Source organism: Electrona antarctica (genome assembly GCF_951216825.1).
Source record: "Electrona antarctica genome assembly, contig: scaffold_181, whole genome shotgun sequence".
Lineage (NCBI taxonomy): Eukaryota > Metazoa > Chordata > Actinopteri > Myctophiformes > Myctophidae > Electrona > Electrona antarctica.
Genome location: NW_027637187.1, coordinates 1 through 273977, shown reverse-complemented (window position 1 = coordinate 273977; position 273977 = coordinate 1). Strand labels below are relative to the sequence as shown.

The 273977-nt window shown below is 47.7% G+C and overlaps 1 protein-coding gene across 1 annotated transcript; it reads right to left on the bottom strand.

Annotated features, from left to right (window-relative positions):
* Window positions 1-74800: 74800 nt before the first annotated feature.
* On the bottom strand, window positions 74801-247864 carry LOC306919083 (uncharacterized protein; the record flags this gene model as incomplete). The annotated part of the gene is made up of 16 exons (XM_079531918.1): window positions 74801-75211; window positions 75426-75536; window positions 75690-75737; window positions 75852-76151; window positions 76271-76556; window positions 76641-76889; window positions 77371-77534; window positions 77683-77754; window positions 77886-78112; window positions 78185-78356; window positions 78503-78721; window positions 78879-78911; window positions 78996-79079; window positions 79166-79234; window positions 79315-79437; window positions 247666-247864. The coding sequence occupies 16 exons, from the start codon at window positions 247862-247864 to the stop codon at window positions 74985-74987; spliced, it is 2583 nt and encodes an 860-aa protein (XP_079388044.1). The 3' UTR covers window positions 74801-74984.
* Between the last annotated feature and the right edge of the window lie 26113 nt (window positions 247865-273977).

Sequence of the window (273977 nt, the reverse complement as noted above, 5' to 3'; positions counted from 1 at the left end):
CCCTAACCCTAACCCTAACCCTAACCCTAACCCTAACCCTAACCCTAACCCTAACCCTAACCCTAACCCTAACCCTAACCCCTAACCCTAACCCTAACCCTAACCCTAACCCTAACCCTAACCCTAACCCTAACCCTAACCCTAACCCTAACCCTAACCCTAACCCTAACCCCTAACCCCCTAACCCTAACCCTAACCCTAACCCTAACCCTAACCCTAACCCTAACCCTAACCCTAACCCTAACCCTAACCCTAACCCTAACCCTAACCCTAACCCTAACCCTAACCCCTAACCCTAACCCTACCACCCTAACCCTAACCCTAACCCTAACCCTAACCCTAACCCTAACCCTAACCCTAACCCTAACCCTAACCCTAACCCTAACCCTAACCCTAACCCTAACCCTAACCCTAACCCTAACCCTAACCTACCCTAACCCTAACCCTAACCCTAACCCTAACCCTAACCCTAACCCTAACCCTAACCCTAACCCTAACCCTAACCCTAACCCTAACCCTAACCCTAACCCTAACCCTAACCCTAACCCTAACCCTAACCCTAACCCTAACCCTAACCCTAACCCTAACCCTAACCCTAACCCTAACCCTAACCCTAACCCTAACCCTAACCCTAACCCTAACCCTAACCCTAACCCTAACCCTAACCCTAACCCCTAACCCTAACCCTAACCCTAACCCTAACCCTAACCCTAACCCTAACCCTAACCCTAACCCTAACCCTAACCCTAACCCTAACCCTAACCCTAACCCTAACCCTAACCCTAACCCTAACCCTAACCCTAACCCTAACCCCTAACCCTAACCCTAACCCTAACCCTAACCCTAACCCTAACCCTAACCCTAACCTAACCCTAACCCTAACCCTAACCCTAACCCTAACCCTAACCCTAACCCCTAACCCTAACCCTAACCCTAACCCTAACCCTAACCCTAACCCTAACCCTAACCCTAACCCTAACCCTAACCCCTAACCCTAACCCTAACCCTAACCCTAACCCTAACCCTAACCCTAACCCTAACCCTAACCCTAACCCTAACCCTAACCCTAACCCTAACCCTAACCCTAACCCTAACCCTAACCCTAACCCTAACCCTAACCCTAACCCTAACCCTAACCCTAACCCTAACCCTAACCCCTAACCCTAACCCTAACCCTAACCCTAACCCTAACCCTAACCCAACCCTAACCCTAACCCTAACCCTAACCCTAACCCTAACCCTAACCCTAACCCTAACCCTAACCCTAACCCTAACCCTAACCCTAACCCTAACCCTAACCCTAACCCTAACCCCTAACCCTAACCCTAACCCTAACCCTAACCCTAACCCTAACCCTAACCCTAACCCTAACCCTAACCCCTAACCCTAACCCTAACCCTAACCCTAACCCTAACCCTAACCCTAACCCTAACCCTAACCCTAACCCTAACCCTAACCCTAACCCTAACCCTAACCCTAACCCTAACCCTAACCCTAACCCTAACCCTAACCCTAACCCTAACCCTAACCCTAACCCTAACCCTAACCCTAACCCTAACCCTAACCCTAACCCTAACCCTAACCCTAACCCTAACCCTAACCCTAACCCTAACCCTAACCCTAACCCTAACCCTAACCCTAACCCTAACCCTAACCCTAACCCTAACCCTAACCCTAACCCTAACCCTAACCCTAACCCTAACCCTAACCCTAACCCTAACCCTAACCCTAACCCTAACCCTAACCCTAACCCTAACCCTAACCCTAACCCTAACCCTAACCCTAACCCTAACCCTAACCCTAACCCTAACCCTAACCCTAACCCTAACCCTAACCCTAACCCTAACCCTAACCCTAACCCTAACCCTAACCCTAACCCTAACCCTAACCCTAACCCTAACCCTAACCCTAACCCTAACCCTAACCCTAACCCTAACCCTAACCCTAACCCTAACCCTAACCCTAACCCTAACCCTAACCCTAACCCTAACCCTAACCCTAACCCTAACCCTAACCCTAACCCTAACCCTAACCCTAACCCTAACCCTAACCCTAACCCTAACCCTAACCCTAACCCCTAACCCTAACCCTAACCCTAACCCTAACCCTAACCCTAACCCTAACCCTAACCCTAACCCTAACCCTAACCCTAACCCTAACCCTAACCCTAACCCTAACCCTAACCCTAACCCTAACCCTAACCCTAACCCTAACCCTAACCCTAACCCTAACCCTAACCCTAACCCTAACCCTAACCCTAACCCTAACCCTAACCCTAACCCTAACCCTAACCCTAACCCTAACCCTAACCCTAACCCTAACCCTAACCCTAACCCTAACCCTAACCCTAACCCTAACCCTAACCCTAACCCTAACCCTAACCCTAACCCTAACCCTAACCCTAACCCTAACCCTAACCCTAACCCTAACCCTAACCCTAACCCTAACCCTAACCCTAACCCTAACCCTAACCCTAACCCTAACCCTAACCCTAACCCTAACCCTAACCCTAACCCTAACCCTAACCCTAACCCTAACCCTAACCCTAACCCTAACCCTAACCCTAACCCTAACCCTAACCCTAACCCTAACCCTAACCCTAACCCTAACCCTAACCCTAACCCTAACCCTAACCCTAACCCTAACCCTAACCCTAACCCTAACCCTAACCCTAACCCTAACCCTAACCCTAACCCTAACCCTAACCCTAACCCTAACCCTAACCCTAACCCTAACCCTAACCCTAACCCTAACCCTAACCCTAACCCTAACCCTAACCCTAACCCTAACCCTAACCCTAACCCTAACCCTAACCCTAACCCTAACCCTAACCCTAACCCTAACCCTAACCCTAACCCTAACCCTAACCCTAACCCTAACCCTAACCCTAACCCTAACCCTAACCCTAACCCTAACCCTAACCCTAACCCTAACCCTAACCCTAACCCTAACCCTAACCCTAACCCTAACCCTAACCCTAACCCTAACCCTAACCCTAACCCTAACCCTAACCCTAACCCTAACCCTAACCCTAACCCTAACCCTAACCCTAACCCTAACCCTAACCCTAACCCTAACCCTAACCCTAACCCTAACCCTAACCCTAACCCTAACCCTAACCCTAACCCTAACCCTAACCCTAACCCTAACCCTAACCCTAACCCTAACCCTAACCCTAACCCTAACCCTAACCCTAACCCTAACCCTAACCCTAACCCTAACCCTAACCCTAACCCTAACCCTAACCCTAACCCTAACCCTAACCCTAACCCTAACCCTAACCCTAACCCTAACCCTAACCCTAACCCTAACCCTAACCCTAACCCTAACCCTAACCCTAACCCTAACCCTAACCCTAACCCTAACCCTAACCCTAACCCTAACCCTAACCCTAACCCTAACCCTAACCCTAACCCTAACCCTAACCCTAACCCTAACCCTAACCCTAACCCTAACCCTAACCCTAACCCTAACCCTAACCCTAACCCTAACCCTAACCCTAACCCTAACCCTAACCCTAACCCTAACCCTAACCCTAACCCTAACCCTAACCCTAACCCTAACCCTAACCCTAACCCTAACCCTAACCCTAACCCTAACCCTAACCCTAACCCTAACCCTAACCCTAACCCTAACCCTAACCCTAACCCTAACCCTAACCCTAACCCTAACCCTAACCCTAACCCTAACCCTAACCCTAACCCTAACCCTAACCCTAACCCTAACCCTAACCCTAACCCTAACCCTAACCCTAACCCTAACCCTAACCCTAACCCTAACCCTAACCCTAACCCTAACCCTAACCCTAACCCTAACCCTAACCCTAACCCTAACCCTAACCCTAACCCTAACCCTAACCCTAACCCTAACCCTAACCCTAACCCTAACCCTAACCCTAACCCTAACCCTAACCCTAACCCTAACCCTAACCCTAACCCTAACCCTAACCCTAACCCTAACCCTAACCCTAACCCTAACCCTAACCCTAACCCTAACCCTAACCCTAACCCTAACCCTAACCCTAACCCTAACCCTAACCCTAACCCTAACCCTAACCCTAACCCTAACCCTAACCCTAACCCTAACCCTAACCCTAACCCTAACCCTAACCCTAACCCTAACCCTAACCCTAACCCTAACCCTAACCCTAACCCTAACCCTAACCCTAACCCTAACCCTAACCCTAACCCTAACCCTAACCCTAACCCTAACCCTAACCCTAACCCTAACCCTAACCCTAACCCTAACCCTAACCCTAACCCTAACCCTAACCCTAACCCTAACCCTAACCCTAACCCTAACCCTAACCCTAACCCTAACCCTAACCCTAACCCTAACCCTAACCCTAACCCTAACCCTAACCCTAACCCTAACCCTAACCCTAACCCTAACCCTAACCCTAACCCTAACCCTAACCCTAACCCTAACCCTAACCCTAACCCTAACCCTAACCCTAACCCTAACCCTAACCCTAACCCTAACCCTAACCCTAACCCTAACCCTAACCCTAACCCTAACCCTAACCCTAACCCTAACCCTAACCCTAACCCTAACCCTAACCCTAACCCTAACCCTAACCCTAACCCTAACCCTAACCCTAACCCTAACCCTAACCCTAACCCTAACCCTAACCCTAACCCTAACCCTAACCCTAACCCTAACCCTAACCCTAACCCTAACCCTAACCCTAACCCTAACCCTAACCCTAACCCTAACCCTAACCCTAACCCTAACCCTAACCCTAACCCTAACCCTAACCCTAACCCTAACCCTAACCCTAACCCTAACCCTAACCCTAACCCTAACCCTAACCCTAACCCTAACCCTAACCCTAACCCTAACCCTAACCCTAACCCTAACCCTAACCCTAACCCTAACCCTAACCCTAACCCTAACCCTAACCCTAACCCTAACCCTAACCCTAACCCTAACCCTAACCCTAACCCTAACCCTAACCCTAACCCTAACCCTAACCCTAACCCTAACCCTAACCCTAACCCTAACCCTAACCCTAACCCTAACCCTAACCCTAACCCTAACCCTAACCCTAACCCTAACCCTAACCCTAACCCTAACCCTAACCCTAACCCTAACCCTAACCCTAACCCTAACCCTAACCCTAACCCTAACCCTAACCCTAACCCTAACCCTAACCCTAACCCTAACCCTAACCCTAACCCTAACCCTAACCCTAACCCTAACCCTAACCCTAACCCTAACCCTAACCCTAACCCTAACCCTAACCCTAACCCTAACCCTAACCCTAACCCTAACCCTAACCCTAACCCTAACCCTAACCCTAACCCTAACCCTAACCCTAACCCTAACCCTAACCCTAACCCTAACCCTAACCCTAACCCTAACCCTAACCCTAACCCTAACCCTAACCCTAACCCTAACCCTAACCCTAACCCTAACCCTAACCCTAACCCTAACCCTAACCCTAACCCTAACCCTAACCCTAACCCTAACCCTAACCCTAACCCTAACCCTAACCCTAACCCTAACCCTAACCCTAACCCTAACCCTAACCCTAACCCTAACCCTAACCCTAACCCTAACCCTAACCCTAACCCTAACCCTAACCCTAACCCTAACCCTAACCCTAACCCTAACCCTAACCCTAACCCTAACCCTAACCCTAACCCTAACCCTAACCCTAACCCTAACCCTAACCCTAACCCTAACCCTAACCCTAACCCTAACCCTAACCCTAACCCTAACCCTAACCCTAACCCTAACCCTAACCCTAACCCTAACCCTAACCCTAACCCTAACCCTAACCCTAACCCTAACCCTAACCCTAACCCTAACCCTAACCCTAACCCTAACCCTAACCCTAACCCTAACCCTAACCCTAACCCTAACCCTAACCCTAACCCTAACCCTAACCCTAACCCTAACCCTAACCCTAACCCTAACCCTAACCCTAACCCTAACCCTAACCCTAACCCTAACCCTAACCCTAACCCTAACCCTAACCCTAACCCTAACCCTAACCCTAACCCTAACCCTAACCCTAACCCTAACCCTAACCCTAACCCTAACCCTAACCCTAACCCTAACCCTAACCCTAACCCTAACCCTAACCCTAACCCTAACCCTAACCCTAACCCTAACCCTAACCCTAACCCTAACCCTAACCCTAACCCTAACCCTAACCCTAACCCTAACCCTAACCCTAACCCTAACCCTAACCCTAACCCTAACCCTAACCCTAACCCTAACCCTAACCCTAACCCTAACCCTAACCCTAACCCTAACCCTAACCCTAACCCTAACCCTAACCCTAACCCTAACCCTAACCCTAACCCTAACCCTAACCCTAACCCTAACCCTAACCCTAACCCTAACCCTAACCCTAACCCTAACCCTAACCCTAACCCTAACCCTAACCCTAACCCTAACCCTAACCCTAACCCTAACCCTAACCCTAACCCTAACCCTAACCCTAACCCTAACCCTAACCCTAACCCTAACCCTAACCCTAACCCTAACCCTAACCCTAACCCTAACCCTAACCCTAACCCTAACCCTAACCCTAACCCTAACCCTAACCCTAACCCTAACCCTAACCCTAACCCTAACCCTAACCCTAACCCTAACCCTAACCCTAACCCTAACCCTAACCCTAACCCTAACCCTAACCCTAACCCTAACCCTAACCCTAACCCTAACCCTAACCCTAACCCTAACCCTAACCCTAACCCTAACCCTAACCCTAACCCTAACCCTAACCCTAACCCTAACCCTAACCCTAACCCTAACCCTAACCCTAACCCTAACCCTAACCCTAACCCTAACCCTAACCCTAACCCTAACCCTAACCCTAACCCTAACCCTAACCCTAACCCTAACCCTAACCCTAACCCTAACCCTAACCCTAACCCTAACCCTAACCCTAACCCTAACCCTAACCCTAACCCTAACCCTAACCCTAACCCTAACCCTAACCCTAACCCTAACCCTAACCCTAACCCTAACCCTAACCCTAACCCTAACCCTAACCCTAACCCTAACCCTAACCCTAACCCTAACCCTAACCCTAACCCTAACCCTAACCCTAACCCTAACCCTAACCCTAACCCTAACCCTAACCCTAACCCTAACCCTAACCCTAACCCTAACCCTAACCCTAACCCTAACCCTAACCCTAACCCTAACCCTAACCCTAACCCTAACCCTAACCCTAACCCTAACCCTAACCCTAACCCTAACCCTAACCCTAACCCTAACCCTAACCCTAACCCTAACCCTAACCCTAACCCTAACCCTAACCCTAACCCTAACCCTAACCCTAACCCTAACCCTAACCCTAACCCTAACCCTAACCCTAACCCTAACCCTAACCCTAACCCTAACCCTAACCCTAACCCTAACCCTAACCCTAACCCTAACCCTAACCCTAACCCTAACCCTAACCCTAACCCTAACCCTAACCCTAACCCTAACCCTAACCCTAACCCTAACCCTAACCCTAACCCTAACCCTAACCCTAACCCTAACCCTAACCCTAACCCTAACCCTAACCCTAACCCTAACCCTAACCCTAACCCTAACCCTAACCCTAACCCTAACCCTAACCCTAACCCTAACCCTAACCCTAACCCTAACCCTAACCCTAACCCTAACCCTAACCCTAACCCTAACCCTAACCCTAACCCTAACCCTAACCCTAACCCTAACCCTAACCCTAACCCTAACCCTAACCCTAACCCTAACCCTAACCCTAACCCTAACCCTAACCCTAACCCTAACCCTAACCCTAACCCTAACCCTAACCCTAACCCTAACCCTAACCCTAACCCTAACCCTAACCCTAACCCTAACCCTAACCCTAACCCTAACCCTAACCCTAACCCTAACCCTAACCCTAACCCTAACCCTAACCCTAACCCTAACCCTAACCCTAACCCTAACCCTAACCCTAACCCTAACCCTAACCCTAACCCTAACCCTAACCCTAACCCTAACCCTAACCCTAACCCTAACCCTAACCCTAACCCTAACCCTAACCCTAACCCTAACCCTAACCCTAACCCTAACCCTAACCCTAACCCTAACCCTAACCCTAACCCTAACCCTAACCCTAACCCTAACCCTAACCCTAACCCTAACCCTAACCCTAACCCTAACCCTAACCCTAACCCTAACCCTAACCCTAACCCTAACCCTAACCCTAACCCTAACCCTAACCCTAACCCTAACCCTAACCCTAACCCTAACCCTAACCCTAACCCTAACCCTAACCCTAACCCTAACCCTAACCCTAACCCTAACCCTAACCCTAACCCTAACCCTAACCCTAACCCTAACCCTAACCCTAACCCTAACCCTAACCCTAACCCTAACCCTAACCCTAACCCTAACCCTAACCCTAACCCTAACCCTAACCCTAACCCTAACCCTAACCCTAACCCTAACCCTAACCCTAACCCTAACCCTAACCCTAACCCTAACCCTAACCCTAACCCTAACCCTAACCCTAACCCTAACCCTAACCCTAACCCTAACCCTAACCCTAACCCTAACCCTAACCCTAACCCTAACCCTAACCCTAACCCTAACCCTAACCCTAACCCTAACCCTAACCCTAACCCTAACCCTAACCCTAACCCTAACCCTAACCCTAACCCTAACCCTAACCCTAACCCTAACCCTAACCCTAACCCTAACCCTAACCCTAACCCTAACCCTAACCCTAACCCTAACCCTAACCCTAACCCTAACCCTAACCCTAACCCTAACCCTAACCCTAACCCTAACCCTAACCCTAACCCTAACCCTAACCCTAACCCTAACCCTAACCCTAACCCTAACCCTAACCCTAACCCTAACCCTAACCCTAACCCTAACCCTAACCCTAACCCTAACCCTAACCCTAACCCTAACCCTAACCCTAACCCTAACCCTAACCCTAACCCTAACCCTAACCCTAACCCTAACCCTAACCCTAACCCTAACCCTAACCCTAACCCTAACCCTAACCCTAACCCTAACCCTAACCCTAACCCTAACCCTAACCCTAACCCTAACCCTAACCCTAACCCTAACCCTAACCCTAACCCTAACCCTAACCCTAACCCTAACCCTAACCCTAACCCTAACCCTAACCCTAACCCTAACCCTAACCCTAACCCTAACCCTAACCCTAACCCTAACCCTAACCCTAACCCTAACCCTAACCCTAACCCTAACCCTAACCCTAACCCTAACCCTAACCCTAACCCTAACCCTAACCCTAACCCTAACCCTAACCCTAACCCTAACCCTAACCCTAACCCTAACCCTAACCCTAACCCTAACCCTAACCCTAACCCTAACCCTAACCCTAACCCTAACCCTAACCCTAACCCTAACCCTAACCCTAACCCTAACCCTAACCCTAACCCTAACCCTAACCCTAACCCTAACCCTAACCCTAACCCTAACCCTAACCCTAACCCTAACCCTAACCCTAACCCTAACCCTAACCCTAACCCTAACCCTAACCCTAACCCTAACCCTAACCCTAACCCTAACCCTAACCCTAACCCTAACCCTAACCCTAACCCTAACCCTAACCCTAACCCTAACCCTAACCCTAACCCTAACCCTAACCCTAACCCTAACCCTAACCCTAACCCTAACCCTAACCCTAACCCTAACCCTAACCCTAACCCTAACCCTAACCCTAACCCTAACCCTAACCCTAACCCTAACCCTAACCCTAACCCTAACCCTAACCCTAACCCTAACCCTAACCCTAACCCTAACCCTAACCCTAACCCTAACCCTAACCCTAACCCTAACCCTAACCCTAACCCTAACCCTAACCCTAACCCTAACCCTAACCCTAACCCTAACCCTAACCCTAACCCTAACCCTAACCCTAACCCTAACCCTAACCCTAACCCTAACCCTAACCCTAACCCTAACCCTAACCCTAACCCTAACCCTAACCCTAACCCTAACCCTAACCCTAACCCTAACCCTAACCCTAACCCTAACCCTAACCCTAACCCTAACCCTAACCCTAACCCTAACCCTAACCCTAACCCTAACCCTAACCCTAACCCTAACCCTAACCCTAACCCTAACCCTAACCCTAACCCTAACCCTAACCCTAACCCTAACCCTAACCCTAACCCTAACCCTAACCCTAACCCTAACCCTAACCCTAACCCTAACCCTAACCCTAACCCTAACCCTAACCCTAACCCTAACCCTAACCCTAACCCTAACCCTAACCCTAACCCTAACCCTAACCCTAACCCTAACCCTAACCCTAACCCTAACCCTAACCCTAACCCTAACCCTAACCCTAACCCTAACCCTAACCCTAACCCTAACCCTAACCCTAACCCTAACCCTAACCCTAACCCTAACCCTAACCCTAACCCTAACCCTAACCCTAACCCTAACCCTAACCCTAACCCTAACCCTAACCCTAACCCTAACCCTAACCCTAACCCTAACCCTAACCCTAACCCTAACCCTAACCCTAACCCTAACCCTAACCCTAACCCTAACCCTAACCCTAACCCTAACCCTAACCCTAACCCTAACCCTAACCCTAACCCTAACCCTAACCCTAACCCTAACCCTAACCCTAACCCTAACCCTAACCCTAACCCTAACCCTAACCCTAACCCTAACCCTAACCCTAACCCTAACCCTAACCCTAACCCTAACCCTAACCCTAACCCTAACCCTAACCCTAACCCTAACCCTAACCCTAACCCTAACCCTAACCCTAACCCTAACCCTAACCCTAACCCTAACCCTAACCCTAACCCTAACCCTAACCCTAACCCTAACCCTAACCCTAACCCTAACCCTAACCCTAACCCTAACCCTAACCCTAACCCTAACCCTAACCCTAACCCTAACCCTAACCCTAACCCTAACCCTAACCCTAACCCTAACCCTAACCCTAACCCTAACCCTAACCCTAACCCTAACCCTAACCCTAACCCTAACCCTAACCCTAACCCTAACCCTAACCCTAACCCTAACCCTAACCCTAACCCTAACCCTAACCCTAACCCTAACCCTAACCCTAACCCTAACCCTAACCCTAACCCTAACCCTAACCCTAACCCTAACCCTAACCCTAACCCTAACCCTAACCCTAACCCTAACCCTAACCCTAACCCTAACCCTAACCCTAACCCTAACCCTAACCCTAACCCTAACCCTAACCCTAACCCTAACCCTAACCCTAACCCTAACCCTAACCCTAACCCTAACCCTAACCCTAACCCTAACCCTAACCCTAACCCTAACCCTAACCCTAACCCTAACCCTAACCCTAACCCTAACCCTAACCCTAACCCTAACCCTAACCCTAACCCTAACCCTAACCCTAACCCTAACCCTAACCCTAACCCTAACCCTAACCCTAACCCTAACCCTAACCCTAACCCTAACCCTAACCCTAACCCTAACCCTAACCCTAACCCTAACCCTAACCCTAACCCTAACCCTAACCCTAACCCTAACCCTAACCCTAACCCTAACCCTAACCCTAACCCTAACCCTAACCCTAACCCTAACCCTAACCCTAACCCTAACCCTAACCCTAACCCTAACCCTAACCCTAACCCTAACCCTAACCCTAACCCTAACCCTAACCCTAACCCTAACCCTAACCCTAACCCTAACCCTAACCCTAACCCTAACCCTAACCCTAACCCTAACCCTAACCCTAACCCTAACCCTAACCCTAACCCTAACCCTAACCCTAACCCTAACCCTAACCCTAACCCTAACCCTAACCCTAACCCTAACCCTAACCCTAACCCTAACCCTAACCCTAACCCTAACCCTAACCCTAACCCTAACCCTAACCCTAACCCTAACCCTAACCCTAACCCTAACCCTAACCCTAACCCTAACCCTAACCCTAACCCTAACCCTAACCCTAACCCTAACCCTAACCCTAACCCTAACCCTAACCCTAACCCTAACCCTAACCCTAACCCTAACCCTAACCCTAACCCTAACCCTAACCCTAACCCTAACCCTAACCCTAACCCTAACCCTAACCCTAACCCTAACCCTAACCCTAACCCTAACCCTAACCCTAACCCTAACCCTAACCCTAACCCTAACCCTAACCCTAACCCTAACCCTAACCCTAACCCTAACCCCTAACCCCTAACCCTAACCCTAACCCTAACCCTAACCCTAACCCTAACCCTAACCCTAACCCTAACCCTAACCCTAACCCTAACCCAACACACCCAACACAGGGACCAGGGGCTACACCCTAACCCTAACCCTAACCCTAACCTACAACTAGAACCTATCTCAAACCCTCAACCTAAACCTAACCTCCCACGGGGCAGCACACCTAAACCTAACCTTAACCCATGTCTAACTAACAACTACAACCTATCTCAAACCCTCAACCTAAACCTAACCTCCCACGGGGCAGCACACCTAAACCTAACCTTAACCCATGTCTAACTAACAATTACAACCTATCTCAAACCCTCAACCTAAACCTAACCTCCCACGGGGCAGCACACCTAAACCTAACCTTAACCCATGTCTAACTAACAACTACAACCTATCTCAAACCCTCAACCTAAACCTAACCTCCCACGGGGCAGCACACCTAAACCTAACCTTAACCCATGTCTAACATACATTTTTGGGGACTTTGGCGAACATTTACACCACTTTCCAAGGGTCGGGGAGTGACGAAACCACCAGATTTGGAATCAGCGTCAAAAAGTAAGTCAGAATACATACCCCTTGACTTTAAAAAAAAAAATCATGATTACACTTTTTTTAAAACACTAAGTGCCAGCCCTAACTAAGCTTAGGGACCCAAAAATATGTCGCCACATATTACCACCATTCAACTCCAAATCGCCCGAAACGTGCTCCTAACTAGTTTCCCCGCAAGAAAAAAAAAGAAGAAAAAAACCCCCAAAAACTACTAAGTGTCAAAACACTTCCGGGTTCCATCATAAGTACCACTTCCCGAGGTCGTACAGACATGGGGGTCATACCAAAAGATGCGCAATACTTCACTTAGGGGGGGTAGGCGTGGTCAATTAACACATGCCACGCCCCCTTAGGCTCCGTAACCAGAAAACAAGGTTTTATTTCGCTGTTGCGCCCCCTTCTGGTCATTTTAGAGAAAAACCAAGGTCTGTTATGGCTTCGCAGTGGCCTACTTAGGGGGGGTAGACAAAGTTTCGGAGCGATCTATTTTTTTCGTTAACATGGGGTTTATAGGGCCGACAAAGGGGGTCGCTGTTGCCGCGGGGGATGTCCGATATCAACGGGACCAACAGATTACGACTCAGTGCGCAATTACGCAATTTTTGATGCATCATACTTGTTTGTCGGACTTTCAGAGGCTAACCGGCCTAACCGGCCAGTGTCCGGTTATCTTACGAACCCCTATTACCTAACCCTAACCCTAACCCTAACCCTAACCCTAACCCTAACCCTAACCCTAACCCTAACCCTAACCCTAACCCTAACCCCTAACCCTAACCCTAACCCTAACCCTAACCCTAACCCTAACCCTAACCCTAACCCTAACCCTAACCCTAACCCTAACCCTAACCCTAACCCTAACCCTAACCCTAACCCTAACCCTAACCCAACACACCCAACACAGGGACCAGGGGCTACACCCTAACCCTAACCCTAACCCTAACCTACAACTAGAACCTATCTCAAACCCTCAACCTAAACCTAACCTCCCACGGGGCAGCACACCTAAACCTAACCTTAACCCATGTCTAACTAACAACTACAACCTATCTCAAACCCTCAACCTAAACCTAACCTCCCACGGGGCAGCACACCTAAACCTAACCTTAACCCATGTCTAACTAACAATTACAACCTATCTCAAACCCTCAACCTAAACCTAACCTCCCACGGGGCAGCACACCTAAACCTAACCTTAACCCATGTCTAACTAACAACTACAACCTATCTCAAACCCTCAACCTAAACCTAACCTCCCACGGGGCAGCACACCTAAACCTAACCTTAACCCATGTCTAACATACATTTTTGGGGACTTTGGCGAACATTTACACCACTTTCCAAGGGTCGGGGAGTGACGAAACCACCAGATTTGGAATCAGCGTCAAAAAGTAAGTCAGAATACATACCCCTTGACTTTAAAAAAAAAAATCATGATTACACTTTTTTTAAAACACTAAGTGCCAGCCCTAACTAAGCTTAGGGACCCAAAAATATGTCGCCACATATTACCACCATTCAACTCCAAATCGCCCGAAACGTGCTCCTAACTAGTTTCCCCGCAAGAAAAAAAAAGAAGAAAAAAACCCCCAAAAACTACTAAGTGTCAAAACACTTCCGGGTTCCATCATAAGTACCACTTCCCGAGGTCGTACAGACATGGGGGTCATACCAAAAGATGCGCAATACTTCACTTAGGGGGGGTAGGCGTGGTCAATTAACACATGCCACGCCCCCTTAGGCTCCGTAACCAGAAAACAAGGTTTTATTTCGCTGTTGCGCCCCCTTCTGGTCATTTTAGAGAAAAACCAAGGTCTGTTATGGCTTCGCAGTGGCCTACTTAGGGGGGGTAGACAAAGTTTCGGAGCGATCTATTTTTTTCGTTAACATGGGGTTTATAGGGCCGACAAAGGGGGTCGCTGTTGCCGCGGGGGATGTCCGATATCAACGGGACCAACAGATTACGACTCAGTGCGCAATTACGCAATTTTTGATGCATCATACTTGTTTGTCGGACTTTCAGAGGCTAACCGGCCTAACCGGCCAGTGTCCGGTTATCTTACGAACCCCTATTACCTAACCCTAACCCTAACCCTAACCCTAACCCTAACCCTAACCCTAACCCTAACCCTAACCCTAACCCCTAACCCTAACCCTAACCCTAACCCTAACCCTAACCCTAACCCTAACCCTAACCCCTAACCCTAACCCTAACCCTAACCCTAACCCTAACCCTAACCCTAACCCTAACCCTAACCCTAAAGTCTCACTTCCGGTTTCTCCCCCCCAGTGTCCCCAAGTGTCCCCCCAGTGCCTCCCCAGACAGTGCCCCCTCAGTGCCCCCCCCCCCAGTGCCTCCCCATGTGCCCCCCCAAGTGTCCCCCAAGTGCCTCCCCAGACAGTGCTCCCCCCAAGTGCCCCCCCACTGTCCCCCAGTGTCCCCCCAGTGCCTCCCCAGACAGTGCCCCCCAGTGCCTCCCCATACAGTGCCCCCCCAAGTGCCCCCCAAGTGCCTCCCCAGACAGTGCTCCCCCCAAGTGCCCCCCCAGTGTCCCCCCAGTGCCCCCCATGTGCCCCCCCAGTGTCCCCCAAGTGCCCCCCAGTGTCCCCCAGTGTCCCCCCAGTGCCTCCCCAGACAGTGCCCCCTCAGTGTCTCCAAGTGCCCCCCACCCCCAGTCCCCCCCCAGTGCCTCCCCAGACAGTGCCCCCCAAAGTGCCCCCCCAATCCCCCCCATTTTAATAAAAATAATATCCCTAAGCCCCGCCCACCTGCAGTTTCAGATATTGGGTGAAAAATGAATGGAATTGATATGGAATTGGGCACCCCAATATCCTATCAAGTCCATTCATTTTTCACCCAAAAAGTATCACCTCCGGGTTTCAGATATTGGGCGAAAAATGAATGGAATTGATACGGAATTGGGCACCCCAATATCTTATCAAGTCCATTCATTTTTCACCCAAAAAGTCTCACTTCCGGTTTCAGATATTGTGCCAGTGCCTCTGTAGACAGTGCTCCCCCCCAAGTGCCCCCCCAGTGTCCCCCCAGTGCCTCCCCGGACAGTGCCCCCCCAAGTGCCCCCCCAGTGCCTCCCCAGACAGTGCCCCCCAAGTGCCCCCCCACTGTCCCCCAGTGTCCCCCCAGTGCCTCCCCATACAGTGCCCCCCAGTGTCCCCCCAGTGCCCCCCCCAAGTGCCCCCCCAATGCCTCCCCAGACAGTCCCCCCCCCCCAAGTGTGCCCCCCCCCAAGTGCCCCCCCCAATGCCTCCCCAGACAGTCCCCCCCCCCCAAGTGCCTAGATATTGGGTTAGGGTTAGGGTTAGCCCTAAGCCCCGCCCACCTGCATTTCAGAATGGAATTGATATGGAATTGGTAACCCTAATTGAATGGAATTGATATGGAATTGGGTACCCCAATATCAAGTGCCCGCCCAGTCCATCCCCAGACAGTGCCCCCCAGTGCCCCCCCCCAAGTGCCCCCCCCCCCAAGTGCCCCCCCAATTCCTCCCCAGACAGTCCCCCCCCCCAAGTGCCTAGATATTGGGTTAGGGTTAGGGTTAGCCCTAAGCCCCGCCCACCTGCATTTCAGAATGGAATTGATATGGAATTGGTAACCCTAATTGAATGGAATTGATATGGAATTGGGTACCCCAATATCAAGTGCCCCCCCAGTCCATCCCCAGACAGTGCCCCCCAGTGCCCCCCCCCCCCCCCCAAGTGCCCCCCCAATGCCTCCCCAGACAGTCCCCCCCCCCAAGTGCCTAGATATTGGGTTAGGGTTAGGGTTAGCCCTAAGCCCCGCCCACCTGCATTTCAGAATGGAATTGATATGGAATTGGTAACCCTAATTGAATGGAATTGATATGGAATTGGGTACCCCAATATCAAGTGCCCCCCCCCAGTCCATCCCCAGACAGTGCCCCCCAGTGCCCCCCCCCCCAAGTGCCCCCCCCCCAAGTGCCCCCCCAATGCCTCCCCAGACAGTCCCCCCCCCAAGTGCCTAGATATTGGGTTAGGGTTAGCCCTAAGCCCCGCCCACCTGCATTTCAGAATGGAATTGATATGGAATTGGTAACCCTAATTGAATGGAATTGATATGGAATTGGGTATACCAATATAAAAGTCTCACTTCCGGTTTCTCCCCCCCAGTGTCCCCCAGTGTCCCCCCAGTGCCTCCCCAGACAGTGCCCCTCAGTGCCCCCCCCAGTGCCTCCCCATGTGCCCCCCCAAGTGTCCCCCAAGTGCCTCCCCAGACAGTGCCCCCCCAAGTGTCCCCCAAGTGCCTCCCCAGACAGTTCCCCCAAGTGCCCCCCCAGTCCATCCCCAGACAGTGCCCCCAAGTGCCCCCCCCAAGTGCCCCCCCCAATGCCTCCCCAGACAGTGCTCCCCCCAAGTGCCCCCCCAGTGTCCCCCAGTGTCCCCCCAGTGCCCCCCAAGTGCCCCCCCAGTGTCCCCCAAGTGCCCCCCCAGTGTCCCCCAAGTGCCCCCCCAGTGTCCCCCAGTGTCCCCCCAGTGCCTCCCCAGACAGTGCCCCCTCAGTGTCTCCAAGTGCCCCCCACCCCCAGTGTCCCCCCCAGTGCCTCCCCAGACAGTGCCCCCCAAAGTGCCCCCCCAATCCCCCCCATTTTGGCCAAAATAATATCCCTAAGCCCCGCCCACCTGCAGTTTCAGATATTGGGTGAAAAATGAATGGAATTGATATGGATTTGGGCACCCCAATATCATATCAAGTCCATTCATTTTTCACCCAAAAAGTATCACCTCCGGGTTTCAGATATTGGGTGAAAAATTAATGGAATTGATACGGAATTGGGCACCCCAATATCTTAGCCAGTGCCTCCGTAGACAGTGCTCCCCCCAAGTGCCCCCCCCAGTGTCCCCCCAGTGCCTCCCAAGTGCCCCCCCCCCCCCCGTGTCCCCCACTGGCCCCCAGTGCCTCCCCAGACAGTGCCCCCCAAGTGCCCTCCCAGGGTCCACCCAGTGCCTCCCCAGACAGTGCCCCCCAGTGTCCCGCTAGTGACACCCCAGACAGTGCCCCCCCAAGTGCCCCCTAGTGCCTCCCCAGACATTATCCCCCCCATGTGCCCCTCCCAGTGTCCCCCCATTGCCTCTCCAGAGTGCCCCCCCCAGTGTCCCCCAAGTGCCTCCCCAGACAGTTCCCCCAAATCCCAGTCCATCCCCAGACAGTGCCCCCCAGTGTCCCCCCAGTGCCCCCCCCCCCAATTGCCCCCCAATGCCTCCCAAGACAGTGTCCCCCAAGTGCCTCCCCAGACAGTGCTCCCCCCAAGTGCCCCCCCACTGTCCCCCAGTGTCCCCCCAGTGCCTCCCCAGACAGTGCCCCCCAGTGCCTCCCCATACAGTGCCCCCCCAAGTGCCCCCCAAGTGCCTCCCCAGACAGTGCTCCCCCCAAGTGCCCCCCCAGTGTCCCCCCAGTGCCCCCCATGTGCCCCCCCAGTGTCCCCCAAGTTCCCCCCCAGTGTCCCCCAGTGCCTCCCCAGACAGTGCCCCCTCAGTGTCTCCAAGTGCCCCCCACCCCCAGTGTCCCCCCAGTGCCTCCCCAGACAGTGCCCCCCAAAGTGCCCCCCCAATCCCCCCCATTTTAATAAAAATAATATCCCTAAGCCCCGCCCACCTGCAGTTTCAGATATTGGGTGAAAAATGAATGGAATTGATATGGAATTGGGCACCCCAATATCCTATCAAGTCCATTCATTTTTCACCCAAAAAGTATCACCTCCGGGTTTCAGATATTGGGCGAAAAATGAATGGAATTGATACGGAATTGGGCACCCCAATATCTTATCAAGTCCATTCATTTCTCACCCAAAAAGTATCACTTCCGGTTTCTCCCCCCCAGTGTCCCCAAGTGTCCCCCCAGTGCCTCCCCAGACAGTGCCCCCTCAGTGCCCCCCCCCCCAGTACCTCCCCATGTGCCCCCCCAAGTGTCCCCCAAGTGCCTCCCCAGACAGTGCTCCCCCCAAGTGCCCCCCCACTGTCCCCCAGTGTCCCCCCAGTGCCTCCCCAGACAGTGCCCCCCAGTGCCTCCCCATACAGTGCCCCCCCAAGTGCCCCCCAAGTGCCTCCCCAGACAGTGCTCCCCCCAAGTGCCCCCCCAGTGTCCCCCCAGTGCCCCCCATGTGCCCCCCCAGTGTCCCCCAAGTGCCCCCCAGTGTCCCCCAGTGTCCCCCCAGTGCCTCCCCAGACAGTGCCCCCTCAGTGTCTCCAAGTGCCCCCCACCCCCAGTCCCCCCCCAGTGCCTCCCCAGACAGTGCCCCCCAAAGTGCCCCCCCAATCCCCCCCATTTTAATAAAAATAATATCCCTAAGCCCCGCCCACCTGCAGTTTCAGATATTGGGTGAAAAATGAATGGAATTGATATGGAATTGGGCACCCCAATATCCTATCAAGTCCATTCATTTTTCACCCAAAAAGTATCACCTCCGGGTTTCAGATATTGGGCGAAAAATGAATGGAATTGATACGGAATTGGGCACCCCAATATCTTATCAAGTCCATTCATTTTTCACCCAAAAAGTCTCACTTCCGGTTTCAGATATTGTGCCAGTGCCTCTGTAGACAGTGCTCCCCCCCAAGTGCCCCCCCAGTGTCCCCCCAGTGCCTCCCCGGACAGTGCCCCCCCAAGTGCCCCCCCAGTGCCTCCCCAGACAGTGCCCCCCAAGTGCCCCCCCACTGTCCCCCAGTGTCCCCCCAGTGCCTCCCCATACAGTGCCCCCCAGTGTCCCCCCAGTGCCCCCCCCAAGTGCCCCCCCAATGCCTCCCCAGACAGTCCCCCCCCCCCAAGTGTGCCCCCCCCCAAGTGCCCCCCCCAATGCCTCCCCAGACAGTCCCCCCCCCCCCAAGTGCCTAGATATTGGGTTAGGGTTAGGGTTAGCCCTAAGCCCCGCCCACCTGCATTTCAGAATGGAATTGATATGGAATTGGTAACCCTAATTGAATGGAATTGATATGGAATTGGGTACCCCAATATCAAGTGCCCGCCCAGTCCATCCCCAGACAGTGCCCCCCAGTGCCCCCCCCCCAAGTGCCCCCCCCCCCAAGTGCCCCCCCAATTCCTCCCCAGACAGTCCCCCCCCCCAAGTGCCTAGATATTGGGTTAGGGTTAGGGTTAGCCCTAAGCCCCGCCCACCTGCATTTCAGAATGGAATTGATATGGAATTGGTAACCCTAATTGAATGGAATTGATATGGAATTGGGTACCCCAATATCAAGTGCCCCCCCAGTCCATCCCCAGACAGTGCCCCCCAGTGCCCCCCCCCCCCCCAAGTGCCCCCCCAATGCCTCCCCAGACAGTCCCCCCCCCCAAGTGCCTAGATATTGGGTTAGGGTTAGCCCTAAGCCCCGCCCACCTGCATTTCAGAATGGAATTGATATGGAATTGGTAACCCTAATTGAATGGAATTGATATGGAATTGGGTACCCCAATATCAAGTGCCCCCCCCCAGTCCATCCCCAGACAGTGCCCCCCAGTGCCCCCCCCCCCAAGTGCCCCCCCCCCCAAGTGCCCCCCCAATGCCTCCCCAGACAGTCCCCCCCCCAAGTGCCTAGATATTGGGTTAGGGTTAGCCCTAAGCCCCGCCCACCTGCATTTCAGAATGGAATTGATATGGAATTGGTAACCCTAATTGAATGGAATTGATATGGAATTGGGTATACCAATATAAAAGTCTCACTTCCGGTTTCTCCCCCCCAGTGTCCCCCAGTGTCCCCCCAGTGCCTCCCCAGACAGTGCCCCTCAGTGCCCCCCCCAGTGCCTCCCCATGTGCCCCCCCAAGTGTCCCCCAAGTGCCTCCCCAGACAGTGCCCCCCCAAGTGTCCCCCAAGTGCCTCCCCAGACAGTTCCCCCAAGTGCCCCCCCAGTCCATCCCCAGACAGTGCCCCCAAGTGCCCCCCCCAAGTGCCCCCCCCAATGCCTCCCCAGACAGTGCTCCCCCCAAGTGCCCCCCCAGTGTCCCCCAGTGTCCCCCCAGTGCCCCCCAAGTGCCCCCCCAGTGTCCCCCAAGTGCCCCCCCAGTGTCCCCCAAGTGCCCCCCCAGTGTCCCCCAGTGTCCCCCCAGTGCCTCCCCAGACAGTGCCCCCTCAGTGTCTCCAAGTGCCCCCCACCCCCAGTGTCCCCCCCAGTGCCTCCCCAGACAGTGCCCCCCAAAGTGCCCCCCCAATCCCCCCCATTTTGGCCAAAATAATATCCCTAAGCCCCGCCCACCTGCAGTTTCAGATATTGGGTGAAAAATGAATGGAATTGATATGGATTTGGGCACCCCAATATCATATCAAGTCCATTCATTTTTCACCCAAAAAGTATCACCTCCGGGTTTCAGATATTGGGTGAAAAATTAATGGAATTGATACGGAATTGGGCACCCCAATATCTTAGCCAGTGCCTCCGTAGACAGTGCTCCCCCCAAGTGCCCCCCCCAGTGTCCCCCCAGTGCCTCCCAAGTGCCCCCCCCCCCCCGTGTCCCCCACTGGCCCCCAGTGCCTCCCCAGACAGTGCCCCCCAAGTGCCCTCCCAGGGTCCACCCAGTGCCTCCCCAGACAGTGCCCCCCAGTGTCCCGCTAGTGACACCCCAGACAGTGCCCCCCCAAGTGCCCCCTAGTGCCTCCCCAGACATTATCCCCCCCATGTGCCCCTCCCAGTGTCCCCCCATTGCCTCTCCAGAGTGCCCCCCCCAGTGTCCCCCAAGTGCCTCCCCAGACAGTTCCCCCAAATCCCAGTCCATCCCCAGACAGTGCCCCCCAGTGTCCCCCCAGTGCCCCCCCCCCCAATTGCCCCCCAATGCCTCCCAAGACAGTGTCCCCCAAGTGCCTCCCCAGACAGTGCTCCCCCCAAGTGCCCCCCCACTGTCCCCCAGTGTCCCCCCAGTGCCTCCCCAGACAGTGCCCCCCAGTGCCTCCCCATACAGTGCCCCCCCAAGTGCCCCCCAAGTGCCTCCCCAGACAGTGCTCCCCCCAAGTGCCCCCCCAGTGTCCCCCCAGTGCCCCCCATGTGCCCCCCCAGTGTCCCCCAAGTTCCCCCCCAGTGTCCCCCAGTGCCTCCCCAGACAGTGCCCCCTCAGTGTCTCCAAGTGCCCCCCACCCCCAGTGTCCCCCCAGTGCCTCCCCAGACAGTGCCCCCCAAAGTGCCCCCCCAATCCCCCCCATTTTAATAAAAATAATATCCCTAAGCCCCGCCCACCTGCAGTTTCAGATATTGGGTGAAAAATGAATGGAATTGATATGGAATTGGGCACCCCAATATCCTATCAAGTCCATTCATTTTTCACCCAAAAAGTATCACCTCCGGGTTTCAGATATTGGGCGAAAAATGAATGGAATTGATACGGAATTGGGCACCCCAATATCTTATCAAGTCCATTCATTTCTCACCCAAAAAGTCTCACTTCCGGTTTCTCCCCCCCAGTGTCCCCAAGTGTCCCCCCAGTGCCTCCCCAGACAGTGCCCCCTCAGTGCCCCCCCCCCCAGTGCCTCCCCATGTGCCCCCCCAAGTGTCCCCCAAGTGCCTCCCCAGACAGTGCTCCCCCCAAGTGCCCCCCCACTGTCCCCCAGTGTCCCCCCAGTGCCTCCCCAGACAGTGCCCCCCAGTGCCTCCCCATACAGTGCCCCCCCAAGTGCCCCCCAAGTGCCTCCCCAGACAGTGCTCCCCCCAAGTGCCCCCCCAGTGTCCCCCCAGTGCCCCCCATGTGCCCCCCCAGTGTCCCCCAAGTGCCCCCCAGTGTCCCCCAGTGTCCCCCCAGTGCCTCCCCAGACAGTGCCCCCTCAGTGTCTCCAAGTGCCCCCCACCCCCAGTCCCCCCCCAGTGCCTCCCCAGACAGTGCCCCCCAAAGTGCCCCCCCAATCCCCCCCATTTTAATAAAAATAATATCCCTAAGCCCCGCCCACCTGCAGTTTCAGATATTGGGTGAAAAATGAATGGAATTGATATGGAATTGGGCACCCCAATATCCTATCAAGTCCATTCATTTTTCACCCAAAAAGTATCACCTCCGGGTTTCAGATATTGGGCGAAAAATGAATGGAATTGATACGGAATTGGGCACCCCAATATCTTATCAAGTCCATTCATTTTTCACCCAAAAAGTCTCACTTCCGGTTTCAGATATTGTGCCAGTGCCTCTGTAGACAGTGCTCCCCCCCAAGTGCCCCCCCAGTGTCCCCCCAGTGCCTCCCCGGACAGTGCCCCCCCAAGTGCCCCCCCAGTGCCTCCCCAGACAGTGCCCCCCAAGTGCCCCCCCACTGTCCCCCAGTGTCCCCCCAGTGCCTCCCCATACAGTGCCCCCCAGTGTCCCCCCAGTGCCCCCCCCAAGTGCCCCCCCAATGCCTCCCCAGACAGTCCCCCCCCCCAAGTGTGCCCCCCCCCAAGTGCCCCCCCCAATGCCTCCCCAGACAGTCCCCCCCCCCCAAGTGCCTAGATATTGGGTTAGGGTTAGGGTTAGCCCTAAGCCCCGCCCACCTGCATTTCAGAATGGAATTGATATGGAATTGGTAACCCTAATTGAATGGAATTGATATGGAATTGGGTACCCCAATATCAAGTGCCCGCCCAGTCCATCCCCAGACAGTGCCCCCCAGTGCCCCCCCCCCAAGTGCCCCCCCCCCCAAGTGCCCCCCCAATTCCTCCCCAGACAGTCCCCCCCCCCAAGTGCCTAGATATTGGGTTAGGGTTAGGGTTAGCCCTAAGCCCCGCCCACCTGCATTTCAGAATGGAATTGATATGGAATTGGTAACCCTAATTGAATGGAATTGATATGGAATTGGGTACCCCAATATCAAGTGCCCCCCCAGTCCATCCCCAGACAGTGCCCCCCAGTGCCCCCCCCCCCCCAAGTGCCCCCCCAATGCCTCCCCAGACAGTCCCCCCCCCCAAGTGCCTAGATATTGGGTTAGGGTTAGGGTTAGCCCTAAGCCCCGCCCACCTGCATTTCAGAATGGAATTGATATGGAATTGGTAACCCTAATTGAATGGAATTGATATGGAATTGGGTACCCCAATATCAAGTGCCCCCCCCCAGTCCATCCCCAGACAGTGCCCCCCAGTGCCCCCCCCCCCAAGTGCCCCCCCCCCCAAGTGCCCCCCCAATGCCTCCCCAGACAGTCCCCCCCCCAAGTGCCTAGATATTGGGTTAGGGTTAGCCCTAAGCCCCGCCCACCTGCATTTCAGAATGGAATTGATATGGAATTGGTAACCCTAATTGAATGGAATTGATATGGAATTGGGTATACCAATATAAAAGTCTCACTTCCGGTTTCTCCCCCCCAGTGTCCCCCAGTGTCCCCCCAGTGCCTCCCCAGACAGTGCCCCTCAGTGCCCCCCCCAGTGCCTCCCCATGTGCCCCCCCAAGTGTCCCCCAAGTGCCTCCCCAGACAGTGCCCCCCCAAGTGTCCCCCAAGTGCCTCCCCAGACAGTTCCCCCAAGTGCCCCCCCAGTCCATCCCCAGACAGTGCCCCCAAGTGCCCCCCCCAAGTGCCCCCCCCAATGCCTCCCCAGACAGTGCTCCCCCCAAGTGCCCCCCCAGTGTCCCCCAGTGTCCCCCCAGTGCCCCCCAAGTGCCCCCCCAGTGTCCCCCAAGTGCCCCCCCAGTGTCCCCCAAGTGCCCCCCCAGTGTCCCCCAGTGTCCCCCCAGTGCCTCCCTAGACAGTGCCCCCTCAGTGTCTCCAAGTGCCCCCCACCCCCAGTGTCCCCCCCAGTGCCTCCCCAGACAGTGCCCCCCAAAGTGCCCCCCCAATCCCCCCCATTTTGGCCAAAATAATATCCCTAAGCCCCGCCCACCTGCAGTTTCAGATATTGGGTGAAAAATGAATGGAATTGATATGGATTTGGGCACCCCAATATCATATCAAGTCCATTCATTTTTCACCCAAAAAGTATCACCTCCGGGTTTCAGATATTGGGTGAAAAATTAATGGAATTGATACGGAATTGGGCACCCCAATATCTTAGCCAGTGCCTCCGTAGACAGTGCTCCCCCCAAGTGCCCCCCCCAGTGTCCCCCCAGTGCCTCCCAAGTGCCCCCCCCCCCCCCCGTGTCCCCCACTGGCCCCCAGTGCCTCCCCAGACAGTGCCCCCCAAGTGCCCTCCCAGGGTCCACCCAGTGCCTCCCCAGACAGTGCCCCCCAGTGTCCCGCTAGTGACACCCCAGACAGTGCCCCCCCAAGTGCCCCCTAGTGCCTCCCCAGACATTATCCCCCCCATGTGCCCCTCCCAGTGTCCCCCCATTGCCTCTCCAGAGTGCCCCCCCCAGTGTCCCCCAAGTGCCTCCCCAGACAGTTCCCCCAAATCCCAGTCCATCCCCAGACAGTGCCCCCCAGTGTCCCCCCAGTGCCCCCCCCCCCAATTGCCCCCCAATGCCTCCCAAGACAGTGTCCCCCAAGTGCCTCCCCAGACAGTGCTCCCCCCAAGTGCCCCCCCACTGTCCCCCAGTGTCCCCCCAGTGCCTCCCCAGACAGTGCCCCCCAGTGCCTCCCCATACAGTGCCCCCCCAAGTGCCCCCCAAGTGCCTCCCCAGACAGTGCTCCCCCCAAGTGCCCCCCCAGTGTCCCCCCAGTGCCCCCCATGTGCCCCCCCAGTGTCCCCCAAGTTCCCCCCCAGTGTCCCCCAGTGCCTCCCCAGACAGTGCCCCCTCAGTGTCTCCAAGTGCCCCCCACCCCCAGTGTCCCCCCAGTGCCTCCCCAGACAGTGCCCCCCAAAGTGCCCCCCCAATCCCCCCCATTTTAATAAAAATAATATCCCTAAGCCCCGCCCACCTGCAGTTTCAGATATTGGGTGAAAAATGAATGGAATTGATATGGAATTGGGCACCCCAATATCCTATCAAGTCCATTCATTTTTCACCCAAAAAGTATCACCTCCGGGTTTCAGATATTGGGCGAAAAATGAATGGAATTGATACGGAATTGGGCACCCCAATATCTTATCAAGTCCATTCATTTCTCACCCAAAAAGTCTCACTTCCGGTTTCTCCCCCCCAGTGTCCCCAAGTGTCCCCCCAGTGCCTCCCCAGACAGTGCCCCCTCAGTGCCCCCCCCCCAGTGCCTCCCCATGTGCCCCCCCAAGTGTCCCCCAAGTGCCTCCCCAGACAGTGCTCCCCCCAAGTGCCCCCCCACTGTCCCCCAGTGTCCCCCCAGTGCCTCCCCAGACAGTGCCCCCCAGTGCCTCCCCATACAGTGCCCCCCCAAGTGCCCCCCAAGTGCCTCCCCAGACAGTGCTCCCCCCAAGTGCCCCCCCAGTGTCCCCCCAGTGCCCCCCATGTGCCCCCCCAGTGTCCCCCAAGTGCCCCCCAGTGTCCCCCAGTGTCCCCCCAGTGCCTCCCCAGACAGTGCCCCCTCAGTGTCTCCAAGTGCCCCCACCCCCAGTCCCCCCCCAGTGCCTCCCCAGACAGTGCCCCCCAAAGTGCCCCCCCAATCCCCCCCATTTTAATAAAAATAATATCCCTAAGCCCCGCCCACCTGCAGTTTCAGATATTGGGTGAAAAATGAATGGAATTGATATGGAATTGGGCACCCCAATATCCTATCAAGTCCATTCATTTTTCACCCAAAAAGTATCACCTCCGGGTTTCAGATATTGGGCGAAAAATGAATGGAATTGATACGGAATTGGGCACCCCAATATCTTATCAAGTCCATTCATTTTTCACCCAAAAAGTCTCACTTCCGGTTTCAGATATTGTGCCAGTGCCTCTGTAGACAGTGCTCCCCCCCAAGTGCCCCCCCAGTGTCCCCCCAGTGCCTCCCCGGACAGTGCCCCCCCAAGTGCCCCCCCAGTGCCTCCCCAGACAGTGCCCCCCAAGTGCCCCCCCACTGTCCCCCAGTGTCCCCCCAGTGCCTCCCCATACAGTGCCCCCCAGTGTCCCCCCAGTGCCCCCCCCAAGTGCCCCCCCAATGCCTCCCCAGACAGTCCCCCCCCCCCAAGTGTGCCCCCCCCCAAGTGCCCCCCCCAATGCCTCCCCAGACAGTCCCCCCCCCCCCAAGTGCCTAGATATTGGGTTAGGGTTAGGGTTAGCCCTAAGCCCCGCCCACCTGCATTTCAGAATGGAATTGATATGGAATTGGTAACCCTAATTGAATGGAATTGATATGGAATTGGGTACCCCAATATCAAGTGCCCGCCCAGTCCATCCCCAGACAGTGCCCCCCAGTGCCCCCCCCCCAAGTGCCCCCCCCCCCAAGTGCCCCCCCAATTCCTCCCCAGACAGTCCCCCCCCCCAAGTGCCTAGATATTGGGTTAGGGTTAGGGTTAGCCCTAAGCCCCGCCCACCTGCATTTCAGAATGGAATTGATATGGAATTGGTAACCCTAATTGAATGGAATTGATATGGAATTGGGTACCCCAATATCAAGTGCCCCCCCAGTCCATCCCCAGACAGTGCCCCCCAGTGCCCCCCCCCCCCAAGTGCCCCCCCAATGCCTCCCCAGACAGTCCCCCCCCCCCAAGTGCCTAGATATTGGGTTAGGGTTAGGGTTAGCCCTAAGCCCCGCCCACCTGCATTTCAGAATGGAATTGATATGGAATTGGTAACCCTAATTGAATGGAATTGATATGGAATTGGGTACCCCAATATCAAGTGCCCCCCCCCAGTCCATCCCCAGACAGTGCCCCCCAGTGCCCCCCCCCCCAAGTGCCCCCCCCCAAGTGCCCCCCCAATGCCTCCCCAGACAGTCCCCCCCCCAAGTGCCTAGATATTGGGTTAGGGTTAGCCCTAAGCCCCGCCCACCTGCATTTCAGAATGGAATTGATATGGAATTGGTAACCCTAATTGAATGGAATTGATATGGAATTGGGTATACCAATATAAAAGTCTCACTTCCGGTTTCTCCCCCCCAGTGTCCCCCAGTGTCCCCCCAGTGCCTCCCCAGACAGTGCCCCTCAGTGCCCCCCCCAGTGCCTCCCCATGTGCCCCCCCAAGTGTCCCCCAAGTGCCTCCCCAGACAGTGCCCCCCCAAGTGTCCCCCAAGTGCCTCCCCAGACAGTTCCCCCAAGTGCCCCCCCAGTCCATCCCCAGACAGTGCCCCCAAGTGCCCCCCCCAAGTGCCCCCCCCAATGCCTCCCCAGACAGTGCTCCCCCCAAGTGCCCCCCCAGTGTCCCCCAGTGTCCCCCCAGTGCCCCCCAAGTGCCCCCCCAGTGTCCCCCAAGTGCCCCCCCAGTGTCCCCCAAGTGCCCCCCCAGTGTCCCCCAGTGTCCCCCCAGTGCCTCCCCAGACAGTGCCCCCTCAGTGTCTCCAAGTGCCCCCCACCCCCAGTGTCCCCCCCAGTGCCTCCCCAGACAGTGCCCCCCAAAGTGCCCCCCCAATCCCCCCCATTTTGGCCAAAATAATATCCCTAAGCCCCGCCCACCTGCAGTTTCAGATATTGGGTGAAAAATGAATGGAATTGATATGGATTTGGGCACCCCAATATCATATCAAGTCCATTCATTTTTCACCCAAAAAGTATCACCTCCGGGTTTCAGATATTGGGTGAAAAATTAATGGAATTGATACGGAATTGGGCACCCCAATATCTTAGCCAGTGCCTCCGTAGACAGTGCTCCCCCCAAGTGCCCCCCCCAGTGTCCCCCCAGTGCCTCCCAAGTGCCCCCCCCCCCCCCCCGTGTCCCCCACTGGCCCCCAGTGCCTCCCCAGACAGTGCCCCCCAAGTGCCCTCCCAGGGTCCACCCAGTGCCTCCCCAGACAGTGCCCCCCAGTGTCCCGCTAGTGACACCCCAGACAGTGCCCCCCCAAGTGCCCCCTAGTGCCTCCCCAGACATTATCCCCCCCATGTGCCCCTCCCAGTGTCCCCCCATTGCCTCTCCAGAGTGCCCCCCCCAGTGTCCCCCAAGTGCCTCCCCAGACAGTTCCCCCAAATCCCAGTCCATCCCCAGACAGTGCCCCCCAGTGTCCCCCCAGTGCCCCCCCCCCCAATTGCCCCCCAATGCCTCCCAAGACAGTGTCCCCCAAGTGCCTCCCCAGACAGTGCTCCCCCCAAGTGCCCCCCCACTGTCCCCCAGTGTCCCCCCAGTGCCTCCCCAGACAGTGCCCCCCAGTGCCTCCCCATACAGTGCCCCCCCAAGTGCCCCCCAAGTGCCTCCCCAGACAGTGCTCCCCCCAAGTGCCCCCCCAGTGTCCCCCCAGTGCCCCCCATGTGCCCCCCCAGTGTCCCCCAAGTTCCCCCCCAGTGTCCCCCAGTGCCTCCCCAGACAGTGCCCCCTCAGTGTCTCCAAGTGCCCCCCACCCCCAGTGTCCCCCCAGTGCCTCCCCAGACAGTGCCCCCCAAAGTGCCCCCCCAATCCCCCCCATTTTAATAAAAATAATATCCCTAAGCCCCGCCCACCTGCAGTTTCAGATATTGGGTGAAAAATGAATGGAATTGATATGGAATTGGGCACCCCAATATCCTATCAAGTCCATTCATTTTTCACCCAAAAAGTATCACCTCCGGGTTTCAGATATTGGGCGAAAAATAAATGGAATTGATACGGAATTGGGCACCCCAATATCTTATCAAGTCCATTCATTTCTCACCCAAAAAGTCTCACTTCCGGTTTCTCCCCCCCAGTGTCCCCAAGTGTCCCCCCAGTGCCTCCCCAGACAGTGCCCCCTCAGTGCCCCCCCCCCCCAGTGCCTCCCCATGTGCCCCCCCAAGTGTCCCCCAAGTGCCTCCCCAGACAGTGCTCCCCCCAAGTGCCCCCCCACTGTCCCCCAGTGTCCCCCCAGTGCCTCCCCAGACAGTGCCCCCCAGTGCCTCCCCATACAGTGCCCCCCCAAGTGCCCCCCAAGTGCCTCCCCAGACAGTGCTCCCCCCAAGTGCCCCCCCAGTGTCCCCCCAGTGCCCCCCATGTGCCCCCCCAGTGTCCCCCAAGTGCCCCCCAGTGTCCCCCAGTGTCCCCCCAGTGCCTCCCCAGACAGTGCCCCCTCAGTGTCTCCAAGTGCCCCCCACCCCCAGTCCCCCCCCAGTGCCTCCCCAGACAGTGCCCCCCAAAGTGCCCCCCCAATCCCCCCCATTTTAATAAAAATAATATCCCTAAGCCCCGCCCACCTGCAGTTTCAGATATTGGGTGAAAAATGAATGGAATTGATATGGAATTGGGCACCCCAATATCCTATCAAGTCCATTCATTTTTCACCCAAAAAGTATCACCTCCGGGTTTCAGATATTGGGCGAAAAATGAATGGAATTGATACGGAATTGGGCACCCCAATATCTTATCAAGTCCATTCATTTTTCACCCAAAAAGTCTCACTTCCGGTTTCAGATATTGTGCCAGTGCCTCTGTAGACAGTGCTCCCCCCCAAGTGCCCCCCCAGTGTCCCCCCAGTGCCTCCCCGGACAGTGCCCCCCCAAGTGCCCCCCCAGTGCCTCCCCAGACAGTGCCCCCCAAGTGCCCCCCCACTGTCCCCCAGTGTCCCCCCAGTGCCTCCCCATACAGTGCCCCCCAGTGTCCCCCCAGTGCCCCCCCCAAGTGCCCCCCCAATGCCTCCCCAGACAGTCCCCCCCCCCAAGTGTGCCCCCCCCCAAGTGCCCCCCCCAATGCCTCCCCAGACAGTCCCCCCCCCCCAAGTGCCTAGATATTGGGTTAGGGTTAGGGTTAGCCCTAAGCCCCGCCCACCTGCATTTCAGAATGGAATTGATATGGAATTGGTAACCCTAATTGAATGGAATTGATATGGAATTGGGTACCCCAATATCAAGTGCCCGCCCAGTCCATCCCCAGACAGTGCCCCCCAGTGCCCCCCCCCCAAGTGCCCCCCCCCCAAGTGCCCCCCCAATTCCTCCCCAGACAGTCCCCCCCCCCAAGTGCCTAGATATTGGGTTAGGGTTAGGGTTAGCCCTAAGCCCCGCCCACCTGCATTTCAGAATGGAATTGATATGGAATTGGTAACCCTAATTGAATGGAATTGATATGGAATTGGGTACCCCAATATCAAGTGCCCCCCCAGTCCATCCCCAGACAGTGCCCCCCAGTGCCCCCCCCCCCCCAAGTGCCCCCCCAATGCCTCCCCAGACAGTCCCCCCCCCCAAGTGCCTAGATATTGGGTTAGGGTTAGGGTTAGCCCTAAGCCCCGCCCACCTGCATTTCAGAATGGAATTGATATGGAATTGGTAACCCTAATTGAATGGAATTGATATGGAATTGGGTACCCCAATATCAAGTGCCCCCCCCCAGTCCATCCCCAGACAGTGCCCCCCAGTGCCCCCCCCCCCACGTGCCCCCCCCCCCAAGTGCCCCCCCAATGCCTCCCCAGACAGTCCCCCCCCCAAGTGCCTAGATATTGGGTTAGGGTTAGCCCTAAGCCCCGCCCACCTGCATTTCAGAATGGAATTGATATGGAATTGGTAACCCTAATTGAATGGAATTGATATGGAATTGGGTATACCAATATAAAAGTCTCACTTCCGGTTTCTCCCCCCCAGTGTCCCCCAGTGTCCCCCCAGTGCCTCCCCAGACAGTGCCCCTCAGTGCCCCCCCCAGTGCCTCCCCATGTGCCCCCCCAAGTGTCCCCCAAGTGCCTCCCCAGACAGTGCCCCCCCAAGTGTCCCCCAAGTGCCTCCCCAGACAGTTCCCCCAAGTGCCCCCCCAGTCCATCCCCAGACAGTGCCCCCAAGTGCCCCCCCCAAGTGCCCCCCCCAATGCCTCCCCAGACAGTGCTCCCCCCAAGTGCCCCCCCAGTGTCCCCCAGTGTCCCCCCAGTGCCCCCCAAGTGCCCCCCCAGTGTCCCCCAAGTGCCCCCCCAGTGTCCCCCAAGTGCCCCCCCAGTGTCCCCCAGTGTCCCCCCAGTGCCTCCCCAGACAGTGCCCCCTCAGTGTCTCCAAGTGCCCCCCACCCCCAGTGTCCCCCCCAGTGCCTCCCCAGACAGTGCCCCCCAAAGTGCCCCCCCAATCCCCCCCATTTTGGCCAAAATAATATCCCTAAGCCCCGCCCACCTGCAGTTTCAGATATTGGGTGAAAAATGAATGGAATTGATATGGATTTGGGCACCCCAATATCATATCAAGTCCATTCATTTTTCACCCAAAAAGTATCACCTCCGGGTTTCAGATATTGGGTGAAAAATTAATGGAATTGATACGGAATTGGGCACCCCAATATCTTAGCCAGTGCCTCCGTAGACAGTGCTCCCCCCAAGTGCCCCCCCCAGTGTCCCCCCAGTGCCTCCCAAGTGCCCCCCCCCCCCCGTGTCCCCCACTGGCCCCCAGTGCCTCCCCAGACAGTGCCCCCCAAGTGCCCTCCCAGGGTCCACCCAGTGCCTCCCCAGACAGTGCCCCCCAGTGTCCCGCTAGTGACACCCCAGACAGTGCCCCCCCAAGTGCCCCCTAGTGCCTCCCCAGACATTATCCCCCCCATGTGCCCCTCCCAGTGTCCCCCCATTGCCTCTCCAGAGTGCCCCTCCCAGTGTCCCCCCAGTGCCTCCCCAGACAGTGCCCACCCCCCAAGTGCCCCACCAGTGCCTCCCCAGTCAGTGCTCCCCCCAAGTGCCCCCCCAGTTTCCCCCAATGTCCCCCAGTGCCTCCCCAGACAGTGCCCCCCAAGTGTCCTCCCCAGTGTCCCTCAGTGCCCCCCCAGTGCCTCCCCAGACAGTGCCCCTCAGTGTCCCCCCAGTGCCTCCCCAGACAGTGCCCCCCTATTGTCCCCCAGTGCCCACCCAGTGCCTCCCCAGATAGTGCCCCCTAGTGTCCCCCCAGTGCCTCCCCAGACAGTTCCCCCCCAAGTGCCCCCACAGTGTCCTGACAGAAACATCAAGTATGATTTCCGGCACACCTCGTCGATGCGAATCCAATGGTCTTGCGTAAAGTAATATCTTATCTTTATAGAGTTAGGTATGTAGGTTAGGGTTAGGCCATGCATGTCAATGCAAACAATAAACTATCAAACATAATTCATAAAATGCCCGATTAGCGGAATGAGCCCTTAATGCTACCATTCCCCTCCCCCGATGAAAAATCGCGTTATTGCAAAACAAAATTTCCTCCCGAAATTGGATGAACGGGATTTTAAAGTGGTTCATGATAACATACATTGGAAAACAGAGACAGGCAAAGCAATGCTTGAAAATTGGCTCCTTAGTTTAAACTAATTGACCCCATAAACCAAGAAAGGAGGGGGGGGAAGTCAAACATAATTAATCTGTCCCATTACTTCCAGCCGGATCAACATCAGACCGAACTGCTGGAAAAGGGACTTTCATTTGTCCCGACCCTAGACATCTACAAACAACAAACCAACAGATTAAAGAAGGACCTCTCCCAGTATCACCGCAGACTGAAACTAGCTACACACTTTAGAATGGACCAGGGGAGGGAAATACCACCCTTCCAGCCAGGATCAAACTGGGAACCTGCAGACGCTGTGCTCCCACAGAGCCTGAAACAACTGATCCAGGACGACACAAACACGGTAAGACACATACCAGGACACCTTAAGGAGAAAGATAACCTCACAACAGAACAAGCTAAAGCACTGAGGGAACTAGCCAACAACCAACAGATTGTAATCAAGCCAGCAGATAAAGGCTCCTGTATAGTAATAATGGACAGACACCAATACCTGTTTGAAGGGGAGAGACAGCTCAGCAATCAGGATCATTATAGGCAATTAGACAGACCAATTTACAAACAAACTGCTGTAAAGGCCAAAGCCATCATAAAAAGACTGAGGGAAAAGAAGCACATAAACGCCAAACAACAACAATATTTGCTCGGACAGGACACTCCACGAGCGAGGATATTTTATCTTTTGCCAAAAATCCACAAGAGCCCGGATTCATGGACAATACCATACGAAATACCGCCGGGGAGACCAATTGTGTCTGACTGTGGCAGTGAGACCTATCAGACAGCAGAGTATATTGAACACTTCCTGAACCCACTGTCAATAAGACACCCCAGTTTTATAAAAGACACTTACGATTTTGTAGGCAAAATCAAAGCAATAGTAGTACCAAAAGAAGCCTTTCTGTTTTCGATAGATATAGACAGCCTCTACACAAACATTGAGACGACAGCAGGGCTACAAGCAGTCAAGGAAGTTTTCAGTAAATACCCAGACACAAATCGACCAGAGGAGGAATTACTCCAATTGTTAGACTTAAATCTAACCAGGAATGATTTTTCCTTCAATAACAAGTTATATCTACAAACCAAAGGGACGGCCATGGGAAAGAGGTTTGCACCATCTTATGCAAACATTTACATGAGCATATGGGAACAGACAGCCCTAGAAAAATGCAGACTAAAACCAACACATTACTATAGATTTCTGGATGATATCTTTGGAATATGGGAACATAGCAAAGAAGAATTCCAGGCATTTATTGATGTGTTAAATAGCCATCATAGATCCATAACGATAAAATATGTGACACACACGGAAAGTATTGACTTTCTTGATGTCACAATCTTCAAGGGCCCAAACTTCAACACAAACGGGAAATTAGACTTAAAAGTATTCTTTAAGGAAACAGACACTCACGCCTTACTACACAAAACGTCATTCCACCCACCACACTCGTACACAGGTATAGTCAAATCACAACTGCTGCGATTCCATAGGATTTGCACGCAAGGAAGTGATTTCAAAATAGCCTGTAAAACGCTATTTAATGCTCTCAGACTACGAGGTTACACCAGGACATTCCTACGGAAAGCTCACAATACCTTCTTAGAGGTAAGAGTACGGGATCAAGGCCCCAAAATAGCCCTAGTAACCAGTTATTCAACACAGAGCAGACTAGCCAACAACAGATTAAAAAGGAATTTTGAGAACCGAACAGATGATCTTCTAAAGGAATATAAAATAATATCAGCCTACAGAAAAAACAAAAATCTTAAAGACTATCTGGTACAGAGCAAGCTAAAAGGAATCAACACACCAGCACGCCAGAGACCAGAATACTTCAAACCCAAACAAATAGTTAAAAATAGAACTACAAAACATGTGCTGGAGATTAAACAACAGATAACAGCCAGCACCAGCAACTGTATTTATTTAATCACATGTGAAAAATGTGGCTTACAATATGTCGGAGAAACGAGTAAAACAATAGCTGCAAGGCTGAGACAACACAGGTACAATATTAACAATGCAAAAAAGACAACTACAAGGATTGTCCAACATTTCATGGCACATGGCATTGCAGATCTAAAAGTGTCTGGACTCCAACACAATCCCAACTGGACAGTAGGACAAAGACGTTTTAATGAAAGACAGTGGATCAAGAACCTCAACACGGATTTTCCTGGAGGTTTAAACATGCCAAAAAATTAGACAAGTTGTTTTGATTTTGTACCAAAACTCCACAGACACATAGACAAAGCCAACACTCAATGGAAATCAGACTTTGAATAGGGGACACATTAGCACATTCAAAATCAACCTGGGACAAGAAACAAAGAGGTGTCACTGACACCAAATGGGCCATTAGACACCCAGGGAACACAAGAGAAACACATGTAAATTTTTCTTTTTTGAAATGGAGCCGTGGGGTGAATTAACCCCAATAAGGCTAAATAAACCAAAAATCCTACAACAATAGGGTAAATTTAAACTCAGGGATAAACTGGATAAAATCTAAGAGTGATTGGATTAGACTTCCTTCAAGTACATGGCGAATGCACTCATTCCTTGCAATGTACTTACATACACTTACATATGTTGCGACCTTCGGTCGCAACATATGTAAGTACATTGCACTGAAGTCCCCAGGTCCCCCCAGTGCCTCCCCAGACAGTGCCCCCCTATTGTCCCCCAGTGCCCACCCAGTGCCTCCCCAGATAGTGCCCCCTAGTGTCCCCCCAGTGCCTCCCCAGACAGTTCCCCCCCAAGTGCCCCCACAGTGTCCTGACAGAAACATCAAGTATGATTTCCGGCACACCTCGTCGCTGCGAATCCAATGGTCTTGCGTAAAGTAATATCTTATCTTTATAGAGTTAGGTATGTAGGTTAGGGTTAGGCCATGCATGTCAATGCAAACAATAAACTATCAAACATAATTCATAAAATGCCCGATTAGCGGAATGAGCCCTTAATGCTACCATTCCCCTCCCCCGATGAAAAATCCTTGAGGGGGATCTGACACAGATATTCACTGGATGCCTGGGAGCAAGGTGGGGAGCGATTCTGGGAAGTTGATGGGTTATTGGGGTTAGGGTTAGGGCTATTACATATTAATTGTCCCTAAACCCTTTGCTAGTTCAAACTCCTCTTCATCATCGTCCTCCTCATCCTCCTCCACCTCTGGGGGATTAGGTGCAACCTCAGGAGGGGGGTTAGGCTGGAGATGTTGGGGTAACCCCTCCTCCTCATCCTCTTCCTCCTGGTCATCAGGTTAGGGTGGTAACTTGTAATTGGGTGAACAGTAAAGGGAGGTTGATAGTTAGCTGGGTGGGGGCCTCAAATGAAGCCTTAGTAAATTTCCGGGATCGTAAGTACTTTGATTGACCTCTCGTGAACCGTAAATGCTAGTATCATAATGCAGATGTCTACGCGTGCAGCAGAGAATTCCGAAAAGAATGGATGGTGATTGAACACCTGCGGGACCCCATGACATGACTTATGGCAGGTCAAAGGTGAGGGTTAGGGTTTTGACACTAAAATGGGTGGTGTCTTCATGAAAATTGGGGGGCTCTAAAGACCACCTGGATTGTGTCTGAGGTCTGTTTTTCGGACCAAACGTACCCAGGGCTGTGGTCTCTGCTGTGTTCTTAGCCCTACGCCCTGAGACCCGCACAACCGGCCTGAACCCTCAAAAAATAGGAGCTGGGTTAGCGGCATACGTTCATGGGTGATTGGGTCAATCTCTTTTTTATAACCATTAAAGATATAATCAATCTCTGCTCAACAACCTTTATACACTTGTTTGCTGAACCCCAGGGGACGTGCCCTTCGAAGGACGGCTTGGACCCTCACACCCTGAGTTCTGACCTTTCGGACAGCAGAAGGCCGTAAAATAGAGGCCTTGGTTAGGGGTATAGCTTGCTCTTTCGCAACCACGCGGCAGCCGTGCACAGCACCGGCTCGAGGCCGGTACTGACGGATTGGGCTCGGCTTCACGATTCAGAAAACGTCCAGTCTGCGCAAAAAGGACCCCCCATTTATGATATATCTGTGTTCCGATTAGTAATCAATCTCCATGTTAATAACGCCCAAAATACCCCTGCCCACACTAACCCGTGTATACAATTGTGCACACTAATTAACCACCTTCCCGACGAGGTACAGCCACGGGACCAACACCATTCGATTCGGCGTGCAAAAGTAAGTCAGACTAAGTTGTCCTTTTTTGGAATAAGAAGAAAGTCTATAGCGCACCTAATTAAGAGTGTTTAACTCCGCCCACAAAGGCCGCACAGGGGCATGGCGCACATTCACGCGTAGTGCTTGACGAGACGAACACGTTGCTGTGTGTTTCTCCACACACGGTCATGTGGTTCAGAAAATGAGGATTACACTTTGACGCACGATAACTCTGCCCACAAAGGTCGAAAAGGGGCGTGCCGCATATCCACGCATAGCTCGCGATTAGACGAACACGCTCATATGTGTTTCCCTGCATACGGACTTATGGTTCTCAAAATTAGGTTTAGCATTTCACCCTTCAATACACTGTCAGGGTTACCAAGTCTATAAGGCTTGTTGATGACGGGTCAGAGTTGGCGAACTCTTGCTACGGGTGTCGCACGAGTGTGGCGGACCTATTGGAGCGTAGATCTTGGAAAGCTGAACGCGCCCATGTAAATGACATCGCAAACAGACTTTTCGTTGGCGATCTATTGTGCGTCGAAGAGTAACCCTAGCCCTAGCCAATTAAGAGAACCGTAAGTCTGTGTGCGCAGTAACCCATATTGGTGCGTTCGGCTCGTCGCGCTGAGTCGGAAAATGGTCTTGGTTTTGCCGAGACGTGTCCGGGGGCAGGGTTTAACCTTTAGGGTTAGGGTCATAAAAAGGTTAGGGCGGTAACTAGAAATTGGGTGAACAGTAAAGGGAAGTTGATAGTTAGCTGGGCAGGGGCCTCATATGATTAGATTAGGGGATCTTAAGAATTTTGATTGACCTCTCGTATACCGTACATGCTAGGATCATAATGCAGATGTCTACGCGTTAGGCAGAGAATTCTGAAAAGAATGGATGGTGATTGAACACCTACGGGACCCCATGACATGACTTATGGGAGGTCAAAGGTGAGGGTTAGGGTTTTGAGACTAAAATGGGTGGTGTCTTCATGAAACTTGGGGGGCTCTAAAGACCACCTGGATGGCGTCTGAGGTCTGTTTTTCGGACCAAACGTACCAAGGGCTGTGATCTCTGCTGTGTTCTGAGCACTAGGCCCTGAGCCCAGCGAAACCGGTCTCAGCACTCCAAACATAGGAGCTGGGTTAGCGTTATATGTTAACGGGTGATTGGGTCAATCTCTTTTTTATAACCATTCGAGATAGAATGAATCTCTGCTCAACAACCTTTATACACATGTTTGCTGAACCCCAGGGGACGTGCCCTTCGAAGGACGGGCCACTTGGACCGTCGCCCCCTGAGTTCTGAGCTTTTAGACAGCAGAAGGCCGTAATAGAGGCCTTGGTTAGGGGTAGAGCTTGCTCTTTCGAAACCACCACACACATGACCATGGAGGTCAGCAGTGAGGTGCCACACATGTCAGAGCTTGATTCCTGACTCATGTAGAAAAAGGTTAGGGTGGTAACTTGTAATTGGGTGAACATTAAAGGGAGGTTGATAGTTAGCTGGGCAGAGGCCTCGGATGAAGCCTTACTAAAGTTTGGGGAGCTTGCTCTTTCGAAACCACGCGACAGCCGTGCACAGCACCGGCTCGAGGCCTGTAACGACGGATTGGGCTCGGCTTCACGATTCAGAAAACGTCCTGTCTGTGCGAAAAGGACGCCCCATTTATGATATATCTTTGTTCCAATTAGTAATCAATCTCCATGATAATCACGCCCAAAAGACCCCTGAAACACTAACCCGTCTATAAAATTGTGCACACTAATTAACCACTTTCCCGACGTGGTACAGCCACGGGACCAACACCATTCGATTCAGCGTGCAAAAGTAAGTCAGACTAAGTTGTCCTTTTTTGGAATAAGAAAAATTTCTATAGTGCACCTAATTACGAGTGTTTAACTCCGCCCACAAAGGCCGCACGGAGGCGTGGCGCACATCCATGCGTAGGGCTCGACGAGACTTATGGTTCTCAAAATTAGGTTTAACATTTTCACATTCACTATGGTGTTAGAGGGTATACTTCTATGTACCATTCGAAAGACAGGCCAAAGTTGGAAAACTCCTTATACAAGGGTCGCACGGAAATGGCGAACATATCAGATCGTAGATCTGGGCAAGCTGAACGCGGCCCTATACATTACTTCGCGAACGGACTTTTCGTTGGCGAGCTATCGTGCATCGAAAAGTAACCTTAACCCTAGCCAATTAAGAGAACCGTAAGTCTGTGTGCGCAGAAACCCATATGGGCGCAGAAAAATGGTCTTGGTTTTGGCGAGACGTGTCCGGGGGCAGGGTTTAACCTCTAGGGTTAGGGTCATACAAAGGTTAGGGCGGTAACTAGAAATTGGGTGAACAGTAAAGGGAAGTTGATAGTTAGCTGTACGGGGCCTCATATGATATAAGCCTTGTTAGATTAGGGGATCGCTCTTTGGAGACCACGCGGCAACCGTGCACAGCACGGGCTCGAGGCCGGTACCGACGCATTTGGCTCGGCATCACGATTCAGAAAACGTCCTGTCTGTGCGAAAAGGACCCCCCATTTATGATATATCTGTGTTCCAATTAGTGATCAATCTCTGTTATAATAACGCCCAAAACAACCCCTAACACTAACCCATCTATAAAATTGTGCACACTAATTAACCACTTTCCCGTAAGTCTGTGTGCATGGATACGCATATGGGCGCGTTCGGCTCGTCACGCTGAGTCCGAAAATGGTCAGGGTTAGGGTTAGGAAGGAAGGAAGGAAGGAAGGAAGGAAGGAAGGAAGGAAGGAAGGAAGGAAGGAAGGAAGTTAGGGGTTAGGGATAATTAGTGTGGAATTGATATGTCATTGGTTAGGCTCTTGATGGGTTCTGGGGTGGGGGTCAGGGGTGGGGGTCATAGGTTAGGGGGTTAGGGATAATTAGTGTGGAATTGATATGTCATTGGTTAGGCTCTTGATGGTTTTTGGGGTGGGGGTCATAGGGTCATAGGATGGTTAGGGGGTTAGGGAAACGTTGACTGTAATTGATAGTACATTGGGTTATTGGGCAGATATTGGGTGAAGGAAGGAAGGAAGGAAGGAAGGAAGGAAGGAAGGAAGTTAGGGGTTAGGGATAATTAGTGTGGAATTGATATGTCATTGGTTAGGCTCTTGATGGGTTCTGGGGTGGGGGTCAGGGGTGGGGGTCATAGGTTAGGGGGTTAGGGATAATTTATGTGGAATTGATATATCATTGGTTAGGGTCTTTATGGTTTTTGGGGTGGGGTCATAGGGTTAGGGGGTTAGGGAAAAGTTGACTGTTATTGATACTATATTGGTTATTGGGTGGATATTGGGTGAATTATAGCGCCCCCTACTGGACCGGGGTGAAACGGGGTGGAAAAACAGCACCCCCCGGTGGCCGTTTCGGGAAATTGGGTGCGTACCCAATGACCTATCAACCAACACATTCAAAGACATATCAATCCCATTGATCCGTTTTCCTATCAAGTTGATGGGATCCGGGATAAAGTTATAGGGAAATCGTCTTGAAACCAACCCCTCATCAACTCCTATGTTAAATCGCCCAATAACCCCCCAAATGTCCCTATCCCTAACCCTAACCCTAACCCTAACCCTAACCCTAACCCTAACCCTAACCCTAACCCTAACCCTAACCCTAACCCTAACCCTAAACCCTAACCCTAACCCTAACCCTAACCCTAACCCTAACCCTAACCCTAACCCTAACCCTAACCCTACCCCTAACCCCTAACCCCTAACCCTAACCCTAACCCTAACCCTAACCCTAACCCTAACCCTAACCCTAACCCTAACCCTAACCCTAACCCTAACCCTAACCCTAACCCTAACCCTAACCCTAACCCTAACCCTAACCCCTAACCCTAACCCATCTTCGGATATGTTGTAGAGCTAACCCAGGCGAACACGTGGATATGTGTCTCATTCCTGTACGACACTTCTTTCCTGAGGTTGCCAGTTTGAGCGACATACATAGGGGGTATACTGCTAACAGGACCTTGAAAGAGAACTTTTTGGAAGAAGCTTCTCCTAGGACAATTTTCGTGGGAGCACACTTATATGGAAGTATTAGGCTCCTCAAGATGATCGTGTGGAGGGGTGTCACGTTTCTGTGCGACCTTCCTACGCGATGTCACAGGGTCTAGAAGTCTGGACTTTTTCCTAAAATCACTATAAAGTATTAATGGTCGGTGTTTCGTGGTCAGGCCCTAATTTATGAGTTATATTTGGGAAAAAATACTTTGGAGAAAAATAACATCAATAACACACAAAAAACACCAAAAAACACCACCGGAAGTAGATGTTAAGGCACTTCCCGTTGTCCGATTTAGGACATACTTGCATATTCAAACTCAGCGCCTATGACTTAGGGGGGGTAGCCAAAATCCTGGCGTTCCTAGTGTAATCCTCCGTGGACTTGTAGATCTGTTATTTCCTAGCTTCTTAGGGCTTTATTTCCATGGGGAAATTGTATTAGGGGCCCATCTTTGGGAGTGTTATATAACTTTCCGAGACGAACATTTTAATATAAGTTTCAGCCCTCTGCGATATTCCTACAAGAAGATACAGTTTTAGCCAATTAGCAGCCAATTAAGGTACTTCCTGTTGTTGACTCGCAATATAACCTACATATTCGGATTCAGCGCTATTGATTTAGTGGGGGTAGAACAAGTCTTGGGAAAAGATTACGTAAATTCACAACATTATGAATTTTTTAAACTTTCAAACAGTAATTTAACCCATTTCTAAGTCAGCTACACATTTAAAACCAGCACCATTAGTTTTCCCTTACTTGAAATAGGGGGGAGAGTGTATTTATAGGAATCTTTAAAAAATTGGATTGTTGCTGCCCTGCAACGCGTTAAAATCCATTAAAATTCCAAAATTGGTCCGTTTGTTTTGAGCAGGACAAATTCTTATTCGTCTCATCCAGCCAAATCCAATGAACTTGGTCCTGAGTTTCTATGACACTGGGAACTGTCCAAAGGTCACCGTAACAGTAACCGTGACCTTTGGAGGCCGAAGAAACCCTTTAACGCTATTCTCGGAAGGGAATAACCTATTTTAAGAAAACAAAGGGTGTTTATCCATGTCTGACGCATGGGGAATCCAATGGAACTGGTTTCAAGTCTCTACGACACTTGTAAATATTTTACATATTTTTTTAGACACGTTTTTCTTACCCCACAAACACAAATAATTTTCTTTTTTTTCAAAGACTACCTACCCTGACTCACTTTTTCATGCTGGATTTATTGAAATTGGTCCTGTAGAAAAAACTTTTTTTCTTCTTCCTCTAACCTCTATAAGGCCTCTAAGTCAAAAACCCTTGGTCATTAGGGGCCCATCTTTTAGTATGTTGTATAGCTTGTCAGGACGAACAATTTGACATGTCTCTCATTTCCGTACGACACTCCTACACAAAGTTGATGTTTAGCCTTCTAGGGGCTATAAAACCAAGGGGAAGTGACGTCAGAGGCCCATCTTCGGATATGTTGTAGAGCTCCGAGAGACGAACACGTGGATATGTGTCTCATTCCTGTACGACACTTCTTTCCTGAGGTTGCCAGTTTGAGCGACATACATAGGGGGTATACTGCTAACAGGACCTTGGAAGAGAACTTTTTGGAAGAAGCTTCTCCTAGGACAATTTTCGTGGGACCACACTTATATGGCCGTATTAAGCTCCTCAAGATGATCGTGTGGAGGGGTGTCACGTTTCTGTGCGACCTTCCTACGCGATGTCACAGGGTCTAGAAGTCTGGACTTTTTCCTAAAATCACTATAAAGTATTAAGGGTCAGTGTTTCGTGGTCAGGCCGTAATTTATGAGTTCTTTATGGGAAAAAATACTTTGGAGCAAAATAACATCCATAACACACAAAAAAACACAAAACACACCACCGGAAGTAGATGTTAAGGCACTTCCCGTTGTCCGATTTAAAAACTTCTTGCATATTCAAACTCAGCGCATATGATTTAGGTGGGGTAGCCAACATCCTGGCGTTCCTAGTGTAATTCTCTGTGGACTTGTAGATCTGTTATTTCCTAGCTTCTTAGGGGCTTATTTCCATGGGGAAATTGTATTAGGAGCCCATCTTTGGGGGTGTTATAGAACTTTCCGAGACGAACATTTTAATATAAGTTTCAGCCCTCTGCGACATTCCTACCAGAAGATACCGTTTTAGCCAATTAGCAGCCAATTAAGGTACTTCCTGTTGTTGACTCGCAATATAACCTACATATTCGGATTCAGCGCTATTGATTTAGTGGGGGTAGAACAAGTCTTGGGAAAAGATTACGTAAATTCATGACATTATGAATTTTTGAAACATTCAAACAGTAATTTCACCCATTTCTAAGTGAGCTACACATTTAAAACCAGCACCATTAGATTTCCCTTACTTAAAATAGGAGGGGGGGGTGTATTTATAGGAATCTTTAAAGAATTGGATTGTTGATGACCTTCAACGCGTTAAAATCCATTAAAAATCCAAAATTTGTCCGTTTGTTTTGAGCAGGAAAAATTCTTATTCGTCTCATCCAGCCGAATCCAATGAACTTGGTCCTGAGTTTCTATGACACTGGGAACTGTCCAAAGGTCACCGTAACAGTAACCGTGACCTTTGGAGGCCGAAGAGACCCTTTAACGCTATTCTCGGAAGGGAATAACCTATTTTAAAAAAACAAAGGGTGTTTATCCATGTCTGACGCATGGGGAATCCAATGGAACTGGTTTCAAGTCTCTACGACACTTGTAAATATTTTACATATTTTTTTAGACACGTTTTTCTTACCCCACAAACACAAATAATTTTTTTTGTTTTTCAAAACTACTTACTCTGACTCACGTTTTCACGCTGGATTTAATGGAATTGGTCCGGTTGAAAGAAATTGTTTAGTTCTCTTTCTACGCATTTTTTGCACAATTTTGGACGTTTAAAGGGCCATTTCACCCACTTCTAAGTGTCGTAGACACTCGGGACTTACACCAATCGACTCAGCATCACCGAATTAGTTAAGGGGAATTGTCAAAAAAAAAGAAAAAAAAAGAAAAAAAAGGGAAAAAAGAAAAAAAAAAAAAAAAAAAAAAGGAAAAAAAAGAAAAAAAACCAAACCCAAAAAAAAAAAAAAAAAAAAAACCCTTGTCATTAATCATTAGACCTACAACTAGAACCTATCTCAAACCCTCAACCTAAACCTAACCTCCCACGGGGCAGCACACCTAAACCTAACCTTAACCCATGTCTAACTAACAACTACAACCTATCTCAAACCCTCAACCTAAACCTAACCTCCCACGGGGCAGCACACCTAAACCTAACCTTAACCCATGTCTAACTAACAACTACAACCTATCTCAAACCCTCAACCTAAACCTAACCTCCCACGGGGCAGCACACCTAAACCTAACCTTAACCCATGTCTAACATACATTTTTGGGGACTTTGGCGAACATTTACACCACTTTCCAAGGGTCGGGGAGTGACGAAACCACCAGATTTGGAATCAGCGTCAAAAAGTAAGTCAGAATACATACCCCTTGACTTTAAAAAAAAAAATCATGATTACACTTTTTTTAAAACACTAAGTGCCAGCCCTAACTAAGCTTAGGGACCCAAAAATATGTCGCCACATATTACCACCATTCAACTCCAAATCGCCCGAAACGTGCTCCTAACTAGTTTCCCCGCAAGAAAAAAAAAAGAAAAAACCCCCCAAAAACTACTAAGTGTCAAAACACTTCCGGGTTCCATCATAAGTACCACTTCCCGAGGTCGTACAGACATGGGGGTCATACCAAAAGATGCGCAATACTTCACTTAGGGGGGGTAGGCGTGGTCAATTAACACATGCCACGCCCCCTTAGGCTCCGTAACCAGAAAACAAGGTTTTATTTCGCTGTTGCGCCCCCTTCTGGTCATTTTAGAGAAAAACCAAGGTCTGTTATGGCTTCGCAGTGGCCTACTTAGGGGGGGTAGACAAAGTTTCGGAGCGATCTATTTTTTTCGTTAACATGGGGTTTATAGGGCCGACAAAGGGGGGCGCTGTTGCCGCGGGGGATGTCCGATATCAACGGGACCAACAGATTACGACTCAGTGCGCAATTACGCAATTTTTGATGCATCATACTTGTTTGTCGGACTTTCAGAGGCTAACCGGCCTAACCGGCCAGTGTCCGGTTATCTTACGAACCCCTATTACCTAACCCTAACCCTAACCCTAACCCTAACCCTAACCCTAACCCTAACCCTAACCCTAACCCTAACCCTAACCCTAACCTCCCACGGGGCAGCACACCTAAACCTAACCTTAACCCATGTCTAACTAACAACTACAACCTATCTCAAACCCTCAACCTAAACCTAACCTCCCACGGGGCAGCACACCTAAACCTAACCTTAACCCATGTCTAACTAACAATTACAACCTATCTCAAACCCTCAACCTAAACCTAACCTCCCACGGGGCAGCACACCTAAACCTAACCCTAACCCTAAATTCCTGCATATTCAAACTCAGTGCATATGATTTAGGGGGGGTAGCCAAAATCCTGGCGTTCCTAGTGTAATCCTTTGTGGTCTTGTAGATCTGTTATTCCCTAGCTACTTATGGGGCTTTATTTCCATGGGGAAATTGTATTAGGGGCCCATCTTTGGGAGTCTTATATAACTTTCCGAGACGAACATTTTAATATAATTTTCAGTCCTCTGCGACATTCCTACCAGAAGATACCGTTTTAGCCAATTAGCAGCCAATTAATGTACTTCCTGTTGGTGACTCGCAATATAACCTACATTTTCGGATTCAGCGCTATTGATTTAGTGGGGGTACAACAAGTCTTGGAAAAACATGACGTAAATTCACAACATTATGAATTTTTTAAACTTTCAAACAGTAATTTAACCCATTTCTAAGTCAGCTACACATTTAAAACCAGCACCATTAGTTTTCCCTTACTTGAAATAGGGGGGGAGAGTGTATTTATAGGAATCTTTAAAAAATTGGATTGTTGCTGCCCTGCAACGCGTTAAAATCCATTAAAATTCCAAAATTGGTCCGTTTGTTTTGAGCAGGACAAATTCTTATTCGTCTCATCCAGCCAAATCCAATGAACTTGGTCCTGAGTTTCTATGACACTGGGAACTGTCCAAAGGTCACCGTAACAGTAACCGTGACCTTTGGAGGCCGAAGAAACCCTTTAACGCTATTCTCGGAAGGGAATAACCTATTTTAAGAAAACAAAGGGTGTTTATCCATGTCTGACGCATGGGGAATCCAATGGAACTGGTTTCAAGTCTCTACGACACTTGTAAATATTTTACATATTTTTTTAGACACGTTTTTCTTACCCCACAAACACAAATAATTTTCTTTTTTTTCAAAGACTACCTACCCTGACTCACTTTTTCATGCTGGATTTATTGAAATTGGTCCTGTAGAAAAAACTTTTTTTCTTCTTCCTCTAACCTCTATAAGGCCTCTAAGTCAAAAACCCTTGGTCATTAGGGGCCCATCTTTTAGTATGTTGTATAGCTTGTCAGGACGAACAATTTGACATGTCTCTCATTTCCGTACGACACTCCTACACAAAGTTGATGTTTAGCCTTCTAGGGGCTATAAAACCAAGGGGAAGTGACGTCAGAGGCCCATCTTCGGATATGTTGTAGAGCTCCGAGAGACGAACACGTGGATATGTGTCTCATTCCTGTACGACACTTCTTTCCTGAGGTTGCCAGTTTGAGCGACATACATAGGGGGTATACTGCTAACAGGACCTTGGAAGAGAACTTTTTGGAAGAAGCTTCTCCTAGGACAATTTTCGTGGGACCACACTTATATGGCCGTATTAAGCTCCTCAAGATGATCGTGTGGAGGGGTGTCACGTTTCTGTGCGACCTTCCTACGCGATGTCACAGGGTCTAGAAGTCTGGACTTTTTCCTAAAATCACTATAAAGTATTAAGGGTCAGTGTTTCGTGGTCAGGCCGTAATTTATGAGTTCTTTATGGGAAAAAATACTTTGGAGCAAAATAACATCCATAACACACAAAAAAACACAAAACACACCACCGGAAGTAGATGTTAAGGCACTTCCCGTTGTCCGATTTAAAAACTTCTTGCATATTCAAACTCAGCGCATATGATTTAGGTGGGGTAGCCAAAATCCTGGCGTTCCTAGTGTAATTCTCTGTGGACTTGTAGATCTGTTATTTCCTAGCTTCTTAGGGGCTTATTTCCATGGGGAAATTGTATTAGGAGCCCATCTTTGGGGGTGTTATAGAACTTTCAGAGACGAACATTTTAATATAAGTTTCAGCCCTCTGCGACATTCCTACCAGAAGATACCGTTTTAGCCAATTAGCAGCCAATTAAGGTACTTCCTGTTGTTGACTCGCAATATAACCTACATATTCGGATTCAGCGCTATTGATTTAGTGGGGGTAGAACAAGTCTTGGGAAAAGATTACGTAAATTCATGACATTATGAATTTTTGAAACATTCAAACAGTAATTTCACCCATTTCTAAGTGAGCTACACATTTAAAACCAGCACCATTAGATTTCCCTTACTTAAAATAGGAGGGGGGGGTGTATTTATAGGAATCTTTAAAGAATTGGATTGTTGATGACCTTCAACGCGTTAAAATCCATTAAAAATCCAAAATTTGTCCGTTTGTTTTGAGCAGGAAAAATTCTTATTCGTCTCATCCAGCCGAATCCAATGAACTTGGTCCTGAGTTTCTATGACACTGGGAACTGTCCAAAGGTCACCGTAACAGTAACCGTGACCTTTGGAGGCCGAAGAGACCCTTTAACGCTATTCTCGGAAGGGAATAACCTATTTTAAAAAAACAAAGGGTGTTTATCCATGTCTGACGCATGGGGAATCCAATGGAACTGGTTTCAAGTCTCTACGACACTTGTAAATATTTTACATATTTTTTTAGACACGTTTTTCTTACCCCACAAACACAAATAATTTTTTTTGTTTTTCAAAACTACTTACTCTGACTCACGTTTTCACGCTGGATTTAATGGAATTGGTCCGGTTGAAAGAAATTGTTTAGTTCTCTTTCTACGCATTTTTTGCACAATTTTGGACGTTTAAAGGGCCATTTCACCCACTTCTAAGTGTCGTAGACACTCGGGACTTACACCAATCGACTCAGCATCACCGAATTAGTTAAGGGGAATTGTCAAAAAAAAAGAAAAAAAAAGAAAAAAAAGGGAAAAAAGAAAAAAAAAAAAAAAAAAAAAAGGAAAAAAAAGAAAAAAAACCAAACCCAAAAAAAAAAAAAAAAAAAAAACCCTTGTCATTAATCATTAGACCTACAACTAGAACCTATCTCAAACCCTCAACCTAAACCTAACCTCCCACGGGGCAGCACACCTAAACCTAACCTTAACCCATGTCTAACTAACAACTACAACCTATCTCAAACCCTCAACCTAAACCTAACCTCCCACGGGGCAGCACACCTAAACCTAACCTTAACCCATGTCTAACTAACAACTACAACCTATCTCAAACCCTCAACCTAAACCTAACCTCCCACGGGGCAGCACACCTAAACCTAACCTTAACCCATGTCTAACATACATTTTTGGGGACTTTGGCGAACATTTACACCACTTTCCAAGGGTCGGGGAGTGACGAAACCACCAGATTTGGAATCAGCGTCAAAAAGTAAGTCAGAATACATACCCCTTGACTTTAAAAAAAAAAATCATGATTACACTTTTTTTAAAACACTAAGTGCCAGCCCTAACTAAGCTTAGGGACCCAAAAATATGTCGCCACATATTACCACCATTCAACTCCAAATCGCCCGAAACGTGCTCCTAACTAGTTTCCCCGCAAGAACCCTAAACCCTAACCCTAAAAAAAGAAAAAACCCCCCAAAAACTACTAAGTGTCAAAACACTTCCGGGTTCCATCATAAGTACCACTTCCCGAGGTCGTACAGACATGGGGGTCATACCAAAAGATGCGCAATACTTCACTTAGGGGGGGTAGGCGTGGTCAATTAACACATGCCACGCCCCCTTAGGCTCCGTAACCAGAAAACAAGGTTTTATTTCGCTGTTGCGCCCCCTTCTGGTCATTTTAGAGAAAAACCAAGGTCTGTTATGGCTTCGCAGTGGCCTACTTAGGGGGGGTAGACAAAGTTTCGGAGCGATCTATTTTTTTCGTTAACATGGGGTTTATAGGGCCGACAAAGGGGGGCGCTGTTGCCGCGGGGGATGTCCGATATCAACGGGACCAACAGATTACGACTCAGTGCGCAATTACGCAATTTTTGATGCATCATACTTGTTTGTCGGACTTTCAGAGGCTAACCGGCCTAACCGGCCAGTGTCCGGTTATCTTACGAACCCCTATTACCTAACCCTAACCCTAACCCTAACCCTAACCCTAACCCTAACCCTAACCCTAACCCTAACCCTAACCCTAACCCTAACCCTAACCCTAACCCTAACCCTAACCCTAGCCCCCCCAATGCCTCCCCAGACAGTCCCCCCCCCCCAAGTGCCTAGATATTGAGTAAGCATACATTGGAATTGATATGGAATTGGGTATACCAATATCTTATCAAATCAATAGTTTTTTCTCACTTCCGGTTTCTCCCCCCCAGTGTCCCCCAGTGTCCCCCCCAGTGCCTCCCCAGACAGTGCCCCTCAGTGCCCCCCCCCCCAGTGCCTCCCCATGTGCCCCTTCAAGTGTCCCCCAAGTGCCTCCCCAGACAGTGCCCCCCCAAGTGTCCCCCCAGTCCCTCCCCAGACAGTGCCCCACCAAGTGCCCCCCAGTGCCTCCCCAGACAGTGCCCCCCAAGTGCCCCCCTTGTGTCCCCCCAGTGCCTCCCCAGAGAGTGCCCCCCAGTGCCTCCCCAGACAGATCCCCCCAAGTGCCCCCCAAATGCCTCCCCAGACAGTCCCCCCCAGTGTCTCGCCAGTGCCCCCCCAGACAGTAATCCCCCCAAGTGCCCACCCAGTGTCCCCCCATTGCCTCCCCAGACAGTGCCCCCCAGTTTCCCCCCAGTGCCTCCCCAGACAGTTCCCCCCAAGTGCCCCCCCAGTGTCCCCAGTGCCCACCCAGTGCCTCCACAGACAGTGCCCCCCAGTGCCTCCCCAGACAATTCCCCCCAAGTGCCCCCCCAGTGTCCCCCAGTGCCTCCCCAGATAGTTCTCCCCCCAAGTGCCCCCAAGTGTCCCCCAGTGCCTCCCCAGACAGTGCCCCACAAGTGTCGCCCCAGTGCCTCCCCAGACAGTGCCCACCCCCCAAGTGCCCCCACAGTGTCCTGACAGAAACATCAAGTATGATTTCCGGCACACCTCGTCGCTGCGAATCCAATGGTCTTGCGTAATGTAATATCTTATCTTTATCTTATCTTTATAGAGTTAGGTATGTAGGTTAGGGTTAGGCCATGCATGTCAATGCAAACAATAAACTATCAAACATAATTAATAAAATGCCCAATTAGCGGAATGAGCCCTTAATCCTACCATTCCCCTCCCCCGATGAAAAATCCTTGAGGGGGATCTGACACAGATATTCACTGGATGCCTGGGAGCAAGGTGGGGAGCGATTCTGGGAAGTTGCTGGGTTATTGGGGTTAGGGTTAGGGCTATTACATATTAATTGTCCCTAAACCCTTTGCTAGTTCAAACTCCTCTTCATCATCGTCCTCCTCATCCTCCTCCACCTCTGGGGGATTAGGTGCAACCTCAGGAGGGGGGTTAGGCTGGATATGTTGGGGTAACCCCTCCTCCTCATCCTCTTCCTCCTGGTCATCAGGTTAGGGTGGTAACTTGTAATTGGGTGAACAGTAAAGGGAGGTTGATAGTTAGCTGGGTGGGGGCCTCAAATGAAGCCTTAGTACATTTCCGGGATCGTAAGTACTTTGATTGACCTCTCGTGAACCGTAAATGCTATCATAATGCAGATGTCTACGCGTGCAGCAGATAATTCCGAAAAGAATGGATGGTGATTGAATACCTGCGGGACCCCATGACCTGACATATGGCAGGCCAAAGGTCAGGGTTAGGGTTTCGACACTAAAATGGGTGGCATCTGCATGATAATTGGGGGCCTCTAAATACCAACTGGATGGCGTCTGGGGTCTGTTTTTCGGACCAAACGTACCCAGGGCTGTGATCTCTGCTGTATTCTGAGCACTAGGCCCTGAGCCATGCACAACCGACCTGAACCCTCAAAACATAGGAGCTGGGTTAGCGTTATATGTTAATGGGTGATTGGGTCAATCTCTTTTTTATAACCATTCGAGATAGAATCAATCTCTGCTCAACAACCTTTATACACTTGTTTGCTGAAGCCCAGGGGATGTGCCCTTCGAAGGACGGGCCACTTGGACCCTCGCCCCCTGAGTTCTGAGCTCTTAGACAGCAGCCTTTGTTAGGAGAGGAGCTTGCTCTTTCGAAACCACGCGACAGCCGTGCACAGCACCGGCTCGAGGCCTGTAACGACGGATTGGGCTCGGCTTCACGATTCAGAAAACGTCCTGTCTGTGCGAAAAGGACGCCCCAAATATGATATATCTTTGTTCCAATTAGTGATCAATCTCCATGATAATCACGCCCAAAAGACCCCTGCAACACTAACCCGTCTATAAAATTGTGCACACTAATTAACCACTTTCCCGACGTGGTACAGCCACGGGACCAACACCATTCGATTCAGCGTGAAAAAGTAAGTCAGACTAAGTTGTCCTTTTTTGGAATAAGAAAAATGTCTATAGTGCACCTAATTACGAGTGTTTAACTCCGCCCACAAAGGCCGCACGGAGGCGTGGCGCACATCCATGCGTAGGGCTCAACGAGACGAACACGTTGTTATGTGTTTCTCCACACACAGTCATGTGGTTCATAAAATCAGGGTTACACTTTGACGCACGATAACTCCGCCCACAAAGGTCGAAAAGGGGCGTGCCGCACATCCACGCATAGCTCTCGATTTTACGAACGCGCCCATATTTGTTTCCCCGCACACGGATTTATGGTTCTCAAAATTAGGGTTAACATTTTCACATTCACTATGGTGTTAGAGGGTATACTTCTATGTACCATTCGAAAGACAGGCCATAGTTGGAAAACTCCTCCTACAAGGGTCGCATGGAAAAGGCGAACATATCAGAGCGTAGATCTGGGCAAGCTGAACGCGCCCCTCTAAATTACTTCGCGAACGGACTTTTCGTTGGCGATCTATCGTGCGTCGAAAAGTAACCCTAACCCTAGCCAATTAAGATAACCGTAAGTCTGTGTGCGCAGAAACACATATGGGCGTGTTCGGCTCTTCGCGCTGAGTCCAAAAATGGTCTTGGTTTTGTCGAGATGTGTCCGGGGGGCAGGGTTAGGGTCTTGAATCTTTTTGGTTAGGATAATAAAAAGGTTAGGGTGGTAACTGGAAATTGGGTGAACAGTAAAGGGAAGTTGATAGTTAGCTGGAAGGGGGCCTCATATGAAGCCTTACTAAAGGTTGGGGATCGTAAGCATTTTGATTGACCTCTTGTGTACCGTACATGCTAGGATCATAATGCAGATGTCTACGCATTAGGCAGAGAATTCTGAAAAGAATGGATGGTGATTGAACACCTGCGGGACCCCATGACATGACTTATGGCAGGTCAAAGGTGAGGGTTAGGGTTTCGACACTAAAATGGGTGGCGTCTTCATGATACTTGGGGGCCTCTAAAGACCACAATGATGGCGTCTGGGGTCTGTTTTTCGGACCAGACGTACCCAGGGCTGTGATCTCTGCTGTATTCTGAGCACTAGGCCCTGAGCCCTGCGAAACCGACCTCAGCCCTCCAAACATATGAGCTGGGTTAGCGTTATATGTTAACGGGTGATTGGGTCAATCTCTTTTTTTATAACCATTCGAGATAGAATGAATCTCTGCTCAACAACCTTTATACACATGTTTGCTGAACCCCAGGGGACGTGCCCTTCGAAGGACGGGCCACTTGGACCGTCGCCCCCTGAGTTCTGAGCTTTTAGACAGCAGAAGGCCGTAATAGAGGCCTTGGTTAGGGGTAGAGCTTGCTCTTTCGAAACCACCACACACATGACCATGGAGGTCAGCAGTGAGGTGCCACACATGTCAGAGCTTGATTCCTGACTCATGTAGAAAAAGGTTAGGGTGGTAACTTGTAATTGGGTGAACATTAAAGGGAGGTTGATAGTTAGCTGGGCAGAGGCCTCGGATGAAGCCATACTAAAGTTTGGGGAGCTTGCTCTTTCGAAACCACGCGACAGCCGTGCACAGCACCGGCTCGAGGCCTGTAACGACGGATTGGGCTCGGCTTCACGATTCAGAAAACGTCCTGTCTGTGCGAAAAGGACGCCCCATTTATGATATATCTTTGTTCCAATTAGTGATCAATCTCCATGATAATCACGCCCAAAAGACCCCTGCAACACTAACCCGTCTATAAAATTGTGCACACTAATTAACCACTTTCCCGACGTGGTACAGCCACGGGACCAACACCATTCGATTCAGCGTGAAAAAGTAAGTCAGACTAAGTTGTCCTTTTTTGGAATAAGAAAAATGTCTATAGTGCACCTAATTACGAGTGTTTAACTCTGCCCACAAAGGCCACACGGAGGCGTGGCGCACATCCATGCGTAGGGCTCGACGAGACGAACACGTTGTTATGTGTTTCTCCACACACAGTCATGTGTTTCATAAAATCAGGGTTACACTTTGACGCACGATAACTCCGCCCACAAAGGTCGAAAAGGGGCGTGCCGCACATCCACGCATAGCTCTCGATTTTACGAACGCGCCCATATTTGTTTCCCCGCACACGGATTTATGGTTCTCAAAATTAGGGTTAACATTTTCACATTCACTATGGTGTTAGAGGGTATACTTCTATGTACCATTCGAAAGACAGGCCATAGTTGGAAAACTCCTCCTACAAGGGTCGCATGGAAAAGGCGAACATATCAGAGCGTAGATCTGGGCAAGCTGAACGCGCCCCTTTAAATTACTTCGCGAACAGACTTTTCATTGGCGATCTATCGTGCGTCGAAAAGTAACCCTAACCCTAGCCAATTAAGATAACCGTAAGTCTGTGTGCGCAGAAACCCATATGGGCACGTTCGGCTCGTCGCGCTGAGTCGGAAAATGGTCTTGGTTTTGCCGAGACGTGTCCGGGGGCAGGGTTTAACCTCTAGGGTTAGGGTCATACAAAGGTTAGGGCGGTAACTAGAAATTGGGTGAACAGTAAAGGGAAGTTGATAGTTAGCCGTATGGGTGCCTCATATGAAGCCTTGCTAGATGAGGGGATCTTATGAATTTTATTGACCTCTCGTGAACCCTACATGCTAGGGTCATAATGCAGATGTCCACGCGTTCGGCAGACAATTCTGAAAAGAATGGATGGACATTGAACACCTGCGGGACCCCATGATATGACTTATGGCAGGTCAAAGGTGAGGGTTAGGGTTTTGAAACTAAAATGGGTGGTGTCTTCGTGAAACTTGGGGGGCTCTAAAGACCACCTGGATGGCGTCTGAGGTCTGTTTTTCGGACCAAACGTACCAAGGGCTGTGATCTCTGCTGTGTTCTGAGCACTAGGCCCTGAGCCCAGCGAAACCGGTCTCAGCACTCCAAACATAGGAGCTGGGTTAGCGTTATATGTTAATGGCTGATTGGGTCAATCTCTTTTTTATAACCATTCCAAATAGAATCAATCTCTGCGGAACAACCTTTATACACTTGTTTGCTGGAGCCCAGGGGATGTGCCCTTCGAACGACGGGCCACTCGGACCCTCGCCCCCTGAGTTCTGAGCTCTTAGATAGCAGAAGGCCGTAATCAAAGCCTTTGTAGGGAGAGAAGCTTGCTCTTTGGAAACCACGCCACAGCCGCGCACAGCACCGGCTCGAGGCCGGTACTGACGGATTGGGCTCGGCTTCACGATTCAGAAAACGTCCTGTCTGTGCGAAAAGGACCCCCCCCCATAGCATTTTGGTTAGGATCATAAAAAGGTTAGGGCGGTAACTAGGCATTGGGTGAACAGTAAAGGGAGGTTGATAGTTAGCTGGGCGGAGGCCTCGAATGAAGCCTCACTGGTGTTTGGGGGTCTTACGTATTTTGATTGACCTCTCGTGAACCGTACATGCTAGGGTCATAATGCAGATATCTACGCGTTCGGCAGACAGTTCTGAAAAGAAGGGATGGACATTGAACACCTGCGGGACCCCATGACATGACTTATGGCAGGTCAAAGGTGAGGGCTAGGGTTTTGACACTAAAATGGGTGGTGTCTTTGTGAAACTTGGGGGGCTCTAAAGACCACCTGGATGGCGTGTGAGGCCTGTTTTTCGGACCAAACGTACCCAGGGCTGTGAACTCTGCTGTGTTCTGAGCACCAGGCCCTGGGCCCCTGCGAAACCGGCCTGAGCACTCCAAACATAGGAGCTGGGTTAGCGTTATATGTTAATGGGTGAATGGGTCAATGTCTTTTTTTATAACCATTGGAGATAGATTCAATCTCTGCTCAACAACCTTTGTACACTTGTTTGCTGGAGCCCAGGGGATGTGCCCTTCGAACGACGGGCAACTCGGACCCTCGCCCCCTGAGTTCTGAGCTCTTAGACAGCAGAAGGCCATAATCAAAGCCTTTGTTAGGAGAGGAGCTCGCTCTTTCGCAACCACGCGGCAGCCGTGCACAGCACCGGCTCGAGGCCGGTACCGACGGATTGGGCTCGGCTTCACGATTCAGAAAACGTCCAGTCTGCGCAAAAAGGACCCCCCATTTATGATATATCTGTGTTCCGATTAGTAATCAATCTCCATGTTAATAACGCCCAAAATACCCCTGCCCACACTAACCCGTGTATAAAATTGTGCACACTAATTAACCACCTTCCCGACGAGGTACAGCCACGGGACCAACACCATTCGATTCAGCGTGCAAAAGTAAGTCAGACTAAGTTGTCCTTTTTTGAAATAAGAAGAAAGTCTATAGCGCACCTAATTAAGAGTGTTTAACTCCGCCCACAAAGGCCGCACAGGGGCATGGCACACATCCAGGCGTAGGGCTTGACGAGACGAACACGTTGCTGTGTGTTTCTCCACACACGGTCATGTGGTTCAGAAAATGAGGATTACACTTTGACGCACGATAACTCCGCCCACAAAGGTCGAAAAGGGGCGTGCCAAATATCCACGCATAGCTCGCGATTAGACGAACGCGCTCATATTTGTTTCCCTGCATACGGACTTATGGTTCTCAAATTTAGGTTTAGCATTTCACCATTCAATACAGTGTAAGGGTTACCATGTCTATGAGGCTTGTTGATGACGGGTCAGAGTTGGCGAACTCTTGCTACGGGTGTCGCACGAGTATGGTGGACCTATTGGAGCATAGATCAAGGAAAGCTGAACGCGCCCATGTAAATGACATCGCAAACGGACTTTTCGTTGGCGAGCTATCGTGCGTCGAAGAGTAACCCTAGCCCTAGCCAATTAAGAGAACCGTAAGTCCGTGTGCGCAGAAACCCATATGGGCGCGCTCGGCTCGTCGCGCTGAGTCGGAAAATGGTCTTGGTTTTGCCGAGACGTGTCCGGGGGCAGGGTTTAACCTTTAGGGTTAGGGTCATAAAAAGGTTAGGGCGGTAACTAGAAATTGGGTGAACAGTAAAGGGAAGTTGATAGTTAGCTGGACGGGTCCTCATATGCTATCTAGCCTTGCTAGATTAGGGGATCGCTCTTTGGAGACCACGCGACAACCATGCACAGCACGGGCTCGAGGCCGGTACCGACGCATTGGGCTCGGCTTCACGATTCAGAAAACGTCCTGTCTGTGCGAAAAGGACTCCCCCATTTATGATATATCTGTGTTCCAATTAGTGATCAATCTCTGTTATAATAACGCCCAAAACAACCCCTAACACTAACCCATCTATAAAATTGTGCACACTAATTAACCACTTTCCCGTAAGTCTGTGTGCATGGATACGCATATGGGCGCGTTCGGCTCGTCACGCTGAGTCCGAAAATGGTCTTGGTTTTTGCCGAGACGTGTCCGGGGGGGGGGGGGGGGGGGGGGGGGGGGTGCATACTTAGTTTAGACTAGTCATTGGTCAGACATGGGTTAAGGTTAGGTTTAGGTGTGCTGCCCCGTGGGAGGTTAGGTTTAGGGTGAGGGTTTGAGATAGGTTGTAGTTGTAGGACTAATGACTGGTCTAACCAATGACTAGTCTAACCCTAAAAACTGTCTGAATTAAGTACTGCACCCGTCCGGGTGCAGGAAGGAAGGAAGGAAGGAAGGAAGGAAGGAAGGAAGGAAGGAAGGAAGGAAGGAAGGAAGGAAGGAAGGAAGGAAGTTAGGGGTTAGGGATAATTAGTGTGGAATTGATATGTCATTGGTTAGGCTCTTGATGGGTTCTGGGGTGGGGGTCAGGGGTGGGGGTCATAGGTTAGGGGGTTAGGGATAATTAGTGTGGAATTGATATGTCATTGGTTAGGCTCTTGATGGTTTTTGGGGTGGGGGTCATAGGGTCATAGGATGGTTAGGGGGTTAGGGAAACGTTGACTGTAATTGATAGTACATTGGGTTATTGGGCAGATATTGGGTGAAGGAAGGAAGGAAGGAAGGAAGGAAGGAAGGAAGGAAGGAAGGAAGGAAGGAAGGAAGTTAGGGGTTAGGGATAATTAGTGTGGAATTGATATGTCATTGGTTAGGCTCTTGATGGGTTCTGGGGTGGGGGTCAGGGGTGGGGGTCATAGGTTAGGGGGTTAGGGATAATTTATGTGGAATTGATATATCATTGGTTAGGGTCTTTATGGTTTTTGGGGTGGGGTCATAGGGTTAGGGGGTTAGGGAAAAGTTGACTGTTATTGATACTATATTGGTTATTGGGTGGATATTGGGTGAATTATAGCGCCCCCTACTGGACCGGTGTGAAACGGGGTGGAAAAACAGCACCCCCCGGTGGCCGTTTCGGGAAATTGGGTGCGTACCCAATGACCTATCAACCAACACATTCAAAGACATATCAATCCCATTGATCCGTTTTCTTATCAAGTTGATGGGATCCGGGATAAAGTTATAGGGAAATCGTCTTGAAACCAACCCCTCATCAACTCCTATGTTAAATCGCCCAATAACCCCCCAAATGTCCCTATCCCTAACCCTAACCCTAACCCTAACCCTAACCCTAACCCTAACCCCTAACCCCTAACCCTAACCCTAACCCTAACCCTAACCCTAACCCTAACCCTAACCCTAACCCTAACCCTAACCCTAACCCCTAACCCTAACCCTAACCCTAACCCTAACCCTAACCCTAACCCTAAGTTTCAGCCCTCTGCGACATTCCTACCAGAAGATACCGTTTTAGCCAATTAGCAGCCAATTAAGGTACTTCCTGTTGTTGACTCGCAATATAACCTACATATTCGGATTCAGCGCTATTGATTTAGTGGGGGTAGAACAAGTCTTGGGAAAAGATTACGTAAATTCATGACATTATGAATTTTTGAAACATTCAAACAGTAATTTCACCCATTTCTAAGTGAGCTACACATTTAAAACCAGCACCATTAGATTTCCCTTACTTAAAATAGGAGGGGGGGGTGTATTTATAGGAATCTTTAAAGAATTGGATTGTTGATGACCTTCAACGCGTTAAAATCCATTAAAAATCCAAAATTTGTCCGTTTGTTTTGAGCAGGACAAATTCTTATTCGTCTCATCCAGCCGAATCCAATGAACTTGGTCCTGAGTTTCTATGACACTGGGAACTGTCCAAAGGTCACCGTAACAGTAACCGTGACCTTTGGAGGCCGAAGAGACCCTTTAACGCTATTCTCGGAAGGGAATAACCTATTTTAAAAAAACAAAGGGTGTTTATCCATGTCTGACGCATGGGGAATCCAATGGAACTGGTTTCAAGTCTCTACGACACTTGTAAATATTTTACATATTTTTTTAGACACGTTTTTCTTACCCCACAAACACAAATAATTTTTTTTGTTTTTCAAAACTACTTACTCTGACTCACGTTTTCACGCTGGATTTAATGGAATTGGTCCGGTTGAAAGAAATTGTTTAGTTCTCTTTCTACGCATTTTTTGCACAATTTTGTACGTTTAAAGGGCCATTTCACCCACTTCTAAGTGTCGTAGACACTCGGGACTTACACCAATCGACTCAGCATCACCGAATTAGTTAAGGGGAATTGTCAAAAAAAAAGAAAAAAAAAGAAAAAAAAGGGAAAAAAGAAAAAAAAAAAAAAAAAAAAAAAAGGAAAAAAAAGACAAAAAAACCAAACCCAAAAAAAAAAAAAAAAAAAAAAAACCCTTGTCATTAATCATTAGACCTACAACTAGAACCTATCTCAAACCCTCAACCTAAACCTAACCTCCCACGGGGCAGCACACCTAAACCTAACCTTAACCCATGTCTAACTAACAACTACAACCTATCTCAAACCCTCAACCTAAACCTAACCTCCCACGGGGCAGCACACCTAAACCTAACCTTAACCCATGTCTAACTAACAATTACAACCTATCTCAAACCCTCAACCTAAACCTAACCTCCCACGGGGCAGCACACCTAAACCTAACCTTAACCCATGTCTAACTAACAACTACAACCTATCTCAAACCCTCAACCTAAACCTAACCTCCCACGGGGCAGCACACCTAAACCTAACCTTAACCCATGTCTAACATACATTTTTGGGGACTTTGGCGAACATTTACACCACTTTCCAAGGGTCGGGAAGTGACGAAACCACCAGATTTGGAATCAGCGTCAAAAAGTAAGTCAGAATACATACCCCTTGACTTTAAAAAAAAAAATCATGATTACACTTTTTTTAAAACACTAAGTGCCAGCCCTAACTAAGCTTAGGGACCCAAAAATATGTCGCCACATATTACCACCATTCAACTCCAAATCGCCCGAAACGTGCTCCTAACTAGTTTCCCCGCAAGAAAAAAAAAAAAGAAAAACCCCCCCAAAAACTACTAAGTGTCAAAACACTTCCGGGTTCCATCATAAGTACCACTTCCCGAGGTCGTACAGACATGGGGGTCATACCAAAAGATGCGCAATACTTCACTTAGGGGGGGTAGGCGTGGTCAATTAACACATGCCACGCCCCCTTAGGCTCCGTAACCAGGAAACAAGGTTTTATTTCGATGTTGCGCCCCCTTCTGGGCATTTTAGAGAAAAACCAAGGTCTGTTATGGCTTCGCAGTGGCCTACTTAGGGGGGGTAGACAAAGTTTCGGAGCGATCTATTTTTTTCGTTAACATGGGGTTTATAGGGCCGACAAAGGGGGGCGCTGTTGCCGCGGGGGATGTCCGATATCAACGGGACCAACAGATTACGACTCAGTGCGCAATTACGCAATTTTTGATGCATCATACTTGTTTGTCGGACTTTCAGAGGCTAACCGGCCTAACCGGCCAGTGTCCGGTTATCTTACGAACCCCTATTACCTAACCCTAACCCTAACCCTAACCCTAACCCTAACCCTAACCCTAACCCTAACCCTAACCCTAACCCTAACCCTAACCCTAACCCCTAACCCTAACCCTAATTAGGGATATTATTGCTATTTATCGGGTATTGAGGGCTAATTGGGCGTTGTGTTGATGGGTTATTGGGTCTAGGGGTTGATGGGTTATTGGGTTATTTTGATACGAAGTTGGGTATCGCCCTATTAATCTTTTTTCACATGTTTAATCATGTTATAAAAAATTATTGACAGGTGATAAATTAAGTTCCCACCCCTGTCTTTCCCTTAAAAATACCGAGGGGTCTTTATCTCATTTCTAGACAGAGATATGATTTTTTGAAAAAAAATTGGTTAGGGTTTTTTAGGGGTGCACTACACAACTTACAACACACGATTGAGGGGGGCGTAAGGGCTGGATTTGAGCCCCCAATTAACCATAATTGACCCCTCCCAATGCTTATTAATTGTCCCTAAACCCTAAGCTAGACCCCCACCCCAAAACCCATCAAGGAACACCCCCCAATGCATATTAATTGTCCCTAAACCCTAAACTGGCCGCCCACCCCAAAACCCATCAAGGACCACCCCCCAATGCATATTAATTGTCCCTAAACCCTAAACTGGCTGCCCACCCCAAAACCCATCAAGGACCACCCCCCAATGCATATTAATTGTCCCTAAACCCTAAACTGGCCCCCCACCCCAAAACCCATCAAGGACCACCCCCCAATGCATATTAATTGTCCCTAAACCCTAACCTAGCCCCCCACCCCAAAACCCATCAAGGACCACCCCCCAATGCATATTAATTGTCCCTAAACCCTAACCTAGCCCCCCACCCCAAATCCATCAAGGACCACTCCCCAATGCATATTAATTGTCCCTGAACCCTAAGCTGCTCCTTAATTGTCCCCGAATCAAAGCTAGACCCTATAAAAACATAATCATAAATACACTTTTTTGCAAGCTTAGGGACCCACAAATGTGTCACTACAAACCCTTACCAATTGACTCCAAATCGTCTGAAACATGCTCCTAGCTCATTTCCCCACGACCATTTTGACAGTGCCCCCCCAGTGTCCCCCAGTACCCCCCCAGTGCCTCCCCAGACAGTGCCCCCTCAGTGTCCCCCCCAGTGAATCCCCAAGTGCCCCCCAAGTGCCCCCCCAGTGTCCCCCAAGTGCCCCCCCAGTGTCCCCCAGTGTCCCCCCAGTGCCTCCCTAGACAGTGCCCCCTCAGTGTCTCCAAGTGCCCCCCACCCCCAGTGTCCCCCCAGTTCCTCTCCAGACAGTGCCCTCCCAAGTTTCCCACCAGTGTCCCCCCAGTCCCTCCCCAGACAGTGCCCCACCAAGTGCCCCCCAGTGCCTCCCCAGACAGTGTCCCCCAAGTTCCCCCCACCCCCAGTGTCCCCACAGTGCCTCCCCAGACAGTGCCCCCCAAAGTGCCCCCCCAATCCCCCCCATTTTGGCCAAAATAATATCCCTAAGCCCCGCCCACCTGCAGTTTCAGATATTGGGTGAAAAATGAATGGAATTGATATGGAATTGGGCACCCCAATATCCTATCAAGTCCATTCATTTTTCACCCAAAAAGTCTCACTTCCGGTTTCTCCCCCCAGTGTCCCCCCAGTGCCTCCCCAGACAGTGCCCCCCCAAGTGCCCCCCAAGTGCCTCCCCAGACAGTGCCCCCCAGTGTCCCCCCAGTGCCTCCCCAGACAGTGCCCCTCCAAGTGCCCCGCAAGTGCCTCCCCAGACAGTGCTCCCCCCAAGTACCGCCCCCAGTGTCCCCCCAGTGGCCCCCAAGTGCCCCCACAGTGTCCCCCCAGTGCCCCCCCATGTCCCCCAGTGTCCCCCCAGTGCCTCCCCAGACAGTGCCCCCCCAAGTGCCTCCCCAGACAGTGCTCCCCCCAAGTAGCCCCCCCCCCCCAGTGTCCCCCAGTGTCCCCCCAGTGCCCCCAAGTGCCCCCCCAGTGTCCCCCAAGTGCCCCCCGTGTCCCCCAGTGTCCCCCCAGTGCATCCCTAGACAGTGCCCCCCCCCAAGTGCCCCACCAGTGTCCCCCCAGTCCCTCCCCAGACAGTGCCCCACCAAGTGCCCCCCCAGTGTCCCCCCAGTGCCTCCCCAGACAGTGCCCCCCCAGTGTCCCCCAATGTCCCCCCAGTGCCTCCCCAGACAGTGCTCCCCCCAAGTGCCCCCCCAGTGTCCCCCCAGTGCCCCCCAAGTGCCCCCCAAGTTCCCCCCACCCCCAGTGTCCCCAAGTGCCCCCCCAGTGTCCCCCCAGTGCCTCCCCAGACAGTGCCCCCTCAGTGTCCCCCCAGTGCCTCCCCAAGTTCCCCCCACCCCCAGTGTCCCCACAGTGCCTCCCCAGACAGTCCCCCCCAAAGTGCCCCCCCAATCCCCCCCATTTTGGCCAAAATAATATCCCTAAGCCCCGCCCACCTGCAGTTTCAGATATTGGGTGAAAAATGAATGGAATTGATATGGAATTGGGCACCCCAATATCTTATCAAGTCCATTCATTTGTCACCCAAAAAGTATCACCTCCGGTTTTCAGATATTGGGTGAAAAATGAATGGAATTGATACAGAATTGGGCACCCCAATATCTTATCAAGTCCATTCATTTTTCACCCAAAAAGTCTCACTTCCGGTTTCTCCCCCCCAGTGTCCCCCCAGTGCCTCCCCAGACAGTGCCCCGCAAGTGCCCCCCAAGTGCCTCCCCAGACAGTGCCCCCCAAGTGCCCCCGAAGTGCCTCCCCAGACAGTGCCCCCCAGTGCCTCCCCAGACAGTACCCCCCAGTGTCCCCCAGTGCCTCCCCAGACAGTGCTCCCCCCAAGTGCCCCCCCAGTGCCCCCCAAGTGCCCCCCCAGTGTCCCCAAGTGCCCCCCCAGTGTCCCCCCAGTGCCTCCCCAGACAGTGCCCCCTCAGTGTCCCCCCAGTGCCTCCCCAAGTTCCCCCCACCCCCAGTGTCCCCACAGTGCCTCCCCAGACAGTCCCCCCCAAAGTGCCCCCCCAATCCCCCCCATTTTGGCCAAAATAATATCCCTAAGCCCCGCCCACCTGCAGTTTCAGATATTGGGTGAAAAATGAATGGAATTGATATGGAATTGGGCACCCCAATATCTTATCAAGTCCATTCATTTGTCACCCAAAAAGTATCACCTCCGGTTTTCAGATATTGGGTGAAAAATGAATGGAATTGATAAAGAATTGGGCACCCCAATATCTTATCAAGTCCATTCATTTTTCACCCAAAAAGTCTCACTTCCGGTTTCTCCCCCCCAGTGTCCCCCCAGTGCCTCCCCAGACAGTGCCCCGCAAGTGCCCCCCAAGTGCCTCCCCAGACAGTGCCCCCCAAGTGCCCCCGAAGTGCCTCCCCAGACAGTGCCCCCCAGTGCCTCCCCAGACAGTACCCCCCAGTGTCCCCCAGTGCCTCCCCAGACAGTGCTCCCCCCAAGTGCCCCCCCAGTGCCCCCCAAGTGCCCCCCCAGTGTCCCCAAGTGCCCCCCCAGTGTCCCCCCAGTGCCTCCCCAGACAGTGCCCCCTCAGTGTCCCCCCAGTGCCTCCCCAAGTTCCCCCCACCCCCAGTGTCCCCACAGTGCCTCCCCAGACAGTGCCCCCCAAAGTGCCCCCCCAATCCCCCCCATTTTGGCCAAAATAATATCCCTAAGCCCCGCCCACCTGCAGTTTCAGATATTGGGTGAAAAATGAATGGAATTGATATGGAATTGGGCACACCAATATCCTATCAAGTCCATTCATTTTTCACCCAAAAAGTATCACCTCCGGGTTTCAGATATTGTGCCAGTGCCTCCGTAGACAGTGCTCCCCCCAAGTGCCCCCCCAGTGTCCCCCCAGTTCCTCTCCAGACAGTGCCCTCCCAAGTTTCCCACCAGTGTCCCCCCAGTCCCTCCCCAGACAGTGCCCCACCAAGTGCCCCCCAGTGCCTCCCCAGACAGTGTCCCCCAAGTTCCCCCCACCCCCAGTGTCCCCACAGTGCCTCCCCAGACAGTGCCCCCCAAAGTGCCCCCCCAATCCCCCCCATTTTGGCCAAAATAATATCCCTAAGCCCCGCCCACCTGCAGTTTCAGATATTGGGTGAAAAATGAATGGAATTGATATGGAATTGGGCACCCCAATATCCTATCAAGTCCATTCATTTTTCACCCAAAAAGTCTCACTTCCGGTTTCTCCCCCCAGTGTCCCCCCAGTGCCTCCCCAGACAGTGCCCCCCCAAGTGCCCCCCAAGTGCCTCCCCAGACAGTGCCCCCCAGTGTCCCCCCAGTGCCTCCCCAGACAGTGCCCCTCCAAGTGCCCCGCAAGTGCCTCCCCAGACAGTGCTCCCCCCAAGTACCGCCCCCAGTGTCCCCCAGTGTCCCCCCAGTGGCCCCCAAGTGCCCCCACAGTGTCCCCCCAGTGCCCCCCCATGTCCCCCAGTGTCCCCCCAGTGCCTCCCCAGACAGTGCCCCCCCAAGTGCCTCCCCAGACAGTGCTCCCCCCAAGTAGCCCCCCCCCCCAGTGTCCCCCAGTGTCCCCCCAGTGCCCCCAAGTGCCCCCCCAGTGTCCCCCAAGTGCCCCCCGTGTCCCCCAGTGTCCCCCCAGTGCATCCCTAGACAGTGCCCCCCCCCAAGTGCCCCACCAGTGTCCCCCCAGTCCCTCCCCAGACAGTGCCCCACCAAGTGCCCCCCCAGTGTCCCCCCAGTGCCTCCCCAGACAGTGCCCCCCCAGTGTCCCCCAATGTCCCCCCAGTGCCTCCCCAGACAGTGCTCCCCCCAAGTGCCCCCCCAGTGTCCCCCCAGTGCCCCCCAAGTGCCCCCCAAGTTCCCCCCACCCCCAGTGTCCCCAAGTGCCCCCCCAGTGTCCCCCCAGTGCCTCCCCAGACAGTGCCCCCTCAGTGTCCCCCCAGTGCCTCCCCAAGTTCCCCCCACCCCCAGTGTCCCCACAGTGCCTCCCCAGACAGTCCCCCCCAAAGTGCCCCCCCAATCCCCCCATTTTGGCCAAAATAATATCCCTAAGCCCCGCCCACCTGCAGTTTCAGATATTGGGTGAAAAATGAATGGAATTGATATGGAATTGGGCACCCCAATATCTTATCAAGTCCATTCATTTGTCACCCAAAAAGTATCACCTCCGGTTTTCAGATATTGGGTGAAAAATGAATGGAATTGATACAGAATTGGGCACCCCAATATCTTATCAAGTCCATTCATTTTTCACCCAAAAAGTCTCACTTCCGGTTTCTCCCCCCCAGTGTCCCCCCAGTGCCTCCCCAGACAGTGCCCCGCAAGTGCCCCCCAAGTGCCTCCCCAGACAGTGCCCCCCAAGTGCCCCCGAAGTGCCTCCCCAGACAGTGCCCCCCAGTGCCTCCCCAGACAGTACCCCCCAGTGTCCCCCAGTGCCTCCCCAGACAGTGCTCCCCCCAAGTGCCCCCCCAGTGCCCCCCAAGTGCCCCCCCAGTGTCCCCAAGTGCCCCCCCAGTGTCCCCCCAGTGCCTCCCCAGACAGTGCCCCCTCAGTGTCCCCCCAGTGCCTCCCCAAGTTCCCCCCACCCCCAGTGTCCCCACAGTGCCTCCCCAGACAGTGCCCCCCAAAGTGCCCCCCCAATCCCCCCCATTTTGGCCAAAATAATATCCCTAAGCCCCGCCCACCTGCAGTTTCAGATATTGGGTGAAAAATGAATGGAATTGATATGGAATTGGGCACACCAATATCCTATCAAGTCCATTCATTTTTCACCCAAAAAGTATCACCTCCGGGTTTCAGATATTGTGCCAGTGCCTCCGTAGACAGTGCTCCCCCCAAGTGCCCCCCCAGTGTCCCCCCAGTTCCTCTCCAGACAGTGCCCTCCCAAGTTTCCCACCAGTGTCCCCCCAGTCCCTCCCCAGACAGTGCCCCACCAAGTGCCCCCCAGTGCCTCCCCAGACAGTGTCCCCCAAGTTCCCCCCACCCCCAGTGTCCCCACAGTGCCTCCCCAGACAGTGCCCCCCAAAGTGCCCCCCCAATCCCCCCCATTTTGGCCAAAATAATATCCCTAAGCCCCGCCCACCTGCAGTTTCAGATATTGGGTGAAAAATGAATGGAATTGATATGGAATTGGGCACCCCAATATCCTATCAAGTCCATTCATTTTTCACCCAAAAAGTCTCACTTCCGGTTTCTCCCCCCAGTGTCCCCCCAGTGCCTCCCCAGACAGTGCCCCCCCAAGTGCCCCCCAAGTGCCTCCCCAGACAGTGCCCCCCAGTGTCCCCCCAGTGCCTCCCCAGACAGTGCCCCTCCAAGTGCCCCGCAAGTGCCTCCCCAGACAGTGCTCCCCCCAAGTACCGCCCCCAGTGTCCCCCAGTGTCCCCCCAGTGGCCCCCAAGTGCCCCCACAGTGTCCCCCCAGTGCCCCCCCATGTCCCCCAGTGTCCCCCCAGTGCCTCCCCAGACAGTGCCCCCCCAAGTGCCTCCCCAGACAGTGCTCCCCCCAAGTAGCCCCCCCCCCCAGTGTCCCCCAGTGTCCCCCCAGTGCCCCCAAGTGCCCCCCCAGTGTCCCCCAAGTGCCCCCCGTGTCCCCCAGTGTCCCCCCAGTGCATCCCTAGACAGTGCCCCCCCCCAAGTGCCCCACCAGTGTCCCCCCAGTCCCTCCCCAGACAGTGCCCCACCAAGTGCCCCCCCAGTGTCCCCCCAGTGCCTCCCCAGACAGTGCCCCCCCAGTGTCCCCCAATGTCCCCCCAGTGCCTCCCCAGACAGTGCTCCCCCCAAGTGCCCCCCCAGTGTCCCCCCAGTGCCCCCCAAGTGCCCCCCAAGTTCCCCCCACCCCCAGTGTCCCCAAGTGCCCCCCCAGTGTCCCCCCAGTGCCTCCCCAGACAGTGCCCCCTCAGTGTCCCCCCAGTGCCTCCCCAAGTTCCCCCCACCCCCAATGTCCCCACAGTGCCTCCCCAGACAGTCCCCCCCAAAGTGCCCCCCCAATCCCCCCCATTTTGGCCAAAATAATATCCCTAAGCCCCGCCCACCTGCAGTTTCAGATATTGGGTGAAAAATGAATGGAATTGATATGGAATTGGGCACCCCAATATCTTATCAAGTCCATTCATTTGTCACCCAAAAAGTATCACCTCCGGTTTTCAGATATTGGGTGAAAAATGAATGGAATTGATACAGAATTGGGCACCCCAATATCTTATCAAGTCCATTCATTTTTCACCCAAAAAGTCTCACTTCCGGTTTCTCCCCCCCAGTGTCCCCCCAGTGCCTCCCCAGACAGTGCCCCGCAAGTGCCCCCCAAGTGCCTCCCCAGACAGTGCCCCCCAAGTGCCCCCGAAGTGCCTCCCCAGACAGTGCCCCCCAGTGCCTCCCCAGACAGTACCCCCCAGTGTCCCCCAGTGCCTCCCCAGACAGTGCTCCCCCCAAGTGCCCCCCCAGTGCCCCCCAAGTGCCCCCCCAGTGTCCCCAAGTGCCCCCCCAGTGTCCCCCCAGTGCCTCCCCAGACAGTGCCCCCTCAGTGTCCCCCCAGTGCCTCCCCAAGTTCCCCCCACCCCCAGTGTCCCCACAGTGCCTCCCCAGACAGTCCCCCCCAAAGTGCCCCCCCAATCCCCCCCATTTTGGCCAAAATAATATCCCTAAGCCCCGCCCACCTGCAGTTTCAGATATTGGGTGAAAAATGAATGGAATTGATATGGAATTGGGCACCCCAATATCTTATCAAGTCCATTCATTTGTCACCCAAAAAGTATCACCTCCGGTTTTCAGATATTGGGTGAAAAATGAATGGAATTGATAAAGAATTGGGCACCCCAATATCTTATCAAGTCCATTCATTTTTCACCCAAAAAGTCTCACTTCCGGTTTCTCCCCCCCAGTGTCCCCCCAGTGCCTCCCCAGACAGTGCCCCGCAAGTGCCCCCCAAGTGCCTCCCCAGACAGTGCCCCCCAAGTGCCCCCGAAGTGCCTCCCCAGACAGTGCCCCCCAGTGCCTCCCAAGACAGTACCCCCCAGTGTCCCCCAGTGCCTCCCCAGACAGTGCTCCCCCCAAGTGCCCCCCCAGTGCCCCCCAAGTGCCCCCCCAGTGTCCCCAAGTGCCCCCCCAGTGTCCCCCCAGTGCCTCCCCAGACAGTGCCCCCTCAGTGTCCCCCCAGTGCCTCCCCAAGTTCCCCCCACCCCCAGTGTCCCCACAGTGCCTCCCCAGACAGTGCCCCCCAAAGTGCCCCCCCAATCCCCCCCATTTTGGCCAAAATAATATCCCTAAGCCCCGCCCACCTGCAGTTTCAGATATTGGGTGAAAAATGAATGGAATTGATATGGAATTGGGCACACCAATATCCTATCAAGTCCATTCATTTTTCACCCAAAAAGTATCACCTCCGGGTTTCAGATATTGTGCCAGTGCCTCCGTAGACAGTGCTCCCCCCAAGTGCCCCCCCAGTGTCCCCCCAGTTCCTCTCCAGACAGTGCCCTCCCAAGTTTCCCACCAGTGTCCCCCCAGTCCCTCCCCAGACAGTGCCCCACCAAGTGCCCCCCAGTGCCTCCCCAGACAGTGTCCCCCAAGTTCCCCCCACCCCCAGTGTCCCCACAGTGCCTCCCCAGACAGTGCCCCCCAAAGTGCCCCCCCAATCCCCCCCATTTTGGCCAAAATAATATCCCTAAGCCCCGCCCACCTGCAGTTTCAGATATTGGGTGAAAAATGAATGGAATTGATATGGAATTGGGCACCCCAATATCCTATCAAGTCCATTCATTTTTCACCCAAAAAGTCTCACTTCCGGTTTCTCCCCCCAGTGTCCCCCCAGTGCCTCCCCAGACAGTGCCCCCCCAAGTGCCCCCCAAGTGCCTCCCCAGACAGTGCCCCCCAGTGTCCCCCCAGTGCCTCCCCAGACAGTGCCCCTCCAAGTGCCCCGCAAGTGCCTCCCCAGACAGTGCTCCCCCCAAGTACCGCCCCCAGTGTCCCCCAGTGTCCCCCCAGTGGCCCCCAAGTGCCCCCACAGTGTCCCCCCAGTGCCCCCCCATGTCCCCCAGTGTCCCCCCAGTGCCTCCCCAGACAGTGCCCCCCCAAGTGCCTCCCCAGACAGTGCTCCCCCCAAGTAGCCCCCCCCCCCCAGTGTCCCCCAGTGTCCCCCCAGTGCCCCCAAGTGCCCCCCCAGTGTCCCCCAAGTGCCCCCCGTGTCCCCCAGTGTCCCCCCAGTGCATCCCTAGACAGTGCCCCCCCCCAAGTGCCCCACCAGTGTCCCCCCAGTCCCTCCCCAGACAGTGCCCCACCAAGTGCCCCCCCAGTGTCCCCCCAGTGCCTCCCCAGACAGTGCCCCCCCAGTGTCCCCCAATGTCCCCCCAGTGCCTCCCCAGACAGTGCTCCCCCCAAGTGCCCCCCCAGTGTCCCCCCAGTGCCCCCCAAGTGCCCCCCAAGTTCCCCCCACCCCCAGTGTCCCCAAGTGCCCCCCCAGTGTCCCCCCAGTGCCTCCCCAGACAGTGCCCCCTCAGTGTCCCCCCAGTGCCTCCCCAAGTTCCCCCCACCCCCAGTGTCCCCACAGTGCCTCCCCAGACAGTCCCCCCCAAAGTGCCCCCCCAATCCCCCCCATTTTGGCCAAAATAATATCCCTAAGCCCCGCCCACCTGCAGTTTCAGATATTGGGTGAAAAATGAATGGAATTGATATGGAATTGGGCACCCCAATATCTTATCAAGTCCATTCATTTGTCACCCAAAAAGTATCACCTCCGGTTTTCAGATATTGGGTGAAAAATGAATGGAATTGATACAGAATTGGGCACCCCAATATCTTATCAAGTCCATTCATTTTTCACCCAAAAAGTCTCACTTCCGGTTTCTCCCCCCCAGTGTCCCCCCAGTGCCTCCCCAGACAGTGCCCCGCAAGTGCCCCCCAAGTGCCTCCCCAGACAGTGCCCCCCAAGTGCCCCCGAAGTGCCTCCCCAGACAGTGCCCCCCAGTGCCTCCCCAGACAGTACCCCCCAGTGTCCCCCAGTGCCTCCCCAGACAGTGCTCCCCCCAAGTGCCCCCCCAGTGCCCCCCAAGTGCCCCCCCAGTGTCCCCAAGTGCCCCCCCAGTGTCCCCCCAGTGCCTCCCCAGACAGTGCCCTCCCAAGTTTCCCACCAGTGTCCCCCCAGTCCCTCCCCAGACAGTGCCCCACCAAGTGCCCCCCAGTGCCTCCCCAGACAGTGTCCCCCAAGTTCCCCCCACCCCCAGTGTCCCCACAGTGCCTCCCCAGACAGTGCCCCCCAAAGTGCCCCCCCAATCCCCCCCATTTTGGCCAAAATAATATCCCTAAGCCCCGCCCACCTGCAGTTTCAGATATTGGGTGAAAAATGAATGGAATTGATATGGAATTGGGCACCCCAATATCCTATCAAGTCCATTCATTTTTCACCCAAAAAGTCTCACTTCCGGTTTCTCCCCCCAGTGTCCCCCCAGTGCCTCCCCAGACAGTGCCCCCCCAAGTGCCCCCCAAGTGCCTCCCCAGACAGTGCCCCCCAGTGTCCCCCAAGTGCCTCCCCAGACAGTTCCCCCAAGTCCCTGTCCATCCCCAGACAGTGTCCCCCAGTGCCCCCCCCAAGTGCCCCCCCAATGCCTCCCAAGACAGTGCCCCCCAGTGTCCCCCAAGTGCCTCCCCAGACAGTGCCCCCCCAAGTGTCCCCAAAGTGCCTCCCCAGACATTGCCCCCCCAAGTGTCCCCCAAGTGCCTACCCAGACAGTTCCCCCAAGTGCCCCCCCAGTCCATCCCCAGACAGTGCCCCCCAGTGTCCCACCAGTGCCCCCCCAAGAGCCCCCCAATGCCTCCCCAGACAGTGCCCCCCCAAGTGCCTAAGCCCCTGGGTTAGGGTTAGGGTTAGCCCTAAGCCCCGCCCACCTGCATTTCAGAATGGAATTGATATGGAATTGGGTAACCCTAATTGAATGGAATTGATATGGAATTGGGTAAACAAAATCGAAAAAATGACTAAGTGTAACCCTAAGTGCCCCCCCAGTGTCCCCCAAGTGCCTCCCCAGACAGTGCCCCCAAGTGCCACCCCAGTGCCTCCCCAGACAGTGCCCCCTCAGTGCCCCCACCCAGTGCCTCCTCAAGTGCCCCCCAAGTGTCCCCCAAGTGCCTCCCCAGACAGTTCCCCCAAGTGCCCCCCCAGTCCATCCCCAGACAGTGGCCCCCAGTGTCACCCCACTGCCCCCCCCCCCAAGTGCCCCCCCAATACCTCCCCAGACAGTGCCCCACCCCCCAAGTGCCTAAGCCCCTGGGTTAGGGTTAGGGTTAGCCCTAAGCCCCGCCCACCTGCATTTCAGAATGGAATTGATATGGAATTGGGTAACCCTAATGGAATGGAATTGATATGGAATTGGGCACCCCAATATCTTATCAAATCAATTAATTTCTTCACCCAAGAAGGTATCACTTCCAGTTTCAGATATTGGGTGAGAAATGAATGGAATTGATACGGAATCGGGCACACCAATATCTTAACAAATCAATTCATTTCTTCACCCAAACAGGTATCACTTTCGGTTTTCAGATATTGGGTGAAAAATGAATGGAATTTATATGGAATTGGGCACCCCAATATCTTATCAAATCAATTCATTTTTTTCACCCAAAAAGTCTCACTTCCGGTTTCTCCCCCCCAGTGTCCCCCAGTGTCCCCCTAGTGCCTCCCCAGACAGTGCCCCCTCAGTGCCCCCCCCAGTGCTTCCCCAAGTGCCCCCCCAGTGTCCCCCAAGTGCCTCCCCAGACAGTGCCCCCCCAAGTGCCCCCCAAAGTGTCCCCAAAGTGCCTCCCCAGACATTGCCCCCCCAAGTGTCCCCCAAGTGCCTCCCCAGACAGTTCCCCCAAGTGCCCCCCCAGTCCATCCCCAGACAGTGCCCCCCAGTGTCCCACCAGTGCCCCCCCCAAGAGCCCCCCAATGCCTCCCCAGACAGTGCCCCCCCAAGTGCCTAAGCCCCTGGGTTAGGGTTAGGGTTAGCCCTAAGCCCCGCCCACCTGCATTTCAGAATGGAATTGATATGGAATTGGGTAACCCTAATTGAATGGAATTGATATGGAATTGGGTAAACAAAATCGAAAAAATGACTAAGTGTAACCCTAAGTGCCCCCCCAGTGTCCCCCAAGTGCCTCCCCAGACAGTGCCCCCAAGTGCCACCCCAGTGCCTCCCCAGACAGTGCCCCCTCAGTGCCCCCACCCAGTGCCTCCTCAAGTGCCCCCCAAGTGTTCCCCAAGTGCCTCCACAGACATTGCCCCCCCCAAGTGTCCCCCAAGTGCCCCCCCAGTCCATCCCCAGACAGTGGCCCCCAGTGTCACCCCACTGCCCCCCCCCCCCCCAAGTGCCCCCCCAATACCTCCCCAGACAGTGCCCCACCCCCCAAGTGCCTAAGCCCCTGGGTTAGGGTTAGGGTTAGCCCTAAGCCCCGCCCACCTGCATTTCAGAATGGAATTGATATGGAATTGGGTAACCCTAATGGAATGGAATTGATATGGAATTGGGCACCCCAATATCTTATCAAATCAATTCATTTCTTCACCCAAGAAGGTATCACTTCCAGTTTCAGATATTGGGTGAGAAATTAATGGAATTGATACGGAATCGGGCACCCCAATATCTTATCAAATCAATTCATTTCTTCACCCAAACAGGTATCACTTTCGGTTTTCAGATATTGGGTGAAAAATGAATGGAATTTATATGGAATTGGGCACCCCAATATCTTATCAAATCAATTCATTTTTTTCACCCAAAAAGTCTCACTTCCAGTTTCTCCCCCCCAGTGTCCCCCAGTGTCCCCCTAGTGCCTCCCCAGACAGTGCCCCCTCAGTGCCCCCCCCCAGTGCTTCCCCAAGTGCCCCCCCAGTGCCTCCCCAAGTGCCCCCCACCCCCAGTGCCTGAATTTTTTTTCAGTGCCCCCCCAAGTGTCCCCCAAGTGCCTCCCCAGACAGTGCCCCCCCAGTGTCCCCCAAGTGCCTCCCCAGACAGTTCCCCCAAATCCCAGTCCATCCCCAGACAGTGCCCCCCAGTGTCCCCCCAGTGCCCCCCCCCCAAGTGCCCCCCAATGCCTCCCAAGACAGTGTCCCCCAAGTGCCTCCCCAGACAGTGCCCCCCAGTGTCCCCCAAGTGCCTCCCCAGACAGTTCCCCCAAGTCCCTGTCCATCCCCAGACAGTGTCCCCCCAGTGCCCCCCCCAAGTGCCCCCCCAATGCCTCCCAAGACAGTTCCCCCCAGTGTCCCCCAAGTGCCTCCCCAGACAGTGCCCCCCCAAGTGCCCCTCCCAGTGTCCACCAAGTGCCCCCCGCCCCAAGTGCCCCCCAATGCCTCCCAAGACAGTGCCCCCCCCCAAGTGCCCCCCCAATGCCTCCCCAGACAGTGCCCCCCCCAAGTGCCCCCCCCAGGGTCCCCCAGTGCCTTCCCAGACAGTGTCCCCCCCCCCCCCCCCCAAGTGCCTAAGCCCCAGGTTATGGTTAGAGTTAGCCCTAAGCCCCGCCCACCTGCATTTCAGAATGGAATTGGGTAACCCTAATTGAATGGAATGGATATGGAATTGGGTAAACAATATCTTATCAAATCAATTCCTTTTTCCACCCAAAAAAGGACTCACTTCCGGTTTCAGATATTGGGTAAGCATACATTGGAATTGATATGGAATTGGGTATACCAAATATATCAAATCAATATTTTTTTCAACCAAAAAGTCCCCACTGTCCCCCCAGTGCCTCCCCAGACAGTGCCCCCTCAGTGCCCCCCCCCCCAGTGCCTCCCCAAGTGCCCCCCCAGACAGTGCCCCCCCAGTGTCCCCCAAGTGCCTCCCCAGACAGTTCCCCCAAGTGCCCCCCCAGTCCATCCCCAGACAGTGCCCCCAGTGTCCCCCCAGTGCCCCCCCCCAATGCCTCCCAAGACAGTGCCCCCCCAAGTGTCCCCCAAGTGCCTCCCCAGACAGTGCCCCACAGTGTCCCCCCAAAGTGCCCCCCCAATCCCTAAGCCAGTTTCAGATATTGGGTGAGGAATGAATGGAATTGATACGGAATTGGGCACCCCAATATCTTATCAAGTCCATTCATTTTTCACCCAAAATTGTCCCTAAACCCTATGTTAGCCCCAGAACCCATCAACCCAGCCCAATAGCATATCAATTACATGAATTATCTCTAAATCTTAACCAAAGCCTCACACGTATCCCTGGCCAACCAAAGTCTTGAAAGAAACAACCATAGCTCAAAGTTCAAACATTTATTATTTTTTCACGCACACACACACACACACACACACACACACACACACACACACACACACACACACACACACACACACACACACACACACACACACACACACACACACACACACACACACACACACACACACACACACACACACACACACACACACACACACGAGGCAACTGTGCCTGAAACACAATAGCCTTATCAAAGGCACACAACACAAATAAAACAATGGGGTTGGGGATAAAAACAAAATAAAACGACCTGCCTCAGGTGACTTAAATGAGAAAAAAATTAAAACAAACAAAAAGAAACAGCCGTGCTGTTCGGCTCACATCTAGCCAGGGCTAGAAGGCTTCCTCGTTCTCAGAGTCTTCAAATTGGATGGGGTGGGGTAGTGGGGTAGCCTCAGTCTTGGAAGCGGATGGGGGGGGTAGTGGGAGGAGGGGGGAGGCTTCCTCAGCCTCAGAGTCTCGGAAGAGGATGAGGGAGGTAGTGGGAGGAGGGGGGGAGGCAGGGAAAGGAGGTTGTGGAAGTCCTCCAGTGGATCCTTCCACTACTCGGGGAGCTTTATCTGTTGAAATAAAGATGATTTATTTAGTTTTACTGACACACACACACACACACACACACACACACACACACACACACACACACACACACACACACACACACACACACACACACACACACACACACACACACACACACACACACACACACACACACACACACACACACACACACACACACACACACACCAATTCCTCTTGAGTAATTGTTCTCACCTTGTGGCTCTGCTGGGCTGGAGGGACGGAGTCCCAGGGAAAACATTGGCGGAAGGATACGCCGGTGAGGAACTCGTCCACGACGGGGGCCACCTGTTGACCTCTCCTCTCCTGTTGAAACAAACATTATGGATGTTAGACACCATTATTATTCGATGTCCTTTGTTTTGCATGTGTGAAGGTTGTCAGGACCAATGTCATATCAAGTCCTATGTTAAATATCCCAATAAGGGCCAAGGACCCTCTACATGTATTTTTTCTCACTTTTGTGCTCTGCAGCTGCGTTAGCATCCTTTCTTTGCATTAGTCCTTCTGGAGGTGTTGGAACAAATAGAACATATAGGTGGTCAGGACCAATTCCAGTCCTATTGATCCAGTCACACACAAGTATTCTTACAATTTGAAGAGTAATTGTAAATGTCTTACCTAAGCCTTTGAACAGTCGAATCCTAGGATTCAAGTCTTGCGGCTTAATCCTTCTGAGTGCCTTCTCTGTTCTTGGGGTGAACTTTATTTTATCAACAAGAACCACTACAGGGGAGGAGGATGGAGAGCGTTGCCGCTTTCGTGCTAGCCTTCTTTCCTCCTTCTTTCCTCCTCTTTCCTCCTGTTCCTCCTCAGATGAAGTCGAGGAGGATGGAGAGCGTTGCCGCTTTCGTGCTAGCCTTCTTTCCTCCTTCTTTCCTCCTCTTTCCTCCTGTTCCTCCTCAGATGAAGTCGAGGACTCTGTAATAATATCGAACAAAACATAATTAGTCTGATAGTGTGTTGTCAACTGGTCAACGTAATTGCTGAATATCTTGGTTCAAGAGAATCTTGCATACGTGTACAGCATTGGCACTCACCGGAGCGATCATCATACAGGACATCACAGTCACTGTTGCTTGTGTCCGAGACGTTGATTGCCTCCTCCCTTTTGTCCTCGTCTGCCTCCTCCCGTTCCTTCTCCCGTGCCTCTCTGCTGTCCTTCGCCGCCTTGCACTGCTTGTACCCCTCCATGAGGAGGACGCGGGCCGTCATGACCTCCTCCTCATCGGCGATGCTCATATAGAAGCGGCTGGCTGTCTCCTCCGAATGCTTCATCGCCTTGCTGACCTTTGCCCGGCTGGTCACATCAAGGCTTTTCCGTGCCTTTGAATGGAAGAGAAAGGATCTAAATCATACTACTTAACTTTAATAGTTGTCTGTTAAACGTGCTTGGTCTGAAAGATTTACCTTGCTGGATGCTGAGGACCTGATGAGGTTGAAGGTTGGCTTCCCTTCAAGCCCAAGTATTCCCCACACCTTCTCAATTCTTTTTCCGAGGTTTCGCACCTCCTTCCCCCCGCTGGTGCAAAACACAAGTTCAGTGCTGGTCCCCTGACACTTGGTGGTGTTTATGAGTTCGAGCAGCCACTGCAGCTCTTCCCTCTTCAAGGCCAGGGGGGCAGGACCGTGGCTGTTGAATGATTTGTGATTTCGAACCTACCACAGGTGGATATCATTGTTTGATGTTAGGGTTGAAAAATAAGTTGGGAAAACCATTTCCTATCAAATCAATTAAGTTTTCCACCCAAAAAAGTGTCGCCATACTAACCCTGATCACAGAAACCTCTTATGGAGCACGTTCACTGAAAAGTGGTGTTTATAGGGACCCCAATAATTCTACCAACATAACGGTACCACACAAAGACATTTAGACATGATAAGACCACTGGAAGTTGGTGAAAATAGAATGTATTACTTTTTGGTTGTAAATATAAATGTATATGATAAGAAGTTGGGCAAACAATTTCCATCAAGTCCATTCAGGTTTCCACCCAAAAAAGTGTCACCATACTAACCCTGATCACATAAACCTCTTTAGTTTAATGAAATGTGGAACAGGGACCCCAATAATTCTACCAATATAATGGTACCACAAAAATACACATTGATAATGGAATCGTTAGAAGTCTTGACTCACATAAATCACAAATCCGCTCTTGGAGGGTTTGGCATCGTTCACTTCAGACACTGTCAGGTTCTTGAACACACCGGCCCGATGGCCGTGCGTGATCGCAAGGAATCCGGCCAGGAACCCATGTATCTCCTGCACAGCATTGAGTGTGAAGCAGGCCTGGAGTTGTTCTAAAAAGAAAAGATAGTTTAAACTTGGCATTTGTTTAACAACCGGTACACATATCAACTTGTGTTGAATATTCCTTTTGTTGCAGGTCCACTGGTAAGTATCATTATTTCTTTCTTCAAAGGAATATTTCTTTACAAGTTTACTTACCGAGCAGCCCCGGCAGCCGATCCTCGGCGACCTTCAGGAACCTCATCTCCATATTTATGTCCAGCTCCTCGTCTGTATAGAAATGCATACAATTAGTTTAAGATAAAGGTCTTACTGTGTGCTGTGGCATTGTGTTTGATAGAGAATACAGTGTCTTGGACAAACCAAAAAACTATGACATTACGGTCTGTAAATACACTCACTCGATTTCTTAACGAGGACTGCATATTTCTGGGCGAGCAAGGGGACGGTGAGGCTCTTCTGCATCGCCGACATGCTGTACTGGACACTATCAAGCTCTACCTGGGTGAGGGTGGACTGCTTCCTGAACCTGGGTACACCTTTGACGTGTCTCAGGAAGCCCAAAAAGTCGAGAACATAGGTCTTTAACGTGCCGGGTTTGGCCGTTTTGGACAGTGCTCTAAAGAAGCTGTGAAAGACAATATATGAGTTAAAAACTAAGGAGTTAGTCTTTGGTGGAAACTCTGTGGACTCTACCTACTCTCTGGTCTTGTCCAGGTCCAGGAGGGGACGGAGGTGGGCTTTCCCCACACAGCCCAGGCTCTTGCAGACCTTAGCTGCACGTCTGCCTCTTTGCTGCTGGTTGTCCAGGTATTTTGGGTCGTCTTGTCTCAAAGAGACAAGATGTTCCACCCAATCATCAATGATGATGGCTGTTGACAGAAACACATTTGTGAGTGAATACAGGATTTAAATGTTTTTTTCCCATTTCAAAAGGACACACGTCAACATGTCGTAAATCCTCAAAGTCACTAACAAATTCCATTTAAGAAAATGTAAAAATGAAAAGAATACTTACAAAAGAGGCCCTGCTCCCCCTCCGAGAGCTTTGTCTTCTCGGTGGCCTTTCTGCCGGTGCCCTTGACCGGGGTGGCCTTTCTGCCGGTGCCCTTGACCGGGGTGAGGTGGACCTTTTTAAATGTTTCGAGCTCCATCAGCCTCCTCCTCAGCTCCAGGTTCTCACCCAAAATCCTCTCAAACTCTGCCCGCAGGTCCACGCAGGCCGACTGCGAGCAGACTGGGGTTGAATTTGAAGAAACATAATTAATATAGATAAGCTGTCAAACATCCTTATTATTCAATATTGATTTGGTCAGGCACAACTTCATATCAATCCCTATGTTAAATGACCCCATAAATGCAAAAGACCCTAACTTGAAGAGTATTTTTCTCACCTTTTTGACCTGAAGGGCGGTTGGTAGGCAGATCTGTTAAAACAAACATCATTAATATGGATATCCTTGCTGTCAAACACAAGTATCCTTACAATTTGGAACAATTATTGCCCTCACATTTAACGCCTGACGTTGACGGAGGTGACATCCCATAGGTGACAGGTGTCACCGGACCTGGTGAGGACATGTCGTCACCTGGAGCTGTTGAAACAAACATCATGAATCTAGATGTAAGGACACAAAACACAATTGTATATTCTCACAATTGGATGAGTAATTGCACTTACGCTCAATAGAGTCGGAGGTAGGCCCAAGCAGGTCAAGGGCCCTGCACACCTCATCCACTTCGTCAGTCGCTGTTGAAATAAACATTATTAATGTAGTTGCCCTTAAACAACACAAGTATTCTTACAATTGGAAATGTGATCGTTCTTACTCAGCTGGGTGGGGTTGGCCTGATTATCTGGAGGGCTGGGCACTGGGCGCTGGGCCCTGGGCACTGGTCCTGGGCGCTGGGCCTGGGTGCTGGGCACTGGGCACTGGGCACTGGGCACTGTAGCTGTTAAAAAAAACATTAATGTAGTTGACCTTAAAACAACACAAGTATACTTACAATTGCAATGGTAATTGGACCTGCCTCTTTCGAACAGGTCAAGCCGGCTGACCATTCCGACACCCGTGGCCCGTAGGGCAGCCAATTTGCTGATGGTCAAGAAGCGCTTCGCTGCTGTTACAAGTCTCTTTTTTTCATCCCCCTGTTGAAAAGCAACAGGTTAAAATAATGTACAACCGGGTCAATCACAGGATGTTGGGGTAGTGAGGTTCCTATTCATTGGCATTCTACTTTGACCCAATGCGTGTTCCCTGACAGGATTTGACTTCTAGGGGTCACCATGTCACGGGGGCCCTCAGAAGCCAACTGGGGGAAAGTCTTTCCAAAGGGTTAGGCCATGTTGCCCCCTAATTGGGATTTTTTTTAGAGAATAAGACATGCAAGCTGACACATATCTGTTTTAACCCAATATCAGGTCTCAACAATCTGGGACACAATTTACTATAATTATTTGTTTGGGTGGTTCTAGTTGTTAACCACTTGAACCGGTTAGGGTGATGACTGGTAATTGGGTGAAAAAGTAAGAGAGGTTAATACTTAGCTGGGTTGCAGAGTTTTAGGGTATTGGCCCAATAACAGTGCAAAATACCCTAACATAGCAGGCTTTTTTCAGCTTTCTTCGCAATACCAATGCTAAGGTTTAAGTGGTTAAGTAGCAAGCACACATAATTAACTTACTTCTATCAGGTGGACGTCAGCAAGATGCTTATCAATGCGTGCATTGTTCTTCTTGCCACAAATGTCACAGGTGGGATAGTCCATTTTTTTGACTCTACAGTTACAAAACAAATGTATACAAGGTAAGCCAAACCAGTGTAGAAAGCGCACCATTACACAATAATCATGTTCTCATTAAAAAATAACACTGCAGGAGTCAACTTTACCTTCCATATGCATAGTCCTGGATGAGAAGCCTCTCCACATTATTTGTGACCTTGTGGCCTTTTTTCAGGTGGGAGGTAAGGAAGACCACCTTTGAGCATATTGGACAATGGACTTTGTCCACGGTAGCCTAAAAAAAAAGTTAAAAATTGGGATTAGTACAGTTAATGGAAAGGTTTTCCATTGTTGATTTCTCCATCCAGAAATCCATCCCTTTTTAAAACCATTTTGATAGAATTATTCTCTGCTCCCCAAAATGTACACACATGTTGAAAATGAAAATCAATTATACTTCACCAAAACCTAACCCAAAATCTAGCAAAATCTAACCACCAAATCATAGGCCCCAAAAATATAGAATATTTACTCACAGGCATGTTGATGCGTTGTTGGAATGCAGGATTCAGTTGATTGTAATGTGAGTTATCTAGCAGCTTGCAGCACTCTCTCCCTCTCTCAATACAGACAATGAATGAAGCACATGGCACTTCCCCTCCCTTATAAACCCTTCCAGCAGGTGAAACAAATTCTGTCAATTAGTCATTAATTTGACATGGGTAGGGTTGTTGTCAGTAATTGGGCTATATAAAACATGGAATTGATAGGATGTTGGGCAAAGGCAAGTGTTTGGATGAGTGTGGTCGACATGGAAAGAATGCATGGATTTGATAAGGAATTGGGTACCCAAACTCCTATCAAATTTAATATTTTTTTCAACCAATTTGGGATGAAATTATCTAACCAATCAAATCCATTCATAATGGATATGATGTGAAATTGGGCAACCCTAGCCTAACCATAAAATCTAAATGAATGGAATAGAAAAACCATTCAAGACAGAGTTATCCTCTGTGCCCCAACATTTACACAATAAAGACCACATACCCCAGACCCATTAAGAACCCTCCCTCTACATATTAATTGCCCCTAAACCCTTTGCTAGCCCCCCACCCCAAAACCACTCAAACCCTGCCCACTGGAATATCAATTACATTTTAATTATCTCCAACCCCTGTCACTAATTATCACTAATCACCAACTACATGATATCACTACATGATATTACCATTTTTTGGAGAGACTATTCATAAATGGATGACTCAGATTTACGTGTAAGAGGAACAACATTTATTTAGGAAAAATCAAAAGCAAGAAAAAACAAAAGGAATAACAAAACAAACAATAACAAATCATTTTTAGGATGCCCCAGATCCTCCGGAGGCCCCAGATCCTCGGGCTGGAGGTCGAAGGCGTCTCCTCAGAATGCGCTGTCTGGCCTCCAGAAATTGGGCGTAAATGAGGAGTATCTCGTACCTCCTCCTGCCTCTGACCTCGATAACAAATTCCTCTTCCTCCGAATCCTCCCCTGAATTTGTTGGAACCAAATATTGTGGCTCCTCCAGGACCTGGTCATCATGTGTCTGTAGACAAACATAATTGGATTAATGTATATCCCTGTGTTGAAAGGTACAATGAATTTGAATGATTAGGTCGCTCTAAAAAGGTTTGCAGCCACACATCTTTTTAGGATGTACTTACATCTTCAGGAGAAGGGTTGGTGGTGGTGTCAGGCGGTGTCGGGGGGTCTCCCTCCTGGCTTGGTTGTTCCATTCTGTATAATATTATAAAGATTTCAGATTGCAAACCATGCAATGTTGATAGTCTTTTCGAAAGAAGATAGTTGATGTAGAATTTGTAGAACAATATTTAACAAAAATACCAACCTCTTGGTTGCTTGTTAGTCCTTTGTCAGTCCTTCTTCCATGCAAGTCTGATGCTGTCTGACAGTCACTCTGACTCAAAACATATATAGTGTGCCATTAGCTTCAATAACCAACACCTGGTCCGACTTGATTAACTCCAGCTGGATCAATTATATGCATGTCAACGCATGGAATACCTTAGGCGTAGGGTGGTAATATTTAATTGGGTGAAAAGAAAAGGGAGTTTGATAGTTAGCTGGATGGTCTCATCCAGCTACCCCAGCCTTTAGGGAGAGAAGCTTGCTCTTTGGAAACCACGCGACAGCCGCGCACAGCACCGGCTCGAGGCCGGTACCGGCGCATTGGGCTCGGCCTCACGATTCAGAAAACGTCCTGTCTGTGCAAAAAGGACCCCCCCATAGGATTTTGGTTAGGATCATAAAAAGGTTAGGGCGGTAACTAGTCATTGGGTGAACAGTAAAGGGAGGTTGATGGTTAGCTGGGCGGAGGCCTCGAATGAAGCCTCACTCGAGTTTGGGGGTCATACGTATTTTGATTGACCTCTCGTGAACCGTACATGCTAGGGTCATAATGAAGATGTCTATGCGTTCGGCAGACAATTCTGAAAAGAATGGATGGACATTGAACTCCTGCGGGACCCCATGACATGACTTATGGGAGGTCATGGCCTCCGAGTCAAAAGCCTCTGTTAGGAGAGGAGCTCGCTCTTTCGCAACCACGCGGCAGCCGTGCACAGCACCGGCTCGAGGCCGGTACCCCAGATAGTTCTCCCCCCAAGTGCCCCCAAGTGTCCCCCAGTGCCTCCCCAGACAGTGCCCCACAAGTGTCGCCACAGTGCCTCCCCAGACAGTGCCCACCCCCCAAGTGCCCCCCCAGTGCCTCCCCAAGTGCCCCTCCAAGTGCCCCCCCCCGTGTCCCCCACTGGCCCCCAGTGCCTCCCCAGGCAGTGCCACATAAGTGCCCTCCCAGTGTCCACCCAGTGCCTCCCCAGACAGTGCCCCCCAGTGTCCCCCTAGTGACTCCCCAGACAGTGCCCCCCCAAGTGCCCCCCAGTGCCTCCCAAGACATTGCCCCACCAAGTGCCCCCCCATTGCCTCCCCAGACATTGCCCCCCCATGTGCCCCTCCCAGTGTCCCCCCAGTGCCTCTCCAGAGTGCCCCTCCCAGTGTCCCCCCAGTGCCTCCCCAGACAGTGCCCACCCCCCAAGTGCCCCACCAGTGCCTCCCCAGACAGTGCCCCCTCAGTGCCCCCACCCAGTGCCTCCTCAAGTGCCCCCCAAGTGTTCCCCAAGTGCCTCCACAGACATTGCCCCCCCCAAGTGTCCCCCAAGTGCCCCCCCAGTCCATCCCCAGACAGTGGCCCCCAGTGTCACCCCACTGCCCCCCCCCCCCCAAGTGCCCCCCCAATACCTCCCCAGACAGTGCCCCACCCCCCAAGTGCCTAAGCCCCTGGGTTAGGGTTAGGGTTAGCCCTAAGCCCCGCCCACCTGCATTTCAGAATGGAATTGATATGGAATTGGGTAACCCTAATGGAATGGAATTGATATGGAATTGGGCACCCCAATATCTTATCAAATCAATTCATTTCTTCACCCAAGAAGGTATCACTTCCAGTTTCAGATATTGGGTGAGAAATTAATGGAATTGATACGGAATCGGGCACCCCAATATCTTATCAAATCAATTCATTTCTTCACCCAAACAGGTATCACTTTCGGTTTTCAGATATTGGGTGAAAAATGAATGGAATTTATATGGAATTGGGCACCCCAATATCTTATCAAATCAATAGTTTTTTCACCCAAAAAGTCTCACTTCCGGGTTCTCCCCCCCAGTGTCCCCCAGTGTCCCCCCAGTGCCTCCCCAGACAGTGCCCCCTCAGTGCCCCCCCCCCCCCCCAGTGCCTCCCCATGTGCCCCCCCAAGTGTCCCCCAAGTGCCTCCCCAGACAGTGCCCCCCCAAGTGTCCCCCAAGTGCCTCCCCAGACAGTTCCCCCAAGTGCCCCCCAAATCCATCCCCAGACAGTGCCCCCCAGTGTCCCCCCAGTGCCCCCCCCCAAGTGCCCCCCCCAATGCCTCCCCAGACAGTCCCCCCCCCCCAAGTGCCTAGATATTGGGTAAGCATACATTGGAATTGATATGGAATTGGGTATACCAATATCTTCCCCCCAGTGTCCCCCCAGTGCCTCCCCAGACAGTGCCCCCTCAGTGCCCCCCCCCAGTGCCTCCCCATGTGCCCCCCCAAGTGTCCCCCAAGTGCCTCCCCAGACAGTGCTCCCCCCAAGTGCCCCCCCACTGTCCCCCAGTGTCCCCCCAGTGCCTCCCCAGACAGTGCCCCCCAGTGTCCCCCCAGTGCCTCCCCATACAGTGCCCCCCAAGTGCCTCCCCAGACAGTGCTCCCCCCAAGTGCCCCCCCAGTGTCCCCCAGTGTCCCCCCAGTGCCCCCCATGTGCCCCCCCAGTGTCCCCCAAGTGCCTCCCCAGACAGTTCCCCCAAGTGCCCCCCAAATCCATCCCCAGACAGTGCCCCCCAGTGCCCCCCCCCCAAGTGCCCCCCCAATGCCTCCCCAGACAGTCCCCCCCCCCAAGTGCCTAGATATTGAGTAAGCATACATTGGAATTGATATGGAATTGGGTATACCAATATCTTATCAAATCAATAGTTTTTTCTCACTTCCGGTTTCTCCCCCCCAGTGTCCCCCAGTGTCCCCCCCAGTGCCTCCCCAGACAGTGCCCCTCAGTGCCCCCCCCCCAGTGCCTCCCCATGTGCCCCTTCAAGTGTCCCCCAAGTGCCTCCCCAGACAGTGCCCCCCCAAGTGTCCCCCCAGTCCCTCCCCAGACAGTGCCCCACCAAGTGCCCCCCAGTGCCTCCCCAGACAGTGCCCCCCAAGTGCCCCCCTTGTGTCCCCCCAGTGCCTCCCCAGAGAGTGCCCCCCAGTGCCTCCCCAGACAGATCCCCCCAAGTGCCCCCCAAATGCCTCCCCAGACAGTCCCCCCCAGTGTCTCGCCAGTGCCCCCCCAGACAGTAATCCCCCCAAGTGCCCACCCAGTGTCCCCCCATTGCCTCCCCAGACAGTGCCCCCCAGTTTCCCCCCAGTGCCTCCCCAGACAGTTCCCCCCAAGTGCCCCCCCAGTGTCCCCAGTGCCCACCCAGTGCCTCCACAGACAGTGCCCCCCAGTGCCTCCCCAGACAATTCCCCCCAAGTGCCCCCCCAGTGTCCCCCAGTGCCTCCCCAGATAGTTCTCCCCCCAAGTGCCCCCAAGTGTCCCCCAGTGCCTCCCCAGACAGTGCCCCACAAGTGTCGCCCCAGTGCCTCCCCAGACAGTGCCCACCCCCCAAGTGCCCCCACAGTGTCCTGACAGAAACATCAAGTATGATTTCCGGCACACCTCGTCGCTGCGAATCCAATGGTCTTGCGTAATGTAATATCTTATCTTTATCTTATCTTTATAGAGTTAGGTATGTAGGTTAGGGTTAGGCCATGCATGTCAATGCAAACAATAAACTATCAAACATAATTAATAAAATGCCCAATTAGCGGAATGAGCCCTTAATCCTACCATTCCCCTCCCCCGATGAAAAATCCTTGAGGGGGATCTGACACAGATATTCACTGGATGCCTGGGAGCAAGGTGGGGAGCGATTCTGGGAAGTTGCTGGGTTATTGGGGTTAGGGTTAGGGCTATTACATATTAATTGTCCCTAAACCCTTTGCTAGTTCAAACTCCTCTTCATCATCGTCCTCCTCATCCTCCTCCACCTCTGGGGGATTAGGTGCAACCTCAGGAGGGGGGTTAGGCTGGAGATGTTGGGGTAACCCCTCCTCCTCATCCTCTTCCTCCTGGTCATCAGGTTAGGGTGGTAACTTGTAATTGGGTGAACAGTAAAGGGAGGTTGATAGTTAGCTGGGTGGGGGCCTCAAATGAAGCCTTAGTAAATTTCCGGGATCGTAAGTACTTTGATTGACCTCTCGTGAACCGTAAATGCTAGTATCATAATGCAGATGTCTACGCGTGCAGCAGAGAATTCCGAAAAGAATGGATGGTGATTGAACACCTGCGGGACCCCATGACATGACTTATGGCAGGTCAAAGGTGAGGGTTAGGGTTTTGACACTAAAATGGGTGGTGTCTTCATGAAAATTGGGGGGCTCTAAAGACCACCTGGATTGTGTCTGAGGTCTGTTTTTCGGACCAAACGTACCCAGGGCTGTGGTCTCTGCTGTGTTCTTAGCCCTACGCCCTGAGACCCGCACAACCGGCCTGAACCCTCAAAAAATAGGAGCTGGGTTAGCGGCATACGTTCATGGGTGATTGGGTCAATCTCTTTTTTATAACCATTAAAGATATAATCAATCTCTGCTCAACAACCTTTATACACTTGTTTGCTGAACCCCAGGGGACGTGCCCTTCGAAGGACGGCTTGGACCCTCACACCCTGAGTTCTGACCTTTCGGACAGCAGAAGGCCGTAAAATAGAGGCCTTGGTTAGGGGTATAGCTTGCTCTTTCGCAACCACGCGGCAGCCGTGCACAGCACCGGCTCGAGGCCGGTACTGACGGATTGGGCTCGGCTTCACGATTCAGAAAACGTCCAGTCTGCGCAAAAAGGACCCCCCATTTATGATATATCTGTGTTCCGATTAGTAATCAATCTCCATGTTAATAACGCCCAAAATACCCCTGCCCACACTAACCCGTGTATACAATTGTGCACACTAATTAACCACCTTCCCGACGAGGTACAGCCACGGGACCAACACCATTCGATTCGGCGTGCAAAAGTAAGTCAGACTAAGTTGTCCTTTTTTGGAATAAGAAGAAAGTCTATAGCGCACCTAATTAAGAGTGTTTAACTCCGCCCACAAAGGCCGCACAGGGGCATGGCGCACATTCACGCGTAGTGCTTGACGAGACGAACACGTTGCTGTGTGTTTCTCCACACACGGTCATGTGGTTCAGAAAATGAGGATTACACTTTGACGCACGATAACTCTGCCCACAAAGGTCGAAAAGGGGCGTGCCGCATATCCACGCATAGCTCGCGATTAGACGAACACGCTCATATGTGTTTCCCTGCATACGGACTTATGGTTCTCAAAATTAGGTTTAGCATTTCACCCTTCAATACACTGTCAGGGTTACCAAGTCTATAAGGCTTGTTGATGACGGGTCAGAGTTGGCGAACTCTTGCTACGGGTGTCGCACGAGTGTGGCGGACCTATTGGAGCGTAGATCTTGGAAAGCTGAACGCGCCCATGTAAATGACATCGCAAACAGACTTTTCGTTGGCGATCTATTGTGCGTCGAAGAGTAACCCTAGCCCTAGCCAATTAAGAGAACCGTAAGTCTGTGTGCGCAGTAACCCATATTGGTGCGTTCGGCTCGTCGCGCTGAGTCCGAAAATGGTCTTGGTTTTGCCGAGACGTGTCCGGGGGCAGGGTTTAACCTTTAGGGTTAGGGTCATAAAAAGGTTAGGGCGGTAACTAGAAATTGGGTGAACAGTAAAGGGAAGTTGATAGTTAGCTGGGCAGGGGCCTCATATGATTAGATTAGGGGATCTTAAGAATTTTGATTGACCTCTCGTATACCGTACATGCTAGGATCATAATGCAGATGTCTACGCGTTAGGCAGAGAATTCTGAAAAGAATGGATGGTGATTGAACACCTACGGGACCCCATGACATGACTTATGGGAGGTCAAAGGTGAGGGTTAGGGTTTTGAGACTAAAATGGGTGGTGTCTTCATGAAACTTGGGGGGCTCTAAAGACCACCTGGATGGCGTCTGAGGTCTGTTTTTCGGACCAAACGTACCAAGGGCTGTGATCTCTGCTGTGTTCTGAGCACTAGGCCCTGAGCCCAGCGAAACCGGTCTCAGCACTCCAAACATAGGAGCTGGGTTAGCGTTATATGTTAATGGCTGATTGGGTCAATCTCTTTTTTATAACCATTCCAAATAGAATCAATCTCTGCGGAACAACCTTTATACACTTGTTTGCTGGAGCCCAGGGGATGTGCCCTTCGAACGACGGGCCACTCGGACCCTCGCCCCCTGAGTTCTGAGCTCTTAGATAGCAGAAGGCCGTAATCAAAGCCTTTGTAGGGAGTGAAGCTTGCTCTTTGGAAACCACGCCACAGCCGCGCACAGCACCGGCTCGAGGCCGGTACTGACGGATTGGGCTCGGCTTCACGATTCAGAAAACGTCCTGTCTGTGTGAAAAGGACCCCCCCCCATAGCATTAGGGTTAGGATCATAAAAAGGTTAGGGCGGTAACTAGGCATTGGGTGAACAGTAAAGGGAGGTTGATAGTTAGCTGGGCGGAGGCCTCGAATGAAGCCTCACTGGTGTTTGGGGGTCTTACGTATTTTGATTGACCTCTCGTGAACCGTACATGCTAGGGTCATAATGCCGATATCTACGCGTTCGGCAGACAGTTCTGAAAAGAAGGGATGGACATTGAACACCTGCGGGACCCCATGACATGACTTATGGCAGGTCAAAGGTGAGGGCTAGGGTTTTGATACTAAAATGGGTGGTGTCTTTGTGAAACTTGGGGGGCTCTAAAGACCACCTGGATGGCGTGTGAGGCCTGTTTTTCGGACCAAACGTACCCAGGGCTGTGAACTCTGCTGTGTTCTGAGCACCAGGCCCTGGGCCCCTGCGAAACCGGCCTGAGCACTCCAAACATAGGAGCTGGGTTAGCGTTATATGTTAATGGGTGAATGGGTCAAAGTCTTTTTTATAACCATTGGAGATAGATTCAATCTCTGCTCAACAACCTTTGTACACTTGTTTGCTGGAGCCCAGGGGATGTGCCCTTCGAACGACGGGCAACTCGGACCCTCGCCCCCTGAGTTCTGAGCTCTTAGACAGCAGAAGGCCATAATCAAAGCCTTTGTTAGGAGAGGAGCTCGCTCTTTCACAACCACGCGGCAGCCGTGCACAGCACCGGCTCGAGGCCGGTACCGACGGATTGGGCTCGGCTTCACGATTCAGAAAACGTCCAGTCTGCGCAAAAAGGACCCCCCATTTATGATATATCTGTGTTCCGATTAGTAATCAATCTCCATGTTAATAACGCCCAAAATACCCCTGCCCACACTAACCCGTGTATAAAATTGTGCACACTAATTAACCACCTTCCCGACGAGGTACAGCCACGGGACCAACACCATTCGATTCAGCGTGCAAAAGTAAGTCAGACTAAGTTGTCCTTTTTTGGAATAAGAAGAAAGTCTATAGCGCACCTAATTAAGAGTGTTTAACTCCGCCCACAAAGGCCGCACAGGGGCATGGCGCACATCCACGCGTAGGGCTTGACGAGACGAACACGTTGCTGTGTGTTTCTCCACACACGGTCATGTGGTTCAGAAAATGAGGATTACACTTTGACGCACGATAACTCCGCCCACAAAGGTCGAAAAGGGGCGTGCCAAATATCCACGCATAGCTCGCGATTAGACGAACGCGCTCATATTTGTTTCCCTGCATACGGACTTATGGTTCTCAAATTTAGGTTTAGCATTTCACCATTCAATACAGTGTAAGGGTTACCAAGTCTATAAGGCTTGTTGATGACGGGTCAGAGTTGGCGAACTCTTGCTACGGGTGTCGCACGAGTGTGGCGGACCTATTGGAGCGTAGATCTTGGAAAGCTGAACGCGCCCATGTAAATGACATCGCAAACAGACTTTTCGTTGGCGATCTATCGTGCGTCGAAGAGTAACCCTAGCCCTAGCCAATTAAGAGAACCGTAAGTCTGTGTGCGCAGAAACCCATATGGGTGCGTTCGGCTCGTCGCGCTGAGTCGGAAAATGGTCTTGGTTTTGCCGAGACGTGTCCGGGGGCAGGGTTTAACCTCTAGTGTTAGGGTCATACAAAGGTTAGGGCGGTAACTAGAAATTGGGTGAACAGTAAAGGGAAGTTGATAGTTAGCTGGGCAGGGGCCTCATATGATTAGATTAGGGGATCTTAAGAATGTTGATTGACCTCTCGTATACCGTACATGCTAGGATCATAATGCAGATGTCTACGCGTTAGGCAGAGAATTCTGAAAAGAATGGATGGTGATTGAACACCTACGGGACCCCATGACATGACTTATGCGAGGTCAAAGGTGAGGGTTAGGGTTTTGAGATTAAAATGGGTGGTGTCTTCATGAAACTTGGGGGGCTCTAAAGACCACCTGGATGGCGTCTGAGGTCTGTTTTTCGGACCAAACGTACCAAGGGCTGTGATCTCTGCTGTGTTCTGAGCACTAGGCCCTGAGCCCAGCGAAACCGGTCTCAGCACTCCAAACATAGGAGCTGGGTTAGCGTTATATGTTAACGGGTGATTGGGTCAATCTCCTTTTTTTATAACCATTCGAGATAGAATGAATCTCTGCTCAACAACCTTTATACACATGTTTGCTGAACCCCAGGGGACGTGCCCTTCGAAGGACGGGCCACTTGGACCGTCGCCCCCTGAGTTCTGAGCTTTTAGACAGCAGAAGGCCGTAATAGAGGCCTTGGTTAGGGGTAGAGCTTGCTCTTTCGAAACCACCACACACATGACCATGGAGGTCAGCAGTGAGGTGCCACACATGTCAGAGCTTGATTCCTGACTCATGTAGAAAAAGGTTAGGGTGGTAACTTGTAATTGGGTGAACATTAAAGGGAGGTTGATAGTTAGCTGGGCAGAGGCCTCGGATGAAGCCTTACTAAAGTTTGGGGAGCTTGCTCTTTCGAAACCACGCGACAGCCGTGCACAGCACCGGCTCGAGGCCTGTAACGACGGATTGGGCTCGGCTTCACGATTCAGAAAACGTCCTGTCTGTGCGAAAAGGACGCCCCATTTATGATATATCTTTGTTCCAATTAGTAATCAATCTCCATGATAATCACGCCCAAAAGACCCCTGAAACACTAACCCGTCTATAAAATTGTGCACACTAATTAACCACTTTCCCGACGTGGTACAGCCACGGGACCAACACCATTCGATTCAGCGTGCAAAAGTAAGTCAGACTAAGTTGTCCTTTTTTGGAATAAGAAAAATTTCTATAGTGCACCTAATTACGAGTGTTTAACTCCGCCCACAAAGGCCGCACGGAGGCGTGGCGCACATCCATGCGTAGGGCTCGACGAGACTTATGGTTCTCAAAATTAGGTTTAACATTTTCACATTCACTATGGTGTTAGAGGGTATACTTCTATGTACCATTCGAAAGAAAGGCCAAAGTTGGAAAACTCCTTATACAAGGGTCGCACGGAAATGGCGAACATATCAGATCGTAGATCTGGGCAAGCTGAACGCGGCCCTATACATTACTTCGCGAACGGACTTTTCGTTGGCGAGCTATCGTGCATCGAAAAGTAACCTTAACCCTAGCCAATTAAGAGAACCGTAAGTCTGTGTGCGCAGAAACCCATATGGGCGCAGAAAAATGGTCTTGGTTTTGGCGAGACGTGTCCGGGGGCAGGGTTTAACCTCTAGGGTTAGGGTCATACAAAGGTTAGGGCGGTAACTAGAAATTGGGTGAACAGTAAAGGGAAGTTGATAGTTAGCTGTACGGGGCCTCATATGATATAAGCCTTGTTAGATTAGGGGATCGCTCTTTGGAGACCACGCGGCAACCGTGCACAGCACGGGCTCGAGGCCGGTACCGACGCATTTGGCTCGGCATCACGATTCAGAAAACGTCCTGTCTGTGCGAAAAGGACCCCCCATTTATGATATATCTGTGTTCCAATTAGTGATCAATCTCTGTTATAATAACGCCCAAAACAACCCCTAACACTAACCCATCTATAAAATTGTGCACACTAATTAACCACTTTCCCGTAAGTCTGTGTGCATGGATACGCATATGGGCGCGTTCGGCTCGTCACGCTGAGTCCGAAAATGGTCAGGGTTAGGGTTAGGAAGGAAGGAAGGAAGGAAGGAAGGAAGGAAGGAAGGAAGGAAGGAAGGAAGGAAGGAAGTTAGGGGTTAGGGATAATTAGTGTGGAATTGATATGTCATTGGTTAGGCTCTTGATGGGTTCTGGGGTGGGGGTCAGGGGTGGGGGTCATAGGTTAGGGGGTTAGGGATAATTAGTGTGGAATTGATATGTCATTGGTTAGGCTCTTGATGGTTTTTGGGGTGGGGGTCATAGGGTCATAGGATGGTTAGGGGGTTAGGGAAACGTTGACTGTAATTGATAGTACATTGGGTTATTGGGCAGATATTGGGTGAAGGAAGGAAGGAAGGAAGGAAGGAAGGAAGGAAGGAAGTTAGGGGTTAGGGATAATTAGTGTGGAATTGATATGTCATTGGTTAGGCTCTTGATGGGTTCTGGGGTGGGGGTCAGGGGTGGGGGTCATAGGTTAGGGGGTTAGGGATAATTTATGTGGAATTGATATATCATTGGTTAGGGTCTTTATGGTTTTTGGGGTGGGGTCATAGGGTTAGGGGGTTAGGGAAAAGTTGACTGTTATTGATACTATATTGGTTATTGGGTGGATATTGGGTGAATTATAGCGCCCCCTACTGGACCGGGGTGAAACGGGGTGGAAAAACAGCACCCCCCGGTGGCCGTTTCGGGAAATTGGGTGCGTACCCAATGACCTATCAACCAACACATTCAAAGACATATCAATCCCATTGATCCGTTTTCCTATCAAGTTGATGGGATCCGGGATAAAGTTATAGGGAAATCGTCTTGAAACCAACCCCTCATCAACTCCTATGTTAAATCGCCCAATAACCCCCCAAATGTCCCTATCCCTAACCCTAACCCTAACCCTAACCCTAACCCTAACCCTAACCCTAACCCTAACCCTAACCCTAACCCTAACCCTAACCCTAAACCCTAACCCTAACCCTAACCCTAACCCTAACCCTAACCCTAACCCTAACCCTAACCCTAACCCTACCCCTAACCCCTAACCCCTAACCCTAACCCTAACCCTAACCCTAACCCTAACCCTAACCCTAACCCTAACCCTAACCCTAACCCTAACCCTAACCCTAACCCTAACCCTAACCCTAACCCTAACCCTAACCCTAACCCCTAACCCTAACCCATCTTCGGATATGTTGTAGAGCTAACCCAGGCGAACACGTGGATATGTGTCTCATTCCTGTACGACACTTCTTTCCTGAGGTTGCCAGTTTGAGCGACATACATAGGGGGTATACTGCTAACAGGACCTTGAAAGAGAACTTTTTGGAAGAAGCTTCTCCTAGGACAATTTTCGTGGGAGCACACTTATATGGAAGTATTAGGCTCCTCAAGATGATCGTGTGGAGGGGTGTCACGTTTCTGTGCGACCTTCCTACGCGATGTCACAGGGTCTAGAAGTCTGGACTTTTTCCTAAAATCACTATAAAGTATTAATGGTCGGTGTTTCGTGGTCAGGCCCTAATTTATGAGTTATATTTGGGAAAAAATACTTTGGAGAAAAATAACATCAATAACACACAAAAAACACCAAAAAACACCACCGGAAGTAGATGTTAAGGCACTTCCCGTTGTCCGATTTAGGACATACTTGCATATTCAAACTCAGCGCCTATGACTTAGGGGGGGTAGCCAAAATCCTGGCGTTCCTAGTGTAATCCTCCGTGGACTTGTAGATCTGTTATTTCCTAGCTTCTTAGGGCTTTATTTCCATGGGGAAATTGTATTAGGGGCCCATCTTTGGGAGTGTTATATAACTTTCCGAGACGAACATTTTAATATAAGTTTCAGCCCTCTGCGATATTCCTACAAGAAGATACAGTTTTAGCCAATTAGCAGCCAATTAAGGTACTTCCTGTTGTTGACTCGCAATATAACCTACATATTCGGATTCAGCGCTATTGATTTAGTGGGGGTAGAACAAGTCTTGGGAAAAGATTACGTAAATTCACAACATTATGAATTTTTTAAACTTTCAAACAGTAATTTAACCCATTTCTAAGTCAGCTACACATTTAAAACCAGCACCATTAGTTTTCCCTTACTTGAAATAGGGGGGAGAGTGTATTTATAGGAATCTTTAAAAAATTGGATTGTTGCTGCCCTGCAACGCGTTAAAATCCATTAAAATTCCAAAATTGGTCCGTTTGTTTTGAGCAGGACAAATTCTTATTCGTCTCATCCAGCCAAATCCAATGAACTTGGTCCTGAGTTTCTATGACACTGGGAACTGTCCAAAGGTCACCGTAACAGTAACCGTGACCTTTGGAGGCCGAAGAAACCCTTTAACGCTATTCTCGGAAGGGAATAACCTATTTTAAGAAAACAAAGGGTGTTTATCCATGTCTGACGCATGGGGAATCCAATGGAACTGGTTTCAAGTCTCTACGACACTTGTAAATATTTTACATATTTTTTTAGACACGTTTTTCTTACCCCACAAACACAAATAATTTTCTTTTTTTTCAAAGACTACCTACCCTGACTCACTTTTTCATGCTGGATTTATTGAAATTGGTCCTGTAGAAAAAACTTTTTTTCTTCTTCCTCTAACCTCTATAAGGCCTCTAAGTCAAAAACCCTTGGTCATTAGGGGCCCATCTTTTAGTATGTTGTATAGCTTGTCAGGACGAACAATTTGACATGTCTCTCATTTCCGTACGACACTCCTACACAAAGTTGATGTTTAGCCTTCTAGGGGCTATAAAACCAAGGGGAAGTGACGTCAGAGGCCCATCTTCGGATATGTTGTAGAGCTCCGAGAGACGAACACGTGGATATGTGTCTCATTCCTGTACGACACTTCTTTCCTGAGGTTGCCAGTTTGAGCGACATACATAGGGGGTATACTGCTAACAGGACCTTGGAAGAGAACTTTTTGGAAGAAGCTTCTCCTAGGACAATTTTCGTGGGACCACACTTATATGGCCGTATTAAGCTCCTCAAGATGATCGTGTGGAGGGGTGTCACGTTTCTGTGCGACCTTCCTACGCGATGTCACAGGGTCTAGAAGTCTGGACTTTTTCCTAAAATCACTATAAAGTATTAAGGGTCAGTGTTTCGTGGTCAGGCCGTAATTTATGAGTTCTTTATGGGAAAAAATACTTTGGAGCAAAATAACATCCATAACACACAAAAAAACACAAAACACACCACCGGAAGTAGATGTTAAGGCACTTCCCGTTGTCCGATTTAAAAACTTCTTGCATATTCAAACTCAGCGCATATGATTTAGGTGGGGTAGCCAACATCCTGGCGTTCCTAGTGTAATTCTCTGTGGACTTGTAGATCTGTTATTTCCTAGCTTCTTAGGGGCTTATTTCCATGGGGAAATTGTATTAGGAGCCCATCTTTGGGGGTGTTATAGAACTTTCCGAGACGAACATTTTAATATAAGTTTCAGCCCTCTGCGACATTCCTACCAGAAGATACCGTTTTAGCCAATTAGCAGCCAATTAAGGTACTTCCTGTTGTTGACTCGCAATATAACCTACATATTCGGATTCAGCGCTATTGATTTAGTGGGGGTAGAACAAGTCTTGGGAAAAGATTACGTAAATTCATGACATTATGAATTTTTGAAACATTCAAACAGTAATTTCACCCATTTCTAAGTGAGCTACACATTTAAAACCAGCACCATTAGATTTCCCTTACTTAAAATAGGAGGGGGGGGTGTATTTATAGGAATCTTTAAAGAATTGGATTGTTGATGACCTTCAACGCGTTAAAATCCATTAAAAATCCAAAATTTGTCCGTTTGTTTTGAGCAGGAAAAATTCTTATTCGTCTCATCCAGCCGAATCCAATGAACTTGGTCCTGAGTTTCTATGACACTGGGAACTGTCCAAAGGTCACCGTAACAGTAACCGTGACCTTTGGAGGCCGAAGAGACCCTTTAACGCTATTCTCGGAAGGGAATAACCTATTTTAAAAAAACAAAGGGTGTTTATCCATGTCTGACGCATGGGGAATCCAATGGAACTGGTTTCAAGTCTCTACGACACTTGTAAATATTTTACATATTTTTTTAGACACGTTTTTCTTACCCCACAAACACAAATAATTTTTTTTGTTTTTCAAAACTACTTACTCTGACTCACGTTTTCACGCTGGATTTAATGGAATTGGTCCGGTTGAAAGAAATTGTTTAGTTCTCTTTCTACGCATTTTTTGCACAATTTTGGACGTTTAAAGGGCCATTTCACCCACTTCTAAGTGTCGTAGACACTCGGGACTTACACCAATCGACTCAGCATCACCGAATTAGTTAAGGGGAATTGTCAAAAAAAAAGAAAAAAAAAGAAAAAAAAGGGAAAAAAGAAAAAAAAAAAAAAAAAAAAAAGGAAAAAAAAGAAAAAAAACCAAACCCAAAAAAAAAAAAAAAAAAAAAACCCTTGTCATTAATCATTAGACCTACAACTAGAACCTATCTCAAACCCTCAACCTAAACCTAACCTCCCACGGGGCAGCACACCTAAACCTAACCTTAACCCATGTCTAACTAACAACTACAACCTATCTCAAACCCTCAACCTAAACCTAACCTCCCACGGGGCAGCACACCTAAACCTAACCTTAACCCATGTCTAACTAACAACTACAACCTATCTCAAACCCTCAACCTAAACCTAACCTCCCACGGGGCAGCACACCTAAACCTAACCTTAACCCATGTCTAACATACATTTTTGGGGACTTTGGCGAACATTTACACCACTTTCCAAGGGTCGGGGAGTGACGAAACCACCAGATTTGGAATCAGCGTCAAAAAGTAAGTCAGAATACATACCCCTTGACTTTAAAAAAAAAAATCATGATTACACTTTTTTTAAAACACTAAGTGCCAGCCCTAACTAAGCTTAGGGACCCAAAAATATGTCGCCACATATTACCACCATTCAACTCCAAATCGCCCGAAACGTGCTCCTAACTAGTTTCCCCGCAAGAAAAAAAAAAGAAAAAACCCCCCAAAAACTACTAAGTGTCAAAACACTTCCGGGTTCCATCATAAGTACCACTTCCCGAGGTCGTACAGACATGGGGGTCATACCAAAAGATGCGCAATACTTCACTTAGGGGGGGTAGGCGTGGTCAATTAACACATGCCACGCCCCCTTAGGCTCCGTAACCAGAAAACAAGGTTTTATTTCGCTGTTGCGCCCCCTTCTGGTCATTTTAGAGAAAAACCAAGGTCTGTTATGGCTTCGCAGTGGCCTACTTAGGGGGGGTAGACAAAGTTTCGGAGCGATCTATTTTTTTCGTTAACATGGGGTTTATAGGGCCGACAAAGGGGGGCGCTGTTGCCGCGGGGGATGTCCGATATCAACGGGACCAACAGATTACGACTCAGTGCGCAATTACGCAATTTTTGATGCATCATACTTGTTTGTCGGACTTTCAGAGGCTAACCGGCCTAACCGGCCAGTGTCCGGTTATCTTACGAACCCCTATTACCTAACCCTAACCCTAACCCTAACCCTAACCCTAACCCTAACCCTAACCCTAACCCTAACCCTAACCCTAACCCTAACCTCCCACGGGGCAGCACACCTAAACCTAACCTTAACCCATGTCTAACTAACAACTACAACCTATCTCAAACCCTCAACCTAAACCTAACCTCCCACGGGGCAGCACACCTAAACCTAACCTTAACCCATGTCTAACTAACAATTACAACCTATCTCAAACCCTCAACCTAAACCTAACCTCCCACGGGGCAGCACACCTAAACCTAACCCTAACCCTAAATTCCTGCATATTCAAACTCAGTGCATATGATTTAGGGGGGGTAGCCAAAATCCTGGCGTTCCTAGTGTAATCCTTTGTGGTCTTGTAGATCTGTTATTCCCTAGCTACTTATGGGGCTTTATTTCCATGGGGAAATTGTATTAGGGGCCCATCTTTGGGAGTCTTATATAACTTTCCGAGACGAACATTTTAATATAATTTTCAGTCCTCTGCGACATTCCTACCAGAAGATACCGTTTTAGCCAATTAGCAGCCAATTAATGTACTTCCTGTTGGTGACTCGCAATATAACCTACATTTTCGGATTCAGCGCTATTGATTTAGTGGGGGTACAACAAGTCTTGGAAAAACATGACGTAAATTCACAACATTATGAATTTTTTAAACTTTCAAACAGTAATTTAACCCATTTCTAAGTCAGCTACACATTTAAAACCAGCACCATTAGTTTTCCCTTACTTGAAATAGGGGGGGAGAGTGTATTTATAGGAATCTTTAAAAAATTGGATTGTTGCTGCCCTGCAACGCGTTAAAATCCATTAAAATTCCAAAATTGGTCCGTTTGTTTTGAGCAGGACAAATTCTTATTCGTCTCATCCAGCCAAATCCAATGAACTTGGTCCTGAGTTTCTATGACACTGGGAACTGTCCAAAGGTCACCGTAACAGTAACCGTGACCTTTGGAGGCCGAAGAAACCCTTTAACGCTATTCTCGGAAGGGAATAACCTATTTTAAGAAAACAAAGGGTGTTTATCCATGTCTGACGCATGGGGAATCCAATGGAACTGGTTTCAAGTCTCTACGACACTTGTAAATATTTTACATATTTTTTTAGACACGTTTTTCTTACCCCACAAACACAAATAATTTTCTTTTTTTTCAAAGACTACCTACCCTGACTCACTTTTTCATGCTGGATTTATTGAAATTGGTCCTGTAGAAAAAACTTTTTTTCTTCTTCCTCTAACCTCTATAAGGCCTCTAAGTCAAAAACCCTTGGTCATTAGGGGCCCATCTTTTAGTATGTTGTATAGCTTGTCAGGACGAACAATTTGACATGTCTCTCATTTCCGTACGACACTCCTACACAAAGTTGATGTTTAGCCTTCTAGGGGCTATAAAACCAAGGGGAAGTGACGTCAGAGGCCCATCTTCGGATATGTTGTAGAGCTCCGAGAGACGAACACGTGGATATGTGTCTCATTCCTGTACGACACTTCTTTCCTGAGGTTGCCAGTTTGAGCGACATACATAGGGGGTATACTGCTAACAGGACCTTGGAAGAGAACTTTTTGGAAGAAGCTTCTCCTAGGACAATTTTCGTGGGACCACACTTATATGGCCGTATTAAGCTCCTCAAGATGATCGTGTGGAGGGGTGTCACGTTTCTGTGCGACCTTCCTACGCGATGTCACAGGGTCTAGAAGTCTGGACTTTTTCCTAAAATCACTATAAAGTATTAAGGGTCAGTGTTTCGTGGTCAGGCCGTAATTTATGAGTTCTTTATGGGAAAAAATACTTTGGAGCAAAATAACATCCATAACACACAAAAAAACACAAAACACACCACCGGAAGTAGATGTTAAGGCACTTCCCGTTGTCCGATTTAAAAACTTCTTGCATATTCAAACTCAGCGCATATGATTTAGGTGGGGTAGCCAAAATCCTGGCGTTCCTAGTGTAATTCTCTGTGGACTTGTAGATCTGTTATTTCCTAGCTTCTTAGGGGCTTATTTCCATGGGGAAATTGTATTAGGAGCCCATCTTTGGGGGTGTTATAGAACTTTCAGAGACGAACATTTTAATATAAGTTTCAGCCCTCTGCGACATTCCTACCAGAAGATACCGTTTTAGCCAATTAGCAGCCAATTAAGGTACTTCCTGTTGTTGACTCGCAATATAACCTACATATTCGGATTCAGCGCTATTGATTTAGTGGGGGTAGAACAAGTCTTGGGAAAAGATTACGTAAATTCATGACATTATGAATTTTTGAAACATTCAAACAGTAATTTCACCCATTTCTAAGTGAGCTACACATTTAAAACCAGCACCATTAGATTTCCCTTACTTAAAATAGGAGGGGGGGGTGTATTTATAGGAATCTTTAAAGAATTGGATTGTTGATGACCTTCAACGCGTTAAAATCCATTAAAAATCCAAAATTTGTCCGTTTGTTTTGAGCAGGAAAAATTCTTATTCGTCTCATCCAGCCGAATCCAATGAACTTGGTCCTGAGTTTCTATGACACTGGGAACTGTCCAAAGGTCACCGTAACAGTAACCGTGACCTTTGGAGGCCGAAGAGACCCTTTAACGCTATTCTCGGAAGGGAATAACCTATTTTAAAAAAACAAAGGGTGTTTATCCATGTCTGACGCATGGGGAATCCAATGGAACTGGTTTCAAGTCTCTACGACACTTGTAAATATTTTACATATTTTTTTAGACACGTTTTTCTTACCCCACAAACACAAATAATTTTTTTTGTTTTTCAAAACTACTTACTCTGACTCACGTTTTCACGCTGGATTTAATGGAATTGGTCCGGTTGAAAGAAATTGTTTAGTTCTCTTTCTACGCATTTTTTGCACAATTTTGGACGTTTAAAGGGCCATTTCACCCACTTCTAAGTGTCGTAGACACTCGGGACTTACACCAATCGACTCAGCATCACCGAATTAGTTAAGGGGAATTGTCAAAAAAAAAGAAAAAAAAAGAAAAAAAAGGGAAAAAAGAAAAAAAAAAAAAAAAAAAAAAGGAAAAAAAAGAAAAAAAACCAAACCCAAAAAAAAAAAAAAAAAAAAAACCCTTGTCATTAATCATTAGACCTACAACTAGAACCTATCTCAAACCCTCAACCTAAACCTAACCTCCCACGGGGCAGCACACCTAAACCTAACCTTAACCCATGTCTAACTAACAACTACAACCTATCTCAAACCCTCAACCTAAACCTAACCTCCCACGGGGCAGCACACCTAAACCTAACCTTAACCCATGTCTAACTAACAACTACAACCTATCTCAAACCCTCAACCTAAACCTAACCTCCCACGGGGCAGCACACCTAAACCTAACCTTAACCCATGTCTAACATACATTTTTGGGGACTTTGGCGAACATTTACACCACTTTCCAAGGGTCGGGGAGTGACGAAACCACCAGATTTGGAATCAGCGTCAAAAAGTAAGTCAGAATACATACCCCTTGACTTTAAAAAAAAAAATCATGATTACACTTTTTTTAAAACACTAAGTGCCAGCCCTAACTAAGCTTAGGGACCCAAAAATATGTCGCCACATATTACCACCATTCAACTCCAAATCGCCCGAAACGTGCTCCTAACTAGTTTCCCCGCAAGAACCCTAAACCCTAACCCTAAAAAAAGAAAAAACCCCCCAAAAACTACTAAGTGTCAAAACACTTCCGGGTTCCATCATAAGTACCACTTCCCGAGGTCGTACAGACATGGGGGTCATACCAAAAGATGCGCAATACTTCACTTAGGGGGGGTAGGCGTGGTCAATTAACACATGCCACGCCCCCTTAGGCTCCGTAACCAGAAAACAAGGTTTTATTTCGCTGTTGCGCCCCCTTCTGGTCATTTTAGAGAAAAACCAAGGTCTGTTATGGCTTCGCAGTGGCCTACTTAGGGGGGGTAGACAAAGTTTCGGAGCGATCTATTTTTTTCGTTAACATGGGGTTTATAGGGCCGACAAAGGGGGGCGCTGTTGCCGCGGGGGATGTCCGATATCAACGGGACCAACAGATTACGACTCAGTGCGCAATTACGCAATTTTTGATGCATCATACTTGTTTGTCGGACTTTCAGAGGCTAACCGGCCTAACCGGCCAGTGTCCGGTTATCTTACGAACCCCTATTACCTAACCCTAACCCTAACCCTAACCCTAACCCTAACCCTAACCCTAACCCTAACCCTAACCCTAACCCTAACCCTAACCCCTAACCCCTAACCCTAACCCTAACCCTAACCCTAACCCTAACCCTAACCCTAACCCTAACCCTAACCCTAACCCTAACCCTAACCCCTAACCCTAACCCATCTTCGGATATGTTGTAGAGCTAACCCAGGCGAACACGTGGATATGTGTCTCATTCCTGTACGACACTTCTTTCCTGAGGTTGCCAGTTTGAGCGACATACATAGGGGGTATACTGCTAACAGGACCTTGAAAGAGAACTTTTTGGAAGAAGCTTCTCCTAGGACAATTTTCGTGGGAGCACACTTATATGGAAGTATTAGGCTCCTCAAGATGATCGTGTGGAGGGGTGTCACGTTTCTGTGCGACCTTCCTACGCGATGTCACAGGGTCTAGAAGTCTGGACTTTTTCCTAAAATCACTATAAAGTATTAATGGTCGGTGTTTCGTGGTCAGGCCCTAATTTATGAGTTATATTTGGGAAAAAATACTTTGGAGAAAAATAACATCAATAACACACAAAAAACACCAAAAAACACCACCGGAAGTAGATGTTAAGGCACTTCCCGTTGTCCGATTTAGGACATACTTGCATATTCAAACTCAGCGCCTATGACTTAGGGGGGGTAGCCAAAATCCTGGCGTTCCTAGTGTAATCCTCCGTGGACTTGTAGATCTGTTATTTCCTAGCTTCTTAGGGCTTTATTTCCATGGGGAAATTGTATTAGGGGCCCATCTTTGGGAGTGTTATATAACTTTCCGAGACGAACATTTTAATATAAGTTTCAGCCCTCTGCGATATTCCTACAAGAAGATACAGTTTTAGCCAATTAGCAGCCAATTAAGGTACTTCCTGTTGTTGACTCGCAATATAACCTACATATTCGGATTCAGCGCTATTGATTTAGTGGGGGTAGAACAAGTCTTGGGAAAAGATTACGTAAATTCACAACATTATGAATTTTTTAAACTTTCAAACAGTAATTTAACCCATTTCTAAGTCAGCTACACATTTAAAACCAGCACCATTAGTTTTCCCTTACTTGAAATAGGGGGGAGAGTGTATTTATAGGAATCTTTAAAAAATTGGATTGTTGCTGCCCTGCAACGCGTTAAAATCCATTAAAATTCCAAAATTGGTCCGTTTGTTTTGAGCAGGACAAATTCTTATTCGTCTCATCCAGCCAAATCCAATGAACTTGGTCCTGAGTTTCTATGACACTGGGAACTGTCCAAAGGTCACCGTAACAGTAACCGTGACCTTTGGAGGCCGAAGAAACCCTTTAACGCTATTCTCGGAAGGGAATAACCTATTTTAAGAAAACAAAGGGTGTTTATCCATGTCTGACGCATGGGGAATCCAATGGAACTGGTTTCAAGTCTCTACGACACTTGTAAATATTTTACATATTTTTTTAGACACGTTTTTCTTACCCCACAAACACAAATAATTTTCTTTTTTTTCAAAGACTACCTACCCTGACTCACTTTTTCATGCTGGATTTATTGAAATTGGTCCTGTAGAAAAAACTTTTTTTCTTCTTCCTCTAACCTCTATAAGGCCTCTAAGTCAAAAACCCTTGGTCATTAGGGGCCCATCTTTTAGTATGTTGTATAGCTTGTCAGGACGAACAATTTGACATGTCTCTCATTTCCGTACGACACTCCTACACAAAGTTGATGTTTAGCCTTCTAGGGGCTATAAAACCAAGGGGAAGTGACGTCAGAGGCCCATCTTCGGATATGTTGTAGAGCTCCGAGAGACGAACACGTGGATATGTGTCTCATTCCTGTACGACACTTCTTTCCTGAGGTTGCCAGTTTGAGCGACATACATAGGGGGTATACTGCTAACAGGACCTTGGAAGAGAACTTTTTGGAAGAAGCTTCTCCTAGGACAATTTTCGTGGGACCACACTTATATGGCCGTATTAAGCTCCTCAAGATGATCGTGTGGAGGGGTGTCACGTTTCTGTGCGACCTTCCTACGCGATGTCACAGGGTCTAGAAGTCTGGACTTTTTCCTAAAATCACTATAAAGTATTAAGGGTCAGTGTTTCGTGGTCAGGCCGTAATTTATGAGTTCTTTATGGGAAAAAATACTTTGGAGCAAAATAACATCCATAACACACAAAAAAACACAAAACACACCACCGGAAGTAGATGTTAAGGCACTTCCCGTTGTCCGATTTAAAAACTTCTTGCATATTCAAACTCAGCGCATATGATTTAGGTGGGGTAGCCAACATCCTGGCGTTCCTAGTGTAATTCTCTGTGGACTTGTAGATCTGTTATTTCCTAGCTTCTTAGGGGCTTATTTCCATGGGGAAATTGTATTAGGAGCCCATCTTTGGGGGTGTTATAGAACTTTCCGAGACGAACATTTTAATATAAGTTTCAGCCCTCTGCGACATTCCTACCAGAAGATACCGTTTTAGCCAATTAGCAGCCAATTAAGGTACTTCCTGTTGTTGACTCGCAATATAACCTACATATTCGGATTCAGCGCTATTGATTTAGTGGGGGTAGAACAAGTCTTGGGAAAAGATTACGTAAATTCATGACATTATGAATTTTTGAAACATTCAAACAGTAATTTCACCCATTTCTAAGTGAGCTACACATTTAAAACCAGCACCATTAGATTTCCCTTACTTAAAATAGGAGGGGGGGGTGTATTTATAGGAATCTTTAAAGAATTGGATTGTTGATGACCTTCAACGCGTTAAAATCCATTAAAAATCCAAAATTTGTCCGTTTGTTTTGAGCAGGAAAAATTCTTATTCGTCTCATCCAGCCGAATCCAATGAACTTGGTCCTGAGTTTCTATGACACTGGGAACTGTCCAAAGGTCACCGTAACAGTAACCGTGACCTTTGGAGGCCGAAGAGACCCTTTAACGCTATTCTCGGAAGGGAATAACCTATTTTAAAAAAACAAAGGGTGTTTATCCATGTCTGACGCATGGGGAATCCAATGGAACTGGTTTCAAGTCTCTACGACACTTGTAAATATTTTACATATTTTTTTAGACACGTTTTTCTTACCCCACAAACACAAATAATTTTTTTTGTTTTTCAAAACTACTTACTCTGACTCACGTTTTCACGCTGGATTTAATGGAATTGGTCCGGTTGAAAGAAATTGTTTAGTTCTCTTTCTACGCATTTTTTGCACAATTTTGGACGTTTAAAGGGCCATTTCACCCACTTCTAAGTGTCGTAGACACTCGGGACTTACACCAATCGACTCAGCATCACCGAATTAGTTAAGGGGAATTGTCAAAAAAAAAGAAAAAAAAAGAAAAAAAAGGGAAAAAAGAAAAAAAAAAAAAAAAAAAAAAGGAAAAAAAAGAAAAAAAACCAAACCCAAAAAAAAAAAAAAAAAAAAAACCCTTGTCATTAATCATTAGACCTACAACTAGAACCTATCTCAAACCCTCAACCTAAACCTAACCTCCCACGGGGCAGCACACCTAAACCTAACCTTAACCCATGTCTAACTAACAACTACAACCTATCTCAAACCCTCAACCTAAACCTAACCTCCCACGGGGCAGCACACCTAAACCTAACCTTAACCCATGTCTAACTAACAACTACAACCTATCTCAAACCCTCAACCTAAACCTAACCTCCCACGGGGCAGCACACCTAAACCTAACCTTAACCCATGTCTAACATACATTTTTGGGGACTTTGGCGAACATTTACACCACTTTCCAAGGGTCGGGGAGTGACGAAACCACCAGATTTGGAATCAGCGTCAAAAAGTAAGTCAGAATACATACCCCTTGACTTTAAAAAAAAAAATCATGATTACACTTTTTTTAAAACACTAAGTGCCAGCCCTAACTAAGCTTAGGGACCCAAAAATATGTCGCCACATATTACCACCATTCAACTCCAAATCGCCCGAAACGTGCTCCTAACTAGTTTCCCCGCAAGAAAAAAAAAAGAAAAAACCCCCCAAAAACTACTAAGTGTCAAAACACTTCCGGGTTCCATCATAAGTACCACTTCCCGAGGTCGTACAGACATGGGGGTCATACCAAAAGATGCGCAATACTTCACTTAGGGGGGGTAGGCGTGGTCAATTAACACATGCCACGCCCCCTTAGGCTCCGTAACCAGAAAACAAGGTTTTATTTCGCTGTTGCGCCCCCTTCTGGTCATTTTAGAGAAAAACCAAGGTCTGTTATGGCTTCGCAGTGGCCTACTTAGGGGGGGTAGACAAAGTTTCGGAGCGATCTATTTTTTTCGTTAACATGGGGTTTATAGGGCCGACAAAGGGGGGCGCTGTTGCCGCGGGGGATGTCCGATATCAACGGGACCAACAGATTACGACTCAGTGCGCAATTACGCAATTTTTGATGCATCATACTTGTTTGTCGGACTTTCAGAGGCTAACCGGCCTAACCGGCCAGTGTCCGGTTATCTTACGAACCCCTATTACCTAACCCTAACCCTAACCCTAACCCTAACCCTAACCCTAACCCTAACCCTAACCCTAACCCTAACCCTAACCCCTAACCCTAACCCTAACCCTAACCCTAACCCTAACCCTAACCCTAACCCCTAACCCTAACCCTAACCCTAACCCTAACCCTAACCCCCTAACCCTAACCCTAACCCTAACCCTAACCCTAACCCTAACCCTAACCCTAACCCTAACCCTAACCCTAACCCTAACCCCCTAACCCTAACCCTAACCCTAACCCTAACCCCTAACCCTAACCCTAACCCCTAACCCTAACCCTAACCCTAACCCTAACCCTAACCCTAACCCTAACCCTAACCCTAACCCTAACCCTAACCCTAACCCTAAACCCTAACCCTAACCCCTAACCCTAACCCTAACCCTAACCCTAACCCTAACCCTAACCCTAACCCTAACCCTAACCCTAACCCTAACCCTAACCCTAACCCTAACCCTAACCCTGTCACTAGGGGGTGGCCACTAGGATTGCTGTGACGGCCCTGTGCACGTGCCTCAGAAGAGCAGAACAAGAAAGTCCCTTGGACTTCCTGTCCCAGTTATTTCATATATTCTCAGTGCAACCTTTTTATTCATAGTTCCTTCCTCTTGACATCCCAGTCCCTTATTTCATCCTCATACATGGGTTATAATATGTATCTGACTGTCCTTACACTGTGGGGACTTAGGTCTCCCTTCTACTTGTTTTAATTAATGGTTTAGTGTCAGAATCCTCCGGGTTTTCCATGCTATTGCAGGGGTGGCCACTAGGGCACACCTCGGCGCGGACGTCCCTGGAAGCCATTCTCCTGTCCCTGGATTCGTGGTAAGTGGTGCTGCTCCAGTTCTCTCCCCTTCCATCCGTCTACTATTGTGTGTTGGTGGTTCCTTGCTAATATCTATGGCCCTGGGTCATTAGACATCAACTAGGTGTGTCTATTCAAGTGATATGTGTTGCCTGTTATCATTGTAAAAGTTCGTTTTTTCACCCCTTCACCCAGCAAAGTGGCTGGCTTAGCTAATGGCTAATGGTAGGTTAGCCTACTGTCCATCGCGTCGTGTGTCCTGACAGCACGTGTGTTTCCATCATTGACTTGGTCCATGCCCTGGTTCTAATGCTCTTAATTAGGTCTCCCCATTAGACCCCTTGTATTTACTTTTCATTGTCCTTAAATATAATTCCTTTTGAGAGGGTCTCCTCCATGAGACTGGGGTCCCTACCTAGCTTTCAAAATGGAGGATTCACCCTCCTCCAGATCACCTGTTAGACAATCTACAAACGTTCTTGCCCTTGCATTTCCATTACAATAGCTGTGGAAAAAGCTTCATTGGCCCTAAAGCCTTGGTTGGATTATCTAAATAAAGCTCTTTGGGAGATACCCCTTTCTGGGTTTCACCGGGTAGAGTTTTTGGCATTATTAGGGCCATCTTCAGTCATTTTGACCTTCCTACTATTTCTGTGCTGCATCCATTAGGCCCTTCATCATCACCTCATTATTATTATCATTATTATTATATTATTATTATTCTCATTGTCATTATTATTATTATTTTCCCTCTCCCCCATGACCGGACGGTCAAAAACCTACCATTGTAATATATAATGTACAGTGTATGGCTTATATATATTATATTCGGACTAGGGTTGGTACTTGTCTTAGCTCCTGCCTGGCATTCCCGTGCCCCATGCGGCTGCACACAGGGGGTTGCCCGTGTTGTCTCATCTCAATTCCTTAAGCTGCCTTTACTTGTCGACCCTCCCTAAGGGCGCGTTACATGACAGTAGCTGGTCATCCACCCCTCCTCTGACCCGCCCTCTGGTCCTGACCTGCAGGTTTCCCGCGCCACCACATTGTTTGATCGATTCGCGCTCCAGAGGTGAGTTCACGAGGTCAAAGTGTTGTGACCTTCGGTCGATCTACTAGACATGTTCCCCTTATTCCATTATTATCATTATTATTTTTTTTCCCCCTATACTCTTAGCCTTAGTAGACCCTAGGACTAGTTCTAGGCGCCTCCCTAATTTCCCATCCCTGACCCTAACCGCACCCAGGCAGTGCTAGTTTCCTTTCCCTCTCCATATATGGAGTGTCCTCCTTAACCTCTCAGGTATGGTCTAAAATGGGACTAGGTCTCTCTGAATCCCAAACCTTACCTTAACCGCAAGCAGAAGCCCTTGCCCTCCTGGAGGTAGTCCTCCGCCTCCCCTCATGACATAGAGACCCTGCCCATATCCGTGTGCTGGCGTGCTCCTCGGAGGGGCGCCGCGTGCCTACGGCACGCTTCAGATTAGTTAGGAACTGTCCTTAGTCATTATCCCTTCTATCCCATAGACAAACACCCATTCATCCTTACTCAGGCACACTTTAGATTATTTAGGTCTAGTGTTTATGCCCCTGTTATAGCCTGGCTGCCACACTGGTTTCCTGTCCCTGACCCTAACCGCACCCAGGAAGTGCTAGTTTCCTTTCCCTCTCCATATATGGAGTGTCCTCCGCCTCCCCTCATGACATAGAGACCCTGCCCATATCCGTTTGCTGGCATGCTCCTCGGAGTGTAGCCGCGTGCCTGCGGCACGCTCCAGATTATTTAAGAACTGTCCTTAGTTATTATCCCTTCTATCCCATAGACAAACACCCATTCATCCTTACTCAGGCACACTTTAGATTATGGAAGTCTAGTGTTTATGCCCCTGTTATAGCCTGGCCGTCACACTAATTTCCTATCCCTGACCCTAACCGCACCTAGGAAGTGCCAGTTTTCCTTCCCTCTCCATATATGGAGTGTCCTCCTTAACCTCTCGTAGGTTTGGTCCAAAATGGGACTAGGTCTCTCTGAATCCCAACCTGACCTTAACCGCAAGCAGAAGCACTTGCCCTCCTGGAGATAGTCCTACTGCCTTCCCTCATGTCACAGAGACCCTGCCCATATCCGTTTGCTGGCATGCTCCTCGGAGTGTAGCCGCGTGCCTGCGGCACGCCTCAGATTATTTAAGAACTGTCCTTAGACCAGTGGCCGTTTCCGCCTGTCACCTTGTAGTACCAACTCTCCGTTATTATTATCTTCTCTATCCCATAGACAAACACCTATTCATCCTTACTCACCTGCTGTGCCCTTGTGATGTTCACCCTGTTTCCTTCCCATATGACCTCCCTGTTTTCACTATCTATCTCGCCTTAAGGCTCCCCTCCTTGCCAAAAAAGCTCCCATAATATGCCTGATTGAATTACGGAAAACACACCCAGAGTTGAGGCGTCTCTCTGGGTGGGCAAAGCTCGATTAATATGGGTTAGGGTGTCTAGATTCCATGGCCAGAAACATCCATTCCCATCTCGAGCAGAATCTACTGACGATGTTTTTCCGAAATTGACAACTTATTTGACCTTATAAACGTCTGGAGACTCTATCTCCGTGGTCCTATTTTTAAAAATTAGACTTCCCTTCCTCATGATAGCCCAACCTTTATTTCCACGGACATAGAGCTGACCAGTTCTTCAATTTACTATACCCTCTCAGGATATCCTGCCGCTTTGGAAACTATCTTTCTTGTAGTATTAATAATTACCTCTCTCTCCTACCTACCTTCCATAATTGGACTAGTTGTGAATGCTGCACCTTGTATGTAGACTCCTCAATGGGCAAGTGGCTTACACTGTGGCATTATGACTCCTTAATAACACAATATCTTGTACCTTGTATCTTGCTCTCCAGAATGGAATCACTCACTCAATCATCACACTGCCTCCTGTTTGGACCAGGTGTATTTATATCCTGAACCAAACCATAACGGTAAGCAAGAGTCCTCTCATTTCCCTCTTATATATGGGAAATTATCACTGCTCCCCCTCACGTTCAATCATCCCACTGCCGTCTGTTTGGATTGGGTGTATTTAATCCTAAACCAAACTGTAACGGTAAGCAAGAGTCCTTTCCTTTCCCTCTTAATATATGGGGAATTCTCACTACTCCCCCTTACGTTAATCTCGTAGGACTTTAGAGTGGCACCTTCTAAAAGCATATAGACAAGTGCTTTTTCACCTTTTCAAACGGATGATGGTTTAGATTCCCTACCTTACATCATTGGATTAGTCTGAGACAGAAATTAGACAAAAATGGAGGACCGTTCTCTCACACACCAAGCAGTAGGTATTGCTCTCTATAAAGGAACCACTCACTCAATCATCACACTGCCTTACATGGGTACATGTGTTTGGTCCAATGATTCATTGATCCGATACCCCTAACCCCTAACCTAACCATAACCGCAAGCACGGGAGCAGGCGCTAGTCCGAGGTGCGGACGCATATCGTACCAATGCCCCGTCGGACCATAGTATGCCTCCCGCCTTACATTCAGATTAGGTGGGTTTAAATCCTAAACCCAACCAGGACGATAGGCAATAGCCCTTTCATTTCCCGCCTTATCATAGGGGAATTCTCACTGTTCCCCCTCACCTTCACCTCGTAATACTTTAGATGGGCACATTCCTCTGAGTATCGCCGTGCTCCTGAAGGGCGCACGCTCCTGATAGGGTGAAAGAAGAATCCTCATATCTGATATTCTCACACTGCCTTACAATCGGATTAGGTTTATTTAAATCCCAACCCAACCAGGACGTCAAGCAAAAGTCCTTTCATTTCCCTCCTTATTATAGGAGAGTTCTCATCGCTCCCCTTTGCCCTTACCTCGCAATAGGTACTTTAGATTGGCACATTTCTCTTAGTATCACCATGCGCCCTAAGGGCGCACGCTCCAGATAGGGTGAAAGAAGAATCCTCATATCTGATATTCTCACACTGCCTTACAATCGGATTAGGTTTATTTAAATCCCAACCCAACCAGGACGTCAAGCAAAAGTCCTTTCATTTCCCTCCTTATTATAGGGGAGTTCTCATCGCTCCCCTTTGCATTTACCTCGCAATAGGTACTTTAGATTGGCACATTTCTCTTAGTATCACCATGCGCCCGAAGGGCGCACGCTCCAGATGGCGTGAGATGATTATTATTAGTATTATCATCTCTTAGTATTGCCCTATGCTCAAGTTTATCCTAGTGAGTGGGAGATTTGGTGGGCCATGTGAAGGAGTAAGCTCAGATAAGGAAAATCGGAATGTGACCTTTGAGGATCTTACACACCCACATGTCCTACCATTTTTCCTCCACTCGCCCTGCCCCTTACTTTAGAGTCTGTGGAAATTAATTTCCAATTGATTATTTTCTGTCACTTAGAACCGGGTTGGATGGTTGGCTAGTAAAAACATGCATAGCACAGTGCCCTTACCCTATTTCCATAAAAATCTATAGCCGGTCTTGTGTCTGGGTTGACCGGATCAGGGTCCCGGCTGAGATTATTGTCTCCGGTCCTTATGGGGTGTCTCTTTGTCACAACCTAACCCGCGAAAGGCTGGTATGTTTTGAGAGCCAATCATTCCTTCCTTCAAGTGGTCTTATACTACAGTATGGGACATACTCTCATAATTCTCTATATGAAGTGGTGGAGTGCCCTTGCATATTTTTACAGAGCCCACATTTAAAGTGTCCAGGAGAGGGCGCCATAGGGCCTAAATTATTTATATCTCCCTACAGTTCTGTGGACATGGTGTCATTCCAGACTGTCTCCTTTAGTTATTAGGCCCTAACCCTGTTAAGATGATACCTTACACTTCTGGCTACTCCATCTTAGTTTTACATGGATTTATTGTAACCGGTCCCACCTGGATGAATGTATATAATACTCATCATTTCAAAACACCTTCTCTTCTCCCCTCGGGATAGCCCTGTGTGGATCCTGGAACAGAGTGGCATTCGATGAACACCCCATACCACCGCTGTTCAGATGCGACGGACCTGACGGTGTGTCGGTTTTTAGTTTAGATTTTTCCTAACACGGGACCAAATGGACCTCTTCTTGGAGCCCATGCCGCCTAGCCAACCAGTGTGGACACGGAGTTCTGAGAGACTGAAGGAGAAACGCTTTAGCTGCTGGTGCTGCCCTGTGGAAGAATAGTCATTCCCCTCCTGGGAAAGTGTGCCATTTTATGTCATGTCATCCAATTGGATTGTGTTGTTTATATTACAACAGGGATGTGCCCTTATCACCATTGGACAAATGGTGTTTATTACCCTTACATATAGGAATGAGAACGGACCCTAGATGATGTGCCCTGATCACTATTAGACATAGGGTACTTTTTACCCCTACATACCGGGAGGATATAATATGCCCTGACCACGCCCCACGTGGCAGGCGTTTTATTCTTAATGTTACCCCTATTTCCTTTACATATAGGAATGAGAACGGACCCTATATTATGTGCCCTGATCACTATTAGACATAGGGTACTTTTTACCCCTACATACCGGGAGGATATAACATGCCCTGACCACGCCCCACGTGGCAGGCGTTTCATTAGTAGTGTTACCTCTATTACCTTTACATATAGGAATGAGAACGGACCCTAGATCATGTGCCCTGATCACTATTAGACAATATGGTGTTTATTACCCTCACATACTGGTATGAGAACGGATCCTGATGAAGCACCTGCATATTATTCCATTTATACTTGAATTGTGTGCCTTATATTGCAACAAGTATGTGCCTTGATCACTATTAAACAAATGGTGTCGATTACCTCTACATACCGGGGTTAGTATATTCATATGCGTGAGTGCCTCTGGACTGTAAGAGATGATTAAGAACAGTTATGATTGTAAATAGCAGATCCACAAGCTCGTAGCGCGCCACCGAGTGAGATTGGTTTATGCTGTCACTAGGGGGTGGCCACTAGGATTGCTGTGACGGCCCTGTGCACGTGCCTCAGAAGAGCAGAACAAGAAAGTCCCTTGGACTTCCTGTCCCAGTTATTTCATATATTCTCAGTGCAACCTTTTTATTCATAGTTCCTTCCTCTTGACATCCCAGTCCCTTATTTCATCCTCATACATGGGTTATAATATGTATCTGACTGTCCTTACACTGTGGGGACTTAGGTCTCCCTTCTACTTGTTTTAATTAATGGTTTAGTGTCAGAATCCTCCGGGTTTTCCATGCTATTGCAGGGGTGGCCACTAGGGCACACCTCGGCGCGGACGTCCCTGGAAGCCATTCTCCTGTCCCTGGATTCGTGGTAAGTGGTGCTGCTCCAGTTCTCTCCCCTTCCATCCGTCTACTATTGTGTGTTGGTGGTTCCTTGCTAATATCTATGGCCCTGGGTCATTAGACATCAACTAGGTGTGTCTATTCAAGTGATATGTGTTGCCTGTTATCATTGTAAAAGTTCGTTTTTTCACCCCTTCACCCAGCAAAGTGGCTGGCTTAGCTAATGGCTAATGGTAGGTTAGCCTACTGTCCATCGCGTCGTGTGTCCTGACAGCACGTGTGTTTCCATCATTGACTTGGTCCATGCCCTGGTTCTAATGCTCTTAATTAGGTCTCCCCATTAGACCCCTTGTATTTACTTTTCATTGTCCTTAAATATAATTCCTTTTGAGAGGGTCTCCTCCATGAGACTGGGGTCCCTACCTAGCTTTCAAAATGGAGGATTCACCCTCCTCCAGATCACCTGTTAGACAATCTACAAACGTTCTTGCCCTTGCATTTCCATTACAATAGCTGTGGAAAAAGCTTCATTGGCCCTAAAGCCTTGGTTGGATTATCTAAATAAAGCTCTTTGGGAGATACCCCTTTCTGGGTTTCACCGGGTAGAGTTTTTGGCATTATTAGGGCCATCTTCAGTCATTTTGACCTTCCTACTATTTCTGTGCTGCATCCATTAGGCCCTTCATCATCACCTCATTATTATTATCATTATTATTATATTATTATTATTCTCATTGTCATTATTATTATTATTTTCCCTCTCCCCCATGACCGGACGGTCAAAAACCTACCATTGTAATATATAATGTACAGTGTATGGCTTATATATATTATATTCGGACTAGGGTTGGTACTTGTCTTAGCTCCTGCCTGGCATTCCCGTGCCCCATGCGGCTGCACACAGGGGGTTGCCCGTGTTGTCTCATCTCAATTCCTTAAGCTGCCTTTACTTGTCGACCCTCCCTAAGGGCGCGTTACATGACAGTAGCTGGTCATCCACCCCTCCTCTGACCCGCCCTCTGGTCCTGACCTGCAGGTTTCCCGCGCCACCACATTGTTTGATCGATTCGCGCTCCAGAGGTGAGTTCACGAGGTCAAAGTGTTGTGACCTTCGGTCGATCTACTAGACATGTTCCCCTTATTCCATTATTATCATTATTATTTTTTTTCCCCCTATACTCTTAGCCTTAGTAGACCCTAGGACTAGTTCTAGGCGCCTCCCTAATTTCCCATCCCTGACCCTAACCGCACCCAGGCAGTGCTAGTTTCCTTTCCCTCTCCATATATGGAGTGTCCTCCTTAACCTCTCAGGTATGGTCTAAAATGGGACTAGGTCTCTCTGAATCCCAAACCTTACCTTAACCGCAAGCAGAAGCCCTTGCCCTCCTGGAGGTAGTCCTCCGCCTCCCCTCATGACATAGAGACCCTGCCCATATCCGTGTGCTGGCGTGCTCCTCGGAGGGGCGCCGCGTGCCTACGGCACGCTTCAGATTAGTTAGGAACTGTCCTTAGTCATTATCCCTTCTATCCCATAGACAAACACCCATTCATCCTTACTCAGGCACACTTTAGATTATTTAGGTCTAGTGTTTATGCCCCTGTTATAGCCTGGCTGCCACACTGGTTTCCTGTCCCTGACCCTAACCGCACCCAGGAAGTGCTAGTTTCCTTTCCCTCTCCATATATGGAGTGTCCTCCGCCTCCCCTCATGACATAGAGACCCTGCCCATATCCGTTTGCTGGCATGCTCCTCGGAGTGTAGCCGCGTGCCTGCGGCACGCTCCAGATTATTTAAGAACTGTCCTTAGTTATTATCCCTTCTATCCCATAGACAAACACCCATTCATCCTTACTCAGGCACACTTTAGATTATGGAAGTCTAGTGTTTATGCCCCTGTTATAGCCTGGCCGTCACACTAATTTCCTATCCCTGACCCTAACCGCACCTAGGAAGTGCCAGTTTTCCTTCCCTCTCCATATATGGAGTGTCCTCCTTAACCTCTCGTAGGTTTGGTCCAAAATGGGACTAGGTCTCTCTGAATCCCAACCTGACCTTAACCGCAAGCAGAAGCACTTGCCCTCCTGGAGATAGTCCTACTGCCTTCCCTCATGTCACAGAGACCCTGCCCATATCCGTTTGCTGGCATGCTCCTCGGAGTGTAGCCGCGTGCCTGCGGCACGCCTCAGATTATTTAAGAACTGTCCTTAGACCAGTGGCCGTTTCCGCCTGTCACCTTGTAGTACCAACTCTCCGTTATTATTATCTTCTCTATCCCATAGACAAACACCTATTCATCCTTACTCACCTGCTGTGCCCTTGTGATGTTCACCCTGTTTCCTTCCCATATGACCTCCCTGTTTTCACTATCTATCTCGCCTTAAGGCTCCCCTCCTTGCCAAAAAAGCTCCCATAATATGCCTGATTGAATTACGGAAAACACACCCAGAGTTGAGGCGTCTCTCTGGGTGGGCAAAGCTCGATTAATATGGGTTAGGGTGTCTAGATTCCATGGCCAGAAACATCCATTCCCATCTCGAGCAGAATCTACTGACGATGTTTTTCCGAAATTGACAACTTATTTGACCTTATAAACGTCTGGAGACTCTATCTCCGTGGTCCTATTTTTAAAAATTAGACTTCCCTTCCTCATGATAGCCCAACCTTTATTTCCACGGACATAGAGCTGACCAGTTCTTCAATTTACTATACCCTCTCAGGATATCCTGCCGCTTTGGAAACTATCTTTCTTGTAGTATTAATAATTACCTCTCTCTCCTACCTACCTTCCATAATTGGACTAGTTGTGAATGCTGCACCTTGTATGTAGACTCCTCAATGGGCAAGTGGCTTACACTGTGGCATTATGACTCCTTAATAACACAATATCTTGTACCTTGTATCTTGCTCTCCAGAATGGAATCACTCACTCAATCATCACACTGCCTCCTGTTTGGACCAGGTGTATTTATATCCTGAACCAAACCATAACGGTAAGCAAGAGTCCTCTCATTTCCCTCTTATATATGGGAAATTATCACTGCTCCCCCTCACGTTCAATCATCCCACTGCCGTCTGTTTGGATTGGGTGTATTTAATCCTAAACCAAACTGTAACGGTAAGCAAGAGTCCTTTCCTTTCCCTCTTAATATATGGGGAATTCTCACTACTCCCCCTTACGTTAATCTCGTAGGACTTTAGAGTGGCACCTTCTAAAAGCATATAGACAAGTGCTTTTTCACCTTTTCAAACGGATGATGGTTTAGATTCCCTACCTTACATCATTGGATTAGTCTGAGACAGAAATTAGACAAAAATGGAGGACCGTTCTCTCACACACCAAGCAGTAGGTATTGCTCTCTATAAAGGAACCACTCACTCAATCATCACACTGCCTTACATGGGTACATGTGTTTGGTCCAATGATTCATTGATCCGATACCCCTAACCCCTAACCTAACCATAACCGCAAGCACGGGAGCAGGCGCTAGTCCGAGGTGCGGACGCATATCGTACCAATGCCCCGTCGGACCATAGTATGCCTCCCGCCTTACATTCAGATTAGGTGGGTTTAAATCCTAAACCCAACCAGGACGATAGGCAATAGCCCTTTCATTTCCCGCCTTATCATAGGGGAATTCTCACTGTTCCCCCTCACCTTCACCTCGTAATACTTTAGATGGGCACATTCCTCTGAGTATCGCCGTGCTCCTGAAGGGCGCACGCTCCTGATAGGGTGAAAGAAGAATCCTCATATCTGATATTCTCACACTGCCTTACAATCGGATTAGGTTTATTTAAATCCCAACCCAACCAGGACGTCAAGCAAAAGTCCTTTCATTTCCCTCCTTATTATAGGAGAGTTCTCATCGCTCCCCTTTGCCCTTACCTCGCAATAGGTACTTTAGATTGGCACATTTCTCTTAGTATCACCATGCGCCCTAAGGGCGCACGCTCCAGATAGGGTGAAAGAAGAATCCTCATATCTGATATTCTCACACTGCCTTACAATCGGATTAGGTTTATTTAAATCCCAACCCAACCAGGACGTCAAGCAAAAGTCCTTTCATTTCCCTCCTTATTATAGGGGAGTTCTCATCGCTCCCCTTTGCATTTACCTCGCAATAGGTACTTTAGATTGGCACATTTCTCTTAGTATCACCATGCGCCCGAAGGGCGCACGCTCCAGATGGCGTGAGATGATTATTATTAGTATTATCATCTCTTAGTATTGCCCTATGCTCAAGTTTATCCTAGTGAGTGGGAGATTTGGTGGGCCATGTGAAGGAGTAAGCTCAGATAAGGAAAATCGGAATGTGACCTTTGAGGATCTTACACACCCACATGTCCTACCATTTTTCCTCCACTCGCCCTGCCCCTTACTTTAGAGTCTGTGGAAATTAATTTCCAATTGATTATTTTCTGTCACTTAGAACCGGGTTGGATGGTTGGCTAGTAAAAACATGCATAGCACAGTGCCCTTACCCTATTTCCATAAAAATCTATAGCCGGTCTTGTGTCTGGGTTGACCGGATCAGGGTCCCGGCTGAGATTATTGTCTCCGGTCCTTATGGGGTGTCTCTTTGTCACAACCTAACCCGCGAAAGGCTGGTATGTTTTGAGAGCCAATCATTCCTTCCTTCAAGTGGTCTTATACTACAGTATGGGACATACTCTCATAATTCTCTATATGAAGTGGTGGAGTGCCCTTGCATATTTTTACAGAGCCCACATTTAAAGTGTCCAGGAGAGGGCGCCATAGGGCCTAAATTATTTATATCTCCCTACAGTTCTGTGGACATGGTGTCATTCCAGACTGTCTCCTTTAGTTATTAGGCCCTAACCCTGTTAAGATGATACCTTACACTTCTGGCTACTCCATCTTAGTTTTACATGGATTTATTGTAACCGGTCCCACCTGGATGAATGTATATAATACTCATCATTTCAAAACACCTTCTCTTCTCCCCTCGGGATAGCCCTGTGTGGATCCTGGAACAGAGTGGCATTCGATGAACACCCCATACCACCGCTGTTCAGATGCGACGGACCTGACGGTGTGTCGGTTTTTAGTTTAGATTTTTCCTAACACGGGACCAAATGGACCTCTTCTTGGAGCCCATGCCGCCTAGCCAACCAGTGTGGACACGGAGTTCTGAGAGACTGAAGGAGAAACGCTTTAGCTGCTGGTGCTGCCCTGTGGAAGAATAGTCATTCCCCTCCTGGGAAAGTGTGCCATTTTATGTCATGTCATCCAATTGGATTGTGTTGTTTATATTACAACAGGGATGTGCCCTTATCACCATTGGACAAATGGTGTTTATTACCCTTACATATAGGAATGAGAACGGACCCTAGATGATGTGCCCTGATCACTATTAGACATAGGGTACTTTTTACCCCTACATACCGGGAGGATATAATATGCCCTGACCACGCCCCACGTGGCAGGCGTTTTATTCTTAATGTTACCCCTATTTCCTTTACATATAGGAATGAGAACGGACCCTATATTATGTGCCCTGATCACTATTAGACATAGGGTACTTTTTACCCCTACATACCGGGAGGATATAACATGCCCTGACCACGCCCCACGTGGCAGGCGTTTCATTAGTAGTGTTACCTCTATTACCTTTACATATAGGAATGAGAACGGACCCTAGATCATGTGCCCTGATCACTATTAGACAATATGGTGTTTATTACCCTCACATACTGGTATGAGAACGGATCCTGATGAAGCACCTGCATATTATTCCATTTATACTTGAATTGTGTGCCTTATATTGCAACAAGTATGTGCCTTGATCACTATTAAACAAATGGTGTCGATTACCTCTACATACCGGGGTTAGTATATTCATATGCGTGAGTGCCTCTGGACTGTAAGAGATGATTAAGAACAGTTATGATTGTAAATAGCAGATCCACAAGCTCGTAGCGCGCCACCGAGTGAGATTGGTTTATGCTGTCACTAGGGGGTGGCCACTAGGATTGCTGTGACGGCCCTGTGCACGTGCCTCAGAAGAGCAGAACAAGAAAGTCCCTTGGACTTCCTGTCCCAGTTATTTCATATATTCTCAGTGCAACCTTTTTATTCATAGTTCCTTCCTCTTGACATCCCAGTCCCTTATTTCATCCTCATACATGGGTTATAATATGTATCTGACTGTCCTTACACTGTGGGGACTTAGGTCTCCCTTCTACTTGTTTTAATTAATGGTTTAGTGTCAGAATCCTCCGGGTTTTCCATGCTATTGCAGGGGTGGCCACTAGGGCACACCTCGGCGCGGACGTCCCTGGAAGCCATTCTCCTGTCCCTGGATTCGTGGTAAGTGGTGCTGCTCCAGTTCTCTCCCCTTCCATCCGTCTACTATTGTGTGTTGGTGGTTCCTTGCTAATATCTATGGCCCTGGGTCATTAGACATCAACTAGGTGTGTCTATTCAAGTGATATGTGTTGCCTGTTATCATTGTAAAAGTTCGTTTTTTCACCCCTTCACCCAGCAAAGTGGCTGGCTTAGCTAATGGCTAATGGTAGGTTAGCCTACTGTCCATCGCGTCGTGTGTCCTGACAGCACGTGTGTTTCCATCATTGACTTGGTCCATGCCCTGGTTCTAATGCTCTTAATTAGGTCTCCCCATTAGACCCCTTGTATTTACTTTTCATTGTCCTTAAATATAATTCCTTTTGAGAGGGTCTCCTCCATGAGACTGGGGTCCCTACCTAGCTTTCAAAATGGAGGATTCACCCTCCTCCAGATCACCTGTTAGACAATCTACAAACGTTCTTGCCCTTGCATTTCCATTACAATAGCTGTGGAAAAAGCTTCATTGGCCCTAAAGCCTTGGTTGGATTATCTAAATAAAGCTCTTTGGGAGATACCCCTTTCTGGGTTTCACCGGGTAGAGTTTTTGGCATTATTAGGGCCATCTTCAGTCATTTTGACCTTCCTACTATTTCTGTGCTGCATCCATTAGGCCCTTCATCATCACCTCATTATTATTATCATTATTATTATATTATTATTATTCTCATTGTCATTATTATTATTATTTTCCCTCTCCCCCATGACCGGACGGTCAAAAACCTACCATTGTAATATATAATGTACAGTGTATGGCTTATATATATTATATTCGGACTAGGGTTGGTACTTGTCTTAGCTCCTGCCTGGCATTCCCGTGCCCCATGCGGCTGCACACAGGGGGTTGCCCGTGTTGTCTCATCTCAATTCCTTAAGCTGCCTTTACTTGTCGACCCTCCCTAAGGGCGCGTTACATGACAGTAGCTGGTCATCCACCCCTCCTCTGACCCGCCCTCTGGTCCTGACCTGCAGGTTTCCCGCGCCACCACATTGTTTGATCGATTCGCGCTCCAGAGGTGAGTTCACGAGGTCAAAGTGTTGTGACCTTCGGTCGATCTACTAGACATGTTCCCCTTATTCCATTATTATCATTATTATTTTTTTTCCCCCTATACTCTTAGCCTTAGTAGACCCTAGGACTAGTTCTAGGCGCCTCCCTAATTTCCCATCCCTGACCCTAACCGCACCCAGGCAGTGCTAGTTTCCTTTCCCTCTCCATATATGGAGTGTCCTCCTTAACCTCTCAGGTATGGTCTAAAATGGGACTAGGTCTCTCTGAATCCCAAACCTTACCTTAACCGCAAGCAGAAGCCCTTGCCCTCCTGGAGGTAGTCCTCCGCCTCCCCTCATGACATAGAGACCCTGCCCATATCCGTGTGCTGGCGTGCTCCTCGGAGGGGCGCCGCGTGCCTACGGCACGCTTCAGATTAGTTAGGAACTGTCCTTAGTCATTATCCCTTCTATCCCATAGACAAACACCCATTCATCCTTACTCAGGCACACTTTAGATTATTTAGGTCTAGTGTTTATGCCCCTGTTATAGCCTGGCTGCCACACTGGTTTCCTGTCCCTGACCCTAACCGCACCCAGGAAGTGCTAGTTTCCTTTCCCTCTCCATATATGGAGTGTCCTCCGCCTCCCCTCATGACATAGAGACCCTGCCCATATCCGTTTGCTGGCATGCTCCTCGGAGTGTAGCCGCGTGCCTGCGGCACGCTCCAGATTATTTAAGAACTGTCCTTAGTTATTATCCCTTCTATCCCATAGACAAACACCCATTCATCCTTACTCAGGCACACTTTAGATTATGGAAGTCTAGTGTTTATGCCCCTGTTATAGCCTGGCCGTCACACTAATTTCCTATCCCTGACCCTAACCGCACCTAGGAAGTGCCAGTTTTCCTTCCCTCTCCATATATGGAGTGTCCTCCTTAACCTCTCGTAGGTTTGGTCCAAAATGGGACTAGGTCTCTCTGAATCCCAACCTGACCTTAACCGCAAGCAGAAGCACTTGCCCTCCTGGAGATAGTCCTACTGCCTTCCCTCATGTCACAGAGACCCTGCCCATATCCGTTTGCTGGCATGCTCCTCGGAGTGTAGCCGCGTGCCTGCGGCACGCCTCAGATTATTTAAGAACTGTCCTTAGACCAGTGGCCGTTTCCGCCTGTCACCTTGTAGTACCAACTCTCCGTTATTATTATCTTCTCTATCCCATAGACAAACACCTATTCATCCTTACTCACCTGCTGTGCCCTTGTGATGTTCACCCTGTTTCCTTCCCATATGACCTCCCTGTTTTCACTATCTATCTCGCCTTAAGGCTCCCCTCCTTGCCAAAAAAGCTCCCATAATATGCCTGATTGAATTACGGAAAACACACCCAGAGTTGAGGCGTCTCTCTGGGTGGGCAAAGCTCGATTAATATGGGTTAGGGTGTCTAGATTCCATGGCCAGAAACATCCATTCCCATCTCGAGCAGAATCTACTGACGATGTTTTTCCGAAATTGACAACTTATTTGACCTTATAAACGTCTGGAGACTCTATCTCCGTGGTCCTATTTTTAAAAATTAGACTTCCCTTCCTCATGATAGCCCAACCTTTATTTCCACGGACATAGAGCTGACCAGTTCTTCAATTTACTATACCCTCTCAGGATATCCTGCCGCTTTGGAAACTATCTTTCTTGTAGTATTAATAATTACCTCTCTCTCCTACCTACCTTCCATAATTGGACTAGTTGTGAATGCTGCACCTTGTATGTAGACTCCTCAATGGGCAAGTGGCTTACACTGTGGCATTATGACTCCTTAATAACACAATATCTTGTACCTTGTATCTTGCTCTCCAGAATGGAATCACTCACTCAATCATCACACTGCCTCCTGTTTGGACCAGGTGTATTTATATCCTGAACCAAACCATAACGGTAAGCAAGAGTCCTCTCATTTCCCTCTTATATATGGGAAATTATCACTGCTCCCCCTCACGTTCAATCATCCCACTGCCGTCTGTTTGGATTGGGTGTATTTAATCCTAAACCAAACTGTAACGGTAAGCAAGAGTCCTTTCCTTTCCCTCTTAATATATGGGGAATTCTCACTACTCCCCCTTACGTTAATCTCGTAGGACTTTAGAGTGGCACCTTCTAAAAGCATATAGACAAGTGCTTTTTCACCTTTTCAAACGGATGATGGTTTAGATTCCCTACCTTACATCATTGGATTAGTCTGAGACAGAAATTAGACAAAAATGGAGGACCGTTCTCTCACACACCAAGCAGTAGGTATTGCTCTCTATAAAGGAACCACTCACTCAATCATCACACTGCCTTACATGGGTACATGTGTTTGGTCCAATGATTCATTGATCCGATACCCCTAACCCCTAACCTAACCATAACCGCAAGCACGGGAGCAGGCGCTAGTCCGAGGTGCGGACGCATATCGTACCAATGCCCCGTCGGACCATAGTATGCCTCCCGCCTTACATTCAGATTAGGTGGGTTTAAATCCTAAACCCAACCAGGACGATAGGCAATAGCCCTTTCATTTCCCGCCTTATCATAGGGGAATTCTCACTGTTCCCCCTCACCTTCACCTCGTAATACTTTAGATGGGCACATTCCTCTGAGTATCGCCGTGCTCCTGAAGGGCGCACGCTCCTGATAGGGTGAAAGAAGAATCCTCATATCTGATATTCTCACACTGCCTTACAATCGGATTAGGTTTATTTAAATCCCAACCCAACCAGGACGTCAAGCAAAAGTCCTTTCATTTCCCTCCTTATTATAGGAGAGTTCTCATCGCTCCCCTTTGCCCTTACCTCGCAATAGGTACTTTAGATTGGCACATTTCTCTTAGTATCACCATGCGCCCTAAGGGCGCACGCTCCAGATAGGGTGAAAGAAGAATCCTCATATCTGATATTCTCACACTGCCTTACAATCGGATTAGGTTTATTTAAATCCCAACCCAACCAGGACGTCAAGCAAAAGTCCTTTCATTTCCCTCCTTATTATAGGGGAGTTCTCATCGCTCCCCTTTGCATTTACCTCGCAATAGGTACTTTAGATTGGCACATTTCTCTTAGTATCACCATGCGCCCGAAGGGCGCACGCTCCAGATGGCGTGAGATGATTATTATTAGTATTATCATCTCTTAGTATTGCCCTATGCTCAAGTTTATCCTAGTGAGTGGGAGATTTGGTGGGCCATGTGAAGGAGTAAGCTCAGATAAGGAAAATCGGAATGTGACCTTTGAGGATCTTACACACCCACATGTCCTACCATTTTTCCTCCACTCGCCCTGCCCCTTACTTTAGAGTCTGTGGAAATTAATTTCCAATTGATTATTTTCTGTCACTTAGAACCGGGTTGGATGGTTGGCTAGTAAAAACATGCATAGCACAGTGCCCTTACCCTATTTCCATAAAAATCTATAGCCGGTCTTGTGTCTGGGTTGACCGGATCAGGGTCCCGGCTGAGATTATTGTCTCCGGTCCTTATGGGGTGTCTCTTTGTCACAACCTAACCCGCGAAAGGCTGGTATGTTTTGAGAGCCAATCATTCCTTCCTTCAAGTGGTCTTATACTACAGTATGGGACATACTCTCATAATTCTCTATATGAAGTGGTGGAGTGCCCTTGCATATTTTTACAGAGCCCACATTTAAAGTGTCCAGGAGAGGGCGCCATAGGGCCTAAATTATTTATATCTCCCTACAGTTCTGTGGACATGGTGTCATTCCAGACTGTCTCCTTTAGTTATTAGGCCCTAACCCTGTTAAGATGATACCTTACACTTCTGGCTACTCCATCTTAGTTTTACATGGATTTATTGTAACCGGTCCCACCTGGATGAATGTATATAATACTCATCATTTCAAAACACCTTCTCTTCTCCCCTCGGGATAGCCCTGTGTGGATCCTGGAACAGAGTGGCATTCGATGAACACCCCATACCACCGCTGTTCAGATGCGACGGACCTGACGGTGTGTCGGTTTTTAGTTTAGATTTTTCCTAACACGGGACCAAATGGACCTCTTCTTGGAGCCCATGCCGCCTAGCCAACCAGTGTGGACACGGAGTTCTGAGAGACTGAAGGAGAAACGCTTTAGCTGCTGGTGCTGCCCTGTGGAAGAATAGTCATTCCCCTCCTGGGAAAGTGTGCCATTTTATGTCATGTCATCCAATTGGATTGTGTTGTTTATATTACAACAGGGATGTGCCCTTATCACCATTGGACAAATGGTGTTTATTACCCTTACATATAGGAATGAGAACGGACCCTAGATGATGTGCCCTGATCACTATTAGACATAGGGTACTTTTTACCCCTACATACCGGGAGGATATAATATGCCCTGACCACGCCCCACGTGGCAGGCGTTTTATTCTTAATGTTACCCCTATTTCCTTTACATATAGGAATGAGAACGGACCCTATATTATGTGCCCTGATCACTATTAGACATAGGGTACTTTTTACCCCTACATACCGGGAGGATATAACATGCCCTGACCACGCCCCACGTGGCAGGCGTTTCATTAGTAGTGTTACCTCTATTACCTTTACATATAGGAATGAGAACGGACCCTAGATCATGTGCCCTGATCACTATTAGACAATATGGTGTTTATTACCCTCACATACTGGTATGAGAACGGATCCTGATGAAGCACCTGCATATTATTCCATTTATACTTGAATTGTGTGCCTTATATTGCAACAAGTATGTGCCTTGATCACTATTAAACAAATGGTGTCGATTACCTCTACATACCGGGGTTAGTATATTCATATGCGTGAGTGCCTCTGGACTGTAAGAGATGATTAAGAACAGTTATGATTGTAAATAGCAGATCCACAAGCTCGTAGCGCGCCACCGAGTGAGATTGGTTTATGCTGTCACTAGGGGGTGGCCACTAGGATTGCTGTGACGGCCCTGTGCACGTGCCTCAGAAGAGCAGAACAAGAAAGTCCCTTGGACTTCCTGTCCCAGTTATTTCATATATTCTCAGTGCAACCTTTTTATTCATAGTTCCTTCCTCTTGACATCCCAGTCCCTTATTTCATCCTCATACATGGGTTATAATATGTATCTGACTGTCCTTACACTGTGGGGACTTAGGTCTCCCTTCTACTTGTTTTAATTAATGGTTTAGTGTCAGAATCCTCCGGGTTTTCCATGCTATTGCAGGGGTGGCCACTAGGGCACACCTCGGCGCGGACGTCCCTGGAAGCCATTCTCCTGTCCCTGGATTCGTGGTAAGTGGTGCTGCTCCAGTTCTCTCCCCTTCCATCCGTCTACTATTGTGTGTTGGTGGTTCCTTGCTAATATCTATGGCCCTGGGTCATTAGACATCAACTAGGTGTGTCTATTCAAGTGATATGTGTTGCCTGTTATCATTGTAAAAGTTCGTTTTTTCACCCCTTCACCCAGCAAAGTGGCTGGCTTAGCTAATGGCTAATGGTAGGTTAGCCTACTGTCCATCGCGTCGTGTGTCCTGACAGCACGTGTGTTTCCATCATTGACTTGGTCCATGCCCTGGTTCTAATGCTCTTAATTAGGTCTCCCCATTAGACCCCTTGTATTTACTTTTCATTGTCCTTAAATATAATTCCTTTTGAGAGGGTCTCCTCCATGAGACTGGGGTCCCTACCTAGCTTTCAAAATGGAGGATTCACCCTCCTCCAGATCACCTGTTAGACAATCTACAAACGTTCTTGCCCTTGCATTTCCATTACAATAGCTGTGGAAAAAGCTTCATTGGCCCTAAAGCCTTGGTTGGATTATCTAAATAAAGCTCTTTGGGAGATACCCCTTTCTGGGTTTCACCGGGTAGAGTTTTTGGCATTATTAGGGCCATCTTCAGTCATTTTGACCTTCCTACTATTTCTGTGCTGCATCCATTAGGCCCTTCATCATCACCTCATTATTATTATCATTATTATTATATTATTATTATTCTCATTGTCATTATTATTATTATTTTCCCTCTCCCCCATGACCGGACGGTCAAAAACCTACCATTGTAATATATAATGTACAGTGTATGGCTTATATATATTATATTCGGACTAGGGTTGGTACTTGTCTTAGCTCCTGCCTGGCATTCCCGTGCCCCATGCGGCTGCACACAGGGGGTTGCCCGTGTTGTCTCATCTCAATTCCTTAAGCTGCCTTTACTTGTCGACCCTCCCTAAGGGCGCGTTACATGACAGTAGCTGGTCATCCACCCCTCCTCTGACCCGCCCTCTGGTCCTGACCTGCAGGTTTCCCGCGCCACCACATTGTTTGATCGATTCGCGCTCCAGAGGTGAGTTCACGAGGTCAAAGTGTTGTGACCTTCGGTCGATCTACTAGACATGTTCCCCTTATTCCATTATTATCATTATTATTTTTTTTCCCCCTATACTCTTAGCCTTAGTAGACCCTAGGACTAGTTCTAGGCGCCTCCCTAATTTCCCATCCCTGACCCTAACCGCACCCAGGCAGTGCTAGTTTCCTTTCCCTCTCCATATATGGAGTGTCCTCCTTAACCTCTCAGGTATGGTCTAAAATGGGACTAGGTCTCTCTGAATCCCAAACCTTACCTTAACCGCAAGCAGAAGCCCTTGCCCTCCTGGAGGTAGTCCTCCGCCTCCCCTCATGACATAGAGACCCTGCCCATATCCGTGTGCTGGCGTGCTCCTCGGAGGGGCGCCGCGTGCCTACGGCACGCTTCAGATTAGTTAGGAACTGTCCTTAGTCATTATCCCTTCTATCCCATAGACAAACACCCATTCATCCTTACTCAGGCACACTTTAGATTATTTAGGTCTAGTGTTTATGCCCCTGTTATAGCCTGGCTGCCACACTGGTTTCCTGTCCCTGACCCTAACCGCACCCAGGAAGTGCTAGTTTCCTTTCCCTCTCCATATATGGAGTGTCCTCCGCCTCCCCTCATGACATAGAGACCCTGCCCATATCCGTTTGCTGGCATGCTCCTCGGAGTGTAGCCGCGTGCCTGCGGCACGCTCCAGATTATTTAAGAACTGTCCTTAGTTATTATCCCTTCTATCCCATAGACAAACACCCATTCATCCTTACTCAGGCACACTTTAGATTATGGAAGTCTAGTGTTTATGCCCCTGTTATAGCCTGGCCGTCACACTAATTTCCTATCCCTGACCCTAACCGCACCTAGGAAGTGCCAGTTTTCCTTCCCTCTCCATATATGGAGTGTCCTCCTTAACCTCTCGTAGGTTTGGTCCAAAATGGGACTAGGTCTCTCTGAATCCCAACCTGACCTTAACCGCAAGCAGAAGCACTTGCCCTCCTGGAGATAGTCCTACTGCCTTCCCTCATGTCACAGAGACCCTGCCCATATCCGTTTGCTGGCATGCTCCTCGGAGTGTAGCCGCGTGCCTGCGGCACGCCTCAGATTATTTAAGAACTGTCCTTAGACCAGTGGCCGTTTCCGCCTGTCACCTTGTAGTACCAACTCTCCGTTATTATTATCTTCTCTATCCCATAGACAAACACCTATTCATCCTTACTCACCTGCTGTGCCCTTGTGATGTTCACCCTGTTTCCTTCCCATATGACCTCCCTGTTTTCACTATCTATCTCGCCTTAAGGCTCCCCTCCTTGCCAAAAAAGCTCCCATAATATGCCTGATTGAATTACGGAAAACACACCCAGAGTTGAGGCGTCTCTCTGGGTGGGCAAAGCTCGATTAATATGGGTTAGGGTGTCTAGATTCCAATGGCCAGAAACATCCATTCCCATCTCGAGCAGAATCTACTGACGATGTTTTTCCGAAATTGACAACTTATTTGACCTTATAAACGTCTGGAGACTCTATCTCCGTGGTCCTATTTTTAAAAATTAGACTTCCCTTCCTCATGATAGCCCAACCTTTATTTCCACGGACATAGAGCTGACCAGTTCTTCAATTTACTATACCCTCTCAGGATATCCTGCCGCTTTGGAAACTATCTTTCTTGTAGTATTAATAATTACCTCTCTCTCCTACCTACCTTCCATAATTGGACTAGTTGTGAATGCTGCACCTTGTATGTAGACTCCTCAATGGGCAAGTGGCTTACACTGTGGCATTATGACTCCTTAATAACACAATATCTTGTACCTTGTATCTTGCTCTCCAGAATGGAATCACTCACTCAATCATCACACTGCCTTCGGTTTGGACTAAGGTGTATTTATATCCTGAACCAAACCATAACGGTAAGCAAGAGTCCTCTCATTTCCCTCTTATATATGGGAAATTATCACTGCTCCCCCTCACGTTCAATCATCCCACTGCCGTCTGTTTGGATTAGGTGTATTTAATCCTAAACCAAACTGTAACGGTAAGCAAGAGTCCTTTCCTTTCCCTCTTAATATATGGGGAAGTCTCACTACTCCCCCTGACGTTAACCTCGTAGGACTTTAGAGTGGCACCTTCTAAAAGCATATAGACAAGCGCTCTTTCACCTTTTCAAACGGATGATGGTTTGGATTCCTTACCTTACATCATTGGATTAGTCTGAGACAGAAATTAGACAAAAATGGAGGACCGTTCTCTCACACACCAAGCAGTAGGTATTGCTCTCTATAAAGGAACCACTCACTCAATCATCACACTGCCTTACATGGGTACATGTGTTTGGTCCGATGATTCATTGATCCGATACCCCTAACCCCTAACCTAACCATAACCGCAAGCACGGGAGCAGGCGCTAGTCCGAGGTGCGGACGCATATCGTACCAATGCCCCGTCGGACCATAGTATGCCTCCCGCCTTACATTCAGATTAGGTGGGTTTAAATCCTAAACCCAACCAGGACGGTAGGCAATAGCCCTTTCATTTCCCTCCTTATCATAGGAGAATTCTCACTGTTCCCCCTCACCTTCACCTCGTAATACTTTAGATGGGCACATTCCTCTGAGTATCGCCGTGCTCCTGAAGGGCGCACGCTCCTGATAGGGTGAAAGAAGAATCCTCATATCTGATATTCTCACACTGCCTCACAATCGGATTAGGTTTATTTTAATTCCAAACCCAACCAGGACGGTAAGCAAAAGTCCTTTCATTTCCCTCCTTATTATAGGAGAGTTCTCATCGCTCCCCTTTGCCCTTACCTCGCAATAGGTGCTTTAGATTGGCACATTTCTCTTAGTATCACCATGCGCCCTAAGGGCGCACGCTCCAGATAGGGTGAAAGAAGAATCCTCATATCTGATATTCTCACACTGCCTTACAATCGGATTAGGTTTATTTAAATCCCAACCCAACCAGGACGTCAAGCAAAAGTCCTTTCATTTCCCTCCTTATTATAGGGGAGTTCTCATCGCTCCCCTTTGCCTTTACCTCGCAATAGGTACTTTAGATTGGCACATTTCTCTTAGTATCACCATGCGCCCGAAGGGCGCACGCTCCAGATGGCGTGAGATGATTATTATTAGTATTATCATCTCTTAATATTGCCCTATGCTCAAGTTTATCCTAGTGAGTGGGAGATTTGGTGGGCCATGTGAAGGAGTAAGCTCAGATAAGGAAAATCGGAATGTGACCTTTGAGGATCTTGCACACCCACATGTCCGACCATCTTTCCCCCACTCGCCCTGCCCTTTACTTTAGAGTCTGTGGAAATTAATTTCCAATTGATTATTTTCTGTCACTTAGAACCGGGTTGGATGGTTGGCTAGTAAAAACATGCATAGCACAGTGCACTTACCCTATTTCCATAAAAATCTATAGCCGGTCTTGTGTCTGGGTTGACCGGATCAGGGTCCCGGCTGAGATTATTGTCTCCGGTCCTTATGGGGTGTCTCTTTGTCACAACCTAACCCGCGAAAGGCTGGTATGTTTTGAGAGCCAATCATTCCTTCCTTCAAGTGGTCTTATACTACAGTATGGGACATACTCTCATAATTCTCTATATGAAGTGGTGGAGTGCCCTTGCATATTTTTACAGAGCCCACATTTAAAGTGTCCAGGAGAGGTCGCCATAGGGCCTAAATTATTTATATCTCCCTACAGTTCTGTGGACATGGTGTCATTCCAGACTGTCTCCTTTAGTTATTAGGCCCTAACCCTGTTAAGATGATACCTTACACTTCTGGCTACTCCATCTTAGTTTTACATGGATTTATTGTAACCGGTCCCACCTGGATGAATGTATATAATACTCATCATTTCAAAACACCTTCTCTTCTCCCCTCGGGATAGCCCTGTGTGGATCCTGGAACAGAGTGGCATTCGATGAACACCCCATACCACCGCTGTTCAGATGCGACGGACCTGACGGTGTGTCGGTTTTTAGTTTAGATACTTCCTAACACGGGACCAAATGGACCTCTTCTTGGAGCCCATGCCGCCTAGCCAACCAGTGTGGACACGGAGTTCTGAGAGACTGAAGGAGAAACGCTTTAGCTGTTGGTGCTGCCCTGTGGAAGAATAGTCATTCCCCTCCTGGGAAAGTGTTCCATTTTATGTCATGTCATCCAATTGGATTGTGTTGTTTATATTACAACAGGGATGTGCCCTTATCACCATTGGACAAATGGTGTTTATTACCCTTACATATAGGAATGAGAACGGACCCTAGATGATGTGCACTGATCACTATTAGACATAGGGTACTTTTTACCCCTACATACCGGGAGGATATAATATGCCCTGACCACGCCCCACGTGGCAGGCGTTTTATTATTAATGTTACCCCTATTTCCTTTACATATAGGAATGAGAACGGACCCTATATTATGTGCCCTGATCACTATTAGACATAGGGTACTTTTTACCCCTACATACCGGGAGGATATAACATGCCCTGACCACGCCCCACGTGGCAGGCGTTTCATTAGTAGTGTTACCTCTATTACCTTTACATATAGGAATGAGAACGGACCCTAGATCATGTGCCCTGATCACTATTAGACAATATGGTGTTTATTACCCTCACATACTGGTATGAGAACGGATCCGGATGAAGCACCTGCATATTATTCCATTTATACTTGAATTATGTGCCTTATATTGCAACAAGTATGTGCCTTGATCACTATTAAACAAATGGTGTCGATTACCTCTACATACCGGGGTTAGTATATTCATATGCGTGAGTGCCTCTGGACTGTAAGAGATGATTAAGAACAGTTATGATTGTAAATAGCAGATCTACAAGCTCGTAGCGCGCCACCGAGTGAAATTGGTTTATGCTGTCACTAGGGGGTGGCCACTAGGATTGCTGTGACGGCCCTGTGCACGTGCCTCAGAAGAGCAGAACAAGAAAGTCCCTTGGACTTCCTGTCCCAGTTATTTCATATATTCTCAGTGCAACCTTTTTATTCATAGTTCCTTCCTCTTGACATCCCAGTCCCTTATTTCATCCTCATACATGGGTTATAATATGTATCTGACTGTCCTTACACTGTGGGGACTTAGGTCTCCCTTCTACTTGTTTTAATTAATGGTTTAGTGTCAGAATCCTCCGGGTTTTCCATGCTATTGCAGGGGTGGCCACTAGGGCACACCTCGGCGCGGACGTCCCTGGAAGCCATTCTCCTGTCCCTGGCTTCGTGGTAAGTGGTGCTGCTCCAGTTCTCTCCCCTTCCATCCGTCTACTATTGTGTGTTGGTGGTTCCTTGCTAATATCTATGGCCCTGGGTCATTAGACATCAACTAGGTGTGTCTATTCAAGTGATATGTGTTGCCTGTTATCATTGTAAAAGTTCGTTTTTTCACCCCTTCACCCAGCAAAGTGGCTGGCTTAGCTAATGGCTAATGGTAGGTTAGCCTACTGTCCATCGCGTCGTGTGTCCTGACAGCACGTGTGTTTCCATCATTGACTTGGTCCATGCCCTGGTTCTAATGCCCTTGGTTAGGTCTCCCCATTAGACCCCTTGTATCTACTTTTCATTGTCCTTAAATATAATTCCTTTTGAGAGGGTCTCTTCCATGAGACTGGGGTCCTTACCTAGCTTTCAAAATGGAGGATTCACCCTCCTCCAGATCACCTGTTAGACAACCTACAAACGTTCTTGCCCTTGCATTTCCATTACAATAGCTGTGGAAAAAGCTTCACTGGCCCTATAGCCTTGGTTGCATTATTTAAATAAAGCTCTTTGGGAGATACCCCTTTCTGGGTTTCACCGGGTAGAGTTTTTGGCATTATTAGGGCCATCTTCCATCATTTTGACCTTCCTACTATTTCTGTGCTGCATCCATTAGGCCCTTCATCATCACCTCATTATTATTATCATTATTATTATATTATTATTATTCTCATTGTCATTATTATTATTATTTTCCCTCTCCCCCATGACCGGACGGTCAAAAACCTACCATTGTAATATATAATGTACAGTGTATGGCTTATATATATTATATTCGGACTAGGGTTGGTACTTGTCTTAGCTCCTGCCTGGCATTCCCGTGCCCCATGCGGCTGCACACAGGGGGTTGCCCGTGTTGTCTCATCTCAATTCCTTAAGCTGCCTTACTTGTCGACCCTCCCTAAGGGCGCGTTACCTGACAGTAGCTGGTCATCCACCCCTCCTCTGACCCGCCCTCTGGTCCAGACCTGCAGGTTTCCCGCGCCACCACATTGTTTGATCGATTCGCGCTCCAGAGGTGAGTTCACGAGGTCAAAGTGTTGTGACCTTCGGTCGATCTACTAGACATGTTCCCCTTATTCCATTATTATCATTATTATTTTTTTTCCCCCTATACTCTTAGCCTTAGTAGACCCTAGGACTAGTTCTAGGCGCCTCCCTAATTTCCCATCCCTGACCCTAACCGCACCCAGGCAGTGCTAGTTTCCTTTCCCTCTCCATATATGGAGTGTCCTCCTTAACCTCTCAGGTATGGTCTAAAATGGGACTAGGTCTCTCTGAATCCCAAACCTTACCTTAACCGCAAGCAGAAGCCCTTGCCCTCCTGGAGGTAGTCCTCCGCCTCCCCTCATGACATAGAGACCCTGCCCATATCCGTGTGCTGGCGTGCTCCTCGGAGGGGCGCCGCGTGCCTACGGCACGCTTCAGATTAGTTAGGAACTGTCCTTAGTCATTATCCCTTCTATCCCATAGACAAACACCCATTCATCCTTACTCAGGCACACTTTAGATTATTTAGGTCTAGTGTTTATGCCCCTGTTATAGCCTGGCTGCCACACTGGTTTCCTGTCCCTGACCCTAACCGCACCCAGGAAGTGCTAGTTTCCTTTCCCTCTCCATATATGGAGTGTCCTCCGCCTCCCCTCATGACATAGAGACCCTGCCCATATCCGTTTGCTGGCATGCTCCTCGGAGTGTAGCCGCGTGCCTGCGGCACGCTCCAGATTATTTAAGAACTGTCCTTAGTTATTATCCCTTCTATCCCATAGACAAACACCCATTCATCCTTACTCAGGCACACTTTAGATTATGGAAGTCTAGTGTTTATGCCCCTGTTATAGCCTGGCCGTCACACTAATTTCCTATCCCTGACCCTAACCGCACCTAGGAAGTGCCAGTTTTCCTTCCCTCTCCATATATGGAGTGTCCTCCTTAACCTCTCGTAGGTTTGGTCCAAAATGGGACTAGGTCTCTCTGAATCCCAACCTGACCTTAACCGCAAGCAGAAGCACTTGCCCTCCTGGAGATAGTCCTACTGCCTTCCCTCATGTCACAGAGACCCTGCCCATATCCGTTTGCTGGCATGCTCCTCGGAGTGTAGCCGCGTGCCTGCGGCACGCCTCAGATTATTTAAGAACTGTCCTTAGACCAGTGGCCGTTTCCGCCTGTCACCTTGTAGTACCAACTCTCCGTTATTATTATCTTCTCTATCCCATAGACAAACACCTATTCATCCTTACTCACCTGCTGTGCCCTTGTGATGTTCACCCTGTTTCCTTCCCATATGACCTCCCTGTTTTCACTATCTATCTCGCCTTAAGGCTCCCCTCCTTGCCAAAAAAGCTCCCATAATATGCCTGATTGAATTACGGAAAACACACCCAGAGTTGAGGCGTCTCTCTGGGTGGGCAAAGCTCGATTAATATGGGTTAGGGTGTCTAGATTCCAATGGCCAGAAACATCCATTCCCATCTCGAGCAGAATCTACTGACGATGTTTTTCCGAAATTGACAACTTATTTGACCTTATAAACGTCTGGAGACTCTATCTCCGTGGTCCTATTTTTAAAAATTAGACTTCCCTTCCTCATGATAGCCCAACCTTTATTTCCACGGACATAGAGCTGACCAGTTCTTCAATTTACTATACCCTCTCAGGATATCCTGCCGCTTTGGAAACTATCTTTCTTGTAGTATTAATAATTACCTCTCTCTCCTACCTACCTTCCATAATTGGACTAGTTGTGAATGCTGCACCTTGTATGTAGACTCCTCAATGGGCAAGTGGCTTACACTGTGGCATTATGACTCCTTAATAACACAATATCTTGTACCTTGTATCTTGCTCTCCAGAATGGAATCACTCACTCAATCATCACACTGCCTTCGGTTTGGACTAAGGTGTATTTATATCCTGAACCAAACCATAACGGTAAGCAAGAGTCCTCTCATTTCCCTCTTATATATGGGAAATTATCACTGCTCCCCCTCACGTTCAATCATCCCACTGCCGTCTGTTTGGATTAGGTGTATTTAATCCTAAACCAAACTGTAACGGTAAGCAAGAGTCCTTTCCTTTCCCTCTTAATATATGGGGAAGTCTCACTACTCCCCCTGACGTTAACCTCGTAGGACTTTAGAGTGGCACCTTCTAAAAGCATATAGACAAGCGCTCTTTCACCTTTTCAAACGGATGATGGTTTGGATTCCTTACCTTACATCATTGGATTAGTCTGAGACAGAAATTAGACAAAAATGGAGGACCGTTCTCTCACACACCAAGCAGTAGGTATTGCTCTCTATAAAGGAACCACTCACTCAATCATCACACTGCCTTACATGGGTACATGTGTTTGGTCCGATGATTCATTGATCCGATACCCCTAACCCCTAACCTAACCATAACCGCAAGCACGGGAGCAGGCGCTAGTCCGAGGTGCGGACGCATATCGTACCAATGCCCCGTCGGACCATAGTATGCCTCCCGCCTTACATTCAGATTAGGTGGGTTTAAATCCTAAACCCAACCAGGACGGTAGGCAATAGCCCTTTCATTTCCCTCCTTATCATAGGAGAATTCTCACTGTTCCCCCTCACCTTCACCTCGTAATACTTTAGATGGGCACATTCCTCTGAGTATCGCCGTGCTCCTGAAGGGCGCACGCTCCTGATAGGGTGAAAGAAGAATCCTCATATCTGATATTCTCACACTGCCTCACAATCGGATTAGGTTTATTTTAATTCCAAACCCAACCAGGACGGTAAGCAAAAGTCCTTTCATTTCCCTCCTTATTATAGGAGAGTTCTCATCGCTCCCCTTTGCCCTTACCTCGCAATAGGTGCTTTAGATTGGCACATTTCTCTTAGTATCACCATGCGCCCTAAGGGCGCACGCTCCAGATAGGGTGAAAGAAGAATCCTCATATCTGATATTCTCACACTGCCTTACAATCGGATTAGGTTTATTTAAATCCCAACCCAACCAGGACGTCAAGCAAAAGTCCTTTCATTTCCCTCCTTATTATAGGGGAGTTCTCATCGCTCCCCTTTGCCTTTACCTCGCAATAGGTACTTTAGATTGGCACATTTCTCTTAGTATCACCATGCGCCCGAAGGGCGCACGCTCCAGATGGCGTGAGATGATTATTATTAGTATTATCATCTCTTAATATTGCCCTATGCTCAAGTTTATCCTAGTGAGTGGGAGATTTGGTGGGCCATGTGAAGGAGTAAGCTCAGATAAGGAAAATCGGAATGTGACCTTTGAGGATCTTGCACACCCACATGTCCGACCATCTTTCCTCCACTCGCCCTGCCCTTTACTTTAGAGTCTGTGGAAATTAATTTCCAATTGATTATTTTCTGTCACTTAGAACCGGGTTGGATGGTTGGCTAGTAAAAACATGCATAGCACAGTGCACTTACCCTATTTCCATAAAAATCTATAGCCGGTCTTGTGTCTGGGTTGACCGGATCAGGGTCCCGGCTGAGATTATTGTCTCCGGTCCTTATGGGGTGTCTCTTTGTCACAACCTAACCCGCGAAAGGCTGGTATGTTTTGAGAGCCAATCATTCCTTCCTTCAAGTGGTCTTATACTACAGTATGGGACATACTCTCATAATTCTCTATATGAAGTGGTGGAGTGCCCTTGCATATTTTTACAGAGCCCACATTTAAAGTGTCCAGGAGAGGTCGCCATAGGGCCTAAATTATTTATATCTCCCTACAGTTCTGTGGACATGGTGTCATTCCAGACTGTCTCCTTTAGTTATTAGGCCCTAACCCTGTTAAGATGATACCTTACACTTCTGGCTACTCCATCTTAGTTTTACATGGATTTATTGTAACCGGTCCCACCTGGATGAATGTATATAATACTCATCATTTCAAAACACCTTCTCTTCTCCCCTCGGGATAGCCCTGTGTGGATCCTGGAACAGAGTGGCATTCGATGAACACCCCATACCACCGCTGTTCAGATGCGACGGACCTGACGGTGTGTCGGTTTTTAGTTTAGATACTTCCTAACACGGGACCAAATGGACCTCTTCTTGGAGCCCATGCCGCCTAGCCAACCAGTGTGGACACGGAGTTCTGAGAGACTGAAGGAGAAACGCTTTAGCTGTTGGTGCTGCCCTGTGGAAGAATAGTCATTCCCCTCCTGGGAAAGTGTTCCATTTTATGTCATGTCATCCAATTGGATTGTGTTGTTTATATTACAACAGGGATGTGCCCTTATCACCATTGGACAAATGGTGTTTATTACCCTTACATATAGGAATGAGAACGGACCCTAGATGATGTGCACTGATCACTATTAGACATAGGGTACTTTTTACCCCTACATACCGGGAGGATATAATATGCCCTGACCACGCCCCACGTGGCAGGCGTTTTATTATTAATGTTACCCCTATTTCCTTTACATATAGGAATGAGAACGGACCCTATATTATGTGCCCTGATCACTATTAGACATAGGGTACTTTTTACCCCTACATACCGGGAGGATATAACATGCCCTGACCACGCCCCACGTGGCAGGCGTTTCATTAGTAGTGTTACCTCTATTACCTTTACATATAGGAATGAGAACGGACCCTAGATCATGTGCCCTGATCACTATTAGACAATATGGTGTTTATTACCCTCACATACTGGTATGAGAACGGATCCGGATGAAGCACCTGCATATTATTCCATTTATACTTGAATTATGTGCCTTATATTGCAACAAGTATGTGCCTTGATCACTATTAAACAAATGGTGTCGATTACCTCTACATACCGGGGTTAGTATATTCATATGCGTGAGTGCCTCTGGACTGTAAGAGATGATTAAGAACAGTTATGATTGTAAATAGCAGATCTACAAGCTCGTAGCGCGCCACCGAGTGAAATTGGTTTATGCTGTCACTAGGGGGTGGCCACTAGGATTGCTGTGACGGCCCTGTGCACGTGCCTCAGAAGAGCAGAACAAGAAAGTCCCTTGGACTTCCTGTCCCAGTTATATCATATATTCTCAGTGCAACCTTTTTATTCATAGTTCCTTCCTCTTGACATCCCAGTCCCTTATTTCATCCTCATACATGGGTTATAATATGTATCTGACTGTCCTTACACTGTGGGGACTTAGGTCTCCCTTCTACTTGTTTTAATTAATGGTTTAGTGTCAGAATCCTCCGGGTTTTCCATGCTATTGCAGGGGTGGCCACTAGGGCACACCTCGGCGCGGACGTCCCTGGAAGCCATTCTCCTGTCCCTGGCTTCGTGGTAAGTGGTGCTGCTCCAGTTCTCTCCCCTTCCATCCGTCTACTATTGTGTGTTGGTGAATCTTTGCTAATATCTATGGCCCTGGGTCATTAGACATCAACTAGGTGTGTCTATTCAAGTGATATGTGTTGCCTGTTATCATTGTAAAAGTTCGTTTTTTCACCCCTTCACCCAGCAAAGTGGCTGGCTTAGCTAATGGCTAATGGTAGGTTAGCCTACTGTCCATCGCGTCGTGTGTCCTGACAGCACGTGTGTTTCCATCATTGACTTGGTCCATGCCCTGGTTCTAATGCCCTTGGTTAGGTCTCCCCATTAGACCCCTTGTATCTACTTTTCATTGTCCTTAAATATAATTCCTTTTGAGAGGGTCTCTTCCACGAGACTGGGGTCCCTACCTAGCTTTCAAAATGGAGGATTCACCCTCCTCCAGATCACCTGTTAGACAACCTACAAACGTTCTTGCCCTTGCATTTCCATTACAATAGCTGTGGAAAAAGCTTCACTGGCCCTATAGCCTTGGTTGCATTATTTAAATAAAGCTCTTTGGGAGATACCCCTTTCTGGGTTTCACCGGGTAGAGTTTTTGGCATTATTAGGGCCATCTTCCATCATTTTGACCTTCCTACTATTTCTGTGCTGCATCCATTAGGCCCTTCATCATCACCTCATTATTATTATCATTATTATTATATCATTATTATTCTCATTGTCATTATTATTATTAATTTCCCTCTCCCCCATGACCGGACGGTCAAAAACCTACCATTGTAATATATAATGTACAGTGTATGGCTTATATATATTATATTCGGACTAGGGTTGGTACTTGTCTTAGCTCCTGCCTGGCATTCCCGTGCCCCATGCGGCTGCACACAGGGGGTTGCCCGTGTTGTCTCATCTCAATTCCTTAAGCTGCCTTTACTTGTCGACCCTCCCTAAGGGCGCGTTACCTGACAGTAGCTGGTCATCCACCCCTCCTCTGACCCGCCCTCTGGTCCAGACCTGCAGGTTTCCCGCGCCACCACATTGTTTGATCGATTCGCGCTCCAGAGGTGAGTTCACGAGGTCAAAGTGTTGTGACCTTCGGTCGATCTACTAGACATGTTCCCCTTATTCCATTATTATCATTATTATTTTTTTTCCCCCTATACTCTTAGCCTTAGTAGACCCTAGGACTAGTTCTAGGCGCCTCCCTAATTTCCCATCCCTGACCCTAACCGCACCCAGGCAGTGCTAGTTTCCTTTCCCTCTCCATATATGGAGTGTCCTCCTTAACCTCTCAGGTATGGTCTAAAATGGGACTAGGTCTCTCTGAATCCCAAACCTTACCTTAACCGCAAGCAGAAGCCCTTGCCCTCCTGGAGGTAGTCCTCCGCCTCCCCTCATGACATAGAGACCCTGCCCATATCCGTGTGCTGGCGTGCTCCTCGGAGGGGCGCCGCGTGCCTACGGCACGCTTCAGATTAGTTAGGAACTGTCCTTAGTCATTATCCCTTCTATCCCATAGACAAACACCCATTCATCCTTACTCAGGCACACTTTAGATTATTTAGGTCTAGTGTTTATGCCCCTGTTATAGCCTGGCTGCCACACTGGTTTCCTGTCCCTGACCCTAACCGCACCCAGGAAGTGCTAGTTTCCTTTCCCTCTCCATATATGGAGTGTCCTCCGCCTCCCCTCATGACATAGAGACCCTGCCCATATCCGTTTGCTGGCATGCTCCTCGGAGTGTAGCCGCGTGCCTGCGGCACGCTCCAGATTATTTAAGAACTGTCCTTAGTTATTATCCCTTCTATCCCATAGACAAACACCCATTCATCCTTACTCAGGCACACTTTAGATTATGGAAGTCTAGTGTTTATGCCCCTGTTATAGCCTGGCCGTCACACTAATTTCCTATCCCTGACCCTAACCGCACCTAGGAAGTGCCAGTTTTCCTTCCCTCTCCATATATGGAGTGTCCTCCTTAACCTCTCGTAGGTTTGGTCCAAAATGGGACTAGGTCTCTCTGAATCCCAACCTGACCTTAACCGCAAGCAGAAGCACTTGCCCTCCTGGAGATAGTCCTACTGCCTTCCCTCATGTCACAGAGACCCTGCCCATATCCGTTTGCTGGCATGCTCCTCGGAGTGTAGCCGCGTGCCTGCGGCACGCCTCAGATTATTTAAGAACTGTCCTTAGACCAGTGGCCGTTTCCGCCTGTCACCTTGTAGTACCAACTCTCCGTTATTATTATCTTCTCTATCCCATAGACAAACACCTATTCATCCTTACTCACCTGCTGTGCCCTTGTGATGTTCACCCTGTTTCCTTCCCATATGACCTCCCTGTTTTCACTATCTATCTCGCCTTAAGGCTCCCCTCCTTGCCAAAAAAGCTCCCATAATATGCCTGATTGAATTACGGAAAACACACCCAGAGTTGAGGCGTCTCTCTGGGTGGGCAAAGCTCGATTAATATGGGTTAGGGTGTCTAGATTCCAATGGCCAGAAACATCCATTCCCATCTCGAGCAGAATCTACTGACGATGTTTTTCCGAAATTGACAACTTATTTGACCTTATAAACGTCTGGAGACTCTATCTCCGTGGTCCTATTTTTAAAAATTAGACTTCCCTTCCTCATGATAGCCCAACCTTTATTTCCACGGACATAGAGCTGACCAGTTCTTCAATTTACTATACCCTCTCAGGATATCCTGCCGCTTTGGAAACTATCTTTCTTGTAGTATTAATAATTACCTCTCTCTCCTACCTACCTTCCATAATTGGACTAGTTGTGAATGCTGCACCTTGTATGTAGACTCCTCAATGGGCAAGTGGCTTACACTGTGGCATTATGACTCCTTAATAACACAATATCTTGTACCTTGTATCTTGCTCTCCAGAATGGAATCACTCACTCAATCATCACACTGCCTCCTGTTTGGACCAGGTGTATTTATATCCTGAACCAAACCATAACGGTAAGCAAGAGTCCTCTCATTTCCCTCTTATATATGGGAAATTATCACTGCTCCCCCTCACGTTCAATCATCCCACTGCCGTCTGTTTGGATTAGGTGTATTTAATCCTAAACCAAACTGTAACGGTAAGCAAGAGTCCTTTCCTTTCCCTCTTAATATATGGGGAAGTCTCACTACTCCCCCTGACGTTAACCTCGTAGGACTTTAGAGTGGCACCTTCTAAAAGCATATAGACAAGCGCTCTTTCACCTTTTCAAACGGATGATGGTTTGGATTCCTTACCTTACATCATTGGATTAGTCTGAGACAGAAATTAGACAAAAATGGAGGACCGTTCTCTCACACACCAAGCAGTAGGTATTGCTCTCTATAAAGGAACCACTCACTCAATCATCACACTGCCTTACATGGGTACATGTGTTTGGTCCGATGATTCATTGATCCGATACCCCTAACCCCTAACCTAACCATAACCGCAAGCACGGGAGCAGGCGCTAGTCCGAGGTGCGGACGCATATCGTACCAATGCCCCGTCGGACCATAGTATGCCTCCCGCCTTACATTCAGATTAGGTGGGTTTAAATCCTAAACCCAACCAGGACGGTAGGCAATAGCCCTTTCATTTCCCTCCTTATCATAGGAGAATTCTCACTGTTCCCCCTCACCTTCACCTCGTAATACTTTAGATGGGCACATTCCTCTGAGTATCGCCGTGCTCCTGAAGGGCGCACGCTCCTGATAGGGTGAAAGAAGAATCCTCATATCTGATATTCTCACACTGCCTCACAATCGGATTAGGTTTATTTGAATTCCAAACCCAACCAGGACGGTAAGCAAAAGTCCTTTCATTTCCCTCCTTATTATAGGAGAGTTCTCATCGCTCCCCTTTGCCCTTACCTCGCAATAGGTGCTTTAGATTGGCACATTTCTCTTAGTATCACCATGCGCCCTAAGGGCGCACGCTCCAGATAGGGTGAAAGAAGAATCCTCATATCTGATATTCTCACACTGCCTTACAATCGGATTAGGTTTATTTAAATCCCAACCCAACCAGGACGTCAAGCAAAAGTCCTTTCATTTCCCTCCTTATTATAGGGGAGTTCTCATCGCTCCCCTTTGCCTTTACCTCGCAATAGGTACTTTAGATTGGCACATTTCTCTTAGTATCACCATGCGCCCGAAGGGCGCACGCTCCAGATGGCGTGAGATGATTATTATTAGTATTATCATCTCTTAATATTGCCCTATGCTCAAGTTTATCCTAGTGAGTGGGAGATTTGGTGGGCCATGTGAAGGAGTAAGCTCAGATAAGGAAAATCGGAATGTGACCTTTGAGGATCTTGCACACCCACATGTCCGACCATCTTTCCCCCACTCGCCCTGCCCTTTACTTTAGAGTCTGTGGAAATTAATTTCCAATTGATTATTTTCTGTCACTTAGAACCGGGTTGGATGGTTGGCTAGTAAAAACATGCATAGCACAGTGCACTTACCCTATTTCCATAAAAATCTATAGCCGGTCTTGTGTCTGGGTTGACCGGATCAGGGTCCCGGCTGAGATTATTGTCTCCGGTCCTTATGGGGTGTCTCTTTGTCACAACCTAACCCGCGAAAGGCTGGTATGTTTTGAGAGCCAATCATTCCTTCCTTCAAGTGGTCTTATACTACAGTATGGGACATACTCTCATAATTCTCTATATGAAGTGGTGGAGTGCCCTTGCATATTTTTACAGAGCCCACATTTAAAGTGTCCAGGAGAGGTCGCCATAGGGCCTAAATTATTTATATCTCCCTACAGTTCTGTGGACATGGTGTCATTCCAGACTGTCTCCTTTAGTTATTAGGCCCTAACCCTGTTAAGATGATACCTTACACTTCTGGCTACTCCATCTTAGTTTTACATGGATTTATTGTAACCGGTCCCACCTGGATGAATGTATATAATACTCATCATTTCAAAACACCTTCTCTTCTCCCCTCGGGATAGCCCTGTGTGGATCCTGGAACAGAGTGGCATTCGATGAACACCCCATACCACCGCTGTTCAGATGCGACGGACCTGACGGTGTGTCGGTTTTTAGTTTAGATACTTCCTAACACGGGACCAAATGGACCTCTTCTTGGAGCCCATGCCGCCTAGCCAACCAGTGTGGACACGGAGTTCTGAGAGACTGAAGGAGAAACGCTTTAGCTGTTGGTGCTGCCCTGTGGAAGAATAGTCATTCCCCTCCTGGGAAAGTGTTCCATTTTATGTCATGTCATCCAATTGGATTGTGTTGTTTATATTACAACAGGGATGTGCCCTTATCACCATTGGACAAATGGTGTTTATTACCCTTACATATAGGAATGAGAACGGACCCTAGATGATGTGCACTGATCACTATTAGACATAGGGTACTTTTTACCCCTACATACCGGGAGGATATAATATGCCCTGACCACGCCCCACGTGGCAGGCGTTTTATTATTAATGTTACCCCTATTTCCTTTACATATAGGAATGAGAACGGACCCTATATTATGTGCCCTGATCACTATTAGACATAGGGTACTTTTTACCCCTACATACCGGGAGGATATAACATGCCCTGACCACGCCCCACGTGGCAGGCGTTTCATTAGTAGTGTTACCTCTATTACCTTTACATATAGGAATGAGAACGGACCCTAGATCATGTGCCCTGATCACTATTAGACAATATGGTGTTTATTACCCTCACATACTGGTATGAGAACGGATCCGGATGAAGCACCTGCATATTATTCCATTTATACTTGAATTATGTGCCTTATATTGCAACAAGTATGTGCCTTGATCACTATTAAACAAATGGTGTCGATTACCTCTACATACCGGGGTTAGTATATTCATATGCGTGAGTGCCTCTGGACTGTAAGAGATGATTAAGAACAGTTATGATTGTAAATAGCAGATCTACAAGCTCGTAGCGCGCCACCGAGTGAAATTGGTTTATGCTGTCACTAGGGGGTGGCCACTAGGATTGCTGTGACGGCCCTGTGCACGTGCCTCAGAAGAGCAGAACAAGAAAGTCCCTTGGACTTCCTGTCCCAGTTATTTCATATATTCTCAGTGCAACCTTTTTATTCATAGTTCCTTCCTCTTGACATCCCAGTCCCTTATTTCATCCTCATACATGGGTTATAATATGTATCTGACTGTCCTTACACTGTGGGGACTTAGGTCTCCCTTCTACTTGTTTTAATTAATGGTTTAGTGTCAGAATCCTCCGGGTTTTCCATGCTATTGCAGGGGTGGCCACTAGGGCACACCTCGGCGCGGACGTCCCTGGAAGCCATTCTCCTGTCCCTGGCTTCGTGGTAAGTGGTGCTGCTCCAGTTCTCTCCCCTTCCATCCGTCTACTATTGTGTGTTGGTGGTTCCTTGCTAATATCTATGGCCCTGGGTCATTAGACATCAACTAGGTGTGTCTATTCAAGTGATATGTGTTGCCTGTTATCATTGTAAAAGTTCGTTTTTTCACCCCTTCACCCAGCAAAGTGGCTGGCTTAGCTAATGGCTAATGGTAGGTTAGCCTACTGTCCATCGCGTCGTGTGTCCTGACAGCACGTGTGTTTCCATCATTGACTTGGTCCATGCCCTGGTTCTAATGCCCTTGGTTAGGTCTCCCCATTAGACCCCTTGTATCTACTTTTCATTGTCCTTAAATATAATTCCTTTTGAGAGGGTCTCTTCCATGAGACTGGGGTCCTTACCTAGCTTTCAAAATGGAGGATTCACCCTCCTCCAGATCACCTGTTAGACAACCTACAAACGTTCTTGCCCTTGCATTTCCATTACAATAGCTGTGGAAAAAGCTTCACTGGCCCTATAGCCTTGGTTGCATTATTTAAATAAAGCTCTTTGGGAGATACCCCTTTCTGGGTTTCACCGGGTAGAGTTTTTGGCATTATTAGGGCCATCTTCCATCATTTTGACCTTCCTACTATTTCTGTGCTGCATCCATTAGGCCCTTCATCATCACCTCATTATTATTATCATTATTATTATATTATTATTATTCTCATTGTCATTATTATTATTATTTTCCCTCTCCCCCATGACCGGACGGTCAAAAACCTACCATTGTAATATATAATGTACAGTGTATGGCTTATATATATTATATTCGGACTAGGGTTGGTACTTGTCTTAGCTCCTGCCTGGCATTCCCGTGCCCCATGCGGCTGCACACAGGGGGTTGCCCGTGTTGTCTCATCTCAATTCCTTAAGCTGCCTTACTTGTCGACCCTCCCTAAGGGCGCGTTACCTGACAGTAGCTGGTCATCCACCCCTCCTCTGACCCGCCCTCTGGTCCAGACCTGCAGGTTTCCCGCGCCACCACATTGTTTGATCGATTCGCGCTCCAGAGGTGAGTTCACGAGGTCAAAGTGTTGTGACCTTCGGTCGATCTACTAGACATGTTCCCCTTATTCCATTATTATCATTATTATTTTTTTTCCCCCTATACTCTTAGCCTTAGTAGACCCTAGGACTAGTTCTAGGCGCCTCCCTAATTTCCCATCCCTGACCCTAACCGCACCCAGGCAGTGCTAGTTTCCTTTCCCTCTCCATATATGGAGTGTCCTCCTTAACCTCTCAGGTATGGTCTAAAATGGGACTAGGTCTCTCTGAATCCCAAACCTTACCTTAACCGCAAGCAGAAGCCCTTGCCCTCCTGGAGGTAGTCCTCCGCCTCCCCTCATGACATAGAGACCCTGCCCATATCCGTGTGCTGGCGTGCTCCTCGGAGGGGCGCCGCGTGCCTACGGCACGCTTCAGATTAGTTAGGAACTGTCCTTAGTCATTATCCCTTCTATCCCATAGACAAACACCCATTCATCCTTACTCAGGCACACTTTAGATTATTTAGGTCTAGTGTTTATGCCCCTGTTATAGCCTGGCTGCCACACTGGTTTCCTGTCCCTGACCCTAACCGCACCCAGGAAGTGCTAGTTTCCTTTCCCTCTCCATATATGGAGTGTCCTCCGCCTCCCCTCATGACATAGAGACCCTGCCCATATCCGTTTGCTGGCATGCTCCTCGGAGTGTAGCCGCGTGCCTGCGGCACGCTCCAGATTATTTAAGAACTGTCCTTAGTTATTATCCCTTCTATCCCATAGACAAACACCCATTCATCCTTACTCAGGCACACTTTAGATTATGGAAGTCTAGTGTTTATGCCCCTGTTATAGCCTGGCCGTCACACTAATTTCCTATCCCTGACCCTAACCGCACCTAGGAAGTGCCAGTTTTCCTTCCCTCTCCATATATGGAGTGTCCTCCTTAACCTCTCGTAGGTTTGGTCCAAAATGGGACTAGGTCTCTCTGAATCCCAACCTGACCTTAACCGCAAGCAGAAGCACTTGCCCTCCTGGAGATAGTCCTACTGCCTTCCCTCATGTCACAGAGACCCTGCCCATATCCGTTTGCTGGCATGCTCCTCGGAGTGTAGCCGCGTGCCTGCGGCACGCCTCAGATTATTTAAGAACTGTCCTTAGACCAGTGGCCGTTTCCGCCTGTCACCTTGTAGTACCAACTCTCCGTTATTATTATCTTCTCTATCCCATAGACAAACACCTATTCATCCTTACTCACCTGCTGTGCCCTTGTGATGTTCACCCTGTTTCCTTCCCATATGACCTCCCTGTTTTCACTATCTATCTCGCCTTAAGGCTCCCCTCCTTGCCAAAAAAGCTCCCATAATATGCCTGATTGAATTACGGAAAACACACCCAGAGTTGAGGCGTCTCTCTGGGTGGGCAAAGCTCGATTAATATGGGTTAGGGTGTCTAGATTCCAATGGCCAGAAACATCCATTCCCATCTCGAGCAGAATCTACTGACGATGTTTTTCCGAAATTGACAACTTATTTGACCTTATAAACGTCTGGAGACTCTATCTCCGTGGTCCTATTTTTAAAAATTAGACTTCCCTTCCTCATGATAGCCCAACCTTTATTTCCACGGACATAGAGCTGACCAGTTCTTCAATTTACTATACCCTCTCAGGATATCCTGCCGCTTTGGAAACTATCTTTCTTGTAGTATTAATAATTACCTCTCTCTCCTACCTACCTTCCATAATTGGACTAGTTGTGAATGCTGCACCTTGTATGTAGACTCCTCAATGGGCAAGTGGCTTACACTGTGGCATTATGACTCCTTAATAACACAATATCTTGTACCTTGTATCTTGCTCTCCAGAATGGAATCACTCACTCAATCATCACACTGCCTTCGGTTTGGACTAAGGTGTATTTATATCCTGAACCAAACCATAACGGTAAGCAAGAGTCCTCTCATTTCCCTCTTATATATGGGAAATTATCACTGCTCCCCCTCACGTTCAATCATCCCACTGCCGTCTGTTTGGATTAGGTGTATTTAATCCTAAACCAAACTGTAACGGTAAGCAAGAGTCCTTTCCTTTCCCTCTTAATATATGGGGAAGTCTCACTACTCCCCCTGACGTTAACCTCGTAGGACTTTAGAGTGGCACCTTCTAAAAGCATATAGACAAGCGCTCTTTCACCTTTTCAAACGGATGATGGTTTGGATTCCTTACCTTACATCATTGGATTAGTCTGAGACAGAAATTAGACAAAAATGGAGGACCGTTCTCTCACACACCAAGCAGTAGGTATTGCTCTCTATAAAGGAACCACTCACTCAATCATCACACTGCCTTACATGGGTACATGTGTTTGGTCCGATGATTCATTGATCCGATACCCCTAACCCCTAACCTAACCATAACCGCAAGCACGGGAGCAGGCGCTAGTCCGAGGTGCGGACGCATATCGTACCAATGCCCCGTCGGACCATAGTATGCCTCCCGCCTTACATTCAGATTAGGTGGGTTTAAATCCTAAACCCAACCAGGACGGTAGGCAATAGCCCTTTCATTTCCCTCCTTATCATAGGAGAATTCTCACTGTTCCCCCTCACCTTCACCTCGTAATACTTTAGATGGGCACATTCCTCTGAGTATCGCCGTGCTCCTGAAGGGCGCACGCTCCTGATAGGGTGAAAGAAGAATCCTCATATCTGATATTCTCACACTGCCTCACAATCGGATTAGGTTTATTTTAATTCCAAACCCAACCAGGACGGTAAGCAAAAGTCCTTTCATTTCCCTCCTTATTATAGGAGAGTTCTCATCGCTCCCCTTTGCCCTTACCTCGCAATAGGTGCTTTAGATTGGCACATTTCTCTTAGTATCACCATGCGCCCTAAGGGCGCACGCTCCAGATAGGGTGAAAGAAGAATCCTCATATCTGATATTCTCACACTGCCTTACAATCGGATTAGGTTTATTTAAATCCCAACCCAACCAGGACGTCAAGCAAAAGTCCTTTCATTTCCCTCCTTATTATAGGGGAGTTCTCATCGCTCCCCTTTGCCTTTACCTCGCAATAGGTACTTTAGATTGGCACATTTCTCTTAGTATCACCATGCGCCCGAAGGGCGCACGCTCCAGATGGCGTGAGATGATTATTATTAGTATTATCATCTCTTAATATTGCCCTATGCTCAAGTTTATCCTAGTGAGTGGGAGATTTGGTGGGCCATGTGAAGGAGTAAGCTCAGATAAGGAAAATCGGAATGTGACCTTTGAGGATCTTGCACACCCACATGTCCGACCATCTTTCCTCCACTCGCCCTGCCCTTTACTTTAGAGTCTGTGGAAATTAATTTCCAATTGATTATTTTCTGTCACTTAGAACCGGGTTGGATGGTTGGCTAGTAAAAACATGCATAGCACAGTGCACTTACCCTATTTCCATAAAAATCTATAGCCGGTCTTGTGTCTGGGTTGACCGGATCAGGGTCCCGGCTGAGATTATTGTCTCCGGTCCTTATGGGGTGTCTCTTTGTCACAACCTAACCCGCGAAAGGCTGGTATGTTTTGAGAGCCAATCATTCCTTCCTTCAAGTGGTCTTATACTACAGTATGGGACATACTCTCATAATTCTCTATATGAAGTGGTGGAGTGCCCTTGCATATTTTTACAGAGCCCACATTTAAAGTGTCCAGGAGAGGTCGCCATAGGGCCTAAATTATTTATATCTCCCTACAGTTCTGTGGACATGGTGTCATTCCAGACTGTCTCCTTTAGTTATTAGGCCCTAACCCTGTTAAGATGATACCTTACACTTCTGGCTACTCCATCTTAGTTTTACATGGATTTATTGTAACCGGTCCCACCTGGATGAATGTATATAATACTCATCATTTCAAAACACCTTCTCTTCTCCCCTCGGGATAGCCCTGTGTGGATCCTGGAACAGAGTGGCATTCGATGAACACCCCATACCACCGCTGTTCAGATGCGACGGACCTGACGGTGTGTCGGTTTTTAGTTTAGATACTTCCTAACACGGGACCAAATGGACCTCTTCTTGGAGCCCATGCCGCCTAGCCAACCAGTGTGGACACGGAGTTCTGAGAGACTGAAGGAGAAACGCTTTAGCTGTTGGTGCTGCCCTGTGGAAGAATAGTCATTCCCCTCCTGGGAAAGTGTTCCATTTTATGTCATGTCATCCAATTGGATTGTGTTGTTTATATTACAACAGGGATGTGCCCTTATCACCATTGGACAAATGGTGTTTATTACCCTTACATATAGGAATGAGAACGGACCCTAGATGATGTGCACTGATCACTATTAGACATAGGGTACTTTTTACCCCTACATACCGGGAGGATATAATATGCCCTGACCACGCCCCACGTGGCAGGCGTTTTATTATTAATGTTACCCCTATTTCCTTTACATATAGGAATGAGAACGGACCCTATATTATGTGCCCTGATCACTATTAGACATAGGGTACTTTTTACCCCTACATACCGGGAGGATATAACATGCCCTGACCACGCCCCACGTGGCAGGCGTTTCATTAGTAGTGTTACCTCTATTACCTTTACATATAGGAATGAGAACGGACCCTAGATCATGTGCCCTGATCACTATTAGACAATATGGTGTTTATTACCCTCACATACTGGTATGAGAACGGATCCGGATGAAGCACCTGCATATTATTCCATTTATACTTGAATTATGTGCCTTATATTGCAACAAGTATGTGCCTTGATCACTATTAAACAAATGGTGTCGATTACCTCTACATACCGGGGTTAGTATATTCATATGCGTGAGTGCCTCTGGACTGTAAGAGATGATTAAGAACAGTTATGATTGTAAATAGCAGATCTACAAGCTCGTAGCGCGCCACCGAGTGAAATTGGTTTATGCTGTCACTAGGGGGTGGCCACTAGGATTGCTGTGACGGCCCTGTGCACGTGCCTCAGAAGAGCAGAACAAGAAAGTCCCTTGGACTTCCTGTCCCAGTTATATCATATATTCTCAGTGCAACCTTTTTATTCATAGTTCCTTCCTCTTGACATCCCAGTCCCTTATTTCATCCTCATACATGGGTTATAATATGTATCTGACTGTCCTTACACTGTGGGGACTTAGGTCTCCCTTCTACTTGTTTTAATTAATGGTTTAGTGTCAGAATCCTCCGGGTTTTCCATGCTATTGCAGGGGTGGCCACTAGGGCACACCTCGGCGCGGACGTCCCTGGAAGCCATTCTCCTGTCCCTGGCTTCGTGGTAAGTGGTGCTGCTCCAGTTCTCTCCCCTTCCATCCGTCTACTATTGTGTGTTGGTGAATCTTTGCTAATATCTATGGCCCTGGGTCATTAGACATCAACTAGGTGTGTCTATTCAAGTGATATGTGTTGCCTGTTATCATTGTAAAAGTTCGTTTTTTCACCCCTTCACCCAGCAAAGTGGCTGGCTTAGCTAATGGCTAATGGTAGGTTAGCCTACTGTCCATCGCGTCGTGTGTCCTGACAGCACGTGTGTTTCCATCATTGACTTGGTCCATGCCCTGGTTCTAATGCCCTTGGTTAGGTCTCCCCATTAGACCCCTTGTATCTACTTTTCATTGTCCTTAAATATAATTCCTTTTGAGAGGGTCTCTTCCACGAGACTGGGGTCCCTACCTAGCTTTCAAAATGGAGGATTCACCCTCCTCCAGATCACCTGTTAGACAACCTACAAACGTTCTTGCCCTTGCATTTCCATTACAATAGCTGTGGAAAAAGCTTCACTGGCCCTATAGCCTTGGTTGCATTATTTAAATAAAGCTCTTTGGGAGATACCCCTTTCTGGGTTTCACCGGGTAGAGTTTTTGGCATTATTAGGGCCATCTTCCATCATTTTGACCTTCCTACTATTTCTGTGCTGCATCCATTAGGCCCTTCATCATCACCTCATTATTATTATCATTATTATTATATCATTATTATTCTCATTGTCATTATTATTATTATTTTCCCTCTCCCCCATGACCGGACGGTCAAAAACCTACCATTGTAATATATAATGTACAGTGTATGGCTTATATATATTATATTCGGACTAGGGTTGGTACTTGTCTTAGCTCCTGCCTGGCATTCCCGTGCCCCATGCGGCTGCACACAGGGGGTTGCCCGTGTTGTCTCATCTCAATTCCTTAAGCTGCCTTTACTTGTCGACCCTCCCTAAGGGCGCGTTACCTGACAGTAGCTGGTCATCCACCCCTCCTCTGACCCGCCCTCTGGTCCAGACCTGCAGGTTTCCCGCGCCACCACATTGTTTGATCGATTCGCGCTCCAGAGGTGAGTTCACGAGGTCAAAGTGTTGTGACCTTCGGTCGATCTACTAGACATGTTCCCCTTATTCCATTATTATCATTATTATTTTTTTTCCCCCTATACTCTTAGCCTTAGTAGACCCTAGGACTAGTTCTAGGCGCCTCCCTAATTTCCCATCCCTGACCCTAACCGCACCCAGGCAGTGCTAGTTTCCTTTCCCTCTCCATATATGGAGTGTCCTCCTTAACCTCTCAGGTATGGTCTAAAATGGGACTAGGTCTCTCTGAATCCCAAACCTTACCTTAACCGCAAGCAGAAGCCCTTGCCCTCCTGGAGGTAGTCCTCCGCCTCCCCTCATGACATAGAGACCCTGCCCATATCCGTGTGCTGGCGTGCTCCTCGGAGGGGCGCCGCGTGCCTACGGCACGCTTCAGATTAGTTAGGAACTGTCCTTAGTCATTATCCCTTCTATCCCATAGACAAACACCCATTCATCCTTACTCAGGCACACTTTAGATTATTTAGGTCTAGTGTTTATGCCCCTGTTATAGCCTGGCTGCCACACTGGTTTCCTGTCCCTGACCCTAACCGCACCCAGGAAGTGCTAGTTTCCTTTCCCTCTCCATATATGGAGTGTCCTCCGCCTCCCCTCATGACATAGAGACCCTGCCCATATCCGTTTGCTGGCATGCTCCTCGGAGTGTAGCCGCGTGCCTGCGGCACGCTCCAGATTATTTAAGAACTGTCCTTAGTTATTATCCCTTCTATCCCATAGACAAACACCCATTCATCCTTACTCAGGCACACTTTAGATTATGGAAGTCTAGTGTTTATGCCCCTGTTATAGCCTGGCCGTCACACTAATTTCCTATCCCTGACCCTAACCGCACCTAGGAAGTGCCAGTTTTCCTTCCCTCTCCATATATGGAGTGTCCTCCTTAACCTCTCGTAGGTTTGGTCCAAAATGGGACTAGGTCTCTCTGAATCCCAACCTGACCTTAACCGCAAGCAGAAGCACTTGCCCTCCTGGAGATAGTCCTACTGCCTTCCCTCATGTCACAGAGACCCTGCCCATATCCGTTTGCTGGCATGCTCCTCGGAGTGTAGCCGCGTGCCTGCGGCACGCCTCAGATTATTTAAGAACTGTCCTTAGACCAGTGGCCGTTTCCGCCTGTCACCTTGTAGTACCAACTCTCCGTTATTATTATCTTCTCTATCCCATAGACAAACACCTATTCATCCTTACTCACCTGCTGTGCCCTTGTGATGTTCACCCTGTTTCCTTCCCATATGACCTCCCTGTTTTCACTATCTATCTCGCCTTAAGGCTCCCCTCCTTGCCAAAAAAGCTCCCATAATATGCCTGATTGAATTACGGAAAACACACCCAGAGTTGAGGCGTCTCTCTGGGTGGGCAAAGCTCGATTAATATGGGTTAGGGTGTCTAGATTCCAATGGCCAGAAACATCCATTCCCATCTCGAGCAGAATCTACTGACGATGTTTTTCCGAAATTGACAACTTATTTGACCTTATAAACGTCTGGAGACTCTATCTCCGTGGTCCTATTTTTAAAAATTAGACTTCCCTTCCTCATGATAGCCCAACCTTTATTTCCACGGACATAGAGCTGACCAGTTCTTCAATTTACTATACCCTCTCAGGATATCCTGCCGCTTTGGAAACTATCTTTCTTGTAGTATTAATAATTACCTCTCTCTCCTACCTACCTTCCATAATTGGACTAGTTGTGAATGCTGCACCTTGTATGTAGACTCCTCAATGGGCAAGTGGCTTACACTGTGGCATTATGACTCCTTAATAACACAATATCTTGTACCTTGTATCTTGCTCTCCAGAATGGAATCACTCACTCAATCATCACACTGCCTCCTGTTTGGACCAGGTGTATTTATATCCTGAACCAAACCATAACGGTAAGCAAGAGTCCTCTCATTTCCCTCTTATATATGGGAAATTATCACTGCTCCCCCTCACGTTCAATCATCCCACTGCCGTCTGTTTGGATTAGGTGTATTTAATCCTAAACCAAACTGTAACGGTAAGCAAGAGTCCTTTCCTTTCCCTCTTAATATATGGGGAAGTCTCACTACTCCCCCTGACGTTAACCTCGTAGGACTTTAGAGTGGCACCTTCTAAAAGCATATAGACAAGCGCTCTTTCACCTTTTCAAACGGATGATGGTTTGGATTCCTTACCTTACATCATTGGATTAGTCTGAGACAGAAATTAGACAAAAATGGAGGACCGTTCTCTCACACACCAAGCAGTAGGTATTGCTCTCTATAAAGGAACCACTCACTCAATCATCACACTGCCTTACATGGGTACATGTGTTTGGTCCGATGATTCATTGATCCGATACCCCTAACCCCTAACCTAACCATAACCGCAAGCACGGGAGCAGGCGCTAGTCCGAGGTGCGGACGCATATCGTACCAATGCCCCGTCGGACCATAGTATGCCTCCCGCCTTACATTCAGATTAGGTGGGTTTAAATCCTAAACCCAACCAGGACGGTAGGCAATAGCCCTTTCATTTCCCTCCTTATCATAGGAGAATTCTCACTGTTCCCCCTCACCTTCACCTCGTAATACTTTAGATGGGCACATTCCTCTGAGTATCGCCGTGCTCCTGAAGGGCGCACGCTCCTGATAGGGTGAAAGAAGAATCCTCATATCTGATATTCTCACACTGCCTCACAATCGGATTAGGTTTATTTGAATTCCAAACCCAACCAGGACGGTAAGCAAAAGTCCTTGCCCTTACCTCGCAATAGGTGCTTTAGATTGGCACATTTCTCTTAGTATCACCATGCGCCCTAAGGGCGCACGCTCCAGATAGGGTGAAAGAAGAATCCTCATATCTGATATTCTCACACTGCCTTACAATCGGATTAGGTTTATTTAAATCCCAACCCAACCAGGACGTCAAGCAAAAGTCCTTTCATTTCCCTCCTTATTATAGGGGAGTTCTCATCGCTCCCCTTTGCCTTTACCTCGCAATAGGTACTTTAGATTGGCACATTTCTCTTAGTATCACCATGCGCCCGAAGGGCGCACGCTCCAGATGGCGTGAGATGATTATTATTAGTATTATCATCTCTTAATATTGCCCTATGCTCAAGTTTATCCTAGTGAGTGGGAGATTTGGTGGGCCATGTGAAGGAGTAAGCTCAGATAAGGAAAATCGGAATGTGACCTTTGAGGATCTTGCACACCCACATGTCCGACCATCTTTCCTCCACTCGCCCTGCCCTTTACTTTAGAGTCTGTGGAAATTAATTTCCAATTGATTATTTTCTGTCACTTAGAACCGGGTTGGATGGTTGGCTAGTAAAAACATGCATAGCACAGTGCACTTACCCTATTTCCATAAAAATCTATAGCCGGTCTTGTGTCTGGGTTGACCGGATCAGGGTCCCGGCTGAGATTATTGTCTCCGGTCCTTATGGGGTGTCTCTTTGTCACAACCTAACCCGCGAAAGGCTGGTATGTTTTGAGAGCCAATCATTCCTTCCTTCAAGTGGTCTTATACTACAGTATGGGACATACTCTCATAATTCTCTATATGAAGTGGTGGAGTGCCCTTGCATATTTTTACAGAGCCCACATTTAAAGTGTCCAGGAGAGGTCGCCATAGGGCCTAAATTATTTATATCTCCCTACAGTTCTGTGGACATGGTGTCATTCCAGACTGTCTCCTTTAGTTATTAGGCCCTAACCCTGTTAAGATGATACCTTACACTTCTGGCTACTCCATCTTAGTTTTACATGGATTTATTGTAACCGGTCCCACCTGGATGAATGTATATAATACTCATCATTTCAAAACACCTTCTCTTCTCCCCTCGGGATAGCCCTGTGTGGATCCTGGAACAGAGTGGCATTCGATGAACACCCCATACCACCGCTGTTCAGATGCGACGGACCTGACGGTGTGTCGGTTTTTAGTTTAGATACTTCCTAACACGGGACCAAATGGACCTCTTCTTGGAGCCCATGCCGCCTAGCCAACCAGTGTGGACACGGAGTTCTGAGAGACTGAAGGAGAAACGCTTTAGCTGTTGGTGCTGCCCTGTGGAAGAATAGTCATTCCCCTCCTGGGAAAGTGTTCCATTTTATGTCATGTCATCCAATTGGATTGTGTTGTTTATATTACAACAGGGATGTGCCCTTATCACCATTGGACAAATGGTGTTTATTACCCTTACATATAGGAATGAGAACGGACCCTAGATGATGTGCACTGATCACTATTAGACATAGGGTACTTTTTACCCCTACATACCGGGAGGATATAATATGCCCTGACCACGCCCCACGTGGCAGGCGTTTTATTATTAATGTTACCCCTATTTCCTTTACATATAGGAATGAGAACGGACCCTATATTATGTGCCCTGATCACTATTAGACATAGGGTACTTTTTACCCCTACATACCGGGAGGATATAACATGCCCTGACCACGCCCCACGTGGCAGGCGTTTCATTAGTAGTGTTACCTCTATTACCTTTACATATAGGAATGAGAACGGACCCTAGATCATGTGCCCTGATCACTATTAGACAATATGGTGTTTATTACCCTCACATACTGGTATGAGAACGGATCCGGATGAAGCACCTGCATATTATTCCATTTATACTTGAATTATGTGCCTTATATTGCAACAAGTATGTGCCTTGATCACTATTAAACAAATGGTGTCGATTACCTCTACATACCGGGGTTAGTATATTCATATGCGTGAGTGCCTCTGGACTGTAAGAGATGATTAAGAACAGTTATGATTGTAAATAGCAGATCTACAAGCTCGTAGCGCGCCACCGAGTGAAATTGGTTTATGCTGTCACTAGGGGGTGGCCACTAGGATTGCTGTGACGGCCCTGTGCACGTGCCTCAGAAGAGCAGAACAAGAAAGTCCCTTGGACTTCCTGTCCCAGTTATATCATATATTCTCAGTGCAACCTTTTTATTCATAGTTCCTTCCTCTTGACATCCCAGTCCCTTATTTCATCCTCATACATGGGTTATAATATGTATCTGACTGTCCTTACACTGTGGGGACTTAGGTCTCCCTTCTACTTGTTTTAATTAATGGTTTAGTGTCAGAATCCTCCGGGTTTTCCATGCTATTGCAGGGGTGGCCACTAGGGCACACCTCGGCGCGGACGTCCCTGGAAGCCATTCTCCTGTCCCTGGCTTCGTGGTAAGTGGTGCTGCTCCAGTTCTCTCCCCTTCCATCCGTCTACTATTGTGTGTTGGTGAATCTTTGCTAATATCTATGGCCCTGGGTCATTAGACATCAACTAGGTGTGTCTATTCAAGTGATATGTGTTGCCTGTTATCATTGTAAAAGTTCGTTTTTTCACCCCTTCACCCAGCAAAGTGGCTGGCTTAGCTAATGGCTAATGGTAGGTTAGCCTACTGTCCATCGCGTCGTGTGTCCTGACAGCACGTGTGTTTCCATCATTGACTTGGTCCATGCCCTGGTTCTAATGCCCTTGGTTAGGTCTCCCCATTAGACCCCTTGTATCTACTTTTCATTGTCCTTAAATATAATTCCTTTTGAGAGGGTCTCTTCCATGAGACTGGGGTCCTTACCTAGCTTTCAAAATGGAGGATTCACCCTCCTCCAGATCACCTGTTAGACAACCTACAAACGTTCTTGCCCTTGCATTTCCATTACAATAGCTGTGGAAAAAGCTTCACTGGCCCTATAGCCTTGGTTGCATTATTTAAATAAAGCTCTTTGGGAGATACCCCTTTCTGGGTTTCACCGGGTAGAGTTTTTGGCATTATTAGGGCCATCTTCCATCATTTTGACCTTCCTACTATTTCTGTGCTGCATCCATTAGGCCCTTCATCATCACCTCATTATTATTATCATTATTATTATATTATTATTATTCTCATTGTCATTATTATTATTATTTTCCCTCTCCCCCATGACCGGACGGTCAAAAACCTACCATTGTAATATATAATGTACAGTGTATGGCTTATATATATTATATTCGGACTAGGGTTGGTACTTGTCTTAGCTCCTGCCTGGCATTCCCGTGCCCCATGCGGCTGCACACAGGGGGTTGCCCGTGTTGTCTCATCTCAATTCCTTAAGCTGCCTTTACTTGTCGACCCTCCCTAAGGGCACGTTACCTGACAGTAGCTGGTCATCCACCCCTCCTCTGACCCGCCCTCTGGTCCAGACCTGCAGGTTTCCCGCGCCACCACATTGTTTGATCGATTCGCGCTCCAGAGGTGAGTTCACGAGGTCAAAGTGTTGTGACCTTCGGTCGATCTACTAGACATGTTCCCCTTATTCCATTATTATCATTATTATTTTTTTTCCCCCTATACTCTTAGCCTTAGTAGACCCTAGGACTAGTTCTAGGCGCCTCCCTAATTTCCCATCCCTGACCCTAACCGCACCCAGGCAGTGCTAGTTTCCTTTCCCTCTCCATATATGGAGTGTCCTCCTTAACCTCTCAGGTATGGTCTAAAATGGGACTAGGTCTCTCTGAATCCCAAACCTTACCTTAACCGCAAGCAGAAGCCCTTGCCCTCCTGGAGGTAGTCCTCCGCCTCCCCTCATGACATAGAGACCCTGCCCATATCCGTGTGCTGGCGTGCTCCTCGGAGGGGCGCCGCGTGCCTACGGCACGCTTCAGATTAGTTAGGAACTGTCCTTAGTCATTATCCCTTCTATCCCATAGACAAACACCCATTCATCCTTACTCAGGCACACTTTAGATTATTTAGGTCTAGTGTTTATGCCCCTGTTATAGCCTGGCTGCCACACTGGTTTCCTGTCCCTGACCCTAACCGCACCCAGGAAGTGCTAGTTTCCTTTCCCTCTCCATATATGGAGTGTCCTCCGCCTCCCCTCATGACATAGAGACCCTGCCCATATCCGTTTGCTGGCATGCTCCTCGGAGTGTAGCCGCGTGCCTGCGGCACGCTCCAGATTATTTAAGAACTGTCCTTAGTTATTATCCCTTCTATCCCATAGACAAACACCCATTCATCCTTACTCAGGCACACTTTAGATTATGGAAGTCTAGTGTTTATGCCCCTGTTATAGCCTGGCCGTCACACTAATTTCCTATCCCTGACCCTAACCGCACCTAGGAAGTGCCAGTTTTCCTTCCCTCTCCATATATGGAGTGTCCTCCTTAACCTCTCGTAGGTTTGGTCCAAAATGGGACTAGGTCTCTCTGAATCCCAACCTGACCTTAACCGCAAGCAGAAGCACTTGCCCTCCTGGAGATAGTCCTACTGCCTTCCCTCATGTCACAGAGACCCTGCCCATATCCGTTTGCTGGCATGCTCCTCGGAGTGTAGCCGCGTGCCTGCGGCACGCCTCAGATTATTTAAGAACTGTCCTTAGACCAGTGGCCGTTTCCGCCTGTCACCTTGTAGTACCAACTCTCCGTTATTATTATCTTCTCTATCCCATAGACAAACACCTATTCATCCTTACTCACCTGCTGTGCCCTTGTGATGTTCACCCTGTTTCCTTCCCATATGACCTCCCTGTTTTCACTATCTATCTCGCCTTAAGGCTCCCCTCCTTGCCAAAAAAGCTCCCATAATATGCCTGATTGAATTACGGAAAACACACCCAGAGTTGAGGCGTCTCTCTGGGTGGGCAAAGCTCGATTAATATGGGTTAGGGTGTCTAGATTCCAATGGCCAGAAACATCCATTCCCATCTCGAGCAGAATCTACTGACGATGTTTTTCCGAAATTGACAACTTATTTGACCTTATAAACGTCTGGAGACTCTATCTCCGTGGTCCTATTTTTAAAAATTAGACTTCCCTTCCTCATGATAGCCCAACCTTTATTTCCACGGACATAGAGCTGACCAGTTCTTCAATTTACTATACCCTCTCAGGATATCCTGCCGCTTTGGAAACTATCTTTCTTGTAGTATTAATAATTACCTCTCTCTCCTACCTACCTTCCATAATTGGACTAGTTGTGAATGCTGCACCTTGTATGTAGACTCCTCAATGGGCAAGTGGCTTACACTGTGGCATTATGACTCCTTAATAACACAATATCTTGTACCTTGTATCTTGCTCTCCAGAATGGAATCACTCACTCAATCATCACACTGCCTTCGGTTTGGACTAAGGTGTATTTATATCCTGAACCAAACCATAACGGTAAGCAAGAGTCCTCTCATTTCCCTCTTATATATGGGAAATTATCACTGCTCCCCCTCACGTTCAATCATCCCACTGCCGTCTGTTTGGATTAGGTGTATTTAATCCTAAACCAAACTGTAACGGTAAGCAAGAGTCCTTTCCTTTCCCTCTTAATATATGGGGAAGTCTCACTACTCCCCCTGACGTTAACCTCGTAGGACTTTAGAGTGGCACCTTCTAAAAGCATATAGACAAGCGCTCTTTCACCTTTTCAAACGGATGATGGTTTGGATTCCTTACCTTACATCATTGGATTAGTCTGAGACAGAAATTAGACAAAAATGGAGGACCGTTCTCTCACACACCAAGCAGTAGGTATTGCTCTCTATAAAGGAACCACTCACTCAATCATCACACTGCCTTACATGGGTACATGTGTTTGGTCCGATGATTCATTGATCCGATACCCCTAACCCCTAACCTAACCATAACCGCAAGCACGGGAGCAGGCGCTAGTCCGAGGTGCGGACGCATATCGTACCAATGCCCCGTCGGACCATAGTATGCCTCCCGCCTTACATTCAGATTAGGTGGGTTTAAATCCTAAACCCAACCAGGACGGTAGGCAATAGCCCTTTCATTTCCCTCCTTATCATAGGAGAATTCTCACTGTTCCCCCTCACCTTCACCTCGTAATACTTTAGATGGGCACATTCCTCTGAGTATCGCCGTGCTCCTGAAGGGCGCACGCTCCTGATAGGGTGAAAGAAGAATCCTCATATCTGATATTCTCACACTGCCTCACAATCGGATTAGGTTTATTTTAATTCCAAACCCAACCAGGACGGTAAGCAAAAGTCCTTTCATTTCCCTCCTTATTATAGGAGAGTTCTCATCGCTCCCCTTTGCCCTTACCTCGCAATAGGTGCTTTAGATTGGCACATTTCTCTTAGTATCACCATGCGCCCTAAGGGCGCACGCTCCAGATAGGGTGAAAGAAGAATCCTCATATCTGATATTCTCACACTGCCTTACAATCGGATTAGGTTTATTTAAATCCCAACCCAACCAGGACGTCAAGCAAAAGTCCTTTCATTTCCCTCCTTATTATAGGGGAGTTCTCATCGCTCCCCTTTGCCTTTACCTCGCAATAGGTACTTTAGATTGGCACATTTCTCTTAGTATCACCATGCGCCCGAAGGGCGCACGCTCCAGATGGCGTGAGATGATTATTATTAGTATTATCATCTCTTAATATTGCCCTATGCTCAAGTTTATCCTAGTGAGTGGGAGATTTGGTGGGCCATGTGAAGGAGTAAGCTCAGATAAGGAAAATCGGAATGTGACCTTTGAGGATCTTGCACACCCACATGTCCGACCATCTTTCCTCCACTCGCCCTGCCCTTTACTTTAGAGTCTGTGGAAATTAATTTCCAATTGATTATTTTCTGTCACTTAGAACCGGGTTGGATGGTTGGCTAGTAAAAACATGCATAGCACAGTGCACTTACCCTATTTCCATAAAAATCTATAGCCGGTCTTGTGTCTGGGTTGACCGGATCAGGGTCCCGGCTGAGATTATTGTCTCCGGTCCTTATGGGGTGTCTCTTTGTCACAACCTAACCCGCGAAAGGCTGGTATGTTTTGAGAGCCAATCATTCCTTCCTTCAAGTGGTCTTATACTACAGTATGGGACATACTCTCATAATTCTCTATATGAAGTGGTGGAGTGCCCTTGCATATTTTTACAGAGCCCACATTTAAAGTGTCCAGGAGAGGTCGCCATAGGGCCTAAATTATTTATATCTCCCTACAGTTCTGTGGACATGGTGTCATTCCAGACTGTCTCCTTTAGTTATTAGGCCCTAACCCTGTTAAGATGATACCTTACACTTCTGGCTACTCCATCTTAGTTTTACATGGATTTATTGTAACCGGTCCCACCTGGATGAATGTATATAATACTCATCATTTCAAAACACCTTCTCTTCTCCCCTCGGGATAGCCCTGTGTGGATCCTGGAACAGAGTGGCATTCGATGAACACCCCATACCACCGCTGTTCAGATGCGACGGACCTGACGGTGTGTCGGTTTTTAGTTTAGATACTTCCTAACACGGGACCAAATGGACCTCTTCTTGGAGCCCATGCCGCCTAGCCAACCAGTGTGGACACGGAGTTCTGAGAGACTGAAGGAGAAACGCTTTAGCTGTTGGTGCTGCCCTGTGGAAGAATAGTCATTCCCCTCCTGGGAAAGTGTTCCATTTTATGTCATGTCATCCAATTGGATTGTGTTGTTTATATTACAACAGGGATGTGCCCTTATCACCATTGGACAAATGGTGTTTATTACCCTTACATATAGGAATGAGAACGGACCCTAGATGATGTGCACTGATCACTATTAGACATAGGGTACTTTTTACCCCTACATACCGGGAGGATATAATATGCCCTGACCACGCCCCACGTGGCAGGCGTTTTATTATTAATGTTACCCCTATTTCCTTTACATATAGGAATGAGAACGGACCCTATATTATGTGCCCTGATCACTATTAGACATAGGGTACTTTTTACCCCTACATACCGGGAGGATATAACATGCCCTGACCACGCCCCACGTGGCAGGCGTTTCATTAGTAGTGTTACCTCTATTACCTTTACATATAGGAATGAGAACGGACCCTAGATCATGTGCCCTGATCACTATTAGACAATATGGTGTTTATTACCCTCACATACTGGTATGAGAACGGATCCGGATGAAGCACCTGCATATTATTCCATTTATACTTGAATTATGTGCCTTATATTGCAACAAGTATGTGCCTTGATCACTATTAAACAAATGGTGTCGATTACCTCTACATACCGGGGTTAGTATATTCATATGCGTGAGTGCCTCTGGACTGTAAGAGATGATTAAGAACAGTTATGATTGTAAATAGCAGATCTACAAGCTCGTAGCGCGCCACCGAGTGAAATTGGTTTATGCTGTCACTAGGGGGTGGCCACTAGGATTGCTGTGACGGCCCTGTGCACGTGCCTCAGAAGAGCAGAACAAGAAAGTCCCTTGGACTTCCTGTCCCAGTTATTTCATATATTCTCAGTGCAACCTTTTTATTCATAGTTCCTTCCTCTTGACATCCCAGTCCCTTATTTCATCCTCATACATGGGTTATAATATGTATCTGACTGTCCTTACACTGTGGGGACTTAGGTCTCCCTTCTACTTGTTTTAATTAATGGTTTAGTGTCAGAATCCTCCGGGTTTTCCATGCTATTGCAGGGGTGGCCACTAGGGCACACCTCGGCGCGGACGTCCCTGGAAGCCATTCTCCTGTCCCTGGCTTCGTGGTAAGTGGTGCTGCTCCAGTTCTCTCCCCTTCCATCCGTCTACTATTGTGTGTTGGTGGTTCCTTGCTAATATCTATGGCCCTGGGTCATTAGACATCAACTAGGTGTGTCTATTCAAGTGATATGTGTTGCCTGTTATCATTGTAAAAGTTCGTTTTTTCACCCCTTCACCCAGCAAAGTGGCTGGCTTAGCTAATGGCTAATGGTAGGTTAGCCTACTGTCCATCGCGTCGTGTGTCCTGACAGCACGTGTGTTTCCATCATTGACTTGGTCCATGCCCTGGTTCTAATGCCCTTGGTTAGGTCTCCCCATTAGACCCCTTGTATCTACTTTTCATTGTCCTTAAATATAATTCCTTTTGAGAGGGTCTCTTCCATGAGACTGGGGTCCTTACCTAGCTTTCAAAATGGAGGATTCACCCTCCTCCAGATCACCTGTTAGACAACCTACAAACGTTCTTGCCCTTGCATTTCCATTACAATAGCTGTGGAAAAAGCTTCACTGGCCCTATAGCCTTGGTTGCATTATTTAAATAAAGCTCTTTGGGAGATACCCCTTTCTGGGTTTCACCGGGTAGAGTTTTTGGCATTATTAGGGCCATCTTCCATCATTTTGACCTTCCTACTATTTCTGTGCTGCATCCATTAGGCCCTTCATCATCACCTCATTATTATTATCATTATTATTATATTATTATTATTCTCATTGTCATTATTATTATTATTTTCCCTCTCCCCCATGACCGGACGGTCAAAAACCTACCATTGTAATATATAATGTACAGTGTATGGCTTATATATATTATATTCGGACTAGGGTTGGTACTTGTCTTAGCTCCTGCCTGGCATTCCCGTGCCCCATGCGGCTGCACACAGGGGGTTGCCCGTGTTGTCTCATCTCAATTCCTTAAGCTGCCTTACTTGTCGACCCTCCCTAAGGGCGCGTTACCTGACAGTAGCTGGTCATCCACCCCTCCTCTGACCCGCCCTCTGGTCCAGACCTGCAGGTTTCCCGCGCCACCACATTGTTTGATCGATTCGCGCTCCAGAGGTGAGTTCACGAGGTCAAAGTGTTGTGACCTTCGGTCGATCTACTAGACATGTTCCCCTTATTCCATTATTATCATTATTTTTTTTCCCCCTATACTCTTAGCCTTAGTAGACCCTAGGACTAGTTCTAGGCGCCTCCCTAATTTCCCATCCCTGACCCTAACCGCACCCAGGCAGTGCTAGTTTCCTTTCCCTCTCCATATATGGAGTGTCCTCCTTAACCTCTCAGGTATGGTCTAAAATGGGACTAGGTCTCTCTGAATCCCAAACCTTACCTTAACCGCAAGCAGAAGCCCTTGCCCTCCTGGAGGTAGTCCTCCGCCTCCCCTCATGACATAGAGACCCTGCCCATATCCGTGTGCTGGCGTGCTCCTCGGAGGGGCGCCGCGTTCCTACGGCACGCTTCAGATTAGTTAGGAACTGTCCTTAGTCATTATCCCTTCTATCCCATAGACAAACACCCATTCATCCTTACTCAGGCACACTTTAGATTATTTAGGTCTAGTGTTTATGCCCCTGTTATAGCCTGGCTGCCACACTGGTTTCCTGTCCCTGACCCTAACCGCACCCAGGAAGTGCTAGTTTCCTTTCCCTCTCCATATATGGAGTGTCCTCCGCCTCCCCTCATGACATAGAGACCCTGCCCATATCCGTTTGCTGGCATGCTCCTCGGAGTGTAGCCGCGTGCCTGCGGCACGCTCCAGATTATTTAAGAACTGTCCTTAGTTATTATCCCTTCTATCCCATAGACAAACACCCATTCATCCTTACTCAGGCACACTTTAGATTATGGAAGTCTAGTGTTTATGCCCCTGTTATAGCCTGGCCGTCACACTAATTTCCTATCCCTGACCCTAACCGCACCTAGGAAGTGCCAGTTTTCCTTCCCTCTCCATATATGGAGTGTCCTCCTTAACCTCTCGTAGGTTTGGTCCAAAATGGGACTAGGTCTCTCTGAATCCCAACCTGACCTTAACCGCAAGCAGAAGCACTTGCCCTCCTGGAGATAGTCCTACTGCCTTCCCTCATGTCACAGAGACCCTGCCCATATCCGTTTGCTGGCATGCTCCTCGGAGTGTAGCCGCGTGCCTGCGGCACGCCTCAGATTATTTAAGAACTGTCCTTAGACCAGTGGCCGTTTCCGCCTGTCACCTTGTAGTACCAACTCTCCGTTATTATTATCTTCTCTATCCCATAGACAAACACCTATTCATCCTTACTCACCTGCTGTGCCCTTGTGATGTTCACCCTGTTTCCTTCCCATATGACCTCCCTGTTTTCACTATCTATCTCGCCTTAAGGCTCCCCTCCTTGCCAAAAAAGCTCCCATAATATGCCTGATTGAATTACGGAAAACACACCCAGAGTTGAGGCGTCTCTCTGGGTGGGCAAAGCTCGATTAATATGGGTTAGGGTGTCTAGATTCCAATGGCCAGAAACATCCATTCCCATCTCGAGCAGAATCTACTGACGATGTTTTTCCGAAATTGACAACTTATTTGACCTTATAAACGTCTGGAGACTCTATCTCCGTGGTCCTATTTTTAAAAATTAGACTTCCCTTCCTCATGATAGCCCAACCTTTATTTCCACGGACATAGAGCTGACCAGTTCTTCAATTTACTATACCCTCTCAGGATATCCTGCCGCTTTGGAAACTATCTTTCTTGTAGTATTAATAATTACCTCTCTCTCCTACCTACCTTCCATAATTGGACTAGTTGTGAATGCTGCACCTTGTATGTAGACTCCTCAATGGGCAAGTGGCTTACACTGTGGCATTATGACTCCTTAATAACACAATATCTTGTACCTTGTATCTTGCTCTCCAGAATGGAATCACTCACTCAATCATCACACTGCCTTCGGTTTGGACTAAGGTGTATTTATATCCTGAACCAAACCATAACGGTAAGCAAGAGTCCTCTCATTTCCCTCTTATATATGGGAAATTATCACTGCTCCCCCTCACGTTCAATCATCCCACTGCCGTCTGTTTGGATTAGGTGTATTTAATCCTAAACCAAACTGTAACGGTAAGCAAGAGTCCTTTCCTTTCCCTCTTAATATATGGGGAAGTCTCACTACTCCCCCTGACGTTAACCTCGTAGGACTTTAGAGTGGCACCTTCTAAAAGCATATAGACAAGCGCTCTTTCACCTTTTCAAACGGATGATGGTTTGGATTCCTTACCTTACATCATTGGATTAGTCTGAGACAGAAATTAGACAAAAATGGAGGACCGTTCTCTCACACACCAAGCAGTAGGTATTGCTCTCTATAAAGGAACCACTCACTCAATCATCACACTGCCTTACATGGGTACATGTGTTTGGTCCGATGATTCATTGATCCGATACCCCTAACCCCTAACCTAACCATAACCGCAAGCACGGGAGCAGGCGCTAGTCCGAGGTGCGGACGCATATCGTACCAATGCCCCGTCGGACCATAGTATGCCTCCCGCCTTACATTCAGATTAGGTGGGTTTAAATCCTAAACCCAACCAGGACGGTAGGCAATAGCCCTTTCATTTCCCTCCTTATCATAGGAGAATTCTCACTGTTCCCCCTCACCTTCACCTCGTAATACTTTAGATGGGCACATTCCTCTGAGTATCGCCGTGCTCCTGAAGGGCGCACGCTCCTGATAGGGTGAAAGAAGAATCCTCATATCTGATATTCTCACACTGCCTCACAATCGGATTAGGTTTATTTTAATTCCAAACCCAACCAGGACGGTAAGCAAAAGTCCTTTCATTTCCCTCCTTATTATAGGAGAGTTCTCATCGCTCCCCTTTGCCCTTACCTCGCAATAGGTGCTTTAGATTGGCACATTTCTCTTAGTATCACCATGCGCCCTAAGGGCGCACGCTCCAGATAGGGTGAAAGAAGAATCCTCATATCTGATATTCTCACACTGCCTTACAATCGGATTAGGTTTATTTAAATCCCAACCCAACCAGGACGTCAAGCAAAAGTCCTTTCATTTCCCTCCTTATTATAGGGGAGTTCTCATCGCTCCCCTTTGCCTTTACCTCGCAATAGGTACTTTAGATTGGCACATTTCTCTTAGTATCACCATGCGCCCGAAGGGCGCACGCTCCAGATGGCGTGAGATGATTATTATTAGTATTATCATCTCTTAATATTGCCCTATGCTCAAGTTTATCCTAGTGAGTGGGAGATTTGGTGGGCCATGTGAAGGAGTAAGCTCAGATAAGGAAAATCGGAATGTGACCTTTGAGGATCTTGCACACCCACATGTCCGACCATCTTTCCTCCACTCGCCCTGCCCTTTACTTTAGAGTCTGTGGAAATTAATTTCCAATTGATTATTTTCTGTCACTTAGAACCGGGTTGGATGGTTGGCTAGTAAAAACATGCATAGCACAGTGCACTTACCCTATTTCCATAAAAATCTATAGCCGGTCTTGTGTCTGGGTTGACCGGATCAGGGTCCCGGCTGAGATTATTGTCTCCGGTCCTTATGGGGTGTCTCTTTGTCACAACCTAACCCGCGAAAGGCTGGTATGTTTTGAGAGCCAATCATTCCTTCCTTCAAGTGGTCTTATACTACAGTATGGGACATACTCTCATAATTCTCTATATGAAGTGGTGGAGTGCCCTTGCATATTTTTACAGAGCCCACATTTAAAGTGTCCAGGAGAGGTCGCCATAGGGCCTAAATTATTTATATCTCCCTACAGTTCTGTGGACATGGTGTCATTCCAGACTGTCTCCTTTAGTTATTAGGCCCTAACCCTGTTAAGATGATACCTTACACTTCTGGCTACTCCATCTTAGTTTTACATGGATTTATTGTAACCGGTCCCACCTGGATGAATGTATATAATACTCATCATTTCAAAACACCTTCTCTTCTCCCCTCGGGATAGCCCTGTGTGGATCCTGGAACAGAGTGGCATTCGATGAACACCCCATACCACCGCTGTTCAGATGCGACGGACCTGACGGTGTGTCGGTTTTTAGTTTAGATACTTCCTAACACGGGACCAAATGGACCTCTTCTTGGAGCCCATGCCGCCTAGCCAACCAGTGTGGACACGGAGTTCTGAGAGACTGAAGGAGAAACGCTTTAGCTGTTGGTGCTGCCCTGTGGAAGAATAGTCATTCCCCTCCTGGGAAAGTGTTCCATTTTATGTCATGTCATCCAATTGGATTGTGTTGTTTATATTACAACAGGGATGTGCCCTTATCACCATTGGACAAATGGTGTTTATTACCCTTACATATAGGAATGAGAACGGACCCTAGATGATGTGCACTGATCACTATTAGACATAGGGTACTTTTTACCCCTACATACCGGGAGGATATAATATGCCCTGACCACGCCCCACGTGGCAGGCGTTTTATTATTAATGTTACCCCTATTTCCTTTACATATAGGAATGAGAACGGACCCTATATTATGTGCCCTGATCACTATTAGACATAGGGTACTTTTTACCCCTACATACCGGGAGGATATAACATGCCCTGACCACGCCCCACGTGGCAGGCGTTTCATTAGTAGTGTTACCTCTATTACCTTTACATATAGGAATGAGAACGGACCCTAGATCATGTGCCCTGATCACTATTAGACAATATGGTGTTTATTACCCTCACATACTGGTATGAGAACGGATCCGGATGAAGCACCTGCATATTATTCCATTTATACTTGAATTATGTGCCTTATATTGCAACAAGTATGTGCCTTGATCACTATTAAACAAATGGTGTCGATTACCTCTACATACCGGGGTTAGTATATTCATATGCGTGAGTGCCTCTGGACTGTAAGAGATGATTAAGAACAGTTATGATTGTAAATAGCAGATCTACAAGCTCGTAGCGCGCCACCGAGTGAAATTGGTTTATGCTGTCACTAGGGGGTGGCCACTAGGATTGCTGTGACGGCCCTGTGCACGTGCCTCAGAAGAGCAGAACAAGAAAGTCCCTTGGACTTCCTGTCCCAGTTATTTCATATATTCTCAGTGCAACCTTTTTATTCATAGTTCCTTCCTCTTGACATCCCAGTCCCTTATTTCATCCTCATACATGGGTTATAATATGTATCTGACTGTCCTTACACTGTGGGGACTTAGGTCTCCCTTCTACTTGTTTTAATTAATGGTTTAGTGTCAGAATCCTCCGGGTTTTCCATGCTATTGCAGGGGTGGCCACTAGGGCACACCTCGGCGCGGACGTCCCTGGAAGCCATTCTCCTGTCCCTGGCTTCGTGGTAAGTGGTGCTGCTCCAGTTCTCTCCCCTTCCATCCGTCTACTATTGTGTGTTGGTGGTTCCTTGCTAATATCTATGGCCCTGGGTCATTAGACATCAACTAGGTGTGTCTATTCAAGTGATATGTGTTGCCTGTTATCATTGTAAAAGTTCGTTTTTTCACCCCTTCACCCAGCAAAGTGGCTGGCTTAGCTAATGGCTAATGGTAGGTTAGCCTACTGTCCATCGCGTCGTGTGTCCTGACAGCACGTGTGTTTCCATCATTGACTTGGTCCATGCCCTGGTTCTAATGCCCTTGGTTAGGTCTCCCCATTAGACCCCTTGTATCTACTTTTCATTGTCCTTAAATATAATTCCTTTTGAGAGGGTCTCTTCCATGAGACTGGGGTCCTTACCTAGCTTTCAAAATGGAGGATTCACCCTCCTCCAGATCACCTGTTAGACAACCTACAAACGTTCTTGCCCTTGCATTTCCATTACAATAGCTGTGGAAAAAGCTTCACTGGCCCTATAGCCTTGGTTGCATTATTTAAATAAAGCTCTTTGGGAGATACCCCTTTCTGGGTTTCACCGGGTAGAGTTTTTGGCATTATTAGGGCCATCTTCCATCATTTTGACCTTCCTACTATTTCTGTGCTGCATCCATTAGGCCCTTCATCATCACCTCATTATTATTATCATTATTATTATATTATTATTATTCTCATTGTCATTATTATTATTATTTTCCCTCTCCCCCATGACCGGACGGTCAAAAACCTACCATTGTAATATATAATGTACAGTGTATGGCTTATATATATTATATTCGGACTAGGGTTGGTACTTGTCTTAGCTCCTGCCTGGCATTCCCGTGCCCCATGCGGCTGCACACAGGGGGTTGCCCGTGTTGTCTCATCTCAATTCCTTAAGCTGCCTTACTTGTCGACCCTCCCTAAGGGCGCGTTACCTGACAGTAGCTGGTCATCCACCCCTCCTCTGACCCGCCCTCTGGTCCAGACCTGCAGGTTTCCCGCGCCACCACATTGTTTGATCGATTCGCGCTCCAGAGGTGAGTTCACGAGGTCAAAGTGTTGTGACCTTCGGTCGATCTACTAGACATGTTCCCCTTATTCCATTATTATCATTATTATTTTTTTTCCCCCTATACTCTTAGCCTTAGTAGACCCTAGGACTAGTTCTAGGCGCCTCCCTAATTTCCCATCCCTGACCCTAACCGCACCCAGGCAGTGCTAGTTTCCTTTCCCTCTCCATATATGGAGTGTCCTCCTTAACCTCTCAGGTATGGTCTAAAATGGGACTAGGTCTCTCTGAATCCCAAACCTTACCTTAACCGCAAGCAGAAGCCCTTGCCCTCCTGGAGGTAGTCCTCCGCCTCCCCTCATGACATAGAGACCCTGCCCATATCCGTGTGCTGGCGTGCTCCTCGGAGGGGCGCCGCGTGCCTACGGCACGCTTCAGATTAGTTAGGAACTGTCCTTAGTCATTATCCCTTCTATCCCATAGACAAACACCCATTCATCCTTACTCAGGCACACTTTAGATTATTTAGGTCTAGTGTTTATGCCCCTGTTATAGCCTGGCTGCCACACTGGTTTCCTGTCCCTGACCCTAACCGCACCCAGGAAGTGCTAGTTTCCTTTCCCTCTCCATATATGGAGTGTCCTCCGCCTCCCCTCATGACATAGAGACCCTGCCCATATCCGTTTGCTGGCATGCTCCTCGGAGTGTAGCCGCGTGCCTGCGGCACGCTCCAGATTATTTAAGAACTGTCCTTAGTTATTATCCCTTCTATCCCATAGACAAACACCCATTCATCCTTACTCAGGCACACTTTAGATTATGGAAGTCTAGTGTTTATGCCCCTGTTATAGCCTGGCCGTCACACTAATTTCCTATCCCTGACCCTAACCGCACCTAGGAAGTGCCAGTTTTCCTTCCCTCTCCATATATGGAGTGTCCTCCTTAACCTCTCGTAGGTTTGGTCCAAAATGGGACTAGGTCTCTCTGAATCCCAACCTGACCTTAACCGCAAGCAGAAGCACTTGCCCTCCTGGAGATAGTCCTACTGCCTTCCCTCATGTCACAGAGACCCTGCCCATATCCGTTTGCTGGCATGCTCCTCGGAGTGTAGCCGCGTGCCTGCGGCACGCCTCAGATTATTTAAGAACTGTCCTTAGACCAGTGGCCGTTTCCGCCTGTCACCTTGTAGTACCAACTCTCCGTTATTATTATCTTCTCTATCCCATAGACAAACACCTATTCATCCTTACTCACCTGCTGTGCCCTTGTGATGTTCACCCTGTTTCCTTCCCATATGACCTCCCTGTTTTCACTATCTATCTCGCCTTAAGGCTCCCCTCCTTGCCAAAAAAGCTCCCATAATATGCCTGATTGAATTACGGAAAACACACCCAGAGTTGAGGCGTCTCTCTGGGTGGGCAAAGCTCGATTAATATGGGTTAGGGTGTCTAGATTCCAATGGCCAGAAACATCCATTCCCATCTCGAGCAGAATCTACTGACGATGTTTTTCCGAAATTGACAACTTATTTGACCTTATAAACGTCTGGAGACTCTATCTCCGTGGTCCTATTTTTAAAAATTAGACTTCCCTTCCTCATGATAGCCCAACCTTTATTTCCACGGACATAGAGCTGACCAGTTCTTCAATTTACTATACCCTCTCAGGATATCCTGCCGCTTTGGAAACTATCTTTCTTGTAGTATTAATAATTACCTCTCTCTCCTACCTACCTTCCATAATTGGACTAGTTGTGAATGCTGCACCTTGTATGTAGACTCCTCAATGGGCAAGTGGCTTACACTGTGGCATTATGACTCCTTAATAACACAATATCTTGTACCTTGTATCTTGCTCTCCAGAATGGAATCACTCACTCAATCATCACACTGCCTTCGGTTTGGACTAAGGTGTATTTATATCCTGAACCAAACCATAACGGTAAGCAAGAGTCCTCTCATTTCCCTCTTATATATGGGAAATTATCACTGCTCCCCCTCACGTTCAATCATCCCACTGCCGTCTGTTTGGATTAGGTGTATTTAATCCTAAACCAAACTGTAACGGTAAGCAAGAGTCCTTTCCTTTCCCTCTTAATATATGGGGAAGTCTCACTACTCCCCCTGACGTTAACCTCGTAGGACTTTAGAGTGGCACCTTCTAAAAGCATATAGACAAGCGCTCTTTCACCTTTTCAAACGGATGATGGTTTGGATTCCTTACCTTACATCATTGGATTAGTCTGAGACAGAAATTAGACAAAAATGGAGGACCGTTCTCTCACACACCAAGCAGTAGGTATTGCTCTCTATAAAGGAACCACTCACTCAATCATCACACTGCCTTACATGGGTACATGTGTTTGGTCCGATGATTCATTGATCCGATACCCCTAACCCCTAACCTAACCATAACCGCAAGCACGGGAGCAGGCGCTAGTCCGAGGTGCGGACGCATATCGTACCAATGCCCCGTCGGACCATAGTATGCCTCCCGCCTTACATTCAGATTAGGTGGGTTTAAATCCTAAACCCAACCAGGACGGTAGGCAATAGCCCTTTCATTTCCCTCCTTATCATAGGAGAATTCTCACTGTTCCCCCTCACCTTCACCTCGTAATACTTTAGATGGGCACATTCCTCTGAGTATCGCCGTGCTCCTGAAGGGCGCACGCTCCTGATAGGGTGAAAGAAGAATCCTCATATCTGATATTCTCACACTGCCTCACAATCGGATTAGGTTTATTTTAATTCCAAACCCAACCAGGACGGTAAGCAAAAGTCCTTTCATTTCCCTCCTTATTATAGGAGAGTTCTCATCGCTCCCCTTTGCCCTTACCTCGCAATAGGTGCTTTAGATTGGCACATTTCTCTTAGTATCACCATGCGCCCTAAGGGCGCACGCTCCAGATAGGGTGAAAGAAGAATCCTCATATCTGATATTCTCACACTGCCTTACAATCGGATTAGGTTTATTTAAATCCCAACCCAACCAGGACGTCAAGCAAAAGTCCTTTCATTTCCCTCCTTATTATAGGGGAGTTCTCATCGCTCCCCTTTGCCTTTACCTCGCAATAGGTACTTTAGATTGGCACATTTCTCTTAGTATCACCATGCGCCCGAAGGGCGCACGCTCCAGATGGCGTGAGATGATTATTATTAGTATTATCATCTCTTAATATTGCCCTATGCTCAAGTTTATCCTAGTGAGTGGGAGATTTGGTGGGCCATGTGAAGGAGTAAGCTCAGATAAGGAAAATCGGAATGTGACCTTTGAGGATCTTGCACACCCACATGTCCGACCATCTTTCCTCCACTCGCCCTGCCCTTTACTTTAGAGTCTGTGGAAATTAATTTCCAATTGATTATTTTCTGTCACTTAGAACCGGGTTGGATGGTTGGCTAGTAAAAACATGCATAGCACAGTGCACTTACCCTATTTCCATAAAAATCTATAGCCGGTCTTGTGTCTGGGTTGACCGGATCAGGGTCCCGGCTGAGATTATTGTCTCCGGTCCTTATGGGGTGTCTCTTTGTCACAACCTAACCCGCGAAAGGCTGGTATGTTTTGAGAGCCAATCATTCCTTCCTTCAAGTGGTCTTATACTACAGTATGGGACATACTCTCATAATTCTCTATATGAAGTGGTGGAGTGCCCTTGCATATTTTTACAGAGCCCACATTTAAAGTGTCCAGGAGAGGTCGCCATAGGGCCTAAATTATTTATATCTCCCTACAGTTCTGTGGACATGGTGTCATTCCAGACTGTCTCCTTTAGTTATTAGGCCCTAACCCTGTTAAGATGATACCTTACACTTCTGGCTACTCCATCTTAGTTTTACATGGATTTATTGTAACCGGTCCCACCTGGATGAATGTATATAATACTCATCATTTCAAAACACCTTCTCTTCTCCCCTCGGGATAGCCCTGTGTGGATCCTGGAACAGAGTGGCATTCGATGAACACCCCATACCACCGCTGTTCAGATGCGACGGACCTGACGGTGTGTCGGTTTTTAGTTTAGATACTTCCTAACACGGGACCAAATGGACCTCTTCTTGGAGCCCATGCCGCCTAGCCAACCAGTGTGGACACGGAGTTCTGAGAGACTGAAGGAGAAACGCTTTAGCTGTTGGTGCTGCCCTGTGGAAGAATAGTCATTCCCCTCCTGGGAAAGTGTTCCATTTTATGTCATGTCATCCAATTGGATTGTGTTGTTTATATTACAACAGGGATGTGCCCTTATCACCATTGGACAAATGGTGTTTATTACCCTTACATATAGGAATGAGAACGGACCCTAGATGATGTGCACTGATCACTATTAGACATAGGGTACTTTTTACCCCTACATACCGGGAGGATATAATATGCCCTGACCACGCCCCACGTGGCAGGCGTTTTATTATTAATGTTACCCCTATTTCCTTTACATATAGGAATGAGAACGGACCCTATATTATGTGCCCTGATCACTATTAGACATAGGGTACTTTTTACCCCTACATACCGGGAGGATATAACATGCCCTGACCACGCCCCACGTGGCAGGCGTTTCATTAGTAGTGTTACCTCTATTACCTTTACATATAGGAATGAGAACGGACCCTAGATCATGTGCCCTGATCACTATTAGACAATATGGTGTTTATTACCCTCACATACTGGTATGAGAACGGATCCGGATGAAGCACCTGCATATTATTCCATTTATACTTGAATTATGTGCCTTATATTGCAACAAGTATGTGCCTTGATCACTATTAAACAAATGGTGTCGATTACCTCTACATACCGGGGTTAGTATATTCATATGCGTGAGTGCCTCTGGACTGTAAGAGATGATTAAGAACAGTTATGATTGTAAATAGCAGATCTACAAGCTCGTAGCGCGCCACCGAGTGAAATTGGTTTATGCTGTCACTAGGGGGTGGCCACTAGGATTGCTGTGACGGCCCTGTGCACGTGCCTCAGAAGAGCAGAACAAGAAAGTCCCTTGGACTTCCTGTCCCAGTTATTTCATATATTCTCAGTGCAACCTTTTTATTCATAGTTCCTTCCTCTTGACATCCCAGTCCCTTATTTCATCCTCATACATGGGTTATAATATGTATCTGACTGTCCTTACACTGTGGGGACTTAGGTCTCCCTTCTACTTGTTTTAATTAATGGTTTAGTGTCAGAATCCTCCGGGTTTTCCATGCTATTGCAGGGGTGGCCACTAGGGCACACCTCGGCGCGGACGTCCCTGGAAGCCATTCTCCTGTCCCTGGCTTCGTGGTAAGTGGTGCTGCTCCAGTTCTCTCCCCTTCCATCCGTCTACTATTGTGTGTTGGTGGTTCCTTGCTAATATCTATGGCCCTGGGTCATTAGACATCAACTAGGTGTGTCTATTCAAGTGATATGTGTTGCCTGTTATCATTGTAAAAGTTCGTTTTTTCACCCCTTCACCCAGCAAAGTGGCTGGCTTAGCTAATGGCTAATGGTAGGTTAGCCTACTGTCCATCGCGTCGTGTGTCCTGACAGCACGTGTGTTTCCATCATTGACTTGGTCCATGCCCTGGTTCTAATGCCCTTGGTTAGGTCTCCCCATTAGACCCCTTGTATCTACTTTTCATTGTCCTTAAATATAATTCCTTTTGAGAGGGTCTCTTCCATGAGACTGGGGTCCTTACCTAGCTTTCAAAATGGAGGATTCACCCTCCTCCAGATCACCTGTTAGACAACCTACAAACGTTCTTGCCCTTGCATTTCCATTACAATAGCTGTGGAAAAAGCTTCACTGGCCCTATAGCCTTGGTTGCATTATTTAAATAAAGCTCTTTGGGAGATACCCCTTTCTGGGTTTCACCGGGTAGAGTTTTTGGCATTATTAGGGCCATCTTCCATCATTTTGACCTTCCTACTATTTCTGTGCTGCATCCATTAGGCCCTTCATCATCACCTCATTATTATTATCATTATTATTATATTATTATTATTCTCATTGTCATTATTATTATTATTTTCCCTCTCCCCCATGACCGGACGGTCAAAAACCTACCATTGTAATATATAATGTACAGTGTATGGCTTATATATATTATATTCGGACTAGGGTTGGTACTTGTCTTAGCTCCTGCCTGGCATTCCCGTGCCCCATGCGGCTGCACACAGGGGGTTGCCCGTGTTGTCTCATCTCAATTCCTTAAGCTGCCTTACTTGTCGACCCTCCCTAAGGGCGCGTTACCTGACAGTAGCTGGTCATCCACCCCTCCTCTGACCCGCCCTCTGGTCCAGACCTGCAGGTTTCCCGCGCCACCACATTGTTTGATCGATTCGCGCTCCAGAGGTGAGTTCACGAGGTCAAAGTGTTGTGACCTTCGGTCGATCTACTAGACATGTTCCCCTTATTCCATTATTATCATTATTATTTTTTTTCCCCCTATACTCTTAGCCTTAGTAGACCCTAGGACTAGTTCTAGGCGCCTCCCTAATTTCCCATCCCTGACCCTAACCGCACCCAGGCAGTGCTAGTTTCCTTTCCCTCTCCATATATGGAGTGTCCTCCTTAACCTCTCAGGTATGGTCTAAAATGGGACTAGGTCTCTCTGAATCCCAAACCTTACCTTAACCGCAAGCAGAAGCCCTTGCCCTCCTGGAGGTAGTCCTCCGCCTCCCCTCATGACATAGAGACCCTGCCCATATCCGTGTGCTGGCGTGCTCCTCGGAGGGGCGCCGCGTGCCTACGGCACGCTTCAGATTAGTTAGGAACTGTCCTTAGTCATTATCCCTTCTATCCCATAGACAAACACCCATTCATCCTTACTCAGGCACACTTTAGATTATTTAGGTCTAGTGTTTATGCCCCTGTTATAGCCTGGCTGCCACACTGGTTTCCTGTCCCTGACCCTAACCGCACCCAGGAAGTGCTAGTTTCCTTTCCCTCTCCATATATGGAGTGTCCTCCGCCTCCCCTCATGACATAGAGACCCTGCCCATATCCGTTTGCTGGCATGCTCCTCGGAGTGTAGCCGCGTGCCTGCGGCACGCTCCAGATTATTTAAGAACTGTCCTTAGTTATTATCCCTTCTATCCCATAGACAAACACCCATTCATCCTTACTCAGGCACACTTTAGATTATGGAAGTCTAGTGTTTATGCCCCTGTTATAGCCTGGCCGTCACACTAATTTCCTATCCCTGACCCTAACCGCACCTAGGAAGTGCCAGTTTTCCTTCCCTCTCCATATATGGAGTGTCCTCCTTAACCTCTCGTAGGTTTGGTCCAAAATGGGACTAGGTCTCTCTGAATCCCAACCTGACCTTAACCGCAAGCAGAAGCACTTGCCCTCCTGGAGATAGTCCTACTGCCTTCCCTCATGTCACAGAGACCCTGCCCATATCCGTTTGCTGGCATGCTCCTCGGAGTGTAGCCGCGTGCCTGCGGCACGCCTCAGATTATTTAAGAACTGTCCTTAGACCAGTGGCCGTTTCCGCCTGTCACCTTGTAGTACCAACTCTCCGTTATTATTATCTTCTCTATCCCATAGACAAACACCTATTCATCCTTACTCACCTGCTGTGCCCTTGTGATGTTCACCCTGTTTCCTTCCCATATGACCTCCCTGTTTTCACTATCTATCTCGCCTTAAGGCTCCCCTCCTTGCCAAAAAAGCTCCCATAATATGCCTGATTGAATTACGGAAAACACACCCAGAGTTGAGGCGTCTCTCTGGGTGGGCAAAGCTCGATTAATATGGGTTAGGGTGTCTAGATTCCAATGGCCAGAAACATCCATTCCCATCTCGAGCAGAATCTACTGACGATGTTTTTCCGAAATTGACAACTTATTTGACCTTATAAACGTCTGGAGACTCTATCTCCGTGGTCCTATTTTTAAAAATTAGACTTCCCTTCCTCATGATAGCCCAACCTTTATTTCCACGGACATAGAGCTGACCAGTTCTTCAATTTACTATACCCTCTCAGGATATCCTGCCGCTTTGGAAACTATCTTTCTTGTAGTATTAATAATTACCTCTCTCTCCTACCTACCTTCCATAATTGGACTAGTTGTGAATGCTGCACCTTGTATGTAGACTCCTCAATGGGCAAGTGGCTTACACTGTGGCATTATGACTCCTTAATAACACAATATCTTGTACCTTGTATCTTGCTCTCCAGAATGGAATCACTCACTCAATCATCACACTGCCTTCGGTTTGGACTAAGGTGTATTTATATCCTGAACCAAACCATAACGGTAAGCAAGAGTCCTCTCATTTCCCTCTTATATATGGGAAATTATCACTGCTCCCCCTCACGTTCAATCATCCCACTGCCGTCTGTTTGGATTAGGTGTATTTAATCCTAAACCAAACTGTAACGGTAAGCAAGAGTCCTTTCCTTTCCCTCTTAATATATGGGGAAGTCTCACTACTCCCCCTGACGTTAACCTCGTAGGACTTTAGAGTGGCACCTTCTAAAAGCATATAGACAAGCGCTCTTTCACCTTTTCAAACGGATGATGGTTTGGATTCCTTACCTTACATCATTGGATTAGTCTGAGACAGAAATTAGACAAAAATGGAGGACCGTTCTCTCACACACCAAGCAGTAGGTATTGCTCTCTATAAAGGAACCACTCACTCAATCATCACACTGCCTTACATGGGTACATGTGTTTGGTCCGATGATTCATTGATCCGATACCCCTAACCCCTAACCTAACCATAACCGCAAGCACGGGAGCAGGCGCTAGTCCGAGGTGCGGACGCATATCGTACCAATGCCCCGTCGGACCATAGTATGCCTCCCGCCTTACATTCAGATTAGGTGGGTTTAAATCCTAAACCCAACCAGGACGGTAGGCAATAGCCCTTTCATTTCCCTCCTTATCATAGGAGAATTCTCACTGTTCCCCCTCACCTTCACCTCGTAATACTTTAGATGGGCACATTCCTCTGAGTATCGCCGTGCTCCTGAAGGGCGCACGCTCCTGATAGGGTGAAAGAAGAATCCTCATATCTGATATTCTCACACTGCCTCACAATCGGATTAGGTTTATTTTAATTCCAAACCCAACCAGGACGGTAAGCAAAAGTCCTTTCATTTCCCTCCTTATTATAGGAGAGTTCTCATCGCTCCCCTTTGCCCTTACCTCGCAATAGGTGCTTTAGATTGGCACATTTCTCTTAGTATCACCATGCGCCCTAAGGGCGCACGCTCCAGATAGGGTGAAAGAAGAATCCTCATATCTGATATTCTCACACTGCCTTACAATCGGATTAGGTTTATTTAAATCCCAACCCAACCAGGACGTCAAGCAAAAGTCCTTTCATTTCCCTCCTTATTATAGGGGAGTTCTCATCGCTCCCCTTTGCCTTTACCTCGCAATAGGTACTTTAGATTGGCACATTTCTCTTAGTATCACCATGCGCCCGAAGGGCGCACGCTCCAGATGGCGTGAGATGATTATTATTAGTATTATCATCTCTTAATATTGCCCTATGCTCAAGTTTATCCTAGTGAGTGGGAGATTTGGTGGGCCATGTGAAGGAGTAAGCTCAGATAAGGAAAATCGGAATGTGACCTTTGAGGATCTTGCACACCCACATGTCCGACCATCTTTCCTCCACTCGCCCTGCCCTTTACTTTAGAGTCTGTGGAAATTAATTTCCAATTGATTATTTTCTGTCACTTAGAACCGGGTTGGATGGTTGGCTAGTAAAAACATGCATAGCACAGTGCACTTACCCTATTTCCATAAAAATCTATAGCCGGTCTTGTGTCTGGGTTGACCGGATCAGGGTCCCGGCTGAGATTATTGTCTCCGGTCCTTATGGGGTGTCTCTTTGTCACAACCTAACCCGCGAAAGGCTGGTATGTTTTGAGAGCCAATCATTCCTTCCTTCAAGTGGTCTTATACTACAGTATGGGACATACTCTCATAATTCTCTATATGAAGTGGTGGAGTGCCCTTGCATATTTTTACAGAGCCCACATTTAAAGTGTCCAGGAGAGGTCGCCATAGGGCCTAAATTATTTATATCTCCCTACAGTTCTGTGGACATGGTGTCATTCCAGACTGTCTCCTTTAGTTATTAGGCCCTAACCCTGTTAAGATGATACCTTACACTTCTGGCTACTCCATCTTAGTTTTACATGGATTTATTGTAACCGGTCCCACCTGGATGAATGTATATAATACTCATCATTTCAAAACACCTTCTCTTCTCCCCTCGGGATAGCCCTGTGTGGATCCTGGAACAGAGTGGCATTCGATGAACACCCCATACCACCGCTGTTCAGATGCGACGGACCTGACGGTGTGTCGGTTTTTAGTTTAGATACTTCCTAACACGGGACCAAATGGACCTCTTCTTGGAGCCCATGCCGCCTAGCCAACCAGTGTGGACACGGAGTTCTGAGAGACTGAAGGAGAAACGCTTTAGCTGTTGGTGCTGCCCTGTGGAAGAATAGTCATTCCCCTCCTGGGAAAGTGTTCCATTTTATGTCATGTCATCCAATTGGATTGTGTTGTTTATATTACAACAGGGATGTGCCCTTATCACCATTGGACAAATGGTGTTTATTACCCTTACATATAGGAATGAGAACGGACCCTAGATGATGTGCACTGATCACTATTAGACATAGGGTACTTTTTACCCCTACATACCGGGAGGATATAATATGCCCTGACCACGCCCCACGTGGCAGGCGTTTTATTATTAATGTTACCCCTATTTCCTTTACATATAGGAATGAGAACGGACCCTATATTATGTGCCCTGATCACTATTAGACATAGGGTACTTTTTACCCCTACATACCGGGAGGATATAACATGCCCTGACCACGCCCCACGTGGCAGGCGTTTCATTAGTAGTGTTACCTCTATTACCTTTACATATAGGAATGAGAACGGACCCTAGATCATGTGCCCTGATCACTATTAGACAATATGGTGTTTATTACCCTCACATACTGGTATGAGAACGGATCCGGATGAAGCACCTGCATATTATTCCATTTATACTTGAATTATGTGCCTTATATTGCAACAAGTATGTGCCTTGATCACTATTAAACAAATGGTGTCGATTACCTCTACATACCGGGGTTAGTATATTCATATGCGTGAGTGCCTCTGGACTGTAAGAGATGATTAAGAACAGTTATGATTGTAAATAGCAGATCTACAAGCTCGTAGCGCGCCACCGAGTGAAATTGGTTTATGCTGTCACTAGGGGGTGGCCACTAGGATTGCTGTGACGGCCCTGTGCACGTGCCTCAGAAGAGCAGAACAAGAAAGTCCCTTGGACTTCCTGTCCCAGTTATTTCATATATTCTCAGTGCAACCTTTTTATTCATAGTTCCTTCCTCTTGACATCCCAGTCCCTTATTTCATCCTCATACATGGGTTATAATATGTATCTGACTGTCCTTACACTGTGGGGACTTAGGTCTCCCTTCTACTTGTTTTAATTAATGGTTTAGTGTCAGAATCCTCCGGGTTTTCCATGCTATTGCAGGGGTGGCCACTAGGGCACACCTCGGCGCGGACGTCCCTGGAAGCCATTCTCCTGTCCCTGGCTTCGTGGTAAGTGGTGCTGCTCCAGTTCTCTCCCCTTCCATCCGTCTACTATTGTGTGTTGGTGGTTCCTTGCTAATATCTATGGCCCTGGGTCATTAGACATCAACTAGGTGTGTCTATTCAAGTGATATGTGTTGCCTGTTATCATTGTAAAAGTTCGTTTTTTCACCCCTTCACCCAGCAAAGTGGCTGGCTTAGCTAATGGCTAATGGTAGGTTAGCCTACTGTCCATCGCGTCGTGTGTCCTGACAGCACGTGTGTTTCCATCATTGACTTGGTCCATGCCCTGGTTCTAATGCCCTTGGTTAGGTCTCCCCATTAGACCCCTTGTATCTACTTTTCATTGTCCTTAAATATAATTCCTTTTGAGAGGGTCTCTTCCATGAGACTGGGGTCCTTACCTAGCTTTCAAAATGGAGGATTCACCCTCCTCCAGATCACCTGTTAGACAACCTACAAACGTTCTTGCCCTTGCATTTCCATTACAATAGCTGTGGAAAAAGCTTCACTGGCCCTATAGCCTTGGTTGCATTATTTAAATAAAGCTCTTTGGGAGATACCCCTTTCTGGGTTTCACCGGGTAGAGTTTTTGGCATTATTAGGGCCATCTTCCATCATTTTGACCTTCCTACTATTTCTGTGCTGCATCCATTAGGCCCTTCATCATCACCTCATTATTATTATCATTATTATTATATTATTATTATTCTCATTGTCATTATTATTATTATTTTCCCTCTCCCCCATGACCGGACGGTCAAAAACCTACCATTGTAATATATAATGTACAGTGTATGGCTTATATATATTATATTCGGACTAGGGTTGGTACTTGTCTTAGCTCCTGCCTGGCATTCCCGTGCCCCATGCGGCTGCACACAGGGGGTTGCCCGTGTTGTCTCATCTCAATTCCTTAAGCTGCCTTACTTGTCGACCCTCCCTAAGGGCGCGTTACCTGACAGTAGCTGGTCATCCACCCCTCCTCTGACCCGCCCTCTGGTCCAGACCTGCAGGTTTCCCGCGCCACCACATTGTTTGATCGATTCGCGCTCCAGAGGTGAGTTCACGAGGTCAAAGTGTTGTGACCTTCGGTCGATCTACTAGACATGTTCCCCTTATTCCATTATTATCATTATTATTTTTTTTCCCCCTATACTCTTAGCCTTAGTAGACCCTAGGACTAGTTCTAGGCGCCTCCCTAATTTCCCATCCCTGACCCTAACCGCACCCAGGCAGTGCTAGTTTCCTTTCCCTCTCCATATATGGAGTGTCCTCCTTAACCTCTCAGGTATGGTCTAAAATGGGACTAGGTCTCTCTGAATCCCAAACCTTACCTTAACCGCAAGCAGAAGCCCTTGCCCTCCTGGAGGTAGTCCTCCGCCTCCCCTCATGACATAGAGACCCTGCCCATATCCGTGTGCTGGCGTGCTCCTCGGAGGGGCGCCGCGTGCCTACGGCACGCTTCAGATTAGTTAGGAACTGTCCTTAGTCATTATCCCTTCTATCCCATAGACAAACACCCATTCATCCTTACTCAGGCACACTTTAGATTATTTAGGTCTAGTGTTTATGCCCCTGTTATAGCCTGGCTGCCACACTGGTTTCCTGTCCCTGACCCTAACCGCACCCAGGAAGTGCTAGTTTCCTTTCCCTCTCCATATATGGAGTGTCCTCCGCCTCCCCTCATGACATAGAGACCCTGCCCATATCCGTTTGCTGGCATGCTCCTCGGAGTGTAGCCGCGTGCCTGCGGCACGCTCCAGATTATTTAAGAACTGTCCTTAGTTATTATCCCTTCTATCCCATAGACAAACACCCATTCATCCTTACTCAGGCACACTTTAGATTATGGAAGTCTAGTGTTTATGCCCCTGTTATAGCCTGGCCGTCACACTAATTTCCTATCCCTGACCCTAACCGCACCTAGGAAGTGCCAGTTTTCCTTCCCTCTCCATATATGGAGTGTCCTCCTTAACCTCTCGTAGGTTTGGTCCAAAATGGGACTAGGTCTCTCTGAATCCCAACCTGACCTTAACCGCAAGCAGAAGCACTTGCCCTCCTGGAGATAGTCCTACTGCCTTCCCTCATGTCACAGAGACCCTGCCCATATCCGTTTGCTGGCATGCTCCTCGGAGTGTAGCCGCGTGCCTGCGGCACGCCTCAGATTATTTAAGAACTGTCCTTAGACCAGTGGCCGTTTCCGCCTGTCACCTTGTAGTACCAACTCTCCGTTATTATTATCTTCTCTATCCCATAGACAAACACCTATTCATCCTTACTCACCTGCTGTGCCCTTGTGATGTTCACCCTGTTTCCTTCCCATATGACCTCCCTGTTTTCACTATCTATCTCGCCTTAAGGCTCCCCTCCTTGCCAAAAAAGCTCCCATAATATGCCTGATTGAATTACGGAAAACACACCCAGAGTTGAGGCGTCTCTCTGGGTGGGCAAAGCTCGATTAATATGGGTTAGGGTGTCTAGATTCCATGGCCAGAAACATCCATTCCCATCTCGAGCAGAATCTACTGACGATGTTTTTCCGAAATTGACAACTTATTTGACCTTATAAACGTCTGGAGACTCTATCTCCGTGGTCCTATTTTTAAAAATTAGACTTCCCTTCCTCATGATAGCCCAACCTTTATTTCCACGGACATAGAGCTGACCAGTTCTTCAATTTACTATACCCTCTCAGGATATCCTGCCGCTTTGGAAACTATCTTTCTTGTAGTATTAATAATTACCTCTCTCTCCTACCTACCTTCCATAATTGGACTAGTTGTGAATGCTGCACCTTGTATGTAGACTCCTCCATGGGCAAGTGGCTTACACTGTGGCATTATGACTCCTTAATAACACAATATCTTGTACCTTGTATCTTGCTCTCCAGAATGGAATCACTCACTCAATCATCACACTGCCTCCTGTTTGGACCAGGTGTATTTATATCCTGAACCAAACCATAACGGTAAGCAAGAGTCCTCTCATTTCCCTCTTATATATGGGAAATTATCAGTGCTCCCCCTCACGTTCAATCATCCCACTGCCGTCTGTTTGGATTAGGTGTATTTAATCCTAAACCAAACTGTAACGGTAAGCAAGAGTCCTCTCATTTCCCCCTTATATATGGGAAATTATCACTGCTCCCCCTCACGTTCAATCATCCCACTGCCGTCTGTTTGGATTAGGTGTATTTAATCCTAAACCAAACTGTAACGGTAAGCAAGAGTCCTTTCCTTTCCCTCTTAATATATGGGGAATTCTCACTACTCCCCCTTACGTTAACCTGGTAGGACTTTAGAGTGGCACCTTCTAAAAGCATATAGACAAGCGCTTTTTCACCTTTTCAAACGGATGATGGTTTAGATTCCTTACCTTCCATCATTGGATTAGTCTGAGACAGAAATTAGACAAAAATGGAGGACCGTTCTCACACACCAAGGAGTAGGTATTGCTCTCTATAAAGGAACCACTCACTCAATCATCACACTGCCTTCCATGGGTACATGTGTTTGGTCCGATGATTCATTGATCCGATACCCCTAACCCCTAACCTAACCATAACCGCAAGCACGGGAGCAGGCGCTAGTCCGAGGTGCGGACGCATATCGTACCAATGCCCCGTCGGACCATAGTATGCCTCCCGCCTTACATTCAGATTAGGTGGGTTTAAATCCTAAACCCAACCAGGACGGTAGGCAATAGCCCTTTCATTTCCCTCCTTATCATAGGAGAATTCTCACTGTTCCCCCTCACCTTCACCTCGTAATACTTTAGATGGGCACATTCCTCTGAGTATCGCCGTGCTCCTGAAGGGCGCACGCTCCTGATAGGGTGAAAGAAGAATCCTCATATCTGATATTCTCACACTGCCTCACAATCGGATTAGGTTTATTTTAATTCCAAACCCAACCAGGACGGTAAGCAAAAGTCCTTTCATTTCCCTCCTTATTATAGGGGAGTCCTCATCGCTCCCCCTTGCCTTTACCTCGCAATAGGTACTTTAGATTGGCACATTTCTCTTAGTATCACCATGCGCCCGAAGGGCGCACGCTCCAGATGGCGTGAGATGATTATTATTAGTATTATCATCTCTTAGTATTGCCCTATGCTCAAGTTTATCCTAGTGAGTGGGAGATTTGGTGGGCCATGTGAAGGAGTAAGCTCAGATAAGGAAAATCGGAATGTGACCTTTGAGGATCTTACACACCCACATGTCCTACCATTTTTCCTCCACTCGCCCTGCCCTTTACTTTAGAGTCTGTGGAAATTATTTTCCAATTGATTATTTTCTGTCACTTAGAACCGGGTTGGTTGGTTGGCCAGTAAAACCATGCATAGCACAGTGCCCTTACCCCCTTTCCATAAAAATCTATAGCCGGTCTTGTGTCTGGGTTGACCGGATCAGGGTCCCGGCTGAGATTATTGTCTCCGGTCCTTTATGGGGTATCTCTTTGTCACAACCTAACCCGCGAAAGGCTGGTATGTTTTGAGAGCCAATCATTCCTTCCTTCAAGTGGGCTTATACTACAGTATGGGACATACTCTCATAATTCTCTATATGAAGTTGTGGAGTGCCCTTGCATATCTTTCCAGAGCCCACATTTAAAGTGTCCAGGAGAGGGCGCCATAGGGTCCATATTATTTATATCTCCCTACAGTTCTGTGGAAATGGTGTCATTCCAGACTGTCTATTTTAGTTATTAGGCCCTAAACCCTGTTAGGATGATACCTTACACTTCTGGCCACTCCATCTTAGTTTTACATGGAATTATTGTAACCGGTCCCACCTGGATGAATGTATATAATACTCATCATTTCAAAACACCTTCTCTTCTCCCCTTGGGATAGCCCTGTGTGGATCCTGGAACAGAGTGGCATTCGATGAACACCCCATACCACCGCTGTTCAGATGCGACGGACCTGACGGTGTGTCGGTTTTTAGTCTAGATACTTCCTAACACGGGAACAAATGGACCTCTTCTTGGAGCCCATGCCGCCTAGCCGACCAGTGTGGACACGGAGTTCTGAGAGACTGAAGGAGAAACGCTTTAGCTGTTGGTGCGGCCCTGTGGAAGAATAGTTATTCCCCTCCTGGGAAAGTGTGCCATTTTATGTCATGTCATCCAATTGGATTGTGTTGTTTATATTACAACAGGAATGTGCCCTTATCACCATCAGACATATGGTGTTTATTACCCTTACATATAGGAATGAGAACGGACCCTAGATGATGTGCCCTGATCACTATTAGACATAGGGTACTTTTTACCCCTACATACCGGGAGGATATAATATGCCCTGACCACGCCCCACGTGGCAGGCGTTTTATTATTAATGTTACCCCCATTACCTTTACATATAGGAATGAGAACGGACCCTATATTATGTGCCCGGATCACTATTAGACATAGGGTACTTTTTACCCCTACATACCGGAAGGATATAACATGCCCTGACCACGCCCCAGGTGGCAGGCGTTTCATTAGTAGTGTTACCTCTATTACCTTTACATATAGGAATGAGAACGGACCCTAGATCATGTGCCCGGATCACTATTGGACATAGGGTACTTTTTACCCCTACATACCGGAAGGATATAACATGCCCTGACCACGCCCCAGGCGGCAGGCGTTTCATTAGTAGTGTTACCTCTATTACCTTTACATATAGGAATGAGAACGGACCCTAGATCATGTGCCCTGATCACTATTAGACAATATGGTGTTTATTACCCTTACATACTGGTATGAGAACGGATCCTGATGAAGCACCTGCATATTATTCCAATTATACTTGAATTGTGTGCCTTATATTGCAACAAGTATGTGCCTTGATCACTATTAAACAAATGGTGTCGATTACCTCTACATACCGGGGTTATTATATACATGCATGAGATCTAGACATGAGTGCCTCTGGACTGTAAGAGATAACCAAGAACAGTTATGATTGTTAAATACCAGAAATTAGTTTATGCTGTCACTAGGGGGTGGCCACTAGGATTGCTGTGACGGCCCTGTGCACGTGCCTCAGAAGAGCAGAACAAGAAAGTCCCTTGGACTTCCTGTCCCAGTTATTTCATATATTCTCAGTGCAACCTTTTTATTCATAGTTCCTTCCTCTTGACATCCCAGTCCCTTATTTCATCCTCATACATGGGTTATAATATGTATCTGACTGTCCTTACACTGTGGGGACTTAGGTCTCCCTTCTACTTGTTTTAATTAATGGTTTAGTGTCAGAATCCTCCGGGTTTTCCATGCTATTGCAGGGGTGGCCACTAGGGCACACCTCGGCGCGGACGTCCCTGGAAGCCATTCTCCTGTCCCTGGATTCGTGGTAAGTGGTGCTGCTCCAGTTCTCTCCCCTTCCATCCGTCTACTATTGTGTGTTGGTGGTTCCTTGCTAATATCTATGGCCCTGGGTCATTAGACATCAACTAGGTGTGTCTATTCAAGTGATATGTGTTGCCTGTTATCATTGTAAAAGTTCGTTTTTTCACCCCTTCACCCAGCAAAGTGGCTGGCTTAGCTAATGGCTAATGGTAGGTTAGCCTACTGTCCATCGCGTCGTGTGTCCTGACAGCACGTGTGTTTCCATCATTGACTTGGTCCATGCCCTGGTTCTAATGCCCTTGGTTAGGTCTCCCCATTAGACCCCTTGTATCTACTTTTCATTGTCCTTAAATATAATTCCTTTTGAGAGGGTCTCTTCCATGAGACTGGGGTCCTTACCTAGCTTTCAAAATGGAGGATTCACCCTCCTCCAGATCACCTGTTAGACAACCTACAAACGTTCTTGCCCTTGCATTTCCATTACAATAGCTGTGGAAAAAGCTTCACTGGCCCTATAGCCTTGGTTGCATTATTTAAATAAAGCTCTTTGGGAGATACCCCTTTCTGGGTTTCACCGGGTAGAGTTTTTGGCATTATTAGGGCCATCTTCCATCATTTTGACCTTCCTACTATTTCTGTGCTGCATCCATTAGGCCCTTCATCATCACCTCATTATTATTATCATTATTATTATATTATTATTATTCTCATTGTCATTATTATTATTATTTTCCCTCTCCCCCATGACCGGACGGTCAAAAACCTACCATTGTAATATATAATGTACAGTGTATGGCTTATATATATTATATTCGGACTAGGGTTGGTACTTGTCTTAGCTCCTGCCTGGCATTCCCGTGCCCCATGCGGCTGCACACAGGGGGTTGCCCGTGTTGTCTCATCTCAATTCCTTAAGCTGCCTTTACTTGTCGACCCTCCCTAAGGGCGCGTTACCTGACAGTAGCTGGTCATCCACCCCTCCTCTGACCCGCCCTCTGGTCCAGACCTGCAGGTTTCCCGCGCCACCACATTGTTTGATCGATTCGCGCTCCAGAGGTGAGTTCACGAGGTCAAAGTGTTGTGACCTTCGGTCGATCTACTAGACATGTTCCCCTTATTCCATTATTATCATTATTATTTTTTTTCCCCCTATACTCTTAGCCTTAGTAGACCCTAGGACTAGTTCTAGGCGCCTCCCTAATTTCCCATCCCTGACCCTAACCGCACCCAGGCAGTGCTAGTTTCCTTTCCCTCTCCATATATGGAGTGTCCTCCTTAACCTCTCAGGTATGGTCTAAAATGGGACTAGGTCTCTCTGAATCCCAAACCTTACCTTAACCGCAAGCAGAAGCCCTTGCCCTCCTGGAGGTAGTCCTCCGCCTCCCCTCATGACATAGAGACCCTGCCCATATCCGTGTGCTGGCGTGCTCCTCGGAGGGGCGCCGCGTGCCTACGGCACGCTTCAGATTAGTTAGGAACTGTCCTTAGTCATTATCCCTTCTATCCCATAGACAAACACCCATTCATCCTTACTCAGGCACACTTTAGATTATTTAGGTCTAGTGTTTATGCCCCTGTTATAGCCTGGCTGCCACACTGGTTTCCTGTCCCTGACCCTAACCGCACCCAGGAAGTGCTAGTTTCCTTTCCCTCTCCATATATGGAGTGTCCTCCGCCTCCCCTCATGACATAGAGACCCTGCCCATATCCGTTTGCTGGCATGCTCCTCGGAGTGTAGCCGCGTGCCTGCGGCACGCTCCAGATTATTTAAGAACTGTCCTTAGTTATTATCCCTTCTATCCCATAGACAAACACCCATTCATCCTTACTCAGGCACACTTTAGATTATGGAAGTCTAGTGTTTATGCCCCTGTTATAGCCTGGCCGTCACACTAATTTCCTATCCCTGACCCTAACCGCACCTAGGAAGTGCCAGTTTTCCTTCCCTCTCCATATATGGAGTGTCCTCCTTAACCTCTCGTAGGTTTGGTCCAAAATGGGACTAGGTCTCTCTGAATCCCAACCTGACCTTAACCGCAAGCAGAAGCACTTGCCCTCCTGGAGATAGTCCTACTGCCTTCCCTCATGTCACAGAGACCCTGCCCATATCCGTTTGCTGGCATGCTCCTCGGAGTGTAGCCGCGTGCCTGCGGCACGCCTCAGATTATTTAAGAACTGTCCTTAGACCAGTGGCCGTTTCCGCCTGTCACCTTGTAGTACCAACTCTCCGTTATTATTATCTTCTCTATCCCATAGACAAACACCTATTCATCCTTACTCACCTGCTGTGCCCTTGTGATGTTCACCCTGTTTCCTTCCCATATGACCTCCCTGTTTTCACTATCTATCTCGCCTTAAGGCTCCCCTCCTTGCCAAAAAAGCTCCCATAATATGCCTGATTGAATTACGGAAAACACACCCAGAGTTGAGGCGTCTCTCTGGGTGGGCAAAGCTCGATTAATATGGGTTAGGGTGTCTAGATTCCATGGCCAGAAACATCCATTCCCATCTCGAGCAGAATCTACTGACGATGTTTTTCCGAAATTGACAACTTATTTGACCTTATAAACGTCTGGAGACTCTATCTCCGTGGTCCTATTTTTAAAAATTAGACTTCCCTTCCTCATGATAGCCCAACCTTTATTTCCACGGACATAGAGCTGACCAGTTCTTCAATTTACTATACCCTCTCAGGATATCCTGCCGCTTTGGAAACTATCTTTCTTGTAGTATTAATAATTACCTCTCTCTCCTACCTACCTTCCATAATTGGACTAGTTGTGAATGCTGCACCTTGTATGTAGACTCCTCCATGGGCAAGTGGCTTACACTGTGGCATTATGACTCCTTAATAACACAATATCTTGTACCTTGTATCTTGCTCTCCAGAATGGAATCACTCACTCAATCATCACACTGCCTCCTGTTTGGACCAGGTGTATTTATATCCTGAACCAAACCATAACGGTAAGCAAGAGTCCTCTCATTTCCCTCTTATATATGGGAAATTATCAGTGCTCCCCCTCACGTTCAATCATCCCACTGCCGTCTGTTTGGATTAGGTGTATTTAATCCTAAACCAAACTGTAACGGTAAGCAAGAGTCCTCTCATTTCCCCCTTATATATGGGAAATTATCACTGCTCCCCCTCACGTTCAATCATCCCACTGCCGTCTGTTTGGATTAGGTGTATTTAATCCTAAACCAAACTGTAACGGTAAGCAAGAGTCCTTTCCTTTCCCTCTTAATATATGGGGAATTCTCACTACTCCCCCTTACGTTAACCTGGTAGGACTTTAGAGTGGCACCTTCTAAAAGCATATAGACAAGCGCTTTTTCACCTTTTCAAACGGATGATGGTTTAGATTCCTTACCTTCCATCATTGGATTAGTCTGAGACAGAAATTAGACAAAAATGGAGGACCGTTCTCACACACCAAGGAGTAGGTATTGCTCTCTATAAAGGAACCACTCACTCAATCATCACACTGCCTTCCATGGGTACATGTGTTTGGTCCGATGATTCATTGATCCGATACCCCTAACCCCTAACCTAACCATAACCGCAAGCACGGGAGCAGGCGCTAGTCCGAGGTGCGGACGCATATCGTACCAATGCCCCGTCGGACCATAGTATGCCTCCCGCCTTACATTCAGATTAGGTGGGTTTAAATCCTAAACCCAACCAGGACGGTAGGCAATAGCCCTTTCATTTCCCTCCTTATCATAGGAGAATTCTCACTGTTCCCCCTCACCTTCACCTCGTAATACTTTAGATGGGCACATTCCTCTGAGTATCGCCGTGCTCCTGAAGGGCGCACGCTCCTGATAGGGTGAAAGAAGAATCCTCATATCTGATATTCTCACACTGCCTCACAATCGGATTAGGTTTATTTTAATTCCAAACCCAACCAGGACGGTAAGCAAAAGTCCTTTCATTTCCCTCCTTATTATAGGGGAGTCCTCATCGCTCCCCCTTGCCTTTACCTCGCAATAGGTACTTTAGATTGGCACATTTCTCTTAGTATCACCATGCGCCCGAAGGGCGCACGCTCCAGATGGCGTGAGATGATTATTATTAGTATTATCATCTCTTAGTATTGCCCTATGCTCAAGTTTATCCTAGTGAGTGGGAGATTTGGTGGGCCATGTGAAGGAGTAAGCTCAGATAAGGAAAATCGGAATGTGACCTTTGAGGATCTTACACACCCACATGTCCTACCATTTTTCCTCCACTCGCCCTGCCCTTTACTTTAGAGTCTGTGGAAATTATTTTCCAATTGATTATTTTCTGTCACTTAGAACCGGGTTGGTTGGTTGGCCAGTAAAACCATGCATAGCACAGTGCCCTTACCCCCTTTCCATAAAAATCTATAGCCGGTCTTGTGTCTGGGTTGACCGGATCAGGGTCCCGGCTGAGATTATTGTCTCCGGTCCTTTATGGGGTATCTCTTTGTCACAACCTAACCCGCGAAAGGCTGGTATGTTTTGAGAGCCAATCATTCCTTCCTTCAAGTGGGCTTATACTACAGTATGGGACATACTCTCATAATTCTCTATATGAAGTTGTGGAGTGCCCTTGCATATCTTTCCAGAGCCCACATTTAAAGTGTCCAGGAGAGGGCGCCATAGGGTCCATATTATTTATATCTCCCTACAGTTCTGTGGAAATGGTGTCATTCCAGACTGTCTATTTTAGTTATTAGGCCCTAAACCCTGTTAGGATGATACCTTACACTTCTGGCCACTCCATCTTAGTTTTACATGGAATTATTGTAACCGGTCCCACCTGGATGAATGTATATAATACTCATCATTTCAAAACACCTTCTCTTCTCCCCTTGGGATAGCCCTGTGTGGATCCTGGAACAGAGTGGCATTCGATGAACACCCCATACCACCGCTGTTCAGATGCGACGGACCTGACGGTGTGTCGGTTTTTAGTCTAGATACTTCCTAACACGGGAACAAATGGACCTCTTCTTGGAGCCCATGCCGCCTAGCCGACCAGTGTGGACACGAAGTTTTGAGAGACTGAAGGAGAAACGCTTTAGCTGTTGGTGCGGCCCTGTGGAAGAATAGTTATTCCCCTCCTGGGAAAGTGTGCCATTTTATGTCATGTCATCCAATTGGATTGTGTTGTTTATATTACAACAGGAATGTGCCCTTATCACCATCAGACATATGGTGTTTATTACCCTTACATATAGGAATGAGAACGGACCCTAGATGATGTGCCCTGATCACTATTAGACATAGGGTACTTTTTACCCCTACATACCGGGAGGATATAATATGCCCTGACCACGCCCCACGTGGCAGGCGTTTTATTATTAATGTTACCCCCATTACCTTTACATATAGGAATGAGAACGGACCCTATATTATGTGCCCGGATCACTATTAGACATAGGGTACTTTTTACCCCTACATACCGGAAGGATATAACATGCCCTGACCACGCCCCAGGTGGCAGGCGTTTCATTAGTAGTGTTACCTCTATTACCTTTACATATAGGAATGAGAACGGACCCTAGATCATGTGCCCGGATCACTATTGGACATAGGGTACTTTTTACCCCTACATACCGGAAGGATATAACATGCCCTGACCACGCCCCAGGCGGCAGGCGTTTCATTAGTAGTGTTACCTCTATTACCTTTACATATAGGAATGAGAACGGACCCTAGATCATGTGCCCTGATCACTATTAGACAATATGGTGTTTATTACCCTTACATACTGGTATGAGAACGGATCCTGATGAAGCACCTGCATATTATTCCAATTATACTTGAATTGTGTGCCTTATATTGCAACAAGTATGTGCCTTGATCACTATTAAACAAATGGTGTCGATTACCTCTACATACCGGGGTTATTATATACATGCATGAGATCTAGACATGAGTGCCTCTGGACTGTAAGAGATAACCAAGAACAGTTATGATTGTTAAATACCAGAAATTAGTTTATGCTGTCACTAGGGGGTGGCCACTAGGATTGCTGTGACGGCCCTGTGCACGTGCCTCAGAAGAGCAGAACAAGAAAGTCCCTTGGACTTCCTGTCCCAGTTATTTCATATATTCTCAGTGCAACCTTTTTATTCATAGTTCCTTCCTCTTGACATCCCAGTCCCTTATTTCATCCTCATACATGGGTTATAATATGTATCTGACTGTCCTTACACTGTGGGGACTTAGGTCTCCCTTCTACTTGTTTTAATTAATGGTTTAGTGTCAGAATCCTCCGGGTTTTCCATGCTATTGCAGGGGTGGCCACTAGGGCACACCTCGGCGCGGACGTCCCTGGAAGCCATTCTCCTGTCCCTGGATTCGTGGTAAGTGGTGCTGCTCCAGTTCTCTCCCCTTCCATCCGTCTACTATTGTGTGTTGGTGGTTCCTTGCTAATATCTATGGCCCTGGGTCATTAGACATCAACTAGGTGTGTCTATTCAAGTGATATGTGTTGCCTGTTATCATTGTAAAAGTTCGTTTTTTCACCCCTTCACCCAGCAAAGTGGCTGGCTTAGCTAATGGCTAATGGTAGGTTAGCCTACTGTCCATCGCGTCGTGTGTCCTGACAGCACGTGTGTTTCCATCATTGACTTGGTCCATGCCCTGGTTCTAATGCCCTTGGTTAGGTCTCCCCATTAGACCCCTTGTATCTACTTTTCATTGTCCTTAAATATAATTCCTTTTGAGAGGGTCTCTTCCATGAGACTGGGGTCCTTACCTAGCTTTCAAAATGGAGGATTCACCCTCCTCCAGATCACCTGTTAGACAACCTACAAACGTTCTTGCCCTTGCATTTCCATTACAATAGCTGTGGAAAAAGCTTCACTGGCCCTATAGCCTTGGTTGCATTATTTAAATAAAGCTCTTTGGGAGATACCCCTTTCTGGGTTTCACCGGGTAGAGTTTTTGGCATTATTAGGGCCATCTTCCATCATTTTGACCTTCCTACTATTTCTGTGCTGCATCCATTAGGCCCTTCATCATCACCTCATTATTATTATCATTATTATTATATTATTATTATTCTCATTGTCATTATTATTATTATTTTCCCTCTCCCCCATGACCGGACGGTCAAAAACCTACCATTGTAATATATAATGTACAGTGTATGGCTTATATATATTATATTCGGACTAGGGTTGGTACTTGTCTTAGCTCCTGCCTGGCATTCCCGTGCCCCATGCGGCTGCACACAGGGGGTTGCCCGTGTTGTCTCATCTCAATTCCTTAAGCTGCCTTTACTTGTCGACCCTCCCTAAGGGCGCGTTACCTGACAGTAGCTGGTCATCCACCCCTCCTCTGACCCGCCCTCTGGTCCAGACCTGCAGGTTTCCCGCGCCACCACATTGTTTGATCGATTCGCGCTCCAGAGGTGAGTTCACGAGGTCAAAGTGTTGTGACCTTCGGTCGATCTACTAGACATGTTCCCCTTATTCCATTATTATCATTATTATTTTTTTTCCCCCTATACTCTTAGCCTTAGTAGACCCTAGGACTAGTTCTAGGCGCCTCCCTAATTTCCCATCCCTGACCCTAACCGCACCCAGGCAGTGCTAGTTTCCTTTCCCTCTCCATATATGGAGTGTCCTCCTTAACCTCTCAGGTATGGTCTAAAATGGGACTAGGTCTCTCTGAATCCCAAACCTTACCTTAACCGCAAGCAGAAGCCCTTGCCCTCCGGGAGGTAGTCCTCCGCCTCCCCTCATGACATAGAGACCCTGCCCATATCCGTGTGCTGGCGTGCTCCTCGGAGGGGCGCCGCGTGCCTACGGCACGCTTCAGATTAGTTAGGAACTGTCCTTAGTCATTATCCCTTCTATCCCATAGACAAACACCCATTCATCCTTACTCAGGCACACTTTAGATTATGGAAGTCTAGTGTTTATGCCCCTGTTATAGCCTGGCCGTCACACTAATTTCCTATCCCTGACCCTAACCGCACCTAGGAAGTGCCAGTTTTCCTTCCCTCTCCATATATGGAGTGTCCTCCTTAACCTCTCGTAGGTTTGGTCCAAAATGGGACTAGGTCTCTCTGAATCCCAACCTGACCTTAACCGCAAGCAGAAGCACTTGCCCTCCTGGAGATAGTCCTACTGCCTTCCCTCATGTCACAGAGACCCTGCCCATATCCGGTTGCTGGCATGCTCCTCGGAGTGTAGCCGCGTGCCTGCGGCACGCCTCAGATTATTTAAGAACTGTCCTTAGACCAGTGGCCGTTTCCGCCTGTCACCTTGTAGTACCAACTCTCCGTTATTATTATCTTCTCTATCCCATAGACAAACACCTATTCATCCTTACTCACCTGCTGTGCCCTTGTGATGTTCACCCTGTTTCCTTCCCATATGACCTCCCTGTTTTCACTATCTATCTCGCCTTAAGGCTCCCCTCCTTGCCAAAAAAGCTCCCATAATATGCCTGATTGAATTACGGAAAACACACCCAGAGTTGAGGCGTCTCTCTGGGTGGGCAAAACTCGATTAATATGGGTTAGGGTGTCTAGATTCCATGGCCAGAAACATCCATTCCCATCTCGAGCAGAATCTACTGACGATGTTTTTCCGAAATTGACAACTTATTTGACCTTATAAACGTCTGGAGACTCTATCTCCGTGGTCCTATTTTTAAAAATTAGACTTCCCTTCCTCATGATAGCCCAACCTTTATTTCCACGGACATAGAGCTGACCAGTTCTTCAATTTACTATACCCTCTCAGGATATCCTGCCGCTTTGGAAACTATCTTTCTTGTAGTATTAATAATTACCTCTCTCTCCTACCTACCTTCCATAATTGGACTAGTTGTGAATGCTGCACCTTGTATGTAGACTCCTCCATGGGCAAGTGGCTTACACTGTGGCATTATGACTCCTTAATAACACAATATCTTGTACCTTGTATCTTGCTCTCCAGAATGGAATCACTCACTCAATCATCACACTGCCTCCTGTTTGGACCAGGTGTATTTATATCCTGAACCAAACCATAACGGTAAGCAAGAGTCCTCTCATTTCCCTCTTATATATGGGAAATTATCAGTGCTCCCCCTCACGTTCAATCATCCCACTGCCGTCTGTTTGGATTAGGTGTATTTAATCCTAAACCAAACTGTAACGGTAAGCAAGAGTCCTCTCATTTCCCCCTTATATATGGGAAATTATCACTGCTCCCCCTCACGTTCAATCATCCCACTGCCGTCTGTTTGGATTAGGTGTATTTAATCCTAAACCAAACTGTAACGGTAAGCAAGAGTCCTTTCCTTTCCCTCTTAATATATGGGGAATTCTCACTACTCCCCCTTACGTTAACCTGGTAGGACTTTAGAGTGGCACCTTCTAAAAGCATATAGACAAGCGCTTTTTCACCTTTTCAAACGGATGATGGTTTAGATTCCTTACCTTCCATCATTGGATTAGTCTGAGACAGAAATTAGACAAAAATGGAGGACCGTTCTCACACACCAAGGAGTAGGTATTGCTCTCTATAAAGGAACCACTCACTCAATCATCACACTGCCTTCCATGGGTACATGTGTTTGGTCCGATGATTCATTGATCCGATACCCCTAACCCCTAACCTAACCATAACCGCAAGCACGGGAGCAGGCGCTAGTCCGAGGTGCGGACGCATATCGTACCAATGCCCCGTCGGACCATAGTATGCCTCCCGCCTTACATTCAGATTAGGTGGGTTTAAATCCTAAACCCAACCAGGACGGTAGGCAATAGCCCTTTCATTTCCCTCCTTATCATAGGAGAATTCTCACTGTTCCCCCTCACCTTCACCTCGTAATACTTTAGATGGGCACATTCCTCTGAGTATCGCCGTGCTCCTGAAGGGCGCACGCTCCTGATAGGGTGAAAGAAGAATCCTCATATCTGATATTCTCACACTGCCTCACAATCGGATTAGGTTTATTTTAATTCCAAACCCAACCAGGACGGTAAGCAAAAGTCCTTTCATTTCCCTCCTTATTATAGGGGAGTCCTCATCGCTCCCCCTTGCCTTTACCTCGCAATAGGTACTTTAGATTGGCACATTTCTCTTAGTATCACCATGCGCCCGAAGGGCGCACGCTCCAGATGGCGTGAGATGATTATTATTAGTATTATCATCTCTTAGTATTGCCCTATGCTCAAGTTTATCCTAGTGAGTGGGAGATTTGGTGGGCCATGTGAAGGAGTAAGCTCAGATAAGGAAAATCGGAATGTGACCTTTGAGGATCTTACACACCCACATGTCCTACCATTTTTCCTCCACTCGCCCTGCCCTTTACTTTAGAGTCTGTGGAAATTATTTTCCAATTGATTATTTTCTGTCACTTAGAACCGGGTTGGTTGGTTGGCCAGTAAAACCATGCATAGCACAGTGCCCTTACCCCCTTTCCATAAAAATCTATAGCCGGTCTTGTGTCTGGGTTGACCGGATCAGGGTCCCGGCTGAGATTATTGTCTCCGGTCCTTTATGGGGTATCTCTTTGTCACAACCTAACCCGCGAAAGGCTGGTATGTTTTGAGAGCCAATCATTCCTTCCTTCAAGTGGGCTTATACTACAGTATGGGACATACTCTCATAATTCTCTATATGAAGTTGTGGAGTGCCCTTGCATATCTTTCCAGAGCCCACATTTAAAGTGTCCAGGAGAGGGCGCCATAGGGTCCATATTATTTATATCTCCCTACAGTTCTGTGGAAATGGTGTCATTCCAGACTGTCTATTTTAGTTATTAGGCCCTAAACCCTGTTAGGATGATACCTTACACTTCTGGCCACTCCATCTTAGTTTTACATGGAATTATTGTAACCGGTCCCACCTGGATGAATGTATATAATACTCATCATTTCAAAACACCTTCTCTTCTCCCCTTGGGATAGCCCTGTGTGGATCCTGGAACAGAGTGGCATTCGATGAACACCCCATACCACCGCTGTTCAGATGCGACGGACCTGACGGTGTGTCGGTTTTTAGTCTAGATACTTCCTAACACGGGAACAAATGGACCTCTTCTTGGAGCCCATGCCGCCTAGCCGACCAGTGTGGACACGGAGTTCTGAGAGACTGAAGGAGAAACGCTTTAGCTGTTGGTGCGGCCCTGTGGAAGAATAGTTATTCCCCTCCTGGGAAAGTGTGCCATTTTATGTCATGTCATCCAATTGGATTGTGTTGTTTATATTACAACAGGAATGTGCCCTTATCACCATCAGACATATGGTGTTTATTACCCTTACATATAGGAATGAGAACGGACCCTAGATGATGTGCCCTGATCACTATTAGACATAGGGTACTTTTTACCCCTACATACCGGGAGGATATAATATGCCCTGACCACGCCCCACGTGGCAGGCGTTTTATTATTAATGTTACCCCCATTACCTTTACATATAGGAATGAGAACGGACCCTATATTATGTGCCCGGATCACTATTAGACATAGGGTACTTTTTACCCCTACATACCGGAAGGATATAACATGCCCTGACCACGCCCCAGGTGGCAGGCGTTTCATTAGTAGTGTTACCTCTATTACCTTTACATATAGGAATGAGAACGGACCCTAGATCATGTGCCCGGATCACTATTGGACATAGGGTACTTTTTACCCCTACATACCGGAAGGATATAACATGCCCTGACCACGCCCCAGGCGGCAGGCGTTTCATTAGTAGTGTTACCTCTATTACCTTTACATATAGGAATGAGAACGGACCCTAGATCATGTGCCCTGATCACTATTAGACAATATGGTGTTTATTACCCTTACATACTGGTATGAGAACGGATCCTGATGAAGCACCTGCATATTATTCCAATTATACTTGAATTGTGTGCCTTATATTGCAACAAGTATGTGCCTTGATCACTATTAAACAAATGGTGTCGATTACCTCTACATACCGGGGTTATTATATACATGCATGAGATCTAGACATGAGTGCCTCTGGACTGTAAGAGATAACCAAGAACAGTTATGATTGTTAAATACCAGAAATTAGTTTATGCTGTCACTAGGGGGTGGCCACTAGGATTGCTGTGACGGCCCTGTGCACGTGCCTCAGAAGAGCAGAACAAGAAAGTCCCTTGGACTTCCTGTCCCAGTTATTTCATATATTCTCAGTGCAACCTTTTTATTCATAGTTCCTTCCTCTTGACATCCCAGTCCCTTATTTCATCCTCATACATGGGTTATAATATGTATCTGACTGTCCTTACACTGTGGGGACTTAGGTCTCCCTTCTACTTGTTTTAATTAATGGTTTAGTGTCAGAATCCTCCGGGTTTTCCATGCTATTGCAGGGGTGGCCACTAGGGCACACCTCGGCGCGGACGTCCCTGGAAGCCATTCTCCTGTCCCTGGATTCGTGGTAAGTGGTGCTGCTCCAGTTCTCTCCCCTTCCATCCGTCTACTATTGTGTGTTGGTGGTTCCTTGCTAATATCTATGGCCCTGGGTCATTAGACATCAACTAGGTGTGTCTATTCAAGTGATATGTGTTGCCTGTTATCATTGTAAAAGTTCGTTTTTTCACCCCTTCACCCAGCAAAGTGGCTGGCTTAGCTAATGGCTAATGGTAGGTTAGCCTACTGTCCATCGCGTCGTGTGTCCTGACAGCACGTGTGTTTCCATCATTGACTTGGTCCATGCCCTGGTTCTAATGCCCTTGGTTAGGTCTCCCCATTAGACCCCTTGTATCTACTTTTCATTGTCCTTAAATATAATTCCTTTTGAGAGGGTCTCTTCCATGAGACTGGGGTCCTTACCTAGCTTTCAAAATGGAGGATTCACCCTCCTCCAGATCACCTGTTAGACAACCTACAAACGTTCTTGCCCTTGCATTTCCATTACAATAGCTGTGGAAAAAGCTTCACTGGCCCTATAGCCTTGGTTGCATTATTTAAATAAAGCTCTTTGGGAGATACCCCTTTCTGGGTTTCACCGGGTAGAGTTTTTGGCATTATTAGGGCCATCTTCCATCATTTTGACCTTCCTACTATTTCTGTGCTGCATCCATTAGGCCCTTCATCATCACCTCATTATTATTATCATTATTATTATATTATTATTATTCTCATTGTCATTATTATTATTATTTTCCCTCTCCCCCATGACCGGACGGTCAAAAACCTACCATTGTAATATATAATGTACAGTGTATGGCTTATATATATTATATTCGGACTAGGGTTGGTACTTGTCTTAGCTCCTGCCTGGCATTCCCGTGCCCCATGCGGCTGCACACAGGGGGTTGCCCGTGTTGTCTCATCTCAATTCCTTAAGCTGCCTTTACTTGTCGACCCTCCCTAAGGGCGCGTTACCTGACAGTAGCTGGTCATCCACCCCTCCTCTGACCCGCCCTCTGGTCCAGACCTGCAGGTTTCCCGCGCCACCACATTGTTTGATCGATTCGCGCTCCAGAGGTGAGTTCACGAGGTCAAAGTGTTGTGACCTTCGGTCGATCTACTAGACATGTTCCCCTTATTCCATTATTATCATTATTATTTTTTTTCCCCCTATACTCTTAGCCTTAGTAGACCCTAGGACTAGTTCTAGGCGCCTCCCTAATTTCCCATCCCTGACCCTAACCGCACCCAGGCAGTGCTAGTTTCCTTTCCCTCTCCATATATGGAGTGTCCTCCTTAACCTCTCAGGTATGGTCTAAAATGGGACTAGGTCTCTCTGAATCCCAAACCTTACCTTAACCGCAAGCAGAAGCCCTTGCCCTCCGGGAGGTAGTCCTCCGCCTCCCCTCATGACATAGAGACCCTGCCCATATCCGTGTGCTGGCGTGCTCCTCGGAGGGGCGCCGCGTGCCTACGGCACGCTTCAGATTAGTTAGGAACTGTCCTTAGTCATTATCCCTTCTATCCCATAGACAAACACCCATTCATCCTTACTCAGGCACACTTTAGATTATGGAAGTCTAGTGTTTATGCCCCTGTTATAGCCTGGCCGTCACACTAATTTCCTATCCCTGACCCTAACCGCACCTAGGAAGTGCCAGTTTTCCTTCCCTCTCCATATATGGAGTGTCCTCCTTAACCTCTCGTAGGTTTGGTCCAAAATGGGACTAGGTCTCTCTGAATCCCAACCTGACCTTAACCGCAAGCAGAAGCACTTGCCCTCCTGGAGATAGTCCTACTGCCTTCCCTCATGTCACAGAGACCCTGCCCATATCCGGTTGCTGGCATGCTCCTCGGAGTGTAGCCGCGTGCCTGCGGCACGCCTCAGATTATTTAAGAACTGTCCTTAGACCAGTGGCCGTTTCCGCCTGTCACCTTGTAGTACCAACTCTCCGTTATTATTATCTTCTCTATCCCATAGACAAACACCTATTCATCCTTACTCACCTGCTGTGCCCTTGTGATGTTCACCCTGTTTCCTTCCCATATGACCTCCCTGTTTTCACTATCTATCTCGCCTTAAGGCTCCCCTCCTTGCCAAAAAAGCTCCCATAATATGCCTGATTGAATTACGGAAAACACACCCAGAGTTGAGGCGTCTCTCTGGGTGGGCAAAACTCGATTAATATGGGTTAGGGTGTCTAGATTCCATGGCCAGAAACATCCATTCCCATCTCGAGCAGAATCTACTGACGATGTTTTTCCGAAATTGACAACTTATTTGACCTTATAAACGTCTGGAGACTCTATCTCCGTGGTCCTATTTTTAAAAATTAGACTTCCCTTCCTCATGATAGCCCAACCTTTATTTCCACGGACATAGAGCTGACCAGTTCTTCAATTTACTATACCCTCTCAGGATATCCTGCCGCTTTGGAAACTATCTTTCTTGTAGTATTAATAATTACCTCTCTCTCCTACCTACCTTCCATAATTGGACTAGTTGTGAATGCTGCACCTTGTATGTAGACTCCTCCATGGGCAAGTGGCTTACACTGTGGCATTATGACTCCTTAATAACACAATATCTTGTACCTTGTATCTTGCTCTCCAGAATGGAATCACTCACTCAATCATCACACTGCCTCCTGTTTGGACCAGGTGTATTTATATCCTGAACCAAACCATAACGGTAAGCAAGAGTCCTCTCATTTCCCTCTTATATATGGGAAATTATCAGTGCTCCCCCTCACGTTCAATCATCCCACTGCCGTCTGTTTGGATTAGGTGTATTTAATCCTAAACCAAACTGTAACGGTAAGCAAGAGTCCTCTCATTTCCCCCTTATATATGGGAAATTATCACTGCTCCCCCTCACGTTCAATCATCCCACTGCCGTCTGTTTGGATTAGGTGTATTTAATCCTAAACCAAACTGTAACGGTAAGCAAGAGTCCTTTCCTTTCCCTCTTAATATATGGGGAATTCTCACTACTCCCCCTTACGTTAACCTGGTAGGACTTTAGAGTGGCACCTTCTAAAAGCATATAGACAAGCGCTTTTTCACCTTTTCAAACGGATGATGGTTTAGATTCCTTACCTTCCATCATTGGATTAGTCTGAGACAGAAATTAGACAAAAATGGAGGACCGTTCTCACACACCAAGGAGTAGGTATTGCTCTCTATAAAGGAACCACTCACTCAATCATCACACTGCCTTCCATGGGTACATGTGTTTGGTCCGATGATTCATTGATCCGATACCCCTAACCCCTAACCTAACCATAACCGCAAGCACGGGAGCAGGCGCTAGTCCGAGGTGCGGACGCATATCGTACCAATGCCCCGTCGGACCATAGTATGCCTCCCGCCTTACATTCAGATTAGGTGGGTTTAAATCCTAAACCCAACCAGGACGGTAGGCAATAGCCCTTTCATTTCCCTCCTTATCATAGGAGAATTCTCACTGTTCCCCCTCACCTTCACCTCGTAATACTTTAGATGGGCACATTCCTCTGAGTATCGCCGTGCTCCTGAAGGGCGCACGCTCCTGATAGGGTGAAAGAAGAATCCTCATATCTGATATTCTCACACTGCCTCACAATCGGATTAGGTTTATTTTAATTCCAAACCCAACCAGGACGGTAAGCAAAAGTCCTTTCATTTCCCTCCTTATTATAGGGGAGTCCTCATCGCTCCCCCTTGCCTTTACCTCGCAATAGGTACTTTAGATTGGCACATTTCTCTTAGTATCACCATGCGCCCGAAGGGCGCACGCTCCAGATGGCGTGAGATGATTATTATTAGTATTATCATCTCTTAGTATTGCCCTATGCTCAAGTTTATCCTAGTGAGTGGGAGATTTGGTGGGCCATGTGAAGGAGTAAGCTCAGATAAGGAAAATCGGAATGTGACCTTTGAGGATCTTACACACCCACATGTCCTACCATTTTTCCTCCACTCGCCCTGCCCTTTACTTTAGAGTCTGTGGAAATTATTTTCCAATTGATTATTTTCTGTCACTTAGAACCGGGTTGGTTGGTTGGCCAGTAAAACCATGCATAGCACAGTGCCCTTACCCCCTTTCCATAAAAATCTATAGCCGGTCTTGTGTCTGGGTTGACCGGATCAGGGTCCCGGCTGAGATTATTGTCTCCGGTCCTTTATGGGGTATCTCTTTGTCACAACCTAACCCGCGAAAGGCTGGTATGTTTTGAGAGCCAATCATTCCTTCCTTCAAGTGGGCTTATACTACAGTATGGGACATACTCTCATAATTCTCTATATGAAGTTGTGGAGTGCCCTTGCATATCTTTCCAGAGCCCACATTTAAAGTGTCCAGGAGAGGGCGCCATAGGGTCCATATTATTTATATCTCCCTACAGTTCTGTGGAAATGGTGTCATTCCAGACTGTCTATTTTAGTTATTAGGCCCTAAACCCTGTTAGGATGATACCTTACACTTCTGGCCACTCCATCTTAGTTTTACATGGAATTATTGTAACCGGTCCCACCTGGATGAATGTATATAATACTCATCATTTCAAAACACCTTCTCTTCTCCCCTTGGGATAGCCCTGTGTGGATCCTGGAACAGAGTGGCATTCGATGAACACCCCATACCACCGCTGTTCAGATGCGACGGACCTGACGGTGTGTCGGTTTTTAGTCTAGATACTTCCTAACACGGGAACAAATGGACCTCTTCTTGGAGCCCATGCCGCCTAGCCGACCAGTGTGGACACGGAGTTCTGAGAGACTGAAGGAGAAACGCTTTAGCTGTTGGTGCGGCCCTGTGGAAGAATAGTTATTCCCCTCCTGGGAAAGTGTGCCATTTTATGTCATGTCATCCAATTGGATTGTGTTGTTTATATTACAACAGGAATGTGCCCTTATCACCATCAGACATATGGTGTTTATTACCCTTACATATAGGAATGAGAACGGACCCTAGATGATGTGCCCTGATCACTATTAGACATAGGGTACTTTTTACCCCTACATACCGGGAGGATATAATATGCCCTGACCACGCCCCACGTGGCAGGCGTTTTATTATTAATGTTACCCCCATTACCTTTACATATAGGAATGAGAACGGACCCTATATTATGTGCCCGGATCACTATTAGACATAGGGTACTTTTTACCCCTACATACCGGAAGGATATAACATGCCCTGACCACGCCCCAGGTGGCAGGCGTTTCATTAGTAGTGTTACCTCTATTACCTTTACATATAGGAATGAGAACGGACCCTAGATCATGTGCCCGGATCACTATTGGACATAGGGTACTTTTTACCCCTACATACCGGAAGGATATAACATGCCCTGACCACGCCCCAGGCGGCAGGCGTTTCATTAGTAGTGTTACCTCTATTACCTTTACATATAGGAATGAGAACGGACCCTAGATCATGTGCCCTGATCACTATTAGACAATATGGTGTTTATTACCCTTACATACTGGTATGAGAACGGATCCTGATGAAGCACCTGCATATTATTCCAATTATACTTGAATTGTGTGCCTTATATTGCAACAAGTATGTGCCTTGATCACTATTAAACAAATGGTGTCGATTACCTCTACATACCGGGGTTATTATATACATGCATGAGATCTAGACATGAGTGCCTCTGGACTGTAAGAGATAACCAAGAACAGTTATGATTGTTAAATACCAGAAATTAGTTTATGCTGTCACTAGGGGGTGGCCACTAGGATTGCTGTGACGGCCCTGTGCACGTGCCTCAGAAGAGCAGAACAAGAAAGTCCCTTGGACTTCCTGTCCCAGTTATTTCATATATTCTCAGTGCAACCTTTTTATTCATAGTTCCTTCCTCTTGACATCCCAGTCCCTTATTTCATCCTCATACATGGGTTATAATATGTATCTGACTGTCCTTACACTGTGGGGACTTAGGTCTCCCTTCTACTTGTTTTAATTAATGGTTTAGTGTCAGAATCCTCCGGGTTTTCCATGCTATTGCAGGGGTGGCCACTAGGGCACACCTCGGCGCGGACGTCCCTGGAAGCCATTCTCCTGTCCCTGGATTCGTGGTAAGTGGTGCTGCTCCAGTTCTCTCCCCTTCCATCCGTCTACTATTGTGTGTTGGTGGTTCCTTGCTAATATCTATGGCCCTGGGTCATTAGACATCAACTAGGTGTGTCTATTCAAGTGATATGTGTTGCCTGTTATCATTGTAAAAGTTCGTTTTTTCACCCCTTCACCCAGCAAAGTGGCTGGCTTAGCTAATGGCTAATGGTAGGTTAGCCTACTGTCCATCGCGTCGTGTGTCCTGACAGCACGTGTGTTTCCATCATTGACTTGGTCCATGCCCTGGTTCTAATGCCCTTGGTTAGGTCTCCCCATTAGACCCCTTGTATCTACTTTTCATTGTCCTTAAATATAATTCCTTTTGAGAGGGTCTCTTCCATGAGACTGGGGTCCTTACCTAGCTTTCAAAATGGAGGATTCACCCTCCTCCAGATCACCTGTTAGACAACCTACAAACGTTCTTGCCCTTGCATTTCCATTACAATAGCTGTGGAAAAAGCTTCACTGGCCCTATAGCCTTGGTTGCATTATTTAAATAAAGCTCTTTGGGAGATACCCCTTTCTGGGTTTCACCGGGTAGAGTTTTTGGCATTATTAGGGCCATCTTCCATCATTTTGACCTTCCTACTATTTCTGTGCTGCATCCATTAGGCCCTTCATCATCACCTCATTATTATTATCATTATTATTATATTATTATTATTCTCATTGTCATTATTATTATTATTTTCCCTCTCCCCCATGACCGGACGGTCAAAAACCTACCATTGTAATATATAATGTACAGTGTATGGCTTATATATATTATATTCGGACTAGGGTTGGTACTTGTCTTAGCTCCTGCCTGGCATTCCCGTGCCCCATGCGGCTGCACACAGGGGGTTGCCCGTGTTGTCTCATCTCAATTCCTTAAGCTGCCTTTACTTGTCGACCCTCCCTAAGGGCGCGTTACCTGACAGTAGCTGGTCATCCACCCCTCCTCTGACCCGCCCTCTGGTCCAGACCTGCAGGTTTCCCGCGCCACCACATTGTTTGATCGATTCGCGCTCCAGAGGTGAGTTCACGAGGTCAAAGTGTTGTGACCTTCGGTCGATCTACTAGACATGTTCCCCTTATTCCATTATTATCATTATTATTTTTTTTCCCCCTATACTCTTAGCCTTAGTAGACCCTAGGACTAGTTCTAGGCGCCTCCCTAATTTCCCATCCCTGACCCTAACCGCACCCAGGCAGTGCTAGTTTCCTTTCCCTCTCCATATATGGAGTGTCCTCCTTAACCTCTCAGGTATGGTCTAAAATGGGACTAGGTCTCTCTGAATCCCAAACCTTACCTTAACCGCAAGCAGAAGCCCTTGCCCTCCGGGAGGTAGTCCTCCGCCTCCCCTCATGACATAGAGACCCTGCCCATATCCGTGTGCTGGCGTGCTCCTCGGAGGGGCGCCGCGTGCCTACGGCACGCTTCAGATTAGTTAGGAACTGTCCTTAGTCATTATCCCTTCTATCCCATAGACAAACACCCATTCATCCTTACTCAGGCACACTTTAGATTATGGAAGTCTAGTGTTTATGCCCCTGTTATAGCCTGGCCGTCACACTAATTTCCTATCCCTGACCCTAACCGCACCTAGGAAGTGCCAGTTTTCCTTCCCTCTCCATATATGGAGTGTCCTCCTTAACCTCTCGTAGGTTTGGTCCAAAATGGGACTAGGTCTCTCTGAATCCCAACCTGACCTTAACCGCAAGCAGAAGCACTTGCCCTCCTGGAGATAGTCCTACTGCCTTCCCTCATGTCACAGAGACCCTGCCCATATCCGGTTGCTGGCATGCTCCTCGGAGTGTAGCCGCGTGCCTGCGGCACGCCTCAGATTATTTAAGAACTGTCCTTAGACCAGTGGCCGTTTCCGCCTGTCACCTTGTAGTACCAACTCTCCGTTATTATTATCTTCTCTATCCCATAGACAAACACCTATTCATCCTTACTCACCTGCTGTGCCCTTGTGATGTTCACCCTGTTTCCTTCCCATATGACCTCCCTGTTTTCACTATCTATCTCGCCTTAAGGCTCCCCTCCTTGCCAAAAAAGCTCCCATAATATGCCTGATTGAATTACGGAAAACACACCCAGAGTTGAGGCGTCTCTCTGGGTGGGCAAAACTCGATTAATATGGGTTAGGGTGTCTAGATTCCATGGCCAGAAACATCCATTCCCATCTCGAGCAGAATCTACTGACGATGTTTTTCCGAAATTGACAACTTATTTGACCTTATAAACGTCTGGAGACTCTATCTCCGTGGTCCTATTTTTAAAAATTAGACTTCCCTTCCTCATGATAGCCCAACCTTTATTTCCACGGACATAGAGCTGACCAGTTCTTCAATTTACTATACCCTCTCAGGATATCCTGCCGCTTTGGAAACTATCTTTCTTGTAGTATTAATAATTACCTCTCTCTCCTACCTACCTTCCATAATTGGACTAGTTGTGAATGCTGCACCTTGTATGTAGACTCCTCCATGGGCAAGTGGCTTACACTGTGGCATTATGACTCCTTAATAACACAATATCTTGTACCTTGTATCTTGCTCTCCAGAATGGAATCACTCACTCAATCATCACACTGCCTCCTGTTTGGACCAGGTGTATTTATATCCTGAACCAAACCATAACGGTAAGCAAGAGTCCTCTCATTTCCCTCTTATATATGGGAAATTATCAGTGCTCCCCCTCACGTTCAATCATCCCACTGCCGTCTGTTTGGATTAGGTGTATTTAATCCTAAACCAAACTGTAACGGTAAGCAAGAGTCCTCTCATTTCCCCCTTATATATGGGAAATTATCACTGCTCCCCCTCACGTTCAATCATCCCACTGCCGTCTGTTTGGATTAGGTGTATTTAATCCTAAACCAAACTGTAACGGTAAGCAAGAGTCCTTTCCTTTCCCTCTTAATATATGGGGAATTCTCACTACTCCCCCTTACGTTAACCTGGTAGGACTTTAGAGTGGCACCTTCTAAAAGCATATAGACAAGCGCTTTTTCACCTTTTCAAACGGATGATGGTTTAGATTCCTTACCTTCCATCATTGGATTAGTCTGAGACAGAAATTAGACAAAAATGGAGGACCGTTCTCACACACCAAGGAGTAGGTATTGCTCTCTATAAAGGAACCACTCACTCAATCATCACACTGCCTTCCATGGGTACATGTGTTTGGTCCGATGATTCATTGATCCGATACCCCTAACCCCTAACCTAACCATAACCGCAAGCACGGGAGCAGGCGCTAGTCCGAGGTGCGGACGCATATCGTACCAATGCCCCGTCGGACCATAGTATGCCTCCCGCCTTACATTCAGATTAGGTGGGTTTAAATCCTAAACCCAACCAGGACGGTAGGCAATAGCCCTTTCATTTCCCTCCTTATCATAGGAGAATTCTCACTGTTCCCCCTCACCTTCACCTCGTAATACTTTAGATGGGCACATTCCTCTGAGTATCGCCGTGCTCCTGAAGGGCGCACGCTCCTGATAGGGTGAAAGAAGAATCCTCATATCTGATATTCTCACACTGCCTCACAATCGGATTAGGTTTATTTTAATTCCAAACCCAACCAGGACGGTAAGCAAAAGTCCTTTCATTTCCCTCCTTATTATAGGGGAGTCCTCATCGCTCCCCCTTGCCTTTACCTCGCAATAGGTACTTTAGATTGGCACATTTCTCTTAGTATCACCATGCGCCCGAAGGGCGCACGCTCCAGATGGCGTGAGATGATTATTATTAGTATTATCATCTCTTAGTATTGCCCTATGCTCAAGTTTATCCTAGTGAGTGGGAGATTTGGTGGGCCATGTGAAGGAGTAAGCTCAGATAAGGAAAATCGGAATGTGACCTTTGAGGATCTTACACACCCACATGTCCTACCATTTTTCCTCCACTCGCCCTGCCCTTTACTTTAGAGTCTGTGGAAATTATTTTCCAATTGATTATTTTCTGTCACTTAGAACCGGGTTGGTTGGTTGGCCAGTAAAACCATGCATAGCACAGTGCCCTTACCCCCTTTCCATAAAAATCTATAGCCGGTCTTGTGTCTGGGTTGACCGGATCAGGGTCCCGGCTGAGATTATTGTCTCCGGTCCTTTATGGGGTATCTCTTTGTCACAACCTAACCCGCGAAAGGCTGGTATGTTTTGAGAGCCAATCATTCCTTCCTTCAAGTGGGCTTATACTACAGTATGGGACATACTCTCATAATTCTCTATATGAAGTTGTGGAGTGCCCTTGCATATCTTTCCAGAGCCCACATTTAAAGTGTCCAGGAGAGGGCGCCATAGGGTCCATATTATTTATATCTCCCTACAGTTCTGTGGAAATGGTGTCATTCCAGACTGTCTATTTTAGTTATTAGGCCCTAAACCCTGTTAGGATGATACCTTACACTTCTGGCCACTCCATCTTAGTTTTACATGGAATTATTGTAACCGGTCCCACCTGGATGAATGTATATAATACTCATCATTTCAAAACACCTTCTCTTCTCCCCTTGGGATAGCCCTGTGTGGATCCTGGAACAGAGTGGCATTCGATGAACACCCCATACCACCGCTGTTCAGATGCGACGGACCTGACGGTGTGTCGGTTTTTAGTCTAGATACTTCCTAACACGGGAACAAATGGACCTCTTCTTGGAGCCCATGCCGCCTAGCCGACCAGTGTGGACACGGAGTTCTGAGAGACTGAAGGAGAAACGCTTTAGCTGTTGGTGCGGCCCTGTGGAAGAATAGTTATTCCCCTCCTGGGAAAGTGTGCCATTTTATGTCATGTCATCCAATTGGATTGTGTTGTTTATATTACAACAGGAATGTGCCCTTATCACCATCAGACATATGGTGTTTATTACCCTTACATATAGGAATGAGAACGGACCCTAGATGATGTGCCCTGATCACTATTAGACATAGGGTACTTTTTACCCCTACATACCGGGAGGATATAATATGCCCTGACCACGCCCCACGTGGCAGGCGTTTTATTATTAATGTTACCCCCATTACCTTTACATATAGGAATGAGAACGGACCCTATATTATGTGCCCGGATCACTATTAGACATAGGGTACTTTTTACCCCTACATACCGGAAGGATATAACATGCCCTGACCACGCCCCAGGTGGCAGGCGTTTCATTAGTAGTGTTACCTCTATTACCTTTACATATAGGAATGAGAACGGACCCTAGATCATGTGCCCGGATCACTATTGGACATAGGGTACTTTTTACCCCTACATACCGGAAGGATATAACATGCCCTGACCACGCCCCAGGCGGCAGGCGTTTCATTAGTAGTGTTACCTCTATTACCTTTACATATAGGAATGAGAACGGACCCTAGATCATGTGCCCTGATCACTATTAGACAATATGGTGTTTATTACCCTTACATACTGGTATGAGAACGGATCCTGATGAAGCACCTGCATATTATTCCAATTATACTTGAATTGTGTGCCTTATATTGCAACAAGTATGTGCCTTGATCACTATTAAACAAATGGTGTCGATTACCTCTACATACCGGGGTTATTATATACATGCATGAGATCTAGACATGAGTGCCTCTGGACTGTAAGAGATAACCAAGAACAGTTATGATTGTTAAATACCAGAAATTAGTTTATGCTGTCACTAGGGGGTGGCCACTAGGATTGCTGTGACGGCCCTGTGCACGTGCCTCAGAAGAGCAGAACAAGAAAGTCCCTTGGACTTCCTGTCCCAGTTATTTCATATATTCTCAGTGCAACCTTTTTATTCATAGTTCCTTCCTCTTGACATCCCAGTCCCTTATTTCATCCTCATACATGGGTTATAATATGTATCTGACTGTCCTTACACTGTGGGGACTTAGGTCTCCCTTCTACTTGTTTTAATTAATGGTTTAGTGTCAGAATCCTCCGGGTTTTCCATGCTATTGCAGGGGTGGCCACTAGGGCACACCTCGGCGCGGACGTCCCTGGAAGCCATTCTCCTGTCCCTGGATTCGTGGTAAGTGGTGCTGCTCCAGTTCTCTCCCCTTCCATCCGTCTACTATTGTGTGTTGGTGGTTCCTTGCTAATATCTATGGCCCTGGGTCATTAGACATCAACTAGGTGTGTCTATTCAAGTGATATGTGTTGCCTGTTATCATTGTAAAAGTTCGTTTTTTCACCCCTTCACCCAGCAAAGTGGCTGGCTTAGCTAATGGCTAATGGTAGGTTAGCCTACTGTCCATCGCGTCGTGTGTCCTGACAGCACGTGTGTTTCCATCATTGACTTGGTCCATGCCCTGGTTCTAATGCCCTTGGTTAGGTCTCCCCATTAGACCCCTTGTATCTACTTTTCATTGTCCTTAAATATAATTCCTTTTGAGAGGGTCTCTTCCATGAGACTGGGGTCCTTACCTAGCTTTCAAAATGGAGGATTCACCCTCCTCCAGATCACCTGTTAGACAACCTACAAACGTTCTTGCCCTTGCATTTCCATTACAATAGCTGTGGAAAAAGCTTCACTGGCCCTATAGCCTTGGTTGCATTATTTAAATAAAGCTCTTTGGGAGATACCCCTTTCTGGGTTTCACCGGGTAGAGTTTTTGGCATTATTAGGGCCATCTTCCATCATTTTGACCTTCCTACTATTTCTGTGCTGCATCCATTAGGCCCTTCATCATCACCTCATTATTATTATCATTATTATTATATTATTATTATTCTCATTGTCATTATTATTATTATTTTCCCTCTCCCCCATGACCGGACGGTCAAAAACCTACCATTGTAATATATAATGTACAGTGTATGGCTTATATATATTATATTCGGACTAGGGTTGGTACTTGTCTTAGCTCCTGCCTGGCATTCCCGTGCCCCATGCGGCTGCACACAGGGGGTTGCCCGTGTTGTCTCATCTCAATTCCTTAAGCTGCCTTTACTTGTCGACCCTCCCTAAGGGCGCGTTACCTGACAGTAGCTGGTCATCCACCCCTCCTCTGACCCGCCCTCTGGTCCAGACCTGCAGGTTTCCCGCGCCACCACATTGTTTGATCGATTCGCGCTCCAGAGGTGAGTTCACGAGGTCAAAGTGTTGTGACCTTCGGTCGATCTACTAGACATGTTCCCCTTATTCCATTATTATCATTATTATTTTTTTTCCCCCTATACTCTTAGCCTTAGTAGACCCTAGGACTAGTTCTAGGCGCCTCCCTAATTTCCCATCCCTGACCCTAACCGCACCCAGGCAGTGCTAGTTTCCTTTCCCTCTCCATATATGGAGTGTCCTCCTTAACCTCTCAGGTATGGTCTAAAATGGGACTAGGTCTCTCTGAATCCCAAACCTTACCTTAACCGCAAGCAGAAGCCCTTGCCCTCCGGGAGGTAGTCCTCCGCCTCCCCTCATGACATAGAGACCCTGCCCATATCCGTGTGCTGGCGTGCTCCTCGGAGGGGCGCCGCGTGCCTACGGCACGCTTCAGATTAGTTAGGAACTGTCCTTAGTCATTATCCCTTCTATCCCATAGACAAACACCCATTCATCCTTACTCAGGCACACTTTAGATTATGGAAGTCTAGTGTTTATGCCCCTGTTATAGCCTGGCCGTCACACTAATTTCCTATCCCTGACCCTAACCGCACCTAGGAAGTGCCAGTTTTCCTTCCCTCTCCATATATGGAGTGTCCTCCTTAACCTCTCGTAGGTTTGGTCCAAAATGGGACTAGGTCTCTCTGAATCCCAACCTGACCTTAACCGCAAGCAGAAGCACTTGCCCTCCTGGAGATAGTCCTACTGCCTTCCCTCATGTCACAGAGACCCTGCCCATATCCGTTTGCTGGCATGCTCCTCGGAGTGTAGCCGCGTGCCTGCGGCACGCCTCAGATTATTTAAGAACTGTCCTTAGACCAGTGGCCGTTTCCGCCTGTCACCTTGTAGTACCAACTCTCCGTTATTATTATCTTCTCTACCCCATAGACAAACACCTATTCATCCTTACTCACCTGCTGTGCCCTTGTGATGTTCACCCTGTTTCCTTCCCATATGACCTCCCTGTTTTCACTATCTATCTCGCCTTAAGGCTCCCCTCCTTGCCAAAAAAGCTCCCATAATATGCCTGATTGAATTACGGAAAACACACCCAGAGTTGAGGCGTCTCTCTGGGTGGGCAAAGCTCGATTAATATGGGTTAGGGTGTCTAGATTCCATGGCCAGAAACATCCATTCCCATCTCGAGCAGAATCTACTGACGATGTTTTTCCGAAATTGACAACTTATTTGACCTTATAAACGTCTGGAGACTCTATCCCCGTGGTCCTATTCTTAATAAAAATTAGATTTCCCTTCCTCATGATAGCCCAACCTTTATTTCCACGGACATAGAGCTGACCAGTTCTTCAATTTACTATACCCTCTCAGGATATCCTGCCGCTTTGGAAACTATCTTTCTTGTAGTATTAATAATTACCTCTCTCTCCTACCTACCTTCCATAAGTGGACTAGTTGTGAATGCTGCACCTTGTATGTAGACTCCTCAATGGGCAAGTGGCTTACACTGTGGCATTATGACTCCTTAATAACACAATATCTTGTACCTTGTATCTTGCTCTCCAGAATGGAATCACTCACTCAATCATCACACTGCCTCCTGTTTGGACCAGGTGTATTTATATCCTGAACCAAACCATAACGGTAAGCAAGAGTCCTCTCATTTCCCTCTTATATATGGGAAATTATCACTGCTCCCCCTCACGTTCAATCATCCCACTGCCGTCTGTTTGGATTAGGTGTATTTAATCCTAAACCAAACTGTAACGGTAAGCAAGAGTCCTTTCCTTTCCCTCTTAATATATGGGGAATTTTCACTACTCCCCTTTACGTTAACCTCGTAGGACTTTAGAGTGGCACCTTCTAAAAGCATATAGACAAGCGCTTTTTCACCTTTTCAAACGGATGATGGTTTAGATTCCTTCCCTTACATCATTGGATTAGTCTGAGACAGAAATTAGACAAAAATGGAGGACCGTTCTCTCACACACCAAGCAGTAGGTATTGCTCTCTATAAGGGAACCACTCACTCAATCATCACACTGCCTTACATGGGTACATGTGTTTGGTCCGATGATTCATTGATCCGATACCCCTAACCCCTAACCTAACCATAACCGCAAGCACGGGAGCAGGCGCTAGTCCGAGGTGCGGACGCATATCGTACCAATGCCCCGTCGGACCATAGTATGCCTCCCGCCTTACATTCAGATTAGGTGGGTTTAAATCCTAAACCCAACCAGGACGGTAGGCAATAGCCCTTTCATTTCCCTCCTTATCATAGGAGAATTCTCACTGTTCCCCCTCACCTTCACCTCGTAATACTTTAGATGGGCACATTCCTCTGAGTATCGCCGTGCTCCTGAAGGGCGCACGCTCCTGATAGGGTGAAAGAAGAATCCTCATATCTGATATTCTCACACTGCCTTACAATCGGATTAGGTTTATTTAAATCCCAACCCAACCAGGACGTCAAGCAAAAGTCCTTTCATTTCCCTCCTTATTATAGGGGAGTTCTCATCGCTCCCCTTTGCATTTACCTCGCAATAGGTACTTTAGATTGGCACATTTCTCTTAGTATCACCATGCGCCCGAAGGGCGCACGCTCCAGATGGCGTGAGATGATTATTATTAGTATTATCATCTCTTAGTATTGCCCTATGCTCAAATTTATCCTAGTGAGTGGGAGATTTGGTGGGCCATGTGAAGGAGTAAGCTCAGATAAGGAAAATCGGAATGTGACCTTTGAGGATCTTACACACCCACATGTCCTACCATTTTTCCTCCACTCGCCCTGCCCTTTACTTTAGAGTCTGTGGAAATTATTTTCCAATTGATTATTTTCTGTCACTTAGAACCGGGTTGGTTGGTTGGCCAGTAAAACCATGCATAGCACAGTGCCCTTACCCCATTTCCATAAAAATCTATAGCCGGTCTTGTGTCTGGGTTGACCGGATCAGGGTCCCGGCTGAGATTATTGTCTCCGGTCCTTTATGGGGTTTCTCTTTGTCACAACCTAACCCGCGAAAGGCTGGTATGTTTTGAGAGCCAATCATTCCTTCCTTCAAGTGGGCTTATACTACAGTATGGGACATACTCTCATAATTCTCTATATGAAGTTGTGGAGTGCCCTTGCATATTTTTCCAGAGCCCACATTTAAAGTGTCCAGGAGAGGGCGCCATAGGGTCTATATTATTTATATCTCCCTACAGTTCTGTGGAAATGGTGTCATTCCAGACTGTCTATTTTAGTTATTAGGCCCTAAACCCTGTTAGGATGATACCTTACACTTCTGGCTCCTCCATCTTAGTTTTACATGGAATTATTGTAACCGGCCCCACCTGGATGAATGTATATAATACTCATCATTTCAAAACACCTTCTCTTCTCCCCTCGGGATAGCCCTGTGTGGATCCTGGAACAGAGTGGCATTCGATGAACACCCCATACCACCGCTGTTCAGATGCGACGGACCTGTCGGTGTGTCGGTTTTTAGTTTAGAGACGTCCTAACACGGGAACAAATGGACCTCTTCTTGGAGCCCATGCCGCCTAGCCGACCAGTGTGGACACGGAGTTCTGAGGGACTGAAGGAGAAACGCTTTAGCTGTTGGTGCTGCCCTGTGGAAGAATAGTTATTCCCCTCCTGGGAAAGGGTGCAATTTTATGTCATGTCATCCAATTGGATTGTGTTGTTTATATTACAACAGGGATGTGCCCTTATCACCATTGGACAAATGGTGTTTATTACCCTTACATATAGGAATGAGAACGGACCCTAGATGATGTGCCCTGATCACTATTAGACATAGGGTACTTTTTACCCCCACATACCGGGAGGATATAATATGCCCTGACCACGCCCCACGTGGCAGGCGTTTTATTATTAATGTTACCCCCATTACCTTTACATATAGGAATGAGAACGGACCCTATATTATGTGCCCGGATCACTATTAGACATAGGGTACTTTTTACCCCTACATACCGGAAGGATATAACATGCCCTGACCACGCCCCAGGTGGCAGGCGTTTCATTAGTAGTGTTACCTCTATTACCTTTACATATAGGAATGAGAACGGACCCTAGATCATGTGCCCGGATCACTATTAGACATAGGGTACTTTTTACCCCTACATACCGGAAGGATATAACATGCCCTGACCACGCCCCAGGTGGCAGGCGTTTCATTAGTAGTGTTACCTCTATTACCTTTACATATAGGAATGAGAACGGACCCTAGATCATGTGCCCTGATCACTATTAGACAATATGGTGTTTATTACCCTTACATACTGGTATGAGAACGGATCCTGATGAAGCACCTGCATATTATTCCATTTATACTTGAATTGTGTGCCTTATATTGCAACAAGTGTGTGCCTTGATCACTATTAAACAAATGGTGTTGATTACCTCTCCATACCGGGGTTAATATATACATGCATGAGATCTAGACATGAGTGCCTCTGGACTGTAAGAGATAACCAAGAACAGTTATGATTGTTAAATACCAGAAATTAGTTTATGCTGTCACTAGGGGGTGGCCACTAGGATTGCTGTGACGGCCCTGTGCACGTGCCTCAGAAGAGCAGAACAAGAAAGTCCCTTGGACTTCCTGTCCCAGTTATTTCATATATTCTCAGTGCAACCTTTTTATTCATAGTTCCTTCCTCTTGACATCCCAGTCCCTTATTTCATCCTCATACATGGGTTATAATATGTATCTGACTGTCCTTACACTGTGGGGACTTAGGTCTCCCTTCTACTTGTTTTAATTAATGGTTTAGTGTCAGAATCCTCCGGGTTTTCCATGCTATTGCAGGGGTGGCCACTAGGGCACACCTCGGCGCGGACGTCCCTGGAAGCCATTCTCCTGTCCCTGGATTCGTGGTAAGTGGTGCTGCTCCAGTCCTCTCCCCTTCCATCCGTCTACTATTGTGTGTTGGTGGTTCTTTGCTAATATCTATGGCCCTGGGTCATTAGACATCAACTAGGTGTGTCTATTCAAGCGATATGTGTTGCCTGTTATCATTGTAAAAGTTCGTTTTTCACCCCTTCACCCAGCAAAGTGGCTGGCTTAGCTAATGGCTAATGGTAGGTTAGCCTACTGTCCATCGCGTCGTGTGTCCTGACAGCACGTGTGTTTCCATCATTGACTTGGTCCATGCCCTGGTTCTAATGCTCTTAATTAGGTCTCCCCATTAGACCCCTTGTATTTACTTTTCATTGTCCTTAAATATAATTCCTTTTGAGAGGGTCTCCTCCATGAGACTGGGGTCCCTACCTAGCTTTCAAAATGGAGGATTCACCCTCCTCCAGATCACCTGTTAGACAATCTACAAACGTTCTTGCCCTTGCATTTCCATTACAATAGCTGTGGAAAAAGCTTCATTGGCCCTAAAGCCTTGGTTGGATTATCTAAATAAAGCTCTTTGGGAGATACCCCTTTCTGGGTTTCACCGGGTAGAGTTTTTGGCATTATTAGGGCCATCATTCAATCATTTTGACCTTCCTACTATTTCTGTGCTGCATCCATTAGGCCCTTCATCATCACCTCATTATTATTATCATTATTATTATATTATTATTATTCTCATTTTCATTATTATTATTATTTTCCCTCTCCCCCATGACCGGACGGTCAAAAACCTACCATTGTAATATATAATGTACAGTGTATGGCTTATATATATTATATTCGGACTAGGGTTGGTACTTGTCTTAGCTCCTGCCTGGCATTCCCGTGCCCCATGCGGCTGCACACAGGGGGTTGCCCGTGTTGTCTCATCTCAATTCCTTAAGCTGCCTTTACTTGTCGACCCTCCCTAAGGGCGCGTTACCTGACAGTAGCTGGTCATCCACCCCTCCTCTGACCCGCCCTCTGGTCCAGACCTGCAGGTTTCCCGCGCCACCACATTGTTTGATCGATTCGCGCTCCAGAGGTGAGTTCACGAGGTCAAAGTGTTGTGACCTTCGGTCGATCTACTAGACATGTTCCCCTTATTCCATTATTATCATTATTATTTTTTTTCCCCCTATACTCTTAGCCTTAGTAGACCCTAGGACTAGTTCTAGGCGCCTCCCTAATTTCCCATCCCTGACCCTAACCGCACCCAGGCAGTGCTAGTTTCCTTTCCCTCTCCATATATGGAGTGTCCTCCTTAACCTCTCAGGTATGGTCTAAAATGGGACTAGGTCTCTCTGAATCCCAAACCTTACCTTAGCCGCAAGCAGAAGCCCTTGCCCTCCTGGAGGTAGTCCTCCGCCTCCCCTCATGACATAGAGACCCTGCCCATATCCGTGTGCTGGCGTGCTCCTCGGAGGGGCGCCGCGTGCCTACGGCACGCTTCAGATTAGTTAGGAACTGTCCTTAGTCATTATCCCTTCTATCCCATAGACAAACACCCATTCATCCTTACTCAGGCACACTTTAGATTATTTAGGTCTAGTGTTTATGCCCCTGTTATAGCCTGGCTGCCACACTGGTTTCCTGTCCCTGACCCTAACCGCACCCAGGAAGTGCTAGTTTCCTTTCCCTCTCCATATATGGAGTGTCCTCCGCCTCCCCTCATGACATAGAGACCCTGCCCATATCCGTTTGCTGGCATGCTCCTCGGAGTGTAGCCGCGTGCCTGCGGCACGCTCCAGATTATTTAAGAACTGTCCTTAGTTATTATCCCTTCTATCCCATAGACAAACACCCATTCATCCTTACTCAGGCACACTCTAGATTATGGAAGTCTAGTGTTTATGCCCCTGTTATAGCCTGGCCGTCACACTAATTTCCTATCCCTGACCCTAACCGCACCTAGGAAGTGCCAGTTTTCCTTCCCTCTCCATATATGGAGTGTCCTCCTTAACCTCTCGTAGGTTTGGTCCAAAATGGGACTAGGTCTCTCTGAATCCCAACCTGACCTTAACCGCAAGCAGAAGCACTTGCCCTCCTGGAGATAGTCCTACTGCCTTCCCTCATGTCACAGAGACCCTGCCCATATCCGTTTGCTGGCATGCTCCTCGGAGTGTAGCCGCGTGCCTGCGGCACGCCTCAGATTATTTAAGAACTGTCCTTAGACCAGTGGCCGTTTCCGCCTGTCACCTTGTAGTACCAACTCTCCGTTATTATTATCTTCTCTACCCCATAGACAAACACCTATTCATCCTTACTCACCTGCTGTGCCCTTGTGATGTTCACCCTGTTTCCTTCCCATATGACCTCCCTGTTTTCACTATCTATCTCGCCTTAAGGCTCCCCTCCTTGCCAAAAAAGCTCCCATAATATGCCTGATTGAATTACGGAAAACACACCCAGAGTTGAGGCGTCTCTCTGGGTGGGCAAAGCTCGATTAATATGGGTTAGGGTGTCTAGATTCCATGGCCAGAAACATCCATTCCCATCTCGAGCAGAATCTACTGACGATGTTTTTCCGAAATTGACAACTTATTTGACCTTATAAACGTCTGGAGACTCTATCCCCGTGGTCCTATTCTTAATAAAAATTAGATTTCCCTTCCTCATGATAGCCCAACCTTTATTTCCACGGACATAGAGCTGACCAGTTCTTCAATTTACTATACCCTCTCAGGATATCCTGCCGCTTTGGAAACTATCTTTCTTGTAGTATTAATAATTACCTCTCTCTCCTACCTACCTTCCATAAGTGGACTAGTTGTGAATGCTGCACCTTGTATGTAGACTCCTCAATGGGCAAGTGGCTTACACTGTGGCATTATGACTCCTTAATAACACAATATCTTGTACCTTGTATCTTGCTCTCCAGAATGGAATCACTCACTCAATCATCACACTGCCTCCTGTTTGGACCAGGTGTATTTATATCCTGAACCAAACCATAACGGTAAGCAAGAGTCCTCTCATTTCCCTCTTATATATGGGAAATTATCACTGCTCCCCCTCACGTTCAATCATCCCACTGCCGTCTGTTTGGATTAGGTGTATTTAATCCTAAACCAAACTGTAACGGTAAGCAAGAGTCCTTTCCTTTCCCTCTTAATATATGGGGAATTTTCACTACTCCCCTTTACGTTAACCTCGTAGGACTTTAGAGTGGCACCTTCTAAAAGCATATAGACAAGCGCTTTTTCACCTTTTCAAACGGATGATGGTTTAGATTCCTTCCCTTACATCATTGGATTAGTCTGAGACAGAAATTAGACAAAAATGGAGGACCGTTCTCTCACACACCAAGCAGTAGGTATTGCTCTCTATAAGGGAACCACTCACTCAATCATCACACTGCCTTACATGGGTACATGTGTTTGGTCCGATGATTCATTGATCCGATACCCCTAACCCCTAACCTAACCATAACCGCAAGCACGGGAGCAGGCGCTAGTCCGAGGTGCGGACGCATATCGTACCAATGCCCCGTCGGACCATAGTATGCCTCCCGCCTTACATTCAGATTAGGTGGGTTTAAATCCTAAACCCAACCAGGACGGTAGGCAATAGCCCTTTCATTTCCCTCCTTATCATAGGAGAATTCTCACTGTTCCCCCTCACCTTCACCTCGTAATACTTTAGATGGGCACATTCCTCTGAGTATCGCCGTGCTCCTGAAGGGCGCACGCTCCTGATAGGGTGAAAGAAGAATCCTCATATCTGATATTCTCACACTGCCTTACAATCGGATTAGGTTTATTTAAATCCCAACCCAACCAGGACGTCAAGCAAAAGTCCTTTCATTTCCCTCCTTATTATAGGGGAGTTCTCATCGCTCCCCTTTGCATTTACCTCGCAATAGGTACTTTAGATTGGCACATTTCTCTTAGTATCACCATGCGCCCGAAGGGCGCACGCTCCAGATGGCGTGAGATGATTATTATTAGTATTATCATCTCTTAGTATTGCCCTATGCTCAAATTTATCCTAGTGAGTGGGAGATTTGGTGGGCCATGTGAAGGAGTAAGCTCAGATAAGGAAAATCGGAATGTGACCTTTGAGGATCTTACACACCCACATGTCCTACCATTTTTCCTCCACTCGCCCTGCCCTTTACTTTAGAGTCTGTGGAAATTATTTTCCAATTGATTATTTTCTGTCACTTAGAACCGGGTTGGTTGGTTGGCCAGTAAAACCATGCATAGCACAGTGCCCTTACCCCATTTCCATAAAAATCTATAGCCGGTCTTGTGTCTGGGTTGACCGGATCAGGGTCCCGGCTGAGATTATTGTCTCCGGTCCTTTATGGGGTTTCTCTTTGTCACAACCTAACCCGCGAAAGGCTGGTATGTTTTGAGAGCCAATCATTCCTTCCTTCAAGTGGGCTTATACTACAGTATGGGACATACTCTCATAATTCTCTATATGAAGTTGTGGAGTGCCCTTGCATATTTTTCCAGAGCCCACATTTAAAGTGTCCAGGAGAGGGCGCCATAGGGTCTATATTATTTATATCTCCCTACAGTTCTGTGGAAATGGTGTCATTCCAGACTGTCTATTTTAGTTATTAGGCCCTAAACCCTGTTAGGATGATACCTTACACTTCTGGCTCCTCCATCTTAGTTTTACATGGAATTATTGTAACCGGCCCCACCTGGATGAATGTATATAATACTCATCATTTCAAAACACCTTCTCTTCTCCCCTCGGGATAGCCCTGTGTGGATCCTGGAACAGAGTGGCATTCGATGAACACCCCATACCACCGCTGTTCAGATGCGACGGACCTGTCGGTGTGTCGGTTTTTAGTTTAGAGACGTCCTAACACGGGAACAAATGGACCTCTTCTTGGAGCCCATGCCGCCTAGCCGACCAGTGTGGACACGGAGTTCTGAGGGACTGAAGGAGAAACGCTTTAGCTGTTGGTGCTGCCCTGTGGAAGAATAGTTATTCCCCTCCTGGGAAAGGGTGCAATTTTATGTCATGTCATCCAATTGGATTGTGTTGTTTATATTACAACAGGGATGTGCCCTTATCACCATTGGACAAATGGTGTTTATTACCCTTACATATAGGAATGAGAACGGACCCTAGATGATGTGCCCTGATCACTATTAGACATAGGGTACTTTTTACCCCCACATACCGGGAGGATATAATATGCCCTGACCACGCCCCACGTGGCAGGCGTTTTATTATTAATGTTACCCCCATTACCTTTACATATAGGAATGAGAACGGACCCTATATTATGTGCCCGGATCACTATTAGACATAGGGTACTTTTTACCCCTACATACCGGAAGGATATAACATGCCCTGACCACGCCCCAGGTGGCAGGCGTTTCATTAGTAGTGTTACCTCTATTACCTTTACATATAGGAATGAGAACGGACCCTAGATCATGTGCCCGGATCACTATTAGACATAGGGTACTTTTTACCCCTACATACCGGAAGGATATAACATGCCCTGACCACGCCCCAGGTGGCAGGCGTTTCATTAGTAGTGTTACCTCTATTACCTTTACATATAGGAATGAGAACGGACCCTAGATCATGTGCCCTGATCACTATTAGACAATATGGTGTTTATTACCCTTACATACTGGTATGAGAACGGATCCTGATGAAGCACCTGCATATTATTCCATTTATACTTGAATTGTGTGCCTTATATTGCAACAAGTGTGTGCCTTGATCACTATTAAACAAATGGTGTTGATTACCTCTCCATACCGGGGTTAATATATACATGCATGAGATCTAGACATGAGTGCCTCTGGACTGTAAGAGATAACCAAGAACAGTTATGATTGTTAAATACCAGAAATTAGTTTATGCTGTCACTAGGGGGTGGCCACTAGGATTGCTGTGACGGCCCTGTGCACGTGCCTCAGAAGAGCAGAACAAGAAAGTCCCTTGGACTTCCTGTCCCAGTTATTTCATATATTCTCAGTGCAACCTTTTTATTCATAGTTCCTTCCTCTTGACATCCCAGTCCCTTATTTCATCCTCATACATGGGTTATAATATGTATCTGACTGTCCTTACACTGTGGGGACTTAGGTCTCCCTTCTACTTGTTTTAATTAATGGTTTAGTGTCAGAATCCTCCGGGTTTTCCATGCTATTGCAGGGGTGGCCACTAGGGCACACCTCGGCGCGGACGTCCCTGGAAGCCATTCTCCTGTCCCTGGATTCGTGGTAAGTGGTGCTGCTCCAGTCCTCTCCCCTTCCATCCGTCTACTATTGTGTGTTGGTGGTTCTTTGCTAATATCTATGGCCCTGGGTCATTAGACATCAACTAGGTGTGTCTATTCAAGCGATATGTGTTGCCTGTTATCATTGTAAAAGTTCGTTTTTCACCCCTTCACCCAGCAAAGTGGCTGGCTTAGCTAATGGCTAATGGTAGGTTAGCCTACTGTCCATCGCGTCGTGTGTCCTGACAGCACGTGTGTTTCCATCATTGACTTGGTCCATGCCCTGGTTCTAATGCTCTTAATTAGGTCTCCCCATTAGACCCCTTGTATTTACTTTTCATTGTCCTTAAATATAATTCCTTTTGAGAGGGTCTCCTCCATGAGACTGGGGTCCCTACCTAGCTTTCAAAATGGAGGATTCACCCTCCTCCAGATCACCTGTTAGACAATCTACAAACGTTCTTGCCCTTGCATTTCCATTACAATAGCTGTGGAAAAAGCTTCATTGGCCCTAAAGCCTTGGTTGGATTATCTAAATAAAGCTCTTTGGGAGATACCCCTTTCTGGGTTTCACCGGGTAGAGTTTTTGGCATTATTAGGGCCATCATTCAATCATTTTGACCTTCCTACTATTTCTGTGCTGCATCCATTAGGCCCTTCATCATCACCTCATTATTATTATCATTATTATTATATTATTATTATTCTCATTTTCATTATTATTATTATTTTCCCTCTCCCCCATGACCGGACGGTCAAAAACCTACCATTGTAATATATAATGTACAGTGTATGGCTTATATATATTATATTCGGACTAGGGTTGGTACTTGTCTTAGCTCCTGCCTGGCATTCCCGTGCCCCATGCGGCTGCACACAGGGGGTTGCCCGTGTTGTCTCATCTCAATTCCTTAAGCTGCCTTTACTTGTCGACCCTCCCTAAGGGCGCGTTACCTGACAGTAGCTGGTCATCCACCCCTCCTCTGACCCGCCCTCTGGTCCAGACCTGCAGGTTTCCCGCGCCACCACATTGTTTGATCGATTCGCGCTCCAGAGGTGAGTTCACGAGGTCAAAGTGTTGTGACCTTCGGTCGATCTACTAGACATGTTCCCCTTATTCCATTATTATCATTATTATTTTTTTTCCCCCTATACTCTTAGCCTTAGTAGACCCTAGGACTAGTTCTAGGCGCCTCCCTAATTTCCCATCCCTGACCCTAACCGCACCCAGGCAGTGCTAGTTTCCTTTCCCTCTCCATATATGGAGTGTCCTCCTTAACCTCTCAGGTATGGTCTAAAATGGGACTAGGTCTCTCTGAATCCCAAACCTTACCTTAGCCGCAAGCAGAAGCCCTTGCCCTCCTGGAGGTAGTCCTCCGCCTCCCCTCATGACATAGAGACCCTGCCCATATCCGTGTGCTGGCGTGCTCCTCGGAGGGGCGCCGCGTGCCTACGGCACGCTTCAGATTAGTTAGGAACTGTCCTTAGTCATTATCCCTTCTATCCCATAGACAAACACCCATTCATCCTTACTCAGGCACACTTTAGATTATTTAGGTCTAGTGTTTATGCCCCTGTTATAGCCTGGCTGCCACACTGGTTTCCTGTCCCTGACCCTAACCGCACCCAGGAAGTGCTAGTTTCCTTTCCCTCTCCATATATGGAGTGTCCTCCGCCTCCCCTCATGACATAGAGACCCTGCCCATATCCGTTTGCTGGCATGCTCCTCGGAGTGTAGCCGCGTGCCTGCGGCACGCTCCAGATTATTTAAGAACTGTCCTTAGTTATTATCCCTTCTATCCCATAGACAAACACCCATTCATCCTTACTCAGGCACACTCTAGATTATGGAAGTCTAGTGTTTATGCCCCTGTTATAGCCTGGCCGTCACACTAATTTCCTATCCCTGACCCTAACCGCACCTAGGAAGTGCCAGTTTTCCTTCCCTCTCCATATATGGAGTGTCCTCCTTAACCTCTCGTAGGTTTGGTCCAAAATGGGACTAGGTCTCTCTGAATCCCAACCTGACCTTAACCGCAAGCAGAAGCACTTGCCCTCCTGGAGATAGTCCTACTGCCTTCCCTCATGTCACAGAGACCCTGCCCATATCCGTTTGCTGGCATGCTCCTCGGAGTGTAGCCGCGTGCCTGCGGCACGCCTCAGATTATTTAAGAACTGTCCTTAGACCAGTGGCCGTTTCCGCCTGTCACCTTGTAGTACCAACTCTCCGTTATTATTATCTTCTCTACCCCATAGACAAACACCTATTCATCCTTACTCACCTGCTGTGCCCTTGTGATGTTCACCCTGTTTCCTTCCCATATGACCTCCCTGTTTTCACTATCTATCTCGCCTTAAGGCTCCCCTCCTTGCCAAAAAAGCTCCCATAATATGCCTGATTGAATTACGGAAAACACACCCAGAGTTGAGGCGTCTCTCTGGGTGGGCAAAGCTCGATTAATATGGGTTAGGGTGTCTAGATTCCATGGCCAGAAACATCCATTCCCATCTCGAGCAGAATCTACTGACGATGTTTTTCCGAAATTGACAACTTATTTGACCTTATAAACGTCTGGAGACTCTATCCCCGTGGTCCTATTCTTAATAAAAATTAGATTTCCCTTCCTCATGATAGCCCAACCTTTATTTCCACGGACATAGAGCTGACCAGTTCTTCAATTTACTATACCCTCTCAGGATATCCTGCCGCTTTGGAAACTATCTTTCTTGTAGTATTAATAATTACCTCTCTCTCCTACCTACCTTCCATAAGTGGACTAGTTGTGAATGCTGCACCTTGTATGTAGACTCCTCAATGGGCAAGTGGCTTACACTGTGGCATTATGACTCCTTAATAACACAATATCTTGTACCTTGTATCTTGCTCTCCAGAATGGAATCACTCACTCAATCATCACACTGCCTCCTGTTTGGACCAGGTGTATTTATATCCTGAACCAAACCATAACGGTAAGCAAGAGTCCTCTCATTTCCCTCTTATATATGGGAAATTATCACTGCTCCCCCTCACGTTCAATCATCCCACTGCCGTCTGTTTGGATTAGGTGTATTTAATCCTAAACCAAACTGTAACGGTAAGCAAGAGTCCTTTCCTTTCCCTCTTAATATATGGGGAATTTTCACTACTCCCCTTTACGTTAACCTCGTAGGACTTTAGAGTGGCACCTTCTAAAAGCATATAGACAAGCGCTTTTTCACCTTTTCAAACGGATGATGGTTTAGATTCCTTCCCTTACATCATTGGATTAGTCTGAGACAGAAATTAGACAAAAATGGAGGACCGTTCTCTCACACACCAAGCAGTAGGTATTGCTCTCTATAAGGGAACCACTCACTCAATCATCACACTGCCTTACATGGGTACATGTGTTTGGTCCGATGATTCATTGATCCGATACCCCTAACCCCTAACCTAACCATAACCGCAAGCACGGGAGCAGGCGCTAGTCCGAGGTGCGGACGCATATCGTACCAATGCCCCGTCGGACCATAGTATGCCTCCCGCCTTACATTCAGATTAGGTGGGTTTAAATCCTAAACCCAACCAGGACGGTAGGCAATAGCCCTTTCATTTCCCTCCTTATCATAGGAGAATTCTCACTGTTCCCCCTCACCTTCACCTCGTAATACTTTAGATGGGCACATTCCTCTGAGTATCGCCGTGCTCCTGAAGGGCGCACGCTCCTGATAGGGTGAAAGAAGAATCCTCATATCTGATATTCTCACACTGCCTTACAATCGGATTAGGTTTATTTAAATCCCAACCCAACCAGGACGTCAAGCAAAAGTCCTTTCATTTCCCTCCTTATTATAGGGGAGTTCTCATCGCTCCCCTTTGCATTTACCTCGCAATAGGTACTTTAGATTGGCACATTTCTCTTAGTATCACCATGCGCCCGAAGGGCGCACGCTCCAGATGGCGTGAGATGATTATTATTAGTATTATCATCTCTTAGTATTGCCCTATGCTCAAATTTATCCTAGTGAGTGGGAGATTTGGTGGGCCATGTGAAGGAGTAAGCTCAGATAAGGAAAATCGGAATGTGACCTTTGAGGATCTTACACACCCACATGTCCTACCATTTTTCCTCCACTCGCCCTGCCCTTTACTTTAGAGTCTGTGGAAATTATTTTCCAATTGATTATTTTCTGTCACTTAGAACCGGGTTGGTTGGTTGGCCAGTAAAACCATGCATAGCACAGTGCCCTTACCCCATTTCCATAAAAATCTATAGCCGGTCTTGTGTCTGGGTTGACCGGATCAGGGTCCCGGCTGAGATTATTGTCTCCGGTCCTTTATGGGGTTTCTCTTTGTCACAACCTAACCCGCGAAAGGCTGGTATGTTTTGAGAGCCAATCATTCCTTCCTTCAAGTGGGCTTATACTACAGTATGGGACATACTCTCATAATTCTCTATATGAAGTTGTGGAGTGCCCTTGCATATTTTTCCAGAGCCCACATTTAAAGTGTCCAGGAGAGGGCGCCATAGGGTCTATATTATTTATATCTCCCTACAGTTCTGTGGAAATGGTGTCATTCCAGACTGTCTATTTTAGTTATTAGGCCCTAAACCCTGTTAGGATGATACCTTACACTTCTGGCTCCTCCATCTTAGTTTTACATGGAATTATTGTAACCGGCCCCACCTGGATGAATGTATATAATACTCATCATTTCAAAACACCTTCTCTTCTCCCCTCGGGATAGCCCTGTGTGGATCCTGGAACAGAGTGGCATTCGATGAACACCCCATACCACCGCTGTTCAGATGCGACGGACCTGTCGGTGTGTCGGTTTTTAGTTTAGAGACGTCCTAACACGGGAACAAATGGACCTCTTCTTGGAGCCCATGCCGCCTAGCCGACCAGTGTGGACACGGAGTTCTGAGGGACTGAAGGAGAAACGCTTTAGCTGTTGGTGCTGCCCTGTGGAAGAATAGTTATTCCCCTCCTGGGAAAGGGTGCAATTTTATGTCATGTCATCCAATTGGATTGTGTTGTTTATATTACAACAGGGATGTGCCCTTATCACCATTGGACAAATGGTGTTTATTACCCTTACATATAGGAATGAGAACGGACCCTAGATGATGTGCCCTGATCACTATTAGACATAGGGTACTTTTTACCCCCACATACCGGGAGGATATAATATGCCCTGACCACGCCCCACGTGGCAGGCGTTTTATTATTAATGTTACCCCCATTACCTTTACATATAGGAATGAGAACGGACCCTATATTATGTGCCCGGATCACTATTAGACATAGGGTACTTTTTACCCCTACATACCGGAAGGATATAACATGCCCTGACCACGCCCCAGGTGGCAGGCGTTTCATTAGTAGTGTTACCTCTATTACCTTTACATATAGGAATGAGAACGGACCCTAGATCATGTGCCCGGATCACTATTAGACATAGGGTACTTTTTACCCCTACATACCGGAAGGATATAACATGCCCTGACCACGCCCCAGGTGGCAGGCGTTTCATTAGTAGTGTTACCTCTATTACCTTTACATATAGGAATGAGAACGGACCCTAGATCATGTGCCCTGATCACTATTAGACAATATGGTGTTTATTACCCTTACATACTGGTATGAGAACGGATCCTGATGAAGCACCTGCATATTATTCCATTTATACTTGAATTGTGTGCCTTATATTGCAACAAGTGTGTGCCTTGATCACTATTAAACAAATGGTGTTGATTACCTCTCCATACCGGGGTTAATATATACATGCATGAGATCTAGACATGAGTGCCTCTGGACTGTAAGAGATAACCAAGAACAGTTATGATTGTTAAATACCAGAAATTAGTTTATGCTGTCACTAGGGGGTGGCCACTAGGATTGCTGTGACGGCCCTGTGCACGTGCCTCAGAAGAGCAGAACAAGAAAGTCCCTTGGACTTCCTGTCCCAGTTATTTCATATATTCTCAGTGCAACCTTTTTATTCATAGTTCCTTCCTCTTGACATCCCAGTCCCTTATTTCATCCTCATACATGGGTTATAATATGTATCTGACTGTCCTTACACTGTGGGGACTTAGGTCTCCCTTCTACTTGTTTTAATTAATGGTTTAGTGTCAGAATCCTCCGGGTTTTCCATGCTATTGCAGGGGTGGCCACTAGGGCACACCTCGGCACGGACGTCCCTGGAAGCCATTCTCCTGTCCCTGGATTCGTGGTAAGTGGTGCTGCTCCAGTCCTCTCCCCTTCCATCCGTCTACTATTGTGTGTTGGTGGTTCTTTGCTAATATCTATGGCCCTGGGTCATTAGACATCAACTAGGTGTGTCTATTCAAGCGATATGTGTTGCCTGTTATCATTGTAAAAGTTCGTTTTTCACCCCTTCACCCAGCAAAGTGGCTGGCTTAGCTAATGGCTAATGGTAGGTTAGCCTACTGTCCATCGCGTCGTGTGTCCTGACAGCACGTGTGTTTCCATCATTGACTTGGTCCATGCCCTGGTTCTAATGCTCTTAATTAGGTCTCCCCATTAGACCCCTTGTATTTACTTTTCATTGTCCTTAAATATAATTCCTTTTGAGAGGGTCTCCTCCATGAGACTGGGGTCCCTACCTAGCTTTCAAAATGGAGGATTCACCCTCCTCCAGATCACCTGTTAGACAATCTACAAACGTTCTTGCCCTTGCATTTCCATTACAATAGCTGTGGAAAAAGCTTCATTGGCCCTAAAGCCTTGGTTGGATTATCTAAATAAAGCTCTTTGGGAGATACCCCTTTCTGGGTTTCACCGGGTAGAGTTTTTGGCATTATTAGGGCCATCATTCAATCATTTTGACCTTCCTACTATTTCTGTGCTGCATCCATTAGGCCCTTCATCATCACCTCATTATTATTATCATTATTATTATATTATTATTATTCTCATTTTCATTATTATTATTATTTTCCCTCTCCCCCATGACCGGACGGTCAAAAACCTACCATTGTAATATATAATGTACAGTGTATGGCTTATATATATTATATTCGGACTAGGGTTGGTACTTGTCTTAGCTCCTGCCTGGCATTCCCGTGCCCCATGCGGCTGCACACAGGGGGTTGCCCGTGTTGTCTCATCTCAATTCCTTAAGCTGCCTTTACTTGTCGACCCTCCCTAAGGGCGCGTTACCTGACAGTAGCTGGTCATCCACCCCTCCTCTGACCCGCCCTCTGGTCCAGACCTGCAGGTTTCCCGCGCCACCACATTGTTTGATCGATTCGCGCTCCAGAGGTGAGTTCACGAGGTCAAAGTGTTGTGACCTTCGGTCGATCTACTAGACATGTTCCCCTTATTCCATTATTATCATTATTATTTTTTTTCCCCCTATACTCTTAGCCTTAGTAGACCCTAGGACTAGTTCTAGGCGCCTCCCTAATTTCCCATCCCTGACCCTAACCGCACCCAGGCAGTGCTAGTTTCCTTTCCCTCTCCATATATGGAGTGTCCTCCTTAACCTCTCAGGTATGGTCTAAAATGGGACTAGGTCTCTCTGAATCCCAAACCTTACCTTAGCCGCAAGCAGAAGCCCTTGCCCTCCTGGAGGTAGTCCTCCGCCTCCCCTCATGACATAGAGACCCTGCCCATATCCGTGTGCTGGCGTGCTCCTCGGAGGGGCGCCGCGTGCCTACGGCACGCTTCAGATTAGTTAGGAACTGTCCTTAGTCATTATCCCTTCTATCCCATAGACAAACACCCATTCATCCTTACTCAGGCACACTTTAGATTATTTAGGTCTAGTGTTTATGCCCCTGTTATAGCCTGGCTGCCACACTGGTTTCCTGTCCCTGACCCTAACCGCACCCAGGAAGTGCTAGTTTCCTTTCCCTCTCCATATATGGAGTGTCCTCCGCCTCCCCTCATGACATAGAGACCCTGCCCATATCCGTTTGCTGGCATGCTCCTCGGAGTGTAGCCGCGTGCCTGCGGCACGCTCCAGATTATTTAAGAACTGTCCTTAGTTATTATCCCTTCTATCCCATAGACAAACACCCATTCATCCTTACTCAGGCACACTCTAGATTATGGAAGTCTAGTGTTTATGCCCCTGTTATAGCCTGGCCGTCACACTAATTTCCTATCCCTGACCCTAACCGCACCTAGGAAGTGCCAGTTTTCCTTCCCTCTCCATATATGGAGTGTCCTCCTTAACCTCTCGTAGGTTTGGTCCAAAATGGGACTAGGTCTCTCTGAATCCCAACCTGACCTTAACCGCAAGCAGAAGCACTTGCCCTCCTGGAGATAGTCCTACTGCCTTCCCTCATGTCACAGAGACCCTGCCCATATCCGTTTGCTGGCATGCTCCTCGGAGTGTAGCCGCGTGCCTGCGGCACGCCTCAGATTATTTAAGAACTGTCCTTAGACCAGTGGCCGTTTCCGCCTGTCACCTTGTAGTACCAACTCTCCGTTATTATTATCTTCTCTACCCCATAGACAAACACCTATTCATCCTTACTCACCTGCTGTGCCCTTGTGATGTTCACCCTGTTTCCTTCCCATATGACCTCCCTGTTTTCACTATCTATCTCGCCTTAAGGCTCCCCTCCTTGCCAAAAAAGCTCCCATAATATGCCTGATTGAATTACGGAAAACACACCCAGAGTTGAGGCGTCTCTCTGGGTGGGCAAAGCTCGATTAATATGGGTTAGGGTGTCTAGATTCCATGGCCAGAAACATCCATTCCCATCTCGAGCAGAATCTACTGACGATGTTTTTCCGAAATTGACAACTTATTTGACCTTATAAACGTCTGGAGACTCTATCCCCGTGGTCCTATTCTTAATAAAAATTAGATTTCCCTTCCTCATGATAGCCCAACCTTTATTTCCACGGACATAGAGCTGACCAGTTCTTCAATTTACTATACCCTCTCAGGATATCCTGCCGCTTTGGAAACTATCTTTCTTGTAGTATTAATAATTACCTCTCTCTCCTACCTACCTTCCATAAGTGGACTAGTTGTGAATGCTGCACCTTGTATGTAGACTCCTCAATGGGCAAGTGGCTTACACTGTGGCATTATGACTCCTTAATAACACAATATCTTGTACCTTGTATCTTGCTCTCCAGAATGGAATCACTCACTCAATCATCACACTGCCTCCTGTTTGGACCAGGTGTATTTATATCCTGAACCAAACCATAACGGTAAGCAAGAGTCCTCTCATTTCCCTCTTATATATGGGAAATTATCACTGCTCCCCCTCACGTTCAATCATCCCACTGCCGTCTGTTTGGATTAGGTGTATTTAATCCTAAACCAAACTGTAACGGTAAGCAAGAGTCCTTTCCTTTCCCTCTTAATATATGGGGAATTTTCACTACTCCCCTTTACGTTAACCTCGTAGGACTTTAGAGTGGCACCTTCTAAAAGCATATAGACAAGCGCTTTTTCACCTTTTCAAACGGATGATGGTTTAGATTCCTTCCCTTACATCATTGGATTAGTCTGAGACAGAAATTAGACAAAAATGGAGGACCGTTCTCTCACACACCAAGCAGTAGGTATTGCTCTCTATAAGGGAACCACTCACTCAATCATCACACTGCCTTACATGGGTACATGTGTTTGGTCCGATGATTCATTGATCCGATACCCCTAACCCCTAACCTAACCATAACCGCAAGCACGGGAGCAGGCGCTAGTCCGAGGTGCGGACGCATATCGTACCAATGCCCCGTCGGACCATAGTATGCCTCCCGCCTTACATTCAGATTAGGTGGGTTTAAATCCTAAACCCAACCAGGACGGTAGGCAATAGCCCTTTCATTTCCCTCCTTATCATAGGAGAATTCTCACTGTTCCCCCTCACCTTCACCTCGTAATACTTTAGATGGGCACATTCCTCTGAGTATCGCCGTGCTCCTGAAGGGCGCACGCTCCTGATAGGGTGAAAGAAGAATCCTCATATCTGATATTCTCACACTGCCTTACAATCGGATTAGGTTTATTTAAATCCCAACCCAACCAGGACGTCAAGCAAAAGTCCTTTCATTTCCCTCCTTATTATAGGGGAGTTCTCATCGCTCCCCTTTGCATTTACCTCGCAATAGGTACTTTAGATTGGCACATTTCTCTTAGTATCACCATGCGCCCGAAGGGCGCACGCTCCAGATGGCGTGAGATGATTATTATTAGTATTATCATCTCTTAGTATTGCCCTATGCTCAAATTTATCCTAGTGAGTGGGAGATTTGGTGGGCCATGTGAAGGAGTAAGCTCAGATAAGGAAAATCGGAATGTGACCTTTGAGGATCTTACACACCCACATGTCCTACCATTTTTCCTCCACTCGCCCTGCCCTTTACTTTAGAGTCTGTGGAAATTATTTTCCAATTGATTATTTTCTGTCACTTAGAACCGGGTTGGTTGGTTGGCCAGTAAAACCATGCATAGCACAGTGCCCTTACCCCATTTCCATAAAAATCTATAGCCGGTCTTGTGTCTGGGTTGACCGGATCAGGGTCCCGGCTGAGATTATTGTCTCCGGTCCTTTATGGGGTTTCTCTTTGTCACAACCTAACCCGCGAAAGGCTGGTATGTTTTGAGAGCCAATCATTCCTTCCTTCAAGTGGGCTTATACTACAGTATGGGACATACTCTCATAATTCTCTATATGAAGTTGTGGAGTGCCCTTGCATATTTTTCCAGAGCCCACATTTAAAGTGTCCAGGAGAGGGCGCCATAGGGTCTATATTATTTATATCTCCCTACAGTTCTGTGGAAATGGTGTCATTCCAGACTGTCTATTTTAGTTATTAGGCCCTAAACCCTGTTAGGATGATACCTTACACTTCTGGCTCCTCCATCTTAGTTTTACATGGAATTATTGTAACCGGCCCCACCTGGATGAATGTATATAATACTCATCATTTCAAAACACCTTCTCTTCTCCCCTCGGGATAGCCCTGTGTGGATCCTGGAACAGAGTGGCATTCGATGAACACCCCATACCACCGCTGTTCAGATGCGACGGACCTGTCGGTGTGTCGGTTTTTAGTTTAGAGACGTCCTAACACGGGAACAAATGGACTTCTTCTTGGAGCCCATGCCGCCTAGCCGACCAGTGTGGACACGGAGTTCTGAGGGACTGAAGGAGAAACGCTTTAGCTGTTGGTGCTGCCCTGTGGAAGAATAGTTATTCCCCTCCTGGGAAAGGGTGCAATTTTATGTCATGTCATCCAATTGGATTGTGTTGTTTATATTACAACAGGGATGTGCCCTTATCACCATTGGACAAATGGTGTTTATTACCCTTACATATAGGAATGAGAACGGACCCTAGATGATGTGCCCTGATCACTATTAGACATAGGGTACTTTTTACCCCCACATACCGGGAGGATATAATATGCCCTGACCACGCCCCACGTGGCAGGCGTTTTATTATTAATGTTACCCCCATTACCTTTACATATAGGAATGAGAACGGACCCTATATTATGTGCCCGGATCACTATTAGACATAGGGTACTTTTTACCCCTACATACCGGAAGGATATAACATGCCCTGACCACGCCCCAGGTGGCAGGCGTTTCATTAGTAGTGTTACCTCTATTACCTTTACATATAGGAATGAGAACGGACCCTAGATCATGTGCCCGGATCACTATTAGACATAGGGTACTTTTTACCCCTACATACCGGAAGGATATAACATGCCCTGACCACGCCCCAGGTGGCAGGCGTTTCATTAGTAGTGTTACCTCTATTACCTTTACATATAGGAATGAGAACGGACCCTAGATCATGTGCCCTGATCACTATTAGACAATATGGTGTTTATTACCCTTACATACTGGTATGAGAACGGATCCTGATGAAGCACCTGCATATTATTCCATTTATACTTGAATTGTGTGCCTTATATTGCAACAAGTGTGTGCCTTGATCACTATTAAACAAATGGTGTTGATTACCTCTCCATACCGGGGTTAATATATACATGCATGAGATCTAGACATGAGTGCCTCTGGACTGTAAGAGATAACCAAGAACAGTTATGATTGTTAAATACCAGAAATTAGTTTATGCTGTCACTAGGGGGTGGCCACTAGGATTGCTGTGACGGCCCTGTGCACGTGCCTCAGAAGAGCAGAACAAGAAAGTCCCTTGGACTTCCTGTCCCAGTTATTTCATATATTCTCAGTGCAACCTTTTTATTCATAGTTCCTTCCTCTTGACATCCCAGTCCCTTATTTCATCCTCATACATGGGTTATAATATGTATCTGACTGTCCTTACACTGTGGGGACTTAGGTCTCCCTTCTACTTGTTTTAATTAATGGTTTAGTGTCAGAATCCTCCGGGTTTTCCATGCTATTGCAGGGGTGGCCACTAGGGCACACCTCGGCGCGGACGTCCCTGGAAGCCATTCTCCTGTCCCTGGATTCGTGGTAAGTGGTGCTGCTCCAGTCCTCTCCCCTTCCATCCGTCTACTATTGTGTGTTGGTGGTTCTTTGCTAATATCTATGGCCCTGGGTCATTAGACATCAACTAGGTGTGTCTATTCAAGCGATATGTGTTGCCTGTTATCATTGTAAAAGTTCGTTTTTCACCCCTTCACCCAGCAAAGTGGCTGGCTTAGCTAATGGCTAATGGTAGGTTAGCCTACTGTCCATCGCGTCGTGTGTCCTGACAGCACGTGTGTTTCCATCATTGACTTGGTCCATGCCCTGGTTCTAATGCTCTTAATTAGGTCTCCCCATTAGACCCCTTGTATTTACTTTTCATTGTCCTTAAATATAATTCCTTTTGAGAGGGTCTCCTCCATGAGACTGGGGTCCCTACCTAGCTTTCAAAATGGAGGATTCACCCTCCTCCAGATCACCTGTTAGACAATCTACAAACGTTCTTGCCCTTGCATTTCCATTACAATAGCTGTGGAAAAAGCTTCATTGGCCCTAAAGCCTTGGTTGGATTATCTAAATAAAGCTCTTTGGGAGATACCCCTTTCTGGGTTTCACCGGGTAGAGTTTTTGGCATTATTAGGGCCATCATTCAATCATTTTGACCTTCCTACTATTTCTGTGCTGCATCCATTAGGCCCTTCATCATCACCTCATTATTATTATCATTATTATTATATTATTATTATTCTCATTTTCATTATTATTATTATTTTCCCTCTCCCCCATGACCGGACGGTCAAAAACCTACCATTGTAATATATAATGTACAGTGTATGGCTTATATATATTATATTCGGACTAGGGTTGGTACTTGTCTTAGCTCCTGCCTGGCATTCCCGTGCCCCATGCGGCTGCACACAGGGGGTTGCCCGTGTTGTCTCATCTCAATTCCTTAAGCTGCCTTTACTTGTCGACCCTCCCTAAGGGCGCGTTACCTGACAGTAGCTGGTCATCCACCCCTCCTCTGACCCGCCCTCTGGTCCAGACCTGCAGGTTTCCCGCGCCACCACATTGTTTGATCGATTCGCGCTCCAGAGGTGAGTTCACGAGGTCAAAGTGTTGTGACCTTCGGTCGATCTACTAGACATGTTCCCCTTATTCCATTATTATCATTATTATTTTTTTTCCCCCTATACTCTTAGCCTTAGTAGACCCTAGGACTAGTTCTAGGCGCCTCCCTAATTTCCCATCCCTGACCCTAACCGCACCCAGGCAGTGCTAGTTTCCTTTCCCTCTCCATATATGGAGTGTCCTCCTTAACCTCTCAGGTATGGTCTAAAATGGGACTAGGTCTCTCTGAATCCCAAACCTTACCTTAGCCGCAAGCAGAAGCCCTTGCCCTCCTGGAGGTAGTCCTCCGCCTCCCCTCATGACATAGAGACCCTGCCCATATCCGTGTGCTGGCGTGCTCCTCGGAGGGGCGCCGCGTGCCTACGGCACGCTTCAGATTAGTTAGGAACTGTCCTTAGTCATTATCCCTTCTATCCCATAGACAAACACCCATTCATCCTTACTCAGGCACACTTTAGATTATTTAGGTCTAGTGTTTATGCCCCTGTTATAGCCTGGCTGCCACACTGGTTTCCTGTCCCTGACCCTAACCGCACCCAGGAAGTGCTAGTTTCCTTTCCCTCTCCATATATGGAGTGTCCTCCGCCTCCCCTCATGACATAGAGACCCTGCCCATATCCGTTTGCTGGCATGCTCCTCGGAGTGTAGCCGCGTGCCTGCGGCACGCTCCAGATTATTTAAGAACTGTCCTTAGTTATTATCCCTTCTATCCCATAGACAAACACCCATTCATCCTTACTCAGGCACACTCTAGATTATGGAAGTCTAGTGTTTATGCCCCTGTTATAGCCTGGCCGTCACACTAATTTCCTATCCCTGACCCTAACCGCACCTAGGAAGTGCCAGTTTTCCTTCCCTCTCCATATATGGAGTGTCCTCCTTAACCTCTCGTAGGTTTGGTCCAAAATGGGACTAGGTCTCTCTGAATCCCAACCTGACCTTAACCGCAAGCAGAAGCACTTGCCCTCCTGGAGATAGTCCTACTGCCTTCCCTCATGTCACAGAGACCCTGCCCATATCCGTTTGCTGGCATGCTCCTCGGAGTGTAGCCGCGTGCCTGCGGCACGCCTCAGATTATTTAAGAACTGTCCTTAGACCAGTGGCCGTTTCCGCCTGTCACCTTGTAGTACCAACTCTCCGTTATTATTATCTTCTCTACCCCATAGACAAACACCTATTCATCCTTACTCACCTGCTGTGCCCTTGTGATGTTCACCCTGTTTCCTTCCCATATGACCTCCCTGTTTTCACTATCTATCTCGCCTTAAGGCTCCCCTCCTTGCCAAAAAAGCTCCCATAATATGCCTGATTGAATTACGGAAAACACACCCAGAGTTGAGGCGTCTCTCTGGGTGGGCAAAGCTCGATTAATATGGGTTAGGGTGTCTAGATTCCATGGCCAGAAACATCCATTCCCATCTCGAGCAGAATCTACTGACGATGTTTTTCCGAAATTGACAACTTATTTGACCTTATAAACGTCTGGAGACTCTATCCCCGTGGTCCTATTCTTAATAAAAATTAGATTTCCCTTCCTCATGATAGCCCAACCTTTATTTCCACGGACATAGAGCTGACCAGTTCTTCAATTTACTATACCCTCTCAGGATATCCTGCCGCTTTGGAAACTATCTTTCTTGTAGTATTAATAATTACCTCTCTCTCCTACCTACCTTCCATAAGTGGACTAGTTGTGAATGCTGCACCTTGTATGTAGACTCCTCAATGGGCAAGTGGCTTACACTGTGGCATTATGACTCCTTAATAACACAATATCTTGTACCTTGTATCTTGCTCTCCAGAATGGAATCACTCACTCAATCATCACACTGCCTCCTGTTTGGACCAGGTGTATTTATATCCTGAACCAAACCATAACGGTAAGCAAGAGTCCTCTCATTTCCCTCTTATATATGGGAAATTATCACTGCTCCCCCTCACGTTCAATCATCCCACTGCCGTCTGTTTGGATTAGGTGTATTTAATCCTAAACCAAACTGTAACGGTAAGCAAGAGTCCTTTCCTTTCCCTCTTAATATATGGGGAATTTTCACTACTCCCCTTTACGTTAACCTCGTAGGACTTTAGAGTGGCACCTTCTAAAAGCATATAGACAAGCGCTTTTTCACCTTTTCAAACGGATGATGGTTTAGATTCCTTCCCTTACATCATTGGATTAGTCTGAGACAGAAATTAGACAAAAATGGAGGACCGTTCTCTCACACACCAAGCAGTAGGTATTGCTCTCTATAAGGGAACCACTCACTCAATCATCACACTGCCTTACATGGGTACATGTGTTTGGTCCGATGATTCATTGATCCGATACCCCTAACCCCTAACCTAACCATAACCGCAAGCACGGGAGCAGGCGCTAGTCCGAGGTGCGGACGCATATCGTACCAATGCCCCGTCGGACCATAGTATGCCTCCCGCCTTACATTCAGATTAGGTGGGTTTAAATCCTAAACCCAACCAGGACGGTAGGCAATAGCCCTTTCATTTCCCTCCTTATCATAGGAGAATTCTCACTGTTCCCCCTCACCTTCACCTCGTAATACTTTAGATGGGCACATTCCTCTGAGTATCGCCGTGCTCCTGAAGGGCGCACGCTCCTGATAGGGTGAAAGAAGAATCCTCATATCTGATATTCTCACACTGCCTTACAATCGGATTAGGTTTATTTAAATCCCAACCCAACCAGGACGTCAAGCAAAAGTCCTTTCATTTCCCTCCTTATTATAGGGGAGTTCTCATCGCTCCCCTTTGCATTTACCTCGCAATAGGTACTTTAGATTGGCACATTTCTCTTAGTATCACCATGCGCCCGAAGGGCGCACGCTCCAGATGGCGTGAGATGATTATTATTAGTATTATCATCTCTTAGTATTGCCCTATGCTCAAATTTATCCTAGTGAGTGGGAGATTTGGTGGGCCATGTGAAGGAGTAAGCTCAGATAAGGAAAATCGGAATGTGACCTTTGAGGATCTTACACACCCACATGTCCTACCATTTTTCCTCCACTCGCCCTGCCCTTTACTTTAGAGTCTGTGGAAATTATTTTCCAATTGATTATTTTCTGTCACTTAGAACCGGGTTGGTTGGTTGGCCAGTAAAACCATGCATAGCACAGTGCCCTTACCCCATTTCCATAAAAATCTATAGCCGGTCTTGTGTCTGGGTTGACCGGATCAGGGTCCCGGCTGAGATTATTGTCTCCGGTCCTTTATGGGGTTTCTCTTTGTCACAACCTAACCCGCGAAAGGCTGGTATGTTTTGAGAGCCAATCATTCCTTCCTTCAAGTGGGCTTATACTACAGTATGGGACATACTCTCATAATTCTCTATATGAAGTTGTGGAGTGCCCTTGCATATTTTTCCAGAGCCCACATTTAAAGTGTCCAGGAGAGGGCGCCATAGGGTCTATATTATTTATATCTCCCTACAGTTCTGTGGAAATGGTGTCATTCCAGACTGTCTATTTTAGTTATTAGGCCCTAAACCCTGTTAGGATGATACCTTACACTTCTGGCTCCTCCATCTTAGTTTTACATGGAATTATTGTAACCGGCCCCACCTGGATGAATGTATATAATACTCATCATTTCAAAACACCTTCTCTTCTCCCCTCGGGATAGCCCTGTGTGGATCCTGGAACAGAGTGGCATTCGATGAACACCCCATACCACCGCTGTTCAGATGCGACGGACCTGTCGGTGTGTCGGTTTTTAGTTTAGAGACGTCCTAACACGGGAACAAATGGACCTCTTCTTGGAGCCCATGCCGCCTAGCCGACCAGTGTGGACACGGAGTTCTGAGGGACTGAAGGAGAAACGCTTTAGCTGTTGGTGCTGCCCTGTGGAAGAATAGTTATTCCCCTCCTGGGAAAGGGTGCAATTTTATGTCATGTCATCCAATTGGATTGTGTTGTTTATATTACAACAGGGATGTGCCCTTATCACCATTGGACAAATGGTGTTTATTACCCTTACATATAGGAATGAGAACGGACCCTAGATGATGTGCCCTGATCACTATTAGACATAGGGTACTTTTTACCCCCACATACCGGGAGGATATAATATGCCCTGACCACGCCCCACGTGGCAGGCGTTTTATTATTAATGTTACCCCCATTACCTTTACATATAGGAATGAGAACGGACCCTATATTATGTGCCCGGATCACTATTAGACATAGGGTACTTTTTACCCCTACATACCGGAAGGATATAACATGCCCTGACCACGCCCCAGGTGGCAGGCGTTTCATTAGTAGTGTTACCTCTATTACCTTTACATATAGGAATGAGAACGGACCCTAGATCATGTGCCCGGATCACTATTAGACATAGGGTACTTTTTACCCCTACATACCGGAAGGATATAACATGCCCTGACCACGCCCCAGGTGGCAGGCGTTTCATTAGTAGTGTTACCTCTATTACCTTTACATATAGGAATGAGAACGGACCCTAGATCATGTGCCCTGATCACTATTAGACAATATGGTGTTTATTACCCTTACATACTGGTATGAGAACGGATCCTGATGAAGCACCTGCATATTATTCCATTTATACTTGAATTGTGTGCCTTATATTGCAACAAGTGTGTGCCTTGATCACTATTAAACAAATGGTGTTGATTACCTCTCCATACCGGGGTTAATATATACATGCATGAGATCTAGACATGAGTGCCTCTGGACTGTAAGAGATAACCAAGAACAGTTATGATTGTTAAATACCAGAAATTAGTTTATGCTGTCACTAGGGGGTGGCCACTAGGATTGCTGTGACGGCCCTGTGCACGTGCCTCAGAAGAGCAGAACAAGAAAGTCCCTTGGACTTCCTGTCCCAGTTATTTCATATATTCTCAGTGCAACCTTTTTATTCATAGTTCCTTCCTCTTGACATCCCAGTCCCTTATTTCATCCTCATACATGGGTTATAATATGTATCTGACTGTCCTTACACTGTGGGGACTTAGGTCTCCCTTCTACTTGTTTTAATTAATGGTTTAGTGTCAGAATCCTCCGGGTTTTCCATGCTATTGCAGGGGTGGCCACTAGGGCACACCTCGGCGCGGACGTCCCTGGAAGCCATTCTCCTGTCCCTGGATTCGTGGTAAGTGGTGCTGCTCCAGTCCTCTCCCCTTCCATCCGTCTACCATTGTGTGTTGGTGGTTCTTTGCTAATATCTATGGCCCTGGGTCATTAGACATCAACTAGGTGTGTCTATTCAAGCGATATGTGTTGCCTGTTATCATTGTAAAAGTTCGTTTTTCACCCCTTCACCCAGCAAAGTGGCTGGCTTAGCTAATGGCTAATGGTAGGTTAGCCTACTGTCCATCGCGTCGTGTGTCCTGACAGCACGTGTGTTTCCATCATTGACTTGGTCCATGCCCTGGTTCTAATGCTCTTAATTAGGTCTCCCCATTAGACCCCTTGTATTTACTTTTCATTGTCCTTAAATATAATTCCTTTTGAGAGGGTCTCCTCCATGAGACTGGGGTCCCTACCTAGCTTTCAAAATGGAGGATTCACCCTCCTCCAGATCACCTGTTAGACAATCTACAAACGTTCTTGCCCTTGCATTTCCATTACAATAGCTGTGGAAAAAGCTTCATTGGCCCTAAAGCCTTGGTTGGATTATCTAAATAAAGCTCTTTGGGAGATACCCCTTTCTGGGTTTCACCGGGTAGAGTTTTTGGCATTATTAGGGCCATCATTCAATCATTTTGACCTTCCTACTATTTCTGTGCTGCATCCATTAGGCCCTTCATCATCACCTCATTATTATTATCATTATTATTATATTATTATTATTCTCATTGTCATTATTATTATTATTTTCCCTCTCCCCCATGACCGGACGGTCAAAAACCTACCATTGTAATATATAATGTACAGTGTATGGCTTATATATATTATATTCGGACTAGGGTTGGTACTTGTCTTAGCTCCTGCCTGGCATTCCCGTGCCCCATGCGGCTGCACACAGGGGGTTGCCCGTGTTGTCTCATCTCAATTCCTTAAGCTGCCTTTACTTGTCGACCCTCCCTAAGGGCGCGTTACCTGACAGTAGCTGGTCATCCACCCCTCCTCTGACCCGCCCTCTGGTCCAGACCTGCAGGTTTCCCGCGCCACCACATTGTTTGATCGATTCGCGCTCCAGAGGTGAGTTCACGAGGTCAAAGTGTTGTGACCTTCGGTCGATCTACTAGACATGTTCCCCTTATTCCATTATTATCATTATTATTTTTTTTCCCCCTATACTCTTAGCCTTAGTAGACCCTAGGACTAGTTCTAGGCGCCTCCCTAATTTCCCATCCCTGACCCTAACCGCACCCAGGCAGTGCTAGTTTCCTTTCCCTCTCCATATATGGAGTGTCCTCCTTAACCTCTCAGGTATGGTCTAAAATGGGACTAGGTCTCTCTGAATCCCAAACCTTACCTTAGCCGCAAGCAGAAGCCCTTGCCCTCCTGGAGGTAGTCCTCCGCCTCCCCTCATGACATAGAGACCCTGCCCATATCCGTGTGCTGGCGTGCTCCTCGGAGGGGCGCCGCGTGCCTACGGCACGCTTCAGATTAGTTAGGAACTGTCCTTAGTCATTATCCCTTCTATCCCATAGACAAACACCCATTCATCCTTACTCAGGCACACTTTAGATTATTTAGGTCTAGTGTTTATGCCCCTGTTATAGCCTGGCTGCCACACTGGTTTCCTGTCCCTGACCCTAACCGCACCCAGGAAGTGCTAGTTTCCTTTCCCTCTCCATATATGGAGTGTCCTCCGCCTCCCCTCATGACATAGAGACCCTGCCCATATCCGTTTGCTGGCATGCTCCTCGGAGTGTAGCCGCGTGCCTGCGGCACGCTCCAGATTATTTAAGAACTGTCCTTAGTTATTATCCCTTCTATCCCATAGACAAACACCCATTCATCCTTACTCAGGCACACTCTAGATTATGGAAGTCTAGTGTTTATGCCCCTGTTATAGCCTGGCCGTCACACTAATTTCCTATCCCTGACCCTAACCGCACCTAGGAAGTGCCAGTTTTCCTTCCCTCTCCATATATGGAGTGTCCTCCTTAACCTCTCGTAGGTTTGGTCCAAAATGGGACTAGGTCTCTCTGAATCCCAACCTGACCTTAACCGCAAGCAGAAGCACTTGCCCTCCTGGAGATAGTCCTACTGCCTTCCCTCATGTCACAGAGACCCTGCCCATATCCGTTTGCTGGCATGCTCCTCGGAGTGTAGCCGCGTGCCTGCGGCACGCCTCAGATTATTTAAGAACTGTCCTTAGACCAGTGGCCGTTTCCGCCTGTCACCTTGTAGTACCAACTCTCCGTTATTATTATCTTCTCTACCCCATAGACAAACACCTATTCATCCTTACTCACCTGCTGTGCCCTTGTGATGTTCACCCTGTTTCCTTCCCATATGACCTCCCTGTTTTCACTATCTATCTCGCCTTAAGGCTCCCCTCCTTGCCAAAAAAGCTCCCATAATATGCCTGATTGAATTACGGAAAACACACCCAGAGTTGAGGCGTCTCTCTGGGTGGGCAAAGCTCGATTAATATGGGTTAGGGTGTCTAGATTCTAATGGCCAGAAACATCCGTATTCCCATTCGAGCAGAATCTACTGACGATGTTTTCTGAAATTGACAACTTATTTGACCTTATAAACGTCTGGAGACTCTATCCCCGTGGTCCTATTTTTAATAAAAGTTAGATTTCCCTTCCTCATGATAGCCCAACCCTTACTTCCACGGACATAGAGCTGGCCAGTTCTTCAATTTATTACACTCTCTCAGGATATCCTGCCGCTTTGGAAACTATCTTTCTTGTAGTATTAATAATTACCTCTCTCTCCTACCTACCTTCCATTAGTGAACTAGTTGTGAATGCTACACCTTGTATTTAGACTCCTCAATGGACAAGTGGCTTACACTATGGCATTATGACTCCTTAATAACACAATATTTTGCACCTTGTATCTTGCTCTCCAGACTGGAATAACTCACTCAATCATCACACTGCCTCCTGTTTGGACCAGGTGTATTTATATCCTGAACCAAACCATAACGGTAAGCAAGAGTCCCCTCATTTCCCTCTTATATATGGGAAATTATCACTGCTCCCCCTTACGTTCAATCATCCCACTGCCGTCTATTTGAATTAGGTGTAATTAATCCTAAACCAAACTATAACAGTAAGCAAATATCTGTGATGTCCCACCTGGATGATATAGATCTCATATCTGTTGCGGATGTAAGGCTTTCACCTCTCTAGTATATTCCTATCCTTAGGGTATCCTTCACACTCCCTGATTGGTACAAATAAGTGATCGCCTAGTTCTCCTTTCCTTTTAACATGATGTATGGAACGATGTCTTAGCCCAGATACCCTGGGTAAATGTAGATTTCATTTTATTCCATGTGTAAGTCACGTGCTTACCATCTTTATTCTACTTCCCTGACATAAGAATGTCCCCCTGTCCCCCTGTCCTGCCGCCGTTGTTCTCCCTGTCTTTTCAGACAAGAATTGTCCATCATGGCTGACCAAAGTCACTCACCATGGGACCGGCGCCAATCTCCAGAGTGGGACCGTTCACCACATCGGGATGAGCAATATGGCCCTCATAGTCGGTGTCCACAAGCCAGGCCTCTGGGCCGCCGGCGGAGTCGTGATAGATATGGAGAGGATAGTCTCTCATGGGGGCACTCTCAAGACCATAGGTCTCCTGGCCCCTACTCGCCATCACAACACTGGTTTAACGTCCCCCCTATGGCCCTCCCTGGGACCACCCACATCCCGCCCTTATTACCTGTTGGCACACGTAGGAAGGAACGTTCTGCTGCTCACAGATCCCGACCTACTAAAATCAAACCAGTGCCGTTGAAATCCTCCTTCCACCCACTCCCACCAGTAGCCCTTAAGTATGTGGAACTTTATATTGACCCTGACCATGGGACTTTAGGAAGCGCAGACCCAGCCACCCTAGTTTCCCAACCAATACCGACGTCAGCCCCCATAGCCGCCTTGATTTCCCCAGATGAGATAGGTCAGACTGAGATTTCTACTATTACACTAGCCAACTTAATCTCCATATACCATCACCACGAAGATGTGACCAGGTTCACTAATAAGGGTATCCCGCCGGTAGGTTATGATAGCAAGATATTGGAACTGTCTGAATACTTTCTACCACCAGCAGCATCCACCTCAACTGTCAAGGAGATCAGTGTCGCGTCTGACATCTTGATTTGGTCCTTTTACTCGATCCTAGATTCTCACTACCGGGACAAAATTATTTCCCTTATTTCACTCCTTGAGGATGAGCCAAGCAGGGACCCGTCCAATGCCTGGGATACAGCTTGTAATATAGCCCAACTCAGTGTTAAAGACGTACTGAGGCCTCCTATCCTTTCCTCGATTAGAGATAAACTAGCAGAGTCATTTTTGTCCTTACTGGCCCCAGAACAGAAGCAGGTTTCCCCTTTACTATCACCCCCCCTGGCCGACCTCTCTGATTTGGGTTCTATGGATTCTCCAGACCCAGATGTCCCGGAACCCCCTTGGTTCACTGAAATAGAATCATTATTTCTCCATTCCCCCATCCTTTCCTCCCCCGAGGATCTTAGGACTCCTCCGCCCTTAGTCTCATCAGACTCGGACCAAACCTGGGTAGACTCTCCATCTAAATCCCCGTCCCCAGATAGTAAAATGGATCTTTCTCAAGGTCAGGCCATGTCTAAGGCCTTTATGATGCAACTAGATCCCTCAAAATATCCACCGGGCACCTCTATTCCCCTAGATGACGATGAGGACCTAGAGGTCGTACCTAAACCTTCCTCCCTATTAGACTCTCATCCCCCTTGGGACGGATCCAAACGTAGAATACATTATGAAGATAGAAACTTTAAAGAGCGTTGGTCTCTGGAGCCCTCACGGCCTACCCTTTTATTGGGTGATGGGAACTTGATATGGCTCCCCCTGGTCTTGGATAATAGAATTCAGGTTGACGCATACCCACAGGCCTCCATTATCCACGCCCTGAATATCATCTCCAAATTGCCTCTTGTTTATCCAGAGGTTAAACAAGTGGTTTTGTCCTTTGGGTTAAACGATAGGGAGGACTTAGTCTACCAGACCTTTGAGGCTAATGTCCTCCGATTAAAGACCGTAGCTATGGCAAAATTTCCCGAAGCTAGGGTCCTTTTCCCTCTCATCACACACGCTCCGGAACTCCCCTTGGATGAACATGACAACATACGTTCAATTAATAAATGTTTTAGCCAACATTCTCATCTTCCAGCCCTTCCAACGTGCGCCTTCAATTCTCAAGTTGATCATCTCCACTGGTCTCCCACCATAGGCGAGAAGACTTGGGCCCTCTGGAACTCCCACTTGACCTAGTAAGATACCGCTCTGTTTTCTTCCCCTTGACCTCATATTTTGCATTAGTCCCTTCTCTGCTTAAAATTAATTATAAATGATTTTAGATTACTTACCTTACATCACTGGATCAGTCGGATCCCTGCCTCCTCAGGCGCTCTGTCAAACCTTAGTTGTTCCTAGTCCCTCGGCCTTCCCTTACCCGGCCACACCGTATATTAAATAAATATCATCATTATGATCATTATATACGTCATATTCAGCCTCTTCAGGCTTATCCCTTGACCCCCAGTAACTTCCACAATTACTTCATAATCACCTCACATCAGCCCTATATGGACCTTAGTAAATGGTCTTGTCAGACCAACTCTCCCTCATCGGTCCTTTTCGTCCCAGTGGGTGCACGATCTGGCTGGCCATGTCAAGGAGTAAACTCAACTAAGGAAGATCGGATGTGACCTTTGGGGAATTTACACACCCACATGTCTGGCCATTTCTGCCTCTCCACCTCCCTTAGAAAATTGTGGAGAATAAATCCCACATTATTCCTCTATGTCACTTAGGACCTGCTAGTGGGGTTGGCCAGTAAACAGGATGCATAGCACAGTGCCCTTACCCTATTCCCAATAGATCCTTGGCCTTGCCTTGTCTCTGGGTTGACCTAAGCGAGATCCGGGCCTGGATCGCTCGTCCCCGGTTCTCTATAGGGTGTCTCTTTGTCACAACCTAACCCGCGAAAGGCTGGCATCTTGTTGAGAGCCAACCTCTTGTATCCCCCTTGCCTTATGCTTGATCCCAGATCCCTTACTGTAGACTATACATGTCACATACATTAGCTGAACCCCCTTGGATAAACAGACGTGCAAAACTCCGCCGCGACCAGGAGGGGTCACCGTAGGGTGGCCTTGCTATTGCCATCATTTATTTATATTTCCCTAATTTTGTTCCCATTATTTTCCCACAGTCCTGCGGGTTCGCTTCCCCCATTGGCACTGTTCAGTTAGTCCTACTCTACAACCAGGATAGACACGTTATTATTCCCCATTCTCCACTAATTAGACCATTCTTACCATGGTGAATTATTATGGATGTTATAGTAGGCCATGCGTCTTCCCCATGCTAGGTGATGATGCAAAAAATGTCTTTTCCCCAACTCCCTCTTGTGTCATAAGGCCCCTAATGACCGGAAGGCTCCCCACGCATACGTAACACATGGCGGATCTGCCAGCCCCAGGACCTGGGCGCCTACCTGAAACGGCTCCACGCCATACTGGAATGGCCTGGGACCCCATGCACTTTATTTCCCTAGTTTGGCCCAAAATCGTCCTCTTCAGATGCGACGGACCTATCAGCGTGATGGGCTTTGAGTTTAGAGACTTCCTGACACGAGACCAGCTGGACCTCTTCCTGGAACCCATGCCACATAGCCAACCAGTGCCCATGCCGCCTAGCGAACCACGACGTTCTGAGAGACTGAAGGAGAAACACGTCAGCCCCTGGTGCCGCCCTGTAGAAGAATAGTTGTTCCCCTCCTGAAAAAGGGTTGCACCTTTGTGTCATGTCATCCATTTTGACTGTGTTGTTACAACAGGTATAGGCCCTTATCACCGTTAATCAAATAGTATCGATTGGAGTGTGTGCCTTTTATGCCAACGAGCGGATGCCCTGACCACTATTGGACAAATGGTGTTTATCACCCTCACATACGGAGATGAGAAGAATGTGCCCCAACATCATAATGATGTTTTATCTCTCACATAATGTGAGGTTGTTTATACTTTTCCGCCCAGGAGAGGCCACCATTATTTTCATTTACCTATTTAGGTTTAGGTATTTTCCTTACCTTAAAAACTCCGGGAAGAGAATATACCCCGGTAAACCGCCTTACTTAGTGCGGTCTAGAGTGTGTGCCTTATATGGCAACGAGCGGATGCCCGGACCACTATTTGACAAATGGTGCTTATCACCCTTACATACGGAGATGAGAAGAATGTGTACCTTACGTTTCAATGGTTATATACCCTGACCACGCTCCACGTGGCAGGCGTTGTTTTATTATTTATGTTGCCTCCATTATCGTTATTTCTATACTATAACAAGGTCATACCTCCTTTATTACCTCGCCAGAAAGGCCTTTCATATTAGCCTCAGGAAGTTTCGTTTCCTGACTCATTACCCCTGGCTGTTTGGAGCGTTTAGACACACTCATATACTGTTGTCTTCCCATGTTGCCTTGGCTCCCTGTGTGACGTGTGTGTTTTTTCCCCCTTATATATATATATATATATATTTAACTACATAAAAACGGCTTTGCCTTTGACCCATACCCTGGACTCCTTCATTCATTCCAACCTCTCCTAGATTCGTTTCTGCATGCATGAGATCTAGACATGAGTGCCTCTGGACTGTAAGAGATAACCAAGAACAGTTATGATTGTTAAATACCAGAAATTAGTTTATGCTGTCACTAGGGGGTGGCCACTAGGATTGCTGTGACGGCCCTGTGCACGTGCCTCAGAAGAGCAGAACAAGAAAGTCCCTTGGACTTCCTGTCCCAGTTATTTCATATATTCTCAGTGCAACCTTTTTATTCATAGTTCCTTCCTCTTGACATCCCAGTCCCTTATTTCATCCTCATACATGGGTTATAATATGTATCTGACTGTCCTTACACTGTGGGGACTTAGGTCTCCCTTCTACTTGTTTTAATTAATGGTTTAGTGTCAGAATCCTCCGGGTTTTCCATGCTATTGCAGGGGTGGCCACTAGGGCACACCTCGGCGCGGACGTCCCTGGAAGCCATTCTCCTGTCCCTGGATTCGTGGTAAGTGGTGCTGCTCCAGTCCTCTCCCCTTCCATCCGTCTACCATTGTGTGTTGGTGGTTCTTTGCTAATATCTATGGCCCTGGGTCATTAGACATCAACTAGGTGTGTCTATTCAAGCGATATGTGTTGCCTGTTATCATTGTAAAAGTTCGTTTTTCACCCCTTCACCCAGCAAAGTGGCTGGCTTAGCTAATGGCTAATGGTAGGTTAGCCTACTGTCCATCGCGTCGTGTGTCCTGACAGCACGTGTGTTTCCATCATTGACTTGGTCCATGCCCTGGTTCTAATGCTCTTAATTAGGTCTCCCCATTAGACCCCTTGTATTTACTTTTCATTGTCCTTAAATATAATTCCTTTTGAGAGGGTCTCCTCCATGAGACTGGGGTCCCTACCTAGCTTTCAAAATGGAGGATTCACCCTCCTCCAGATCACCTGTTAGACAATCTACAAACGTTCTTGCCCTTGCATTTCCATTACAATAGCTGTGGAAAAAGCTTCATTGGCCCTAAAGCCTTGGTTGGATTATCTAAATAAAGCTCTTTGGGAGATACCCCTTTCTGGGTTTCACCGGGTAGAGTTTTTGGCATTATTAGGGCCATCATTCAATCATTTTGACCTTCCTACTATTTCTGTGCTGCATCCATTAGGCCCTTCATCATCACCTCATTATTATTATCATTATTATTATATTATTATTATTCTCATTGTCATTATTATTATTATTTTCCCTCTCCCCCATGACCGGACGGTCAAAAACCTACCATTGTAATATATAATGTACAGTGTATGGCTTATATATATTATATTCGGACTAGGGTTGGTACTTGTCTTAGCTCCTGCCTGGCATTCCCGTGCCCCATGCGGCTGCACACAGGGGGTTGCCCGTGTTGTCTCATCTCAATTCCTTAAGCTGCCTTTACTTGTCGACCCTCCCTAAGGGCGCGTTACCTGACAGTAGCTGGTCATCCACCCCTCCTCTGACCCGCCCTCTGGTCCAGACCTGCAGGTTTCCCGCGCCACCACATTGTTTGATCGATTCGCGCTCCAGAGGTGAGTTCACGAGGTCAAAGTGTTGTGACCTTCGGTCGATCTACTAGACATGTTCCCCTTATTCCATTATTATCATTATTATTTTTTTTCCCCCTATACTCTTAGCCTTAGTAGACCCTAGGACTAGTTCTAGGCGCCTCCCTAATTTCCCATCCCTGACCCTAACCGCACCCAGGCAGTGCTAGTTTCCTTTCCCTCTCCATATATGGAGTGTCCTCCTTAACCTCTCAGGTATGGTCTAAAATGGGACTAGGTCTCTCTGAATCCCAAACCTTACCTTAACCGCAAGCAGAAGCCCTTGCCCTCCTGGAGGTAGTCCTCCGCCTCCCCTCATGACATAGAGACCCTGCCCATATCCGTGTGCTGGCGTGCTCCTCGGAGGGGCGCCGCGTGCCTACGGCACGCTTCAGATTAGTTAGGAACTGTCCTTAGTCATTATCCCTTCTATCCCATAGACAAACACCCATTCATCCTTACTCAGGCACACTTTAGATTATTTAGGTCTAGTGTTTATGCCCCTGTTATAGCCTGGCTGCCACACTGGTTTCCTGTCCCTGACCCTAACCGCACCCAGGAAGTGCTAGTTTCCTTTCCCTCTCCATATATGGAGTGTCCTCCGCCTCCCCTCATGACATAGAGACCCTGCCCATATCCGTTTGCTGGCATGCTCCTCGGAGTGTAGCCGCGTGCCTGCGGCACGCTCCAGATTATTTAAGAACTGTCCTTAGTTATTATCCCTTCTATCCCATAGACAAACACCCATTCATCCTTACTCAGGCACACTTTAGATTATGGAAGTCTAGTGTTTATGCCCCTGTTATAGCCTGGCCGTCACACTAATTTCCTATCCCTGACCCTAACCGCACCTAGGAAGTGCCAGTTTTCCTTCCCTCTCCATATATGGAGTGTCCTCCTTAACCTCTCGTAGGTTTGGTCCAAAATGGGACTAGGTCTCTCTGAATCCCAACCTGACCTTAACCGCAAGCAGAAGCACTTGCCCTCCTGGAGATAGTCCTACTGCCTTCCCTCATGTCACAGAGACCCTGCCCATATCCGTTTGCTGGCATGCTCCTCGGAGTGTAGCCGCGTGCCTGCGGCACGCCTCAGATTATTTAAGAACTGTCCTTAGACCAGTGGCCGTTTCCGCCTGTCACCTTGTAGTACCAACTCTCCGTTATTATTATCTTCTCTATCCCATAGACAAACACCTATTCATCCTTACTCACCTGCTGTGCCCTTGTGATGTTCACCCTGTTTCCTTCCCATATGACCTCCCTGTTTTCACTATCTATCTCGCCTTAAGGCTCCCCTCCTTGCCAAAAAAGCTCCCATAATATGCCTGATTGAATTACGGAAAACACACCCAGAGTTGAGGCGTCTCTCTGGGTGGGCAAAGCTCGATTAATATGGGTTAGGGTGTCTAGATTCCATGGCCAGAAACATCCATTCCCATCTCGAGCAGAATCTACTGACGATGTTTTTCCGAAATTGACAACTTATTTGACCTTATAAACGTCTGGAGACTCTATCTCCGTGGTCCTATTTTTAAAAATTAGACTTCCCTTCCTCATGATAGCCCAACCTTTATTTCCACGGACATAGAGCTGACCAGTTCTTCAATTTACTATACCCTCTCAGGATATCCTGCCGCTTTGGAAACTATCTTTCTTGTAGTATTAATAATTACCTCTCTCTCCTACCTACCTTCCATAATTGGACTAGTTGTGAATGCTGCACCTTGTATGTAGACTCCTCAATGGGCAAGTGGCTTACACTGTGGCATTATGACTCCTTAATAACACAATATCTTGTACCTTGTATCTTGCTCTCCAGAATGGAATCACTCACTCAATCATCACACTGCCTCCTGTTTGGACCAGGTGTATTTATATCCTGAACCAAACCATAACGGTAAGCAAGAGTCCTCTCATTTCCCTCTTATATATGGGAAATTATCACTGCTCCCCCTCACGTTCAATCATCCCACTGCCGTCTGTTTGGATTGGGTGTATTTAATCCTAAACCAAACTGTAACGGTAAGCAAGAGTCCTTTCCTTTCCCTCTTAATATATGGGGAATTCTCACTACTCCCCCTTACGTTAATCTCGTAGGACTTTAGAGTGGCACCTTCTAAAAGCATATAGACAAGTGCTTTTTCACCTTTTCAAACGGATGATGGTTTAGATTCCCTACCTTACATCATTGGATTAGTCTGAGACAGAAATTAGACAAAAATGGAGGACCGTTCTCTCACACACCAAGCAGTAGGTATTGCTCTCTATAAAGGAACCACTCACTCAATCATCACACTGCCTTACATGGGTACATGTGTTTGGTCCAATGATTCATTGATCCGATACCCCTAACCCCTAACCTAACCATAACCGCAAGCACGGGAGCAGGCGCTAGTCCGAGGTGCGGACGCATATCGTACCAATGCCCCGTCGGACCATAGTATGCCTCCCGCCTTACATTCAGATTAGGTGGGTTTAAATCCTAAACCCAACCAGGACGATAGGCAATAGCCCTTTCATTTCCCGCCTTATCATAGGGGAATTCTCACTGTTCCCCCTCACCTTCACCTCGTAATACTTTAGATGGGCACATTCCTCTGAGTATCGCCGTGCTCCTGAAGGGCGCACGCTCCTGATAGGGTGAAAGAAGAATCCTCATATCTGATATTCTCACACTGCCTTACAATCGGATTAGGTTTATTTAAATCCCAACCCAACCAGGACGTCAAGCAAAAGTCCTTTCATTTCCCTCCTTATTATAGGAGAGTTCTCATCGCTCCCCTTTGCCCTTACCTCGCAATAGGTACTTTAGATTGGCACATTTCTCTTAGTATCACCATGCGCCCTAAGGGCGCACGCTCCAGATAGGGTGAAAGAAGAATCCTCATATCTGATATTCTCACACTGCCTTACAATCGGATTAGGTTTATTTAAATCCCAACCCAACCAGGACGTCAAGCAAAAGTCCTTTCATTTCCCTCCTTATTATAGGGGAGTTCTCATCGCTCCCCTTTGCATTTACCTCGCAATAGGTACTTTAGATTGGCACATTTCTCTTAGTATCACCATGCGCCCGAAGGGCGCACGCTCCAGATGGCGTGAGATGATTATTATTAGTATTATCATCTCTTAGTATTGCCCTATGCTCAAGTTTATCCTAGTGAGTGGGAGATTTGGTGGGCCATGTGAAGGAGTAAGCTCAGATAAGGAAAATCGGAATGTGACCTTTGAGGATCTTACACACCCACATGTCCTACCATTTTTCCTCCACTCGCCCTGCCCCTTACTTTAGAGTCTGTGGAAATTAATTTCCAATTGATTATTTTCTGTCACTTAGAACCGGGTTGGATGGTTGGCTAGTAAAAACATGCATAGCACAGTGCCCTTACCCTATTTCCATAAAAATCTATAGCCGGTCTTGTGTCTGGGTTGACCGGATCAGGGTCCCGGCTGAGATTATTGTCTCCGGTCCTTATGGGGTGTCTCTTTGTCACAACCTAACCCGCGAAAGGCTGGTATGTTTTGAGAGCCAATCATTCCTTCCTTCAAGTGGTCTTATACTACAGTATGGGACATACTCTCATAATTCTCTATATGAAGTGGTGGAGTGCCCTTGCATATTTTTACAGAGCCCACATTTAAAGTGTCCAGGAGAGGGCGCCATAGGGCCTAAATTATTTATATCTCCCTACAGTTCTGTGGACATGGTGTCATTCCAGACTGTCTCCTTTAGTTATTAGGCCCTAACCCTGTTAAGATGATACCTTACACTTCTGGCTACTCCATCTTAGTTTTACATGGATTTATTGTAACCGGTCCCACCTGGATGAATGTATATAATACTCATCATTTCAAAACACCTTCTCTTCTCCCCTCGGGATAGCCCTGTGTGGATCCTGGAACAGAGTGGCATTCGATGAACACCCCATACCACCGCTGTTCAGATGCGACGGACCTGACGGTGTGTCGGTTTTTAGTTTAGATTTTTCCTAACACGGGACCAAATGGACCTCTTCTTGGAGCCCATGCCGCCTAGCCAACCAGTGTGGACACGGAGTTCTGAGAGACTGAAGGAGAAACGCTTTAGCTGCTGGTGCTGCCCTGTGGAAGAATAGTCATTCCCCTCCTGGGAAAGTGTGCCATTTTATGTCATGTCATCCAATTGGATTGTGTTGTTTATATTACAACAGGGATGTGCCCTTATCACCATTGGACAAATGGTGTTTATTACCCTTACATATAGGAATGAGAACGGACCCTAGATGATGTGCCCTGATCACTATTAGACATAGGGTACTTTTTACCCCTACATACCGGGAGGATATAATATGCCCTGACCACGCCCCACGTGGCAGGCGTTTTATTCTTAATGTTACCCCTATTTCCTTTACATATAGGAATGAGAACGGACCCTATATTATGTGCCCTGATCACTATTAGACATAGGGTACTTTTTACCCCTACATACCGGGAGGATATAACATGCCCTGACCACGCCCCACGTGGCAGGCGTTTCATTAGTAGTGTTACCTCTATTACCTTTACATATAGGAATGAGAACGGACCCTAGATCATGTGCCCTGATCACTATTAGACAATATGGTGTTTATTACCCTCACATACTGGTATGAGAACGGATCCTGATGAAGCACCTGCATATTATTCCATTTATACTTGAATTGTGTGCCTTATATTGCAACAAGTATGTGCCTTGATCACTATTAAACAAATGGTGTCGATTACCTCTACATACCGGGGTTAGTATATTCATATGCGTGAGTGCCTCTGGACTGTAAGAGATGATTAAGAACAGTTATGATTGTAAATAGCAGATCCACAAGCTCGTAGCGCGCCACCGAGTGAGATTGGTTTATGCTGTCACTAGGGGGTGGCCACTAGGATTGCTGTGACGGCCCTGTGCACGTGCCTCAGAAGAGCAGAACAAGAAAGTCCCTTGGACTTCCTGTCCCAGTTATTTCATATATTCTCAGTGCAACCTTTTTATTCATAGTTCCTTCCTCTTGACATCCCAGTCCCTTATTTCATCCTCATACATGGGTTATAATATGTATCTGACTGTCCTTACACTGTGGGGACTTAGGTCTCCCTTCTACTTGTTTTAATTAATGGTTTAGTGTCAGAATCCTCCGGGTTTTCCATGCTATTGCAGGGGTGGCCACTAGGGCACACCTCGGCGCGGACGTCCCTGGAAGCCATTCTCCTGTCCCTGGATTCGTGGTAAGTGGTGCTGCTCCAGTTCTCTCCCCTTCCATCCGTCTACTATTGTGTGTTGGTGGTTCCTTGCTAATATCTATGGCCCTGGGTCATTAGACATCAACTAGGTGTGTCTATTCAAGTGATATGTGTTGCCTGTTATCATTGTAAAAGTTCGTTTTTTCACCCCTTCACCCAGCAAAGTGGCTGGCTTAGCTAATGGCTAATGGTAGGTTAGCCTACTGTCCATCGCGTCGTGTGTCCTGACAGCACGTGTGTTTCCATCATTGACTTGGTCCATGCCCTGGTTCTAATGCTCTTAATTAGGTCTCCCCATTAGACCCCTTGTATTTACTTTTCATTGTCCTTAAATATAATTCCTTTTGAGAGGGTCTCCTCCATGAGACTGGGGTCCCTACCTAGCTTTCAAAATGGAGGATTCACCCTCCTCCAGATCACCTGTTAGACAATCTACAAACGTTCTTGCCCTTGCATTTCCATTACAATAGCTGTGGAAAAAGCTTCATTGGCCCTAAAGCCTTGGTTGGATTATCTAAATAAAGCTCTTTGGGAGATACCCCTTTCTGGGTTTCACCGGGTAGAGTTTTTGGCATTATTAGGGCCATCTTCAGTCATTTTGACCTTCCTACTATTTCTGTGCTGCATCCATTAGGCCCTTCATCATCACCTCATTATTATTATCATTATTATTATATTATTATTATTCTCATTGTCATTATTATTATTATTTTCCCTCTCCCCCATGACCGGACGGTCAAAAACCTACCATTGTAATATATAATGTACAGTGTATGGCTTATATATATTATATTCGGACTAGGGTTGGTACTTGTCTTAGCTCCTGCCTGGCATTCCCGTGCCCCATGCGGCTGCACACAGGGGGTTGCCCGTGTTGTCTCATCTCAATTCCTTAAGCTGCCTTTACTTGTCGACCCTCCCTAAGGGCGCGTTACATGACAGTAGCTGGTCATCCACCCCTCCTCTGACCCGCCCTCTGGTCCTGACCTGCAGGTTTCCCGCGCCACCACATTGTTTGATCGATTCGCGCTCCAGAGGTGAGTTCACGAGGTCAAAGTGTTGTGACCTTCGGTCGATCTACTAGACATGTTCCCCTTATTCCATTATTATCATTATTATTTTTTTTCCCCCTATACTCTTAGCCTTAGTAGACCCTAGGACTAGTTCTAGGCGCCTCCCTAATTTCCCATCCCTGACCCTAACCGCACCCAGGCAGTGCTAGTTTCCTTTCCCTCTCCATATATGGAGTGTCCTCCTTAACCTCTCAGGTATGGTCTAAAATGGGACTAGGTCTCTCTGAATCCCAAACCTTACCTTAACCGCAAGCAGAAGCCCTTGCCCTCCTGGAGGTAGTCCTCCGCCTCCCCTCATGACATAGAGACCCTGCCCATATCCGTGTGCTGGCGTGCTCCTCGGAGGGGCGCCGCGTGCCTACGGCACGCTTCAGATTAGTTAGGAACTGTCCTTAGTCATTATCCCTTCTATCCCATAGACAAACACCCATTCATCCTTACTCAGGCACACTTTAGATTATTTAGGTCTAGTGTTTATGCCCCTGTTATAGCCTGGCTGCCACACTGGTTTCCTGTCCCTGACCCTAACCGCACCCAGGAAGTGCTAGTTTCCTTTCCCTCTCCATATATGGAGTGTCCTCCGCCTCCCCTCATGACATAGAGACCCTGCCCATATCCGTTTGCTGGCATGCTCCTCGGAGTGTAGCCGCGTGCCTGCGGCACGCTCCAGATTATTTAAGAACTGTCCTTAGTTATTATCCCTTCTATCCCATAGACAAACACCCATTCATCCTTACTCAGGCACACTTTAGATTATGGAAGTCTAGTGTTTATGCCCCTGTTATAGCCTGGCCGTCACACTAATTTCCTATCCCTGACCCTAACCGCACCTAGGAAGTGCCAGTTTTCCTTCCCTCTCCATATATGGAGTGTCCTCCTTAACCTCTCGTAGGTTTGGTCCAAAATGGGACTAGGTCTCTCTGAATCCCAACCTGACCTTAACCGCAAGCAGAAGCACTTGCCCTCCTGGAGATAGTCCTACTGCCTTCCCTCATGTCACAGAGACCCTGCCCATATCCGTTTGCTGGCATGCTCCTCGGAGTGTAGCCGCGTGCCTGCGGCACGCCTCAGATTATTTAAGAACTGTCCTTAGACCAGTGGCCGTTTCCGCCTGTCACCTTGTAGTACCAACTCTCCGTTATTATTATCTTCTCTATCCCATAGACAAACACCTATTCATCCTTACTCACCTGCTGTGCCCTTGTGATGTTCACCCTGTTTCCTTCCCATATGACCTCCCTGTTTTCACTATCTATCTCGCCTTAAGGCTCCCCTCCTTGCCAAAAAAGCTCCCATAATATGCCTGATTGAATTACGGAAAACACACCCAGAGTTGAGGCGTCTCTCTGGGTGGGCAAAGCTCGATTAATATGGGTTAGGGTGTCTAGATTCCATGGCCAGAAACATCCATTCCCATCTCGAGCAGAATCTACTGACGATGTTTTTCCGAAATTGACAACTTATTTGACCTTATAAACGTCTGGAGACTCTATCTCCGTGGTCCTATTTTTAAAAATTAGACTTCCCTTCCTCATGATAGCCCAACCTTTATTTCCACGGACATAGAGCTGACCAGTTCTTCAATTTACTATACCCTCTCAGGATATCCTGCCGCTTTGGAAACTATCTTTCTTGTAGTATTAATAATTACCTCTCTCTCCTACCTACCTTCCATAATTGGACTAGTTGTGAATGCTGCACCTTGTATGTAGACTCCTCAATGGGCAAGTGGCTTACACTGTGGCATTATGACTCCTTAATAACACAATATCTTGTACCTTGTATCTTGCTCTCCAGAATGGAATCACTCACTCAATCATCACACTGCCTCCTGTTTGGACCAGGTGTATTTATATCCTGAACCAAACCATAACGGTAAGCAAGAGTCCTCTCATTTCCCTCTTATATATGGGAAATTATCACTGCTCCCCCTCACGTTCAATCATCCCACTGCCGTCTGTTTGGATTGGGTGTATTTAATCCTAAACCAAACTGTAACGGTAAGCAAGAGTCCTTTCCTTTCCCTCTTAATATATGGGGAATTCTCACTACTCCCCCTTACGTTAATCTCGTAGGACTTTAGAGTGGCACCTTCTAAAAGCATATAGACAAGTGCTTTTTCACCTTTTCAAACGGATGATGGTTTAGATTCCCTACCTTACATCATTGGATTAGTCTGAGACAGAAATTAGACAAAAATGGAGGACCGTTCTCTCACACACCAAGCAGTAGGTATTGCTCTCTATAAAGGAACCACTCACTCAATCATCACACTGCCTTACATGGGTACATGTGTTTGGTCCAATGATTCATTGATCCGATACCCCTAACCCCTAACCTAACCATAACCGCAAGCACGGGAGCAGGCGCTAGTCCGAGGTGCGGACGCATATCGTACCAATGCCCCGTCGGACCATAGTATGCCTCCCGCCTTACATTCAGATTAGGTGGGTTTAAATCCTAAACCCAACCAGGACGATAGGCAATAGCCCTTTCATTTCCCGCCTTATCATAGGGGAATTCTCACTGTTCCCCCTCACCTTCACCTCGTAATACTTTAGATGGGCACATTCCTCTGAGTATCGCCGTGCTCCTGAAGGGCGCACGCTCCTGATAGGGTGAAAGAAGAATCCTCATATCTGATATTCTCACACTGCCTTACAATCGGATTAGGTTTATTTAAATCCCAACCCAACCAGGACGTCAAGCAAAAGTCCTTTCATTTCCCTCCTTATTATAGGAGAGTTCTCATCGCTCCCCTTTGCCCTTACCTCGCAATAGGTACTTTAGATTGGCACATTTCTCTTAGTATCACCATGCGCCCTAAGGGCGCACGCTCCAGATAGGGTGAAAGAAGAATCCTCATATCTGATATTCTCACACTGCCTTACAATCGGATTAGGTTTATTTAAATCCCAACCCAACCAGGACGTCAAGCAAAAGTCCTTTCATTTCCCTCCTTATTATAGGGGAGTTCTCATCGCTCCCCTTTGCATTTACCTCGCAATAGGTACTTTAGATTGGCACATTTCTCTTAGTATCACCATGCGCCCGAAGGGCGCACGCTCCAGATGGCGTGAGATGATTATTATTAGTATTATCATCTCTTAGTATTGCCCTATGCTCAAGTTTATCCTAGTGAGTGGGAGATTTGGTGGGCCATGTGAAGGAGTAAGCTCAGATAAGGAAAATCGGAATGTGACCTTTGAGGATCTTACACACCCACATGTCCTACCATTTTTCCTCCACTCGCCCTGCCCCTTACTTTAGAGTCTGTGGAAATTAATTTCCAATTGATTATTTTCTGTCACTTAGAACCGGGTTGGATGGTTGGCTAGTAAAAACATGCATAGCACAGTGCCCTTACCCTATTTCCATAAAAATCTATAGCCGGTCTTGTGTCTGGGTTGACCGGATCAGGGTCCCGGCTGAGATTATTGTCTCCGGTCCTTATGGGGTGTCTCTTTGTCACAACCTAACCCGCGAAAGGCTGGTATGTTTTGAGAGCCAATCATTCCTTCCTTCAAGTGGTCTTATACTACAGTATGGGACATACTCTCATAATTCTCTATATGAAGTGGTGGAGTGCCCTTGCATATTTTTACAGAGCCCACATTTAAAGTGTCCAGGAGAGGGCGCCATAGGGCCTAAATTATTTATATCTCCCTACAGTTCTGTGGACATGGTGTCATTCCAGACTGTCTCCTTTAGTTATTAGGCCCTAACCCTGTTAAGATGATACCTTACACTTCTGGCTACTCCATCTTAGTTTTACATGGATTTATTGTAACCGGTCCCACCTGGATGAATGTATATAATACTCATCATTTCAAAACACCTTCTCTTCTCCCCTCGGGATAGCCCTGTGTGGATCCTGGAACAGAGTGGCATTCGATGAACACCCCATACCACCGCTGTTCAGATGCGACGGACCTGACGGTGTGTCGGTTTTTAGTTTAGATTTTTCCTAACACGGGACCAAATGGACCTCTTCTTGGAGCCCATGCCGCCTAGCCAACCAGTGTGGACACGGAGTTCTGAGAGACTGAAGGAGAAACGCTTTAGCTGCTGGTGCTGCCCTGTGGAAGAATAGTCATTCCCCTCCTGGGAAAGTGTGCCATTTTATGTCATGTCATCCAATTGGATTGTGTTGTTTATATTACAACAGGGATGTGCCCTTATCACCATTGGACAAATGGTGTTTATTACCCTTACATATAGGAATGAGAACGGACCCTAGATGATGTGCCCTGATCACTATTAGACATAGGGTACTTTTTACCCCTACATACCGGGAGGATATAATATGCCCTGACCACGCCCCACGTGGCAGGCGTTTTATTCTTAATGTTACCCCTATTTCCTTTACATATAGGAATGAGAACGGACCCTATATTATGTGCCCTGATCACTATTAGACATAGGGTACTTTTTACCCCTACATACCGGGAGGATATAACATGCCCTGACCACGCCCCACGTGGCAGGCGTTTCATTAGTAGTGTTACCTCTATTACCTTTACATATAGGAATGAGAACGGACCCTAGATCATGTGCCCTGATCACTATTAGACAATATGGTGTTTATTACCCTCACATACTGGTATGAGAACGGATCCTGATGAAGCACCTGCATATTATTCCATTTATACTTGAATTGTGTGCCTTATATTGCAACAAGTATGTGCCTTGATCACTATTAAACAAATGGTGTCGATTACCTCTACATACCGGGGTTAGTATATTCATATGCGTGAGTGCCTCTGGACTGTAAGAGATGATTAAGAACAGTTATGATTGTAAATAGCAGATCCACAAGCTCGTAGCGCGCCACCGAGTGAGATTGGTTTATGCTGTCACTAGGGGGTGGCCACTAGGATTGCTGTGACGGCCCTGTGCACGTGCCTCAGAAGAGCAGAACAAGAAAGTCCCTTGGACTTCCTGTCCCAGTTATTTCATATATTCTCAGTGCAACCTTTTTATTCATAGTTCCTTCCTCTTGACATCCCAGTCCCTTATTTCATCCTCATACATGGGTTATAATATGTATCTGACTGTCCTTACACTGTGGGGACTTAGGTCTCCCTTCTACTTGTTTTAATTAATGGTTTAGTGTCAGAATCCTCCGGGTTTTCCATGCTATTGCAGGGGTGGCCACTAGGGCACACCTCGGCGCGGACGTCCCTGGAAGCCATTCTCCTGTCCCTGGATTCGTGGTAAGTGGTGCTGCTCCAGTTCTCTCCCCTTCCATCCGTCTACTATTGTGTGTTGGTGGTTCCTTGCTAATATCTATGGCCCTGGGTCATTAGACATCAACTAGGTGTGTCTATTCAAGTGATATGTGTTGCCTGTTATCATTGTAAAAGTTCGTTTTTTCACCCCTTCACCCAGCAAAGTGGCTGGCTTAGCTAATGGCTAATGGTAGGTTAGCCTACTGTCCATCGCGTCGTGTGTCCTGACAGCACGTGTGTTTCCATCATTGACTTGGTCCATGCCCTGGTTCTAATGCTCTTAATTAGGTCTCCCCATTAGACCCCTTGTATTTACTTTTCATTGTCCTTAAATATAATTCCTTTTGAGAGGGTCTCCTCCATGAGACTGGGGTCCCTACCTAGCTTTCAAAATGGAGGATTCACCCTCCTCCAGATCACCTGTTAGACAATCTACAAACGTTCTTGCCCTTGCATTTCCATTACAATAGCTGTGGAAAAAGCTTCATTGGCCCTAAAGCCTTGGTTGGATTATCTAAATAAAGCTCTTTGGGAGATACCCCTTTCTGGGTTTCACCGGGTAGAGTTTTTGGCATTATTAGGGCCATCTTCAGTCATTTTGACCTTCCTACTATTTCTGTGCTGCATCCATTAGGCCCTTCATCATCACCTCATTATTATTATCATTATTATTATATTATTATTATTCTCATTGTCATTATTATTATTATTTTCCCTCTCCCCCATGACCGGACGGTCAAAAACCTACCATTGTAATATATAATGTACAGTGTATGGCTTATATATATTATATTCGGACTAGGGTTGGTACTTGTCTTAGCTCCTGCCTGGCATTCCCGTGCCCCATGCGGCTGCACACAGGGGGTTGCCCGTGTTGTCTCATCTCAATTCCTTAAGCTGCCTTTACTTGTCGACCCTCCCTAAGGGCGCGTTACATGACAGTAGCTGGTCATCCACCCCTCCTCTGACCCGCCCTCTGGTCCTGACCTGCAGGTTTCCCGCGCCACCACATTGTTTGATCGATTCGCGCTCCAGAGGTGAGTTCACGAGGTCAAAGTGTTGTGACCTTCGGTCGATCTACTAGACATGTTCCCCTTATTCCATTATTATCATTATTATTTTTTTTCCCCCTATACTCTTAGCCTTAGTAGACCCTAGGACTAGTTCTAGGCGCCTCCCTAATTTCCCATCCCTGACCCTAACCGCACCCAGGCAGTGCTAGTTTCCTTTCCCTCTCCATATATGGAGTGTCCTCCTTAACCTCTCAGGTATGGTCTAAAATGGGACTAGGTCTCTCTGAATCCCAAACCTTACCTTAACCGCAAGCAGAAGCCCTTGCCCTCCTGGAGGTAGTCCTCCGCCTCCCCTCATGACATAGAGACCCTGCCCATATCCGTGTGCTGGCGTGCTCCTCGGAGGGGCGCCGCGTGCCTACGGCACGCTTCAGATTAGTTAGGAACTGTCCTTAGTCATTATCCCTTCTATCCCATAGACAAACACCCATTCATCCTTACTCAGGCACACTTTAGATTATTTAGGTCTAGTGTTTATGCCCCTGTTATAGCCTGGCTGCCACACTGGTTTCCTGTCCCTGACCCTAACCGCACCCAGGAAGTGCTAGTTTCCTTTCCCTCTCCATATATGGAGTGTCCTCCGCCTCCCCTCATGACATAGAGACCCTGCCCATATCCGTTTGCTGGCATGCTCCTCGGAGTGTAGCCGCGTGCCTGCGGCACGCTCCAGATTATTTAAGAACTGTCCTTAGTTATTATCCCTTCTATCCCATAGACAAACACCCATTCATCCTTACTCAGGCACACTTTAGATTATGGAAGTCTAGTGTTTATGCCCCTGTTATAGCCTGGCCGTCACACTAATTTCCTATCCCTGACCCTAACCGCACCTAGGAAGTGCCAGTTTTCCTTCCCTCTCCATATATGGAGTGTCCTCCTTAACCTCTCGTAGGTTTGGTCCAAAATGGGACTAGGTCTCTCTGAATCCCAACCTGACCTTAACCGCAAGCAGAAGCACTTGCCCTCCTGGAGATAGTCCTACTGCCTTCCCTCATGTCACAGAGACCCTGCCCATATCCGTTTGCTGGCATGCTCCTCGGAGTGTAGCCGCGTGCCTGCGGCACGCCTCAGATTATTTAAGAACTGTCCTTAGACCAGTGGCCGTTTCCGCCTGTCACCTTGTAGTACCAACTCTCCGTTATTATTATCTTCTCTATCCCATAGACAAACACCTATTCATCCTTACTCACCTGCTGTGCCCTTGTGATGTTCACCCTGTTTCCTTCCCATATGACCTCCCTGTTTTCACTATCTATCTCGCCTTAAGGCTCCCCTCCTTGCCAAAAAAGCTCCCATAATATGCCTGATTGAATTACGGAAAACACACCCAGAGTTGAGGCGTCTCTCTGGGTGGGCAAAGCTCGATTAATATGGGTTAGGGTGTCTAGATTCCATGGCCAGAAACATCCATTCCCATCTCGAGCAGAATCTACTGACGATGTTTTTCCGAAATTGACAACTTATTTGACCTTATAAACGTCTGGAGACTCTATCTCCGTGGTCCTATTTTTAAAAATTAGACTTCCCTTCCTCATGATAGCCCAACCTTTATTTCCACGGACATAGAGCTGACCAGTTCTTCAATTTACTATACCCTCTCAGGATATCCTGCCGCTTTGGAAACTATCTTTCTTGTAGTATTAATAATTACCTCTCTCTCCTACCTACCTTCCATAATTGGACTAGTTGTGAATGCTGCACCTTGTATGTAGACTCCTCAATGGGCAAGTGGCTTACACTGTGGCATTATGACTCCTTAATAACACAATATCTTGTACCTTGTATCTTGCTCTCCAGAATGGAATCACTCACTCAATCATCACACTGCCTCCTGTTTGGACCAGGTGTATTTATATCCTGAACCAAACCATAACGGTAAGCAAGAGTCCTCTCATTTCCCTCTTATATATGGGAAATTATCACTGCTCCCCCTCACGTTCAATCATCCCACTGCCGTCTGTTTGGATTGGGTGTATTTAATCCTAAACCAAACTGTAACGGTAAGCAAGAGTCCTTTCCTTTCCCTCTTAATATATGGGGAATTCTCACTACTCCCCCTTACGTTAATCTCGTAGGACTTTAGAGTGGCACCTTCTAAAAGCATATAGACAAGTGCTTTTTCACCTTTTCAAACGGATGATGGTTTAGATTCCCTACCTTACATCATTGGATTAGTCTGAGACAGAAATTAGACAAAAATGGAGGACCGTTCTCTCACACACCAAGCAGTAGGTATTGCTCTCTATAAAGGAACCACTCACTCAATCATCACACTGCCTTACATGGGTACATGTGTTTGGTCCAATGATTCATTGATCCGATACCCCTAACCCCTAACCTAACCATAACCGCAAGCACGGGAGCAGGCGCTAGTCCGAGGTGCGGACGCATATCGTACCAATGCCCCGTCGGACCATAGTATGCCTCCCGCCTTACATTCAGATTAGGTGGGTTTAAATCCTAAACCCAACCAGGACGATAGGCAATAGCCCTTTCATTTCCCGCCTTATCATAGGGGAATTCTCACTGTTCCCCCTCACCTTCACCTCGTAATACTTTAGATGGGCACATTCCTCTGAGTATCGCCGTGCTCCTGAAGGGCGCACGCTCCTGATAGGGTGAAAGAAGAATCCTCATATCTGATATTCTCACACTGCCTTACAATCGGATTAGGTTTATTTAAATCCCAACCCAACCAGGACGTCAAGCAAAAGTCCTTTCATTTCCCTCCTTATTATAGGAGAGTTCTCATCGCTCCCCTTTGCCCTTACCTCGCAATAGGTACTTTAGATTGGCACATTTCTCTTAGTATCACCATGCGCCCTAAGGGCGCACGCTCCAGATAGGGTGAAAGAAGAATCCTCATATCTGATATTCTCACACTGCCTTACAATCGGATTAGGTTTATTTAAATCCCAACCCAACCAGGACGTCAAGCAAAAGTCCTTTCATTTCCCTCCTTATTATAGGGGAGTTCTCATCGCTCCCCTTTGCATTTACCTCGCAATAGGTACTTTAGATTGGCACATTTCTCTTAGTATCACCATGCGCCCGAAGGGCGCACGCTCCAGATGGCGTGAGATGATTATTATTAGTATTATCATCTCTTAGTATTGCCCTATGCTCAAGTTTATCCTAGTGAGTGGGAGATTTGGTGGGCCATGTGAAGGAGTAAGCTCAGATAAGGAAAATCGGAATGTGACCTTTGAGGATCTTACACACCCACATGTCCTACCATTTTTCCTCCACTCGCCCTGCCCCTTACTTTAGAGTCTGTGGAAATTAATTTCCAATTGATTATTTTCTGTCACTTAGAACCGGGTTGGATGGTTGGCTAGTAAAAACATGCATAGCACAGTGCCCTTACCCTATTTCCATAAAAATCTATAGCCGGTCTTGTGTCTGGGTTGACCGGATCAGGGTCCCGGCTGAGATTATTGTCTCCGGTCCTTATGGGGTGTCTCTTTGTCACAACCTAACCCTAACCCTAACCCTAACCCAGCATCAGCCCAATATCAGCATCAGCCCAATATCAGCATCAGCCCAATATCAGCATCAGCCCAATATCAGCATCAGCCCAATATCAGCATCAGCCCAATATCAGCATCAGCCCAATATCAGCATCAGCCCAATATCAGCATCAGCCCAATATCAGCATCAGCCCAATATCAGCATCAGCCCAATATCAGCATCAGCCCAATATCAGCATCAGCCCAATATCAGCATCAGCCCAATATCAGCATCAGCCCAATATCAGCATCAGCCCAATATCAGCATCAGCCCAATATCAGCATCAGCCCAATATCAGCATCAGCCCAATATCAGCATCAGCCCAATATCAGCATCAGCCCAATATCAGCATCAGCCCAATATCAGCATCAGCCCAATATCAGCATCAGCCCAATATCAGCATCAGCCCAATATCAGCATCAGCCCAATATCAGCATCAGCCCAATATCAGCATCAGCCCAATATCAGCATCAGCCCAATATCAGCATCAGCCCAATATCAGCATCAGCCCAATATCAGCATCAGCCCAATATCAGCATCAGCCCAATATCAGCATCAGCCCAATATCAGCATCAGCCCAATATCAGCATCAGCCCAATATCAGCATCAGCCCAATATCAGCATCAGCCCAATATCAGCATCAGCCCAATATCAGCATCAGCCCAATATCAGCATCAGCCCAATATCAGCATCAGCCCAATATCAGCATCAGCCCAATATCAGCATCAGCCCAATATCAGCATCAGCCCAATATCAGCATCAGCCCAATATCAGCATCAGCCCAATATCAGCATCAGCCCAATATCAGCATCAGCCCAATATCAGCATCAGCCCTAGACACTCTGCAGGCCTATAAGCTTGGCTGGGGGCAGAGAAGCAGCCCAATATGATATAATATCAGCTGATGCTGATATTGGGCTGATGCTGATATTGGGCTGATGCTGATATTGGGCTGATGCTGATATTGGGCTGATGCTGATATTGGGCTGATGCTGATATTGGGCTGATGCTGATATTGGGCTGATGCTGATATTGGGCTGATGCTGATATTGGGCTGATGCTGATATTGGGCTGATGCTGATATTGGGCTGATGCTGATATTGGGCTGATGCTGATATTGGGCTGATGCTGATATTGGGCTGATGCTGATATTGGGCTGATGCTGATATTGGGCTGATGCTGATATTGGGCTGATGCTGATATTGGGCTGATGCTGATATTGGGCTGATGCTGATATTGGGCTGATGCTGATATTGGGCTGATGCTGATATTGGGCTGATGCTGATATTGGGCTGATGCTGATATTGGGCTGATGCTGATATTGGGCTGATGCTGATATTGGGCTGATGCTGATATTGGGCTGATGCTGATATTGGGCTGATGCTGATATTGGGCTGATGCTGATATTGGGCTGATGCTGATATTGGGCTGATGCTGATATTGGGCTGATGCTGATATTGGGCTGATGCTGATATTGGGCTGATGCTGATATTGGGCTGATATTGATATTGGGCTGATATTGATATTGGGCTGATATAGGCCTGCAGAGTGTCTAGTTTTGAAGATACAGACTCTGCTAAGCAAAAGTGAACAGGGCCAAACTGGGCTTATTTCGCTGTGAAAGTGACATTTAGGCACGGACTTGGAAAACCTTGTCTGAACCCCTCCATCCTTCCTGTAGCTGCTCAGACTCTGCTTCTCTGCCCCCAGCCAAGCTTATAGGCCTGCAGAGTGTCTAGTTTTGAAGATACAGACTCTGCTAAGCAAAAGTGAACAGGGCCAAACTGGGCTTATTTCGCTGTGAAAGTGACATTTAGGCACGGAGTTGGAAAACCTTGTCTGAACCCCTCCATCCTTCCTGTAGCTGCTCAGACTCTGCTTCTCTGCCCCCAGCCAAGCTTATAGGCCTGCAGAGTGTCTAGTTTTGAAGATACAGACTCTGCTAAGCAAAAGTGAACAGGGCCAAACTGGGCTTATTTCGCTGTGAAAGTGACATTTAGGCACGGAGTTGGAAAACCTTGTCTGAACCCCTCCATCCTTCCTGTAGCTGCTCAGACTCTGCTTCTCTGCCCCCAGCCAAGCTTATAGGCCTGCAGAGTGTCTAGTTTTGAAGATACAGACTCTGCTAAGCAAAAGTGAACAGGGCCAAACTGGGCTTATTTCGCTGTGAAAGTGACATTTAGGCACGGAGTTGGAAAACCTTGTCTGAACCCCTCCATCCTTCCTGTAGCTGCTCAGACTCTGCTTCTCTGCCCCCAGCCAAGCTTATAGGCCTGCAGAGTGTCTAGTTTTGAAGATACAGACTCTGCTAAGCAAAAGTGAACAGGGCCAAACTGGGCTTATTTCGCTGTGAAAGTGACATTTAGGCACGGAGTTGGAAAACCTTGTCTGAACCCCTCCATCCTTCCTGTAGCTGCTCAGACTCTGCTTCTCTGCCCCCAGCCAAGCTTATAGGCCTGCAGAGTGTCTAGTTTTGAAGATACAGACTCTGCTAAGCAAAAGTGAACAGGGCCAAACTGGGCTTATTTCGCTGTGAAAGTGACATTTAGGCACGGAGTTGGAAAACCTTGTCTGAACCCCTCCATCCTTCCTGTAGCTGCTCAGACTCTGCTTCTCTGCCCCCAGCCAAGCTTATAGGCCTGCAGAGTGTCTAGTTTTGAAGATACAGACTCTGCTAAGCAAAAGTGAACAGGGCCAAACTGGGCTTATTTCGCTGTGAAAGTGACATTTAGGCACGGAGTTGGAAAACCTTGTCTGAACCCCTCCATCCTTCCTGTAGCTGCTCAGACTCTGCTTCTCTGCCCCCAGCCAAGCTTATAGGCCTGCAGAGTGTCTAGTTTTGAAGATACAGACTCTGCTAAGCAAAAGTGAACAGGGCCAAACTGGGCTTATTTCGCTGTGAAAGTGACATTTAGGCACGGAGTTGGAAAACCTTGTCTGAACCCCTCCATCCTTCCTGTAGCTGCTCAGACTCTGCTTCTCTGCCCCCAGCCAAGCTTATAGGCCTGCAGAGTGTCTAGTTTTGAAGATACAGACTCTGCTAAGCAAAAGTGAACAGGGCCAAACTGGGCTTATTTCGCTGTGAAAGTGACATTTAGGCACGGAGTTGGAAAACCTTGTCTGAACCCCTCCATCCTTCCTGTAGCTGCTCAGACTCTGCTTCTCTGCCCCCAGCCAAGCTTATAGGCCTGCAGAGTGTCTAGTTTTGAAGATACAGACTCTGCTAAGCAAAAGTGAACAGGGCCAAACTGGGCTTATTTCGCTGTGAAAGTGACATTTAGGCACGGAGTTGGAAAACCTTGTCTGAACCCCTCCATCCTTCCTGTAGCTGCTCAGACTCTGCTTCTCTGCCCCCAGCCAAGCTTATAGGCCTGCAGAGTGTCTAGTTTTGAAGATACAGACTCTGCTAAGCAAAAGTGAACAGGGCCAAACTGGGCTTATTTCGCTGTGAAAGTGACATTTAGGCACGGAGTTGGAAAACCTTGTCTGAACCCCTCCATCCTTCCTGTAGCTGCTCAGACTCTGCTTCTCTGCCCCCAGCCAAGCTTATAGGCCTGCAGAGTGTCTAGTTTTGAAGATACAGACTCTGCTAAGCAAAAGTGAACAGGGCCAAACTGGGCTTATTTCGCTGTGAAAGTGACATTTAGGCACGGAGTTGGAAAACCTTGTCTGAACCCCTCCATCCTTCCTGTAGCTGCTCAGACTCTGCTTCTCTGCCCCCAGCCAAGCTTATAGGCCTGCAGAGTGTCTAGTTTTGAAGATACAGACTCTGCTAAGCAAAAGTGAACAGGGCCAAACTGGGCTTATTTCGCTGTGAAAGTGACATTTAGGCACGGAGTTGGAAAACCTTGTCTGAACCCCTCCATCCTTCCTGTAGCTGCTCAGACTCTGCTTCTCTGCCCCCAGCCAAGCTTATAGGCCTGCAGAGTGTCTAGTTTTGAAGATACAGACTCTGCTAAGCAAAAGTGAACAGGGCCAAACTGGGCTTATTTCGCTGTGAAAGTGACATTTAGGCACGGAGTTGGAAAACCTTGTCTGAACCCCTCCATCCTTCCTGTAGCTGCTCAGACTCTGCTTCTCTGCCCCCAGCCAAGCTTATAGGCCTGCAGAGTGTCTAGTTTTGAAGATACAGACTCTGCTAAGCAAAAGTGAACAGGGCCAAACTGGGCTTATTTCGCTGTGAAAGTGACATTTAGGCACGGAGTTGGAAAACCTTGTCTGAACCCCTCCATCCTTCCTGTAGCTGCTCAGACTCTGCTTCTCTGCCCCCAGCCAAGCTTATAGGCCTGCAGAGTGTCTAGTTTTGAAGATACAGACTCTGCTAAGCAAAAGTGAACAGGGCCAAACTGGGCTTATTTCGCTGTGAAAGTGACATTTAGGCACGGAGTTGGAAAACCTTGTCTGAACCCCTCCATCCTTCCTGTAGCTGCTCAGACTCTGCTTCTC